The sequence below is a fragment of the Anabrus simplex genome, chromosome 9 (genome assembly GCF_040414725.1).
Source record: "Anabrus simplex isolate iqAnaSimp1 chromosome 9, ASM4041472v1, whole genome shotgun sequence".
NCBI classification, from domain to species: domain Eukaryota; kingdom Metazoa; phylum Arthropoda; class Insecta; order Orthoptera; family Tettigoniidae; genus Anabrus; species Anabrus simplex.
In genome coordinates, this window is record NC_090273.1 from 157,207,190 (window position 1) to 157,495,547 (window position 288,358).

Below are 288,358 nucleotides of genomic sequence, written 5' to 3' on the forward strand. Positions count from 1 at the left end.
GACGGTTCAGTCAGTGCTTCTATATGGTTCTGAAATCTGGGATGAATCCTTGAGATTTGCTTGGTATTGGAGAAGGATAGCTGCCGTACAACGGAGAGCGGCTTTACGTATTGCATGTGCATACCGCACTGTTTCCGAACCGGCAATCCTCACGGTGGCAGCAATAACCCCAATAGACCTACTCACATTGGAGCGGCATGAAATCTGGCGTACCAAAGGACAGCTGGGAAAGAAATGTGCAAAGAAGCACGCCTTCAGTCAATTGATGAGGCGATGGCAACTCAGATGGGAAAGTGACCCTCGAGGCAAATGGACCAAGCGACTGATACCACGCTTGGATATCTGGGTTGAAAGGGCCCATGGTGAAGTAAATTACTACCTCACGCAGCTTCTAACAGGACATGGATATTTCCGGAAATTCCTGCATAAAGTGGGCAGAGCGAGTGACGCAGCATGCATATACTGCGATGATATTGACGACGTATATCACGCTTTTTTTGTATACGGCCATTGGACAATTCAGAGAAGATATGTGGAAACTGAACTAGGAGAATTGACAACAGATAATATTATTTTGGTGATGCTGCGAAACCAGGAATCCTGGGATCGCGTGGCAGTACATGTGGTGGACATCCTTCGTCAGAAGAAGGAGGATTTGGAAGCATATGAACGTTCGTAAAGGAGAAATGAAGAAAGAAGACGTCTGAAAGACAAAGCACGATATCACCCTGAAGTAATGCGAGAGCGGTTCTGGGGTGATGACTCACATCGTGGGAAAAGGTTGTGTGGTTTTTAGTGGGTAAGAATCCCACACACTTGTGGAGTGCGGACCCTTCACAAGTGTCTTTTTGAAGATTTTCCACAATCCCTCATAAAAAAAATTATTATTATTATTATTATTATTATTATTATTATTATTATTATTATTATTATTATTATTAAACATTTTTAATTTTACAGCAGTCATACCCATCATTCACTGATTTGTTAGCTTCCTCAGGAGATCAGTGGTGGTGTCCAACCCATGATCACAGGTTCGATTCCAACCAACAAAAGAGAACACTAAACCTGAAAGACTGCATTTCATTTTAGCAGATCTATCTACACAAAGAAAACTATATTACTCCTATAACAGCAGCCCTGCAGTCTTCCTACAAGGATGTAGAAGTAAACAGGAGTGAAATACCAGCACTCTGTTATCTATATAATTAAGTCAGAAATATGAGGTGAGGAAGTTTATACGATGAGGAAACGCATGGTTTTTCATTAATAGTGGTGATCTGATGGAGCGAAGCCTAGCACACCTATCCCCCTGGTCTCCGCACCTATCTGACATTCGGCAGCAAGCCGCACAAGGTGAGTCAAGGGGAGAGGGATAGAAGATCAGTTTCTGATACCTTGCTCTCATAAATATGTGCAACGTTTTTTCTCATTGCTTTCAAGGTTTGTAAATGGAACAGTGTGTCAGATGCTTACATTATAATGTGCTTTAGACTCCATCATTCTTGTTTGAGGTTTGGGCTTCACTGATAGCCTTGGCAGCCATCAGTATATGCCACTGTCATACAGAATGTTTGCATGTTTATTCAGAAGGTAGTATGTTCTGGATGCTCCAACAATAAACTTAGAACCAATATTTACAGATACTCATGTTTGTTGGAGTATTAGTTTTCACTTCCCAGGAAGGTAATTATTGGATTTATACCTTTGATATTAAAGATGTAAAAAATAGATTACAATTGGCCCCTTGTTGATCTAGCCAGATTTTACATAGCTTTCAATTTATTAACATAAACTCCATATTTGGTCGTGTTTTATCATCTCAGGTTTCTTCTCCATGCTGTCTGACACCTCATTTGATGATACATGCAGACTTTACCCTCTTCTGGAACATGCGAAACAACAGTTTTATTATTTTGAGAAAACAAAGAACCTGACAGCCGCTAGGAGAAATGAAAGTCGCTAATACTGATCTGGCCCTCATCTAATGTTCACATTAGATAATAATTTCTAACTATGATAGCAAGAACATAACTATAAGTACACCAAATATTTGCTCTTTAATTTGATTCAATATACAGTTCTTGCATAGAATGTACAATAAATTATGGTATACAGTACTGTATTTTGTTGAGTTTAAGTAAGATTGACTAGTGTCACAAGGCGCTGACGTTGTATGACAGTGGCTACGGAACTATCTCGGAAGAAGAAATTGTAGCGGCATGCACATCTACAGCAGACAGTGAGAAAGAAGATGACATAGATTAGGAGGGAGCGATCACACCACAACAGCGGACAACACATGCAGATGCTGCGCACCAGCTGACAAACATCATGGCGTACTTGGAGCATCAGCCTGACACCACTCCAGCTGAACTACCAGGTATATGCATAAGACTCTTCCGCTTTCACTAAGAGATGGCTCCAGGGAACAGTACGCAGCATATGAATTTGACACATATGTCAGTGTGTTCGTCTGACATTAACATACACAAGTTGAGTCCGCCAAACACTAGCGTCTGTGTTGTATCGTTCAATGATCATGCAGACGTTTGTGCCTGAAAAAGAACATTTTCAACACGCATTGCTTTTCTTATTTAATCAAAAGAAAAAGGCTGTGGAAAGTCATCGTTTGCTGGTAGAAACATATGGTGAACACGCTCCATTGATCAGAACATATCAGACATGGATTCGACAATTTAAATGTGGTGATTTCAGTGTGAAAGACAGTGCAGGCTCTGGACTCAAACTCAACAGCAATTTGCACGAGCATTAAATGTGTGACAAGAAACAGTCAGCAGGTGTTTATGAGCAATGGGGAAGATCAATAAACTCAGGAAATGGGTCCCACACGATTTGAATGAATGGCAAATGGAAAATCGCAACGTCACTTGTGAAATGCTGCTTCAACGCCACAAAAGAAAATGATTTCTCTACCAAATTGTGATGGGTGATGAAAAGTAAATTTATTTTGAAAACCTGAAGTAGAGAAAATTGTGGCTGTCACCTGGTGAAGCTGGTCCTTCAACACCAAGGCCAAATCACTTCAGCAAGAAGACCCTGCTTTGTGTCTGGTGGGACCAGAGTGGTATTGTGTATTATGAACTCTTGAAGCCCGGTGAAACCGTTAATGTACACTGCTATTGCCAACAAATTTACATCATGCATTGATCAAAAGATGACTGGAATGGGCCAGAAGACACGGCAAAGTGATTTGTTACACGACAGTGCACTGTCTCACACAGTGAAAGACACCTTGAAATTGCTTGGATGGGACATCCTTCTGCACTCGCCATACTTCCCCAATCTGGCGCCATCTATCACCTCTTCGCATCAATGGGGTATGCACTCGCAGAGCAGCACATCCTCAATTTCGAGGAAGTTGGAAAATGGCTCGACGAATGGTTTGCCGCAAAAGACAAGCAGTTTTCCAGGTATTCACAACTTACCTGAAAGATGGGCGAAGTGTGTAGAAGCCGATGGCCAATATTTTGAATAAACAAGAAAATGAATTTCCCTTGAAAATTATGAGTTTTCTTTATCACAAAAGCCGGCAAAAATTTATGCATACACCTGGTATGATCAAGCTTCATTCAAATGCCACACGTGTTTGAAACAGAAGACAGTGGATCAATTCTTTGTTAAGAAATGATGTGATTTTATGCGATGAAGATTTTTATGTTTTTCAATGTCTGATACCAATATAAATGGTCCGTTATTGGACATTATAAATTTTCCAGCTAACTCATTCCTGGTTGTCAGCGCTTCGCCCTCGTGCGCTAGGGTGGGCTCATCAGTTGGTACCCAGCACACCTACCAATACGCTGGCTAGTGCATACCGTGGAGGCCACTGCGCAGGCCACTTGCAGCCACCAGCAGTGCCAATGCACCAAGAGACTTTGTCTCATTCAAAAATTGATGCCTGCTTGGCCATCAGACGATATATATGTTGATTCCCATAGGGAAACTGAAACATTTGTCCCGAATGAGTAAATTTATGATACCAATATAAATGGTCCGTTATTGGACATTATAAATTTTCCAGCTAACTCATTCATGGTTGTCAGCGCTTCGCCCTCGTGCGCTAGGGTGGGCTTATCAGTTGGTACCCAGCACACCTACCAATACGCTGGCTAGTGCATACCGTGGAGGCCACTGCGCAGGCCACTTGCAGCCACCAGCAGTGCCAATGCACCAAGAGACTTTGTCTCATTCAAAAATTGATGCCTGCTTGGCCATCAGACGATATATATGTTGATTCCCATAGGGAAACTGAAACATTTGTCCCGAATGAGTAAATTTATGATACCAATATAAATGGTCCGTTATTGGACATTATAAATTTTCCAGCTAACTCATTCCTGGTTGTCAGCGCTTCGCCCTCGTGCGCTAGGGTGGGCTCATCAGTTGGTACCCAGCACACCTACCAATACGCTGGCTAGTGCATACCGTGGAGGCCACTGCGCAGGCCACTTGCAGCCACCAGCAGTGCCAATGCACCAAGAGACTTTGTCTCATTCAAAAATTGATGCCTGCTTGGCCATCAGACGATATATATATGTTGATTCCCATAGGGAAACTGAAACATTTGTCCCGAATGAGTAAATTTATGATACCAATATAAATGGTCCGTTATTGGACATTATAAATTTTCCAGCTAACTCATTCCTGGTTGTCAGTGCTTCGCCCTCGTGCGCTAGGGTGGGCTCATCAGTTGGTACCCAGCACACCTACCAATACGCTGGCTAGTGCATACCGTGGAGGCCACTGCGCAGGCCACTTGCAGCCACCAGCAGTGCCAATGCACCAAGAGACTTTGTCTCATTCAAAAATTGATGCCTGCTTGGCCATCAGACGATATATATGTTGATTCCCATAGGGAAACTGAAACATTTGTCCCGAATGAGTAAATTTATGATACCAATATAAATGGTCCGTTATTGGACATTATAAATTTTCCAGCTAACTCATTCATGGTTGTCAGCGCTTCGCCCTCGTGCGCTAGGGTGGGCTTATCAGTTGGTACCCAGCACACCTACCAATACGCTGGCTAGTGCATACCGTGGAGGCCACTGCGCAGGCCACTTGCAGCCACCAGCAGTGCCAATGCACCAAGAGACTTTGTCTCATTCAAAAATTGATGCCTGCTTGGCCATCAGACGATATATATGTTGATTCCCATAGGGAAACTGAAACATTTGTCCCGAATGAGTAAATTTATGATACCAATATAAATGGTCCGTTATTGGACATTATAAATTTTCCAGCTAACTCATTCCTGGTTGTCAGCGCTTCGCCCTCGTGCGCTAGGGTGGGCTCATCAGTTGGTACCCAGCACACCTACCAATACGCTGGCTAGTGCATACCGTGGAGGCCTCTGCGCAGGCCACTTGCAGCCACCAGCAGTGCCAATGCACCAAGAGACTTTGTCTCATTCAAAAATTGATGCCTGCTTGGCCATCAGACGATATATATATGTTGATTCCCATAGGGAAACTGAAACATTTGTCCCGAATGAGTAAATTTATGATACCAATATAAATGGTCCGTTATTGGACATTATAAATTTTCCAGCTAACTCATTCCTGGTTGTCAGCGCTTCGCCCTCGTGCGCTAGGGTGGGCTCATCAGTTGGTACCCAGCACACCTACCAATACGCTGGCTAGTGCATACCGTGGAGGCCACTGCGCAGGCCACTTGCAGCCACCAGCAGTGCCAATGCACCAAGAGACTTTGTCTCATTCAAAAATTGATGCCTGCTTGGCCATCAGACGATATATATGTTGATTCCCATAGGGAAACTGAAACATTTGTCCCGAATGAGTAAATTTATGATACCAATATAAATGGTCCGTTATTGGACATTATAAATTTTCCAGCTAACTCATTCCTGGTTGTCAGCGCTTCGCCCTCGTGCGCTAGGGTGGGCTCATCAGTTGGTACCCAGCACACCTACCAATACGCTGGCTAGTGCATACCGTGGAGGCCACTGCGCAGGCCACTTGCAGCCACCAGCAGTGCCAATGCACCAAGAGACTTTGTCTCATTCAAAAATTGATGCCTGCTTGGCCATCAGACGATATATATATGTTGATTCCCATAGGGAAACTGAAACATTTGTCCCGAATGAGTAAATTTATGATACCAATATAAATGGTCCGTTATTGGACATTATAAATTTTCCAGCTAACTCATTCCTGGTTGTCAGCGCTTCGCCCTTGTGCGCTAGGGTGGGCTCATCAGTTGGTACCCAGCACACCTACCAATACGCTGGCTAGTGCATACCGTGGAGGCCACTGCGCAGGCCACTTGCAGCCACCAGCAGTGCCAATGCACCAAGAGACTTTGTCTCATTCAAAAATTGATGCCTGCTTGGCCATCAGACGATATATATGTTGATTCCCATAGGGAAACTGAAACATTTGTCCCGAATGAGTAAATTTATGATACCAATATAAATGGTCCGTTATTGGACATTATAAATTTTCCAGCTAACTCATTCCTGGTTTACTCATTCGGGACAAATGTTTCAGTTTCCCTATGGGAATCAACATATATATCGTTTTCAATGTCTTGTAAACAATACCATGTAAATAATTTTGTTACAAAACCAAGTTTTTTTATTGTCCTAAACAGTAAGTTTGCTTATTAGCCATATCCAGGATCTCTGTTATAGACTAAGACCGAACGCACGGTGTTCGTACTCTGCACTGCAGCAGCTGTCTCGGCCGAACTTATGTTGTGAGTGGCGTGTTTACAATCTTATATGAAATCTTACCTTATAAAAGATGCTGGAAGTGCCGTCCTTCCTGGGTTATGCAAGCACTGTATCTAGTAACCACATTCTGGCCTACGTGAGTGAGTTCTGCCACTGTAATATTTCTGATTTCATTCGTAATGTTTTCTTTCAGTTTCTCCAACTGTAAGGATTTGTTCAATACACTTTTACTTTTAGTTTACCCCACAAGTAAAAATCACACACTGTTAGATCTGGAGAACAAGGGTGAAATAGACCAGCATTGATCACTCTGTCTGCAAACAATTCCAAAATTGTAAGAGCGAAATCTCCTGTATGAGTAGGGGCTGAATCTTGTTGAAACCACCCACGCAATTTTTCTTCTTCCATTAACTGATGGAAGAACGGCGTCAAAATGTTATCTCGGAATCACTCTGCATTTACTGTCGTCTCAAAAAAATAAGCCCAATAATTCGTCTTGCACTAACAGCACATCAAACACCAATCTTCCTATCATAATGAGGGACTTCATAAACACCATTAGGATTTTCTGCACACCAGTGGCGAGAGTTATGACTGTTTGCATGACCATTAAGATGAAACCAGAACTTTTACATATGAAAATACGGTATAACAATGATAACTGTCTCACAATGTTAACAGCTGAGATTCAGACTGGCGACTCATGCTTGCAAGGTCAAACACGTGCAGGCTGCTTGCAAAGTCAAGAACTATGCGCGTGTTTCCCATACAGCAGCTGCCACCTCACAGCATACAAACGCCGCTTCGATGGTCTTAATTTACACGAGAGACCCTGTAATCTGGATTATCCATTGTCTGGATAGCCTTTGATCCCAGTTAGTCTGGGTAAATGAGGTTTAACTGTAGTCCTTTCTTGATTATTCTCTCACTGTCCACATGAAAGATAGCTGTCTGCTTAACTTCAAACTAGTCAACCAATTCATCATCATCATTCTTATTTCCCCTTGTCCAGCTCCTGCCAGGTCGGGGTGTTGATGGTACTTCTCCACCATTGCCTCTCCTTTTTCGAGGCTGATATTTACCATCACTCATTTTGATGCTATTGTTACGATGGGGTCAGCACTCTCAAAGGCATTTTAGAGCTACTACCAGCAATTATTCAGGCCACCCCTTACATGGGGAACAGATACCCTTTGAGCCCCCTCCCTAACATGGAAAATGCTGCTGATTAATAGTGTACTCTTACTAATTCCAGAGTACTGAGCTGCCTTTTCTGCAATCTCTACTGTTCCGAAGTCCATCTTCTCCGCTGTAGATCCCGTTGAGGACTTCACTCCTAACCCTGAGCTGCAACCCTTATCAGATGTTATACACTGGGTCAGTATGCTCTAGGATTCACATAGGCAGGGGCGCCACTCCCTGGCTAGGGCGACCTCCAAAAAGGGACCCCTACCAATTATCTGCTGTAATGCTCCGTCCTGTAGCGTAAATTGTTTCTGCAAGTCTTGATATGACTGCATCCACAGGGTCCTTCTGGTTGCTCTCCACAACATATCCCCATGCTAAAAGTGTAGAACAGTTTTATGTCGCACAAACAAAATATTTTGTTACCACACTTACTTGGCTTTGATGATATATACTGATGAAATCCACAGCAGCCACAAAATGCTGGTGATGTTCATTGACAGCAAAATTTCGTACAGCAATTGAGGCTTTCGCAGCTGGCGTTACAAATCATGTTGTGTTTTCCAGGCTTGTAGGCTGTGGTCCAGGAGCATGTTTCACATAAGACTGCATTCGGCATTATCAAGGGTACCAATATAGTTGGTCCATTATTGGACATTATAAATTTTCCATCTAACTCATTCCTGGTTGCCAGCATTTCACCCCAGTGTGTTAAGTTGGGTTCATCAGTTGGTAAATAGCACACCTACCAAGACGCATGGCTAGTGCATACTGTGGAGGCCACTCTCAGAGTGAAATGAAGTGGTGTTGCAAGTCTACCTCGTTATATAGTGCAAGCTACAGTGAATTGCTTGCCTATTGGTCCGCCATGCTGGAGGGCAGGTCACTGATTGGCTGTTCTTAGGCCAATGAACAAAGCATCTGGCAGGAAGACACGATGACCACGGCACACCAGATCAGTTGCCTGTCTCCGCCAGGGCAGGTCAACGTACTCATCATAAAGGGCACACAATAAAGGCTACTAGGTGCATAAATAAGCAATTAATGTAATAACATCGGTAATAGAATAAGTGGGAAGTTATGAATACACCGCTTGAAACATGCGTGTTGTCTGCCAGCATGCTGTACTTAGAGCAGTGCTGTTGTAAAGAAAATATAAAATATCTCTGTGATTCCACTGGTGCAACAGATGGTGTTTGCATTCATTTTCAGCTACAATCAGGGCAATTAAGGCAAAGCTGCACAAATCCGAATATGTATTTGGGCTGACACCATGCGGCGGTAATGGGGAGCCCGAGTATGTACTCGGACAGACAGTGAAAGAGTTAATATGAAAACTACTACAATAAAACTTATTAAAATCTAAACAAAACAACAGAACGAATTCTACTATTCTTCATATAATTCTATATATTGTATTTGGGAAAAAGACATTTTCCTCTATAAATTGTTAGTAGAATGCTCAAAAGGACCTCACCTTTTCCCTGACTGTACCAGTTTCGAACTGGCAACACTCAGGAATTTCCACTGCCAGGACTGCTTCCGTAAGTGGAAACGGTGCTGGGAGCGTCAGAGTGAAGTACCAGTTACATACTATAAAATTCGTAATGTTTCCCTAATATCACTGTAAAGCTTATGAAAGAGTTCACAGAAGTCCCACCTTACAATACAAATATAAATTAAATTAAAATCAACTACTACATGTTTCATCCTTATGTCATGGACATAATCAGTTACAGCTTAAATATCATTTAAAACTAAAAGGTAAAGGTGCCACATAACAAGAAATGTGTAAAATTGTATAAAGGCTAAATGATCAAGTCCTTGTTGTTTAAAAGTCTTTTGGTGACTGTAAAATAAGGCACAAACTTGGGCTCTTCTTAAATTAGATCATCTTGAATTAGACATTATAATACCATTTTTTTGGTTCCAAAGAGCAAAATATGTGAATGTCTGCATAAACTAAGGGCTCCAAGTTCTCTAATTTGTAAGATCGAATTGCTATATGAAAACTGTGAAAGTACCGGTAGTGTACAAATAGGAAATGGTAGATCTGAATGGTTCCAAACAAAGAGAGGCAGTGCACTATCTCCACTACTTTTCCTTGCACTCATGGATGTAATTATTAAAGAAATTAAAGCTGCAGAACCTGGAGATTTGAATGCATTAGTGTTTGCAGATGATGTTGTCATTTGGAAAGAAACAAAGCAAGAAGTCCAAAGGAAATTAGATTGCTGCATCAACAAATTTAAGGAATGTAAGTTAACTGTGGGTAAGAAGAAAAGAGTAGTAATGAAATTGAGTAGAACACCCAGCGAATGTGATCTCAAACTTCATGGAGAGAGAATTGAATGTGTAGAAAGCTTCAGCTATCTTGGAAGTATTGTATTGAACCTGGGGAGTGCTAAATTGGAAATCCAGAACAGAGTGACAAAAGGTTCCACATTCTTCTATCAGGTATGAAATCTAGTGTGGGACAAACTGTTCCCGTAAAAGCCAAACAAACAATGTTTAAAAAAAAATTCATTTATCTCAAAAGAGGCACCTGAGCCAAGGCGCATAATGGTGCAGTACAAAATTAATTACATTTGGCAACAAAGATGAGATTTGAGAACATCAACTTCTAGGACAAAAATATAATATATTGTACTACTACTACTACTACTACTACTACTACTACTACTACTACTACTACTAACCCGTGTGGGGATTTACCGGTTACCTCCATCGGGCGCGTCCCATTGGAATTGGGGAAGCTTGCTGGCTCTGCCGCCAGCAGAGTCAGAGGGTAGTAGGGAAATAAAATACCACCTTGAAAAAAAAAACTGGTCCCTTGCCAGGATTACGGCGAAGACTGGTAAATGACCAGAAGCCAGAAAACATCTTGAGGCAACCTCCAGGGCTAACAACCCTAGTTGTAAAAGGATGGGTACCCGTCCAAAGCAAAGTCAAGTCAAAAAGCATGATGGCACAACATTTCAAGAAACATACCCCAGGGGGTAAATCTTCGGATAAATCCCTTGTCGTGAACACCACGGCGCACGAGTCTCGTTCGAATTCTGGGGGAGACTCGACATCATGTAAGAGACGAGTCGGAGTGTCTCGGTGTACCCCGAAGAGTCAAAAACTCAGGCCAAAATCTAAAACCTTTCTAGCAACTTTCAACATAAATTCACTTACACAAACTGGCAAGCTGAAAACCCTCAACAAAGCTCTTCACGAAAATCAGATATCCATAATGGCCCTACAGGAAACAAGGTACCCTGATGAAGAGATTTTTGAATCCGAAGGCTACCGATTTTTCAAGAGCAAAGCGCAAAGAGGAATCCTCAGTGGAGCTGTGATGCTTGGAACCGTGTTTGCTGTTAGAACCAAGATCCTTAAATCGGTTGCAAATTTCGAACCTGTGAATGACAGATTGTCTATACTCACAATTAAATGCGCAAACAAAACCTATGCTCTAGTTAACGCACATGCTCCTACAAACGATAAGAACAAGTCTGATCCAGACGAAGTTGATAATTTCTGGGACCTACTGGATGAAAAATTAAACAAAATCCCCAAACAAAATGTCAAGCTTCTTTTGGGCGACTTCAATGCCCAACTAGGTCGTGAACAGAAGTACAAGAAAGTTATAGGAAATTACCCTGCTCACAAAAGAACCAATCCCAACGGCAAAAGACTGGTGTCCATTTGCGAAAATCACAACCTGCAGGACATGTCGACCCACTTTCGCCATCTACCCAGAAAGCAAATGACTTGGCGTTCTCCCATCCAAGCTCTCGGTGAGTTCCAAATTGATCATGTTGCAATCTCTGGGAGAAACAGCCCTGAGATTATGAATGTCAAGGTAAAGAAAGGCATCAATGTGGCCTCAGATCATTATATGTCTCTTATCAAATTCAAACCAATTCCCGCAAACACAAGGAAGACAACCAAACAGATCACACGCTTCGACAATGATAAACTTCGGCAAAGGGTCGAGGAGTTCCAGGAGAAGGCTAGACCAAATGACTGTGACTTTAATAACGCCAAAAGTCTCCTTGTTGAGGCCGCCAAAGACATTGCAGAAATCAAGAGAAGCAAAAAGCATGCCTGGTGGAATGGTACCTGCGAATCAGTCCTCCAAGAAAGACTCAATGCGTGGAAACAGTACTACTCTACGAAATCAGAAAATGATTGGGAAACCTACAAAAACCAACGTGCCCAAGCAGCTAGGGTGTTCAGAACTGAGAAACGTAAATACGAAAAATCTCTCATTGAAAAGGAAGAATGAAAGCAGAGAGTACTACAGAGCCTTCAAATGCAAACTCGCTGGCTATAAACCACCATCTCTATGCTTTGAGCGAAAGGACGGCACACTGGCGACGTCAGATGAAGAAAACTGCAGCCTTCTGGCAGATTACTTCAAGAATTTACTTAATTCCTCTAAACCGCAAAGTGCCATTGAGACCAAGGAACCCTTACTCAGGTACCCAGATTCTAGACCACCCGACAGAGATGAAATCAAGCGCCACATTGCCCGTCTCAAAAATAACAAAGCGCCGGGGGAAGACTCAGTAGTAGCAGAACTATGGAAATATGCCCCAGAGGAATCACTTGATATCTTGCAAAAGCAAATAGAAGAAATTTGGAACAAGGAGACCCTACCCGAAGATTGGAAAATAGCTTTGATCCATCCATTACACAAAAAAGGCAGCATGAAGAACATCAACAACTACAGAGGAATATCTTTGCTACCCGTGACTTACAAAATTCTATCACTTGCCATCCTGGAGCGTTTGGAAGCACAAGTCGAACATCAAATAGGTGAATACCAAGGAGGGTTCAGAAAAGGTCGCTCAACATCTGAACAGATCCAAAATCTCAAAACGATCATCAGATATTGTGCACTAAGGTCCAAGCAGTATGTGTCTGTCTTTGTGGACTTTCAGAAAGCGTACGACTCCATTGACCGGGAAGTCCTGCTAAACATCTTAAATGAATTTGGAGTTGATTTGAAACTGCTGACATTAATTAGAGCCACCCTGACCGATACAAAATTCAAGGTGAAGTTCCACGGATGTCTCTCGCATTCCTTTGACATCAAAACAGGAGTCCGACAAGGTGATGGGCTATCCCCGATACTCTTCAACTGTGTTCTTGAAAAGATCATCAGAACCTGGCGGGTAAGATTACAGGAAACCAACTACAGTCCATTGAGAATAGGAACCAAATCTAAGGGGATCGCAACAGACTGCTTAGCATTTGCCGATGATATTGCTGTTCTCTCAAATGACATAGAAACTGCTGGAGCTCAAGTTGAAATTTTAAAGGAAATTGCCGAACAAACTGGTTTGCAGATATCGTTTGAGAAAACAGAAGTAATGACTAACATCAAAGAGGCTCCACCAAAACTCCATACAAAATACGGGGACATCACCCGAGTAGACAAATTCAAATACCTGGGTGAGATCATCATGAAAAATGGACTGGACAAAGAAGCACTTCAGGAGCGAGTACACAAACTGGAAATAGCCTACCAAACATCCCGCACAATCTACAACAAAAAATGCCTTTCCCAAAACACCAAGATACGTCACTATGAAACAGTTCTGAAGCCAGTAGTTCTATATGCAGCCGAAACCCTGTCTCTAAATGCCAACAAAGGACTCCTTGAAGAACTGGAGAAAAGAGAACGCAAAATTGTGAGAGGAATCTTGGGATCAAAAGTACAGAAATGGAATCCATCAAAAGAGGTCCAACAAGGAAGTCTACAGCAAAATAGAGAAAATTACCGACACAATCAGAAAAAGACGGGCATGATTTTACGGTCGTCTGAAAAGAATGGACGAAAGAAAGTTAACTGAAGAAATATTTCACTTTTTTGATTCAAACCCCAAAACCACAATTCCCTGGTTTAGAAATACCAAAGAAGACCTGCAAATGCTACATATCTCAGCTGAGGACGCCCTTAACAGAGATCTCTTCCGCAAGAAAATATTCACGAACGGGCTAAACCGAGACGAGCAACCGAAGAGAAGACACGGTGCCCCTTGGACAGAGAAGCGTAAGCAGGCCCACTCACAAAGAATGAGGGAAATTTGGGCTCTAAAGAAGGCCAAGTTCAGTGTCAAATGCAACAAGACTTAACGTGGTCCTTGATGGCCCCTGCGAATTATATATATTGTGCCATTTCACTGTTATAAGAAGTTCCGTCCGTAAGAAGGACAAAGATGGAGTCCAGGTCTCCAAGAATAATTAACGTCAAAGTGTCTGGCGATACCGCGAGCGAAAGCAAAAGTATTTACCTTAGGTGCTAGAGAAAAGAATTTAGATCCAGAAGGCAGTGAAAAAGAACGAATGTGAAGATTGTTACTAACAATTATTGAAAAAAAAATAAGAAAACGAGATTGAATTGCTACTTCTAAATCAGAGTCGAAAACGGAAAGCAACTACGTCAGAAAAAGAAGGTATCGACAAGAGATCATTTCAGTAGAAACAAAGAGCAGATTTATTGGAAGCTGCGTCGCAGATCAAGCAGAAGATTTTTAATTTCGTTCCGCGAACGTTAAGATACGTGGAAACTCAAGCATAAGCTACAACAAGCTTACGTCACGGCAGTCTCTGCTGACGTATTACTCGATATCACCCAACTTAAAGAACTACAGAAGTGGGAATCCTATAATAACTCCTGGAAAGACAAAGGAGAAAAATCTGTTCATTTCGAGTCATAGAATTATACTACCCCAAGATTATTATTTGTCAAGTAGATCAACTCTTTCAAAGAGAGCAATCTTTCGCGTTAAGCAGATTATCACAGCTATTCATGATGGCAATGCTAATTAATCCTGTTTGTTATTCTATTCCAACTCGTCCAGAAATGAACAAGATGTTCTAAGAAGATGATAGGCCAGACTGCCCAAATGGGTGCCGTCGGATGACGTTGCCTGCCGAGAGATGACTAAGCCCAGAGGAGAATTATGCCAGTATTTCCCATTCACTTAGGGAAGTAAAAGGAGGCGTGTCCCTATGTCCTGTCAGCTGGACATAAGCCGCCGAATGGAGCTGCTGAATTCAGATAAGTCTTGTTTTTAAATTAACGTAGTGATGCTTTATATTCATATGTGAGTATAATACAATGTGTTAAGTTATTCCGTGCGAAATAATGAAGCGACGAAAGTGGTGTACGATGAATTAGATTAAAGGTGGTTAGGTAATCTTCGTATATGAATGACAAATCCATAGATAGGTAGTCAATCAGTGATGAAAGCCTACGTTCGAGATGTGATCCATGTAGTGTGAAATACTGAGTTCGTTAAGGTGACAGTGAATTGTATACTATGTCAAAGAGAGATTTAGGTACGCGTGTACGTTGGTTATGACCAAAGAATGTCAAGTTAGGAACCAACAGTAGGATATGCTTGCCAAATAGATAGATGTGTTTACAATAATTTAAGGTTATGACGGAATTAAGGTCATAATGTCATGAAATATGTCCATGAACCGTGATTGAAATAATAAATGCCACGATTAAAATGGAGTGGATATGTATTTAGTAAAGGAGACGGGATATATGTTTGGAAGTATAATAATGATTATTTTAAGAGAAGTTGATATGAGATTGATAATTTAGAATGGTAGTAGTTATTGATTCTTCGCGAATATGAGCACGGTGATGTAGTAGTGGACTTAATGGTTTTAAGTTGAGTTTTTACTGAGTGGTAATGAATGTGTAGTATTTATATATACTATTTCTATTACGAGCAAGCACGAGAAAGTTCACAGATGATTGAAGTGACACCTGCTGGTTAGCGTGCATACTTGGTAGTACCAATGAAGTCTCAGTTAGGAGGATGAGCCAAACACATGCACTATGTCACAGATATTTTCTAATTATAATCTATTCTCAAGCGAAAGGACGTGTAGTAACTTCTTAGGCAACATTCTATCACTGATGACTGACTGTAGGTGTATAAATTGTACCTTATGATCGAGTCTTCGCACAATGCAGACCACATTAGCTAGTATACTTCAGAAGAAACTAGTAGAGTAGTCGTTAGAAAATATAAAGTCGCACGTATGTTCAATTAAGATGATGAGAAGATTCAGATTTTAGAATAGTATATGGAACTTAAAGGTACTTGTTGAACCATTTATTAAAATTACATTAATTTAGAAGAAGACTTATCAATATTCACGCAGTAAAGGAAGAAGCATGAATATTCAGAATTGTAAATCAGTTGTTTGTAAAAAAGTTAGTGAACTATCCTCCCAAGTTGACATTTATAGGTATCTATTGATATGTTGTGAGAGATAGGAATAACTATATGTCAGCAAATTAATAGGAGCTCCAAGTAAGAGCCAGTAATTAACTCAAAGACTTCATAGGCAACAGAGGAGAATTCCAATTCATGCGATATGGTTTTAGGCCTAAAATGCATCCTGAATATCTTGAAACCGCCCTCAGTTTACACTTTAGCTTGTAAGGTATCATATTGTAAATATTTTTCTTTGCTAGGGTGTACCCAAACATGTTTTAATAACCCAAACATATTTTAATTTAGTTGTTTCAGTCTATTAATTTTTAACTTCATTTCGATTTAATCATTTCTTTACAAACCCAAGATAGTGAGTTCGACATCTTTGGACTTATAATTTTTAATTTGTTAATTATGAGCTGAATTGTAGTAATGTTCAGTTAAATAATTGATTATACGGACTTCAATAATTTGCCGTATATTCCATTCTGTCCTTGATTTTTGGGTCAGTCAAGACTTAAGCACCTAGTGCAATATATTCCAATAGATTCATTTTTAAAAATGACTAACTCAAAATAGCATTTCTTACATAATGCATAGTGGGTGCCGGACGTGTCAATTACCGGCAGATCCAAGGTGAACGTCGCTTGTATGTATTTTTGCCCGATACTGACATTTCTTCGATTTCTCCTTACGCCAGAAATGAGGATGAGTTAACTGAAATATTGGCATGGAGAGGCTAAGAGAGGAAGTAAAATGATTGATTATGTATTCGGGTAGAAGAAGTAGACAGATTTAACAAATTAAGGCCATGCTCGCCAGTTATGGATGGGATAGTCAGATGATCATGCAGTTTCCTCTATTAGAAATTCTTTAGGGAAGATAGCATAATGTTCAACCTTTGGATTGAAACAAGTATGTCATAAATAAGATATGTAAAACCTAAATCATTCTTTCAATGTGTATCGTTGCATAGAGACTTAGATTTAAGTGGATGAATGCTGCAACATCTTGGTAGCGTAAGAAATTCAATAAGTAACGTATGAGAGTTGTATCTATGTGTAATTTAAGATTTCTTTGGCTCCGTATGGCATGTCTTTCTCATATTCGGAACTCATAGCCCAAATGATGAATTATGTTAGTCAGAAGGATTGTAATTAAGCTAGCCTGGATCTTATGTGTCCTCTCAGGGAGCGGGGACGGCGCAATATATAATAATAATAATAATAATAATAATAATAATAATAATAATAATAATAATAATAATAATAATAATAATAATAATAATAATAATAATAATAATAATAATAATAATAATAATAATAATAATAATAATAATAATAATAATAATAATAATAATAATATTTGGCAACAAAGATGAGATTTGAGAACATCAGCTTCTAGGACAAAAATATAATATACTGTACAATGAATAATAATAATAATAATAATAATAATAATATTAAGGTGTCAAAGTGATAGAAACCAAATATGAACAGCAGTGATATAGTATACTAAATCAGTACTCTATAGGCTTGGCATTTTTACGTTTAGAAAATTAACAAGCTTGGTTTTAAAGATGGGTAATTTAGCGGCTTCTCGAATGTGCTCAGGAAGGCTATTGAAAAACTTTACAGAGAAATGCCATAAAGAATTAGTGCCATACTTAGTAGACTTTGATCATTTACAGTGAATTTTAGTAGATCCTCTTGTACTGTATGAATGTATATCAGAATTCAAGTTGCAAAGTGTGTTCGAATGAGCTTGTCCATTTTTCAATTTATACAACATTATAGCTGAAGGTTTTTTATGAAGACCATCTAGTGACAGCACATTACAATACTGGTAGACCTGTATGGTTGGTGTTAAGGTGGGTAAGTTGAAGAGTATTTTCAGTGCTCTTTTCTGTAAGATACTGATCTTTTCAAATTGTTCTTTACTGCAACATGCCCAGATATGAATCATGTAATTCAGATGGCTTTCAATTAGTGCATGATAAATACTCTTCAACAGTCCACGAGTAACTTTGTATTTTAATCGGCTGAGTACACCAACAGTAGAAGTTATTCTATTACACAGCATTGTGATGTGATTCTCTGAAGTTAGCGACTCATCTATGCTAAGTCCTAGAAATTTGGTTGATTGAACTTGAGGTATCACTTGGTCATAGAAACTTTAGTTGATGTCCAAAGGAAATGTACATAATGGTTTGTGAAATATGATACAGTTAGTTTTATTATGATTAATTCTTAGTTGGTTGGTAGTAAGCCAGGTCTGAATTTAAGACATGTCATGTTGCATCTTTTCTTCAAGATTATATATAAAATTCTCCGTGTAGAAAATAATTGTGTCATCAGCAAATAATGACAATTTGCTGAATAGCAGCAAGTTACCAATATCGTTGACAAATACAAGAAATAATATTAGTCCTAGAACAGAACCTTGAGGCACACCAGTTGTTATAGTCTGCAACGTGCTTTCTGCTCCCATACAACTAACTAACTATACCCTGTCTCTGAGATAATCTGTAAACCAGTTAAGTGCTAAACCTCTAACCCCTGCTGCTTCCAACTTCAGTAGCAAAATGTTATGGTCAACTGTGTCAAATGCTTTATGAAGATCTATAAAGAGGCCTGATGCTACCATACATGAGTCTAAGGAACTCCCTGTAACTTGATAATAACGTCTTCCACAGCATTGTAGGTACCAGCGTTAGGCAAAAATCCATACTGATATGGATAAAAATAGTCATTACATTGTAGGTATTTTATTAGCCTATCTTTAACCACTACCTCTAGGATTTTAGATACAATGGGAAGGACTGATATAGGTCTGTAGTTATTAAAATCAAATTTATCAGACCTTTTATACACAGGTATGACCTTGGCAATTTTTAACTCACGTGGAACAATTCCTTCACTTAATGATTTGTTGATTAACTTTGTAATGGACGGAATTAAATGCACAGCTAGACTCTTAAGTAGGTTATTACTAATACCGTACACATCACTACTGCTGCTATTTTTAATTTTCTTATTATTTCCGCAACTTCAAGGTCATTAGTAGGTTTCAAGAACAATGAATTGCTTGGCACATTTCCAATATCAGGTGATTTGTGGGTAGGAGTTTTGGTAGCTAACTTTTTTCCTATATTAATAAAATAGTCATTAAATAACTTTGATATTTCTACTGCACAAGACTCAATATTATCTTGAACTTTGAGTTGGAAATTCCTGTTTTTGTTAAAATTTGATGTTAAGATTTCATTGACGATTTTCCAAGGATTATTTTTGGCATTACTTAATCTATTTATGAAATATGTATTTTCCAACTGTCTTTTAAGTTTAGTTACCTGATTACATAATAGTTTATAATCATTTATCAATTGCTGTGATGCATAATCACAGCTCATTTTTACTCTAAGTTGTTGTCTTTTTATTTTACCATAAAGTCAATGAGGCTGGAAAGTGTCCCATTCATCCATGGGCGATATTGCCTACCGGTACCTTTGAATGTCTTATTATTTGCTTTATAATTCTGATTTATAGGCCTACTGCTACTATTGGCTTCCTGCAGATACCGGTAATTGTTAAGTTTATTTACTATCACATCACAACTATCACCTTCACTGATGATCAGAGGATTGGTAGACATATAAGCATTCATGTTCTTCACATTACATGTTTTTGGTTTCAAGTATGAATTTTCTGTTCTCACTTTCGGTAACAAATTATATCACAGACTAATAAATTATGATCACTACAATCATTAATTATATTATACAATTTGCACCTACACAGCTTATTGACATAAACATGATCTACCAGACTAGCTGTACTGTTAGTAATCCTGGTGGAGAATCTCCTGTTACATGGATTTTGGTTATAGCAGTCACATAACCTCTTAAGTTCAGACGTTAGTAGACTCTGCTGAAGTTTGTCAATATTAAAATCTCCTACAGTAAAACACATATAATTACTGTTTTTATTCCACATGTCTTCAAGTACGGTACATTAAGAAATTGTTTGGAAAATTTCAAATGGGGATTATAACATCCCGAAATAAGAATATCCCTCTCCAGACCGCTCACTTTAACCAATAAAAAATTGTACGGAGTACCAGGAGTGTTAATCGAAACTAATATTTTAGCTTTATAGGGTTCTTTAATATATAGAGCAATCCCTCCCCCTCTATCTTTTGTTCTAGAACAAAAATAACCTTCATAACCTTTCAGATTATAATATTTCTCATCTTGTGGAAATAACCATGTTTCTACTATAATAATAATTTCTGGCATCTGTATATCTACAATTAAACTCGTTAAGTTTAGTCATACTTTGCAAGTTAGCATAGAAAATTCTCAGATGGCAATCTCTGGTTTTAAGTTGTCTTAAGTTTGTTAACTGAGCCTCTACAATTTCCATATCATAATTCAAGCCGATTCAAGATTAAGAACGTCTTCGATATTTTGTATGCTTATCACATTAGAGTTGTCCTCCTTCCTAAACAAAATCTTATCTTCCCGTGTCCACACATACTTATAACCTTACATTCTTAAATCCTTGGCCCTCTTAAGAAGACCTTTGGCTCTGGGTGTAAGATGATCATTGATGTAAATCATATGATCTGAAGCATTGAAGCCCACTGCTACAGATGATATCTGCCGGACATTCTTCTTTGCTGCCATAAATTCCTGTTTTTTCCATCTGTTCACAAATTTGACAATGATGGGTCTGGGTAGTGTCTTGTTTGCCGTGGGAATTTTATGAGCAATGTCTACATTACACTTATTTAATTCAAATCCAATAGCTTTATCAATATTTGTCACGACACTATAAACGTCTTCATTCAGAAGTTCTGGTGCGCCATGCATTTCAATATTGTGTCTCCTTAAGTATTGGTTACTATTCTCCACTTCGATATACTAACAATTTGTTAGTTATTTTGATCCACCTTTTCAATACAAATTACAGTTTGTGTTGCTAAGTTGTAATGTTACAACACTAATTTACCGGGACATGTTCGCTTTTATTCACAAGCATCATCAGCCTATACAATTGCCTCAAGGTTTGTCATTTTTGGTTTGTTGTTACAAATTTCATTACATTGAATGTAAATCTAATTTCAGTGATAACAATATTTAAAACAAGAATAATATACACATTAAAAATTATGACAATATGTTCTGCGAAGTTAAAATGGTTTAACTCTTAATTCTAAAACACATTGACGTCCAAAACACAGTTATTAATTTGGCTAAAAATTGTTTGCAATGTTAAAATAAATTTGATTCAACTATAATTTGGCATTAAAATTTGAAGATGTACAATATTATAGGGAAGGATCCACCTTTCAACACTCCGTAGTAAAAAGTAGTTACAACCTGTTTATTGGGACCGGTTTCAACACATTTCAAGTGTCATCATCAGCCAATTAGCGAAGATCTTAAAACAACTAATATATTGAACACAGGCAAAATATTAACATTGGCCGATGATGACACTTGAAATGTGTTGAAACCGGTCCCAATAAACAGGTTGTAACTACTTTTTACTACGGAGTATTGAAAGGTGGATCCTTCCCTATAATATTGTACATCTTCTTATTTCTCTATTCAATACGGAACTATCATGAAGTTTTTAACTTTAAATTAAAATTTGAGTCATAAATATAAATATAAATATTGGATGTTAATATATAGGAGCCATAGTTTCTGAAGTGCGTTGGTTTCTAGAATACAGTAACATTTCAGTATTGCAAATTATAGTTAAGAATTGTGCTCTCTAAATAATGGTATTTAAAAAACTGTAGTTTTGCATTATGCGTGATTAGTCATGATGATAATCTAGAATTGAAGTCTTGAGTTCGTTGGAAAATGGCTTCTAGATTTGATGAGGCTTGCTGCTGCAATTTGGCAATTTGATCAGAGGAAGTATTGACATATTTAATTCTTGTTTGTAGCGACCAGACTCTCCGTTGGAAGTTGAATGTTTTGGTGTAAGTTATGGTTAAAAGGGGCTTCAATCCAAATTTTGAGTACTGGTATCTGATTATGTTACTTTCGATTTATGGAATGGAAGAAGCATCTGGAACAAATGGAAATGAACTTAAGTAATATTGTGTGTGTGTGTTGTGCTTATAATGTGAGTGTTGATGTTGCATTATCACTTACCCCTTTGTCTGCTGCTACAGAATCTTGTGGGCCTTATTGCGTTACTGTGACTATTGTCTGTTGTGGCTCTACTCCTTGTGTTGTACGTATGAAAGAGCTGTTGTAAAGGGCGGGTAGGGGGTTGAGGGGAAGAGATGTTGGGCGGGGCGTTTGCTATTGACGTGCTACGTGGTGGGGAATTCTTATTTGTTGTCGAGGTGGGGGTAGAGGACGATCCTGCAGGCGGGGCGTTAAGCTTTGGCGTGTTATGTGGAGGGGGACTTTTTTGCGTTGCCGAAATGGTTTCAGTTGTGAGTTTATTTAGATTGAATATTTTAAAGAATTTGCTTTTATCTGATTTGAGATTTCGTAATAATGTTGGCAACTGCTCTATTAACGGACTTTTTTTTTCGACCGCGTCATTCAAGTTTTTTCCTTTATTAAAGTATTGATCCAAATAAATATATATGTTTTCGAATTCTGTCATTAGCTTCCCCTTTTCGATTCTTTTGATTATTGTAAGGTCTTTATCTATTGAGGTGTAATGATGGCCGGTTTCTTTCATATGATTACTCATTGCAGAGTATTTATTGTGTTTTAAGGCATTAAAGTGTTCCATGTATCTGGTTAGGAAACTGCGTCCAGTTTGGCCAACATATGAAGATTTACACTGTGCGCATGTTAGTCTGTATATTCCGGAGCCTTGAAATTTGTTATTGTAGGCATTTACTGTGTTATGGTTAAAAAATAAGTTTTTGTTAGTGTTATATGTTTTAAAGGCTATTTGCATATCTCGTTTTTTGAGTGGGTTTGCTATTTGGTGAATCTTTGAACTGGTGTAAGTAAAGGTTGCGTATTTGGATTTTCTATTCTTTTCCGGTGTGAGGTTTGTGGCTATTTTGAGCTTTACTTTGTTGATGATTCGATTTACTATGTCTGCTTTATATCCATTGGCTAGTGCTAGTTCTTTTACAAAATTTATTTATTTTGTAAAATTCGCGGGTGATAAGGGTATTTTGTAGGCTCTGTAGACCATGCTAAAAAAAGTTGCTTGTTTGTGGGATTTGGGGTGGAGTGAGTCATTCTTATTGTTATTGGCGTGTGTGTTGGTTTTCTGTATATCTGATTATCAAATTTGGATTTTAAGCGTGTTACAGTAACATCTAAAAAATTCAATGAGTTGTTTTTTTCGTCTTCTTTGGTAAATTTTACGTATCTATCGATGTTGTTTAAAAATTCAAGGATTTTTTCGCTGTTATTTTTTCGATTGTCTGTTATTACAAATGTATCGTCAACAAATCTCAGCCAAAGACAGATTCCTTCTATGTTTGGTTTTATAATGCTATGTTCTGTGTTATCCATATAAATATCCGCTAATATTCCCGAGCTGGGGTCACCTATGGCTAAACTTAATTGGTGGTAAATTTTATTGTTAAAGGTGAAATAGTTATTATTTAGTACGAATTTAAGTAGTATAATAAATTCATCTACCTCTAGCTTACTTACGTTGCTATATTTGGAAAGGTTTGAGTTAATAATTTCGATCGTTTCTTTAATGGGGATATTTGAATACATATTGGAAATGTCAAACGAGCTCATTCTATGGTGGGGTTGTAAGTTGAAGTTTTTTAATCTTTCACAAAATTCAATTGAGTTTTTAACTGAGGAGTTACTCTGGAACTCATAATGCTTTTTGAGGAACTGATGTATAAATGTTGATATTTTATATGTTGGGCTATTTCTGCTGTTTATAATTGGTCGGATGGGTGTATTGTTTTTGTGTACTTTAGGTAGTGCCTTTGCCTTGGGTAATGTTAGGTTCATGTTGACCATTTTTTGTTGTTCTTGTTCGTTAAATAAACAAATTGAATTTTTAAGGATTGTTTTTAGATTCCTTTGAATTCTAGAGATCGGGTCTTTATTTACTATAGTGTAAGATTCATTAGAAAAGAATTCTTCGGTTTTTTGATGTAGTCACTTTTATTTACTAGGACTATTGTTTCGCCTTTATCTGCCTTAGTCACGATAATGTCGTTATCTTTTATTTTTGTCTTTAAATCTTTTATTTGTTTTAGGAGGGTCTGGTCGGAATTAGTTTTCATTTCTTTTACTAAACTTGGGATTTTCTTTTTTACTTCATATTTAATGTCATTTTGTATTTCTGCCGGCAGTTTCCCTATATTTGCTTCAGATTCCGCTATTGTGATAGTTAATTCTTCCATTTTGTACGGGTTAGGCCAATTGAACTTAGTTCCTTTGTTGAGTATGTTCATTTCATTTTCAGAAAAATTGGTGTCTGATAAATTAATTGTCGCGGGGTTGTTTATCTTTAAAGGAATTGAATCATTTTTTCCATTAACGGTTAACTTTTTTTGATCTTCTATTAGGTGTTTTAGTTTGTTTTCTAGAGTTTTTTGCTTTCTGTCTAAGATGTTTGAGAGTTTATCAATGGTATGTCGTTGAATGGAGCTCCAGTCTAAAGGCGATGTAAAATGGGATATACTTAAGTGTGCTTTGTAGAGCTGTAAGTTTAGTAGCGATTTTTTTCTGTACAGTAACTTTAATTCGTTTTTTAGCCATATTTTGTTTACTCTGTTTTGGGTGTCAAGAGATTTTGAGCTTGATATGTTCTTTCTTTGGGTAGACCTTAAGAATTTCGGTATTACACCGCACCTTAAACATTCTTTCAAAAACCAGATATCTTTAGCAATCTTACTGACTTTAACCTTGAGGTTAATATACCTGTTTGTCTTAGTTTTTGCCTGGTTGGCTATCACATTACATGTAACTAATCTCATTATTAGACCCGTATTGAACTATGCTATGATATACTAACAATTTGTTGGTTATTTTGATCCACCTTTTCAATACAAATTACAGTTTGTGTTGCTAAGTTGTAATGTTACAACACTAATTTACCGGGACATGTTTCGCTTTTATTCACAAGCATCATCAGCCTATACAATTGCCTCAAGGTTTGTCATTTTTGGTTTGTTGTTACAAATTTCATTACATTGAATGTAAATCTAATTTCAGTGATAACAATATTTAAAACAAGAATAATATACACATTAAAAATTATGACAATATGTTCTGCAATGTTAAAATGGTTTAACTCTTAATTCTAAAACACATTGACGTCCAAACCACAGTTATTAATTTGGCTAAAAATTGTTTGCAATGTTAAAATAAATTTGATTCAACTATAATTTGGCATTAAAATTTGAGTCATAAATATAAATATAAATATTGGATGTTAATATATAGGAGCCATAGTTTCTGAAGTGCGTTGGTTTCTAGAATACAGTAACATTTCAGTATTGCAAATTATAGTTAAGAATTGTGCTCTCTAAATAATGTTATTTAAAAAACGGAGAGTCTGGTCGCTACAAACAAGAATTAAATATGTCAATACTTCCTCTGATCAAATTGCCAAATTGCAGCAGCAAGCCTCATCAAATCTAGAAGCCATTTTCCAACGAACTCAAGACTTCAATTCTAGATTATCATCATGACTAATCACGCATAATGCAAAACTACAGTTTTTTAAATAACATTATTTAGAGAGCACAATTCTTAACTATAATTTGCAATACTGAAATGTTACTGTATTCTAGAAACCAACGCACTTCAGAAACTATGGCTCCTATATATTAACATCCAATATTTATATTTATATTTATGACTCAAATTTTAATGCCAAATTATAGTTGAATCAAATTTATTTTAACATTGCAAACAATTTTTAGCCAAATTAATAACTGTGGTTTGGACGTCAATGTGTTTTAGAATTAAGAGTTAAACCATTTTAACATTGCAGAACATATTGTCATAATTTTTAATGTGTATATTATTCTTGTTTTAAATATTGTTATCACTGAAATTAGATTTACATTCAATGTAATGAAATTTGTTAACAACAAACCAAAAATGACAAACCTTGAGGCAATTGTATAGGCTGATGATGCTTGTGAATAAAAGCGAAACATGTCCCGGTAAATTAGTGTTGTAACATTACAACTTAGCAACACAAACTGTAATTTGTATTGAAAAGGTGGATCAAAATAACCAACAAATTGTTAGTATATCATAGCATAGTTCAATACGGGTCTAATAATGAGATTAGTTACATGTAATGTGATAGCCAACCAGGCAAAAACTAAGACAAACAGGTATATTAACCTCAAGGTTAAAGTCAGTAAGATTGCTAAAGATATCTGGTTTTTGAAAGAATGTTTAAGGTGCGGTGTAATACCGAAATTCTTAAGGTCTACCCAAAGAAAGAACATATCAAGCTCAAAATCTCTTGACACCCAAAACAGAGTAAACAAAATATGGCTAAAAAACGAATTAAAGTTACTGTACAGAAAAAATCGCTACTAAACTTACAGCTCTACAAAGCACACTTAAGTATATCCCATTTTACATCGCCTTTAGACTGGAGCTCCATTCAACGACATACCATTGATAAACTCTCAAACATCTTAGACAGAAAGCAAAAAACTCTAGAAAACAAACTAAAACACCTAATAGAAGATCAAAAAAAGTTAACCGTTAATGGAAAAAATGATTCAATTCCTTTAAAGATAAACAACCCCGCGACAATTAATTTATCAGACACCAATTTTTCTGAAAATGAAATGAACATACTCAACAAAGGAACTAAGTTCAATTGGCCTATCCCGTACAAAATGGAAGAATTAACTATCACAATAGCGGAATCTGAAGCAAATATAGGGAAACTGCCGGCAGAAATACAAAATGACATTAAATATGAAGTAAAAAAGAAACTCCCAAGTTTAGTAAAAGAAATGAAAACTAATTCCGACCAGACCCTCCTAAAACAAATAAAAGATTTAAAGACAAAAATAAAAGATAACGACATTATCGTGACTAAGGCAGATAAAGGCGAAACAATAGTCCTAGTAAATAAAAGTGACTACATCAAAAAACCGAAGAATTCTTTTCTAATGAATCTTACACTATAGTAAATAAAGACCCGATCTCTAGAATTCAAAGGAATCTAAAAACAATCCTTAAAAATTCAATTTGTTTATTTAACGAACAAGAACAACAAAAAATGGTCAACATGAACCTAACATTACCCAAGGCAAAGGCACTACCTAAAGTACACAAAAACAATACACCCATCCGACCAATTATAAACAGCAGAAATAGCCCAACATATAAAATATCAAAATTTATACATCAGTTCCTCAAAAAGCATTATGAGTTCCAGAGTAACTCCTCAGTTAAAAACTCAATTGAATTTTGTGAAAGATTAAAAAACTTCAACTTACAACCCCACCATAGAATGAGCTCGTTTGACATTTCCAATATGTATTCAAATATCCCCATTAAAGAAACGATCGAAATTATAAACTCAAACCTTTCCAAATATAGCAACGTAAGTAAGCTAGAAGTAGATGAATTTATTATACTACTTAAATTCGTACTAAATAATAACTATTTCACCTTTAACAATAAAATTTACCACCAATTAAGTTTAGCCATGGGTGACCCCAGCTCGGGAATATTAGCGGATATTTATATGGATAACATAGAACATAGCATTATAAAACCAAACATAGAAGGAATCTGTCTTTGGCTGAGATTTGTTGACGATACATTTGTAATAACAGACAATCGAAAAAATAACAGCGAAAAAATCCTTGAATTTTTAAACAACATCGATAGATACGTAAAATTTACCAAAGAAGACGAAAAAACAACTCATTGAATTTTTTAGATGTTACTGTAACACGCTTAAAATCCAAATTTGATAATCAGATATACAGAAAACCAACACACACGCCAATAACAATAAGAATGACTCACTCCACCCCAAATCCCACAAACAAGCAACCTTTTTTCAGCATGGTCTACAGAGCCTACAAAATACCCTTATCACCCGCGAATTTTACAAAAGAAATACATTTTATAAAAGAACTAGCACTAGCCAATGGATATAAAGCAGACATAGTAAATCGAATCATCAACAAAGTAAAGCTCAAAATAGCCACAAACCTCACACCGGAAAAGAATAAAAAATCCAAATACGCAACCTTTACTTACACCAGTTCAAAGATTCACCAAATAGCAAACCCACTCAAAAAACGAGATATGCAAATAGCCTTTAAAACATATAACACTAACAAAAACTTATTTTTTAACCATAACACAGTAAATGCCTACAATAACAAATTTCAAGGCTCCGGAATATACAGACTAACATGCGCACAGTGTAAATCTTCATATGTTGGCCAAACTGGACGCAGTTTCCTAACCAGATACATGGAACACTTTAATGCCTTAAAACACAATAAATACTCTGCAATGAGTAATCATATGAAAGAAACCGGCCATCATTACACCTCAATAGATAAAGACCTTACAATAATCAAAAGAATCGAAAAGGGGAAGCTAATGACAGAATTCGAAAACATATATATTTATTTGGATCAATACTTTAATAAAGGAAAAAACTTGAATGACGCGGTCGAAATAAAAAGTCCGTTAATAGAGCAGTTGCCAACATTATTACGAAATCTCAAATCAGATAAAAGCAAATTCTTTAAAATATTCAATCTAAATACACTCACAACTGAAACCATTTCGGCAACGCAAAAAAGTCCCCCTCCACATAACGCGCCAAAGCTTAACGCCCCGCCTGCAGGATCGTCCTCTACCCCCACCTCGACAACAAATAAGAATTCCCCACCACGTAGCACGTCAATAGCAAACGCCCCGCCCAACATCTCTTCCCCTCAACCCCCTACCCGCCCTTTACAACAGCTCTTTCATACGTACAACACAAGGAGTAGAGCCACAACAGACAATAGTCACAGAAACGTAATAAGGCCCACAAGATTCTGTGGCAGCAGACAAAGGGGTAAGTGATAATGCAACATCAACACTCACATTATAAGCACAACACACACACACAATATTACTTAAGTTCATTTCCATTTGTTCCAGATGCTTCTTCCATTCCATAAATCGAAAGTAACATAATCAGATACCAGTACTCAAAATTTGGATTGAAGCCCCTTTTAACCATAACTTACACCAAAACATTCAACTTCAAACGGAGAGTCTGGTCGCTACAAACAAGAATTAAATATGTCAATACTTCCTCTGATCAAATTGCCAAATTGCAGCAGCAAGCCTCATCAAATCTAGAAGCCATTTTCCAACGAACTCAAGACTTCAATTCTAGATTATCATCATGACTAATCACGCATAATGCAAAACTACAGTTTTTTAAATACCATTATTTAGAGAGCACAATTCTTAACTATAATTTGCAATACTGAAATGTTACTGTATTCTAGAAACCAACGCACTTCAGAAACTATGGCTCCTATATATTAACATCCAATATTTATATTTATATTTATGACTCAAATTTTAATGCCAAATTATAGTTGAATCAAATTTATTTTAACATTGCAAACAATTTTTAGCCAAATTAATAACTGTGGTTTGGACGTCAATGTGTTTTAGAATTAAGAGTTAAACCATTTTAACATTGCAGAACATATTGTCATAATTTTTAATGTGTAAATTATTCTTGTTTTAAATATTGTTATCACTGAAATTAGATTTACATTCAATGTAATGAAATTTGTAACAACAAACCAAAAATGACAAACCTTGAGGCAATTGTATAGGCTGATGATGCTTGTGAATAAAAGCGAAACATGTCCCGGTAAATTAGTGTTGTAACATTACAACTTAGCAACACAAACTGTAATCTGTATTGAAAAGGTGGATCAAAATAACCAACAAATTGTTAGTATATCATAGCATAGTTCAATACGAGTCTAATAATGAGATTAGTTACATGTAATTCTCCACTTCGTCGTGGGAATCGGCCTTCATCTTGTGAAGTTCCTTGATCCTTTCATCCCGTTTATTGATTTCCAATTTTAAGTCTTTAATTACTTTATTATTGAAATCAATACTTTCCTTCAGCCTGTCAATAACTCTGTCAAATAATCGATCCATAATTGAATCTAAAAATGTTAACTTACGAAGTATTTTATTCACCGCGGCTTACAGATCCTCTGAGCAACTTCTTCTTCTTTCTTGATGCTTATGGACTCTTTTACTGTCGTCCAGCCACTATGGGAATAATAAAACAAATCACACGCAAGATAGAGTCTCGAAAACATAGGATAAATGAAGTTTGCACATATTAATGGAGGGGTTTAAAACTGATGTCCTTGAAATCAGTCTAGGTATTCACAGTTCACACACGAAAAAATCTTGCACTGAGTTCATAATGGAAACCGGAAACATAGCGACCGAAGGTAGATAAGAGAAGTAAGAAGAGGACAAAAACCTTAATCAATCACCTGTAAATATGATTAAGCTGTGGACATGTCACACAAATTCCCGTATGAAATGAAAAGTTTTTGAAGGTAGGGTGACAGGTGTAGAGGGGATCGCTATTGAGACTGTTGAATGAGTACAACTGTGTGGTAAGGAGGGTGGCCTTGTGGAGTAAGCAAATAAGTAAAAAGGGGAGGGAGACATAGGAAAAAGCACAGGGACACAAAGGTGCTAATCTTCACGCCGAAGTGACCCATCTTGGCGTCCTTTTACTACTCAAACACGACCGGGTCTACAATTGGGATAGACAAACATGTAGGACAGATTTATGGGGGGATATAAAAACTAATAGGAGGGTAAACATTGAAGGATTGAGGAAGAAAATGAGATAAATACCGGAGAGTGTAGTGTATAGATAAAAATACTAACCCGTACTAACCTAAAACAGTAACACGCCATATTTGATCTAGTTGACAAAAGAATAACGCACCGGAAATACGTATGATAGTGTTTGAAGCAGGAGTATTGGGAGTGACAAAAGACAGTAGCTATGTTCAGTAGCGAGCAGGACAGTAGCACCAGGAGTAAAGTCTAACGGAAAGCAGAAGAAAAATAAGACCAAAACAAAATGAGTGAATAAACTTACACGCCAGTGATATAGGTCAGTAAAATAGTCTTGAACGAGGAATGGTTATAGAACCAAGTGAGTATCATCAAGAAATTGATTAATAACTGCAATGATGTCAGGTGATAGATCAGATAATAGACAAGAAAGACTAGTAGGAAAGGGAATTTTCATTCGTGTCAGACTAGTGAGTAACTTACGACGGGAGGCACCGTAGACAGGACATTGAAAAAAGAGATGGTCACTATCCCCTTCTAAATCACCACACACACAGGTAGGCTGGTTAACTAAATGAAAACGAAACTTGTATTGCGGGGTAAGGGAATGGTTGAAGCGTAAGCGAATTATGTTAGTAATATGTCGGCGTGTATATGTGCCCTTGGAAAACCAAGGTTTTGTTGGAATATGGTTGCAGATGATAATAATAAGTGCCGCTATAACGCGCAGATTGATTCCACTCATCTTGCCAGGACCAGTAGGCATTGTCTGTAAGACTAGGATAGAAGTCAAGAGGGGGTATAGCTACTGTGAGGGGGGGATTTGGAAGACGGCTAGCTTCTTTGGCGGCAAAGTCAGCTTGAACATTACCAAGAATGTTGGAATGTCCAGGTATCCATACAAGTGTTATATATACGCCATTTCTTTCAAGGTGATATAGTAGATATTTGACAGTATATATATAAATGTTTAAGGAGGGGTAAATGATGATAAGGCCTGTAAAACACTTTTAGCAACTGTATAGATGGTATCTTTTGGAAAGTAATGTTGTTGTATGTAAATTAAAGCCTGTTGTATGGCGAATAGCTCGGTAGAAAATATAGAGAAATTAGTCGGAAGGTGAAATCGTTTTACCGTGCTGGAGTCGCTAATAACGAAAGCAGCACCAACTCCGTGAGAAAGTTTTGCTCCGTCGGTGTAGATGTCGAAACCTCTAGCAGAGGGGGTTATGCGTAGTTTTTTCGACATGGGAAAGGGAACATCAGAAGTAGATGACGATCCTGAGAGTAAAGATTTATGAGAGAAAATACTATTGGGTGTGTAGTGTAGGCTAGTAAATGGAATGGAGTACATGGGTAGTGTATGAGTCCTGAGAATCGAGGTGCGGGATCTGTTTAAAGTAATATAAGCAGTATATATAGCTGGAAATCGTCCTGAACAGGGCGGACATTGTTGATAGTATTCCTGTAATAGCTGTAACTTTGGAATTAAAGGAGAAGCCTTTTAATCAGATATTTTTGTGCAAGTATTAGACATCTAATCACAAGTGGGAATTCACTTGTTTCTACTATTAATGCGTTAGTAGGAGTAGTTGTAAGAGCTCCAGTACAAAGACGTAAAGCATGAAATTGAAGGATATTAAGCGGTGTAAGAGAGGTGACTGATGCAATGTCTATGATATGGGCAGAGTAATCCAGGAAGGAGAGTATAGTTGCTTTATATAATAAAAGAGCAGTATTAGGGTCTGCGCCCCAACTACGACGGACTACAGTTTTAAGAATTTTAAGATATCCGTCAGCTTTTTGACATATCGATGTAATATGTCGTTGCCACGTGAGTTTTTGACCATAGATTATTCCGAGGTATTTGTGATGAGCAGTGAGGGAAATACTGTATCCGTCAAAAGTAAGTGGAGAGCGATCATAAGAACGTTTATGAGTAAAAATCATGGCCGCACATTTATCAAAGGAAAGCTGAAGTCCATTATCCTGAAACCATGTATGTACTTTGCTCATAACATCGCTCATCAGTTGCCGTGCAATATCAATGTTGTCATGCGATATGTAGAGTAGGCCTACTATATCGTCCTCGCAAATAAGCACCCGGGCATACTGTGAAATGAGATGTTCTAAATCGCTGATATAAATAGCAAATAAGATTCCGCTTAATATACCACCTTTAGGCAAGCCATTACAAGCAAAGCGGCTAGATACATGATGATATGAAGATTTAATTATTAATGAACGATATGTGTATACGTTTTGTCGGATGGCAACAAAGGCGGGAGGTATGCCTTTTGCAGCCAGTTTTTCCCAGAGAAAGTGGAGTAGGACAGAGTCGTATGCACTTTTGATATCCAGGAATACGGAAAGAGTACTCTGTTTTCGATGCTTGGCGAGGAACAGGTCTATAGTAAAAATATTTATAGGGGTTGGGTACTTTTTCCTTTAAGGAAGGCATATTGATACTTAGGAATTAACTGATAATACTTTATAGTCCATAACAGCCTTTGTAGTAAGATTTTTAAGAACGTCTTACGAATACAGGATCCGAGAACAATACCACAATAACTATTCGGATCCGTAGGGGACTTTTTAGGTTTTAGTATGGGTATCAGAAAAAATTCATTCCAATGAGGGGGAATATGTGTACAAAGTTAAGATATCGTTGTAAAGAGTAAGAAACACATTCTGTGCACTCAAAGGTAATAGCTGGAGCATATCATATGTGATATAATCCGGACATGGGGTGGATTTAGATGCTGAATGAAGGACAGCTATCAATTCGCTTAATTGAATAGGTTGTAAAAGGCTGGAGTAATGAGGGTGAGAATTATTTGGGGGTAGTTCAAAATGTGGTACAGAATAATCAGGGGTCACAGAATGCAGAAAAGTAAGTATAATATTACGTGATATGACTCGTTGTGCTTGATGTTGAGAGGCACGTGACAGCATGCGAATGGCGTTCCATAAATGAAGAGCGGACATGTGTGAATTAAGTGAGGAAATAAACGACCTCCATGCAGTACGCCGTTTCTGATTGAAGATACGTTTAGTTTTAGCAATATGATGTTTCAGTCGGAGATAATTATGTTGTGTTAAGGATTGGCGATACGTGCGAAATAAAGTCTTGCGAGTCAGAACCAGTTGGTGACACTCATTCACAGTCATTGTGGAATATCTGGAAAAGAGAAAGCTGATCTTCTGGCAAAAGCAGTGGCTGCATCTAATTTGGAAATTACTTATGACAAAACGTCACCTAGCTACGCTAAAAAATCATAAAGTAAGCATGTAATCGATCAATGGAACAACATTTGGACTTCTTCCACTAGAGGCCAAGTCACCAGAGAAATATTCTTTCCTGAGGTTTAAACCACCTGCAAAGTAACGTGTTGGTGCCAAGCTTTGAAATAACTCAATTTTTGACTGGTCATGGTAAATTTGGTTATTATTTTCATCGATTTATAATCAATCGTCCTGATGGTCACATGTGTGTCTGTGGATCCTCACAAAAAGTGGACCACCTACTGTTTGAGTGTGCTGCATTTGAAAGAGAAGGCATGGCTTGGACTTTCGTTTAAAATATTGCAACACTGCATTATCAAAACCCCTGTATCATTTGTTTAAGAAGCCGTGCTGTTACAAATATTTTATTAACTTCATCCACTTCATTTTCTGCTGATTAGATACATGAATCTATTACAGAACTATTTAAAATAGTTTTACTTGAGTCTTCCTTGTCAATACAACTTATATTGATAGAAAACTATTTATTTTACCATACATGTTTCAGAAAAATCATACATTCCCTTCATCAGTGATGTTAGTTCAAAGAATAAAACAATATAACACTATCTTTTTTAAAATATAATTTAAAGAAGTATTGTGTCCTAATTCACCATATCAATGAATAAAGAAACTAATGAAATATTATGAAAATGATCATTACACAAAATTTTGTTGAACTGAATGAGAATACCTATATAAATTTATGGTCTTCAAGTTTTTCTTCTTAGACAGTGCCAGAGGGACTGGTGAGGAAAGTTCAGATGCTGTATGAGAACTGTACCAGCTGTGTGCGATTGGGTGATGGACATTCATCCTGGTTTAAGAATGAAAGTTGAGTCCAGCAAAGCAGTGCACTATCCCCATTATTGTTTATCACCACAAAAGTAATTTTAATACAGAACAGTTATGAAGTTTTTAGCTTTAGATGTTTATCACCATCATAGATGACATAATAAAGAACATCAAGAAAACCTCTGGTGAACTAAATGCAATGGCCTTTGCTGATGATGTTATGATATGGGGAGATACTGAGGAACAAGTACAGTCGAGACTCAATGAATGGATGGTTAGGTTCCAGGAGTTCAATCTGAAGATAAGCGAACTCAAATCAGTAGTGATGGCAATAAACAGAGAGGGACGACCAGCGAACATCATGCTAGGAAACCATCTACTAGAAAGTGCGGAAAGCTTTACATATCTCGGCAGTGTAATATCTCGAGATACACTAGCCACAAAGCGGGTGGAAAATAGAGTGCAGAAGAGCTCTCACTTTTACCAGCAAGTACGAACACTCCTCTGGGATCCCAAAGTACCAACAAAATCAAAGCTGGTGTTGTTCAATCAGTACTTCATACCAATCTTAACCTATGGTATTGAAATCTGCACCCTGACTAAGAAAGACTCATCAAGGTTGCAGGCATCCAAGTTGAAGTTCCTTAGGTCCAGAATTCAAAAAAAGAAACTGGAAAAGTTAAGGGAGGATGTAGTTAGGAAGGAAGCTGGGATTGTTATATCATTGTTAGATCAGGTCAGCATGTCCAGACTGAGATGGTTTGGGCAGGTAATGAGAATGGAGCCAACAGGGACAGCATATGTTAACTTGAGAGACATGTGGCAGGGAAATGGATGGTAGGAAGGCCAAGAACCCACTGGATGGACATCATAAAGATGGACATTGCAGATCGGGGAAGGACATTGGAGGACGTCGTTAACAACAGAACGTAACTCAATAAGACAGAATGGAACAGGCTCGCCAACAGTACCCGGGAAACTGGAACTTTAAAATGATGATGATATAATTTTACCCATTTCTTGTTATGTGACACCTTTTTATCTTTTAGCTGATGATGTCCACGACACAAGGACAAAACATGTTGAATTTAATTAAATTGATATTTATATTGTAAGGTGGGAAGAGGAGTAGCAAGCAGACAGTTCAGTTAAGTTCTTTTCTAATCCTTACATTGAACTCCATGAATCCTTCTTCAAACACATGATATGGCCATGCTGAGGATGGGTTAACTCCTTCTGGATTCATCACCAGCATGAGAGCATTTTCCTTCTGGTGCTTGTTCCACGACATGGCCTTGGATGCTATCTCAAGTCCTTTGTTGTGTAGTTCCATCACCTGCACCACCTTCACCCCGACAATGTGTAGTTTTCTACCACCAGAGAGTTACAGTTAGGAGATTACAGTTTCAATTCTAATAAATATAACAACATACAGGGGAGATCATAGCCAACAGATCTGGTTGCTCTGTTTATGGAAAGTTGAAGATGGAGGAAAATTATTATATACTTTTCTTTCGAGTCGAAAGTATTGTGATATGAGTTGAATGTTGCTCAATTTTATTATCACACATAATAGATGTCAACATTTAAGTATATGGTATTATTTTAAATTCAAACTCAAATCCAATTTGGTTATTTTATGTACAATGAAGTGTAAGATATAAATATTACCTTACATTAATTGATTTCTATTTTTGTAGAAATACTTTTAAAGAAATGATTTTGGTCAAGAAATCATTATTGCAAGTTACGTGAGAAAAAATATTTTTTGTTACATTCTGTTAAAGGAATATTTAAAATATCTTCATTAGAATAGACCTATAAAGAATTCGCTATAAATATCCTATAAAAGCCACACTATGAAAGCATTACTCTAATTGAAAAAACAGTTGCACTTTTCAGATATCCTTTTCTTAAAAATGTTCAGTCCTAAGAATGAAAAAGAAATCTGTGTACACATTCTGGGAGTCTGACAGGATCAGACACGTGGAAGAGGAGATTCAGGGCTTAGTTGAGAGACTACCTTCAGAATGGAGATGAGTGAACAAAGTATATAAAAGGAAGTGTCAAATCTACAACTTTATCATCCCGTACTATCCAGATTAATTTAAATTAATATCTCTTGAAATCAGAAGCTCAATGATTGGTATCCCCTTCCAAAGGGGGTGGTAGAATAACACACATGGTAGGTCCTGCATGTCATAAAAGGCGACTAAAGCGGGCCCCAAAGGCTCTTAACTTGCGAGCGTTGCTTTGTGACCATATGGCCCTTAATTGAGTCCTAGCATTGCTTCCAATTATGCCAAGCAGCTAACTTTCATTTGTCCTATCCGACCTGTTCTTTTTTGACCCTGCTAGGGAGTCTTTCATTTCCACAACCTTCATGGCCCTTGTCTTTCTTTGGCCGATGCCTTCATTTTTGGACTGGTCAGGTACAGTGCTCCGTTATATACAAACTCTGTTCATGGGACCTCATTTACAAATATATACTTATTATTTTGTATTGTGAGCCTTATTTTTTGCATTTGTTAGTTGTTCTACATTTTAAGAGAATTTTCTTTGTTTTTGGAGAATTTGGGGAATTTTTCAGTCATATTTTGGAAATCTTTGTCTCTTGAGGTCATTTTGTCCCATTTTTCATGTTACCATATTATTTTAAGAAATTAAGTCTGAAGGCCTTAAGTAATAGTTGTACAAATATTGAAATAAAACATTTCAATATAATGTTGCCACTGATGCTTTCACGGCCCGTACTTATAGACATGATATAGGCTTTTGGGCTTGTGCCGTGTCAAGAAAATAAGGTGAAATTCTTTACGTTTCACAGAGAGCTGTGCTCTGTGTCATCAAGAAGAAAATCTCGACTGTCCACGAGAAAGGCTTCTTAAACAATGAACTTTTGAATTTAGGCGTTATAATAGAAGTGAAAATGGTATGTTGATTCATCACCAGATGGCTCCCCGGACGCTGTACAGCGCTAGCGTTCGAAGCGGAACCTGACGGAACCATCAGAATCAGTCTAAGAGGGTCACATAACATGTGTACATAACATATGACATAAACAGGTGTATGGCATTGACACAAACCTGCAATGAAACATCTGGAGATGGGAATTTCTCGTAGATTGTTTTGCTTATTTATAACTGAAAAGAGACAGATATTTGAGAAGTTCTATACCTGTAGATTATATCACAAATATATTTTTCGAGAAGATTCTGACTTGCAGCACGCAGATCACTATTTCCAGAGTGTTCTATCAGTACTAAATTTCCAGCAGTTCGTAGCTCCAGACTCAATTGCCAGCGTCGTCTCTAAATAAAAATTAAAAACATCAGTAGACATTTAGTATAGATGACAAGGAATATCAATTTCAAATAACATATTTTAAGTAGGAAATAGGCCTACTCAGTGTAGAAAAAGGGAGCAACAGACACAAGGACAAACATAAAAACAGATAAGGATAAATTCAGTCTCTGAACAGACCAGTGTTCAAAGTGAACCAATATTTATTTATTTATTTATTTATTTATTTATTTATTTATTTATTTATTTATATTTTGGTGACAAAAGCTCCCATGAGCTCATGATAGGGACTTTTGTTAAGGAGACACAATTATTCTTCTTCTTCTTAATCTGTTTTCCTTCCAGGGTCGGTTTTTCCCTCGGACTCAGCGAGGGATCCCACCTCTACCACCTCAAAGACAGTGTCCTGGAGCTTCAGACTCAGGGTCCGGGGATAAAACTGGGGAGAATGACCAGTACCCCACCCAGGCGGCCTCACCTGCTATGCTGAACAGGGGCCTTGTGGAGGGATGAGAAGATTGGATGGAACAGGCAAGGAAGAGGGAAGGAAGCGGCCATTGTCTTAAGTTAGGTACCATCCCGGCAATTGCCTGGAGGAGAAGTGGGAAACCACGAAAAACCACTTCCAGGATGGCTGAGGTGGGAATCGAATCCGCTTCTACTCAGTTGACCTCCCGAAGATGAATGGACCCCGTTCCAGCCCTCGTACCACTTTTCAAATTTCGTGGCAGAGCCGGGAATCGAATCCAGACCTCCGGGGGTGGCAGCTAATCACGCTAACCACTACAACACACAGGCAGATGACACAATTATTACTTTTCATAAAGTATAGCTTTGTCAGTAAAGTGAAAAGTACATTTTTGGATAACTTTAACATGTTAGCATCATAGTTTTTCAGAAGTATATTCAGATATTGCATGGCTATCAGATATTAAATATGGACAATATATTAATGTATTAATTAGAGTAAGTTATATTTAGGTTATATTAAGATATCTGTTACTGGTAGTAAGTGACTAGTGAAATACCACCTACAAGAATTTATTATTATGGTTGGATTTATTTGGGTCTGCATTGACTTCAAACTAATCTATCATCTAATCAAATCAAATCAAATCAAATCAAATCAAATCAAATCAAATAAAATAAAATAAAATAAAATCAAATCAAATCAAATCAAATCAAATCAAATCAAATCAAATCAAATCAAATCAAATCAAATCAAATCAAATCAAATCAAATCAAATCAAATCAAATCAAATCAAATCAAATCAAATCAAATCAAATCATCTAGTTCCACGTTGTCAGTACTTTACATTTTTTAATTTTTTATTACGCTAAGTTCATACATGTTTCGAGAATCTACTTGTTCTGCTCTTCAGCAGCTATTTAATCTACCAATCACTTCTAGGACTTGCTAAATCAATATCTTTTTTCCCTAAGAAATAAATTACAATTTTCATATCATATGAATAAATACTGTACCAAAGAAAAAAATGATTGTATGTCAATTTAACCCTTTCAGACCTGGTGTCCAATATATTGGACACTAACTTTTATCCTATTTTAAATGCAATGAACTGTCTCAGCTCCCTTTCAAACCTCGTGACCATTATTCTGGATGTTTGGCGAGCACAAGACATCGAATATCTCCGCTCTCTGTTGACAGAGTTATGAAGTAAACATCAAAACAAGCAAGATGGCAGACTCATTGCCAGGCCCATCAGGTAAGTCATATTTCTGTATTACGGTAATTAATTGTGCAATTTGCTTCAGGTGCCTTCAGGAATTTATGTGTGCCAAAGAGAGTAATGTAAGTAGTATCAGTTTTATAATATAACTGAATAAAAAGTTTACTTGAGCTGCCTAAGCGATGGAATTCAATGTCCAAGATTTTGGACATCAGGTCACAATGGTAATACTTCTTCTGAAGTACATGGCATGGATGTTGATGAGAGTTCACAACTTGTGAATATTTTGCAAGGTATTACAGGCTTAAATTACACAATAATTCTTCCAAAATGTTTAATAATTAGGGTTTTCTCTTCAGCATAAAACACGTGAGGTTGAAAAGTACAAATGTGATATTTTTGTTTTACTTCTGGGATGCAGAAAAAAAATCAGTGTTCTGAATGAAACTCATGCCAAGAAGTTCCTGGACATGCTCGAAGCTGGAGATCTGTCTAATGAGGATATTTCAGATGAAAAGGATAATTCTGAAGATATTCAAGCTGCTGTTGGCCATGGCATCATGATAGGACGTACAAAGCTTTCCGTCAAGGAAGACATGAAACCCAAATGGCATTCACAAGACTGTCAGATAATTGGATGTGAACGAGTTGTGACAGATCAGCTAATGGCAGAAGGTGGGGAAGAAGCTGTTGGTTTACTTGCACTGTCAGGGACTGGTGGGACAGCTGTAACAAACCACTTCTAGGATTATCCCACTGGAAAACAAGACTGAAATTCAATACAGGCGTCGTTCTTTCTCTTTTTGTTTCATTCGTTTCTAACATGATTTCAGCGATGTTCAAGGTTTTGAAGAGAATCCTATTGATTTCTTCATCGAGTATATCACAGATGATGATTTTGAAAATTTTGCAAAATACGCAAATATTTATGCGCTGCAGTCTGGTAAAACAAATTTCAACAGTACCAATGCTGTTAAGTTAAAAGTATTGATTGGCCTACACATAACTGTCAGAAATAAGCCATGGATCTGTATAAAGGGAGCTGCACAGTCCGTAGATCTGTATGTCATAGCCATCCAACAATACTTCACATCACACCCTGCACAATTGCTAGGTATATCGCAATACACATTTTATTGAAAGACATATTTATGAAAATTTGATTTTCCCAAAGAGAAATACTGCTACCTCTTTTATACAGGTGCACCTACTGAAAATTGGTTTAATTTCTAGGAAGAAATGTAATAATATAAAGTCAATCCAAATTATTTTGTTTCACGGGAGAGTTACTTTTGAAATTATTATTATTATTAATCGTATGGAATTTACAGAATGGACAAGTTTATACAAAAGAAAAACCTGCAAAGAATACATGGTAAGTAGGGAACAATTACACATGGATATCTAAATTGTTTATCCACTGCACTAGGGATTCTGAGACATCAGCAAAGTCTTTCCGGTCTCCACCATAAGCACGCAGAGGGCATTCGTCCATTATATGATTCATGGTCTGGACTAAAGCACCACAATCACACGCTGGATAGTGTCTGAAGCCCCACCTGTGAAGGGAGAATGCAGATCTTCCACAATTAGTGAGAAACCTGTTTAATGATGCCCACGTTCTTCTTGGCAAACTGAAACCAGCTGGGGCGTGGTTTGGATTAAAGAGGCTTAGCCACTCCGGAGCTGTACGAATCCATTGCTCTTTCCATTCCTCTGTTAAATTGAAACCAGCATCCATTAGATTCTTAGCTGTTTTCATTGGTGGCTTATGGGATTTCAGCCTTTGTCTCCAGAGATCTGCAACATCTCTGTGGATAGGTAGAGTTGCATTGGACATGATCTTATCATATTCTTGAACAAGGACTTTTGAAGTAGAAAGTTGGTATAAATTATTTTATGATTTATTTATACATATTGTTGTTATTGTTATTAGACATATTCTGCAATAAAAATATTCTTTTAAACCTGCATTTTAGTCACCTAAGATTCATGGTCTCACAACCTCCCAAACCCAGAGTCGAATATATTGGACAAGAAAATATTTTTTGAAGCAATGGCAACAAAAATGTTTTTTGTTCTTTATATGGCTTAAAAGGGGTCTGGTAAGCAGCAAAAATATTTTTTTCGACGCCGGAAGATGATTCGGGACTGAAATGAAACACGAAGATCTTTGTGTATCAAACTTTAAATCTGAATAACATAAATTTGTTGAGTTAAGTTCTTCTTCCTGATACGTTTCTGCTTATGCACGTCATTGACATAACCTCTTCCGATCTTCTCTTTTTTTCACAGTCTATCGTTCTTCACTGTCTCCCATTGTAGTCCTCTCCGATTTATGTCATCCTCCACCTTGTTTGTGGTCTTCCAATTGGTTTTCTTCCAGATTCTGTCCATTCCAGAGCTCTTCTTGGTAATCTTTCTTGTCCCATTCTTTTAACGTGGCCGAACAATTTCTGGCTATTTTTCTCCATACTTTCTTTTAGGGGGTTGATTTGTAGCGTGTTTTGCATTGTTTCATTTCTTACCTTCTTACCTTATCCCTCCTCGTTTTACCCAAGATTCCTTGCAGAAAGCACATCTCTGCCGCTTGTAATATACTCAAATCCGTTTTTGTCCAAGTCCAACAGTCTGATCCATTGGTCAATATTGGCAAATAATATGATTTATATGTCATGATTTTTGCTTTGGTAGGTAACTTCCAATTTACAGTTTCTAATTACATCTGATACACAGTAATAAAATGTTGAGCCATTTCCCATCCTATCTGAAATTTCCTTTCTGGATTTTTCCTTTCCCTTTCCTTTCTAGGTATTTAAAAGCATCTAATTCTTTAAGAATTTTTCCATTACACCTAACATTCTTCATTTTCTGTTTCTCTACTGATTTTCATTACCTCACTTTTCATTAAAGTACTCCTTTACAAAAATTTTGTGAAACTAGTCTTGAACTAGAAACATATACTTTCAATTTAATTTAAATGAATGTGTTTCAAAAAAATGGTTTCACAGCTGCAAATCTTAAAATCACAGGAATAGAACCAATAGTGCCAATCCAACTGATGAGCCCATATGGTACGTCTGGGTGAAACTCTGCAAATGCACACGGCCTACCCACCCAAAAGCTGGTTTTATTCCCACAGTTTTAAATTAATGTGCCTGTCATTGTGAATTTTATAATTGCTGTTCCACCTGTTGAACATCTCCTCTGATGCATAGCTTAAAGGTTGTTTTGCTAACTTTGTGTGCTCTCTCTTATCTGCCACTAAATACAGAAAGCTTAATGTTGAGTGTGCTGCTTGTCTATTATGTCCAACTATACTTGACCTTGACCTTTGATTGTCAATACTGTAATCATGCCAATCAGTGGGTAAGAAAACTTAAAGTTTTAACCAGCAGCAACTGGAGAAATGCCATAATTCTGAGAGCAAATATAGTTCCAGTTCCTGCATTTCCTGACAGGCCCCGAGACAGAAAGCACTGTCGGCATTGCCACAGTGAGACTGAAACACTTGGACATGTCTTGGGTTCCTGATATTTAATGACACAGTATGGAATTCACGACATCATCGTATAAGATCTATGATTGCTAAAGCCCTAAGAGAAAAGCATTTTACAGTCTATGAGGAGGTACATGGATTATCTCAGGCTGAGTCAAACTGGCGGATTGACATGATAGCTACACCACCGGACTCAACTAAAGGGTTCATAATGGACCCCACAATTAGAACCAAGGAATCATGTAATCAACCAAATGATCGGCACGAGGAGAAATGTGATATATATATGAACCTACAATTCCATATTACGCTGAGAAATATCATCTGGAATCCACAGAAGTTTTAGGATTGATGACAGGAGTAAGAGGCAGCATTACTCACACGTCTCACAACTTTTGTAAGAAATTTAATTTGCATAACCAATTTATTAAGGACTCTTAGTTATATCTTTGTCCTATAAGGAGTTCCCCATGGATTTCAGAATTATCAAAATCTCTTTATTTGCAAATGAGGTCTCTACCTCGGTGGCAAATGGTACACTAAAATACATTATTGTCAAGCACTAAATATTAAATTAACAAGAGAAGAAAATTTTCCTATAATACAATATTATACAATTTACGCTAACACTGTTTTCTATTAAACACACAGCTCATCCTTAATAAATTTATATTGTTTACAAAATTCTACTTATAATATCTCCTGTACTACTTACAAATATAGTCAACTGATATACAGTATGTGGAATTACTTCAAATGATACTATACAACTGGTATAAGATTAATATTTACATTGCATTTACTCTTTTTTTTACCCTTCTGGAACCTAAATAGCATAACGACCTGCTGCATCTTAACCAGAGCCCCCTTTTGCCACTACTTTTCAGAGTTCCTGAAGGGCCTTCACAGCTACCGTAGCGGTCCCAGGGCCCTCGAAGTCCCCACTGTACTTCACCCCTACAGGCAGTCCCCTACTTTGGCTGTCCAAACTCCATGGACCAGGGGATGGAATTAATTTTTTTAACACACATTTTTTATTTACAATAGCCTGCACTGGTCGAATGCCCTCTAACATTTCATTTATTTTCCCTGTTGCTGTTTATTCTCTTCTTGAATACCTGTACAGATTTTGGAAAAGGATCAAACACTACCCCTGGTAAACTGTTCCACTCCTTCACCCCCTTCCCAATGAATGAAAGTGTACCCCAGTCGCTTCTGCTAAAATTCCTTCTAATTTTATACATGTGGTCAGTTTTGCCTATATAATTATTTTCTAACTGAAGCCTCTCACGGATTTCTCCCCATTCTTCTTCTCCTGCATAGGCTCTATATAATTCTATAAGTCTAGTTTTCTCCCTTCTCTTACTTAAAGTTCCCCACCCAAGTTCCTCTATTGACTGATACAATTTTTATTAAGGAAGAAGGGGGCTATGGTATACCAATCATTTATCTTGTAGTTGTCAATTAACATTTTATGTAAGCTTTGTCTTTTTAAGAGCCTTCAAATGGGGGAAGCAGAAATCAATGCGTTTTTCTCTCCATATACCACCTACTGTACAGTCTTCTTCTGGCATATCTGCTATCAACACCTTCTCCAAATAGCTGTTGCTTAATTCAGACATTTTTGATCAAGCAACATGCTAACAGGATGTCCATAGCAGCATTTGCTTTGAAGGTCAACTGACGAGTCCAAATTAGCACACTGGGGCGAAACGCTGGTAACAGGAATGAGGTAGCCTGAAAATTTATAATGGCCAATAACGGACCCATTATGTTGTGTAACGAGTTATTGTAGACCAGCGATATTGATATCGTGATCATCTGAGTTTTTCTTTTGCAAGTTGCTTTACGTCGCACCGACACAGATAGGTCTTATGGCGACGATGGGATAGGAAAGGCCTAGGAATGGGAAGGAAGCAGTCGTAGCCTTTATTAAGGTACAGCCCTCGCATTTGCATGGTGTGAAAATCGGAAACCACGGAAAACCATCTTCAGGGCTGCCGACAGTGGGGTTCGAACCCACTTTCTCCCAAATACTGGACACTAGCCGCACTTAAGCGACTGCAGCTATCGAGCTTGGTGATCTTCTGAGTATTTTGTTTGAGTTCAGTTCAGTTGATGTTATGCAGTGGGTTGTAATAGTTCAATTATTTTGATATCACCCAATGGAATAATCGTAAATTTTTGTGTACATATTTGTATGTGTTATATTATTTTTGTGTTCAGTAAATGTATATATATCCATAGTCATCAATAGTATTGATTTTTAATTATGACATCATTTCACCTGGATCAAAGGAGAGTGAAAGAAGAAGTAATGGAAAGAAGTGTATGAATAAGCATGAAAGACATGGGAAGAGCAAAGGAGATACAAGGACAAATAGTTCCTTGTTCAAATGACTGTATGCTAGTGTCCTCATACAGTAGGTGTGATGTAATGTACCTGGATATCATCAGAGTGTTTCCTCTTCCAGTTCTCCATCTGTTCCTTCCACTGCGACACCTTCACATTCAGATGCTGTACTTTCATCGCCAACTCCTTTTGCTCTACTGCCTTCGCCTTACCACTCAGATTGCTAAGCTGTCAATATAAAACAGTGATTATTAAAGGAATTCAAACAAAATTCTTCACCCAATTGCACATATGTTTCCTTATTTCATTAGTGGAAGCTCATTATGTACCAATCCTGATAGGCTGCAGAAATAAGGTTTCTCAGAAACATAATGGGGAAAATCAGGAAATGCAGATACCGCTCCTACTGCGCTCTCATGCAGAATGATGCATAAAATGCTGTGGTTTTCCTCTCGGTGCTGCTCGCAGACTGTTTTGCGGAAACGAACATTAGTAGTCCGCATTAACAGTCTGCATTGCGAGAATGGTATGCCATATGATAACACCATCTAATTCGTTCACTTGCAGGGGCTGTGAAGTCCCCCCATACTCTCCAGATTTAAGTCCCTGTGACTCCAACCCAATCCCTAAGGGAAGGAACCACTGCGTGGAACTTACTCTGGAATATTTGAAGATGTTCTGTAGACAATCAATTGCTCAATTGCATACTGACGGTATCTAAAGCCTTCTTCACCACTGGAAACATATTGCACACAATGCCAATTGCTTCATCAAAGGCCTGTAAACCTAGAAGTTGGTTGATTGGTGATTATTATTTTAAGAAGTACAACTGGGAAACCATCCTCTATTAACACTATAATAATAATGGCGTGTGGCCTCCGAAGAGGCCTGGTGCAAGTCTTTCGAGCTGATGACCTGCGTGTCGATGAGGATGGGGCCCTACCTATGATGAATTCTAATGATGAAGACGGCACACCTACCCAGTCCCCGAGCCATTGGAATTAACCAATTAAGGTTAACATCCCCGACTCAGCCGGGAATCGAACCCAGGACCCACTGGGCCAAAGGCCAGCATGCTACCCACTTAGCCATGAGTGGCAAAAACTGGGTGACAAGTAGCTAGGGCTCGGTACAGGAGGTAGGGTCCTATCTACAAGAAAACTTTGACATTGACTGAACATGAGTTTATTCATATAAGACATAAAATTGCACATCACCTCCAGGTAGATATAAGTTGTCTTCCACATAGTCCTATAATATGGCTTGGATTCTCCCGTTCACCAAGCCGAGCAGGTTGGAACACGTTCCAGAAGATTCCAGGGACTCCGTACAGAAGCGGCTGGACTCAGGGGCGTATTCTCCTTGAATGCAAGGCATTCATTACATGCGTTATGATAACACAAAGAACTGTCTGATGTACGATTTTAGGTTGTTTCAAGTCGAATATTAACGACTTCATCTCTCAGAAGTTCAAAAGGTCCGCGCAACTGTACTGGTTCCGTTGCTTGACTGCGTGTGGTGCTGGTGTAGTCTCGCCGTCTACACCACTCTAGGAAGAAAGAGACAGCGAATGGACGAGTTCAGGAAGAAAGGCATTTAATCTTAAAATTGCATTCGGTGGCAGACGTAGTTCTGAAACCCTCCGAACGATGTCGCTGCAATTGAAACTTGGTCAGAATTTGTCACCCTATATCCGTGCTACCCTCTGCCATCTGTTAGCAACTTGGAGAAAGTCGGCATCTTTACAGCGAACGGGACCCACAGATTACCCCCCAGCGAGAACCGAACGTGACGAAACTGACCAATGCCACTGGGATGACTTACCTCCAGTGCTTGAGTTGTGGCTAACTAGTGAGTTAATTCATTGTATTTTCGGTGTTTTATTATATCTTGTGCAGATGTGGTATTAACGATGGATGGGTCTAAAACGGATATAATTGTATATCAGTTTGAAAAGCCATTTACTGGCCGTTCGTTTGATGAAAAGATTCAAATAGTTAAAGCCGGGAGACCTCAACCTTCCCTCGTAAATTTCTTCCTCTTCTTCTTCTTAATCTGCTTACCCTCCAGGGTTGGCTTTTCCCTCGGACTCAGTGAGGGATCCCTCCTCTACCTCCTCAAGGGCAGTGTACTGGAGCTTCAGACTCTGGGTCTGGGGATACAACTGGGGAGGATGACCAGTACCTCGCCTCACCTGCTATGCTGAACAGGGGCCTTGCGGGGGATGGGAAGATTGGAAGGGATAGACAAGCAAGAGGGAAGGAAGTGGCCGTGGCCTGAAGTTAGGTACTGCACCCGCCCACCTCCTGAGTCCCAGACTAGCATTTATCTCAGGGGTGATCAGTTCGAAAACGAATTTAAAAAAATTTTTATCAAAAAAAATATATATATCGGCGCATCAAATGAACACAGGGATGAACGGGGCATGAAAATTTAAGGTTACGGGGAACGACTCATTCATGGATACAAAATTCTGACTCCACAATAGGACTGGGAAGTGACAACTTAAATTCCATGGGCATACCGGACTAACTACAATGAAAAGATATGGAAGCTGTTTCCTATTGAAATTGCAATAAGGAGCAATTTATTCACTTATTTTGCATACTACACATGATGACAAATTTACATTGGGACACTTTCATCCTGAAAAATAAATGACATAATATTTGGATTTTACCTCATTACTCTGGTAGTGTAAAACACCTGGTGAATTCGTCCCAATTGGGTACTGGGGATCGAATTCACATCCGTATGATTGGACGTTTCACCGCTGGAGATCTTCTTTCGGCGACGAAGGCACGACAGTAACTTTTTACTGTCGTCTCCTCGTTCCGTTTGGACATGAGACACTTCCGGTATGTACATTCTGGTGAGCCGGACACCCACCGTAGAAAATGTTATCGCCTCGAAAAAACGGGAATTTATAATACGGACAAACTCTAGCCTATTATTTCCAGATTCACAAACACACCAGGTAGAGTTCATTAACTCAAAGGCTATTTTAATATTTACACTTGTCAATACGACAAGACGTACGGAAAGGTTCATTACTCTGCTCTGACCCCGCAAACATGTGCCGTCCGTGGGTTATTTACGTATCTACCGCTATCTCCCCGTGAAAACCCAACATCTGGTTCAGAGCAGTTCGACACAGGATGACTGTCCCTAGCATATCCTCCTATTATTATTAGATAATCTCATTACCATTCTTTATCTGATCATTAGCATATACTTTGACTACCATCAATTAATTTTATTATTATCATTAATTTCAATTATAATCCGGCATTTGATTATTATCATTTGTCATCCGGGATGATTATATGCCAACCCTTGCCGGCGTTTCAAACGAGGGTCGTTCTTACTCCTAATTTATCCGCACAATATAATGATCAGCTTCCTCATAAATATTTTTATTATTATTATTATTATTATTATTATTATTATTATTATTATTATTATTATTATTATTAACATCATTATTAATAGTGGAAATCGTGATTATCGTAACCCGTAATCATCCTCGCTATAATACTTCAACTTCTCGCTCTTATTAATTTCATCAAAAAAAAAGTACTTTCATTGGTTATTCTTCTTCTCCTTCTTCAAATATTTTATTTATTATTATTATTAGTTAAAAATCTCAAATCTTTCATTTCATCTCCCAACATCATTATTATGTCCAAAATAAAAAAAATTTATTCTTAAAAAAAAATAGCTTAGTTTTTATTATTATTATTATTATTATTTAAAAAAAACTTAAATTCGCCTGTTACACGGTAGTTCACTCTTAATATGTTTAACGCATAACCCCTTTTACAATTTCGATTTATCTTGGCACTAAGCACTCGATTTAAGACAAGATTCACTTGGAGTATGATCATTGTTATTATTATTATTAAAATTGGAAAGATGATATTTTAATATCCACTCTTTAGAATTTAGTCACATATGTTAAATCCCGTTATGAACCACTAAGATCTGCTTTATATTGGTCGGGACCACACGGTATTCGGGACCGTACCTTCAACTTCGTACTGCCGTTAATTTTATATGGGGACACCTGTCCTCCCAAGACACCTCTCACAACCTATGGCACATCGCGGCTGGGCAAATACCTCCAATGCCGGCGATTGCTAAACTATTCCTTCAAATTTGAAGTCCATTTCCTTTCATCGGAACTCTTCAAACATTTAATTCATAAAATAATCCTCGGTGCGTGGATTCTACCACTAAGAACACCGGCATATGCATTTATATCATCTTAGGCCTTGAGATTCATCTATTTCATCATTACAAACAATACGGCTCAACTTATTTCACGCCGGATATTCGTCCCTCATGACTTCCAACTCTAAATATGGGCTCAAATCATTCTGGGCTTTTAACATATCGTGACCATTCTAATTCACGTGCCTATATCGCTTTTAAACAAAATTTTAATGGTTAAATTAAAGTCCAAAAACGTAAAATCAAAAATTTACGTAAAATCAAACTGACTACGCGAATGAAAGTCTTTAACGCTACATGTCATCTCCACATTGATTATTATATCTGCACTGGCTAACTCGCGAAGCACCGTCATTATTATTATTATACTTTAACTTGCACACGCCCAAATATTATTATTATTTTACTTTCCTTTGTCGACTCACAACATGATTATTATTAGTATTTTAATGACCTTCCGTACGCAACACAAATCTTCCATACTCTGGCTCTTTCATAATCTGGCTGTCTAATAAAATTTTTCCTAATTAAAATACAAATGATCACCGCAGTGAATGAAATTCAAATAAATGGGTTAGCACAAAGAAAAAAAGAATTTAACACTTGAAATGAACTTAATTCAAAGTATTACAAACAGCATGCATTAATTGAAAGAAATATATCCCATATTTACATTATATACAACAAACAAATACTCAAATTAATTAATCTAACCCATTATTACGTTAATATAAATTAGTTCGTCCGTCTAACAAAAAAATAAAATCATGGACTCGGGAAGCGGACCATGTTAAGTAACCATAATTAATTTACACTGAACCCCGTTTAGTCGCGATAACATCCCCTAAATATCAAAATTGTGTACTCATTCCTATGTAGAATTCCATTGTCTCGTAGCGGAGGAGATATAGGCTTTACGGCCCCATAGTGATTTACTCGTTCATCATGTCGCACAATACAAATTTTACACAATAAAACACTTCTGGGTGACTACCCATGATTAATACCTTATTACACTATTTTACACAAAAATATTAATAACAAAAAAAACACTTATAGGTGCTCCTAGACCCATGACACTCGCACAATATACTCTTCATATACGCCCGAAACACACGTCGTGACACATTACGGCGAAATGTCGTTCATTTGAACCGGCGCGTATCGCGTCTTCAATCGGCACTTCCTGGTTTATTTTCAAGCCGTCTTGATCATCGCCTAGCTCCTATAATTCCCTGCTCGGATAGTTATTCACCGTCTATCTTGAGGTGTTTACTTCAGGCTCCGCACACTGCCTTCCAAAGGTACTATCGGCGTTCCGTTAGTTAGTTATTATTTAAACACATGACATTCATTAATTTCAACATACAATTGTACTGATTATACACACTCGGTACTATGGATAATTTCACTGTTCGTATTCATTCTCCTAATAATTCACGTACTTTCAGCTCTAACTGACTTCAAATACGTCCCGAGGTACTGACTTACAGAGTCAACGTGTCAGAGTCTCAACTACTTCATTACGACTGACACGACTGGTGACCGATAACGACTGGTGACTGGTAAGAACTGAGTGATGTGAGGTCCGCTCGGTCACAACTGGTGACTTCAAACGACTGAGTACTGGTAGGAACTGCTGTGATGTGAGGTCTGCTACTGGACTTTTATGGACGATATGATTTCCCGCCGGGGTCATCCGCGGTCACTTCCTGGAGAGGGGGTTGGTTTCCTAAATTGGCATATGCAGGTGGATTTGGATCTCTTGCTTTATCCTACTTAATACACTGGCGATACACATTCATGTGTCGTATTCTGAACTCATATCGTTCGGTGATCATGGAAATATCACTTAATTTCTGTCCTCCACCTTTCGCGCGCTAACTCGGCGTCCCTGATGGCGTGCTCATCTCGACCAATGGCGAGATAGCGTGGGTCATTTCCACGAATTCATTACTTTAATTTATTACGATTACCATTATTCAACATGGGAACGATATCACAAAAATCCCCTCTATTCAATTGTGTGGTTGGAATAATTTAATTATTGTTATCGGAGAAGCTAACTGGAGTTCACTCTGAGTTTTTCTTATGTTGGTTTATCTGCGGGCCTGTGATATATTTTCTCATTGGTCAACACCGTTTCGGTTAGTTTGAAATCTCTCCCTTGAAACGTAACCACACCAAACGCCTCGGGCGTGGAAAAACTGCCACGTCACATTCTCGGTATTGGTGATGCATCTGCTCGGCCTTGGTCCGAAATATATACTCTTCTACTTCCTGGTAGTCATTATTCTGTTGTTGTGAGCTCTAGATTTAATCCTCTTATCTTCTGACCAGGAAACCTTTTCCCCCTAATGACAAGCTTATTGTGGCGCCGGACAGTCGCGATCACGGCTGGCTTATGTCGAAAATTTTCCCGTCCACACAAAACCGCCACTGTATTCATTTAATATCTGTATTTCTCATATCAAAATCAAATCATGAAACTAGGGCCTATCTCATCAGGGTACATTTTCCCGTTGCTCGGTAAAAAAAATCTTGTGATAATCATGAGATTTTTTTATATATCCGCATCATACTTTCATCATGATTTGATTACTGCTTTCGTTCCTTTTTGATGGTGACTGATCTCGTCCCGCAGATTCTGGTTATTGAGTCTCAATTCTTCATTCTCTCGTTGAATCAGGTGGATCCTGTTAACAAATTCTTGGACATCACTGTCGATCTCTCCGCATTCTGGGCATGGTCTTGCTTCTATTTGCCTATGGATCAGTTGGACTTCTTCTTCTCTTCCATCTTCTTCTTCATCATCCTCTCCTTCGTCCTCATCTTCTTCTTGGTCATCCTCTGCTTTATTGAAACTCTGTCGTTTTCCTCCTAGCACCAAGTTGTCGTTCGTCCTCGAATCTATGGGCGTTTGGATTTAGCTGGCTGCTATATTGAGAATGTGACAACGGCGCGTTCCTTTCCCCGTTGCGACCACCATTAGCCTCCTTCTTCCATTTGTCTTCTAAATATTGCTTGGTCTCCTGATGTAGCTCCTCCATAGTTTGTATCGTCGCCTCTATGTATGGTTTCCCATCGTCTCGGTCCCAAACACTACATGGCTTGTCATCCTTTCGGTCATGATTTTGGATTGCCTCCTTCCATTTCCTCTTCTTCAGCTCATCGAGGTACTGCTGGGTTTCTGGGTGTCGATCATCCCCATTTCTACGGTATTCCTCCGTGTAAGGCCTTCGGTTATTCTGATTTCTTCGATGGTACGGCTGAGTTTCGCTCCTTCCATTCCGATGTCCACGGTATCCCCTTTCGTCATGGAATTTAACATGATTCATTTGCCGGTTGCTTTCCGCAAATCCTCCTCCATGATTCCATTGTCGAGTTCTCCATCCTGGATCATACATCCTCTTGGGTTCTGGATCGGTACTCGTTCCTTGACTTCTAGTACAGATGGTTCTAGTTTCCGTCTGCCTCTCGACGTTATTTATCTGTTGCTCTCTAGGCCTGGGTTGCCTCTGGTTAGAGTGATACGTGGTCTGATCTAATTGACGTAACAAAGCTTCCGCTTGCACTGCAGTCTGAATATTCGACGCAATCATCATCCGTTGGACCTCAAATGGTAACTGCTTCCCGATAGCGCTAATGAGTTCTGTCTCACTGACCGGATTATCTAATTCCCGCATCTTATGAAATTGGGATACGAAATACTCTGAATATTTAGTTGGGGACGATGTTGAATAACGTCTAGAATACAACTCCAACCTAAGATCTTGCTGTTCTTGGATACTCCAGAATTTTTGCAAAAACGCCTGTCGGAATCCTATGAAATCCTCGAATGTGTATAAGAAGGCCCTGAACCACATTGCAGGTGCTCCGTCCAAAAACTTATCTACAGTTCGTAATTGCCGCTCCGCCGAAATTTTATTTTCACTAATATAGTTAGTGATCTCGCGGATGAAGCCTTTAGGGGTTATATGTCCTCGAGCGTCGTATCTAGGTGGTTTGTCGTCTGACATTTTGATGACGTGGACCACAGATGTCGGAAGGGCATTTGATGATGATGACGATCCGTCTCCTACTTCAAACTTAAGTCCGGTCGTATCGGCTTGTGACATGCCTTCCTTTTTATGAAATCCCTGATTGTCTGGGGTCTCGAACTCTCGGTACTGGAGATGGAAGTCCTGAAGTGGTCCTGGCTGTTCTAACCTGGCCTTGACCTGTTCCAGATCCTTTCTAATTTCTTCCAGCCTTTCGGTATTACTGTCTGACATTTGCTTGGCCACTGAATTCTGCCCCGTGTGTACATTAAATTGTTCCACTATTCTGACCTCTGTGTCAGCGATCGTCTGGCTTTGTTCCGCTAACCCATCAGTCTTTCTGAACAGTACTATATTTGCCTCCTCACACTGTGTGAGTCTACGGCTACGATCTTCCGAATTCGTCTTTATATCCTGAATTTCATTTCTGAGACCGGCTACTAGTACTAGGGTACGAACAGTTTCACCTCGTAACTCATCGATTCCCTTTTCGTGCCTGTCCAAAGTACTTGCAGTATATGCACCTTTACTTTCCACGTGGCTTCGGATGATATCGTTTTCCTTGCGACATTCACCCCTCACCTCTTCGATGTGCGCCTTTAAATCTTCGCGGTCGACCAACCTCTGAGCTGAAATCTCCTGAATACTGGCCTTTAATTTCTCCTTAATTTCATTACGTTCTAGTAACGCCTCATCCCTGAATCGGTCAACCTTTTCATTGACACTAATAATACAAGAGTCGATATGCCCTTTCAATTCGTCTTTAGCGAAATGACACGCCTCCTGGACTTGGGTCATTCGGTCCCGTAATTCCTGTCCTAGTGATATACTGGCGGCATGAACCTCAGCTATTTGTTCTGTGAGTTTTATTTTATTAAATTCACACGCGGCCTGTACCATATCGACTTTATTTTCCAAAGAAACACTAGCGGCCTGCACCTTGTCCACTTTCATTTCTAACGAACTATTAGCGGCATGTATTTGTTCCGTCAGTTCCTGTCTAGTAGAAACACTAGCGGCCTGAACTATAGATGTCAGTTCCTTTTTAGTAGAAACACTAGCGGCCTGCATCTGTTCCGTGAGTTCTTGTTTATTTAGAACCATAACTCGCATTAAGTCTTCCAAAGTGAGAGCTTTCACCTCTCCCTGTCCTTCTAACTGTTCACCTTGGGGATGCTCCCCACCTTCGTCTGACATTATATCAAATGAGAAAAGAGGGCCGATCAGCCTCTCATCCTATCGCACACGATTACGACAATTTTGGGTCTAGGCCCTATCATACGGTTATATCCTCGTTAATATTTTCTAGAATTTTTAAATTTCCAAATTCAAAACCAAACAATATTTTTCGCTTTCACATAGCGAATAATTTATATAACGTAATTCAAATTTTCATATTAATTGCCATCACGTGCTCATTATGAGTGAAATTCATATCATTAGTCACTCCCGAATATGACAACAACAACAACAATCGATAATACCATGACGAAAACCTTGAAGTCACCTGTCTTGAAATAATTTAAATTTAACTTACACAGTTCCATTATCTTTTTATTAATACTTGAATCTGGTTCTCAGTCACATTTTTACCAAATACAGTATTCCTAATAAATTTTGCCTATATAAAATTCCTGCCCATGGATAGTTACATTTATGTGGAGTCTCACTAAATCACAATAACTTTTAATTTCATAGAATAGGGAATTATTAATTTAATGAGCCTTTATAGCAATAAACTACTATTGTATAATTATCAAGTCTAGCCCCGTTCGAAACTAACCTTACTTTAACATGAAATACTACTTGACATATCTAAAACCACTATTCAACTTAACCGTGATGCGGTCAAAATTTTATTAAATATCCCGATTGGGTTTACATTTAAGTTAAACAACTGGGCCTCTCTATAATGCAATCGGGCACTGAGCTGCTCGCTAATGATATCGTCGCTAATACAACAAAAAGTTCAGATTTTTTTTTTTTTTTGCGTAAAAAATTATAAAGTCACCCGTTGCTCAAACATGATGCAATAGGCCCTTTTACGTTGGGCGCCATTATGCACCCGCCCACCTCCTGAGTCCCAGACTAGCATTTATCTCAGGGGTGATCAGTTCGAAAACGAATTTAAAAAAAATTTTATCAAAAAAAATATATATATATCGGCGCATCAAATGAACACAGGGATGAACGGGGCATGAAAATTTAAGGTTACGGGGAACGACTCATTCATGGATACAAAATTCTGACTCCACAATAGGACTGGGAAGTGACAACTTAAATTCCATGGGCATACCGGACTAACTACAATGAAAAGATATGGAAGCTGTTTCCTATTGAAATTGCAATAAGGAGCAATTTATTCACTTATTTTGCATACTACACATGATGACAAATTTACATTGGGACACTTTCATCCTGAAAAATAAATGACATAATATTTGGATTTTACCTCATTACTCTGGTAGTGTAAAACACCTGGTGAATTCGTCCCAATTGGGTACTGGGGATCGAATTCACATCCGTATGATTGGACGTTTCACCGCTGGAGATCTTCTTTCGGCGACGAAGGCACGACAGTAACTTTTTACTGTCGTCTCCTCGTTCCGTTTGGACATGAGACACTTCCGGTATGTACATTCTGGTGAGCCGGACACCCACCGTAGAAAATGTTATCGCCTCGAAAAAACGGGAATTTATAATACGGACAAACTCTAGCCTATTATTTCCAGATTCACAAACACACCAGGTAGAGTTCATTAACTCAAAGGCTATTTTAATATTTACACTTGTCAATACGACAAGACGTACGGAAAGGTTCATTACTCTGCTCTGACCCCGCAAACATGTGCCGTCCGTGGGTTATTTACGTATCTACCGCTATCTCCCCGTGAAAACCCAACATCTGGTTCAGAGCAGTTCGACACAGGATGACTGTCCCTAGCATATCCTCCTATTATTATTAGATAATCTCATTACCATTCTTTATCTGATCATTAGCATATACTTTGACTACCATCAATTAATTTTATTATTATCATTAATTTCAATTATAATCCGGCATTTGATTATTATCATTTGTCATCCGGGATGATTATATGCCAACCCTTGCCGGCGTTTCAAACGAGGGTCGTTCTTACTCCTAATTTATCCGCACAATATAATGATCAGCTTCCTCATAAATATTATTATTATTATTATTATTATTATTATTATTATTATTAACATCATTATTAATAGTGGAAATCGTGATTATCGTAACCCGTAATCATCCTCGCTATAATACTTCAACTTCTCGCTCTTATTAATTTCATCAAAAAAAAGTACTTTCATTGGTTATTCTTCTTCTCCTTCTTCAAATATTTTATTTATTATTATTATTAGTTAAAAATCTCAAATTTTTCATTTCATCTCCCAACATCATTATTATGTCCAAAATAAAAAAAAATTATTCTTCAAAAAAAAATAGCTTAGTTATTATTATTATTATTATTATTATTTTTTAAAAAAAACTTAAATTCGCCTGTTACACGGTAGTTCACTCTTAATATGTTTAACGCATAACCCCTTTTACAATTTCGATTTATCTTGGCACTAAGCACTCGATTTAAGACAAGATTCACTTGGAGTATGATCATTGTTATTATTATTATTAAAATTGGAAAGATGATATTTTAATATCCACTCTTTAGAATTTAGTCACATATGTTAAATCCCGTTATGAACCACTAAGATCTGCTTTATATTGGTCGGGACCACACGGTATTCGGGACCGTACCTTCAACTTCGTACTGCCGTTAATTTTATATGGGGACACCTGTCCTCCCAAGACACCTCTCACAACCTATGGCACATCGCGGCTGGGCAAATACCTCCAATGCCGGCGATTGCTAAACTATTCCTTCAAATTTGAAGTCCATTTCCTTTCATCGGAACTCTTCAAACATTTAATTCATAAAATAATCCTCGGTGCGTGGATTCTACCACTAAGAACACCGGCATATGCATTTATATCATCTTAGGCCTTGAGATTCATCTATTTCATCATTACAAACAATACGGCTCAACTTATTTCACGCCGGATATTCGTCCCTCATGACTTCCAACTCTAAATATGGGCTCAAATCATTCTGGGCTTTTAACATATCGTGACCATTCTAATTCACGTGCCTATATCGCTTTTAAACAAAATTTTAATGGTTAAATTAAAGTCCAAAAACGTAAAATCAAAAATTTACGTAAAATCAAACTGACTACGCGAATGAAAGTCTTTAACGCTACATGTCATCTCCACATTGATTATTATATCTGCACTGGCTAACTCGCGAAGCACCGTCATTATTATTATTATACTTTAACTTGCACACGCCCAAATATTATTATTATTTTACTTTCCTTTGTCGACTCACAACATGATTATTATTAGTATTTTAATGACCTTCCGTACGCAACACAAATCTTCCATACTCTGGCTCTTTCATAATCTGGCTGTCTAATAAAATTTTTCCTAATTAAAATACAAATGATCACCGCAGTGAATGAAATTCAAATAAATGGGTTAGCACAAAGAAAAAAAGAATTTAACACTTGAAATGAACTTAATTCAAAGTATTACAAACAGCATGCATTAATTGAAAGAAATATATCCCATATTTACATTATATACAACAAACAAATACTCAAATTAATTAATCTAACCCATTATTACGTTAATATAAATTAGTTCGTCCGTCTAACAAAAAAATAAAATCATGGACTCGGGAAGCGGACCATGTTAAGTAACCATAATTAATTTACACTGAACCCCGTTTAGTCGCGATAACATCCCCTAAATATCAAAATTGTGTACTCATTCCTATGTAGAATTCCATTGTCTCGTAGCGGAGGAGATATAGGCTTTACGGCCCCATAGTGATTTACTCGTTCATCATGTCGCACAATACAAATTTTACACAATAAAACACTTCTGGGTGACTACCCATGATTAATACCTTATTACACTATTTTACACAAAAATATTAATAACAAAAAAAAACACTTATAGGTGCTCCTAGACCCATGACACTCGCACAATATACTCTTCATATACGCCCGAAACACACGTCGTGACACATTACGGCGAAATGTCGTTCATTTGAACCGGCGCGTATCGCGTCTTCAATCGGCACTTCCTGGTTTATTTTCAAGCCGTCTTGATCATCGCCTAGCTCCTATAATTCCCTGCTCGGATAGTTATTCACCGTCTATCTTGAGGTGTTTACTTCAGGCTCCGCACACTGCCTTCCAAAGGTACTATCGGCGTTCCGTTAGTTAGTTATTATTTAAACACATGACATTCATTAATTTCAACATACAATTGTACTGATTATACACACTCGGTACTATGGATAATTTCACTGTTCGTATTCATTCTCCTAATAATTCACGTACTTTCAGCTCTAACTGACTTCAAATACGTCCCGAGGTACTGACTTACAGAGTCAACGTGTCAGAGTCTCAACTACTTCATTACGACTGACACGACTGGTGACCGATAACGACTGGTGACTGGTAAGAACTGAGTGATGTGAGGTCCGCTCGGTCACAACTGGTGACTTCAAACGACTGAGTACTGGTAGGAACTGCTGTGATGTGAGGTCTGCTACTGGACTTTTATGGACGATATGATTTCCCGCCGGGGTCATCCGCGGTCACTTCCTGGAGAGGGGGTTGGTTTCCTAAATTGGCATATGCAGGTGGATTTGGATCTCTTGCTTTATCCTACTTAATACACTGGCGATACACATTCATGTGTCGTATTCTGAACTCATATCGTTCGGTGATCATGGAAATATCACTTAATTTCTGTCCTCCACCTTTCGCGCGCTAACTCGGCGTCCCTGATGGCGTGCTCATCTCAACCAATGGCGAGATAGCGTGGGTCATTTCCACGAATTCATTACTTTAATTTATTACGATTACCATTATTCAACATGGGAACGATATCACAAAAATCCCCTCTATTCAATTGTGTGGTTGGAATAATTTAATTATTGTTATCGGAGAAGCTAACTGGAGTTCACTCTGAGTTTTTCTTATGTTGGTTTATCTGCGGGCCTGTGATATATTTTCTCATTGGTCAACACCGTTTCGGTTAGTTTGAAATCTCTCCCTTGAAACGTAACCACACCAAACGCCTCGGGCGTGGAAAAACTGCCACGTCACATTCTCGGTATTGGTGATGCATCTGCTCGGCCTTGTTCCGAAATATATACTCTTCTACTTCCTGGTAGTCATTATTCTGTTGTTGTGAGCTCTAGATTTAATCCTCTTATCTTCTGACCAGGAAACCTTTTCCCCCTAATGACAAGCTTATTGTGGCGCCGGACAGTCGCGATCACGGCTGGCTTATGTCGAAAATTTTCCCGTCCACACAAAACCGCCACTGTATTCATTTAATATCTGTATTTCTCATATCAAAATCAAATCATGAAACTAGGGCCTATCTCATCAGGGTACAGTACCATCCCGGCATTTGCCTGGAGGAGAAGTGGGAAACCACGGAAAACCACTTCGAGGATGGCTGAGGTGGGAATCGAACCCACCTCTACTCAGTTGACCTCCCGAGGCTGAGTGGTCTCCGTTCAAGCCCTCGTACCACTTTTCAAATTTCGTGGCAGAGCCGGGAATCGAACCCGGGCCTCCGGGGGTGGCAGCTAATTACACTAACCACTACACCAAAGAGGCGGACCCTCGTAAATTTACAAACAGAAAATAAGAATTGTGTACGCACGTTCAATCCAGAAACTTACAGTAAAACTGTTTGGCTCGAGTTCACCTACATGTAATTAGGGTGAGTAGAATTGAAATTTACTTAATACGTTGTGTTAACTGCATGTTTACTAGTTGCATGCCTCAGTGGAGATTCCAGGATACGCCACTGGCTGGACTGTCTGGGTTGGTAGAAGGTAGAGATGCCTCGAACTTTCGAGGCCCAGGTTGAACCCCGATGATCCTGGTGATGTTGCAGATAATCATTTGCTACCTCAGTCCAATGTGACAGAGGGTTGATGTCTCCAAGGCCACTCGCAGTACTGATAAATTTGAGTTCATAAAAACCTTGGGTGATTAACCTATTAGTGAAGTTACTGGTTATTATTCGTCAAGACTTTCAAAATTTAACACTCGTAAAATGATATGTCTCTGTATACGAGGATTATGAATACTTTCAAAGTTCACCACTAGCAAAAGTCTTCGTCTCTGAATAAATACTGGCAAAAATAACACAAGTCCCTTGTCATGAAACTATGACCAAATTTAAAGTTCAACACTGGCGAAAGTACAAGTCTTTGAATGAACACGGACGAAAAACATAAGTCCATCCACATGAAAATCTGAATAGATTTAAAGTTCATCACTGGCGAAATTTATAAAGTTTTAAATCAACACTGGCGAATGTACAAGTCTTTGAGTGAACATGGACGAAAAACACAAGTCCATCTACATGAATAAATTTATAGTCTATCACTGGCAAGGTATCCAAGTCTTTGAATAAACACAGGTGAAATCCTAAATTTATGTTTTAAAGACGTTGAATGAAGTTAGAGTTCATCACCGGCAAAGTTTATAAGTACCAGTACCGGCAAAATCACAAATTTATGCTTACGGGAACTTTTAGCACACTCAGAGATCATCACTAGCAAAGTTTATAAATCACTGTTTATTAGAGGAAGAGTCTCTTAATACTCGCAAATATTGCAGGTTCAATTTATGAAGAATTCGTTCTTTAACACACGTAAATAATACAAGTCCAATTATGAGTTTAACACACGTAAATAATACAAGTCCATTTCATGAATAATTGGAAAAATTTCAGTCTCGAACACCCGTAAATATTGTAAGTTCAATTATGAAGACTTAGAAAAAGTTCTTTAACACTCGAAATATTGTAAGTCCACTTTAGAATACTAGGAAGAATTCGTTCTCTCACACTCGAAGAAAATAAAAGTTCACTTTATGAAAACTTAGAAATTACAGAGCTCCTCGTCGGGACTGTCACTACACGACGATAGTTGCAGCGAGAGTGTCCACGCTGACTACTCAGCTGTAACTGAGTGAACAGGCTACAGTGGGCCCTCCTTTTATTTGATCCGGGGCGTCTACGTCACAATACGGCTTGACTGAATATCTCCTAAATCCCTCGATGGATTTACTTGAAACTTGAGCATTGCGACGTTCAGGTGATCCCAAACAAGATGACATATCGCTCAAGCCGCTAGCATAATTATTACGGGAGTTACAAAATTTTCCCCGTCGAACAATCTGGAAGATGTGACGTGGAATCTAGAATATACGAGTCCAGGCTGGGAACACGTGTGTGACCGGCGGGTGGTCTAACTAGCCCCTGTGGCTACGTCACAGCTCACAGCTGTCCTTCACTCGCTTGCTTGCCCCGCTGACGGTAAACAAACCAGACGTGCTCAGAACATTACGCGTGGTAATTACATGTAATTTATACTCAAAAAATACTCCTGTACGGGTAGTAACCGGTACAATACTAATTGCAAAAGCTGTGTCAGTATTGGAGATGGTCACTCTGAATGGTTCAATAAAACAAACGAGTACAACAGGGAAGTGCCTTATCACCTCTTCTATTCATAGCAGGTATTGATACCATTTTAAAGGAACTAAAAGGAAGTGGTAATAAAGATCTTCATGCTCTGGTGTTTGGAGACAATGTGGCAATATGAGGGTGAAACAGAGGAGGGAGTGCAAAATAGTCTGAATGCATGGTGTAAGAAGTTTGATGATTATGGAATGAAATTGAACCCATCAAAAACAGTAGCACTGAAAATCAGCAGACATAATCCAGAATGCAACATAAAAATACAGGACACCAAGTTGAAGTAGTCCACTAATTCAGATATTTAGAAAGCATAATGGCTTGTAATAATAGAGCTGAGGTAGAAATAACAAACAGACTAACCAAAGGCTCTAACTTTTACAGTATCGTTAGACGCCAACTATGGGATGAGAAGGTCTCACAAAGAACAAAAATGATCCTGTATTAGTCATATTTCATTCCCATCCTGACATATTCTCTGGAAACCTTCACACTAACATCAAAGGATTGTAGTAGAATTCAAGCCTGTAAAATGAAATTTCTAAGAACTGCCCTCCAAAAGACATGACTTAATCTCGTGAAAAATGATGAGATCCGATCTAACCTAGGTCTAAATGAATCCATGGAGGAAAGAGGTCATCTAGATTTAAATGGTTTGGGCATGTTAAACGAATGAATAGCACAAGGTTCCATGTGCTTATTTGGAAAAGAGAATAACAGGTAGAAGACCAGCTGGAAGACCAAGAAGAAGATGGATGGACCAACGGAGAGATGACGTGGAGAGAAGAGGATGGATTGGGAATCTGTCATGGACAACAAAATATTTTTGAATAGGCAACTTTGGAAGACGCTCGTTTTCAAATACCCTACCCGGCTTGCTGGAAAGGCAAACCAATGATTATGATGATGATGATGAGGTAGATGAAAGTGACGAGCCATGCACAAGTAAGTGAATGCAGTGTTAGAACTCAGATTGTTAACCTAGAACCTTCCATGTATGCTATGAATCTAGAAAGTAAATAGTTGCCAATACTAAAAGAAAAAGTCAACCTATGTATTCTTTAGTGTTTGTGGTGGAGATTATTGTTTAAAGAGGAAGTACAGCTGGACAAGCATCCTCTAATCAGAGGGAATGGAAGAGGCACGACCCTTCAAGGAATGAGGGCATCAGCAAAAGAGAGGGAAGGGCCACACCAGCACCACATCTAGAATATTCTTCCCTCTAGTTTGTTCTATCACTTTCTGATTCAGCTGTCCTTCCCAATGTACTTATTTTCCAGTTAACATGTGCTAAATTGGGATGACCTATTACAATCTCCAGGCACATGCTTCCCAGTTGTCAGGTGGCTTTAACGCAGGCTATTTATCTCTTTCCTCTGACCTCCCACATGGCAGCTACGCCACTTACTTCGGAGCAAAGTCAAGGTTGCCAGGTTCTCTCTGAACCAGAACCTTTCTCTGAAGGAAATTGACATCTTGAAACACACAGTACAATGTAAAATATTTGTCATCATCATCATCAATTCACTGCTCTCGTAGGCCGAATGTGGGAATGAACAGCCTCTTCCCGAGGTTTCTTCTACTGCTGTTGAAAGCAGCCCCTTTTCTTTTTTCCTCTTCTGCTTGTTGTTCTCAACATCACAGTTATACAATTATACTCAACACATTACTATTAAGGGAAACGCACTGAAGCAATTTACTGTCGATTCTGAAAAGTACAGATATCAACCAACTCTTCTACTCACTGCAACACTCACTCTAACCCACACTCTACATTCTTTCTCTCACTGACTGACTGGCCTCTCGGCCTGTCAACTCGATATATATACTGTTGGACAAACAGTCTAGAAATATCAACTTCTGGAAATGTTCTTGCAACACTTTGAGTGGAACACATCCGAACATACAAATAACAATCAAGTGACTGGAGTAGATCAAACTTACTGTTTAAAAACACACATGGACACGTCTATAACTTTCCCAATGTATCTGGAAAATAAATCATTACTGTAAGTTTCCAGAAACCTCCATATGTATGAAAATGATAGGGGATTATACCCAGTATATGAATATTGCAGAGTATTCTGCCGTTTTTGACTACACAGATTTTGTGGTTATACAAATATGCAATACATGTTTACAGGGTATAGTAGTACTTAGCATTTAATAAAAGATAATTAAAATGTATTAAACATAATAATTGAAGGTTTTACAAGAGTAGGTTATGTGGAGGGTGGCGTACATATAACATGCTGACTTGTTATGCCTAACACAGTCAAGGGTTCTGTCAGGATGAACTCCCTTAGCTTGCTGTGTTCCCTGTTTCACCTATGCCATGCGGTTAGGGTTACATAGCTGTGAGTGTGCATTCTGCAGATAGTAGGTTAGAATCCCACCGTCACTTTCCTGTGGCTCTCCATTTTCACACCAGGCAAATGCTGAGCCCGGGTATCAGACTCCTCAATGATGTTTAATAGCTTTCTTATTTCAAGTAATACACATAAAGTGGGTGAAATGGCCAGTCAGTGCGAGATGGGTGACTTAACATGATTCAACTTTTGTCATCAACTATGTTGCCTTTATGGTACAGCTTTTTAATTCAAAACCTCATATTTTTATAATGGGTAATTAAAGGTAATGATTACATTTATTAAGTACTAGTTGATACCCGGCATGCGCTTCTATGCCTCAATAAATAAAATATGTTTTTAATTAATTCTACTTTGTGCAATTTTTTCTAAACATTTCTCTTCATTATTTTTGGTTGTTTTGTTATTTATATCTTTTAATTACATTTACTTGTAATTTCACCTACAAGACAAAGATATAATTACTATAAATATGTTCTTTTTTAGGTTCCTATGTCCATGAATTTGATCAAACTATTTCTATAAGTGATTTATTTGCAAGATGCATGATGTTCATTGCAACGCGAGTGGACATGACATTCTTTGTTTTTCCATCTGGTGCGAAAATGAACAGATTCCTCAGCAATGAGTTGCCTAGTTACAAGAAAGTACATCTTGAACACAGCATATTGGATTGCTATTTCTAAATAACAGGCAATGAGCTGCCTAGTTCATGAACCTCCTAGAGAGGAAGGTACTTCATAAAACATGGAGACGTGTTCCGATATACAGCATTTTTTACCAGACTATCATGGTACCTACTATACTGAGTAAGTCGGGGTCGCCTACCGATAATCTATCCATAAGGCTGATCCAAATCTTGGTGTTGCTTTGTAATGAAATGAATTACACAAAACAAATATATTTCTGTTGACTTTTCAAGAAATGCAAGATTTTTCCTGTACTACTGAGATGATTTGGAATATTTGGGTACAAACCACACCTTATAACTCCCTCTGGTTTAACTAGCTTGAGTTTTGTGAAACATAGTCTACTTGTTAGTGTTTTTTGTATATAGATTCTCCTAATGGGCAGTTAAAAGTAGAGACATAATGTGAGATATTGTCTACTTTGGTGTAATCAGGAATTTTACCAAATCCTACCGGCTTTAATCAAGAGTTTGCTGGTCACCATCAAAGTCAGGAATATCACATAAATTGGGAAACTTGGCAACCCTGTGTAGAGTACATACTTAAATCAATCACCACTCATCTGTCACTCAGGTTATTACATTCCCTAACAAATGCTTAGCTGGTGTTCTTTTAAATGTTTTCAAAGAACTTGGACATTTATTGAACATTTCCCTTGATAAATCATACAAACTCCTTATTCCTCATTCTATTTACCTCAACAAAAGTTTGAATATTGCCATAAATGTGTTGTGGGTTAACACATAAATGAACAAACTCTTATTTGTACTCTTAGGAGTAAGATCAAGCCCTCAAACTTGCACGGATGGCAATTCAATTATTCAATGACAGTGTGTATCAATATTGTTCAAGGTAAGCTCATTGGTGAAGATATCTCAACTTACTGAAGAGCTGTCCGTGAGAATCAATCAAATATTTGGGAGTGAACTATGAAAGTATTATCGCATTCAGCTCTCAAGCTTCAATGATTCATCTAAAATCAAGTTAGAATCTCCATCGTCCTCACCTCTTTTACAAACTAATAAAAAAATCCGTATTCTAAATACCTTAATTTGTCCATCTTTTATTTACCAGTTTTAAAGAATTCCCTCTGAACACATTCCTATAAAATTCCGTGAAGATTCAGATAAAATGATCAGATTCACATTGAAAGAAATCTTACAAGTTCCTGCTGATATGCCAGACACCGTGCTATACAGTCCTAGGAAATTCAAGGGGCTAGGGCTATTCCGTTCTAGTTGGGAGGTTGTTTTTCAACTCATTAATGCCCTTAGACCACTCTTTAATTCCAGAGATCTTTACATACTAAATATAAGGGAACGGAAAGAAGAAAGCCTCAACAGTTTGAAAAGGCTTCGTCCAACACCAGATGACAGTATATTGAATAAAAAGGATGTTTCTTTTAGATTGCCGGAAAGTAAGAACCAAGTTGAGAGAAGTTCAGTTTCCTAAGTGGTGCGATCTCCCACAGAAAGAGAATGGAGTTATCCTTTTTCGTCAGCTTCCTCCAGCCAATCAGTGGGTTAGTCGCCTTCAAGGATTATCTTGTAGCGAATGGCGTGATGCGTTGAAAATGACAGGTAATGTATTGGCTGTACGGTACGAGATATTCCACGCAGGACCATGTGAGCGCTGCCACAACGAGGTAGAAACTTTCGCTCATGTCCTGAGTTACCACTTGCATGGAGAAGCTCTACGAAATACTAAGATCTGCCCTTGCTTAAGCATTAAGGGGATCAGGCTTTAGAGTCTTCGAGGAGGTTCACGGTCTCTCTGTTACAGGTGGTGGTGATTTCTTGTTTATGAGGAAGTACAACTAGGTAATCATCGTCTCTGAACAAATGAAGTGAAAAATAAATTTAAAATGAAACCAAATTTTTTATTCAATGAAGGAATTTGGAAATGAAGTACAAGATAAAACAAAACATTATAGAACTAAGCCGAAAAATTACTAATGAATCAAAAGGGAACATGCGTTCCCTGAGTAACAGCACACTTGTAATTTACATACCCTTGATTAATCCACTGTCGCACATGAAGTGGATGACGATATCAGCAGTAGTCCCCTTCACATTTGGCCTACAATAAGTATTTTATTGTGTCTGCAAGTACAAGGCTATTATTTCTTTAGCACGGGCGATATTCTTCCAATATTGGGTTGTAGAGACGTTCTTGCCTGTACAGAACCGGTTCCTACTAGCGGGGAGCAGAGTATTGATTTTTTAAATCGAGCTATCAGCTGTCTCACGTGACCCACTGGGAGCAGCCAAGGTCGCCCCGATCTAAATCACGCATGCCGGATTCTTCAAATGAAAGTACTTTCGAGAATTGTAATGGCCTATCAGGTGCAAGACGACGGCCAATTACGAACCAATGTGGTGACACACCCTCCTTGAGAAATGCTTACATACCCCAGTTTTCAGAAGAAACGCTCTCTTACTTACGAACTTCTCTTACTTGCGCCCTAACTTACGTGCTGTTGCTCTCACCATGCTCTGATTTACGACGCAGACACTCCGTCATTGGACTTGGAAATATTTCTACTTGGCAGTGCAAATCAACTATCTTCCTTAGCACCTTAGTCAACGAGTCTGGCAGAATTTCGCAGGCTAAGTTACGTGTTATTCATCTTCAAAACTCAACGCGAGTGTGTGCAGAATATCTTCTAAAATTTCTTGTCAGTTTCAGCCTCTACTGTGTTAGAAGGAAGAAGAGGATCGCCACGTGATTGTTCGAGTTCGTCAAGATGTTTCTACAATTTGAAGAGGAGACCTACCATAATTCTGCATTGAACTTCGTGGCTACAATGGTGTATTAAAATGTAGGCGACATCTAACACGGGGAGATAACGATGGAAGCAGATAACCAACAGCATGTAATCCAGAGATTTCAGATCATCGGCAGAGATCCAGTTTCATCATACATTTAAGTACCCTTTTCTAATGTTTATCTGTTCATCTTTGTAGAAATAATGCTTACTTATTCATTAGTGGTAGTTTCTTCTAGTCTTGCAGTAGTCTTTAATATTTTCATCCTTCTTTCACATGGGAAATGGAATTTTTGTCATTGTGTGTGAGTGATTATTGGTCTCTATTAGAATAGCTAGATCGTGCGTGTGTCTTCTACGATTACTCTAAATGTCCCATTTAGTAGTCCAGTATTATTTAAAAATCATTGTCCTCATCGATAATTAATAATTTAATTTTGAAAATATTTTTTTGTTGAAGTCATGTGGGACAGATTTACGGCATGTTTGTTACGCCGGATTTCAATGCAAATTTTTTTCTTGTGGGATTTAAGGCGTGTTAGTGTCATCTGACTTATTGTCGAACTCTAGTTTGCGTAAATTTAATATCTGGCACATCTAATAATAATAATAATAATAATAATAATAATAATAATAATAATAATAATAATAATATTTTTTTCCACCTCGGGTTAAATGAATAAATAAGGGTCATGAGTTTAAATATTGCTTGATCTCGTGTGTAAGATGTGCTCAATTAGGATAAATGTGTGCCTGGAATATGGTAGAATCCTGATGGATCATTTACTGTATTTATTGACTTGTGAATTCATTTACTGAATTTTATTTGAAGAATACGTGTGTGGTAAAATGTAATTTCTTCAAGTGTGGAGCACGTGTTAATTGATAAACGTGGAGTTGAGTAATAATAATGTCGTGACTCATGAACCATGAATGCGAATGCTAATATTTGACCTGTACTACGTGCGTTTCTGTAGACGAATATTTTTCCAGATATCAACCGCTGATGTGTTATCATGACCAATATTTTAAAAGTCTCATCGTCTTTGATCAAGTAATCATTCAGACTTCATCACATTTCTGAGAGACGTGAATGGATTTTTTACCCGATACCGTCATCGTGATAATTCATGTGCCTAGGATAAAATCAAAATATAATATTCAAAGCCTAGAATTTGTTGTAAATAATGTGAATGATTCTTGTGTATCTTTGTGTGAATGCTGTGTGCGTGTTGCAGCAATTTTAGTGAATTGTGATATATATTTTTTGAATGTGGTTTCGACCCGGCCACGTGTTCATCACGTTGGGTCCAGGTTATCAGCATTGTTGTTTGATTTGATCTAACTTTTTGAGAGTTAAGAAAACCTTTAGTAAATTTTATTTTGAAATTAATTTGAGAGGAGTTCAGAGTATCAGACTGTAATGAATAAGAAAGAATTATTTCGCACCAGTGGGCAAGGTTAACTGTTATTTTAAAGCTTATAATGTTAAATTTTCTCAAGACGTCAGATGGTAAAGATTAACGTCACATTTTGTTCAATCAAATATTATAGAAAGTTTCATAGAAATAATTATTGTACAAGCACAATTTGATGAAAATAAGTCTGATAGAGTCTTCTTTAAGTAATGTTTCCGATAAAATTTTGGTTTTCTTTATTTTTCCAATTTAATGGATGTCGCGTTTAATTCAGTACTCTAAAGGAGTAAAATTTTTATTTGAAGTAATGAATGTTGACATGAATGGATCTGATAATTTAGACGCTTAAGACTAGTTATGAATCAGACAGCTTTTTGAGATTGAATTATTTTCAACTTGTGAATAATTACAACATTATTAAGGGGAGGTCCTCCCATAGATTTTTTTTTGTGTTTCGTTGAGCCAGAAGTAGGCTATTATCCATCTCTATATTTACAGAATTGGTTGACTTCCAAAGGTATTGGAGGAATTAAATGCTGTATTTGTAGGAACTGGTTGAGAAGAATCAATTTTAATTTGCCATCAAGATTTGTTTAATATTAATTTGTTATTTGATTGAGTGCTAGTTGTTAATAAATGTCAAAAACCTGTTGTTTTGATATTTTTGTATTATTGTCACTAGTCCTTGTCTCTTTCCCTGCCTTCAAAAATAAGCAAAGCCAGACAGCGAACGGTCCACCCTAGAAACTCTTGCTCTCCGGCTGAGCATGCCCGGTAAAGAGGGGGCAAGTCACGTCATCGCCCAGTATATGTTCGAGTGCTTCCTGCAGGCCGAGGCTCCGCCTTAGGCTAGAGAGATGGGCGCACTCTGTGAGGATGTGGGCCACGATGAAGTTGTCATCACAAGAACGCACTGGGGCGTCTTGCCTCTTTAGGAAATCAGAGTGCGTAGGTCGTCCATGACCTATCCTCAGCCTATACAATACTCTCCGTGAATGCCGGAAGGAGGACTGTCACATGGTGCTTGTCTTCATTGCTCTCAGCTGGGAGTTCGGATAGCTAGGCAGCACCCGTTGAATCGATAATGATAGCCTTCAAAGACCACAAGAAAAGGCTTTATATTAGATCCGATGATCAGATTTGAGTCATCCGAAACACAACCCAATGAGGTACGGGAAGAAAAGAAAACAACACATGAACCAACCATCCCATTCTATGAACAAGAATACTGGCTGAATGATATCGAAGTCATCGGATTAATGGTTGGTGCTAGAGGAACCATTCCTCTCTTTTTCGTCCAGTTCTGCATATCATTTAACCTCAAACAGGCATTAATAAAAGAAATTGCAGTGACTGTCCTGAAATATTTCATCCAAGTCTTGAAAAACCACTTCTCCCAAACTGTTTAATGCAACACCGTACCGTAGGTCAAATTTTCTAACCAGCTCACAGATGTTTTTAACACTTTTTAATGTCATTTGTATGTGTATGTACATCTGTTTTAGTTACTGGAAGTGTTCGTACAGTTTTGCATATTAAGGCTGATGATGGCCAGCCAAGGCTGAAACTAGTTCCTAGATTAGAAATGTAAACATTGCATAATATAATATTATTGAAAAGGTGGACCCTTACGACATAAGTTTACTTATTATTGAGCTCACAATTACTTTTAATATTCATATTGTCTTTTTGTATACGGTACTTTGTCCCCAGGGACAATCTCCAGTTGCGGAAAGTCAAAATAAAATAAATTCAAATGAATTATTCTGCATAAAAAAGAGGCTTCATTCTGATGTATTCTTTTCTTTAACTGGTATTCCAAACTTTTGTGGGGGAGTGTTAAATGAATATTTTCCCCAATTTGTTCTCTTATACTCCAACTTTATCTCCATATTATGATTTTTCCTATATTTTAAGCTCCACTCAAGCTCATTAGTCTAATAATGTCCTTCCACACCACCTCTCCAGTGAGAGCTCGGAACATGCCGCATCGGTGAGTATCTCGTCTACGTTGTCCCAATTCTTACCAGCTCCCTACCTGCCAACTTTCCCGATTTAGGCGGGAGACCTCCGATTTTCGACAGTTTTTCCCGCCTCCCGATTATTCTATTATTTCTCCTGATTTTAGCTTATTTTTTGGTGAACTTCGAACATTTGCTTTTAAATCCCGCCATTTCAGATTTTTTACGCCAGTGGCCGGAAGTGCTTTGGTCATTGGCCGCTTTCAAACAAAATATTGACGTTTATTAATGAGAGAAATGTGCGCGAATGTGTGATGTTAATTGAAACCTGTATATCGCGATGCGCAAATCGATTGTCAATGTCTCGTTCTCACGTGCTATGTTCGTGTTCATTCACATTACAGTTCACATAGATTAGCACCTTTGTGTCCCTGTGCTTTTTCCTATGTCTCCTTCCCCTTTTTGCTTATTTGCTTCCTCCACCCGGCCACCCTCATTACCACATAGTTGCACTCCTTCAACAGTTTCATGAGCGATCCCCTCTACACCTGTCACCCTAACTTCAAAAACTTTTCGTTCCATACGGGAATTTGTGTGACTTGTCCACAGCTCGACCATATTTACAGGTGATTGATGTTTTTGTCCTCTTCTTACTTCTCTTATCTACCTTCGGTCGCTAAGTTTCCGGTTTCCATTTTGAACTAAGTGCAAGATTTTTTCGTGTGTGAACTGTGAATACCTAGACTGATTTCAGGGACATCAGTTTTAAACCCCTCCATTAATATGTGAAAACTTCAATTATCCTATGCTTTTGAGACTCTGTCTTGCGTGTGATTCGTTTTATTATTCGCATCATGGCTGGACGACAGTAAAAGAGTCCATAAGTATCACGAAAGAAATAAGAAACATTAGAGTTCACATTAGTCTAGTAAAATCTTAGTAATTTAGTGATAGATTTCAATGATAACGACTAGTGACTTTTGTAGAGATTTTAGGAGCCATTTGGAGACAACTGTTACTATTTTTAATTTACCTCAATATAAATAAAATAAGAGTTTTGTCTGTACATTGCTCAGAATTAAAAAGAATGATATATCTGTACCGGTCGTGACCACAGTAACCAGGGGAAATGCACGTTTTAATTTTCCGTAATTTCTATCTCTCTGTATGTATTTTATCGGCACACTTTATCTTGGTGCATTTGTGTCGGGGGTGAGGAGTAAGGAGGGAGCTGTCCCGGTTCCGATAGTGCTGCCAACTGAATGAAAATGAAATTTGAATTGAATCGAGAATATGGTCGATCGATATGAAGTTTCTAAACCGTTATTATCTTAAGCCAACAACTATGTCACATACACATTATATAACATTTCTCGATGCGAATCTTGTTCCTAACATGAATTCTATAGTTTGGATTTGCTGTGTAAACAACAACAGAACTAGTATGTAAAGTGAACGCCAGATGTCGCACAACGATGCTTAAGCGATTCATAGTTTGTGTTTCAAAGGTTGCCAGTACGAATCTCGAAGATTGTCGAGGTCGACCGATTCAGCACTAGGGTGTAAATCAGTTCTTGTTGAATCGTCGTGCGGTACACTACTTTGTTTGTGCGGGTCAGTTGAGCGCGGCACTGGTGATCAATTGTGTTTAGTATATGTGAAGTAGTGGTGAGCTATGGCTGCCGCCAGTGGAGGGACGTTGGCATTGTCTGGGTCTAATTTACGAGTGGAACGTGAGATTGAAATACCCATGGATGAGGAATCCATGACTGATTTACCCATCAATACGAGGCAACAGCAGGGATCTTAGTCAACTGGGACTGATTCGCAGCGTCTTAATACGGATGTGTCAGAACGTTCTAATACAGAACAACTCAACCAACAATCATAGGTGTCACAAGTAGTTTCCCCTCCGGAATATTATACCCGGTTTCACCATGGACCATATTTTGTATTCGTGGAATCCACTAACGATCAAAATATAGGTAGTTTACATCCTATGGCACTTGGTCGCCGGTTCTATGAAACAAAGTTAAATGTTAAATCTATCCAACGTAAGGGTCGCAACAGAATTGAAGTCACGGCTGCTAAAGCAAATGCGTTTCTTGAACAGCTCCATTCTCGAAACCCTAAAAATCAAAGCATATATCCCTTGTTCACAAGTGTTGCGAGTAGGAATAATTCGCGGAGTCGAGAAAGGTCTATCTAATGAAGATATCCTACAGTATTTAGAATCTGACGTACCGGTCAAAAGCGTCCAAAGACTCAATCGTCGGGTGATCCAAGATGGTGAAACGCAATACCTCCCCACGGGTTCTATTAAAATAGTTTTCCGGGCACAACTGCTCCCATCTCATGTTGCCTTATATAAGGTTTATATGGAAGTAGAACCCTATATTTTTTCACCTATCCGCTGTCGCAAATGCCGGCGCTATGGACACACGATACGACAATGCCAGGCCACAAATGCACGTTGTGGAAAATGATCTCAGCAGCATGAAACCCAAGCTTGTACCGAGCAATTCACGCAATGTGTCTATTGTAAGAAAAATCACATTACGGGATCCCCGAACTACCCTGAACTCAAGTATCAAGTTAAAATTAAACGGCTAATGAGCACCGAATATCTGTCTTTTCCGGAAGCTAAAGCTAGAACAGCACTTCCAGTTTACCATCCTGTACAACAGGAAAATCAATTCTCCCCTTTACCAACGAATCCCCCATCTCCACCGACAACAAACCCCCGTAAACGAAAGTTTACTCAAGTTCTTATACAATCACCCCCTCCTACACCTGAACCCGGATTTGATAAGCAAGGATACATGGCCATACTTCGAAATGAGCATTCTGCCCAAGTAAACTCTCTTCCATCATCAAGTACAGTGCTACCATCTGAGCCAGTATCACACCCACAAAGTTTGTCACAATCAAGTGGGCAGCAACTTTCTGTAGCCCCCCAAGCTATAAATTATGCTCCTACGAAGGAACGACTTCATCAGGAAATCCAGCGACTGCTATTAATATTACTCCAAAATATCAGCCATGAGCCGCAGTTACATTATGTACTATATCAACTAAGGGACCACATAATGACCATTCTTTTATGATGATTAAATTATTACAATGGAATTGTCGAAGTGCCACTTCTAAACGACATGAATTACAAATTCTAGTAAATGAAACGCAGGCTAACATTATTTTCTTACAGGAAACGTGGTTTCAACCACAGTTTTCTTTTAGATTAAGAGGTTATCAAGTTTTTCGTCACGATGGTAATGGTTTTGATGGAGTAGCCACATGTGTACAAACTTCACTAAACTCTACACAACTAACTTTGCAATATATTATTCCACACACGTATGCGGTAGGGATAGTCCACCGTAATATTTGTTTTATGAATATGTATTCCCCTCCCCCCCTACATTTATATCATGCTAAATCAATGGACACAATTTTTCCAGCAATTTTCACAATTCCAGCACCTTTTCATTGCCGGAGATTTCAATTGCCACCACACCGAGTGGGGGTGTACAACGGACACGATAAAGGTTTCAAATTTACTTGTTATATCAAATCATCATAACCTGTTCATTTTAAATGATGGCTCTCCAACCCGTTTAACACCGCCTGGATCCCCACCCAGTGCTGTGGACCTTACGTTATGCCGTACAAACATGGTTCCTATTACCACCTGGCACACATTATCCGATACCTACACCAGTGACTACTTTCCAATCATTATAACATATGGTAATAACCCAATAACCTCCCGATATAATACCCCTTCAATCCTAAGTAATGTACGATCCTAAAAATTTCAATAATTCAACTTATCAATCCTACCTCAATCATATTTTACAGCACGAACGTGGTACATCTATTACTTTTTCAACCTCGCTCCCTTATTTAACTCAATATTTAAATATGTTTCATCGGTGTAGACCGCTTAAGGTAACGGACCCTCCACCAGAGTACGAAATAAAATGGTGGGATAAATAATGCCATGACCTCATTCATAAGAGAAAACAATTATTTAAACAATACCGCCAATCCATGAACCAACATCATTATTTCCAGTTACGTAATCATATAGCAAAAACAAAGCTTGTCTTTAACACCAAGAAACGCAAGGCATGGCAATCCTTTATTTCTACTTTAACTCCACACTTACCAGCCGCGAAATTCTGCAACGTCATCCGCATGGTAACTAGAACATTCCAATACCAAACTCAATTTTCATTTCCGCGACAAGTTTTAGACGACTTTCTGCACACACTCGCCCCAGTATCAGTAAACCCCCCCTTTATACTGTACCCGCTCAAAGCCTGAGTCCTAACCAGCATTTATCTCAGGGAGTGTTACGGTCCGAATCCATCGCAACTAATACTCAATAAAAAAATATTTTGAGATATAAGATCTCAAACTAAATGTAAGGGCGCCATCCAATCAGTACTACAGGGTTGAACGGGACACTCTAATCTTTATCTTTAAGGCTCATCATAAAACACACAAATTATATATATTCAGATCAAAGGGAAATTATGAAGGCTCCGTCCTAGGAATGGGGACGGATATTTAAACGGTCACCAAGGGTTTACTATTCTACAAGAACAAGAACCTGGGACTGTTTCCTTGCAAATGCTAAAGGAGCATTTTATTTAAGTAAACAAATTAACTTAAATTTTACACACAATCAAAATCTGTTGACCCTTGATTTGCCGGTAATTTGACAAATTATTTCTGAAAAAATGATTACATAATATTTATCACTTTTGACCCCCTTCCATTTGGGTGGTAGAACCGTTGATATCTGAAGGTATCAGATTTACCTTCGTTAACACCATGACCATATTTGATCATGGACCAATTACCTGTTGGCTAAGTACGCGCGATCACATGGACCATGTTATCGCCTCCACTTTGATTGAGATGAGACCAACCCGGGAAACTACAAACTCTCCCCGGGTTCCTAACCAAGATATGCTAATCGTTAGTTGAAGGAATACGACAAAGGGACTCTAACCTAATGGTCCAGATGTAGGGATTTGCCTTCATTGTACACATATTAACTTATTATTTACAACCAATTGACATTATTACGTTAATTCGCCAGCTGACTTCCCTAGTATCATCCATCATCATCATCCGAAATAATAAGAAAAATAAATAAAATAAAAAATATTTTATTAATATTATTATTATTATTTATTATTATTATTATTATTATTATTATTATTATTATTATTATTATTATTATTTGTGGAGATCATGATTTACGTAACCCGTAATCATCCTCGGAATAATATTTCAACCTTTCGCGATTTTTATTTTCATCTGAAATAAATAAAAGTAGCTTCTTTGATTATTCTTCTTCTCCTTCTTCAAATATCTCATTATTATTATTAGTTAAAAATCTCAAATTTTTCATTTCAACTCCCAACATCATTATTATGTCCAAAATATAAAAAAAGTAAATTCTTCTTCTTCAAAAAAGTAGTTTTTATATTTATTATTATTAATTTAAAAAAATTAATTTCGCCTGTTACACGGTAGTCCACTCTTAATATATTTAACGCATAACCCCTTTTACAATTTCGATTTATTTTGGCACTAATCAATCCAGATATGATTTACTTGGAATATTATTATTATTATTCTTTCGAAAATCTTTATTTTTATTCCCCATCTTTATAATTTAGTCACATACGTTCTCTCCCAAACAGAAATCAACAAGATCCGAATTCACATCGGTCGGGACATAATAGTGTTCGAACCCGCAACCTTATTTTCGTACTGTCGTTAATTCATGGAGACCATATGCTCCTAAGACAATTCTCAAATCCCATAACACCTCGCAGTTGGGCAAATACCTCCAATCTGTGCAAGTATTAAATTATTCCTTCCTTTTCCATTTTGAAGTCCATTTATCCATTGGAACTCTTCAAAACATTTTCACTAATTAACCCTCGGTGTGTGGACTCTATTCTGCCACTCAATACACCGGTATATAAATACAACCTCTATGTGGGCCTTAAGATCCATCTATTTCTTCATCAACATCAGTACAATTCACTTTCATTTCGGGCCGGATTTCTGTCCCACAACTCCAAATCTCAACTTTTGGCTCAAATCACTCTGGGCCTCAAACATAGCGTGACCATATTATCAAAATGCCTATCTCGTTTCTACCACAATTTATTTTATGATTATTATAGAGTCCAAAAACGTTAAATCAAAACTTAGTGTTAAAACCGGATTCACTGCACAAATTATAATTATTCACGGCACATGTGATCTCCACATTTAAATTTCTTTAATTTGTAATCATTCTATCCAACTAGGCCCGTGCCTTTATTCTCAAAGATTATTATTAAACACGCCTTTACACATTACCAAATTTTAATGTACTACTTCGACACTTGTACAGATTATTATTATTTTGTCCACCGGCGAACTTCGCGATATTTACAAACAAATCAATGGACTTCATTCCGTCCCACAACAATTTAAATCACTTGGCAATCCTACCTCTGGATTATCTTAACAAGATGCCTTAATATCTATAAAAGTTCCGATAACGGAAAAACACTTTGGAAGCACTTCTAAATGAATATTAACATTATCTTTACGTGAAACGTGCTCCATATCATATCAAACAATTCAAGCACTTGAATGAACAACTCAACCCTACTATACTCTATTTAATAATCAAAATTATGATGAGTGCTCGATCTAATCATGTACATATTAATTTGTCCCTTTGTCTATCTATCTTTGAATTTATACGAGCCGGAACGGCTCGTTTCACAATCAAGTTACCATGATAATATAATATGATTTCCTCCCCCTAACGATAGCAATCTACAAATATGTTAAAAAGTTACTCATCTCTGCCATTGTAGTCTGCTAAAACCGGACGAGAAGCACAGGCTCCGTCCAGTCTTTAGCCCTGCATTCCACTGGTATTCATGCCAGCTTGAAGAATTAATCCTTGACCCTTTTCAACTTTACACATTTTGAATAAAAACAAATAAAATAACTGTTGCACACTGGAATAATTTCCACCCTAAATTCTACTCACAAATTTTACACTCTCAGCCTTGTATCTAGCCCACTTAATGTAGATATACATTCTTCATTCCTTTCCCGGACACTAGGAACATGGGATACCTCGGGATCCTCTTTACAATGGCCCGTGCGCGCACTTGAATTTCCCGTCTCACGTTCGTGTAGCTGACCAGGTATCATTTTAGAATCGACTGTTTACTAGGTGACATAAACACTCGTGACCGTTCTCACGTAACGCACTTCAGAATCTGTTGGTAGAATCTCACACTCCGTAAGTTATGCTTTACTGAGTCCTGTCTATTTGAAACACTTCATACTAGTATACTGCTCAAAACTGTAATATGAGCTACATCACGTCATGAATCACTGTACTATGTAACAATATAATACTTCGAACCCTACTCCACGAGTAAGTACACATACGCACCCCTGGCGTAATCACAGCTCGAACAAAATATCAGAAGTTGTCACGCACCCCAGGCGTGGTATCAGCTCGAACGCTTTGTCAAAAGTAGTTACGCACCACTGGCGTGGTGACCGCCCGAACACTTTGTCAGAAGTAGTTACGCACCACTGGCGTGGTGACAGCCCGAACACTTTGTCAGACGTAGTTGTCAGTCCTTGTCCACGACCTCATATTTATACTTGTATCGCCTCTCTTCCGAGTTCACCGGAGTTCATCTTGGGACGCGCAGTCCCGATATCTTCATACAACACTTTGCGGTTCGGCCCGTGGCTTAAATATGTGATCCAATGATGTAATTATGTTCTCAAAGGCTCTATACCAATTCTCAACTATTATCGTTCGCTGGTAATGGATATATTCGCGAATTTAGCTGCCGTATCCCGGCTCGGGATTTCGCGCTCTTTTGTGGCTTCCTTTGCCTTCAGCCAATCAACGAATAGCGTCCATGAATTCTCAGAATTACACCATGCAATCTCCCTCAATTATTAACTTTTTATAAGTTTTATGGTATAGTAAGGCTCCTAAATTCCACTTTATTCTGAATTGATAATTCACTTCCTTCTATCAGTTTAATCCACGGAGTTAGCCTCGCTAGTGCTTCTTACAATACGAAGTTGTCGCCTTGCTTTGGTCAAGTGAATTTTTCCATTGGTCCACCTAAACCACGTGACCGGGAAGGCTCATATTTTTTTCTTCCAGTGCCAACCCCGCGTTCAACTCCCGCTAGTTACATGGAGATACCCCGCCATCATTTCTCAGCAATTTGCACCCGGCTCTCTGCGCTCTTTCCACAACCTAGACTGCCCGGGGCTATGAAAACTTTCCGCAACTAGTCAACAACTCGTGCCTTCCTCTTTCCCCCTCGTCACGATTTCTGAGAATTCTAATTCTGCCGTTCATTGTGTTGGTTAATCTCAGTGGAGACAATATTCTGTGCATGTTTCACCATACCATCTCGGCCTGGCCCGTTCTTACTGTTTGTACAGTACGATCTTCTTGCTTCTGAAAATGAAATATATATTCCTCAATAATTCATCATAATTATAATTGCATGACGCTTATCACACCCCCACCAGGGCGCAATACCTAACTCAGTGGGAGATTCTCGCCACTTTACTTTATTATTAAACCCAATCACATATAATGAACTTCAATCTGTATTATACAATGTTAATAGTTCCTCTCCAGGACCTGATGCAATTACGTATCTTATGCTAAAGGCCCTGCCTCCCCAAGCCCATATTTACTTACTACAACATTACAATGGTATTCTCGAAACCCTACAAGTACCACCACAATGGAACAATTTTTTCATAACTCATATATTAAAGCCCAACAAGCGACCTACGGTATCTGAAAATTTTCGTGGCTTTGTACTGGGATCATGTATCCGAAAAATTTTCTGTAAAATCCTCATGAAAAGAATGGCGTGGATATTGGAATATTATTCGTTATCACCTAAGTACCAATCCGCTTTTATGCATGGTCATAGTACGCAGGAACCTATTATTATCTTTCTTCTCGACATCTTATTAGCAAAATGGCGGAAGCAGTCTACCATTGCAGTTTTTTTTAATATAAAAGGCGCCTATGATGCTGTTTTATTACATATCCTCTGGTACAAATTATCTACCTATGGATTTCCCATCAGATTTATTTCTATTTTAAATCAATTATTTACCAATCGTCGGTTAACCATTAAATCAACTCAACATAAAATTGAAAGCCGGTTTACATCACAGGGATTGCCACAGGGATCTATACTAAGTGGAATTTTGTTTTCTCTTTATATGAAAGACCTCGAAACTATTGTGACACCACATGCCCGAATTCTAGCCTTTGCAGATGACTATGTGCTCTATTGTTCACACCACAACATTGCCAATTGTAGAGCCACAAGATCCCATGTTTTGAGTTTAGTTTTTCGGTGGTTAACGACCCATGGGCTTTCTCTTTCCTTCCCTAAGTGTGCGGCGATGATTTTTACTAGCAAACGAACCTTTGATAGAAGTCCTATTACTTTTGATAATTATAGCATCCCCTTTGTCTCGCAACATTTATATTTAGGCGTATATATAGACCAAAGGCTCACATGGCAACCCCAAATACAGTATTTACTTAGGAAATCTGACCGATACATCAACATATTACGAACAGTAACGAAACGTACATGGGGGGCTGACCCCTTGTCAGCATTACAGCTATATCGTGCAACTATTCGTTCCACCCTTGATTATAGCGCACATATTATTGATTTAGCTTCTAAACACAGTCTATTAGCATTGGATCGATTACAATTTTCTGCATTACGTATCAGCGTGGGTGCCCTCCGAACAACACCAACCAATGCCTTGTTAGTGGAAACTACAGAAGAACCGCTTTATATTCGAAGGATAAAAATTTCGAAAAAAATTCTACTTAAACATATTCGTAGATCGAACTCCATTATAGTCCCTAAATTAAAATTATTACATGAATATTATCAACAGCGTCCTCCTCCTAATCATCAATACCCCGCAATATATATGGCATATGTTGAAATGCAACATATCACCGAGATCATTCTACGAACACCTCGCTTGAATATGTACTCATTTAGCTATGATATTCAAATATTCCGTCCATCTATTATCATTGTGCCTTCTGATTCGTTGCATCAATCAATACATGCACCTACCCTCAAACCACTTGCTCATGAGAAATTTAAAGGTTTAATTAATTCTCCAGACTATCGTCTTTTTACCGATGACTCAAAGTCGCCTACTGGAGTTGGAGCAGCATTCTTTGACCCACAAACACAAACTAGTTTTAAATATCCGTTGCCGAATAATTTAACTATCTTTACAGCAGAATTATACGCCGTACACCAGGCTCTATTATATGTCCGACATTTGAATTCCAGAAAAATAAATATTTTCAGTGATTCTCAAAGTGTGCTACAAGCTTTACAATCTTTTTCCTACAGTCAAAATACGTATGTATACGAAGTTAAACATTTTCTTTTTCAACTCGAAACGTCTGGCTTTGTTATAACGATGTTATGGATAAAAGGGCATAGTCAGCACGTAGGCAACGACACAGCCGATTTAGCAGCGAAAGAGGCCAGTGCAGATACCGCGCATGTATTACAAATCAAAATTCCGGTTTCCGATTTCTTCCCACGTATTAAACGTGAAGCTCAACTTGCATGGTCCACACAATGGCGTCTATCAGCTGGTACGAAAGGACAACACTATTATCAATTACAACCGAACATCCCAACACAACCGTGGTTTGCAAACGGTAAGTACACGCGACGTCACATCACTAATATTATTAGATTACGTTTTAATCATTCGCTAACCCCTGTATACTTATCCCGTTTTCATATCACGAATGACCCAGCTTGTTCCCGTGGACAAACTTATGGAGACAACGACCATTTATTTTTCCAATGCCCCCAATACGCACGCTACCAGGACATTTTAAGGCGGAAATTAATTAGATTACACGTACCTTTGCCTACTCGACTCTCAGTTTTGTTATCACAACCTTCACCACTTAACATCACTATTTTAAACGAGTACATTGATAACACTCATATCAAATTGTAATTACGCTATAGACATTCAGTTGTTGTTTTCGGGATGTTGAGAAGTGGCACTTCTATACGTTCCTGGAGAGTGTATCCTGTCCCAAGAGTTTCACTTCGTCCCATTCTTGTTAAGTGTATTACGTTTGTACTACTAAAGTTCATTAGGATATCTGTGTATTCGAAAAGTGTATAAAGTGTAATACCTACTTTCATGGCTCTACACACGAAAGACCGAATAGTGCTTTTTCCTCAAATATATATATATATCTAAGTATATTTGTGTCTAAAACGGTTATTAATGATGTGAATGTGTGCTAACGTGATGCAAGTGAAATATTAAGTTGGACTTGTGACTGGGAAATAGCATAGTGAATTCCAAATTAATCTCCTCAAGACAAGACAAGGGTGTAAATGCACCAAGATAAAGTGTGCCGATAATATGTATGTAAGCACGCTCATCACTCCATAGCTAAATGGTTAGCGTGCTGGCTTTTGGTCACAGGGGTCCTGGGGTCGATTCCCGGCAGGTTTGGGAATTTTAACCATCATTGGTTAATTTCCCTGGTACGGGGCTGGGTGTATGTGTTGTCTTCATCATCATTTCATCCTCATCACGTCGCGCAGGTTACCTATTGGCATCATATCAAATGACCTGCAATTGGCGAGCTGAACCCGTCCTGGGATCTCCTGGCACTAAAAGCCATACGCCATTTCATTTTATGCTCATCACGAGAAAATGGCTGAATATAATTTAATGAAACTCAGTATATAAAGTTGGGGAATAAGTCGCTACAATCTAGGTCATAAATAATTTTATTCACGCTGCGTAAAATGGTACTTTAGGGGAAGGCCTAAAATTTAATTCTCAAATATTTGTTATTATTGGCCCCATCGATAAATACTACCAAATACAGTAGAGACAATACGCGACACTTACGGATTTCGCCTTGCTAAAATGGGAGACAATTCGACGGTGGCGCTCCTACCTACTTGACCTGAATAAATCGCGCTAAATTCAAATATCAATGGAAATGTATATACGGAAATGGATAAATAAATTACGTCTAGAAAGAAAGTGGTATTGAGATATTAACTTCGAAGTTGCTAAAGCAATTCTGGATAAATTAATGAATAATTATTTAAACGGTTATTATTCAAAGACTGAAATTAGACACATAAACAAGATATGAAATGGCCTGCTGTGAAATGGCTTGATCTTTCATTTATGCATTACTTTTTTACCTTTAGTATTCCTGCCTGAACTTTTACAGTTGGATTTGTCTTTTTTCTCATTTAAAAAACATTGTATGATCACATTAAAACACTTGTCAATAAAAATATCGGCACATTACTTACACACATGATGCAATGACATTTAAAAGCTGGACAATTTTCCTCTTAACATGAAGCCTACTAACAGAAAGAAAATCTATAAAATTCCGGCTTTAATCTGAGAAGAGGGATTAAAGAAAGAAAAGTATGAAAATGTTGTCGATAGTGATGCTTTGAGGAATATTTATGTAGGCTGCAATTAGAGTAAAAATTTAACATACCCTTGGCTGTATAGTTGAGGATTTTTAAAGTCGGTGGCCTGGAAATGATCTGAACAGGTCTTATAATTCTTATATACCCGGTAAGTGTAACGTCCCTTCTTTCTTGTACACCTTATCCAAATCACTTCTGTGACATTTCAAAACCCACAGATCACACCTACAACAACACATCGGTATTGAAGGTTAATTGCTGCACTATACAATAAAATATGCGTATTACATTTTATGCCAGTTAAAATATGGGTCGAGCAGGTCAGAATATTATGAAGTAGTATAAAAATCTCTGTCACTGGAAGAATGTCCGACTCGTTGGCTGAACAGTCAGCGTAATGGCCTTCGGTTCAGAGGGTCCCGGGTTCGATTCCAGGCCGGGTCGGGGATTTTAACCTTAATTGGTTAATTCCTACGGCGCGGGGGCTGGGTGTATGTGTTGTCTTCATCATCATTTCATCCTCATCACGACGCGCAGATCGCCTACAGGAGTCAAATAGAAAGACCTGCACCTGGCGAGCCGAACCCGTCCTGGGATATCCCGGCACTAAAAGCCATACGACATTTCATTTTCACTGGAAGCATATATATGCAAACACAATATTACTTACATGTTCTTGTCACGAGGGAACCTGAAGAACGACCGCGCATTTTTCTCTACTTCGTAATTACTGCAGCCAAACACAGCACATACCTTTCCCCTTGTGTTGAGAGGAGATATCAAGGAATGACACACGCTACTGTTTAATTATGTCAACTCACTGAAAACGCATAATTAAAACCAAAAACTTCACACAAAAATACACGTGCTCTTATGAGAGAATCAGTACTGTTCAGGTCTATCCGCTAGAGTAAGCTCCAATAGCTGTCCCTCGATCTCGCTCAGTGTCGCGTATTGTCTCTACTGTATTTGATACTACATAACTTAAGTTATATATTATTAAATTTCATATCATTTATGTCTTATACATTGTTAGCATGGCTATGATAACAGATATTCATGAATTTTGGTTTTTGTTGTAAATCCATAACAACACTGAACCACGAGAAAATGGGTGAACAGAATTTAATGAAAATTGGTATGTAAAGTCGGGGAATAAGGAACTACAGTCTACGCTATAAATAATTTTATTCACCTTGTTCAAAATGGTAGTTTAAGGGAAAGTGCCAAAAATGTAATTTTTAATTACCTATCTTATTGGTCATATCAAAAAGTACTACATAACAAAAGTTATAGAGAATACAATTTCCAATTATTTATGTCTTATTCAGTTTTACCATACCAAATATAATAATATTGGTGATTAAATTGTAAAGATGATTATAAGAATGAGAAAGGAGTCATGAAGGAATGATCACTTGAATAATAACACAATAGGGAGTCGTGAAAGAAAGGACGACTCACTTTACATTAGATGCTCAAATATCACAGAGTTGGAAGAAAACTAAATGTGAGGGCCTGCAATATAGAAAGCTCATAAAATTGATCGACAATAACATTACATTGAGCATTGTTTGTTGTGATGTGCTTTGTGTATTCCGCTGCCATTTATCTCCGATAGATAGGATTCCTGTTGCGTACAGGTATCGAGTATAACAGCCTGCCTGAATATTGGCAGGAAGTAGCTGGGGAGTTAGATCTCTCTCTTCTTTAGCATGCCATTCCTCTGGTTCATAAATTTTCTGATACAGAGTTGGTTTCCATCGGTGCTAGCCTGCAGTCACAACAAGAAGAATCATGTGCCGTCCAACTCACCACCGAAGGAAATGGGTAGCCGCAGCTCTAGCAACGGAGTTTGCACAACAGGGGAAGAGCGGTCCTACGCGCCCCCCAAAGCAAGTACCTACAACTTGCCCAGACTTATCTCTTCATCACACACTTCAGTCATATTGGGAGACCTTCTCTCCAGATGACCAAGACTACCCTCAAGATCACCAGAATCATATACCGCAGGCTCCTATTATTCGTGACAACTGGTATATCCAATGGGATTCAGCTCCCTGGGACATCATGGAAGATGATCAAAACACATCCTCTGTAGAGGAGGCAGACCCTGACACGGATCAACTGGATCCTGAGGACCAAACAGGATTTGCAGATGACGATTACGCCGACCAGTACAATGGCGATAGTTTCTACAGACCACTCCGACAACCGCTGTTGCCTCCAGATCCGCAGTACCCTGCCTTAGACGACCTGCCAGAATTTCAGCGGAGTCGCCAGCAACCAACGGAATACCACTCTGTAGCAGTTCCCGTAGCAGCCCCTGTGCCATACCAGGACACTGTGAGGGGAAGATACGCCGAGCAGCTGGTTCACGAGGGAGTGAACCTACCCAAACCACCGTCAGCACCAGATGTGTTTATCCCTACTAAAGCTTCGCCTCTTATGGACACGGTGATCAGGGATCTCCTAGCTCATCATATCCTGGTTCCCGCACAGATTACACAAGCACATCCGCTATTTTTAGTAGCGAAGCCGGACCACTCAGCGCGCATCATCCACGATCTTAGTCGTTGGACTGCGCACTATAATATTCCAAGATTTTCGCTATCCACGCCAGGACAGGCGCTCCAGCGCATACCGCCGCATTCTGTGATGATTAAGCTGGACCTTAAGTCCGGTTTCTACCAGTTGCCCTTACAGCCACGTCATCGGCACCTTTATGGTGTCTATTATCGGGGCAAGAAGTATGCCTTCACACGTTTGCCAATGGGGCATACTCTTGCCCCGTCCATTATGCAGCGATGGGCCCTCGCTGTGACTGATATTATATGTGAACAATTTAACCTCAGTGCAGTGTGTTACCTTGATGATTGGCTCCTCTACGGGGAGTCAATCCCGGTGGAAGATGTAGTGTTGTATCTCAATTTGGTTATGGGAGTGACTTTGAATAGGCGTAAATCTCAGCTTGTTCCCACTACTAGGTTGATTTATCTAGGTGTACTGATCAACACTGAACAGCAAACGCTATCCCTTACCCCAGAGGTACAAAATCGAGTGTTGAATTATGTGAATATGCTTCCCAGGTTGCAAAGTGACGACCTTGCACGAGTGACAGGCTATATTGCCTGGGTTTGCTATGTCATGAATTTCCCCTTGTTTCCACTTCGCCACACGCTTATAAGGGAATGGTACTGGCCCAGACGGGTTTATACCCCTATTGTTCTGCAGCAACAACGACAGATAGGACCCTTACGATACCGTGTGTCAGTGTTTGTGGACGCAACGCCCAGAAGTATAGCATACGTATGCCCGGATTTGCAAACTGCATGGGCCCAAGCCTTTCGGCGACAAACTTCCATCCATGCGGCCGAAACAGCGGCAGCACTAGTAGGAGCCACCACTGTGTTAACTGAACTTATAAACAGAAATCTTTTATGTAATGAATTGTGTATATATACAGATTCTACAGTAGCAATGAATTCACTGCGAACCGGGCGAGGCCCAGTTCTTTACATGTATACTTCCTTATTGCCTATGTATGTGTACTTAGTTAATAAAGCAGCACGGAGAGGTATTCGCCTCTCGTGGCTGCGGGTAGGCACCGGGCAGAATCCAGCTGACGCACCCTCCAGACTAGTGCTTCACACTTTACACGCACTGGCCTAGAGTCTATATAGGCCAGCCCACTCTGGAGGGACGTCAGTTGGTTTTCATATCTAATTCCCTCGATGGGAATTTAGAATTACCATTTGGAATTGCTAGGCGGGCATTAATTCCATTGTGGAGTTTTATCTCCCGTATGCAGTTATCAGACTGTGCCACATAAGAGGCTTCTGATAAGTTCACCTGCATACACCTCAGCATAAGTGGGTATGGTCTGACACATCCCACTCTGACGAGTCTAGTGTCAGACCTAAGACCAAATGCTGGTTAATAGAGCAAACGCCTGAAAAGCCATACATCCAATTTTTGATCTGAATTTTGGATGGAAGTTTGTCGCCGAAAGGCTTGGGCCCATGCAGTTTGCAAATCCGGGCATACGTATGCTATACTTCTGGGCGTTGCGTCCACAAACACTGACACACGGTATCGTGAGGGTCCTATCAGTCGTCGTTGCTGCAGAACAATAGGGGTATAAAGCCGTCTGGGCCAATACCATTCCCTTGTAAGCGTGTGGCGAAGTGGAAACAAGGGGAAATTCATGACATAGCAAACCCAGGCAATATAGCCTGTCACTCGTGCAAGGTCGTCACTTTGCAACCTGGGAAGCATATTCACATAATTCAACACTCGATTTTGTACCTCTGGGGTAAGGGATAGCGTTTGCTGTTCAGTGTCGATCAGTACACCTATATAAATCAACCTAGTAGTGGGAACAAGCTGAGATTTACGCCTATTCAAAGTCACTCCCATAACCAAATCGAGATACAACACTACATCTTCCACCGGGATTGACTCCCCGTAGAGGAGCCAATCATCAAGGTAACACACTGCACTGAGGTTAAATTGTTCACATATAATATCAGTCACAGCGAGGGCCCATCGCTGCATAATGGACGGGGCAAGAGTATGCCCCATTGGCAAACGTGTGAAGGCATACTTCTTGCCCCGATAATAGACACCATAAAGGTGCCGATGACGTGGCTGTAAGGGCAACTGGTAGAAACCGGACTTAAAGTCCAGCTTGATCATCACAGAATGCGGCGGTATGCGCTGGAGCGCCTGTGCTGGCGTGGATAGCGAAAATCTTGGAATATTATAGTGCGCAGTCCAACGACTAAGATCGTGGATGATGCGCGCTGAGTGGTCCGGCTTCGCTACTAAAAATAGCGGATGTGCTTGTGTAATCTGTGCGGGAACCAGGATATGATGAGCTAGGAGATTGCTGATCACCGTGTCCATAAGAGGCGAAGCTTTAGTAGGGATAAACACATCTGGTGCTGACGGTGGTTTGGGTAGGTTCACTCCCTCGTGAACCAGCTGCTCGGCGTATCTTCCCATCACAGTGTCCTGGTATGGCACAGGGGCTGCTACGGGAACTGCTACAGAGTGGTATTCCGTTGGTTGCTGGCGACTCCGCTGAAATTCTGGCAGGTCGTCTAAGGCAGGGTACTGCGGATCTGGAGGCAACAGCGGTTGTCGGAGTGGTCTGTAGAAACTATCGCCATTGTACTGGTTGGCGTAATCGTCATCTGCAAATCCTGTTTGGTCCTCAGGATCCAGTTGATCCGTGTCAGGGTCTGCCTCCTCTACAGAGGATGTGTTTCGATCATCTTCCATGATGTCCCAGGGAGCTGAATCCCATTGGATATACCAGTTGTCACGAATAATAGGAGCCTGCGGTATATGATTCTGGTGATCTTGAGGGTAGTCTTGGTCATCTGGAGAGAAGGTCTCCCAATATGACTGAAGTGTGTGATGAAGAGATAAGTCTGGGCAAGTTGTAGGTACTTGCTTTGGGGGGCGTGTAGGACCGCTCTTCCCCTGTTGTGCAAACTCCATTGCTCGAGCTGCGGCTACCCATTTCCTGCAGGCTAGCACCGATGAAAACCAACTGACGTCCCTCCAGAGTGGGCTGGCCTATATAGACTCTAGGCCAGCGCGTGTGTTGTTGCCTTCACCTTCCCTGGCTCATGACTGTCCCAGAGCCCCCCTGTCACGCGCCTTATATAGCCTGAGCGGCTATCGCGTGTAACAGGAAAAGCACCGGGCGCAGCCCGCGAGCCAGCAAAGGTATAAGGCGACAGGTTCTCTGAACGAGATACCTGCCCGTGCTTTATTAAATTAGTATATACATGGCTGGCTAATACGGCCGAAACACATACAAGAGCATAACAAAGGTTACTACAATAGTGCATAAAAAGAATAAAAGAAAACAGTACAAAGTTATCTGATTAAGCGTACGGAAGTCCTGAGCCTGGGTTTCCGCTGTCCGATCGTCGGCCGTCGTGGTCCAGGTCGTGGACTGTTCTCCATGGCGTTGAGGCCCGTGAGAGAACGGTAGAGAGGCCCGGCCGGTGATGGGGATGGGCTCCTGCTGTCCCGACGGGCGTCTCTCCTCCCTTCCTTGATCACGTTGCAGAGGTGGTGGCCTTCGCCCCCCGAGTGCCGCGGCCCCGTCCTTGTCCGCGACTGACCTGGGGCTGGCGAGGCGTCTGTTGAAATGTAAATCCGTCCGGGACCCAGGCCAGGGTCTCGGACATTGCCTGGTCCAGTTGTATAGTATGGGCCCACACGCGACTTACGGCCACGTATAACAGGTTGGCCCTGGTCGCGAAGTAGGTCTTCTGTGCTGCGTCTAGGGTGTCCCAGGCTGATAACCCCCACAGCACGGAGTCTATATCGTGGCGATCCCTCCCAGTGGGAATGAGTAGAAGCTGCTGCTCGAGAAATCGAGCGAGTTGAAGAACCCGGTTCGGATCTGGGTACGTCCAGCCGGCGGAGAGTTCTGCTGGGCGAAGACGTCGCCCGACTGATGGTTGTTGGGCCTGCCACTGCTGTGGAGAATTCTCCAGTGGCTGCTGCTGGTCGAGGTTCTGTGGTGGCTCCATGACTGTTGTGTTGTGATCCGGATCGTCGTCGTCGTAGGTCTTGAGAGCTTGAAGCCTGTCGTTGAATGTTGATTGTTGAAGTGTGAGATCCTTGAGAAGAGCTTGGATTTCACTTAAGGCACGTGTAAGAGCGAGATCTGATGTGCCAGTGGCCATGCGGAGTGTGTGGCCCTCCTCAGTTTCTTCTAGTCTATCCTTTGAGGAGTCGCGACTGTGTGCCGCTTTTCGTGGAGTTGCGCCGGAGGCCGTTCTTGTTTCAGGAAACGTATCGGTGATAGTTGTTTGCTTCGGCATTCCTTGTTGGCTCCAGCGGGACTTGTCTGTTGTTGCCTTCACCTTCCCTGGCTCATGACTGTCCCAGAGCCCCCCTGTCACGCGCCTTATATGGTACGTAACACACTCGATCATCACAGTATTCCAGCTATTCGATCCTTACTCTGAGTTAGTGACTGGAATGAGCAGTGTGCACACTTAAACGGAATAATTACACAGGAGTGTTTGGGGTTGTCTGCAACCTAGTCATTCTAGCTCTGGAACTTTGAACTGTTAGATCAACACCGTATTCATTGTTGTAAAACTTTCAAACAGATTTAGTAAAAACCACAATTCCAATGTTAGACTTTTATAACTTTGATTACTCTACATATAGTCAATGCTTAGTTATATTTAAGCATTGCTTACTCCACAGATTAAATTTTTATGTCTTTTTTATCCTGTATGATTACAAGTAGTTAGATCTTAATGAGGAACGTGGTTCAGGGCCCTGACCTAACTTTGGATTACATGTGGCTGAAGATGCTTACAAAGTTAAGCGAATCATGTCCTGCTTTAACATCTATGTAACAACTGTATCCTATATATAAGCCAAGGATTGTAGAGTATTGGAATGGTGGTTTTTAATAAATCTGTTTGAAACTTTTACATTCTGAACTCCAATACGGTTATCATAATGAGATTCATAAGTTATAATGTACCGTATTACCTACTTTACGTTAAAAGTGAGAATATGTGCTTTTTTTAATTTTATTGAATATATCATATGACAGTATTGCTTTTAATCGCGACATTCGTACTGACATCATTGTAATGACCTATATTGACTTCAGTTGGGAAAACTATAAGGGCAGTCTTTGTGAGAATTCCGTAGCAAAGCACAGGTACATTAGCTAGTTATTTGATACAAAGAGCATTGCACTTCGCATAATCGCACGGGTGCTTGATGCAATATATTAATCTATGCATTTGCTAAATAGTGGCATCTAAATGTTTGACTAATTCATACGTGTGGAGCATGAGTTCATACTATTTTCGGAAGGCTTATCAGAGACCGATCATCTCATTCACATATTTCCTGTGAGGGAATAGTGATGTGTAATTTTTAGCCTTGTAGCCTTGTATAGCAACAGTAGGGCTATGAAAGTGTTATAAATATATCGTAGTACTGTATTGCACAAGACATGTAGACCAAGCAGTTTTGACCAATTGTATCTCCTGATTTTTCCTGATTTTCATATCAAAATCTCCTGAATTTTGGTTTTGTAAAGTTGGCAGGTATGACCAGCCCGAAGTTTGCAATATTCTCGTGTCACTACACTTAAGTCAGAATTCAACCAGAATAAATCGTGCTGCTTTCCTTTGGATCTCATATCAAACAATCCTTGTATGAGCCCCATTCTTACTTGTATTTTCAATTATTGTTTGAAGAATGGCACGCTACCAACAGTTTGGAAGTTAGCTAATGTAATCCCACCAGTGGCGATGTCTGACATTTTGAAAAATGTTACCACACTACTCCTTGAGAGTATATCGTCGTTCGCACCTTCTTTCTGTAAGCTGTACTCTATTCTGGACCTTCCGAACTGAATCATATTGGCAACAGTGTTGATGTGTACTTGAGACACCTCATGGCATGTCTTTAAAACTCTGTAACTATATAAATTCTCCATATCATCATTTTTCCAAGCATCACTTCTGAGGAAAATGGAACACAAGGCCAACAATACAGTTTGTTCATTTTTGCATAATCAAATATCATGTTATTGTTTTCAATTCATTGATTAAATTCTTAAGAGAAGGCATGGGTCTAACTTTTCCAATTATGTTTTCCCTTATCTTCAAAATTTCTTAAGGAAATTGCTGTGTTCATGAAACTTTCTATTATACATTCTGGGTCCACCATGACACTTATTTTCGAGGTGGAAGTGACAGCACTCATTTTAACATTTAATAAGTTGTGCACTACTATATGCTATCTTTACCTAAGACAAATTAAATATAAATCTACACTTTAACAAGAAACGTCATATCGTATTATATTGAAAACAATAATTAACACAAATTATAACAGTGCACTTTTGAGCGCAGCGGAAAGGACAGGCAGAACTGCTCAGCACCAACGTTTTAAGTATTCGTTACCACTTTGCACCCTTTCGTATCCTTCAGTTCTATTCCCAACTCTCACATTGAAATCGCCCATTAGCACTATTCTATCCTTGCTGTCAACCCTGACCACGATGTCACTCAATGCTTCATAAAACTTGTCAACTTCATCCTCATCTGCACCTTCACATGGTGAATACACGGACACAATTCTTGTCCTAATTCCTCCAAATGACAAATCTACCCACATCATTCGCTCATTTACGTACCTAACAGAAACTATGTTGCATGCAATGGTATTCCTGATAAAGAGCTCTACCCCAGATTCTGCCCTTCCCTTTCTAACACCCGTCAAGTACACTTTATAATCTCCTATTTCTTCCTTGTTATCTCCCCTTACCCGAATATCACTTACTCCTAGCACATCCAGATTCATCCTCTTTGCTGACTCAGCCAGTTCTATCTTCTTTCTTCCATAAGCCCCATTAATATTGATAGCTCCCCATCGAATTCCATTTCGTTCGCCAAGTTGTTTCCAAGGAGTCCCTCGCCTGTCAAATGGGAGTGGGACTCCATTACTCCCATAGGTCCGAGGCTTGCTTAAAATGTTCTGAGCTCGGTAAATTCATGCAACAGGATGCTACCCTACTTACACATAGTCCAAGTGAGGATCTCTCTTCTAACGGGTTATGGACCACTGGTGAATTGTATAGTCCTAGCCGCCTGAGCACAAGGAGGGCCATGACTCAGAATATGTCCGAGATGCCCACTCCCGTTCCATAGCAACTGGTATCCCGACTCTCGGGACCACTTACTAGGCCACTCAGCCGTTGCCCATGGTTCACGAACTAGGACGTGAGTACAGTAACCTACAAACATGAACCATATTATGAACTATATTATATTTATTAGCACTTTTTTTTTTTTTCTACTTTTCTTCCCTATATTTCTTCAACCTGCCGCTATGTTCCTTTTCACGTTGTTCAGTCCATCCTGTGGGCTTTACAGAAAATTTGTCTTTGTGAATTTTACTCTATCTTGAATGGTTTCTTCATTAAAGCCAGTTTCATTCAGGTCTTCACTTATTTCTTTTAGCCAATTATTGTGATTTTTCATTGATAAGGATAAGTTCAAAATTTTCTTTGTTAGGCTGTTATTATCCATTCTATGCACCCCCGCCTCCATGGCTCAACAGCTCCGAAGGGCCATGGCCTACCAAGCGACCGCTGCTTAACCCGAAGGTCTGCAGATTACGAAGTGTCGTGCGGTCAGCACGACGAATCCTCTCGGCTGTTATTCTTGACATTCTAGATCAGGGTCGCTATCTCACCGTCCGATAGCTCCTCAATTGTAATCATGTAGGCTGTTTGTGTATGTCCCAACACTCTCCTCTTCATAATCATACAACACAGCAACACAACTCACTATCAGCCACCACAGAAACACGCAATAGTGATTACATCCCTCCATACAGGGTTGGCGTCAGGAAGGGCATCCGCCTCATAACCATGTAGAGAGATCTTTAATGTGATTACCCCATTGAAGATTTTCCTGTCTTTTGTACACACTCACGACCAACGAAATATTGACTTGTGTGTTTGTTTTCCACTCATAAGGAAAACTTCCCTCTTAAGAGCAGGACTACCAGGACTTGTTTGTGCTGTCTGGCTTGAAGAGTGGTCGAGGTCGAGGTCGAGGTGGTTGCTGTGATAGGTATTACTGCTTCCCGTCCAACAAGGAGTGAAGGTGACTGCTGGCTGCTAAGTGAGGGGATGCTATCATGAGCGAAGCAAAAATGCACACTCCTGATTACAACTCCTAAATACCCTCATAACCATGTAAAGCGATCTGTAACCTTTTGCTAATGTGATTACCCCAGTGAAGATCATTGCTGATGAAGGGAGAGGGAGCTCCCGAATCATGTACAAGTGAAATAATTGTACAAATTTAGGAACATGATAATATATTGACAGAGCAAACCAAACCATCACTCATAGTATATTTGTAAGATCATTCCTTGCATGAACACCTATGTACTTACAATGATCCTCATTAGCTACTAACATACCATCAACACAGTAATTAAAATTGAGAGGACTTCTCCTTGTGGTGAAACTTACAACCTGATGTTTCATCTCATTTACACCATTTACTTACTTTGAGATACAATAATTTAACATGCAGACAAGTGTCCACCTCATTGAAGATGTTGTTGGGCTGGCATCACATTGTCTCTATGATCGTATACAACAATATTGCCCCAGAACCATCAGAGAGGTGGTTGAAATATGTGAACACCCAGATAATTTCAACTGCGATACAGGCTACAACCTCAGTGAACCATGGCTACCTGTTACCAGTACCATCAAAAAGTGATGCTTTACTACTGCCATTCGTTGTCCCTAGCATGGGGCTAAAATAGCATAAAATCTTTTCTTAAATGTATGAGACATAATTGTCTTCTGGATTCAATGGAGTTACATTTGTTTTATTGCTCTCATGTGGTTCAGGAGTTCACTTTTTTTTTTTTTTTTTTTTGTAACAATGTTTGTTCTTTGTAACATTTTGTAGCTCAGTTGTTGTAAATATACCTGCTGAATTACAAATGATAAACTACCCTATGGTTTCCTATGGGCCTTCTCACTCGATTTGTATAGCATAAACCTCAAGAAATTGTTGTGTCTTGTATTGCAGGCTGTTCAAGCATAAATCAAAATATTTGAAATCCTTGTAGATTGTTTTAAATACAGACCTCTTTTTTCTTAACAGCATAAGCATAAAGGTGGCCTCGGAAAGTGTTCAGCATGCTGTAGTGTTCTTTCATCTTTTCCTTCTTTGCTTTGTAGAATGCAGCAAGTGAATGGCGATACTGTACTCTGTAGAATGTAGACTTGGTATTGTAGAAATCCTAAAAAAAGTAATTAAAAATATTTATGCATAAAGAAATATTGGTTGTGGATTTGAAATAGATGACACTGATTAAAATTATTGACAAAATATTTTAAGTAATTAATATATTGTTAAAATAACTGTCATATATTGTTTTTCCAGCCATACTCACCGTAGAGATGGGTCATTTCAAGCCATGGTAGTTTTGTACATCTAAATACTACATGACCTGTTGAGTCCTCAGCCCAAAGACTGGTTAATAATAATAATAATAATAATAATAATAATAATAATAATAATAATAATAATAATAATAATAATTTTATCACTATTATACAGCAAGCTCTCTTTCTACAGGCACATGACCTGCCTGCCCTGCAGACTCACCAACAGAATCCTCACAGTGACAAGTAGAGGCTTTCAAGACCAAGTGGATCACTCCAGTAAAATCAGACAAAGAGGGACTGCATATTCCATTAAAGACCACAGAGAACCGATCTCAGTACTGACAGGCCATCCTACAGGGAGTCTTCCCACTGTCCCTCACAAACAAAAAGAGTACAGGGACCACCAGACCTAAGTGGATGGATGGAAGAAAGCAGGCACGCAGCCAGAAAGTGAAAGCGTACTGAAGAAGTCAAGTCACTGGTGCGAGTTGAACTGAACAAAAGATGACTGCTCATAACTAAAGAAAAAACACCAAAGAATACTAAATGACAGCACAACAGATTAGCTTAATTTGAATCATACTTAACACCCCCTCTCAAAATGATGATCACCCAAATAGTTCTCTTCTTGAGACTGAGAGGTTGCTCAAATACTTCCAATGCTTGACTCTGGGCAATACTTTTGTGAGCACATCCGCTGGGATCTCTTCCATTGCAAGTTGCTTCAGGTTGATAGAGTTTTCCTCACAAAATGACAACACTTATGAATATGCTTTGTGCATGAGTGGAACACAGAATTTTCAGCCAATTTCCATGCTCCTTGATTGTCAGTGTATAAATTGACAGCTGGCAGTAGACTTCTACTAATCTCCACAGACATCCATCGCAGGTGTATTGCCTTCTTGGAGGCATCCCTGAGAGTCATATACCCAGACTCTGTAAACGAAAGCTTAACTGTGCGCTGTTTTCTTGCCTCCCGGGAAATGGAACCTCCACTCATTGTGAAGGCGTATCCGGTGTAGGATCCCCTGTCATCAATGCAGGCAGCCCAGTCAGCATCAACATGACCAGCTAGACTGTCCCCTCTCACAGTGAAAGTAATGCCTGAGTCCAGTCCAAAACACATGTTTTGCAGTCTGCCAATGGCTGGCACCAAGACAGTAAGTGAATTGACTTAGAGCACTGGCTGCGTGAGATATGTTGGGGTGCTTCCCAATAGACAGGTACAGGAGTACATCAACAAACAAGCCCAGTGGCCGCCGTTGATGGTCCAAGTGTCTGTCTTGGATCAAGTGGCATGGAGACTGGGCAGCACGATGGTCACTGCAAGTATCAAGAGACTTCGTCAGGAATCTGTACAGTTCATGATTTTTTTCTGAAATTCCAACATAGACCAGTAATATCATTGACATAATTATCAGCAGTAGATACTCGCATCCCCTAAATTTGGCTTTGTTCCACATTTCCAAAACTCTTAATCGAAATGCTGGTACCAACAGCATCCAGCCTGTTTCAATCCATATAGTGCTTTCTTCATGTGGCAAACTCTGTTTCCCTTCAGTAGCTTGGATAACATTTTTTTGTCAGTTACATCTTCGGTGCCACACTTCCTTTCAATGATGAACTTCAAATCTCTTTCAATGTACTCCGGAACTTCCATCCAAATCTCTTCGTCAACAACGTCATTTGGGAAGGCAGTGGATACGTCAAGCTTTTGTACATGCACCTCACACTGTACTGCATGAGCCGTACCAAGGCCAATAGAACTGAGTTGTGCCTCAGGAGCATAGGTCTTGCCGTTTAGTTATAGAACTATCAGCATCATATTTGTTTCTCAATACTATCTGACTTCTGACAGTTGAACAATTCCTCACTATTGAGAAAAACTCCTCAGCCATCACCTGCATCCACGTTTCTTCATCAGGACGAGAGTTAACGAACTTAATGGAACTTCCACTATGTACACGATATCTGGATGATATCTGACTTTCTCTTCAGTAACCTGCTGCTTCCTATGTCTGCCTGGTTTCCCTATGGAACCTTCTTAGGCCCACCGGGCGTGTGCTTTATCGACATTGTAACTTCATCTGGAACTGGAGCCTCATCAAAGACCAAGAAGTCCAAATTCAGTTCAACATCATCTTGCTGAACTTGAACGTTGGTTGAATCATCCCTGTTCACCACAACGTCAAATGTTTCTTTTCTTTACACATGTTCCTCTGTTCTCTCATCAATGCTCAGATCATTAACAGTCTTGACAATATCGGTCATGTGTTCTATGTGGAAATCTTCATAACGACAACCATCCACTTTTGGAAGCTCTTCAATAACTGCACGTTGTGCGAAATCTACACTCCATGTTTCTCAGGGATCCAAATTCTGAAGACCTTGACTTCATCAAGCCAGTAACAGGTACTTTTTAAAGATGCGTAATCTGTCATCTGAAACGATGAATTGTTTACAGACCCTCAACAGCACAGATATTAACAGATCCTCCAGTAAATGGAGCGACCTTCCAAATCCAAGGAAAATCTGCCAAGTGCTAAGAATGATACAGATATCGATTCCCATAGGCAACCTCAAATATTTCTCCTGAATGAGTAAATTCATAATTCCAATATAATTGGTCCATTGTTGGAAATGATAAAATTTTCCAACTAACTCGTTCTTGGTTGCCACACACACTGGGGCGAAATGCTGACAACCAAGAATGACTTATCTGGAAAATTTATGATGTCCAATAACAGAATAATTATATTGGAATTAAGAGCTAAGAAGTCATGAAATGACAACGTGGTGCCTTCTGCCTGAGAAGGGGACCAGTGCAGAGATCTATAAAGAGTAAACTCCAGCCAACAATTGGATTAGTCATTACCAAGGACTTTCTTGTAGTAAATGGCAGGAGGCAATCCAGATCTCATCATATATTTCTGCAGTATGAACTATTCCGGGCAGAACTCAAGTTGGAAACCTCTGTTGCAGATGCACCAGAGAGAGAGAGAGAAACACTGGCTCACATTCTGAGCCCTTTCCCCTATGGCAAAGGACTGAGAAATTCATGTCATCACAAGATACGATCATTGATTGCAGAAGAACTCCGCAGTAAAGACTTCCATGTACATGAAGAAGTCTGATGTTTGTCTATGACAGGCAGTGCAAGATAGGCTGACATAATTGCCATTAAAGATAATGACAAGTAAGGCTTTTATCAATTTGACCATCCAATTCAAGCACCATGTCGGCTAGCCTACTGAAATCAACATTGAGAAGCTGAACATCTACACACCCACATTACCGTTCTACAAAACCAAATATACCTGAATGAAGTAGAGATTATCAGCCTAATGGTTGGTGCTCGTGGTGCAATACTTGCCTTGTTCATGGAATTCTGGAAGAAGTTTGAGCTGCCTATGAACATCATTGAAAGCAGAGTTACTCACTTTAAGATCTCATTTTTCTGCTTGACATAATTTAAAAACCATATTACTGCTGCATTTTTATAAGATAAAAATTTCTGTAACCTAATACGCTATACTTTGTCCATTGTTGCAACCCTTCATTGCAGGAATTATTGATTCATTCAATAAACATATGATGGGTGTTGCTGCGTTGAATTAACCTAAATTCAGTACTGGTCATAATATGTCAAGTGATGATCTTGCTGTCTTTTCCAGTTTGGTACAGACAGCTGAAAAACAAATAAGTCAGCTTAAGACACAGGCAGAAAAAGCAGATGTTTACACCTTCTTTGAGAAAACTCAGTTTATAACAAACATAAAAGCAAAAGAACTAGATGTGGAGCAGGGAAAATTCAAGTGGGTAGGAAAGTTTTAATATCTAGGAGAATGGATGGAATCAAATATGTCTGAGAAAGAAGCCTTCATGCCACGTATGAATAAAATGGAACCAAGGGTGTCTACGAAAAAGATCAATATCATTGAATGCGAAGTTAAGACGCTACTGCATCGTCGTTCATCCAGAGGCCCTCAATGCAGTGGGAGTGTCTTCGAATGAACAAAAAAGGCCTTATTCAGAAACTTGAAATCAAAGAAAGATTTTGAGAAAATCTTGGGCACCATCAAAGACAACGGTGAAGACAGCACAACCACAAGCACAAACTCTCTATGGTCACATGATAAGAATGAACCCTACAATGTCAACCAAGTACTGGATCTTCTCCTACTTCCAACATAAGAAGACAAAAGGGGCCTCGTTCCTTGAGCTAGAACAAGTTATGCACACAGGAGTGCAACTCTCTTCTTAGGAAGGAACTTCAAGACCACAAAAGTTTCCAATAAAAGCGAAAGTTGGAAACAGGGAGAGAAAGGAACAACCATCAGCAACGAATGGAGAAGTACCGGGCAAACGTTAAAATGTAGGGAAGGAGACAATTGAAATGACGTGGTCATTAGTTGGCTGAAACAACAATAACTGGTAAAACAAATGAGTGATGGAGACTATTAGGAAAAGAAGACTGAAATACCATGGACACCTCTTCAGAATAGGTGGAAAGGAATTGGAAAAGCAAATCTTTCAGATACTTGATAGCAGATCTAAGCTTTAATAGATAAGTAAAATTAAAAATCCACCTTTTAAATACTAATATTAAACTAAACAAGTTATAACATTTACTTCGAATTAGTTTCAATGCTGGTGAGCGTCATCTTCAGCCAGATATGAGAACAGGCAATCGTAAATAAACATATTATTATTATATCAATGCACATATAAACACTCTTAACATGGGACTTTTGATGCCCCTAAAAGTATCTGGAGAAAACTTCAAATAATCACAATTTCAAACAGGAAGATTTCAAGACTTCAAGACTCATATTTGGCTGAAGATGACGCTCACCAGCATTGAAACTAGTTCCAAGTAAATGTTATAACTGTTACGGTGTAACGCAATTTACTCTACCCTGTGAACCTATTTTGAACTGGCAATATCGCCGTAGAAAATTTTAATCTTTCTATATGTCTAAGCGGACGGATTCCCTCGTACTACTACGTGCTTTGGTGATACTAATCGAACTTATTTATAATTCTTATTGTGGACTTATGGCAACGTCTTTGGATTATCGCATTTCTGAATTGTACAGACTGTTTCATTTCTCTTACAATATGTGCTGCAATCTTCTGCCAGACACCCACAATGAGTTTCCCCTCCCCTAGCGCGCTTCTACCTATCAGAGCGCGGCTACTTCCTCATGGAGAAAACCTCGCCATTTTGTCCCCGACAGTACGCATTGAGAAGTCATGGCAGGCGGTTGTGTTAATTGGAGGCTTAAGATGTTGGCGTCAGGTTGGAGTGAAGACCCCGGCTGAGAGTCTTAAGATGTGGGTTTTAAACCCAAATTACTTTGTCTCCTGCATCGTCCTATTATGATACTTTTCGACTAATTCTGACCTGGGAAAAGCAAACTCATCATGAAGGATCTGTAAGTATGTGAGGAACCAGCTCATCATGGCTAAGCGTCAGCTTCACCCAAGTAAGTGGCTTCATCATTTGGCAAGTTATATCCTGTGAATATGAAACGGCAAGGAAATTCGTGTGATTCGTGACTTGAAAATTAACTCCTTCAAGGTGGAATTTCGTGAAAATAATTATTTTGGAAATTACTAGCAGAGGGACGTGTGTTAAATTCTAATAATATAATTATTGGTATGTAACAACTACAAAAATGAGGAAAACCTTTTAAAATTAACTATCATTTTCACCCGTTAATGAACTTCATTGATCATGTAAATTCAAATTGTGTCTGGCACTTAATGCCATTTATACTGCGTGAGGTTCCGCAGAAGCATATAATTCTGGTTTCCTTGGTTTAAAATGGATAACCTTGCTTCTATTTTCTGGTATTTTAAACTTTGGTGTTTCCTGATTTTATTTTGTTTCTGGCCTTTGTTGTGCTTGTACTATGTTTGGTTTGGCGGGCGGATGTTTTTGTTGCTATGGTAACGATTTGTTTTCGGGAGATGATGGTGATTGTTGCCTGATGGTTGTTTTGCGTGTTTTATTGTGGAGCTGGAGTTTGCTTAAGAATTTCCGCTTTCGGTGGAAAATTTATTTGCTCCTCACTTGATCTCTTACGGTTTTCTCCCTTTTCCCCTTGTTTACTGTGTGTGTTTTCCGTGCGCTAATCTTATTTGACCCCTCGTAGTTTATTAATTTGGCTAGAGTTCTATGCTCCTGCGAAGCCTCCTCTTATTAAGAAGGTGCAATGAAACTCGTTGATTGAGTGGCTTTCCCTAGGTTTAATACGTTAGTTTTAATTTCATTTTAGTTAGTCTAACAAACGGGCCCCGTTTAAACCTTCTGTGAACAATTTAAGTTTTAATTCGAATCATTTTCTGTTATTATAGTAAGGTTATCAAGGTGTACTGTTTCTGGTAATGATTTAGTGTCTTTAATTAGTACAACCTTCTGTTTTTAAACTAATGATTTGCATCAGTATCATTTTCTGAAAAGGACTACGTTTTTCAGTTTCATCCGTGTATTTTCTATTATTCACTAATTGTTTTGAACTACTTAAAATACTTTTATTCCCTCAGATAGGACGATGTTCTTTTGGTTTCATGTTAAGTTTTCATTCTTTAATTAAAAGTTTATTTCATTGAAACCAGTGTCTCCTTTATTATTTGTGTGGTTCAGCGCCGAAACAAGGAATTTTTATCCATTTCCTCTGGGAGTTTTATTTGGGCCTTCCTGGGTAAGTAACTGTCGGATGTAATTTTCCTATCCTTGTGACTGATTTCCTTGTTTTGTTTAATAAACTTTGTTTATTTAACACCGGTTTATAGGTAGTACCGACCGGTGCATGTTTGCTAACCGCTAGTGTAGTGCCTTACTGCGCTGGTGGTTTAGTAAAGTGGTAGCAGAAAGCTCTGGTTGTCTTTTTTCTTGAGGGCGCTGCTAACCATTGTCATTCTTTCCCCTTTTTCCCCTGGGTTATTGTACTTGTGATGGCGTTGAAGCACTGGATTATGAAGGTTGACTATGTATGATAATTATATGCATAATTGTGAAAAGAAGTGCAAGTATCTTTCCTAATTCTTTTGAACTCTGTTTCATGTTAATTCATCATGTCCCGAGCGGTGTTGTTTCCATATCATTTGCGGAAAGCTGAACTCCTGTATGAGCTCCAGGTTCGTGGCTTGGAGACTGACGGCACTGCTACTGAATGTGCAGCTCGTTTGTCATCCCATCTCCAGGTTCCGATTGATCTTTCTAAGGTAGAAGTTAACAACTCCGGTGAGTCCATTCTTGAGATTAAAAGTAACGTAGAGGAGATTCAATCCTTCAGAAATGAATTTATTGAGGTGACGCCTACCAAGGCCCAAGTAGATCGGCTCAAGGCTAGATCATTCCACTATTGTGGGCGGATTCAAGACCTTTTAACCATTAAACCTGCTGCAGAAAATGTTAGTGAGTTAACACGTTTGTTGTGTCTCGCCTCTAGTATCTCAACTGAGTTAGACCTGATGTTAGCGTGTAGAGAGGTAGAAAGGTTATCTGAGGTTGACAGGCAAGGTCCTTTATGTCCTAACCCTAATAACCATCCTAACCGAGTTGCTTCCAATACTAATGAACAAGAGTCTACCTGTGGTTCTACTTCTGTGTTAGAAAGCCTTATCTCTAAGTTAAACGTTAGCCCTTCTCATAATTCCCTTAAGGAACTGTTTAACGGAGTTAAGAATTTTACTGTGAATTCGATCGAAGAAACCTTAAGATTCCTAAGATTCCTCGTAGAAATCAAGGAATCCGCTTGTGTATACTCTGTTGACGATCTGGGTATGTATAGAGCCTTATTTTCCCATTGCGAAGGTATTTTAAAGAGAGAAATTTCTGAGGCTATTTCTCAGAGGTGTAAAATTGATAATTTTCATGAATTAATTCTTGATAAATTTATTCCCTCCTTAGCCCTTCAGAGTCTCATTCCACAGCATTGCTTCAGGACTCAGTACCTTCATGAAAACTTACTAACATACATTGTGGATGTGAAATTCTTTTGTAAGGTGTTCCGAATTACGGTCCCTGAAGAAGAAATGGTGACTCGTATAATAAAAGGGATATCTCCTGCCTATCGGTCTTACCTTTCCCTCACGAGATGTCCTACTAATTTCAGTGAACTAGAGGCCGCGTGTTCCTTTGCAGAAGATGTAAAGCATGGAGACGCGTCCAGATCGGTACACCTACCTCCCCCTATTTATCCCAGTTATCCAGTGGGTCCTAAAACTGGTAATGGTTCTAATTTTAAAGCATGTTTTATATGTGGTTCTGTCGAGCATCTCAGGAATTCTTGCCCTTCCAAGAACAGGAAACTGGATATTTGTTGCTATTTGTGTGGTTCTCGGCAACATTCCAAGAATTCCTGCCCTAACTCCTTCCATAGACGTAGCAAATGACAAAAGGGTAATGGTAAACTATCTGCATTTCAAAATTCTGTGAATTCAAACAATGTGAATGAAGTTCTCTGTCCCCCCGAATGTAATAAAATATATGGGCTCGTTTCTTCCCATGGTGCTTTCACTAAGGTGGAAATAAATAATGAAGCTGTCCTTGCATTGGTGGATTCGGGTAGTATGGTGAATTTGATTGATTTTGATTGGTATAATCGCCTGAAGAGTGCCTGTAAATTTTCTGAATTGCAACCCGTTAGCGTTAAATGTGTTGCAGCTAATGGTAACAAATTGGATATTTTAGGAACTGTGAGAGTAAAACTAAGAATAGGAAATTTCACTTGGAAAGTTACCTTCCTAGTGGCATCCCAACTACCCTGCAATGTAATTTTAGGATCTGGATTCTTGTCAAAAACGGGATTAGTCCTTGATCTTCAAGACAAAATGTTCTTTTTTAAATTTTCCCCCACCTGTAAATTTAAATTGATTGAGAGTTCTAGGGGTACCCTTAATGTCTCTTGTGTATCTGGGTCTGAACCAGATGAAAGTTGTGGTATTGAAAACTTAAAACTCGATCATTTAAGTAAAGAAAAGGCTGAGGTAATCCGTGGTCTCTGCAGTGAATTTCCTGAAGTTTTCACCAGTAAATTAGGGTTAACTAACGTTCTTGAATATGATATCGAACTAACTGATACCAAACCTGTGAGGTCTCCCCCGTATAGACTCTCTCCTCCACGTATGTTGGAATTAAAAAAGATTATTGAGAAGATGCTCGCGGAAGGGGTTATCCGTCCTTCTACCTCTCCATATGCCTCTCCTGTTTTCCTTGTACCCAAGCCCTCTGGTGGCTTCCGTGCTGTTTTGGACTATAGGAAATTAAACCAGAAAGTGGTTCTTCAGTCTATTCCGTTACCTGACCTGCACACCTGCTTTGGGTGGTTTTCTGGGGCAAAGTTTTTCACAGTACTGGACCTTAACCAGGCCTACTATCAGATTCCTTTATCTAAGCGGTCGATACCTCTTACTGCCTTCATTACTGACTGGAATTTGTATGAATTTCTCCGGCTCCCGTTCGGTTTAAATTCTGGGGCTGGTGTTCTCACTCGTTTGCTTGATTCTATCTTTTCTGATATCAAATTTAAATGCGTTTTTAACTATCTTGATGATGTCCTTATATATTCTAAAACCTTTGAGGAACATGTGACCCATGTTCGGGAAGTTCTTGAGCGCTTGAGGAAAGCTGGCCTCACCGTTAAGCTATCTAAGGTAGCCTTTGCCCAACCGAGTATGTCCTTCCTTGGGCACGTTGTGTCTTCAGACGGAGTTTCCGTTGATCAATCCAGGACACAGGCCATTCGTGAGTTCCAGCCTCCTAAAGATGTCAAAGGCATTGCCCGTTTTGTGGGAATGGTTAACTTTTTCAGAAAATTTATTCCCAATTTCGCTGAGGTAGCTGCTCCTCTCAATCATTTAAGGCGGAAGGATGTGAAGTTCTTCTGGGGTCCTCTTCAACAGGAAGCTTTTGAAAAATTGAAACTTGCTCTGTCGAACGCCCCTGTTTTGGCCATACCTGATTTTTCTAAACGCTTTATTGTTCAGACCGACGCATCTGGAAAGGCTATTGCTGGTGTTCTCCTGCAAGAGTACGAGGATGGACGCAGACCTGTTGCATATGCCTCCCGTGTCCTAACTGATCTTGAGAGTAAATACTCTGTTTACGAGCTGGAGTGTCTTGCAGTCCTGTTTGCCCTCGAAAAGTTTCGGCCATTTGTTGAACATGTAAATTTTGACCTGGAGACAGATAATCAGGCGTTGTCGTGGGTTTTGAACCGGCCCAAAAGAACTGGGAGGATCACTCGATGGGCACTTAGAATTTCTGCCTTTAATTTTAAAGTTAAGCATATCAGAGGTACTGATAATGTCATCGCCGATAGTCTAAGCAGAATGTTTGATGGGGAACCTTGTCCTAAGGAAAAATCTGATGTTGTAAATTTTGATGAAAGTAATGTCGTTGGAGTTAGTGCCATCCTTACTAATCTACCTTTACTTTACCATGAATTTGAAGATCATCAGAAATCTGACCCGGAATTAAGTGAGATCATCGACAAAATTAATAATGGAACTCTTGTGAAGCCTTACTCTCTTGTCAAGGGGGTCCTGTGTTGTAAGGTTCGAGGAGACCATAGTTTCAAAATTGTTGTGCCCAAGGTGCTAATACCGACTATCTTCAAGTATTATCACTACTGTCCAATCGGAGGTCATTTAGGTGTGTTCAAGACAAGGCAGAAGATTAGGCAGTTTTTCATTTGGAAAAGGATGGACTGTGACATCAGAAACATGATTAAGTCATGTAAAATTTGTGCCATCAGTAAACCTAGTTTGAACAACCGTGTAGGTTTGTTATCATCCTCACAAGCCTCTCGCCCGATGGAGCGACTATTCATAGACTACGTGGGACCAATGGTTCGATCTTCTCAGGGAAACACTCATATCTTTGTGTGTGTCGATGCGTTCTCACGGTTCACTTGGATCTTGCCTACTAGGTCTACCACTTCTCGGACTACTATTAACTGTCTAAATTATATCTTTGCTTCTTTCGGCCCTCCCAAGTTCCTTGTTTCTGATAATGCCAGTGCTTTCACTAGTCATCTGTTTAAAAGATACCTTTTTGAGTTGGGTATCTCACATGTCACAACCACTCCTTATTATCCAAACCCATCTTATGCTGAAAGAGTAAATAGGAATTTGAAGTCTGCGCTGATAGCCTATCATCACCATAATCAATCTAAGTGGGACTCCTGTTTGCATTGGTTAGCTCATGCTTTCAACTCTGCAATTCATGAGTCTCATGGAAAAACGCCCATGTCCCTTATGTTTTCTTACACTCCATATTCCCCAATGTCAAATGTGCTTGCCATCGATGATCTTTTGCCTGATCTCTCTAAACCACATGATGTTCGGAAGGTTTGGGATGAAGCAAAGAAAAACCTGTCCGTGTCATATGAGAAAGCCAAGAAAAGGTACAATTTGGGTAGGAAATCAAATAGAGTGAAGGTTGGCGATTCAGTCTTCATTAAATGTTATCCCATCAGTAAAGCTGTTAATAAATTTTCAGCCAAACTGGCACCTAGGTATCAAGGTCCTTGCACCGTATTACAATTTCTGTCCCCGGTATCTATGTTAGTGAGTGACCCGGTTGCTAAAAGAATTAGGCGTGTCCATCTATCTCAAATTAAACCTGGTTGATGTACAGTACTGTTCTACTATTTCCCTTCCTTTGGGGTTTCTGTTTTGTCAAGCACCTGGGGTGCTAGAAACAACATACAACTGAGGACTGCATTTCAGTGAGCTAATTAAACTATTAACACGTTACCGTTTATTGTAAGTGTACTTGGCAGTTTCATTTAGGTACACGTTTCTGTGACTTTGGAACCTAAGGTTGTTATGCTTCTATTTGTTTTGGTACTGCTGATGTTTCAGGTGTGAACATGGTGGTTTGGTGGTGTGTGGAATTTATCACATGTCTGTTTCTTGGGGTTTGTTACCAATAAATTTCCTGAGCTGTACACCTAATATCTTACCTTTCCTGGGTTTAAATTTTTATTTATCATGTCAATTCTGCCTTGGCTGTGAGTAGGATTTGATTATGAATTCTTCGAGTCTGCCTTTGGTCATCCTTGATACTCACACTGTGGTGTTGCAAAAATGTAATGACCATGTCCTGTTGATATGTATTTAACCTCCTGTGCAGGGTATGCAGTTGGTAGCCTTCTGAACTATTGGTTGCTTGTTTTAATTTTGTCACCTGGGTGATCGTTCTAAAATATATTTAAAAAAAAATAAATAAAAAAAAAATTGGTCGAGTTTTAACTATCTGGTGGTTGATTTAATCATGGAATATTTTGTTTGTATTCTTGGCTTCTTTCTGGTGTTGGTGATCTTATCATAATTTATCTCTTTGAAATTAGGTTCAATATTTTATTCTGTATCTTATTTGTGGGCTACTATCGACTTTCAATAATAACTGTGCCTGAGTGCCATTTGTTTAAGCTTCGAAAATTAACACAGTTACTTACCGCTGATCAGTTTCTGCAATCCTTATGTTTGGGTGAAATCCTTTGGGGTGGTCTGTTAACCTGTGTCGGAGTTGGTAGACCGTTTGCTTCGTGCATGGATCTTGGATCTTTATGGTTTTTCCATCTCTAGCTATTGGTTTCAGTCCCTCGTCATATCAAATGATGCGTTGCCCTTTGATAATTATTCTACGAACTGACAGTAGTACCTCTATTCTTAGTAATCTCAATTTATTCCTTATTTAGCTTATGGTTTTCCTTTGGTTGAATGTATTATCCCATCGTTTTGAAATTTGGTCCTGTTTTAAAACTACTCTTCCTCTATGGGTGGTATTAGGTTGTCCTTTATGACGTTTATGGATCTTGTTGTATTTTAATCCACGCATTACCGTTATCGCCACACTATTGAAATATTTTCTTGAATTTACTATCTTCTTGTTGATCTTATCGTTCTGTGCGAGTTGTGGAGAGTATGTTGGGGTGTTATCTGTACCATCTTCCATCTATTGATGTTATGTTGAGTAGAGAAGTCAATACATGGACTTGAAGCCTGAGAAGTTATCTTCTTTTACCTTGGTGCTTGGTTTCCTGGTCCTGAATTTGGTGGTGGTGTGGTTTTGCACCATGAATTGGTTAAGTTGTTGTGTGGTATATCGTGGTAGAAGGACCCTGTTATATTGTCTCTTAGTGCTGGTTGGCATTGCTCCTGTGAGGATTCTGTGAGTCAATATTAGTTGTGTTATTGCACTCTGGTGGGTGTTTAAGCACCTTTGATTGAACCATTGTGTCTTTGTGAAGATGGAAATTAATTAAGCAGTTTGTGCCTGCAACTCGTATTGTATGTTATGGACTTGGTGAGTGAAAATTGTAATTACCCGCATAACCTATTGCCCTGATGTCATCCCTTTTTCCACTTATAATATTGTAAAGTTCAATTTTGTTAATCCTACCTTCTATGGTTGTTTTTCCTTTGGTTAATTTGCTAACATTAGTAGTTATTGTTGATTTGCCTGCTTACCGTTCTGCATTCTGGATTGTTGAGCGTGTTATTGCTTACCTAGGTGCTATCTCCCTTTTGGAGTCATCCTGCCTATTAATTTGATGATCCCTTAGTGGAATTCATCCTTTATTCTGTATGTTGGGTTATGGCCCATCTCGTCCCCAGTAGTCATCTAATTGAGGTATCCCATTACCTTTTCTGTTTTAATTGGGTGTGCTATTGTGGAAGGTGCTCTAGTTTTTCCTTTTCCAATGTGGGTTGGTTATGTGACTCCGTGTTATATCCTCCTGAAGCCTTATCCATCAATTCTTGAATGGTACTTTCATCTGTGCTAGTTTGTTCCTTGCTTAGTGTACCTCCGCGGAATGATTGTCGATGACAAACTGTTGCGCTCCCTACACCTGATAGTACTAGAGGTCTCCAATTCATTCTACCCAGGGTTTCCTTTGCTCGGAAAGACAATTACCATTAACTCAGTTATGGCTTCACAATGTTTGTGCTATGGTCGGTAGTTGCTCTACTTGATGTGTCCTTTTGAATAATCTCTTCTTCTGGGTTATGCGTGGTCAATTACTTATGATTTAAAATCTGCCATACTTTATGACCTAACTAGTTACTTGGGTTGAGTCATGGTGGGTTCTTAACTATTAATGAACCTGTGGCTCACTGATCTGTAGATCTCAGTCTGTTTTAAAAAAAAAAGGAAAAAGTTGGGGTTCTTTCTCATCTTATCCGTCTGTGGGTGTTTAACTAAAGCTGTGTTTTAGAGGATTGTATCTTAGTATATTACTAGTTTTGGGGATTTTTTTTTTTCCTTATTGTGGTAAGGGTTCTCCGGTGGAGCACGTGAATTGATTGTTCTCCTTGTGGCTCCCTGTATAGGTAGAAAACCTTAGTGGATGTCACGTCCATTGTTCTCATTCCCCTCCTACGTTTAAGTTTAGTGTACTGAACCATTTGGTACTTTGAGGTAAGTACTGTAAGCTTGACATTTATGTTCCACCCTTGGAGTGGGGTGGGTTAAAATTACCCTTGCTTGTGTCTATCTATTATATGTTGTAATCTTGTGAGGTTTGGGGTGCTGGTAGATTATTAGGTTCGTACCTACTTAATTTAACCTAATTTGTTTTCTTGTGTAATTTCGTTTTGTGGGTCAATTGGTACGATTTAGTCTTGAGTCCGCCTTCTACTAAGTTAAGCTATGTGTGATTTATTATTGATTTTATGAATTTTCTTTACTGTATGAATCACCGGACTTGTTTCTCTCCTTGTGATTTTTCCTTTTCCTTTGCTTGTATGTCTGACTATGTCAAAAGGAAATGGGCGAGATACTGCATTTCTTGATAATCTAGAAAATATTTATTTCCTAACCTGTAATATGGTACTTAATCTTAATTTCCTTTAAACGGGTGAATTGTAATATGTAACAGGCTTTACTGGAAGCGCACGGCCTAAAGAGTGTAAATTCAGCTAAACCTAGCTGTTATAAACGTTAGGTAAATGGAACCTTGTTTGAGGGAAGCGTGATCTCTTTACTGAACTCTTGCCACCACAAATTTGAACTGAAGTGAGGATTGTGATGTTAATATGATTCAAGGTTCGTGTGTTATTATGCATACATGAAGTCGTCATTTGTGGTCTCTATCTAATGAGGACTTGATTTGAAATTTAGCTTACTTCTTGACCACAAACTGAACTGGAAGCTATATCAGTGAATACACTAAGCTTCGGGGGGAGAGGGCTGTTACGGTGTAACGCAATTTACTCTACCCTGTGAACCTATTTTGAACTGGCAATATCGCCGTAGAAAATTTTAATCTTTCTATATGTCTAAGCGGACGGATTCCCTCGTACTACTACGTGCTTTGGTGATACTAATCGAACTTATTTATAATTCTTATTGTGGACTTATGGCAACGTCTTTGGATTATCGCATTTCTGAATTGTACAGACTGTTTCATTTCTCTTACAATATGTGCTGCAATCTTCTGCCAGACACCCACAATGAGTTTCCCCTCCCCTAGCGCGCTTCTACCTATCAGAGCGCGGCTACTTCCTCATGGAGAAAACCTCGCCATTTTGTCCCCGACAGTACGCATTGAGAAGTCATGGCAGGCGGTTGTGTTAATTGGAGGCTTAAGATGTTGGCGTCAGGTTGGAGTGAAGACCCCGGCTGAGAGTCTTAAGATGTGGGTTTTAAACCCAAATTACTTTGTCTCCTGCATCGTCCTATTATGATACTTTTCGACTAATTCTGACCTGGGAAAAGCAAACTCATCATGAAGGATCTGTAAGTATGTGAGGAACCAGCTCATCATGGCTAAGCGTCAGCTTCACCCAAGTAAGTGGCTTCATCATTTGGCAAGTTATATCCTGTGAATATGAAACGGCAAGGAAATTCGTGTGATTCGTGACTTGAAAATTAACTCCTTCAAGGTGGAATTTCGTGAAAATAATTATTTTGGAAATTACTAGCAGAGGGACGTGTGTTAAATTCTAATAATATAATTATTGGTATGTAACAACTACAAAAATGAGGAAAACCTTTTAAAATTAACTATCATTTTCACCCGTTAATGAACTTCATTGATCATGTAAATTCAAATTGTGTCTGGCACTTAATGCCATTTATACTGCGTGAGGTTCCGCAGAAGCATATAATTCTGGTTTCCTTGGTTTAAAATGGATAACCTTGCTTCTATTTTCTGGTATTTTAAACTTTGGTGTTTCCTGATTTTATTTTGTTTCTGGCCTTTGTTGTGCTTGTACTATGTTTGGTTTGGCGGGCGGATGTTTTTGTTGCTATGGTAACGATTTGTTTTCGGGAGATGATGGTGATTGTTGCCTGATGGTTGTTTTGCGTGTTTTATTGTGGAGCTGGAGTTTGCTTAAGAATTTCCGCTTTCGGTGGAAAATTTATTTGCTCCTCACTTGATCTCTTACGGTTTTCTCCCTTTTCCCCTTGTTTACTGTGTGTGTTTTCCGTGCGCTAATCTTATTTGACCCCTCGTAGTTTATTAATTTGGCTAGAGTTCTATGCTCCTGCGAAGCCTCCTCTTATTAAGAAGGTGCAATGAAACTCGTTGATTGAGTGGCTTTCCCTAGGTTTAATACGTTAGTTTTAATTTCATTTTAGTTAGTCTAACAAACGGGCCCCGTTTAAACCTTCTGTGAACAATTTAAGTTTTAATTCGAATCATTTTCTGTTATTATAGTAAGGTTATCAAGGTGTACTGTTTCTGGTAATGATTTAGTGTCTTTAATTAGTACAACCTTCTGTTTTTAAACTAATGATTTGCATCAGTATCATTTTCTGAAAAGGACTACGTTTTTCAGTTTCATCCGTGTATTTTCTATTATTCACTAATTGTTTTGAACTACTTAAAATACTTTTATTCCCTCAGATAGGACGATGTTCTTTTGGTTTCATGTTAAGTTTTCATTCTTTAATTAAAAGTTTATTTCATTGAAACCAGTGTCTCCTTTATTATTTGTGTGGTTCAGCGCCGAAACAAGGAATTTTTATCCATTTCCTCTGGGAGTTTTATTTGGGCCTTCCTGGGTAAGTAACTGTCGGATGTAATTTTCCTATCCTTGTGACTGATTTCCTTGTTTTGTTTAATAAACTTTGTTTATTTAACACCGGTTTATAGGTAGTACCGACCGGTGCATGTTTGCTAACCGCTAGTGTAGTGCCTTACTGCGCTGGTGGTTTATAACTTATTTAGTTTAATACTAGTATTGAAAAGGTAGATTTTAAATTTGATTTATCTATTATTCTCAATTTAATACGGATTTAGAAATAAAATTCTTAAATTTAGAAGATCTAAGCTTTCTGACAAATGGTTCCAGGAGGTGGGGAAGGACTTCAACAAGGCTGGACAAAGGCAAAAGGACATCTCAAATCGAGCACAATATCGGCTACAAATCAATAACTTCAAGGGCTTCCATGAAGAACAAAAGCAGAACATTGGTTGGATGATGGAAAGATGGCAGACCGCCAAGAAAAACATGTAACAATTCTGGGCTGCACAAAAAGACTTCCAAAAATGTGTAATAGTTATTTAATTCTGAGGAAAATTCTTGGACTTCAGAAAACGACAGATGGAACATGGAGGAAAAGGAGAAATGAGGATCTCTACAAGTATACCGAAAAGATCACGGACACAACGCAAAAACGAAGACTGAAATTTTATGGACATCTCATCAGAATGAATGACAATCGCCTGACTAAAAGAATATTTAAATATATAATTGGATTGAGGAGGACAACAGAATGGGTGGAGGAGGTTAAGAAGGATGCAGAAGAAATTAAAATAACACCAGGTTTGATCCTCAACAGAAAGAAGTTCAGAACTCGAATAGATGACTACAAATTCCATGAAGAGCAGCGGAAGAACAGTCCCAAATTTGTAATATCTGAGGAACAGAGAAAAATAAGGAATGAATGAAGAAGTTCTGGGAAGAGAAAAGAAGAAGACAGGCAAGAAAGCATTAAGTTTCATGCAATCCACAGTTGGCCAAATTTGGAAGGAAGAAGAAGTTATTTAATGTGGTCTTTGATGATGGTCATAAACTGAATCTGTCTGTTAGGTCCAAAGGCTAGTCAGATCCTTAAAGGTTATATGGTTATAGAGAAAGCATCGAGACGAGATGTAGGCAGGATGAGGAGTCAGGTAGTTTGCCATTGCTTTCTCCACTGGGTTTGATACTTCAGTGTAAGCTACATTTTGCTCTGGTGTGTGCCAGGAGACAGATAAAAAAATACTGCATCAATGAAGAAATTGCAGCAGGCAGAAGATAATGATCATAATAATAATATGAAGCACTACCAGACAATCATCCAACCTGAAGCCTTATATTTCTAATATTCAACAGGAAGGGACTCATGGACAAGCTTTCAATCTAGGAGAGAAAAATACTGGGACAAGTCAAGGAAGGAAACGAATACAAAAGGTGATCCAACAAAGAACTCTATAAAGACTAAACAAAATTGCAGATATGGCCAGGAAGAGATGCCTAACATTTTATGGACATGCCTATAGGATACATCATGCCAGGTTGACCAACCAGTTTCCCGTTTACTAATAAAAGAGGAAGAACAAGTCACCATTGTTAATGGAAGTAAACAAAAATCTGCAGGAATGGGAGGAGCAGAAAGAGACTTACAAGACTCAACATCCCTAAGGAGTAGATGGAACAAATGAGGTTCCAGGATGAACCACTGAGAAGGAAGACAGGTACCCTCTGGACAGAGGAGAGAAAGGAACAACACAGCCAGCAGATGTGCAATTATTGGGCAAACATCATGGTTCTTAGTCAGCCTATACGAAAGAAGAAGAAAAATAATGTGACCTATGTTGTTTGAGTCATCAGTCCATAGACTGGTTTGATACAGCTCTCCATGCCACCCTATCCTCTGCTAACCTTTTCATTTCTACGTAACTACTGCATCCTACATCTGCTCTAATTTGCTTGTCATATTCATACCTTGGTCTACCCCTACCGTTCTTACCACCTACACTTCCTTCAAAAACCAACTGAACAATTCCTGGGTGTCTTAAGATGTGTCCTATCATTCTATCTCTTCTTCTTGTCAAATTTAGCCAAATCGATCTCCTCTCGCCAATTCAATTCAGTATCTCTCCATCTGTGATTCGATCTATCCATCTCACCTTCAGCATTCTTCTGTAACACCCCATTTCAAAAGCTTCTATTCTCTTTCTTTCTGAGCTAGTTATCGCCCATGTTTCGCTTTCATACAATGCCACGCTCCACACGAAAGTCTTCAGAAACATCTTTCTAATTCCTATATCAATGTTTGAAGTGAGAAAATTAATTTTTTTAAGAAAGCTCTTCCTTGCTTGTGCTAGTCTGCATTTCATGTCCTCCTTACTTCTGCCATCGTTAGTTATTTTACTACCCAAGTAACAATATTCATCTTCTTCCTTTAATACTTCTGCCATCGTTAGTTATTTTACTACCCAAGTAACAATATTCATCTACTTCCTTTAAGAATTCATCTCCTAATTTAATATTTCCTGCATCACCTGCCTTCGTTCGACTGCACTCCATTACTTTTGTTTTGGACTTATTTATTTTCATCTTGTACTCCTTACCCAAGACTTCGTCCATACCATTCAGCAGTTTCTCAAGATCTTCTGCAGTCTCAGATAAAATAACAATATCATCGGCAAATCTCAAGGTTTTGATTTCCGCTCCTTGGATTGTGATTCCCTTTGAAAATTCCTCCTTGATTTCCTTTACTGCCTGTTCTATGTAAACATTGAAAAGGAGGGGGGGACAAACTGCAGCCATGCCTCACTCCTTTCTGGATTGCTGCTTCTTTTTCAAAGTCCTCGATTTTTATCACTGCAGACTGATTTTTGTACAGATTGTAGATAATTCTTCGTTCTCGGTATCTGATCCCAATCACCTTCAGAATCTCAAATAGCTTGGTCCAATCAACATTATCGAATGCCTTTTCAAGATCTACGAATGCAATGTATGTGGGCTTGTCCTTCTTGATTCGATCCTCTAAGATCAGAAGTAAAATCAGGATTGCTTCAGGTGTTCCTACATTTCTTCTGAAGCCAAATTGATCTTCTCCCAACTCAGCTTCAACTTGTTTTTCCATTCTTCTGTAAATAATATGTGTTAAAATTTTGCAGGCATGAGATACTAAACTAATGGTGCGATAAGTTTTCACACCTGTCAGCACCGGCTTTCTTGGGAATAGGTATAACAACATTCTGCCGAAAATCGGATGGGACTTCTCCTGTCTCATACATCTTTTATTAATGGAATAACCTTGCCATGCTGGTTTCTCCTATGGCAGTCAGTAATTCAGAGGGAATCTCATAAATTCCAGGTGCCTTGTTCCTATTTAAGTCGCTCACAGCTACGTCAAACTCTGACCTCAAAATTGGGTCTCACATTTCATCAGCATCAACAGCCTCTTCTTGTTCCAGAACCAAATTATCTACATCACCTTGATATAACTGTTGGATATGTTCCTGCCATCTTTTTCTGCTTTGTCTTCTTTCCCTAGAAGTGGCTTTCCATCTGAGCTCTTAATATTCATACACCTAGATTTTCTTTCTCCAAAGGTTTCCTTGCTTTTCCTGTATGCAGCATCTACCTTTCCTAGGGCCATACAACCTTCAACATCTTTGAACTTCTCCTTCAGCCAGTCTTCCTTAGCTACCTTGCACTTTCTATCCACTTCATTCTTTAATCGCCTGTATTCTTTTCTGCCCTCTTCATTTCTAGCTTTCTTGTACTTTCGTCATTCATCAATCAGGTCTAGTTATCCACTGATTCTTAGTTGATCTTTTCTTCCTTCCTAACATTTCTTCAGCAGCCCTGCTGACTTCATTTTTCATGACTATCCACTCTTCCTCTATTGTGTTTCCTTCAGCCTTTTCATTTAGTCCTTTGCAACATGTTCAAGTTAAATAAATGTATAAAATGTGACTGTGGAACCATTGATCTTCTTGTTCTTCTTGTCAACTCAAAATTTCTTCGTCCTCTCACAATGAGTCTGTCGTCTTTCTTGTGCCCATTGAGTTTCAAATTTCTTGCTGTTGGTTCCTCAGGTGTGAACTTCGGTGTCAACTTGTGTGGGTTGATTTTTTTTAAATATGAAGTTAGTGTAGTTGCCAGTGGAGTTTCAAATTTCTTGCTGTTGGTTCCTCAGGTGTCAACTTCGGTTTCAACTTGTGTGGGTTGATTTTTTTAAATATGAAGTTACTGTAGTTGCCAGTGGGTTCCTGTGAGATCCTTTTGGGTGTCTACAAGCCAGCGTACTTTGGGTTTTTGGGTTCCATTGATGATGATAAATATTTTCTTGTTCAATCATAAATTGTTCATTGGTGCTAAATGTCTATAGAGTTTCATACAACATTTTTGTGTGACGAATAATATGTTGTATATTTGTCAGTACAGATCAACACGAAATTCATATCATATGACTGAAGTGAATCATTCGGTCAGCGAATAAAGTTCTTCAGAGCTTTTGCACATCCAGATATCACCTTAGACTTTTGGTCTGGATATTTTCTGCCATTTCATTTTCTTGATGTCTTTGATGTTGGTAGTTAATGATGATATTTCAGTCATGTAGAATGCTTCTTGGGAATGACTGTGGTAGTGACTGGCTATGGTGGTAAGTGATTTCTTCTTGTAGATAATCCAGGTGATTTCTTCTAACGGCAGCATTTCACCTGGAGTGGAAGGCCATCAACAGCATCTGTGCTGCATGTTAGGCTGATCGGTTAATCTTCGTTGTGAACAAACACCAGCTACTAACAACCCCTATGATGAGAGTGCATTACCCCACTTGTAACACGAACTTATAATTATTATTTATTTACTGTATTTATTTATTTATTTGTTCATTTCAGAAAAAATTTGTCACATTTATGATATGTTGTTTTTGAAATAGCATTCATAAAATATTGACATTCTGTACCTTAACTTTGTCTCTTTCCTCAGACTCAATCTGGTAGTGATCGAGATTTTGTACTTGAGGTAAGTGGTAGACCATGAAGGGACGATAGTTACATATCTGGGCAACTGGACATTCTCCATACATTGGATCACCCAAATAAACTGTAGTGAGCTTTGACAATTTAACCAGTTGACACAGATCCTGAAAAAATATACCAATAAATCAGTTCAGTATGTTTATTAAAAGCAGACTGGAAACACTAGTTAAAGTTTATTTTAGAAGTGTACCAGTATATCATAATTTCTTTATTTATGATAATGATACTTAGGGTTTTCATACTAAACTTGATACTGCAGCTTTAATATTAACAATAATACCAGATAGTAAAATGAAAATGTTAAGGTTCACCTTTTTGATACAATGAATATTTATTGATGTGAGTATACATCACATATCGTTTAAAGAAGATTGTTACTAGTTTCGATGCTCATTGCGCGTCATCATCAGCCAATGAATCAATTGAGCAAAACACAGCTTATCAAACAACAATATAAAACACATGATAGCACCTACAAGACATGACTATTGTCGCGGCCACCAAATTAGGCGGGTCAGAGAAATTACGCTGTTGCCAAGGTTATGTAGCAACTGGAAAATAAATATCTAACTGAACACATCATTTCGGAGCATGAGGTAAGTTGTTCTCTCTCATGATGTTACTTCATACAATGCTTCAAAACAAATTATACTACAAGCTTCAGAAAAGACTGCTGATTTCAATGGTGTAACTATTTTCCATATAAACCACTTTAAATTTAAATCCGCAGAATCATGTATTGAAAATTTCAGTAAGCAGCCAAGTTTTTATTTCTTCAGCCAATAAAATTTTGTCTGCGGGAAAAATGATAAAATCGCCTGACTTATATTTTTTATCTAAAACATATTTCCGTGAGTGTTGTAATTTTCCTGGAAAATGGCCCGGAAAGCGATCATGTAAATGTCGCTAGCTGAAGCAGTTCGGGGCACGCGTGCCAGCACAGGCTGCAGGACGCCATAAATATTTTCAGATTACATAATCTGTATCAGTTTTATTACATTGTAACTTTAAATATTTGAATACTGTATATTGTACTGAGTAATATAGGAAAAAGAACTACATTAAAGAATAGGTTTTTTTTTTTTTTGCTAGTGGCTTTACGTCGCACAGACACAGATAGGTCTTATGGCGACGAGGGGATAGGAGAAGCCTAGGAGGCAAAGAATAGGTTTACATTAATTTACAATTAATTAAGAATCAGTTTCTAGCTTCAAGGCAGTCTAAGATTTCTTAGTCACTATCATCAGTCATCCCACTATCTGTCGAGTTGTCATTTACACTGATGATGAATGGCTCAATTCTTTCGTCCCTTACTATTTCCTTGGCGCAATCGTCTGTTTGAAGATTTTCCGCGTGATTGAAGCACATTTCCCAATCTGCAGCAGTCACGCGGTCGATGGCTTCTGACGTGAGTTTTCTACGTCCTTTATTTTAAATGTCTGGCCTGCCACTTCTCTCTTGACTTGAGCCCAAATCGATTCACATTCACTATCTACAGTATCTTTAACTGCAGTTACGATGCGAGCTCAACAGCTGCATGACAGGGAAAGACTCGGGTTAAGTGTGGTCTGGAGCGGATGACTTTCAACTAGACAGCACTGCACGATCAGCGTTGCCAGTCGTGCCCGGAGGTAAGCGACTCTCGACCATCTGTCGCTTAGCCGTTCCCACATCTGACGGCAGCGCAGTTTTCCTCACCCGCCTAATTTGGTGGCTGAGACAATAGTTAAAATATAAAACACATGATAGCAAATACAATGACAAATTAAAAGTTAAATTGTAACAAGTTGAAACATTGAAAGCAAATCAGAGAAGGTAACACAGTTGTTAAGGTATGCTACATGAGAAAATAGTCCAGTCATAATTTAACATTTGTCTTGTAGGTGCTATCATGTGTTTTATATTGCTGTTTGATAAGTTGTATTTTGCTCAATTGATTCATTGGCTGATGATGACGCGCAATGAGCATCGAAACTAGTACCAATCTTCTTTAAACGATATGTGATATATACTCACATCAATAAATATTCATTCTATTGAAAAGGTGGACCCTTAATATTTTACTGTAATCCCAGTTCAATACGGAACAGAATGAAATTTCTAACTTTCAATAACAGATAGTATCTGGATATATTTGTAACATCAGGTTGTTTGTACTGCGGATGCTAACTATTGAACATTTTAGTTGACATATTCAGTGCCCCATGCTCCATGGCATTAAAAATTTCTTTGCTGCACAATTTATTCAATTCAGATCAGATATACATTCTCCATGATAACAAAATATCCATAACACTAAATATTCATGACAAAAAAATATTCATTGGGATGGTGTTGTACGTTGCTTACATGCGACCCCCAGATGATGCTTAGCAAGCAGCAGCAAACAGGCAGCCAGGTCTCCTGGCCATATGGACTCAAATATTGACCAAATGACGAGGTTGTTGGGACCCTGCCGAATTAACATTGAAGATATTTCAAGATCAAAATGTGAACACCTGTCAGGACTTTTGTTTACCTAGTCACAATTCAGGAGACACTGAGAAACAGAGGAAAGATTTCTGGCTTCACTTTACTTGCTATGGGCTAAAAATCATGTGGTTAAAACCGTTCAGTGACATTCAGCTGCATGGAGTGCTCGTAAGAAAGATGCGCTACTGTATAGTGTTTCAGCAGATTATTCCTGCTTTGTATGTAAGTCTACTTCATGGAGTATTGTATACCTTGACATGATTGCATCCTTTTATTTTTATTCAGTTTGCTTTTTGATTTTTTGAGATTTAATAGTCCACATTTATCTGATTTTTCCATTTTAGTCAGAATCTCTGAAGTTTGATGATATTTTGAAAGTAATGTCAATAATGATAGCAGATATATTAACTGATAAATATAGTGTAATGTGTGTTATGGTCATGTAATGAATGTATTTTCTGTTAATGAAGTACATTAAAAAATAATTTCTGATATTATATTTACGTATATTGTGTTTGCTATGGAACAACGCTGTACGAGTAGTCGTATACAGCATTCTGAGATTTCACACAGGTCACTGTCACTGGAACGGCATTATGGCATCTGGCAGTTGAACGTGATTTGTTATTCTCCAATAATTACATTTAATTGTTTTAAATTAAAAAATTAATGTATGTGCAGTGACAACATTTTTCTTTATTCCTGTACATTTCAAGTGCCATACAGCTTTGTTCAGTGGCATGCTTCAATTATACCTGAGAAAAAAGAAACAACTTAATTATTTAATGAACGTATGCTTCTGTGCCTCATTGTATTAAATAAATAATTATAATTAACTGGATTAAAGCCATCTCTTGAAACACCGGGTGTCTATGAAGTTCCATGTGGTTGTGGTCACTCATATATTGGGATGACAAAAAGGCTTGTGAGCACCAGCATGAAAGAACACGTGAGGTCAGCCAAGAATGTCACTCTTTCATCCTTTTCTTGTCATAACTAGTATAATAACCAATTCTTTGGTTTAGAAAACCACATGTAGGTATTTACAAGCCTCCTCCAGTTCGTCCTGTACAAGGTACTGCAGTGTACAGCTGTCAATTTGCATCATGTTTGGCAAGGTCTTTGAAAATTTGCCTTTCCTATTTTAAAAATTTTGTTGTAATATCTGAAACAATTTCTGTTCACTTTTGACTCGGTTTATAACTGTTCGGCTCTTCAGACTGCTGAAACTAATTTTGAATAATTTAGTTCTTTTCCCGGGTTGAACCCTGTTATTGTTTCCTGTACATTCCATACAGTTTGGCAATGTTTCAAATATATTGCAGTATTCTTTGTCAAGGCAACTGAAACACCCCTACACCTATGTCAGTGAAACAAAATGTCTGATCTATACCTGGCTAAAAGAACACTTCTGCCGCACAAGAACCAAAACACAGATATTTCAGCTGTAGCCAAGCATTTCTATGAAACAAGACATAGAATATCATTTGAAAAAACCAAGATCCTAGCAGCTATCCCTTGGAATCTGGAAAGGAAAATCCGTTAGGTTATCAAAATCAAGAAAGACCCGAACAACATGAATTTAGAAGAAGGATATAAAATCAGCAATTCTTGGATGCCTATCATACATAGATTAAAAGATACGGACCTCAACATAAACACACAGGACGGACCTCTAATTACATAGTGTGGGCAAGTCCCACTACCTGGCTGTGACACATACTTTCCAGAATTCTCACGAGACAGTCAGGGTGATTAGGTCAGCCAGAAAAGGTTAGATATATGAGGCCAAGATCAGGAACCACTCTCATAGTGTGATTGCTACCTGGGATCGAGTAGGGGTATTTCAGTCACCTTGTACTGCAATGTATTCAAAACAACAGCAAACTGTACAGAATGTACAGAACACAACAAACGGTTCAACCTGGAAGAACTAAATTATTCAAAATTAGTTTCAGTGGTCTGAAGAGCTAGACAATAAATTATAAACCAACTGAGTCAAAAGTGAACAGAAATGGTTACACATATTTCAAAAAAAAATTAAAAATGGGAAAGGCAAATTTCCAAAGACCTTGCCAAACATGATGTAAATTGACGGCAAAAAATAGAACATCAGCTGTAGATGGACAGGACGAAGTGGAGGAGGCTAAATAAATAATTCTATGCACCGTGGAAGCTTCATTTCTAATTTTGAATCAATAAATAATTAAGTTAAAATAAATAAATAAAATTATCTGGATTAAAGCCACTTATTTTTTTTTTACCAAAAATAAGCCCATTGATTATTAAACTGTTACCGTGTTTTGGTGGATCGCAGAGAGGTGAAAGAAGGTATGGGCTTGAATGGGTCTAACTACAATCAAGAATTGAATTAAAACTTTAAAAGGTTACATTTCTTTTAGAATATCAAACTTAACAAATTTCTTCACTGAGTGAACATAACAACATGACAGGTACAATTAGCAATCTTGAAACAAGACTTAGAAAATCCTAGACTAGTGAATTTTTACAGCTTTGGGGCTTGAAGCGCTTAGTTTACAAATTCTGAAATACCGGATCCAGTTTACAAAACTTACGAAATCTCAGTGATTAGACAGGGACAGAAATATCCCGGTTTAAGAGCACTTTCTCCCAAAGTTACAATATTTAGCTTTCCAGAGGCATCCCTCACTATTACAAAACTTTGAAAAGAGCTTACATGTTCTCGATTTCTTACAGCCCACTCAAGGCAACATTACATCAAAATCTTACACTCTCTGACCTCACAAAAAGGAAATAGTTTTACACAGGGGTATCTAGCACCCAACCTACTGGGACTTTGCGGAAAAAGAACAGGTTAGATTACTGGCCCGAACACAAACTGAATGGAGGCGTACACTTGCGCTCCTAGAAAACCTGACAGATCAATAAAAACAGTGTATCAAGTAATTGCTATAAGCTTTTTACTATTTTACTCAGCACACAGTGTAAATAAGCATTTCAAAGAACTTTCATCCTTCGATAACATGTCAAAACTTTAAAATCTTTTATTATTAAAAAGCTATGTATGCATTTATGTGCCATAACGTCAATTTTAATGTCCTATCTCAATTGTGTGATTAATGTATTTTATGGCTGATGATGACATTAAATGTTGAAACCGGTACCATTATTGAATAAATGTTGTAAATAATATCTTATACAACTCATAATTTGTATTGAAAAGTTTGAACCTCAAAGAACTTATCTCTGTGATCCCAGTTCAATGCAGAAGCAAAAATGAAGTTTGTATCTTTTAAAAATGCTAGGAGGCAAAACAATTGCACTCCTTTTGAAACCTTTTGAAATACACTTACATGGGCTTATGGCTCAAGGTTGCAGAGGCTAAGCCTATACTACAGAGGGGTGACTAGATGTGAAATATTAAGTACCGTACCAAAGTAGTTTTGAAGAGTTTTCACCCCCATACCAAGTTGAATGGCAATTAATAGAGGGTGAACACTCTTTAATCCCTAAATTTACATATTTCCCCACAGGGATTTGAACAGAGTCCTTAGACTTGCTGAAAAATTACATTGAAAAGGTGATGTTACACATTAGAAATTTACATTAAGAAAAAACTTTGAAACCTTCTCCTCAAGTTAACTGCCTGGAGCTATCACATGTTAAAAGATGTTTGCCATTACCTTGAGCTGTTTAGCCTTCCAACAAAGGCAAGGCTACCCATGCCCCCTACCACATAGGAATGATGAAAATGACAATATGGCCCTAAAGCACCCAGCTTTTATAGCAACTCAGAAGGGAACGTTCCAGAACTCTCTTGACCTAGGCAGAATGTCTGTACACACCCCCAATTTTAATTGGCTAGAAAAATATGTACAAAAATTTCTGATTGGTTCATAACTTAAGGAAGAAGGAAGCCGTAGTAGTGCTGACAACCTCAGCACATAAAAAAACAATCTGCAAGCACTTAAGGTTTACAAACCTTGAAAATAGAAAATTTCCTAAAAAAATTAACAGTCTGTCCTCCCGCCAGAGGGGGCACATAAGCTGATAGCAGAGACATCTAAAGAATAAAGGTCCAAGTATCTTCAGGTACGTAGTTCAGGGTTCACAGCACAGATGGCCTTCTAGAAGGTGCGCAGTTCAAATGAACGGAGAAGGTGTACCACCGGTACAGAGCTCCATCCCCTAAGGTTTTACCACAGTTGGCGTTCAGCATCTATGCTATTCCCAATGATGACCGTGCCCAAGTTCGCCGTTGAAGAGGAGATCTGGCCGGAACAATGCGGGCCCGTACCACACGCTGGTTCCCTTGTCAGTTGTTACGACATGTTGAAAGTAGGGCACTGCAACGATTAAATTTCTGGGTGACAGTAACTGATTTATGGACTGAGTTGTATCTATATGGAGCTGTTAAAGTTGGCAGCTTGTAGGACGAGTGCACAAAAGTTCTGGCTCAGGTTTGGAAGCAGGGGCGGTAATGACAGACCAAACCAAACCAAACCAAACCCCATGGCAGTACAGCCCTTGAAGGGCCTTGGCCTACCAAGCGACCGCTGCTCAGCCCGAAGGCCTGCAGATTACAAGGTGTCGTGTGGTCAGCACGACAAATCCTCTCGGCCATTATTCTTGGCTTCCTAGACCGGGGCTGCTATCTCACCGTCAGATAGCTCCTCAATTCTAATCACGTAGGCCGAGTGGACCTCGAACCAGCCCTCAGGTCCAGGTAAAAATCCCTGACCTGGCCGGGACTCGAACCCGGGGGCTCCGGGTAAGAGGCAGGCACGCTACCCCTACACCACAGGTAATGACAGAAAAATAAATTATTGAAGGGAAGATTTTCGCAAAAAATTTTTACAAGAGCTTAACCATAACTTAAATACCTACAAATTTTCATCAACAATAGGGGCAGAAGGCATCCCAATTTAATCTTACTTGACAAAATTTAAACTTATAGGATTCTAAGGAAAGAAATATAATTAAACTGGCAATGCCATCACTTGGTAGCCTATAATGAAAAGTAGCAGTGTTCACACAGGTTTTACTTGGGACAGATGAACACAAACATTTATCTCTGTTTCAGGGTTGCTCACCAAGAGGGTGACCGAAGTTAGGAAATCAAGTATAATGCAAAGTCCAAGCTTGCCTACTGGAACCTGGTCCCTGACCTTCAAATTGGTGGCTTTCCATCATATCTCTCTTTCACTTTCTCCTGAGAGGCTTTAAGTTTATTATTGGCCTTTCTCCACAGATCCCTGATATTATCTGGGTCTATTGTCTCTGGTAAAATCTCATTGATTGACAACAAATTGGACAACGGAGTGTTGGGAACGAACTTAAACGTAAGAGATTTGGGAGAAAACTTGTGTGACTCATGAACAGCCGAGTTAAATGCAAATTATAACCAGTGCAATGTAGTGTCCCACCGAGAATGATCTTCGTGATGGAAAGCAATTAGGGCAAACCAAAGATTACGGTTAACCCACTCAGCTAGAGATGGCTGTGGGTAGTAAGCTGACATCATGACATGTGAGATGGATAGATCAAAACAGAATTTACAGACAGTGATGAGAACCATGTGAAACCATCTACACAAACAAGAATGAATTTATTCCCATTCCTCTTATATTGAGGTTAAAGGCCCGACATAATCTATATACAATCACTCCATAGGGCGAGATGCTTGGTGAGATGACATTAGTCCTATCTTAATAGACAATATGGGCTTGCTAATCCAACAAGATTTACATGCTTCAACCAGCTCCCTAATCGTGCCGTCTATACTCTTCCAGATAGACATTTCTCTTATCTTCTCTCTAGTTTTGAAAATTCTGAGATGTCCCCCTAATGGGGTCTCATGATAATACTTGAAGATCATAGGCACAAGAACAGCTTGAACCACAATTTTCATCTTCTGATTATGCCTCAAAGGGCAACACAGAAACCCATTTCTCAAAACATAAAGGACATGATCCCCAGAAGAAAGGGTTTCCATAATAGGAGCCAGCATGGGTCTTCATGTTCATATTTTGCTATATCGTGAAATAGCATCACGGCATCAAAAATCCAAAAATATGAAGATGATTTCCTTGTTCTTTTCCAGATGATTTTCCATTATCATTTGCACTGTAAACATCAAGTCTATTGTTGAGCTATTGAGTCTAAAGTCATATTGTTCTTCTCCTTTGTTTCCATTATATCCCTCAGTCTTTTGTCTATGACTTTCTCCATTATTTTTAGCCCATGTGATAACAGGGTTATACCCCTATAATTTTCTTGTTCATAATTAACTTTGAGGGGCTGCCTGGTCGAGGCGGTAAAGGCGTGCTCGATTCGCCCAGAAGGACGTGGGTTCGAATCCCTGTCAGGAAGTCGTAAAATTTAAGACACGAGATTTCCACTTCTGGAGGTGCACATGGCCCTGAGGTTCACTCAGCCTACACCAAAAATGAGTACCAGGTTAATTCCTGTGGGCAAAGGCAGCCGGGCGTAGAGCTAACCACTCTACCCCATCAAGTGCCGAGGTTATGGATAGTGGAAGCCTTTACTTTTCACCCCTCCAAGGGCCTTCGTAGCCTGTACGGAGATGACTTTTAATTAACTTTGGAATAATAGTTGCTTAAATGAAATACTGGTAGTTCAAAATTAGAAATTTTATTTAATATCTATTCACCTTTTCTGGAAGCCTCCGTGGCTCAGGAGGCAGCACGCTGACCTCTCACGGCTGGTTTCCGTGGTTCAATTCCCGGTCACGCCATGTGATATCTGTGCTGGACAAAGTGAAGGCAGGACAGGTTTTTCTCTGGGTACTCCAGTTTTCCCTGTCATCTTTCATTCCAGCAACACTCTCCAGTATCATTTTATTTCATCTGTCAGTCACTGATCATTGCCCCAGAGGAGTGTGACAGGCTTTGCCATCTGGCACAATTCCTATCCTTGCTGCTAGATGGGGCTTCATATACTGTATTCCATTCCTGACCTGGTGAAATGACTGGAAACAGGCTGTGAATTCTTATCTTTATCACCTTTTCTATTCCTCATCTTAGTCTCTAATTCTCATCACTTTACTGTGTTTTAGATTTCACAGGAGAAAAAATGCCACCTTCAGCAGCATACAGATAGTGCCAGTCACATAGCGGAAGCAGCCATGAAAAGTAGCATTAGACAACGCATAATGGTTTCTATGCTGATATGTGTAGAGCCCTAGTTGCAGCACATACCATCAGAATCCACATTAAAGGAAAACTACTTAGGTATTTGTTACAATGAGGTAATTTTGTCAATCAGGGAGGATATAGGGGAGTTTTTCATATAGTTGTGTGTTGATGAAATTACCGACTCTGTGGGCAGGTATGTACATTGCTAAACTTATAGTAGGAAAACTGGAACTCAATCAAGCATCTAATACTCACCTTCTTTGCTCTAAGCAGCTTGAGAAAGTCAATAGTCAAAGCATTGAATACTTCATCAACAAAGCTTGCAATTATTGTTGTATCCTGATGATTCTAAAGTCCTTCTCCTTGATTCCAATGCTGCTTCCTACAAAATTGCCTCTGCACCTCTCTTCAAAACTTTTTACCCTCCTTTAATTCATGTTCCATGCAAGCCCCATGTCTTGCATACACTCGCAGAAACAGTTAGGGCCAAGTTTCCCGCAGTAAATGCTCTCATTTCAACAATGAAGGAAGTGTTCTATAAGTCTCCATCACGAATATCCATCTTTTGAGAGTGGTGGTGATTATTGTTTTAAGAGGAAAAACAACTAGAGAACCATTCTCTATAGAAAACTAATCACAGAGAAAAAATATGGAAGGGACCTGACACTTCTAAAAATGAAGGTATTGACCAAAGAAAGACTAGGCCAGGAAGGGCATGAAAATGAAAGACTCCCTAGGCCTTGAATGCTCTAATACCAATAAATTTTCCACCTAACTCATTTCTGGTTGCCAGTGTTTCGCCTCAGTGTGCTAAATTGGGCTCATCAGTTGGTACCTAGCACACCTACCAAGACGCCGGCCAGTGCATACCATACATTGGTATTATTATGAGGGACTTTGTCTCATTTTAAAAAATTGATGCCTGCCTGGTCATCAAATGATACAGATGTTGATTCGCATAGGGAACCTGAAATATTTGTTCTGAATGAGTTTGCAAGTGATAAAAATCATTGTTATCCGTATTGAAGATACTGAATGTAGGATACTAAAAGGTTTGTTTTGTCACCTATTCAATACATATAAAATTTTACAATTTAGGAATTTATTATTGATTCCACTTGAGACATGTTTCGCCCTTCATTGAGGGCATCATCAGTCAAATTATCTCCTCAAGGCAAAAATCAGGTACCTGGTTAGTAGTTGACATGCACAAATTAATACACATTATTAATACACATTACAAAAATTAAGTATGAGAAACAGTTATGGTTGAACATATAAGTTTATAGAAGAAGAAGTCGGCACCAAGCGTAAAATTAAAATGGTAGAGTTCGGCAGTGGTGCTCTGGAGAATAATTGACGCACTCATAGGAAAATATAAAGTTTTAAAAATATTTACATTATAACAATCAGGGAAGAAAGGGTGTGGTGCTCGGCGTCAATGTTTGTAACCAAAAATTAATGTCAATGGTTGGTAACTATACAGTATTTACATGGTCCAATAGAACAGTTGAGAATTTTTCAATTTATGTACATATTTACACAAGAGCAGCTTGGTGAGCAAGGATATAAAAAAAGTCTAGTACCAAGTGCGTCCTGTTGTTTTAAAGGTTGGAAGAAGAATGTAGCATCGACATTTCAGAAATGCAGAGTGTTTTATCTTAGTTTAAAATCACCGGGGGCTGATAAGATAAAACACTCTGCATTTCTGAAATGTCGATGCTACATTCTTCTTCCAACCTTTAAAACAACAGGACGCACTTGGTACTAGACTTTTTTTATATCCTTGCTCACCAAGCTGCTCTTGTGTAAATATGTACATAAATTGAAAAATTCTCAACTGTTCTATTGGACCATGTAAATACTGTATAGTTACCAACCATTGACATTAATTTTTGGTTACAAACATTGACGCCGAGCACCACACCCTTTCTTCCCTGATTGTTATAATGTAAATATTTTTAAAACTTTATATTTTCCTATGAGTGCGTCAATTATTCTCCAGAGCACCACTGCCGAACTCTACCATTTTAATTTTATGCTTGGTGCCGACTTCTTCTTCTATAAACTTATATGTTCAACCATAACTGTTTCTCATACTTAATTTTTGTAATGTGTATTAATAATGTGTATTAATTTGTGCATGTCAACTACTAACCAGGTACCTGATTTTTGCCTTGAGGAGATAATTTGACTGATGATGCCCTCAATGAAGGGCGAAACATGTCTCAAGTGGAATCAATAATAAATTCCTAAATTGTAAAATTTTATATGTATTGAATAGGTGACAAAACAAACCTTTTAGCATCTTACATCCTGAATGAGTTTCCTATGGGAATCAGCATCTGTATCACGCTCTAATACCGTCGGGTCGGAAAAGAATAAGAGTTGACCAAGGATGGTTGGATAGGATAGATGAAAGTGAGGAGCCTGGCACAAGTAAGTGGAAGCAGTGCCAGGACTCAGCTAAGGGTCCTGTGGTCACCAACCCATGCTCCCAAGTTCAGAGCTGCTGGGGCCCCTTTCAGTTGCCTCTTATGACAGACAGGGAATCCTGTGCGTGTTATTCTACTCCCCTCCACCAGTCACCACCACCACAGAGGGGCATCTTTCGAGAGACACTCTCCTCTATTCCTCTTGTATGACAGCCAATCACCACCCATACAGGTTCCTAGATGGAAGCAAACAAACAAAGCAAAAAGTCATCTCTGTACAGGCCATGAGGGCCCCGGAGGGGTGGAAGGTAAAGGCTTCCACTATCCGTAACCTGGACACATGGTGGGGTAGAATGGTTAGCTATACGCCCGGCCGCCTTTGCCCCCAAGAATTAACCTGTTACTCATTTTTGGTGTAGGCTGAGTGAACCTCAGGGCCATGTGAACCTCCAGAAGTGGAAATCTCGTTTCTTAAATTTTACGACTTTCTGATGGGGATTTGAACCCACGTGGTTCCGGGCAAACTGAGCATGCCTTACCGCTTCGGCCAGGCAGCCCCTGTTCCTAGATGGAAGCTGCTCTGTATTATGTGGAACGTCTTGAGGAAATCATGACTGTGATGGACAATGTGTCGTCTGTCAAAGAGCTGCTAAAGGATTATTGCAGTATTTAGAGAGACATTGCGTATATTCAGGCAAATTTTTCATTTCTTCCAGTCACCAGCCTACAAAAATGGAGGAAAAAGGAAAGGGTCTCAAACAGCAATTTTCTGTAATTGAGGAGCTGAAAATAATATACAAAATGCTAGGGGCAAGGTAGGGGATAAAATAAGAGACAAGAGGGTCAGTGTACTGCAGAAGAATCCAGGTTATTCAGTCCTGAAACTGGTACATCAGGTATTGTTTGGGAAAAAAGTAGCCTTACCTAGTGAAATTGCACTGAAAAATCTAGGTAAATTTTCAATCAATCAATCAATCAATCAATCAATCAATCAATCAATCAATCAATCAATCAATCAATCCTGATTTGCATTTAGGGCAGTCACCCAGGTGGCAGGTTCCCTCTCTGTTGTTTCCCTAGCCTTTTCTAAAATGATTTCAAAGAAATTGAAAATTTATTGAACATTTCCTTTGGTAAGTTATTCCAGTCCCTAACTCCTCTTCCTATAAACAAATATTTATCCCAATTTGTCCTCTTGAATTCCAACTTTATCTTCATATTGTGATCTTTCCTACTTTTAAAGGCAACACTCAAACTCATTCATCTACTGATGTCATTCCACGCCCTCTCTCCACTGACAGCTCAGAACATACCACATTTTTGTGTGCAAGAAATCAGCTTCATTTTATATATATTAAATCAATAAAAGTAAACTTCCACTGGTTTGATATTATGTATTTGCTTTAAGCGAATTCACTATTTATAGAACATGTTTCATTCCTTCAGCTAGTTAACATTACAAACAATTTTCTTCTTCTCAAAAAAACATCTTAAATAAGTACCTTGTTACGCTTAAAAAAAGATAAAATTAAAATACGTGAGGAGGGTTGAGTGGGGTGTGAAATGGGAAGGGAAGATGGATCTATGTTCTAACTTAACTTAAAACAATTTCTATTAACTTGTACAGATGTTAAAAATTTGTTAGTATACAGCATTTTTGTTCATCTGTGATGTGTATGTTTTTCATAGTTGTTCATTTAAAAAGAAAGTTTTTGAAAAAGACATTTTTCACGTCGATGTTCCATTTTAATTAAAAAACTGTTCCCTTGAGCTGCTCTTCTTTCCCGAGGTGAGTATTGTCATTTGATTTAATTTGGTGATAATGGGTCTCTTGAATTTTTGTTTATGAAGGGATCCTCTGAAGCTGATTGCTGTCTTACTGTTGTTATGGAAAAGCTTCCCCTAAGTCTTGTTATGTTGGCAACCTACTGTGTCTTGGAGGGGTTTAGCAGTAACTGATGTGCCAATTCGTCTAGTGAAAAGAGAAAAGAAAAGAAGAAATTTCTCTGTAATTTCACCTAAGCAATGTAATGTAGCTGGAGGTATTCTTAAGGAATGAAACATGTTGTACAAGTAATTAATTTGCATAAAGCAAATATATGTTATCAAACAGGTGGAAGTTTACTTTTATTGATTTAATATACACACCATGTAGCCGAACAGCTCATCTCCTTTCTTCTAAATCTTCCCAGCCCAAACTTAGCAACGCAACTCTTTTGTCGGAAATGCCCCTTTAACATCTGTGTGTGTGGAGCGCTCTATTTCTGCTTTAAAAATGAAATTGATGATGATGTTTGTTGTTTAAAGGGGCCAAGCAGCAGCTAAGTCATCAACCCGAAAATGATTTTAACATACAAAAACGCAGCCTGACTGTGGAAAATTTGGAGAAGATTATTATTATGTACTGTAAAGCAAATTACAAATGAAAGTGCTATAGGAATGTTCCTCAAAAGTAAATAAAAACGTGCTCCATTTGTGTTTACACTGTCTACAGTGCTGTAATTGTATTCAGTGATTTTAGTAAAGGTGGTTCTCTACTAGGATTTTTTTATATAATCTGTAACTGTTTTTGAATAGAGATACCACGTTTCTTAAAGTTAAAAAAAAAAAAGGAGTGTTTCAGTATATAAGTGAATATTAGTTGCAATAGATAGAGTACCGGTACTCAAGTTAGAAAGGAGAATAGTGAAAACATGTTTATTTAAAAATAATCAAGTAAACGGAGTCTGGAGACTAGCTTCCAATGAAACAGTTTATAAAGAAATAGAACCTGCAACCAGGGCATCTAATACGGTCACCAGAAAATAGAATCAGTAGAAAAATAATAGAAAAATTATGGATGAATAAGAGTAACAATAATGTTAGATGGATCACAGAACTTAAAGAATACATGAGAGAGTTACATATTACAATAGAAGATTTAAAATACAAAGCAAATACACTCAAGTAATGAAACATAAACACACTAGACTACAGATGAAAATCAACAAGCAGAGAATGGGAAGAGTGATTCCAGAAGCAGAAAGAAAATTATGTTTAGAAAGGATGAAACAGTATTGGGCCGACAAACAGAAGAAAAGCCTTCATAAACCTGACTAAAGTAGTCCTGTGTTGGCTAAAAAATTAAAATAAGTAAATAAATAAATTTTAACGTCCGTTTTCTGCCTATGTACTCATTTTTAAAGCATATTTTAAATGCCTATTGTCTTTTTTAAAAGTCTATTTACTTGTTCTAAATGCCTATTTTAGGTACCAAAAACTAATTTTTGTAGAGCCTGTAATCCTAGATCACTAGCCTACCTCTTTAGATCATGTTAAGGAAAGCTGAAAACCACTCTGAATGGAGGCATCTTGTACAACGCAGAAATGATAGAGTTATGAGGTCTCGACGCTCAGCAAGGAGCAAAATGACTAATGTGATGAATCCCAGATCTAATAATAGTGTGTTGAACTCTGCTAAAACTTTGATCCTTAAATTATTTAATTCTGCAGTACAGTATTTGATTTTTAATTCAATTTTTTTACAGTTCACCCTGACATACCTTTCAATTTTTATATACTGTAATAACTTTTGCTGTCTTTAATAAATACCAATTATTCATTTTTGTATGTTAAAACTATAGTTTTTATTTATATCCCTTGCTTAAAACATATTTTTAAAAATGAATGGGATAATCCAACAGTGGCAGATCCTCGAGCATTATTATGTCATGTTCTTACTGATATTCCTATCATTCTTATTCAATATGACACAAGCATGTGTGCCAACATATAACACAAACAAAAGGAAGGCTCAAGAGAATTTTCTTACCTTACAGAAAACGTTTACTTTACCTGAGGCTTATACAGAGGGTTTCCTGACAGGTTGAGTGTATGTAGTGATTTACACAAAAATAAATATTTTCCAAGTTTTGTTATTTTGTTGAGAGCAAGGTTGAGAACTTCCAGCTGTTCTGCCTTATCTACATTCTGAAATGAGAGTGATTTACAGATAGTGAGTTAGTTAGTTAGTTAGTTAGTAATGTTTTATTTTACCTGGCAAGATTAAAGCCTTCAGACCTTCTCTTCCATCTAACCAGGCACTGAAATATATATGTATTACATTGTATTACTTTACAATGATTAGATTTAATACAAATTAAATTAATAATAATACGAGAATGCTGAGATTAAATGAAGATGAAATTAATTAGATATAATAAAAGGATAAATTTTTAAAACGGATATCCTACATGTAAGGAAAGAGGTAGTACATAAAATTCAATAACATTTGAAAAACAGATCAGGTAGGAATTTTGGACTAATCTTCTACCAGAACAGAATGGTTGTGAGTAGCAGCATCAGGTTTACAGATGATCCTTACTGGTGCATAAAATGTCTCCAAAGTGCTTCCTTGAAAGTGCGAACAGCGCTTAACCCCCTGATACTTTCGGGAAGGAGGTTACACTCATGGCAGGCAATTACTGTGAATAGATGGCAGTTCTGTGCGTAAGTAAAGCATGGATGGAATTATTAGTAGATCCAGTGTTAAGACTTTGATAAGAAGAGAGGTATTTGAAATATGAAGTAAGGTATAATGGCTGTGAAGAATGAAGGATTTTATGGACATGGCATAGGGTATGCACAGTGTGACAGATTTCTAGTCACCGAGCTTGATAGCTGCAGTCACTTAAGTGCGGCCAGTGTCCAGCAATTGGGAGATAGTGGGTTCGAACCCCACCGTCGGCAGCCCTGAAGATGGTTTTCCGTGGTTTCCCATTTCACACCAGGCAAATGCTGAGGCTGTACCTTAATTAAAGCCACGGCTGCTTCCTTCCAATTCCTAGGCCTTTCCTATCCCATCATCGCCATAAGACATATCTGTGTCGGTGCGACGAAAAGGCGTTAAGAAAAAGAAAAAAGATTTCTAGTGGGCGCCAAGATAGGTGGTTATATGAAGGAGTTACAGGGTCATAGTAAACTGGTTTTAGTGGGGGTAGTGGCAATGGTTTAAACGGAAACCTCCTGTAGTAACAATGATACAAGAAAAATATGGAAGCAGTCCAAACGTTTGAAGAACAAGGGTATTAGCAAAGGGGAGAGAAGACCTACTAGACCTTGCAAAACTAATACTGTCAGGGTCAGAAGAGAACAAGAGTTGACCAATGGAGGTCGGATAGGATAGATGAAAGTGAGGAGCCTGGCACAAGTAAGTGGAACCATTGACAGGGCTCAGACAAAAGGCCCCGTGGTCGCCAACCCACGCTCCCAAGTTACGAGTCCATGGGGCAGCCCCTAGGGCTTATGTTGCCATGTGATAAAAATTCTAATACGGTAGAGGAACGTATACTTGTACCTTGATGCATGTGATGGTGTTTCGAGAAAGCCACAGAACTTTCAGGTGCTTCAACTTTTCTAAGTTTGGTATTTCCAGAATGGAATTTGAGTAAAGATATAATTTCTCCAATTTGTGGCAGTGCTCTACTGGAGTAATGTCCTGCAAAGAAAACCAAAACACTAATTATGTTGCAAAATAACAATGAAATGAAAAAGAAATATCACCTTAAGAGTATGTGAGGGACTGCAGTAGCAGGGATTAGGGAGGCGAGGCAGCACTTGCCCTCCCCCGCCAACTCTGTGGACAAAACATTACATTTTTATTCCACTTTAGCTGGCAGAAGCTAGAAATTAGAGGAATTATTTAAAAAAAGGAATTTGTACAGCCCTGTTGTCTTATCAGCTGATTCTTTCCTTAATTTCTTTAATTATTAACAAAATTATTAGCAAAAATACGCACAAAATGTCGTTCATCATGGCCAACCTATTTGTATAGCACCACAGCAAATAGTGCTGTGAGGAAGGGTAATCAAGCTCATGGACACTGAGGTATGATTCACCCAGTTGCTGCTGGTAGTCTCTGTTGGTTTCTTAGTGTGCAGTCAAATACTAAATCATTTTTAATTGTATAATCACGCCGTACATCTTATTTAATTATAATCCATGTGTAATTTTTCCTTTGGTGAAAGTTTTATTGTGCAGTATCTACTCTCAGAAAACTATTACACTGCACTTAAGTTGGTAACTTGTCAGCCTTTACCACCCCGCCCGCTATATCCCACAGCCGTTGCCCCGTGGGACTGTAGCGTATGCATGTTCATTCCAAGCACAGCTGTTCTGTCACAAATTGGGAAGATGAGTTCACAAGCAAAGTGGACTATCAGTTATACAGATGCTTTTTAGGAGTGTTTAATGCGTCTTTCAAAGAGGATGTGCTCAATCTGTTAACGAGAGTAAGACATATTTCAAATAGTTCACAAAATTCAGTGAACTTCTTAGTTATTGTTCTCCTCAGTACCTTACCCACAGTATCACCTGTCATAAGAGGCAACCAAGAGGGACTCCAGGGGCTCTCAACTTGGGAGCGTGGGTTGGCGACCACGGGGCCCTTAGTTGAGTCATGGAATTGCTTCCTCTTACTTGTGCCAGGCTCCTCACTTTCATCTACCCTATCTCACCTTCCTTAGTTAACTCTTGTTCTTTTCCGACCCTGACGGTATTAGGTTTCCAAGGCCTAGGGAGTCTTTCATTTTCATGCCCTTTATGGCCCTTATGTTCCTTTGGCGGATATCTTCATTTTTTGAAGCATCGGATCCCTTCCATTTTTTCTCCCTGATTAGTGTTATATAGAAGATGGTTTCCCAGTTGTACTTCCTGTTTGTTTTTTTTTTGCTTTATGTCACACCGACACATAGGTCTTATGGCGACGATGGGATAGGAAAGGCCTAGGAATGGGGAGGAAGCCTTAATTAAGGTACAGTGCCAGCATTTGCCTGGTGTGAAAATGGGAAACCATAAAAACCATCTTTAGGGCTGCCGACAGTGGCATTCAAACCCACTATCTCCCAGATGCAAGCTCACAGTTGGGCGCCCCTAACCGCATGGCCAACTCGCCCGGTATACTTCCTCTTAAAACAATAATTACTACCACCATGACCATCAGTGCCCTATCACTTGAATGCATGTTGACAGTAGGGTATAATATAAACTGTTTTCAGTCTTGGATGTTTGTGGTCGAGTTTTAATGAAGTTTGTCGGGTAAACACCAAATGTGTTACCAGAGAATTTTTACATGCCCACATCTTATGACATAGTGCTGAACAGATGAATCTGCTATCTTGGAATTCACAGGCTGACAGGTGGTGGTGGTGGTGATTGTTGTTTTAAGGTATCATCTGAAGAAAGACAACGGTCACAAAGGGCATGAAAATGAAAGACTCCCTAGGCCTCAACACTTAATACCGTCAGGGTCAGAAAAGAACAAGAGTTGACCATGAGAAGTCAGATAGGATAGATGAAAGTGAGGAGCTTGGCATGAGTAAGTGGAAGCAATGCCACGACTCAACTGAGGGCCCCATGATCACCACTCCATGCTCCAAATTTAAGAGCTCCTGCGGCCCCATTTCATTGCCTCTTATGACAGGCAGGGGATACTATGGGTTTTAATTCTTCTGCCCCCACAGGGGGATTAGCTGTGACATTCCAATTATTAAATTATTCCAATTATTCATCATCATCATCATCATCATCATCATCATTTCCCTTTATCCAGCTATAGCTGGGTAGGGGCAAAAATGGTTCCATTTCACTTTCTTCGGTCTTTCCACCACTCCTCCTCTAACACTGTGTCCCAGTCCAGGTTTCTTTCTATAATACTCTGTTGGATTGTCCAGCTCCATGGCTAAATGGTTAGCGTGCTGGCCTATGGCCACAGGGGTCTCAGGTTCGATTCCCGGCAAGGTCGTGAATTTTAACCATAATTGGTTAATTTCGCTGGCACGGGGGGCTGGGAGTATGTGTCGTCTTCATCATCATTTCATCCTCATCATCACACGCAGGTCGCCTATGAGGTTCAAATCAAAAGACCTGCATCTGGCGAGCCGAACTTGTCCTCGGACACTCCTGGCACTAAAAGCCATTCATTTTTTGTGTTGGATTGTGTCCTTTCATCTCAATCGTGGTCATCCACGGCCTCTCTTTCCTTGCATTTACATTTCCATCACCTTTTTTGGCATTCTTTCGTCACTCATTCGCTTTATGTGTTCAAACCATATTAGACGGCTCTTCCCTCTTCTATCATTAACTTTTTCCACTCCATTTCCTTCCCATATTTTCTCATTCCTTATTTTATCTCTTCTACTCTTCTGTATCATACTCCTCAAGAACTTCATTTCAGCTGCCTGTATTTGACTCTCATCCTTCTTTGTCATTGTCCAAGTTTCTGCTCCGTAAGTTATTATGGGTACGTAATACATCTTGAACATAGTTTTCTTTGATTCCATTGGCACATCTTTGTCCCATAACATGTTTCTTACACTATGATAGAAACAGCTTCCAGCTTGAATCCTTTTACTAATCTCAGCATGCAGTTGAGCATTCTCCATTAATTCACTCCCCAGGTATTTAAACGTTTCCACTACTTCCAGGGGCTTGTCTGCAAATCTAATCTGACCTTTCCCTTCTTTTTCCCCCTCTAGTCATAACAAGAGTTTTACTCTTTTCTACACTTTTTTCAATCCACATTCTTTGATCTTCCCACTCACCACATCCAACTGTTCTTGAACCTTGATGTCTTCTTCTCCCCAAATCACAATATCATCTGCAAATAACATCATGTTCATTTCTCTTCCTCCATGTGTTGCTTTTGCTGTTCTCATGATGTCATCCATTAATACTGTAAACAAGATTGATGATAGAACACTTTCCTGTCTCAGCCCACTAGTGATTTTGAACCAACTTGTCCTGCCAACTTGTGTTGGCACGCAACTGCAACATTCCTTGTACATTGACATGATCATTTTTATTAATCTCAATTCCTTTTTGCACCAGACTGTCCCAAACTTTAGTCCTGGGGACACTGTCACCTTTTACTCTTCGGCCGGAGAAACAAATGCCTACAAGACCTGCCTAGCAACGACTTTACATAAGTGCATACTTGACCTGATTATGAACTTCAACTATATTTGTTTTTGGCGCAAGATAGTGATGTTCTGTTTACTCTCTTGACTGTGATTATTGTGTTTTGAACATTAACTGAATTGCTACGATATGATACAATGTTAATTTTTTGCCTGTGTTCAATATATTAGTTGTTTTAAGATCTTTGCTAATTGGCTGATGATGACACTTGAAATGTGTTGAAACTGGTCCCAATAAACAGGTTGTAACTACTTTTTAGTTCAACTTACTACGGAGTATTGAAAGGTGGATCCTTCCCTATAATATTATACATCTTCTTATTTCTCTATTCAATATGGAACAATCATGAAGTTTTTAACTTTAAATGTCATCACCATATCATTCTTGCACTCCCATTGCTTTTCCATTAGTTGTCTCATAATAAAAATGGGTTCTATTGTTGACCTTCCACTTCTGAAACCAAACTGATTTTCCTGTACAGGTATCTGATTTTCAACCCTCAACCTAATCCTACTTTCCAGTATCCTTTTCATTATCTTAGCAACATGGGATATTAGAGTAATTCCCCTGTAGTTCTTCAATACTTTCTTATCACCTTTCTTGAAAATTGGGATGATTATTCCTTTTTGCCAATCCTCAGGGACCTCCTTATTCTCCCAGACAACCCTGAGAACTCGATATGTCCACTGCAGGCCTACAGCTCCAGCTGCCTTTATCATCTCCACTGAAATTTCATCTATTCCAGCAGTTTTTCCATTCTTAATCTTTCTTACTGCCATTTCAATTTCATTCATTGTAACTTCTTTATCCATTTCTTCATCAACTAATTGCTTTTCCTGGTCATCCATTGAATGACTGTCATCAGGTCTTATGTTCAGCAACTTCTGAAAATACTCTCTCCAACTATTTCTTATTTCTTCTGGCTTTATTAATATTATGCCGCCTTCATCCTTCACGAATCTGGTGTTCACTTGATCTCTCTTTTTGTTTCTTAAGGTACCATACAGTTTTTTCTTGTCGTCCTGCATATCATCTCTCAATTTCTGTGTGAATAAGGCCTAGCTTTCCCTCTTTTCTTTCTCCACCACTTTCTTTGTCGAATTCTTTGCCTCCACATATTTTCTTATACTTTCTTCGGTCTGAGATATTTTCCATACTTTCCATGCCATTTTCGTTTCCTTCACTTTAATCTTTACCCTATCATTCCACCAGTGTGTCTCTTTGTCTTTCACATTCGCTGATGTTCTGCCACATATCTTTTCTGCACATCCAACCAGTGCTTCCTTAAATCTTTTCCATTCATCTTCAACATTCCCCATCTCTGTCCTGGGTACCAAGGGTATTATTTCTCTTTGACATTCTTCTTGTACACTTTTCTCCTTCAACTTCCATACTTTAATTCTTTTCTCTCTTCTTAATTGGGGTTTTTCAATCTTTCCAACTTTCAGTTTTCCTATCACAACTCTATGATCTCCACGAAAGGCTTCTTCAGGCATGGCTGTAACATCTAAAAGGTTCTTTCTCTATGATTATATAATCAATCATGGTCTTTGTTCGTCTGTCTCCCCAACCATACCTTGTAATCTTCTGACTGTTTTTCTTCCTAAACCAGGTATTTCCAATAATTGTTTGGTTTCTCATGCAAAAATCCACCAACAACTCGCCTTCTGGATTTATCTTCCCATATCCAAAGGGTCCTACAACGTCTTCCTTTCCTTGTCTTTCCATTCCAACTTGTGTAATTGGATCTCCCAACAATAACACTTCCTTATCTTCTATCTGTCTCTCCACTTCCTCAAAATAGTTCTCTAGATGTTCATCTATACAACCCGTTTGTGCGGCATACAACTGAAATAGATCTTTCTTGCCATTCAAACTGGAGTCTCATCACCATCATCCTATCACTGATGCATTTTGTATATTCCACATATTCTTGGATTTCTTTTCTAAGTATGGTGGCCACTCCATTTTTGGCTTCAGGTCCTCCGATGTAATACAGCCTGTATCCTTCTTTCAGTGGAATCTGTCCCGTGCCCCTCTTCTTGGTCTCACACAGACCAAGTATGGCTATATCTTTTTCTTTCATTATTATTAAAGCAACTTAATTTTGGAAAATTTAGGGCTCCTGGCCCTTTCTTACACTTTACCACTTCATGTATATAAATGAGTAGTAATTTACAATATAATTTTTACATTTTACAATGTAAGAATTTTGACAATTTACATTTTAATACAGTATTATAGTAAGAGTATAAAAATTGAAATGACCTAATTTAAATATATTAAATCTTTACAGCCTAAAGTATAAACTAAACTAACTAAAGTATGCAAAGTACAGTAGAACCTCGAATTGCGAGCATAATTCGTTCTGAAAATATGCTTGTAATCCAAAGCGCTTGTATATCAAAGCAAGTTTTCCCATAAGGAACAATTGAAACGCGAATGATTCGTCCACGACACAAACATATTATTCGCATACCATTTCTAAAACAAAATATAACATAAAACAAATTAAAGTGCACTTTACCTTACAATAGAATTATTGTTGGTGTGAGAGAGACGAGAGATGACATGAGAAGAGTTACTGTGTAGCACGAATTTCACTAACGGAATCTCTGCTATCAGTCAGCTAACTGGAATTGTTTTCTTTTCGTGCAACTTTAACGAGGAACCTGTCCAATGACTGTTGCTTTTGCCTCTTTTTTGAGGATTTCATGAAAATATGACATTGCACTGCCATTGAACTGATTCATCGCTCGTACTGCTACAGCCTTATTCGGGTGGTGTTTTTCTACAAAATTTTTCACTGTTTCCCACAATTTGCACTTCTCCCGAATCTGAGTTGAAGTGAGAGATTCCATCGACTTTTCCTCCTCCTCTTCCCCGGACGAGATCTCCTTCATAGCCCGCTTCTGTTGATCGCGATGCAGGTCCGTCAGTTCGTTGGTGGTCAGTTCCTGGCTATGTTCTTCCGCCAGCTCTTGAATGTCCATGTCATTCACCTCCAGCCCCATTGTCTTCCCTAACGACACAATTTCATCGACAATCAGCGGCTCATTGTCACCAACAATCCCCTCAAAATCACAGCCATGAACACAGCCAGGCCTCAGCTTTCCCCAAGCGGAAGTGAGAGTTCCCTTGGTGATCTATCCGAGGCTTTATCGATGATCTTCAGGCAGTTCACGATGGGGAAATGATTTCTCCCAAACTGTCGGAGGGTAAGGTTTGTTTCTTTGGTCACTTTGAAGCATCGCTGAAATAATGCTTTGGTTTATAGCTTCTTGAAGTTCGAAATGACTTGCTGATCCATAGGCTGGAGTAGTGGAGTAATGTTGGGAGGGAGGAACTTAACCTTAATGAACTTGAATTCCTCCAGTAAGTCATCCTCGAGGCCTCAAGGCCTCGAGGATGACCAGGAGCATTGTCCATAACCAGCAAGACTTTGAGCGGCAGATTATTTTCTGAAAGGTATTTCTTTACCACAGGACCAAAGACCTCATTTGTCCATTCAACAAAGGCCTAGGGAAGGGGAAAACATAGGCACACGTGATGCTCGTATTGCGGAGCCTCACTCGCTTATCAAGTTACAATTTATTTAAAATGTTTGCTCGTCTTGCAAATCACTCGTACACCAAGTTACTCGCATTCCAAGGTTTCACTGTATAAAGTATAAACTGCAACACATTACAATAAACAACCATATTCACTCTCATTGCTCCGGTTTTCCCTCTCATCTTCCATTCCAGTAACACTCTCCATTAACATTTCATTTCATCTGTCAGTCATTTATCATTGCCCAGAGGAGTGCGACAGGCTTCGGCAGCTGGCACATCCCCTATCCTGGCCGCTAGATGAGGGCTTCATTGATTCCATTCCCGACCCGGTCGAATGACTGGAAACAGGCTGTGGATTTTTATTTTCATTCACTCTCATTCACGCAGCCCATTCACACTCAAGAAAGACTGGAAGTGCTTATAACATGACGCTGGCAAAGGATTTTAAACTTTGTCTTAGATTTAGCTTCCCTGATGTCACTGGGGAGTTCATTCCACCAGCTCGCGGCGGTGATCATGAACGATCTGTTACAGGTTGCATCACAGTCACCTTTGGTGAAAACAGCCCACCAGCTTATCTCCGGGTGCTACAATAGATGAGTGGCCCGAAGCTCTTCCTATTAACCCTAGAATAGTTGACATAATCACCCACCTATTATTAGTAGACATACGTAAAAATGACGTATCAAAGAAATTTTTGGTAAATGAGCAAGTAAATCCATGTGTAAGTTATCTATACTGTATTTACAAAAACAAATAATTTCACTTGTCACAATACCAAATTAAGCTAGTTTCACAGAACGGTGCACAAAACCTACAGAAACTGTTAAGTGTTCCATTGAAAATGAATAACACATAAGAAATGAATTACAAAGTTCTGGTTTTTACTCAACAATGGGGTAGCCTGAACACACCCTAGACGTACAATATGCCAAACAATAGGGCACGGCCTGAAGAGTATCAGATACTTAGGTTGTCATCAAGCAGAACATTCAGGACATTTCGGATGTTCGCCGCATATGGGCCTGTTGCAGGAGCACTATGTAGTCGTCATTCTTTTTATGCTCGACAGGCAGAAAGCATAGTACTTCCTCTGTCCCTTGTAATCTGAAGCTGACGTTGGATTTGGCCCATCATCTTGTCCGAGCGAGTTCTTTATGAACGTCTTCACCTTCGTTTGCATGGTGGGGATGGATAGCCTTTGTGATTGCCATGGAGCTGCTAGTTGCTTGTGGAGTTCTATCATATAGTCCAACCTTGAAAGTGCCTCCTTTTCTCCACAATGGAGCCTGCACAAATTGTGATAATATATAATGAATGAATTTATACAAGCTATATTCATCATATTAAAGAAAAAACACAGTGGCCACCGTTTAGTTTTTCGTCCATAGTCCATGTTTGAACACACCTGGTCAAATACATCAACTCAACATTTGATTTGGTTATAACAAGGGATCATTTCTGGTGTATTGCCATTCACAATGATTAATGCATCATCGTGCATTGTTGAGATGACTGTCACAAGTTTTGTTTTTCTTCGGCATGTAGGACACGACTGTCACATTTTCGTGAAAGATGAACAAACTGGATCCAACTTTCCTTTGCATAAACTTGGGGTCCTTGATCTCAGAAGGTAGTTCTGGTCTGTCCTTTCGAATAGTTCCAAGAGCAGTAATACCTTGTGCCAACAGGGATTCAATTAGGGGTACACTTGCGAACCATCTGTCCAAGAGTTTTTCCACAAAATACTGAGCTGTCAGCACGTTTGCAGGTGTGGTACCTTTTCCAAGGTAAGGGATGGCATCCTGCATGTAATATGTTCCTGCATCACACAACATGATTATTTTTAGACCATATTTGTTAGGTTCTGCAGGCATGTACACACAAAATATGCATTTTCCACAAAACCCAACCAACCTCTCATCAATTGTCATGTAAGAACCTGAAGTGTAATTTCCTCGGCAATTCTTCAATAACCTTTCCCAAATGTCAGAAATAGGAGCAAGTCTATTCGCATTTCTCCTCTCCTCATGAGTACTTTTGTCGTCAAATCTCAGGCAATTTGTGATGAAGTTGAATCTTCTTTCTGACATAGTAGCCCGATAACGTTCAACACATAAAGTAGCATCAAACAATTTAGATGGCGCCATTTGGTTATTCTTCAGAGCTGCAGCTAGTATAACCAAAGAAAGATAACCGAGAAGTTCGTCCATAGTTATACTACTTATAGTAGAGTCCTTCCTTTGTTTTTTGTTATAGTTGCTTCTTTGGCGATCCATTTCCTCATTCGTATATTTGAGAATTGTTTCGAGTATATCCATGTAAAGAAGGAAGCAAGCACTAGGTTCAGAATAGCTCGAAACATTCGGGTTTACCCGTTGACGAATATGTACAACATTCAAAGGAGCTCCACTTTGAGTAGATATTCTGGAGGTCTCCTTTTGCCATTTCTTGCTGCTCTCTCCTCTATTCTGTAATATTTTCTTCCTTTTACCTCCACTTGAGACGGGATCCTTCTTTCCGGAGTTGCTGTGTTCTTCCACCTCTATGTCACGTGTTACTTCACTCAATTCTTCATATATGATATCATCTTCAATTGGCACATAGTCTTCATCAATGTCAGAATTATATTCCTCAGAATCAGAGCACACCTTCACATTGTCTTCTTCACCTTCCGACTCATCTGACAGCTCTCCTAAAAGCGCAGCTATCGCCTCGCCATTATCCAGATACTTCGCCATTCTGCAATTAGAAATAGTTATTATTAATTAAATACTTATTGTACATAAATGTGTGTGTGTACTGTTATATTATATGTGTTAATTATATATATCATATACGTAGTGTAGGTGAAGAGAAGATCCATTAATGGTAGACATAGGTCAAACAGATGTGCAGAAATTTACATGCATTGGTAGAGTACGTCATACTTACGTGTAGAGTTTCAATGGGCGAAAGCTATAGACAAACTGGCGGGAGCACGGGTGCCATTCGTGGCCACTTCTGTTTCACAACTAATTAGCGGATGCACTTCCGGACGGACAAGCGATAACGTTGAGTGGGGGAAAGGAGGGTTGTGCCTGCTCATGATAGACACGTCATTCTTACGTAGTCTACCATTCTAGGGTTAACTGGCAGACTTTGTTTAATAAGAAGAATCTTCCTTTTGACTTTGATCTCCCATGAAGAACTAAGGTTTCACAAAACTGATTTAGAACAGGCCATGGAAGATGTGGATCACTACTCCATGTGAGCGATATGTGACAATTTCCGTGCTGTGACTGCGAAAAGTTGTATCAAACTCTTCAGTATGTTACTTTTGAGTATGAGAAAAGAGTGGTGGTTGTGATTATTGTTTTAAGAGGAAATACCACTGGGAAAGCATTCAGTGGATTTACTGAGGACTTTGTCAACTTATCTGATAAGATCCAACAAAGACTGCAAAAGCCTGATGAAGCTTTTTAATTTTCCTCTTATGATTCCTTACTTTCATTGTGTACTGGCTAGTAGATAAATGTTGCATGACCAGATCAAAAGTTTTTAGCATTGCAAGGAGGGGAAAGGACTAAGATTGGGAAGGAAGCAGCTGTGGTCTTAATAAAGGTACAACCCCAGAATTTGCCCAGTGTGGGGGGAAAAAAAAATGATAGAAAAAACTTATGCTTCAGAGCTGCTAATGGTAGGGTTAAAACCCCCATCTCCCAAATACAAGCTTACAACTATATTGGCCGCACCATGGAGTAAACTCGCTTGGTCACATTTTCACTGTCTTAAGTCTTATAAATAAAGCAGCACGGTTCAGTGGAGGGAGTGACTAACCTTCAGCTTGCAATCCACTGCCCACAGTTCCTTGAGGTTCTCTAGATCCCTGATACCTACCAGAGATCTGAGTGGCTGTGACAGAATTGTCAGAACTGTGATCAGAGGATTGAAGTGGTGAATGTTGACCAAGGAGGATACGTCTGTATTGAATAAGTACAGCTCAACTCTGGTACCATTTTCCTCAACATAAAAACTTTTGGTTTGATTTTTATCTTCTGCTTCATCTTCCTCTTCCTCTTCATAATCATCACTCTCATATTCATCCATTATTGCATTTATATTTTGTGATTTCTGCATTTCTACCTACAATGAGTTGATATTATGATAATAACCATGGTAACACTCAGTTTAAAAAAGTAGTAGACCATTACTGGCATTGTTCTTTGTTGAGTATTGTAGTTGTAGTTCATAGAAAAGGCTAGGAAAATAACAGATAGGAAACCTCCCACCTGGGCGAGTGCCCTAAATGGAGGTCAGTAGTGACTGATTTGATTTTGATTTGATAGCATTATTGCTCACTGACAGCCAGTGACAATTGGCAATGATGATGATGATGATGATGATGATGGAGTCATCAGAGAATGGAGAAAAGAGTTGCTGATGGTGTGATCCTTGCAGACAAACTCCCAACAGCAGTGAAACAAACACAACAAGACGTAGCTGCTAAGACTGGTCTGAGAATCTTGTTTGAAAATACATGCATGCATTTAGCTAAAACAGACCCTATCCAGAAGACTGGAATAGTGTATGGAAGTAACCAGAGTACCTGGGTGAGATTGTCACTCCCAATGGCAATGAAAGAGAAATGTTATGAGAAAGAACAAGCAGTAGCAGCGACTGAGGGGGGGCAGTTGCCCCCCCCCCACACACACACTTTGTGGAGAAAACATTACATTTTAATTCCATTTTAGCTGGCTGAAACCAGCAATTATTGGAATTATTTAAAAAATTGTACAGGCCCCGTTATCTTATCAGCTATCCCTTTAGTATATTTTCTTTAATTATTAGCAGAAATATGTACAAAATGTCGTTCATCGCAGCTAACCAATTTGCATAGCGCCTCATTAAGTAATGGAGACATTGCATGTGCTATGAAAAAGAGTAACAGGGGTATGTCTTTTGTGCCGAGACCGAGGACACTGAGGTATGATTCATCGATTGTCGCGCGCATTCATCCGTCTGGCAGTCTCTTTATTGTCTATTAGTTTCTTTGTGTGTAGTCAAATACTAAATGATTTTTAATTGAATAATCATGCCGTACTTCTATTTAATTGTAAAACATATGTATATTTTTCCTTTGGTGAAAGTTTTATTCTGTAGTCTAGTATTGAATCAACATCTCAAAAACTGTGATTACCTCACTTAAAATGCCCAGAGAGCATTAAAAATGTACCACATTTTTAGCTTTTCTTCCAGTTTACATATATATAACCCCCCCCCCCCCCAGCCCGCTATATTTCACTAATCCGGGTAATTTTTGTTGTCCGTAATTTTGTTTCGCCCTCCCACTTTTAATTCCCAATCGCCGCTACTGAGAACAAGGATGGTCTACACTGATCTTCTTCTAGGCAAAACTGAGGCACTATTGTCCAGTAGACAGACCACAAAGCCTCTGTGTTGCAGAGACACTAGCCAAAGTAGCTGGTTCCAAAATTGAGAAAGGAAAAAACAACTTTCTCAGGAATATTTCAGTGGTGGTGGTGGTGATTATTGTTTAAAGAAGTACAACTAGGCATTCATCTTCTATTAGCACTAATCAGAGGTAAGGTACATCTCTACACCGCACATTTAAATCTTGCGCCTTAAAGAACTCCTCTACAGGAGAAACCGTGAACTTGAAACTGGACCAACTTATAAATTTTCTCTGAAGATGGAACCACTAAAATTTGTTATTGTGAACTGTGCGAATTTCTACTTGTTTTTGTTTTCCATTCATCAAGAAGTTTGAACATTCTCTCATAGATGTCACTACTAACAAACTATGATCATGCACTCTGTTGCGAAGTGAAAGAACTTTTTTTGAAGAAATTTTGTATTCATAAGTTTTTTCCTTACTAAATTTTGTTCATTCATCTTTAAGTTGGCAACATTTATCTTTTCTTTCCACCAGTTTTGAATTTAGCCAATCAAGAATTACTGGAATTAATTTTCAACCAATCCCGTATTTCTTCTTCGATTTTGATTGTAACCTTTTCATTCACCAATAAAACTCTGTGGGTATGTCTTGATTATTCATGAAAGGTCTCGAACTTTCCCCAAGGGTTTATAAACTGCAGATTTTCTCCTCTCTTGGCCATTTGACCGTCGTCTAACTTAGTGTGTGTGTCAAGCAGGGGGCGGGAGGCGCCTTTTTCATCTAGCAGCAGTTCTTCAGCAAGGTAATGACCGTTTAACATCTTTATTTCTTGCTAGCTCTGCAGTTTAACCCGAGGGAAAGGTTCGAAACCTTAACTATGTAACAAACCTTCTAAAATGTAAATCTCATTTCGGCTCATGTAAAATTTTATAAATCTTTAACTGTAATCGGGGATAGAGAGTGATTTACCCTCTTGATCTCCCCTTCATCTTGGTTTGAGGTACCGCATTTGTTTCTGCTATGTATTAAAGTTATCTCCATGCGCGCTACCTCAGTAGTTTGGGAATAGCCCCTGTTTCATCGGCCTAGTGCCTTTTAGGTTTTAAGAAGTCACATTGAGAAGTGCAAGTATTCGCCTCCTTTCATTTTGTGTTTGGGCCATTTATTTAAATGTTATTTCTTTTATACGAAGGCTCTATAGGTTGGGTACAAGATACCCCTGTTTCAGTTTTGTAAGCTGGGCCATGGAAGGCCAAAAGATGTAAAATATTTTTGGTGTTGCCTTGAATAGGTGTGGAAAACTGAGAGCACATCAGCTCTTTTCTTGTGTTGTAAGAGTGCCTCTGGGAGGCTTGATATTATGAGTATGGAGCTAGTGCTCCATTGCAGTGAGGGATTTCTGCCCTTGTCTAAATTTGTGTCTTTGTAAATTTTGAGCCGTGTGCTCACGAATTGTGAAGCGAGGGGCTGGAAGCCCGGGTTACTAAACAGTCACTAAATATTGGATGTTCTTGCCTTGTACAAACTTTGTCATGGTACCTGAAATATCATTGTTATTTCACCAAGTGAAAAGTTGTTAAAATTTTGTTGTTGATTTTTTGAAATTCCAAAGAAATATAACCTTTGTTAAAGTTTTAAATCCATTCATGAATTTGTAGTTAGACCTATTCACCCCAGCACCTTCTTTTGCCTCTGCTGATCCACGGGTAGCCCCATAACAAGAGGGAAAAAGGAAAGGAGTCTACACTTCAATAAATGAAGGTATCAGCCAAAGAAAGACAAGGCCCACAAAGGGCATGAAAATGAAAGACTTCCTAGGCCTCAAGTGCTCCAATACCGTCGGGGTCGGAAAAGAACAAGTGTTGACCAAAAGAGGACAGATAGGATAGATGAAAGTGAGGAGCCTGGCACAACTAAGTGTAAGCAATGCCAGGATTCAGCTAAGGGCCCCGTGGTCACCAACACATGCTCCCAAGTTGAGGGCTCCTGGGGCCCATTTTAGTTGCCTCTTAAAATTATTACACAAAAGAATATATATATTTATGCATGTTATTGCAGCCAGTATTTATTTTAAATTTTGTGTTGTTTTATATAATGTATAATTAACTTTATTTTAACGTGACAGTGATGCATGGGCAGTTGAGATGAGAGTTGCAAACATACGTCTGTCTCCAAGAGCTATGCAAGGATGTGCTATCAAAGCCGTTCGCACCGACACAGATAGGTCTTATGGCGACTATGGGACAGGGAAGGGCTAGGAGTGGGAAGGAAGCGGCCGTGGCCTTAATTAAGGTACAGCCCCAGCATTTGCCTGGTGTGAAAATGGGAAACCACGGAAAACCATTTTCAGGGCTGCCGACAGTGGGGTTCGAACGTACTATCTCCCGAATACTGGATACTGGCCGCACTTAAGCAACTGCAGCTATCGAGCAGAATGAAAATATGGGCTGGTTTTGTGCTTGTCAAAAAACATCGAAATTCTACTGTTGGCCTTGCATTCTATTTTCAAATAAAAAGGGGTGTGGAACAGTGTAGGCTTCAGTGACATGAATAATTTGCTTAAAGCATCCCAGCGTCATCAGCAATCACAAACACATATCTGAGCTGAAATTCTGTTAACAACTTTCAGAACGACCAGAATAGATTTACAACTCGATCAGCAGCGTAAACTGGAGATAATAAAACATAACGAGTTGGTAAAACAGAATAGAAAGGTGATCCAACGCCCGACTGACGTTGTAATGTATCTTGCAAGACAAGAACTTCCTTTCAGAGCGCATGCAGAAGATAAAAGTTCCTTAAATCGTGAAAATTACATACAACTCATAACGCTGCTGAGCAAGTAGCCTATGACGACACACTGACACATCATTTGCAGAAAACAACGGTGTTCATAGGTCTTTCACATCAAGTACAAAATGATTTAATTGACGGAGTAGCCAGTGTGTTATTGACCGAAATAAAGAATGAAATATCACAGTCACCATTCGTGGCGATTATTATTGATGAAACTACTAATATTTCTGGCCATTCCCAACTTTCAACTGTTGTTAGGTACACGTCTGCTGATGGAGAAATACAGGAGTGATTTCTTGGATTTACCGATGTAAGCGCCGATCGCAGTGCTCCTGCTCTTGCAGATCACGTGTTCCACATACTGGACGAGTTCAACAGTAGTTCTCAACTAGTCGCTCAATGTTACTATGGAGCCGCAGTGATGTCATGAGGCCCCACTGGTTTACAGAAAAGAGTGAAGGACAAATACCCCGACGCTATATTCATACATTGTTTTGCTCACAGAGTGAACCTTGTCCTTACACAGACAATTTATAATATAAAGGGATGTAAAATATTCTTCATGACTCTGAGTAGCTTGGCCTCTTTCTTTTTTTAATTCGACGAAGAGAACTGCTGCATTAGGTAAAGTAGTCAAGAGACGATTTCCTAAAGTGTGTCCAACACGATGGAATTACAACGGAAGACTTGTTGAAACAGTTCGTGAACAAAAAGAAGAATTAGTTCAGTTGTTCGAGAATATTCTTGATAATCCAGAGCAATGGGATAGTCAAACATATCACGAAGTTCGAAGTTTTAGCAGTGTTTTCTCGGAATTCCAGTTCAATTTCATTTTATTAGTTTTCAGCGAGATATTTTACTTAACCGATTCTCTCTGAAATTCTTCAAACGAAAGCTCTGGATGTTAATTTCTGTATTGCCAAAGTAAAGGAAACAAAAAGTATCATTCAAGGAAAATAAATGAATTTGAAAGGGTACGGAACAAATGTCAAAGATAGCTACCAGCTGCCAAAGAAGAGGCTACTTCAAAATGAAACCTGCGACATAAAATCACACTAGCGTCGCATATATTGCGAGATATATGACAATATACATTCCCACCTAGAATTTCGGTTCCAAGCACTCGAGAAATTAACATTTTTACAGTTAGTTGATCAAAAAGAACACGAAGAAAAGTTTTCCTGAAGCAGCATTCTGTTCTTAGAAACAAAGTTACGCTCAGCATACTGACTTCGCCCGTCTCAGAAGCGAGCTCAGCGTAGCTTATTCCTCCGATGAGTATCTTACGATGGGAATTCTAAAACTTCTGTTTTACTTAAAAATTAGTGGATTGTCGTCTTCTGCCATTTCTGAACTGCTTAAGCAATGTGCGTTGATTTCAACTATCCCAGTGTCCAGTGCTAGTGCCGAACGTTCATTTTCGGCACTTCGGAGAATCCGCACCTACTGTAGAAACACACAGGGACAACAGTGACTCTCGAACTTGTCTCTACTGTCGATTGAGAAGACGTTAATGAAATGAAGTCATCAAAGAATGAAGAAGAATTCTACAGCCTTGTCATAGAAGAATTCGTCAAGAAGGAGAGGCGAATGGAATTAACATTCAAATAGCACAAGACAATGCGAGTTATTGTATTTATTTTACTGTATACTGTATATCTTCTTAGCTTATGATATGTGCTTCCCTTACTGTAAAAGTCACGCGCCGCCACTTATCCAAGGTGAACAATAGCGAACACACTGCCATACGACATGTTCAGCTGCGTTGCGATGTCTCTCAGTTTAATGCGCCGGTTCTGTCTAATGATCGCATTCACACTGTTGACCTTTGCACGGTGGTACGATTTGTTGGCAATTTTCACTATATTCGTTACCTCTCCTACTTGTCTGAATTTAAGTTTGATGTTGCTCTTACCTTAACTGTTTTAGGTTTGGTTACTTTTCGTTGATTTATTATAAGTTCCCTTTGACGTGCAATCATGTCACACACTGCTTGCCTATTTTCTTCCTCTCGCTTCGCGGACTTACGTCCTTTTTTGTCGCCTGTTGATTGGTTACATTACCTTGACATGACTGTTTGCGTCATCGGTAACTTGTTTCCAGTTGGTACCGAGAATGTATTCTTCCGCATCTTTCTACTTTTTCATTGGTTATTTCTGTTTTTTCTCTTTGCCTTTGTTATATTATTAATTAATTGAAAATTATTAATATTCTTTCTGGACTTCCCCTTTCTCGTTATTTTGTATTTTCTGATAAGGTTTTTCATGTACGTTTTAGTAATTACTACTGTTAGTCTCACAGCGCATCTTTTTGTCGGATCTGGAACCTTCTGCAGTGCTTCTTAAGGACTGCCACTCATCATGTTCTCCAGGGAAGGACGAGCTGACTGTCGAAGCGGAAGGACGTACGTGCCTCTCGCTCCACTTTCTCTCTCCTTGCCAGGCGCTCAGTACTTCTCAAGTGCTAACCAGGCAGCTGTATTTATTAGTACGACTTCGGAAGAGCATTTGTCTGAGCTGAGCACTTCTCAGTGCTCGCTCTTTCTCTTTCAGAGTTTATTACAGGAGGACCAGGATGACTACGGCGGACGACGACGAGATGGACTGGGACGCCTACAGGGACGGGTGCGACCCCCCTGACGGCTTCGAGTTCCGAGAGAGCTGCGCCACCCCGGCGGACCTGGCTCTCCTCGTCTACTACCGACCGGGGGAGGACGCAGCCAAGGAGCGGGTCCTGAACTTCATGCGCCACCCCGTGTCCAAAGGGGTCAGGATCTTCCCTACGCAGAGCGTCGAGAGCTTCCTCCCGGGAGGCTTAATCATCAGGGACCCCGGGCAGGAGCGCCTGGATAATATCGCGAGAGATCTCTCTCAGATATACCAGGTCATCCGGCTACCAGGCAGAGACGAGGCACCAGGGATGTACGACGCCTACAAGTGGAAGCCTCGTACCAGCACGACCGCCATCCAGACGGACAGGAGGGACCGATGGACGAGGAATAAGGCGGTTAATACCGACTTAGTCCTCCCGACCACGCCGGAGACCAGCAACGCCACCACGGAGGTGAAGCATGCCGTCCCCTGGCACTGCGACTGTGAGACCCAGGCTGAGCGGCTCGGAACTGCGAAGTGGACGCAGACCGCTCCTCCAAGAGCCACCTCCACGAAGTGGTCGCAGACCCAGGCCTACCAGGAATGGCCTGTCACACGGGCTCAATCCAGGAAGGCGCCCCTGATGGTGGATGGCAGCACAGCAGTGGAAAAGGACGCCCCATGGCGTTCGGAGGCTGCTACCCAGGCCCAACCTGCCATCGTGTCTGTCGAGCTGCAGACCTCGATGTGCGCCCCCCAGGACCGGGAACGCAGTCGAGTATTAGCACCGACCGACGCAACTGCCGCCAGCCAGGAGAAGGAAGAAGACGGCGACGCAGCGGAGCCATCAGCTACCCCGGGGTCACCAGGCCGGGAGGAGGGCCACCAGGACGAGGCCTCTTCCGCTGCCGAGAAGAAACCCCCGGGAAGAAGACGACGCCGGACAAGGAAACAGAAGGTGCCGCCGGCCCATCAGGTGAGGGCCGCCCAACCGCAACCCAAGACTGCTCCCAGGACAGCAGTTAACCGAGGAGCCAATCAGGAGAGGACCTCAGCGGGTAGCGGCAGTCAGGTGAGAGTAAAACGTCCCCCTTAGCAGCTCTTGCAGTGTTCCGCTGTCTAAGGTGGGGCCACCGCCAGGTCAGCTGTGGGTTCGAGGTGAGGTGCAACCGCTGTGGTGGTGATCACCACTACACGGCCTGCGCAGCACTTAGGGAGGCGCCGGTGTGCGCCAACTGCTCGGGGGACCACCCGGCCTCCCATCGCAGTTGCCCTGTCTACCGGACCATGGCGCGGGCAGAGAGGAAAGAGGCCCGGCTCCATGACCCACCCCCTTCCAGGAGGCTCCCGCCTCCGCGGGCTTGACCTCATTCTCCGGGATCGGAGACTGGGTACGAGGTACCCCATGGAGGTGGAGCCGTGCGGCAGGCCCTAGTGGTACTCGACGCATGGCTCCGCAGCCGGCAAGGACTGCGCTAGTCACAGCAGTGCCCAGACGGACTGATCCCCAGGCGATGGAATGGCAAGGAATTGGTTTATGTTTTGTGCATGTTACCTGTTCCTAACTTTCTTTTTCCAGCCCACATCCTTGCATGTGCTATCAAAAGAAGTCAGGTTTTACATGTAGGCTCTTTCTTCTTTCTGCCTATGTGGTTTTTCCCTGACCCTTCAATACCATACATCAACACCATCTTACCTAACACAAACTCTTGCCGTGGTAGCGAGTCTGACTCGGAAACCGGCAGATACTCCTTGTATCACTTCCCACTCCTCCCTGCTATCTCTTTCTTCTTCTTAGAAATAATAGCATGTTGGAGGCCATGTAGATTGAGTCGATGGTCACGCGGGGCCAGCGGGCTTCCCACCCCCCACCCCCCGAAAAAAAAATGTTTTCCAGGATTCGGCTCCTCACTCTCAACGAGCAGCTCACCATAATTGCCGCTACGTGGTAACGTCTGTGCTGACTTCTCGTCCAGGCTGATAGTTTCGCCGCACATTTGGAGGCGGCATTTTGACGACATGCATTCATTTCGCCTTGCTTGGGGCCGTTGACCTGGGCTTGCTCACCTGTTTGAACAAAAGCATGTCAAGCCGAACACTCTCTATATTGCTGCAGCTGGCCTGTCCGGCACTTCTGTTTTACTGAATTCCATAATGCCAGCATGGACTTAGCATTCTGCACAAATTCGTGCCTTACTCTTATGAATATTTCAATCTACATTTCTGTCAGCATGTCTGTTTCTGGAAGATGACTTTTTTTTTCAGCTGGTTTGCCTTCAAAGATTTGTCTATAGCACTGCAGTGTTGGACTATTTATTTGACAGTTTTAATGTTTGGCAACCATTTTTTTCAATTGTTATCTCCCTGGTGGAGAAGTTAATGCTGCAAGTCTGGCTTCAAGTTCGTCATTAAATTTCGAGTCTTTGTTAATCCATTGTTTACGCAAACCACTTTTATATTTAACTTTGTCATTTTTGATGTCTTTAATATCTATTTACGCTGTTAAATTTCAATATTGGTCTGGCTTGGACCAGCCTTCCAAGTTAATATAATTTTCAGATATTCTGAATTTTGTCAGCTTCAATCTATATTCACATTTATGTGTACAGCCGGTGGTCGGTTTGGCTCAAGGACATGTGTACGCTACTTGATTTTCAAGTTTAATCATTGTTTAAATCATTCAAATTATTTAGTGTTGTTTTCTTAAATATTATAATAAATGTTGTGACTGCTGATCCCTTATCTTTGTCATTTCCCGTAAAACTTGGAATTCCGCTCTGGCTTTTCCTTGTTTTCCACACGGGTCCTGGATGTTGCGGGCCTGCCTTCACGATGGTTGTCCGTGATATCCGTGCGTCCAGCTTCGAATTGCTGACACCACTTTACGATACCTTGCTGGGAAATGGCCCGCTCCCCATACACAGCACTAATTTCACGATGAATGTCCATGCAATTCTTCCTATTGGCCCATAGGAATCGGATTGTCGCACGCACCTCATATTTGGAGGGAACGTGCAGTTGACGCGTCATTGCATTTGGCCGCTATTCCCACAATACTAGACGAGACACCACAGCGATCTGCCTAACAGACGTGTGAGCAGTGTCTGACTGTCTGTCCCTTTCTCCGCTGTGCCCACGTTTGCGACACACAGCGCGCTGCTGCGGCGCGTTAGTGCAACTAAAATTTTGATCCACCTACGTACTTAATGTACGTGCAAATTTGTGTATGGCGGTGTTGTAATGTTAAGCGTGTAGTAGGCTTAACATATAGCACTGTAAACCGTAGTGTTAAGCACTGGACATACTGAAGATGTGTATGAATTTGTATATGATGATGCTGGATTTAGTACTAGTATTTCTTGTAATACTTTCTTTCCATAGAATTGCTTGTTGTATTCTTGTTGTTGTTGTTGTTTTCGTTGTTGTTGGGTAATTATGTTTTAACTTTACTTTACTATCACGCTACTGTAAGTGACCATTGCCAGCGGGATATTTTCCAATTGCAATGTATTTGTTAATAATAATAATAATAATATAATAACTAGAAACAATGCCAGGACTCAGCTGAGGGCCCTGTAGTTGCCAACCCACGCTCCCATATTGATAGCACCTGTGTTCCCTTTTAGTCGCTTTTTACGACAGGCAGGGCATACCGTGGGTGTTATTCTACCGCCCCCTCCCACAGGGGGTAGATGAATTGAAACTTGATGATTTATCAATTAGAACTGAAAGACTAACATCACTATAAACAACACTGACTACAAAATACAGCACATGTGAATCAATACAGGATACATTATGTAGTTCAATGTGTGTTATGTAGTGTTAACAATCTGACTTGATATTCAATGAATTAATTTCCAGGATTTCTCCGGCTTGTACGGCTGCAATAGACCAAGGTTTAGCAGATGAATATGTATGCAAAAGTATAAATAGAAATGGAGATCTCTTAGGTTTACATCTACCTAAAGAGGAATTTGCTGGAATGGAGACCTACAAAATGCCTAAACCGACTGAGACAAACTTTCAAGATACTGGGAGCTCGGGGAAGTTTACAATCGCAACCACAGCCACAATAATGCGAGACAGCATAGAGTTGTCGTTGAAAGAATGACAACTGCACAAGGAACACTGATAGTTTGGAGAGCTTTACTAAGAGCTACATGAACTGGAGGGAATTTACTAATGGCTCGCCGACACTGCTAAGCCATACCCGCTGATAAAGGAAGGTAAAAAATATACCATGCAATAGTTCAGGAAACAAACATGAGAGTACCCATGGATCTCAGGATGAAAATCAGAAAGTATATCACATAAACCAATATTTTACCAATCTTTACCGCGATTACAAAACAGAGTCTCGACGAGATTTCACATCAGCAGCAGCAACACGACGACCACCACCACCACCACCACCACCAACGACAACAACTTCAACAACACCAACAACGATAACAACAACAATGCCAACAATAGCAATAAGACTTCAGACGGAGCAGCCGTGTATGAGCAGGGCAACTCAATACCAGAGTACAGCGTTGAAGAAGATGAGGATAATTACGCTTTGAACATCAACAACACATCTAAGGTTGCGAGCACCACATTCATGAAGAGAAGTTCCTCACACCCGTGACTAATAAAGCACAGTATGATTAAATACTTAGCTATGACGAGTTGTACCACGCAATATAGCAGAAGAACTGTCCGGGAGGAAGCACGGAGGACAGACTTGGGAAGGTTCCAATTCGTACATACTCCTGGCTATTGTTAACACTGAACGAGACCAGCTCTGTATTACAGGACATGTGACCATAACGAAGTTTGTACTACCAAATAATCACCATCTAATGTCGAAGCGGAGAAACGAAGCAGAAACGGACACAAGCTCATCTGACCAGATCAAAATTCTTCTAATATCTCACAGACGGACGGCAGTCAAGCTCTACATCCACAGTTCCTATGCACCTGCCACCTACCCATATGAGTCTCCGGCGAAAATATCTACAGGGTCGTGTCTGGGTTATAAATTACTGGGCATAATAAAAAGTTTATATAACTTAGTGCTTTTAAAGGGGAGGAGAACGCGGGTGTCATCGAACAACGAACGAAGGAGAACAGTATCTAAAATTTGCACATAATAGGAGTTAATTATACTCCTGATGATGTTGAAAAATGACAGAAATAAACAATACTACATACAGAATTGAAATTCACAAAAAATAGTTGCTGGATATGTTCTTTTTTAAGACATTTACTGTACTAAACGATGTTACAGACTCTTATAAAATCAACTGATAATAACTCCCTCTTTTAAATACCTGTTAGGTGCCTTATTCACTTTTTTCAAATTCCACGTTATCAAGATCAACAAATGCTATCCTCTCTCCTCCTGCAGATGTCTTGCATAGAAATAGCGCCACCGCTCTGTAGCTCAGGGATTCCCTTCATCAAACATCATGAAAAGCTTCTTATTAAGTGTTTGGACCACACCCCAACTTGGTCCCAGCCGACCTCCTAGGGTAAGCGCAAGGCGATCGTATTATGTTTCTCCCAGTCATCTGCGAGTAATGTATAGACTGTGACCGAGTTTTCTGAGCTAAAGCCGATTGTATCTTCTCTAATTTTACTCCAAGACTATATTAATTAATTGTACAGGTATATTCCCTAGTATATTACGGACGATTTTCAGCGTTCAAGTCTTAAACAGCTGCAATATGAGCTACGGACCAGAAACGCTAAAACTAGCGGGAGGAAGGAAGAATTAGTACAGCGGTAATTAGAAAATTCTAACATGCGTTATTATCCAAATAATGAATAGGAGTCAACATGTCTTTTCCTAAAGATTACAATTACTTGAGTATTGTACATTGATAAATATATAAATGTACCTTCACAAGACTTAAATCATAAATAGATATTTAAACACGCACTTGCTCCCCTTGCTTATAGACTTCGATTCATGTAGTTTTTAAAGGTTGATGGCTTACACGAAACTGCAGATACAGCCTTTGTCCACCACCAAAGGCATGTGAATATTCTTGAGTTTCCCAGTGCCGGTTCCTTTGAATATTTGACCATCAGCCATAAGGTGAAAATCACTATCATAAATTTGCATCTGATGTATTATTTCGTATTTAGAAAATTGGAAATAGATGGAGCAACTACAAATCATTGTGTTATGCTGGATACAGACTCAGTGAAAAGTTTGTTTTGTTTATAAATTTCAATCGGGTGAAATTCTAAAATGCAGTGCTGTGAAATCGGAGTATACAAAACATAAGACCTATAATGTGAAGCTATTTTAGGAGAGCCTGGTGACATTATAGGAGGGGAATGTGAACGTTTTGCTGGAACAGGCCCCAAAGCATGTTGTAAGCATATTGCTACTGTAAGCTACGCATTAGAACACTTCCCCAAGACTGGTATTTGCCCCACCAGCTAGGTAACCCGATACCAACCTAGCTGATTGGCAGTAAAACTGCACCACACAGGACAAAAGGTCCAGTGCAAGAGAAACAAACAGGAAGCGTCACATACACTACACACCCAGAACACAAATAAAAGAACATAGAAACAAAGTAAACTTACCTCCATGTGGTAGAGAGCAACAACAAACGGGTGGATCAAGCTACCAACTGACACTGTGCCAAATAATTGAGCAGAAACAAGACAAATCTTTCCTTTTTTAAGAGAAAAATATAATTCATAACTTCAAAAAGAAATTAACAGGTAAAATAAATTACAGATCAACCTCGAAGATATAACAAATAAAATATAAGTTACCTGAATTAAAGTTAGATCTGTTTGTAATGGAATATGAATCAAATTATTTTTAAACATCAGATTAAATTAAATTAAATTGACTTGTTTGAAACCACAGTAAAATTCCAATAGAATTCAAGTTAAACTAAACACTTTAAATAAAGGAAATCAAATTTTAAAAAACGGCTGGTAGATAAGAAAAGAATTAAATAAATGAAAAGGTACAAAGAGAAACTTTAGGTCACCTTCGCAACAACCACAATCACTTCTAAACGGAGAAAATATACCTTTAAAATTAGCCAATGTCTTAGGTAGGGGTTTGAAATTACAACCTTTCGAATTACACCTTGAGAGATATTTTCTTACTGTCTTGAAACTCTCCTGCTTCTTACTTAACAGAGAGACCAGGTACACTGGGAGGTCCAGCACAGGATATCAGAAACCTTTTGTAAAATACCCAAAGGCACTGCCTTCGTAATATACAGGCCGTACTGTAGAAAGCGCGCCAAGCCAATCAGCTGATCAACTGAGGCGAGCTAAGCGAATGTTACAAATTGTACTTGTGAATGTAATCCATAAGGATTGGGGGCAATCTTAAGATAATTGTGACCGTTGAGAGACAAACATTTATATTTAAGTATATTGCATGTTTTTTCTTTAAATTTATCACATCAGGATTTACGTAAACAGCTGTTATTAAGATAATGAGACCTCATTGTGTAGGTTAGGTATGGCATCTTCACATGGTGAGTAATGGAAATTCAAGGGATGTAATACTTCTCGTGTAATTTATTCATTTAATTGTTATCGTATAACACGTTTTTGTGGGAAAATAATGTGCAAAAAATTTAAATACAGTGTGTGAAAGTCTGCATTTGCCACAATGCTAAGAACTTGTGCATTCCACGGCGAAAATACAACTATACAAGTAAATAGACAGTAATATGTTCATTTTCTTCGTATGGGTGGCAGGTTACCTTTATGAAAAACGAAAATCCCCACCGAAAAAATACCTGGTACGAAGAATAAAGTTGTATGTTTCACTCATTTTCCAGAGCTGATGACGAGTTCTGCTTTTGACGTTCGTGTTACACAGATTTACAACAGAGCGTTTTATTGTTGATACAGAACAAGTATAAAAGTGGACAGTAACCAATTGAACCTACATATGGTTATTTCTTGGGTTCGGAATGTTGAGTACGCGCTGCCTTTTCTCCCCCAAATTAATGAGAATAAAAACCATTCATCGGCAGTTTCCGTGAATATGCGAAGTAACTAATAGATTTAGCTGATGAGTGCATTAATATTTGGGAAAACATGGGCTATTCCTAAACAAAAACCGATATAAATGTTTGTATAGAAGAAAGGGTCTCAAGAAAGTCTTCGAAGGATAGTTCCAGGAGTGTCAACAACAACAACAACAACAACAACAAAAAAGCTATTGTATTTATGGCCATCTAGAGGTATGGAAGTAAAGTTTATTATTGCACATTTTTGTCTCCATATTTGTATTAATGCATAATAATTGTTTGTTGGGTACATTGGCGAGTAAAACAATGAAGCTTTGACCACATGGATCGCACTTCAAACCTCCTCCTAAAATTACATAGACCTGACTTATGAGTTATGATGCGATTACAGGTTTTAGTGATCTCGCCTGTAATATTAATACAACATTTGTAAATATTTCGTAATTACAAACGGTAAAGACGCATCATGTCCTTGCATTGCACGGGTCAGACGAAGGAAACAGTTCGCCTCTTTGTGTGATGTCATCGGAGGTACAGTACGGCCTGTACATCACGAAGGCAATGCCAAAGGGAAAGGAAAAATCCCAACAACACAAGCAGGGGAAACCAAAAGAAAAGGGCGTAAATGAGCTCCAAGGATAAAATCAACCACACCCAACATGGGTTACATCAAGCCACAGAGCAATATCACAAGGGGCAGTCCACCATATTAAATCAAAATCCTCATTATCTTCAAAAAACAATCATCACCACCAAGGATACAATAGCTAATTGTTAAACATGGTAAGGACCAATTCCGGGGGAGGACAACATTGGTCGAAAAATGGAGGCCAGTAAGCCGTAAACCATCCCCAAATGCACGTAAAACCCCCAAAAAAGAAATCAAGTAATAAATAAAGGAACAAGAAACAAAATTTAATACGAAAGGTATCCCACCCTGATAATCCTTACTGGATCTCCCATGCATTAACCCAGTTTAAAAACCAAGATATTTGAAACAGAAGTAACATCAAAAAATTAATAATAATAATAATAATAATAATAATAATAATAATAATAATAATAATAATAATAATTTTATTTATTCATTTATTTATTTATTTATTTATTTATTTATTTATTTATTTACCTAAAATACATTTGCAAATATGCAGTAGGATATTATACATTATCTTTGCAATTATTTACACCTGCAAAGCACTTGATGTGCTTATCTGCCGGTGTAGTTGTTTCACATTTGTATACATTGTTGCAATCCTTACTGTTTACAACATTAATAAGGTTTGTATATTTACATTAGCATTGTAATTTTGTCCTGTGGTGTGAGTTTTTCTTAATCCCTGAAAGTATCACTCAAAATAGATAAGTCTTTGGTACATTTTTCATTCATGAACAAATATTTAAACTGTAATTTTATTATTTATGATCCATAGTTTCACATGTTTTTTAGTTGATATTTGGTTTTTTCAAGTGTGTCAATTCTGAGGGCAACTTGTTCAAAAATTTAGGAACTACAACTTGCAGTGTTCTAGATCCATATTTGTTGTAGTACCTCATGACCTGAAAATAACTTATATGCCTCAGTCTTGTTCCATGTGTATGTTCATTTCTATATTGAGGCTTCCAGTAATTTTCTTTAATTATGTTGTACATATAAAGTTGTTTTACTCTCAAGAACCTTTCCTTCTGGTACATTACTGTTAACATATCCTCACTTAAGCTAAATATTCCTCTGTTTTCATACCAAAAGAATGCTTTGACAATACGATTTTGTAACATTTGTACCATGTTTATGTCTGTAACAGAAGCTGATCCCCATACACTTACACCATATAATATAAGTGACTCAACAAGTGAATGATAAACCATTTTTAAGCTATCATGAGGTACGGTATTATATACTTAACCATTTGCATTTTGAACAAGCTTAGTCTCAGTCTTTCACACAACTTATTAATATGTTGCTTCCATGAAAAATATCTATCTATTATTATACCTAAATATTTCATGTTATCAACTTCCTCTATTACATAGTCACAATTGCATGATTTTTGTTCACCATCATGAATGCACTACACTGAATGGCCTGTTATTTTAATGTTTTCTCTTTGCATTTTTGGCGTAGTAATGTACAAGACTTTTGTTTTTGAAGTGTTAATTATTAGACCCTTATCATGGCACCATTCTTGAAAGTAGTTGTACTCCATTTCTAAATGCTTCTTTGCCACTTTTGGGTTTTTATGTACTGATACAATTAGTTTATCATCTGCATTCATGAAATATTTACAGTTTTTAAAACATGAGCTTATATCATTGACAAAAATAATATACAAAATGGGTCCTAGGATACTTCCTTGTGGAACACCTCTTTTAATAGAAGTTATTTCTCCATATATATTATCAATTTTTACCCTATACGTTTGGTCAGTCAGATAACTTTCAAAAACTTTTAGTGGTGTTCCTCTTACCCCAATTTTGCTTAAGGCTGCAATAATTTTTTCATGGAAAATTGAATCAAATGCCTTTGAGAAATCAATAAACATAGCTAAAATGTGCATACCTTGATTTAGCTTCCCATTGATCAAATTGGAGAATTCCTCAAGAAGATTACTTGTACCCTTGTGTTTTTGATAAGCAAATTGATGTTCATCAATTATTTTAAATTTTTCTAAATATGAGATTAGGTGATCAGCAATGTATCTTTCAACAACTTTACCTATAGTTTGAAGAATAGATATCTGTCTATAGTTTTCATACTGTAAATGTGAACCTTGCTTGTAAATAGGTTTCACTATGGCAGTCTTCAGATCCTTTGGGAAAATACCTGTCTCTATTATTTTATTGATTAGCTTCTGTATTACTGGTGTTATTATGTCTATGTTATCTCTAAGATGTTTAGCTGTTAATTTATCCATGCCTGGTGATTTATTTATGTCCATTCCTTCAATTATGTTTGCTATATCTGCTGTACTTGCTAGTGGTAGGTAAAATGATGAAAGTCTCTCTGTATTAGGTAATGGTCTTCGTTGTACCCTACATTCATGTACTACCTTGTCTAGCTGTTCTGAAAATGTTTTTGAAAAGTTATCAACTATATTTTCTAGTGAGTCTTGCCTTCCTAAATAATGTCTTACCGTTTCTTCTATTGTCCATTTCTTTTTAGTCTTTAGCACATCATTTAATACTTCCCAAGTTTTCTTCATGTCCCCTCTACAACTTTCAAACTGTAATCTGTAATACTTTCTTTTTGCTTTATGAATATCAGCTATTATATCATTCCTCATTCTTTTATATAACCTCCTTAAATTTTCCTTATTTTCTGGATTTGAATTTGATGCATTTTTCCATCTTTTGAAAAGTCTGTCCCTTTCTTTGATTTTTTCTATTATATCACCCGTCAGCCACGGTTGAGTGTCTTTCCTTCTCTTCTGGTTTTTTTTATCCTTCGTTTCATTAGTTGCCTTGTTAACTGCATTGCAAATCTTCATGTATATATCATCTGAACTCATATTCTCATTTATTTCTTTTCCAATAATTTCTATTTCTGTTCTTAACATGGATTTACTCACCCTTTCCTGTATGTTATCTATAACTTTTTCACTTGGAGCATATTTATTACACCTAGTATCATGTGATATCTGTACAGTTATTATATAATGATCAGAAACTTTAGTCTGAATTACAGAAGAATCTCTTACATTTTTCCCATTCCTAATCAATGCATGGTCGATGCAGGATTGTGTTAGTTTTCCATTTACATATTCTTCCCTTGTGAACTTGTTAATGCAATGAACTAACTGATGATCTGCTAGCACATTATTGTACAAGGATGTGACTCTGCTGTCTTTCAGAATATCTATGTTCATGTCCCCAATAATTATTAAGTTTCTGGCATTCATACTGTGTAAATGAAGATCTAACTCCTCCATAAAATCCTTTGGATTATAGTCAGGTGGTCTGTATACTGCCATAATGATCCCATATAGTGTTCCATTAATCCAAACTTCCCCTGATAAATTTTCAAACTGATTTGTTATACATTTCTTTTCTTTAAATATGAACCCTTCCTTGACAAAAATTACTATTCCTCCACCCCTAGAAACATTTCTTATTGAATAATGCATACTATATCCTTCTAACTCATACTGCTCAATTTCCATTTCATTATTTACATTTATTTCACTAAATATCAGCACATCTACCAGTGGCCTGCTGTGTCTTAATATTATAACCATCTGTCATCTGTCATCTGTAGCCATTCATCACAATTATTGTATACCTTTGAATCTAGTAATAAACTACAACTATCAATGTAACTGACATCCATAACTAAATTTAAGATACACTAGAGTAAAATTAAATATTGACACTTTCAGCCAGTTACTGGATATTTTCAATGTCTTTTTTTGAAAGAATTCTTACCGGAGTAGTTTTCTCTTCCTTTCTAGCGAACAGCTTTCCCTGCTTCACCCATACGTACTTCCATCCTTTGATGTCCGCCTGTCTCCATGCCTTTTAAAGTTAAAAACTTCATGATTGTTCCGTATTGAATAGAGAAATAAGAAGATGTACAATATTATAGGGAAGGATCCACCTTTCAATACTCCGTAGTAAAAAGTAGTTACAACCTGTTTATTGGGACCGGTTTCAACACATTTCAAGTGTCATCATCAGCCAATTAGCTAAGATCTTAAAACAACTAATATATTGAACACAGGCAAAATATTAACATTGTATCATATTGTAGCAATTCAGTTAATGTTCAAAACACATGTAAGGGGACAGTTGCTCCGTGACAAGTACCTTCCCTCCTTCAGTTGGTCCAATAACTTTGGAGTTAAGGATGGTCTTGCTTTTCCTTCTTGCGAGCATTAAGTCTCTCTTCTTCCTTGGTAGCTGAATTATCATGGGTTTGGCTACTCCTTTCCTGGTTGGAACTCTGTGTGCTGCACCTATTTCAGTTTTACACAAAGGAACATCCAGCTCTGCTGCAATTCTGCATGCTATTTCTTCAACATCTTCCTCATCTTTCTCTGGAATACCATGTAGCAAAAGGTTTCTATTTCTGGAATATTGTTCAAGTTCTTGTATTCTAATTTCCTGTTCATGAATGATATCATCCTTTTCTTTGCATGCATCTGTTAAACACTCCACTTTCATTTCCAACTCCTTTATCTGTTTAATCATGCTCTGCATTCCTGTCCTAATGCCCTCATACTGTTCACAAATGAACTTCTGACTTTTAACACTTTCCCTCAGTTCTTCCTTCATTTCATTCACTGCATCTTTCAAGTCCACAACTATTGTTAGTTTTTTTGTTGATGTCCGTCAAGTCATCGCTTTTTTTAGCGTTACTGCTAGTGTACACTTTCTTTCTGCATTCAGCACATCGCCATTTTGTTTTCTTGTCCTTGCTCATCGCACGGTACGAATTTTCTTTCAGGGCGGAGCAATCATAGTGCCATGCATTTCCGCACTTCTTGCACTCCACATAGCCACCATCATTAGGCAGTTCGCACTCGCACGCTTCCAGTATTCCATGACGTTTGCAGCAGTTGGCAATACTACCGTGTTTTGTTTCTCGTTCCTTACTCCGCCACTAGAATCTCTGATGTCATACGTTAACTAAATGGCGACTTAAATTTTAACGAACTCAACAATCAAGCAAACACAGTTTTTACTCTTGTACGGGTTTCGAGTGAAATGTTAATTATGTCAATTCAAAGAACTTCACTTAGTATTAAGTAATGTAACTGAACTGTACCTTAATAATGTCACTTTCCACTTGAAAAATGAAACTCTCACAGCACTGTATACAAACACGTCCTTTCACCATCAGTCCAGTAAATAATAATAATAATAATAATAATAATAATAATAATAATAATAATAATAATAATAATAATAATAATAATAATAATAATAATAATAATTCCACATTTATTACTTTTCTTTTCAATTTTGCCCAAGAAACTATTTAAATTCCTTATCATGAAGGTTAAACACCCTAGGGACATAAATAAGCAAAACTAATACATTTTCAACCCGATGTATGAAAACACAGTATGTCCATGAAATTTTTACAAGAAAATTTTATCATAATTTTCGCTGAACACCACTAAATTTTTTGATAACAGGCTCCCTTCGAAGATATCACTGAAGTAGTTCACTCCGGGTGAGAAATACCAAAGTAATTTTAAAGATGTGGGCTTACATTTTAGTTGCTCCAGCAGTAGAAAATTTTCAAACATGGCCAAGCCATGCTGCCTTACCAGATCAAGATCACCAAAAATAGAAGGAAAAATACAAATCTTCTTCAAGAGGATGAAAAGGTAGAACATCTGAGGGTGTAGAGCACAACCCGCCACCTTATTTCAATTATCCGTAGTCCATGCCGCTATTCCAATACATAACTTGGAGACAGATACACCAACGTCTTCTTTCCATAATAGGAAGACAGGGGGAATAACCGGCTTCGCTTCCCTTTCTCACTGGAGTGGAGAGTTTCCAAAATGGCCGACTCAAGCGTTTTGATCGGCCGGAGCAAGACTAAGGGTCGTATTCATGAACGAGACTTTGACTTAGACTTAGACTTAGAAGGCGGTAAGTCGCCATTTCCATTTCATGATCGCTACTTGGAGGTAAGTAAACTTAGATGGCGACTTTACTTCCAAGTCGCCGATGTTCCGTACTTAAGTAGACTCTGAGATCAGAAAAATAATAAAATGGCAGATATATTGCCGATGCAGTTAATTTTGTAGACGAAATTGAAGAGATCCACGAAATTTATTCAGTACGTTGTGCCTAATCCTCGGCGTATTATAAGAGATGCACGAAACCCAGTTTAATTTTATACAGAAAATGAGTTCAGAAAACGATATAGATTCGATAAACGTACAGTATTAGATGTACTAACGATGTTTGAAGTCGAATTACAGAAACATAATAATCGAGGATCACTCATACCTCCAATGATACAGTTGCTAATTTCGTTAAGATTTTTTTTTTTTTTTTTTGCTATTTGCTTTACGTCACATCGATACAGATGTCTTATGGCGACGATGGGATAGGAAAGACCAAGGAATGGGTAGGAAGCTGCCGTGGCCTTAATAAAGGTGCAGCCCTCCAGCATTTGCCTGGTTTGAAAATGGGAAACCACGGGAAACAATCTTCAGGGCTGCCGACAGTGGGATTCGAACCTACTATGTCCCGGATGCAAGCTCACAGCCGCGCGCCCCTAACTGCACGGACAAATCGCCCAGTCGTTAAGATATTATGCTACAAGTAAGAGTAAAATTATTGTTACTATAGCGCACAGTTTTTGCACTTTCTACTCATCGTGTTATCTAGTTAGGTTAAGGGATGATCAGTACAGATTAATGCATTCTTATGGTAAATACAATAGCCTTTCACACACTTCCATGGTTTTCAGGTAAATTCCAAATTGATTCCGCTGCTTTACGAGGAGTAAGCCAGCCCTCAGTATGTAGAATAATCAGAAGAATATCGATCCTGACTGCCCGAAAGAGACCACAGTTTGTTTAGTTCCCAAATGAAGCTGAATGTCGAAATAATGCGCGACGTGTGTATGAAAGATCCCGTTTCCCTGGAGTGGTTGGAGCTATAGATTGCACCCATATACCAATAATAAGTCCAGGTGGCAACCATGCTGAGGTATTCCGTAATAGGAAAGGGATTTTTAGTTTCAAATGTCAGGGCATAGTCAACCACGAGATGAAGTTTATTGATTTCGACTTCAACTATAGGCTACCTTTCTTCTCTTTCACTAGTTCTAGTAACACCTCCCTTTCATAGTTGTTGAAGGCTGGCAATTTTTTTTCTTTCCATCCATCGTCGAGAAATAAAAATTAACTGTATTAACTGGATTGGATTGAGTTTAGAGTCTATAACGCGATCTATAACGCAGGAAACAGCTGAATTTCTTCTTCTTCTGCCGCTTTATTAAGAAAAAACATTGAGTGATGGGAGATGCTACAGTGCTCTTCCATTGTTTTCATTGCCAACTTCATATCTAATTCTTCACATCGTAACTTACTAAAGTCTACTTACGCCAGAGTCTACTTTGTAAAAGTTGCGTCTATGAAACAGACTTCCACGAAACTCAACTAAGTAAACTTACGTAAGTCGAAGTCAAAGTCTCGTTCATGAATACGACCCTAAGAGGAAAGGCGACAAATAGTTCCGACAGTAGCCGTAAGATAGCAGTAACAATCAGAGCTTACATGCTCTCGCAGAATTAAACATCGAAAATTGTGAGAACACCGTTTAAGCTGTAGGAAAATAAGGATACCGATTTCTATGCCGTAACAGGCTATCCCAAAACGTAGATGGAGCGGAGACTAATGCGAAACCTCGGTTTCAGTATTATTCAGTGTTCAGAAACATGCAGCCAAAATGTATAAACTTTTCAGCGTCCCCCTACGGTACCAAACGGTTGAGGCCAGTTGGCCCTATACAAGTGGAATGTTTGCCTTTGGAACAAGTTTTTCTATTATAATCTCAGTTGCACCAGTTATAACTCTAGTCGAGGGGTATTTCTGTCTAAAAGCAAGGGGGCTGTTTTCAAGGACATTTTCTCTATCAGGCCAAATGCTCAACTCTTTAAATTGGCAGTACATGAAATTAATCCAAACATTAAATATTCTCCCAACAGTAGTTTTATGGATTCCGAAGTTAAGGCCTAGTTCTTTGTGAGATTTGTTGGTCCTTAGCGTCATAACTGTCCAGATGAAACACCGTCTGGGTTCAAGAGGGAATATCTGTAAATTGTATCTGTTTTCTCCCAGAACAGCAAACACCAAATTACAATGTTGGACGTCTACAAACCCTGTATAAAGCAACATGGCATCAGGATTACAGATTGTTTGCTTAAGAACCAAATGACCTTTTAGCATTTTTTGAGTGCTGATGTCTTTGAAAATGGGAGTCACAAATGTAACATTCACTTCTTCGGGTAGGCTATATTCACGATTTTTTCCCGTTCTTCAAAGGAAGTGATTTCTGCATATTCCGATACTGTAGGCTTATCGTGGTAATCCAGCAATTTTCTGGTGTATGGCCTCTTCCTTGTTTTTGTTGTGTTCGTGGTCCACGGAAAAAACGATGGAACAACGCCCGGTTTTAATCTTGCCCTCTCACCTTTAAATGCAAACGCATAAATTCGGTGGTTGTTATCAAAATGCCTAATAAGTTTATAAGTAGAAAATAGGAATTATTTCCCTTTCGTAAATCGCACTTACCCAACAAAGTTTCCGTGAAGTCACTGGGTTGAAAATAATGGGAACACATTTTAATATTTTCGGTCAGATTTTTCTCGACGAAATTTTTCCTTCTAATAGCATATAACCATTTCTTCCTCATTTCTTTATTTGGTGGAAACTGGTGAAACGAAAATGGGCTTCCCTGATTTTTTCAAAGAGGAACATTGCAACAGCTCGACATAGTCACGAAAATAACAATTTAAGCAACTTAAATTCGTGGATATTCAGCGGCATGAGTACACAGGAGACAAATGAAGAGCGCATTGCGCTTACCCAGTACAACAGCAGTGCGCTCTATCGGTGCTAGTTCTATACATCCCTATTACCACATGATTAGTTATAGCTGATGCAGCAGGTTTTTATATTTGAGAACTTCGGAATAATTGGAATGCTGCGTACCGTAACAAGATGTTACTTCTCCTGTCAAATTCATCAGTTCATTTTTAAGTGTTTCCAGCGTGTGTTTAATCATGTCCACAGAGGGCAGCACTTCCTGACACCAATTTTTCTTAGTGCATTTGTCACCATTTAAGATATTACATATTAAATCCACTTGATTGGCGGCAGAGTAATACAGCTTACCCACGTTCACCGCCATCTTGAATTAAATATTGCTTAGTCTACTGACATATAACCTCTGTGCTACTCTAGATTTAAAAGGTGTGCTAATTGTGTCACATGGAAGCTTTGGACCTATGATAAGAAAATGGCTGCCTCCTACGAATATTTTTCAGTATGATATGTAAGTAAATGTTTTTACTATTATAGATAGAAATTGCTGGATAACACTCATTGGGTACCGGAACGTGATAACTGCAGCAGTTTGTAAGATCCGATTAAAATTCTTGGAATCCTTGCCTTCTTGACGAAAATCCGACAACCAGAATCTAGTCTAACTTACTGAGACTTCAATTGTAGGATCAGACTGACAAGGAGTCCCTCGAGTTGCCTGAGAGTTGTCTGTGCTCTTTGTTTTTCATCACTATTTCTACCCTTCTATTCTCACCTTCTTAAATGTCATTCCTCTTCCTGTCTAGCCAACCTCTCTGCCTCGGATTGGATAGGTTAGCGCGGGGGTTTTATTTTCCCTCAATCACAAGTTTCGGGTCGTGGTGAGGAGATGCATGGCTACTGGGAGAGTAGTTCCTAGCGACCCCCTCCAAATACCGGGCGCCCACTGGAGTATATAGCCTTGCCTTGGGCACAGCAGGGCTCTGTCGAATGTCAACCTTCTATATCCCGGGTACTCGTGGGACTCTGCAGGGTTAATGATTTTGGTTTTTCTACTCCGAAAGAGGGTGGCGCCCTCCAAAAACAGCGTCTAGTAAAGTGCGGAAAAGGGAAATATATCCGCCTGTGGCATTAGCAGGTGAATGTGACGAACGGCTCTCTCGATTCCTGGCAGCCTCGAGGATCGACGGTTAGAGAATCATAGAAGAATGAAGTTGATGACATGCGTAAGCTTCGTGATGGCTCCGTGCTAATATAGAAATCGACGGGTGAATCGAGGCCAAAATGTCCCCCTGAGGGTGGGGGCGGTAGAATATCACACACGGTATCCCCTGCCTGTCGTAAGAGGCAACAAAGAGTCACCAGGGGCTCTAAAATTTGGAGCGTGGGTTGGCGACCACGAAGCCCCTGCTGAGTCCTGGCATTGCGTCTACTTACCTGTGCCAGGCTCCTCACTTTCATCTATCCTATCCAACCTCCCTTGGTCAACACTTGTATTTTTCAAACCCAGACGGTATTACGTATGGAGGCCTAGGGAGTCTTTCATTTTCATGCCCTTCGTGGCTCTTGACTTCCTTTGGCCAATACCTTCATTTCTCGAAATGTCGGACCCTTTCGGTTTTTCTAGAGGATGGTTGCCTCGGAAAATCCATAATGGAGATACAGGCCCCAGGCGCTCTGACGTTGGAGCTTGGGTTGGCGACCATGGGGCCCTTAGCTGAGTCCTGGCATTGCTTCCACATACTTGTGCCAGGCTCCTCACTATATATATCCTATCTGAACTCTCCTTGTCGACGCTTGTTATTTTCCGACGCTGACAGTATTACGCTCTTAAAACAATAATTACCACCACCACCACCACCACCACCACCACCACCACCACCACCACCACTTCCTTTGGCCGATACCTTCACTTTTCGAAGTGTCGGACCCCTCCCATTTTTTCTCTCTGATTAGTACCTCCTACCTGTCGTAAGAGACAACTAAAAGGTGCCTCAGCGGCTATGAACTTTGGAGCATGGGTTGTGACTACGGGGCCCTTAGCTGAGTCCTCGCGTTGCTTCCCTTTACTTGTGCAAGGCTCCTCACTTTCATCTATCCTATACCACCTTACTGGGTCAACTCATGTTGTTTTCAGACCCCGACGGTATTACGTATGGAGGCTTAGGGAATCTTTCATTTTTCATGCCCTTCATGGCCCTAGACTTCCTGGCCGATGTCTTCATAATTCGAAGTATCGGATCCCATCCATTTTTCCTCTGGTTAGTGTTATATAGAAGATGGTTGCCTAGTTGTACTTCCTCTTAAAACAATAATTACCACCACTACCACTGACGGTATTACGTATGGAGGCCTAGCGTGTCTTTCATTTTCATGCCCTTCGTGTCCCTTGTTTTTCTTTATCCGATACCTTCATTTTTCGAAGTGTCGGACCCCTTCCATTTTTCTCTCTGATTACTGTTATATAGAGGATGCTTGCCCAGTTGTACTTCCCCCCTGTGGGTGGGGGTGGTAGAATAACACCCACGGCATCCCCTGCCTGTCGCAAGAGGCGACTACAAGGAGCCCCAGGGGCTCTGAACATTGGAGAGTGGGTTGGCACACACGGGGCCCTTAGCTGAGGCCTGGCATTGCTTCCACTTACTTGTGCCAGGCTCCTCACTTTCATCTATACTGTCCGACCTTCCTTGGACAACTCTTGTTCTTTTCCGACCCCGACGCTATTAGGTTTGCGAGAGCTAGGAAGTCTTTCATTTTCACGCCCTTCGTGGCCCTTGTATTCCTTTGGCCGATATCTTCATTTTTCGAAGTGTCGGGTCCCATCCATTTTTTCCCTCTGATTAGTGTTATATAGAGGAAGTACTTCCTCTTAAAACAATAATCACCACCACCACTTCACTATATGATTCTACTGTAGTTCAGCAGTATCAGACATCTCATCGCTGTTGGTCGCGCCCGAAATAGTACATGATTTATACATAGTCATATCGTAATGATCATCATATTCCACAGCTGAATATTCTGCTATAGTGTTCACCTGCTCGTTGTCGCCTGTCCGTCAGTGGTCTTCTTTGTTGTTTTCTTCGTTTTCTTCGCTCTTGTAGAAGAAAGACTTCGAGAGGCCTTGTTCTAATGGCAGTGAGGCATAATTCTTACCAACCACTGAAAATATTCTCTCTCTTACGAAGCGAATAAGTGAGTTTTTAGGCTTGAAAGCGTTGATGAGATTTTGGAGCAAAGTAGATAAAATTATGTCATCGCTGGTTAAGCCTGAGCCCAAGTTTGGAGATTCGATCCTTGCTAAGTCCGGTGATATTTTGTGCTCAAATATATCAAATTCGTGACGGAAAATTGCCGAAACCTAAAGGAATCCCCCTGTGAGACAAAATTTTGGCACCTCGGGGTCTTCGAAAACGGTAAAAGTAATTAGTAAAACCTTAAGGCAATAACGTTATTGATGTTATTATTATCATCATCACTGCTTCCTAAACGTGCTGATAAGTGGAAATGTGACCTTTGTTTGTAGCTTCAGTTTGTTAAGGGGTTTTTAGTTTTTCGTAAAATGTTCTATTTTATGTTGAAAAATTACTTCCTTTTGTGGAAAGTGAGAGTGGTAAATGATATGACTGAAGAGAACCGAACTGAAAAATCTTTAGAATCATATTTTGTTTGTTTACAATTTGTTTTACGTCGCACCGACACAGATAGCTCTTATGGAGACGATGTGATAGGAATGGGCTTGGAGTGAGAAGGAAGCGGCCGCGTTCCCAGCACTTGCCTGCTGTAAAATTGGGAAACCACGGAAAACCATCCTCAGGGCTACCGACGCGGACGGTGGAGTTCGTATGCAAGTTCACAGCTACGCGACCACACCCTCGGTATCATGCACATCAAGTGGTATTACTAGCATGGAATGATATGGAATGGAAATCAGGGTAACCTCTAAACACTGAGTAATCATGGTCGTAAGGAGTCAATTATACCTGTCAATATAATCCGCGCTGTAAGAAGTAGGTTGAGAAATCAACATTACTTTCTGATTATAATGAAGAGTAAAAGTATACCAACTTACTGGTTACGAAACAAATTTGTCTTTTTAAACCTACTCTAACATTAGGATCATGCATCTATGAACCCCCTGTGTCCCCCTGTGGGTGGGGGCGGTAGAATATCACCCACGGTAACCCTGCATGTCGTAAAAAGCGACGAAAGGGGGCTCCAGGAGTTCTGAAATTTGGAGCGTGGGTTGGCGACCACGGGGCCCTTAGCTGAGTCCTGGCATTGCTTACACTTACTTCTGCCAGGCTCCTCACATACATCCATACCATCCGACCTCTCTTGGTCAACTCTTGTTCTTTTCCGACCCCGACGCTATTAGACTTGCGAGGGTTAGTGACTCTTTCGATTTCACGCCCTTTGTGGCCATTGTCGTCCTTTGGCCGATACCTTCATTTTTCGAAGTGTCCGTCCCCTTCCACTTTTTTCTCTCTGATTAGTGTTGTATAGAGGATGGTTGCCTAGCTGTACTTCCTCTTAAAACAATAATCACCACCACCACCACAACCACCAACACTACCACCATATCGTTTTCCGACCCCGACGGTATTAGGTTCCCGAGACCTTGGAAGTCTTCCCTCTGTAGGTGGGGGCGGTAGAATAATACCCACGGTATCCCCTGCCTGTCGTAAGAGGCGACTAAAAGGGGATCCAGGGGTTCATCCCCTGTGGGTGGGGGCGGTAGAATTACACCCACGGTATCCCCTGCCTGTCGCAAGAGACAACTAAAAGGGCCTCAGGAGCTCTGAACTTTGGAGCGGGGTGGCGACCACAGGGCCCACAGTTGAGTCCTGCCGTTGCTTCCACTTACTTGTGTCAGGCTCCTTATTTTCGTCTATCCTATTCGACCTCTCTTTGTCAAATCTTGTTATTTTCCGATCACGATGCTATTAAGTTTGCGAGGGCTAGGGAGTCTTTCATTCTCATGCCCTTCGTGGCCGATGTCTTCTTCTGGCCGATATCTCCATTTTTTTAAGTGTCGGATCCCTTCCATTTTTTCTCTCTGATTAGTGTTATATAGAGGATCGTTGCTCAGTTGTACTTCCTCTTAAAACAATAATCACCACCACCACCACATACGATGGTGATGAGTTATTAGTTCGAAGTTCCTTGCGGTCGTGCGTCCTATATTGACTTTTAATTTCAAGAATGGTGGTGGTGGTATTTTTTGTTTTATCCTGTCGTGTTGTTTCCTCTTACCAGAGTTCACAATGGCTAGGAGTACTGTACGTTACGTACTGGAAATTTATGTCTGTCATTGCTTGCTTCAGGGTCCCTCAACTTCTCATTACTTTGTGCAACTCGTCATAGCTAACGATGAAATCGTACTGTACTTCAGCAGTATCAGACAGCTCTTCGCTGTTGGTCGCGAGAGAAATTAAACTTCATTTGTTCATGGTCATATCGTAATTATCATTATATTCCACAGCAGAATATTCTGCTATTGTGTTGACCAGACCGTTATCGTCGGGTCCATCTGTGGTCCTCTTTGTTGTTATCTTAGTTTTCTCCGTTGTTGTTGAGGAAAGACGACGGGAGGGCTTGTTGAAATGGCGGAAAGATACGTCAATTAAATTTCCTGTGTCATCATCACATCGATGTGTGCTTTCATCTCCGCTTCGTGAAGAAGTGCATGCCCTAATTGTTTCGCTACCTTTTAACTCTTGGGTAGTTTTGTAACGTAGCAATGCTCCCCAGTTCATACCTCCCCGTGGGGCCCCAGGGGCTTTTCCCCCTGTGGGTGGGGTCAATAGAATAACACCCACGGTATCCCCTGCCTGTCTTAAGAGGCGACTAAGAGGGGCCCCAGGGGCTCTGAAATTTGAAGAGTGGGTTGGCGACCACGGAGCCCTCAGCTGAGTTCTGGCATTGCTTCCACTTACTCGTGCTAGGCTCCTCATTTTCATCTATCTTATCTGACCTCCCTTGGTCAACTCTTGTTCTTTTCCGACCCCGACGCTATTAGGCTTGCGTGAGCTAGGGAGTCTTACATTTTCACGCCTTTCGTGGCCCTTGTCTTCCTTTTGGCCGATACCTTCATATTTCTAATCGTCATACCCTTTCAATTTTTTCTCTCTGATTAGTGTTTATATAGAGGATGGTTGCCTAGTTATACTTCTTCTTAAAACAATAATCACGACCACCACCGCAAAGAACTTCGAACTAATAATTCATCATCATCGTATGTGGTGGTGGTGATTTTTGTTTTAAGAGGAAGTACAACTGAGCAACGATCCTCCATATAACACTAATCAGAGAGAAAAAATGGAAGGGGTCCGACACTTCGAAAGATTAAGGTATCTGAACTTTGGAGAGTGGGTTGGCGACCACGGGGTCCTTAGATGATTACTGGAATTGCTTCCAATTACTTGTGCCACGCTCCTCACTTTCATCTATACTATCTGACCTCCCTTGGTCAACTCTTGTTCTTGACCGACCCCGACGGTATTACGTATAGAGGCCTAGGGTGTCTTTCATATTCACGCCCTTCGTGGCCCTTGTCTTCTTCTGGCCGATATCTTCATTTTTCGAAATGTCGGATCCCTTCCATTTTTTCCCTCTGATTAGTGTTATGTAGAGGATGGTTGCCTAGTTGTTCTCCCTCTTAAAACAATAATCACCACCACCACAACCACCACCACAATTTCGTGGCCCTTGTCTTCCTTTGCCGATACCTTCATTTTTCGAAGTGTCGGATCCCTTCCACTTTTTCCCCTCTGATTAGTGTTATATAGAGAATGGTTGCATACTTGTACTTCCTCTTAAAACAATAATCAACCCCACCCCCACCACCACTACCACCTCGGGAGCTCCGAACTTCGGAGGTGTGTTGGCGACCACGGGGCCCTCAGCTGAGTCCCGGCATTGCTTCCACTTACTTATGCCAGGCTCCTTACATACATCCATACCAGCCGACCTCTCTTGGTCAACTCTTGTTCTTCCCGACCCCGACGCTATTAGGCTTGCGAGGGCTAGTGACTCTTTCCATTTCACGCCCTTCGTGGCCCTTGTCTTTATTTGGCCGATACCTTCATCTTTCGAAATGTCGGACCCCTTCCATTTTTTCTCTCTGATTAGTGTTATATAGAGGATGGTTGTCCAGTTGTACTTCCTCTTAAAACAATAATCGCCATCACCATCACATACGATGATGTTCGAATTTCTTTGCGGTCGTACGTCCTTTATTGACTTTTAATTTCAACAATGGTCGTGGTTGTGTTTTTTGTTTTATCCTGTCTTGTTGTTTCCTCTTACCAGAGTTCACAATGGCTAGGAGTACGTTACGTACTGGAAATTTATGTCTGTCCTTGCTTGCTTCAGGGTCCCTCAACTTCTAATTACTTAGTTCAACTCGTCATAGCTAACGATGTAATCGTACTGTACTTGAGCAGTATCAGACAGCTCTTCGCTGTTGGTCGCGACAGAAATTGAACATCATTTGTTCATGGTCATATCGTAATTATCATTATATTCCACAGCAGAATATTTTGCTATTGTGTTGACCTGATCGTTCTCGTCTGGTCCATCTGTGGTCTTCTTTGCTGTTCTCTTCGTTTTCTCCGTTGTTGTTGAGGAGAGCCGACGGGAGGCCTTGTTGTAATGGCGGAAAGATACGTCAATTAAATTTCCTTTGTCGTCATCAGATCGATGTGTGCTTTCATCTCCGTTTCGTGAAGAAGTGCATGGCCTATTTGTTTCGCTTCCTTTTAACTCTTGGGAATTTGGGTTATGTAGCGAAGCTCCCCAGTTCATATCTGCCTGTGGGGCCCCCGGGGGCTCTGAACTTGGGAGCGTGGTTTGGCGACCACGGGGTCCTTAGATGAGTCCTGGCATAGCTTCCAATTACTTGTTTCACGCTCCTCAGTTTCATCTATACTATGTGACCTCCCTTGGTCAACACTTGTTGTTTTCCGACCCCGACGGTATTACGTATGGAGGCCTAGGGAGTCTTTCATTTTCACGCCCTTCGTAGCCCTTGTCTTGTTCTGGCCGATATCTTCATTTTTCGAAGTGTCGGGTCCCATTCATTTTTTCCCTCTGATTAGTGTTATATAGAGGAAGTACTTCCTCTTAAAACAATAATCACCACCACCACTTCACTATATGATTCTACTGTAGTTCAGCAGTATCAGACATCTCATCGCTGTTGGTCGCGCCCGAAATAGTACATGATTTATACATAGTCATATCGTAATGATCATCATATTCCACAGCTGAATATTCTGCTATAGTGTTCACCTGCTCGTTGTCGCCTGTCCGTCAGTGGTCTTCTTTGTTGTTTTCTTCGTTTTCTTCGCTGTTGTAGAAGAAAGACTTCGAGAGGCCTTGTTCTAATGGCAGTGAGGCATAATTCTTACCAACCACTGAAAATATTCTCTCTCTTACGAAGCGAATAAGCGAGTTTTTAGGCTTGAAAGCGTTGACGAGATTTTGGAGCAAAGTAGATAAAATTATGTCATCGCTGGTTAAGCCTGAGCCAAGTTTGGAGATTTGATCCTTGCTGAGTCCGGTGATATTTTGTGCTCAAATATATCAAATTCGTGACGGAAAATTGCCGGAACCTAAAGGAACCCCCTGTGAGAATAAATTTTGGCACCTCGGGGTCTTCGAAAACGGTAAAAGTAATTAGTAAAACCTTAAGGCAATAACGTTATTGATGTTATTATTATCATCATCACTGCTTCCTAAACGTGCTGATAAGTGGAAATGTGACCTTTGTTATTAGCTTCAGTTTGTTAAGGGGTTTTTAGCTTTTCGTAAAATGTTCTATTTTATGTTGAAAAATTACTTCCTTTTGTGGAAAGTGAGAGTGGTTAATGATATGACTGAAGAGAACCGAACTGAAAAATCTTTAGAATCATATTTTGTTTGTTTACAATTTGTTTTACGTCGCATCGACACTGATAACTCTTATGGAGACGATGTGATAGGAAAGGGCTTGGAGTGAGAAGGAAGCGGCCGCGTTCCCAGCACTTGCCTGCTGGAAAATTGGGAAACCACGGAAAACCATCCTCAGGTTTACCGACGGTGGAGTTCGTATGCAAGTTCACAGCTACGCGACCACACCCCCGGTATCATGCACATCAAGTGGCATTACTAGCATGGAATGGATTGGAATGGAATGGAATGGAATCAAAATCAGGGTAACCTCTAAACACTGAGTAATCATGGTCGTAAGGAGTCATTATACCCGTCAATATAATCCGCGCTGTAAGAAATAGGTTGAGAAATCAACATTACTTTCTGATTATAATGAAGAGTAAAAGTATACCAACTTACTGGTTACGAAACAAATTTGTATTTTTTAAACCTACTCTAACATTAGGATCATGCATCTATGAACCCCCTGTGTTCCCCTGTGGGTGGGGGCGGTAGAATATCAACCACGGTATCCCTGCCTGTCGTAAGAGGCGACTAAAAGGGGCTCCAGGTTTTCTGAACTTTGGAGCGTGGGTTGGCGATTTGCTTCCACTTACTTGTGCCAGGCTCCTCACATACAACCTTACCATCCGACCTCTTTTGGTCAACTCTTGTTCTTTTCCGACCCCGACGCTATTAGACTTGCAATTTCTTTCGATTTCACGCCCTTTGTGGCCATTGTCGACCTTTGGCCGATACCTTCATTTTTCGAAGTGTCCGTCCCCTTCCACTTTTTTCTCTCTGATTAGTGCTGTATAGAGGATGGTACTTCCTCTTAAAACAATAATCACCACCACCACAACCACTACGACCATCTCGTTTTCCGACCCCGACGGTATTAGGTTCCCGAGACCTTGGTGGTCTTCCCTCTGTGGGAGGGGGCGGTAGAATAACATCCACGGTATCCCCTGTCTGTCGCAAGGGGCAACCAAAAGGCCGTCAGGAGTTCTGAACTTTGGAGCGGAGTGGCGATCACAGGGCCCACAGTTGAGTCCAGCCATTGCTTCCACTTACTTGTGTCAGGCTCCTTACTTTCGTCTATCCTATCCGACCTGTCTTGGTCAACTCTTGTTCTTTTCCTACCCCGACGCTATTAAGTTTGCGAGGGCTAGGGAGTCTTTCATTCTCATGCCCTTCGTGGCCGATGTCTTCTTCTGGCCGATATCTCCATTTTTCGAATTGTTGTACTTCCTCTTAAAACAATAATCACAACCACCACCACTTTCCGTCACCGACCATATTAGGTTCCCGAGGCCTAAGGTGTCTTTCATTTTCACGCCCTTCGTTGCCCTTGTCATCCTTTGGCCGATATCTCCATTTTTTTAAGTATCGGATCCCTTCCATTTTTTCTCTCTGATTAGTGTTATATAGACGATCGTTATTCAGTTGTACTTCCTCTTAAAACAATAATCGCCACCACCACCACATACGATGGTGATGACTTATTAGTTCGAAGTTCCTTGCGGTCGTACATCCTATATTGACTTTTAATTTCAACAATGGTCGTGGTGGGATTTTTTTTTTTATCCTGTCGTGTTGTTTCCTCTGACCAGAGTTCACAATGGCTAGGAGTACGTTACGTACTGGAAATTTATGTCTGTCCTTGCTTGCTTCAGGGTCCCTCAACTTCTCATTACTTTGTTCAACTCGTCATAGCTAACGATGTAATCGTACTGTACTTGAGCAGTATCAGACAGCTCTTCGCTGTTGGTCGCGACAGAAATTGAACATCATTTGTTCATGGTCATATCGTAATTATCATTATATTCCACAGCAGAATATTCTGCTATTGTGTTGACCTGATCGTTATCGTCGGGTCCATCTGTGGTCTTCTTTGTTGTTATCTTAGTTTTCTCCGTTGTTTTTGAGGAAAGACGACGGGAGGGCTTGTTGAAATGGCGGAAAGATACGTCAATTAAATTTCCTGTGTCATCATCACATCGATGTGTGCTTTCATTTCCGCTTCGTTAATGGCCTAATTGTTCGCTATCTTTTAACTCTTGGGTAGTTGAGTAATGTAGCGATGCTCCCCAGTTCATATCTCCCTGTGGCGCCCCAGGGGCTTTTTCCCCCTGTGGGTTGGACCAATAGAATAACACCCACGGTATCCCTTGCCTGTCGTAAGAGGCGACTAAGAGGGGCCCCAGGGGCTCTGAAATTTGGAGAGTGGGTTTGCGACCACGGAGCCCTCAGCTGAGTCCTGGCATTGCTTCCACTTACTCGTGCCAGGCTCCTCACTTTCATCTATCTTATCAGACCTCCCTTGGTCAACTCTTGTTCTTTTCCGACCCCGACGCTATTAGGCTTGCGTGGGCTAGGGAGTCTTAAATTCTCACGCCTTTCGTGGCCCTTGTCTTCCTTTGGCCGATACCTTCATTTTTCTAATCGTCGGTCCCCTTCCATTTTTTCTCTCTGATTAGTGTTTATATAGAGGATGGTTGCCTAGTTGTACTTCTTCTTAAAACAATAATCACTACCACCACTACTCCAGGGGCTCTGAACTTTGGAGCGCGGGTTGGCGACCACGGGGTCCTTAGATGAGTCCTGGCATTGCTTCCAATTACTTGTGCCATGCTCCCCACTTTCATCTATACTATCTGACCTCCCTTGGTCAGGCCGCAGGGGCTCTGAACTTTGGAGCGTGTGGTGGCGACTTCGGGGCCCTCAGCTGAGTTCTGGCATTGTTTCCACTTGTGCCAGGCTCCTCACATTCATCTATCCTAGCCGACCTCCCTTGGTCAACTCTTGTTCTTTTCCGACCCCTACGCTATTAGGCTTGCGTGGGCTAGGGAGTCTTTCATTTTCACGCCCTTCGTGGCCCTGGTCTTCCTTTGGCCGATATCTTCCTTCTTCGAAATATCGGTCCCCTTCCATTTTTCCCTCTGATTAGTGTTATATAGAGGATGGTTGCCTAGTTGTACTTCCTCTTAAAACAATAATCACCACCACCACCTCCCTTGGTCAACTCCTGTTCTTGTCCGACCCCGACGGTATTACGTATAGAGGCCTAGGGAGTCTTTCATTTTCACGACCTTCGTGGCCCTTGTCTTTCTTTGACCGATATCTTCATTTTTCGAAGTGTCGGATCCCTTCCATTTTTTCTCTCTGATTATTGTTATATAGACGATCGTTGCTCAGTTGTACTTCCTCTTAAAACAATAATCGCCTCCACCACCACCACATACGATGGTGATGAGTTATTAGTTCGAAGTTCCTTGTGGTCGTACGTCCTATATTGACTTTTAATTTCAAGAATGGTCGTGGTGGTATTTTTTGTTTTATCCTGTCGTGTTGTTTCCTCTTACCAGAGTTCACAATGGCTAGGAGTACGTTACGTACTGGAAATTTATGTCTGTCCTTGCTTGCCTCAGGGTCCCTCAACTTCTAATTACTTAGTTCAACTCGTCGTTGCAGTATCAGACAGCTCTTCGCTGTTGGTCGCGACAGAAATTGAACATCATTTGTTCATGGTCATATCGTAATTATCATTATATTCCACAGCAGAATATTCTGCTATTGTGTTGACCTGACCGTTCTCGTCTGGTCCATCTGTGGTCTTCTTTGTTGTTGTCTTAGTTTTCTCCGTTGTTTTTGAGGAAAGACGACGGGAGGGCTAGTTGAAATGGCGGAAAGATGCATCAATTAAATTTCTTTTGTCATCGTCAGATCGATGTGTGCTTTCATCTCCGCTTCGTGATGAAGTGCATGGCCTAATTGTTCGCTACCTTTTAACTCTTGGGTAGTTGGGTAATGTAGCGATGCTCCCCAGTTCATATCTCCCTGTGGGGCCCCAGGGGCTTTTTCCCCCTGTGGGTTGGGCCAATAGAATAACACCCACGGTATCCCCTGCCTGTCGTAAGAGGCGACTAAAAGGGGCCCCAGGGGCTCTGAAATTTGGAGAGTCGGTTGGCGACCACGGAGCCCTCAACTGAGTCCTGGCATTGCTTCCACTTACTCGTGCCAGGCTCCTCACTGTCATCTATCTTATCTGACCTCCCTTGGTCAACTCTTGTTCTTTTCCGACCCCGACGCTATTAGGCTTGCGTGAGCTAGGGAGTCTTTCATTTTCAGGCCTTTCGTGGCCGTTGTCTTCCTTTGGCCGATAGCTTCATTTTTTTAATCGTCGGACCCCTTCCGTTTTTTCTCTCTGATTAGTGTTTATATAGAGGATGGTTGCCTAGTTGTACTTCTTCTTAAAACAATAATCACTACCACCACTACCCCAGGGGCATTGAACTTTGGAGCGCGGGTCGGCGACCACGGGGTCCTTAGATGAGTCCTGGCATTGCTTCCAATTACTTGTGCCACGCTCCCCACTTTCATCTATACTATCTGACATCCCTTGGTCAACTCTTGTTCTTGTCCGACCCCGATGGTATTACGTATAGAGGCCTAGGGTGCCTTTCATTTTCACGCCCTTCGTGGCCCTTGTCTTCTTCTGCCGATATCTTCATTTTTCGAAGTGTCCGATCCCTACCATTTTTTCCCTCTGATTAGTTTTATATAGAGGATGGTTGCCTAGTCGTTCTTCGTCTTAAAACAATAATCACCCCCACCCCCACCACCACTACCACCTCGGGGGCTCCGAACTTCGGAGGTGTGTTGGCGACCACGGGGCACTCAGCTGAGTCCCGGCATTGCTTCCACTTACTTATGCCAGCCTCCTCGCATACATCCATACCATCCGACCTCTCTTGGTCAACTCTTGTTCTTTCCCGACCCCGACGCTATTAGGCTTGCGAGGGCTAGTGACTCTTTCCATTTCACGCCCTTCGTGGCCCTTGTCTTTATTTCGCCGATACCTTCATCTTTCGAAATGTCGGACCCCTTCCATTTTTTCTCTCTGATTAGTCTTATATAGATGATGGTTGTCCAGTTGTACTTTCTCTTAAAACAATAATCACCACCACCACCACATACGATGGTGATGAGTTATTAGTTCGAAGTTCCTTGCGGTCGTACGTCCTTTATTGACTTTTAATTTCAACAATGGTCGTGGTTGAGTTTTTTGTTTTATCCTGTCGTGTTGTTTCCTCTTACCAGAGTTCACAATGGCTAGGAGTACGTTACGTACTGGAAATTTATGTCTGTCCTTGCTTGCTTCAGGGTCCCTCAACTTCTCATTACTTTGTTCAACTCGTCATAGCTAACGATGTAATCGTACTGTACTTGAGCAGTATCAGACAGCTCTTCGCTGTTGGTCGCGACAGAAATTGAACATCATTTGTTCATGGTCATATCGTAATTATCATTATATTCCACAGCAGAATATTCTGCTATTGTGTTGACCTGATCGTTATCGTCGGGTCCATCTGTGGCCTTCTTTGCTGTTGTTTTCGTTTTCTCCGTTTTTGTTGAGGAAAGACGACGGGAGGCCTTGTAGTAATGGCGGAAAGATACGTCAATTAAATTTCCTCTGTCGTCATCAGATCGATGTGTGCTTTCATCTCCGTTTCGTGAAGAAGTGCATGGCCTGTTTGTTTTGCTTCCTTTTAACTCGTGGGTAGTTGGGTAATGTAGCGATGCTCCCCAGTACATATCTCCCAATGGGGCCCCAGGGGCTCTGAACTTGGGAGCGTGGGTTGACGACCACGGGGTCCTTAGACGATTCCTGGCATAACTTCCAATTACTTGTGCCAGGCTCCTCACTTTCATCTATACTATGTGACCTCCCTTGGACAACACTTGTTGTTTTCCGACCCCGACGGTATTACGTATGGAGGCCTAGGGAGTCTTTCATTTTCACGTCCTTCGTAGCCCTTGTCTTGTTCTGGCCGATATCTTCATTTTTCGAAGTGTCGGGTCCCATCCATTTTTTCCCTCTGATTAGTGTTATATAGAGGAAGTACTTCCTCTTAAAACAATAATCACCACCACCACTTCACAATATGATCCTAGTGTAGTTCAGGAGTATCAGACATCTCATCGCTGTTGGTCGCGCCCGAAATAGTACATGATTTATACATAGTCATATCGTAATGATCATCATATTCCACAGCTGAATATTCTGCTATAGTGTTCACCTGCTCGTTGTCGCCTGTCCGTCAGTGGTCTTCTTTGTTGTTTTCTTCGTTCTCTTCGCTCTTGTAGAAGAAAGACTTCGAGAGGCCTTGTTCTAATGGCAGTGAGGCATAATTCTTACCAACCACTGAAAATATTCTCTCTCTTACGAAGCGAATAAGCGAGTTTTTAGGCTTGAAAGCGTTGACGAGATTTTGGAGCAAAGTAGATAAAATTATGTCATCGCTGGTTAAGCCTGAGCCCAAGTTTGGAGATTTGATCCTTGCTGAGTCCGGTGAAATTTTGTGCTCAAATATATCAAATTCGTGACGGAAAATTGCCGGAACCTAAAGGAACCCCCTGTGAGAATAAATTTTGGCACCTCGGGGTCTTAGAAAACGGTAAAAGTAATTAGTAAAACCTTAAGGCAATAACGTTATTGATGTTATTATTATCATCATCACTGCTTCCTAAACGTGCTGATAAGTGGAAATGTGACCTTTGTTAGTAGCTTCAGTCTGTTACGGGGTTTTTATTTAGCTTTTCGTAAAATGTTCTATTTTATGTTGAAAAATTACTTCCTTTTGTGGAAAGTGAGAGTGGTAAATGATATGACTGAAGAGAACCGAACTGAAAAATCTTTAGAATCATATTTTGTTTGTTTACAATTTGTTTTACGTCGCATCGACACTGATAACTCTTATGGAGACGATGTGATAGGAAAGGGCTTGGAGTGAGAAGGATGCGGCCGCGTTCCCAGCACTTGCCTGCTGTAAAATTGGGAAACCACGGAAAACCATCCTCAGGTTTACCGACGGTGGAGTTCGTATGCAAGTTCACAAGTACGCGACCACACCCCCGGTATCATGCACATCAAGTGGCATTACTAGCATGGAATGGATTGGAATGGAAATCAGTGTAACCTCTAAACACTGAGTAATCATGGTCGTAAGGAGTCATTATACCCGTCAATATAATCCGCGCTGTAAGAAATAGGTTGAGAAATCAACATTACTTTCTGATTATAATGAAGAGTAAAAGTATACCAACTTACTGGTTACGAAACAAATTTGTCTTTTTTTAAACCTACTATAATATTGGGATCATGCATCTATTTACCCCCTGTGGGTGGGGGCGGTAGAATATCACCCACGGTATCCCTGCCTGTCGTAAGAGGCGACTAAAAGGGGCTCCAAGTGTTCTGAACTTTGGAGCGTGGGTTGGCGACCACGGGGCCCTTAGCTGAGTCCTGGCATTGCTTCCACTCACCTGTACCAGGTTCCTCACTTTCATCTATCCTATCCGACCTTCCTTGGTCACCTCTTGTCCTTTACCGACGCCGACGCTATTAGGTTTGCGAGTCCTAGGAAGTCTTTCATTTTCACGCCCTTCGTGGCCCTTATCTTCCTTTGGCCGATATCTTCATTTTTCGAACTGTCGGATCCCTTCCATTTTTCCTCTCTGATTAGTGTTATATAGAGGATGGTTGCCCAGTTGCACTTCCTCTTAAAACAATAATCACTACCACCACCGAAATCCCTGTGGGTGGGGACGGTAGAATAACGCCCACAGTATCCCCTGCTTGTCGTGGGAGGCGACTAAAAGGGGCCCAAAGCGTCTGAACCTTGGAGCGTGGGTTGGCGACCACGGGGCCCTTACCTGAATCCTGGCTTTGCTTCCACTTACTTGTGCCAGGCTCCTCAGTTTCATCTATCCTATCCTACCTCCCTTGGTCAACTCTTGTTCTTTTCCGACCCATACGTTATTACGTATGGAGGCCTAAGGAATTTTCATTTTCACGCCCTTCGTGGCCCTTGTCTTCCTTTGGCCGATACCTTCATTTTTCGAAGTGTCTTATCCCTTCCACTTTTTCTCTCTGATTAGTGTTATATAGAGGGTGGTGGCCTTGTTGTACTTCCTCTTAAAACAATAATCACCACCACCACCTCAGGGGCTCCGAACTTCGGAGGTGTGTTGGCGACCACGGGGCAATCAGCTGAGTCACGGCATTGCTTCCACTTACTTATGCCAGGCTTCTCACATCCACCTACACCATCCGAACTCCCTCGGTCATCTGGTGTTCTTTTCCGACCCCGACGCTATTAGGCTAGCGAGGGCTAGTGACTCTTTCGATTTCACGCCCTTTGTTGCCATTGTCTTCCTTTGGCCGATACCTTCATTTTTTTCGAAGTGACAGACCCCTTCCACTTATTTCCCTCTGATTAGTGTTATATCGAGGATGGATGCCTAGTTGTACTTCCTCTTAAAACTTCCCCCCGTGGGTGGGGGCAGTAGAATAACACCCACGGTATCCCCTGCCTGTCGTAAGAGGCGACTAAAAGGGGCGCCGGGGTTAAGAAATTTGGAGCGTGGGTTGGCGACCACGGGGCCCTTAGCAAAGTCCTGGCATTGCTTCCACTTACTTGTGCCAGGCTCCTCACTTTCATCTATCCTATCCGACCTCCCTTGGTCACTCTTGTTCTTTTCCGACCCCGACGCTATTAGGTTTGCGAGGGCTAGGAAGTCTTTCATTTTCACGCCCTTCTTGGCCTTTGACCGATAACTTCATTTTTCGAAGTGTCGGATCCCGTCTATTTTTCCCTCTGATTATTGTTATATAGAGGATGGTTGCCCAGTTGTACTACCTCTTAAAACAATAATCACCACCACCACCACCTCAACTCTTGTTCTTTTACGACCCCGACGCTATTAGGTTTGCGAGGGCTCGGGAGTCTTTCATTTTCACGTTCTTCTTGGCCTTTGACCGATAACTTCATTTTTCGGAGTGTCGGATCCCGTCTATTTTTCCCTCTGATTATTGTAATATAGAGGATGGTTGCCCAGTTGTACTTCCTCTTAAAACAATAATCACCATCAGCACCACCACCACCTCTTAAAACAATAACCACCACAACCAACACCACCACCTAGTTTTCCGACCCCGACGGTATTAGGTTCCCGAGACGTCGTAAGTCTTCCCCCTGTGGGTGGGGGCGGTAGAATAACACCCACGGTATCCCCTGCCTGTCGTAAGAGGCGACTAAAAGGGGCTCCAGGGGCTCTGAACTTTGGAGCGTGGGTTGGCGACCACGGGGCCCTCAGCTGAGTTCTGGCATTGCTTCCACTTACTTGTGTCAGGCTCCTCACTTTCATCTATCCTATCCGACCTCTCTTGGTCAACTCTTGCTCTTTTCCGACCCCGACGCTATTAGGTTTGCGAGGGCTAGGGAGTCTTTCATTTTCACGCCCTTCGTGGCCCTTGTCTTTCTTTGACTGATATCTTCATTTTTCGAAGTGTCGGATCCCTTCCATTTTTTCCTCTGATTAGTGTTATATAGAGGATGGTTGCCTAGTTGTACTTCCTCTTAAAACAATAATCACCACCACCAACTTCGTGGCCCTTGTCTTCCTTTGTAGCCCCACGGGCTCTGAACTTTGGAGCGTGGGTTGGCGACCACGGGGCCCTTAGCTGAGTCCTGGCATTGCTTCCACTTACTTGTGCCAGGCTCCTCACTTTCATCTATCCTATCCGACCTCCCTTGGTCAACTCTTGTTCTTTTCCGACCCCGACGCTATTAGGTTTGCGAGGGCTAGGGAGTCTTTCCTTTTCATGCCCTTCGTGGCCCTTGTCTTCCTTTGGCCGATATCTTCATTTTTCGAAGTGTCGGATCCCTTCCATTTTTCCCCTCTGATTAGTGTTATATAGAGGATGGTTGCCCAGTTGTACTTCCTCTTAAAACAATAATCACCACCACCACCACCTCTTCCTTTGGCCGATATCTTCATTCTTCGAAGTGTCGGATCCCTTCCATATTTTCCCTCTGATTAGTGTTATATGGAGGATGGTTGCCTAGTTGCACTTCCTCTTAAAACAATAATCACCACCACCACCACCTGGGCGTTAGAATAATAACCACGGTATCCCCTGCCTGTCGAATGCGGCGACTAAAAGGGGCCTCAGGTGCTCTCTACCACTGTGGGTGGGGGCGGTAGGATAACACACACGGTATCCCCTGCCTGTCGTAAGAGGCGACTAAAATGGGCTTCAGGGGCTCTGAACTTGGAACGTGGGGTGGCGACCACGGGGCCCTTAGCTGAGTCTTTGCTTTGCGTCGACTTATTTGTGCCAGGCTCCTCACTTTCAGCTATTCTATCCTACCTCCCTTGGAAATTCTTATTCTTTCCCGACCCCGACGCTATTAGTTTTGCGAGGGCTAGGGACGCTTTCATTTTCACGCCCTTCGTGGCCCTTGTCTTTCTTTGGCCGATACCTTCATTTTTCGAAGTGTCGGACCCCTTTCATTTTATTTTCCCTCTGATTAGTGTTAATTAGAGGATGGTTGCTCAGTTGTAATTCCTCTTAAAACAATAATCACCACCCCACCACCTTTCCGGCACCGCCGATATTAGGTTCCCGAGGCCTAAGGATTCTTTCATTTTCACGCCCTTCGTGGCCCTTGTCTTCTTTTCGCGATACTTTCATTTTTCGAAGTGTCCGACCCCCTCCATTTTTTCTATCTGATTAGCGTTATATATAGGATGGTTCCCCAATTGTACTTCCTCTTAAGGCAATAACCACCATCACTCTCCCTGTGGGTGGGGGCGGTAGAATGACAACCACGGTATCCCCTGCCTGTCGTAAGAGGCGACTAAAAGGGGTCCCTGGAGCTATGAACTTTCGAGCGCGGGTTGGCAACCACGGTGTCCTCAGCTGAGTCCTGGCATTGCTTCCACTTACTTGTGCCCGGCTCCTCATTTTCATCTATCCTATCCGATCTCAAATGGTCAACTCTTGTTCCTTTCCGACCCCGACGCTGTTAGGTTTGCGAGGGCTAGGGAGTCTTTCACGTTCACGCCTATCGTGGCCCTTGTCTTCCTTTGGCCGATACCTTCATTTTTCGAAGTGTCGGGCCCCTTCCATTTTTTCCTCTCTGATTAGTATTATATAGAGGATGGTTCCCCAATTGTACTTCCCCAATTGTACAACATCACTCCCCCTGTGGGTGGGGGCGGTAGAATAACACCCACGGTACTCCCTGCCTGTCGTAAGAGGCGACTAAAAGGGGCCTCAGGGGCTCTGAACTTTGGAGCGTGGGTTGGCGACCACGAGGCCCTCAGCTGAGTCCTGGCATTTCTTCCACTTACTTGTGTCAGGCTCCTCACTTTCATCTATCCTATCCGACCTCTCTTGGTCATCCCCCTGTGGGTGGGGGCGGTAGAATAACACCCACGGTATCCCCTGCCTGTCGTAAGAGGCGACTAAAAGGGGCCTCAAAGGCTCTGAACTTTGGAGCGTGGGTTGGCGACCACGGGGTCCTCAGCTGAGTCCTGGCATTGCTTCCACTTACTTGTGCCAGGCTTCTCACTTTCATCTATCCTATCCGACCTCCCTTGGTCAACTCTTGTTCCTTTCCGACCCCGACGCTATTAGGTTTGCGAGGGCTAGGGAGTTTTTCGCTTTCACGCCCTTCGTGGCCCTTGTCTTTCTTTGGCCGATATCTTCATTTTTCGAAGTGTCGGATCCCTTCTATTCTTTCCCACTGATTAGTGTTATGGAGAGGATGGTTGCCTAGTTGTACTTCCTCTTAAAACAATAATCACCACCACCACCACCTCTCTTGGTCAACTCTTGTTCTTTTCCGACCCCGACGCTATTAGGTTTGCGAGGGCTAGGGAGTCTTTCATTTTCACGCCCTTCGTGGCCCTTGTCTTCCTTTGGCCGATATCTTCATTTTTCGAAGTGTCGGATCCCTTCCATTTTTCCGTCTGATTAGTGTTATATAGAGGATGGTTGCCTAGTTGTACTTCCTCTTAAAACAATAATCACCACCACCACCACCACCATCACCCCGACGCTATTAGGTTTGCGAGGGCTAGGGAGTCTTTCATTTTCACGCCCTTCGTGGCCCTTGTCTTTCTTTGACCTATATCTTATTTTTCGAAGTGTCGGATCCCTTCTAATTTTCCCTCTGATTAGTGCTATATAGAGGATGGTTGCCTAGTTGTACTTCCTCTTAAAACAATAATCACCGTCACCACCACCACGGGGCCCTTAGCTGAGTCCTGGCATTGCTTCCACTTACTTGTGCGAGGCTCCTCACTTTCCACTATCTTATTCGACTCCTCTTGGTCAACACTTTTTCTTTTCCGACCCCGACGCTATCCCCCTGTGGTTGGGGGCGGTAGAATAACACCCACGGTAACCCCTGCCTATAGTAAGTGGCGACTAAAAGGGGCCTCAGGGGCTCTGAACTTTGGAGCGTGGGTTGGCGACCACGGGGCCCTAAGCTGAGTCCTGGCATTGCTTCCACTTACTTGTGCCAGACTCCTCACTTTCATCTATCCTATCCGACCTCCCTTGGTCAACTCTTGTTCTTTTCCGACCCCGACGCTATTAGGTTTGCGAGGGCTAGGGAGTCTTTCATTTTCACGCCCTTCGTGGCCCTCGTCTTCCTTTGGCCGATATCTTCATTTTTCGAAGTGTCGGATCCCTTCCCTTTTTTCTTCTGATTAGTGTTAAATAGAGGATGGTTGCCTAGTTGTACTTCCTCTTAAAACAATAATCACCACCACCACCATCTTGTTCTCTCCGACTCCGACGCTATTAGTTTTGCGAGGGCCAAGGATCCATTCATTTTCACGCCCTTCGTAGCCTTTGTCTTTGACCGATATCTCATTTTTCGAAATGTCGGATCCCTTCCAGGTTTTCCCTCTGATTAGTGTTAAGTAGAGGATGGTTGCCTATTTGTACTTCCTCTTAAAACAGTAATCACCGCCACCAGGTTTCCTTTGACCGATATCTTCTTTTTTTGAAGTTTCGGATCCTTCAAAATTTCCCTCTGATTAATGTTAAAAGAGGATGGTTGCCTAGTTGTACCTCCTCTTAAAACAATAATCACCACCACTGCAACCAGATACCGGGCGTCCTCTGGGATATATAGCCTTGCATTCGGTACATCTCCATTGCTCTGCCGAAGGTCGACTTCATATTTCCGGAGTACTCGCGGGATCCAAAACGGAACCTCTCTCTTCTATTTCTCCCCCTGTGGGTGGGGGCGGTATAATAACACCCACGGTATCCCACGCCTGTCGTAAGAGGCGACTAAAAGGGGCACCGGGGTTCAGAAATTTGGAGCGTGGGTTGGCGACCACAGGGCCCTTAGTAAAGTCCTCGCATTGCTTCCACTTACTTGTGCCAGGCTCCTCACTTTCATCTATCCTATCCGACCTCCCTTGGTCAACTCTTGTTCTTTTCCGAACCCGACGTTATTAGGTTTGCGAGGGCTAGGGAGTCTTTTCATTTTCACGCCCTTCTTGGCCTTTGACCGATAACTTCATTTTTCGAAGTGTCGGATCCCGTCTATTTTTCCCTCTGATTATTGTTATATAGAGGATGGTTGCCCAGTTGTACTTCCTCTTAAAACAATAATCACCACCACCACCTCAGAAGTTTGGAGCGTGGGTTGGCGACCACGGGGTCCCTAGCTAAGTCCTGGCATTGCTTCCACTTACTTGTGCCAGGCTCCTCACTTTCATCTATCCTATCCGACCTCCCTTCCTCAACTCTTGTTCTTTTACGACCCCGACGCTATTAGGTTTGCGAAGGCTAGGGAGTCTTTCATTTTCACGTTCTTCTTGGCCTTTGACCGATAACTTCATTTTTCGGAGTGTCGGATCCCGTCTATTTTTCTCTCTGATTATTGTAATATAGAGGATGGTTGCCCAGTTGTTCTTCCTCTTAAAACAATAATAACCACCAGCACCACCACCACCTCTTAAAACAATAACCACCACAACCACCACCACCACCACCTCGTTTTCCGACCCCGAAAGTATTAGGTTCCCGAGACGTCGGAAGTCTTCCCTCTGTGGGTGGGGGCGGTAGAATAACACCCACCGTATCCCCTGCCTGTCGTAAGAGGCGAATAAAAGGGGATCCAGGGGCTCTTTCCCTGTGGGTGTGGGCGTTAAAAAAATAACCACGGTATCCCCTGCCTGTCGTAAGAGGCGACTAAAAGGGGCCTCAGGGTCTCTCTACCCCTGTGGGTGGGGGCGGTAGAATAACACTCACGGTATCCCCTGCCTGTCGTAAGAGGCGACTACAAGGGGCTTCAGGGGCTCTGAACTTGGAGCGTGGGGTGGCGACCACGGGGCCCTTAGCTGAGTCCTGGCTTTGCTTCGACTTATTTGTGCCAGGCTCCTCACTTTCAGCTATTCTAGCCCCAGGGGCTCTGAACTTTGGAGAGTGGGTTGGCGACCACGGGGCCCTTAGCTGAGTCCTGGCATTGCTTCCACTTACTTGTGCCAGGCTCCTCACTTTGATCTATCCTATCCGACCTTCCTTGGTCAACTCTTGTTCTTTTCTAACCGCGACGCTATTAGGTTTGCGAGGGCTAGGGAGTCTTTCATTTTCACGCCATTCGTGGCCCTTGTTTTCCTTTAGCTGATATCTTCATTTTTCGAAGTGTCGGACCCCTTCCATTTTTTCCCTCTGATTAGTGTTATATAGAGGATGGTTGCCAAGTTGTACTTTCTCTTAAAACAATAATCACCACCACCACCTTTCAGCTATTCTATCCTACCTCCCTTGGACATTCTTATTCTTTCCCGACCCCGACGCTATTAGTTTTGCGAGGGCTAGGGAGTCTTTCATTTTCACGCCCTTCGTGGCCCTTGTCTTTCTTTGGCCGATACCTTCATTTTTCGAAGTGTCGGATACCTTTCATTTTATTTTCTCTCTGATTAGTGTTATATAGAGGATCGTTGCTCAGTTGTACTTCCTCTTAAAACAATAATCGCCACCACCACCACATACGATGGTGATGACTTATTAGTTCGAAGTTCCTTGCGGTCGTATGTCCTATATTGACTTTTAATTTCAACAATGGCCGTGGTTGTGTTTTTTGTTTTGTGTTGTTTCCACTTACCAGAGTTCACAATGGCTAGAAGTACGTTACGTACTGGAAATTTATGTCTGTCCTTGCTTGCTTCAGGGTCCCTCAACTTCTCATTACTTTGTTCAACTCGTCATAGCTAACGATGTAATCGTACTGTAGTTCAGCAGTATCAGACAGCTCTTCGCTGTTGGTCGCGACAGAAATTGAACATAATTCTGCTATTGTGTTGACCTGATCGTTCTCGTCAGGTCCATCTGTGGCCTTCTTTGTTGTTGTCTTCGTTTTCTCCGTTTTTGTTGAGGAAAGACGATGTTAGGCCTTGTTGTAATGGCGGAAAGATACGTCAATTAAATTTCTTTTGTCGTCATCAGATCGATGTGTGGTTTCATATCCGTTTCGTGAAGATGTGCATGGCCTATTGGTTTCGCTACCTTTTAACTCTTGGGTATTTGGGAATTGTAGCGATGCTCCCCAGTTCATATCTGCCTGTGGGGCCCCCGGGGGCTCTGAACTTGGGAGTGTGGGTTGGCGACCACGGGGTCCTTAGATGAGTCCTGGCATTGCTTCCTCTTACTTGTGCCAGGCTCCTCACTTTCATCTATCCTATCCGACCTCTCTTGGTCAACTCTTGTTCTTTTCCGACCCCGACGCTATTACGTTTGCGAGGGCTAGGGAGTCTTTCATTTTCACGCCCTTCGTGGCCCTTGTCTTACTTTGGTCGATATCTTCATTTTTCGAAGTGTCGGATCCCTTCCATTTTTTCCCCTCTGATTAGTGAAATAAAGAGGATGGTTGCCTAGTTGTACTTCCTCTTAAAACAAGAATCACCACCACTACCACCACCCCAGTTCATATCTCCCTGTGCAGCCCCAGGGATCTGAACTTTGGAGCATGGATTGGCGACCACGGGGTCTTTAGGTGAGTCCTGGCATTGCTTCCGATTACTTGTTTGACGCTCCTCACTTTCATCTTTACTATCTGACCTTCCTTGGTCAACTCTTGTTCTTTTCTCCCCCTGTGGGTGGGGGCGGTAGAATAACACCCACGGTATCCCCTGCCTGTCGTAAGAGGCGACTAAAAGGGGCCCCAGGGGCTCTGAACTTTGGAGCGTGGATTGGCGACCACGGGGCCTTTAGCCGAGTCCTGGCATTACTTCCACTTACTTGTGCCAGGCTCCTCAGTTTCATCTATCCTATCCGACCTCCCTTGGTCAACTCTTGTTCTTTTTCGACCCCGACGCTATTAGGTTTGCGAGGGCTAGGGAGTCTTTCATTTTCACGCCCTTCGTGGCCCTTATCTTCTTTTGGCCGATATCTTCATTTTTCGAAGTGTTGGATCCCTTCCATTTTTTCCGCCTGATTAGTGTTACATAGAGGATGGTTGCCTAGTTGTACTTCCTCTTAAAACAATAATCACCACCATCACCCCAGGGGCTCTGAACTTTGGAGCGTGGGTTGGCGACCACGGGGCCCTCAGCTGAGTGCTGGCATTGCTTCCACTTACTTGTGCCAGTTTCCTCACTTTCATCTATCCTATCCGACCTACCTTGGTCAACTCTTGTTCTTTTCCGACCCCGACGCTATTAGGTTTGCGAGGGCTAGGGAGTCTTTCATTTTCACGCCCTTCGTGGCCCTTGTCTTTCTTTGACCGATATCTTCATTTTTCGAAGTGTCGGACCCCTTCCATTTTTTCTCTATGATTAGTGTTATATAGAGGATGGTTGCCTAGTTGTACTTCCTCTTAAAACAATAATCACCGTCACCACCACCACGGGGCCCTTAGCTGAGTCCTGGCATTGCTTCCACTTACTTGTGCGAGGTTCCTCACTTTCCACTATCCTATTCGACTCCTCTTGGTCAACACTTTTTCTTTTCCGACCCCGACGCTATCCCCCTGTGGTTGGGGGCGGTAGAATAACAACCACGGTAACCCCTGCCTACCGTAAGTGGCGACTAAAAGGGGCCTCAGGGGCTCTGATCTTTGGAGCGTGGGTTGGCGACCACGGGGCCCTCAGCTGAGTCCTGGCTTTGTTTCCACTTACTTGTGCCAGGCTCCTCACTTTCATCTATCCTATCCGACCTTCCTTGGTCAACTCTTGTTCTTTTCCGACCCCGACGGTATTACGTATGGAAGCCTAAGGAATGTTTCATTTTCACACCCTTCGTGGCCCTTATCTTCCTATGAGCCCCAGGGACTCTGAACTTTCGAGCGTGGTTGGCGACGACAGGGCCCTCAGCTGAGTCCTGGCATTCCTTGCACTTACTTGTGCCAGGCTCCTCACTTTCAGCCCCAGGGGCTCTGAACTATGGAGCACCTCAGGGGCTCTGAACTTTGGAGCGTGTGTTGGCGACCACGGGGCCCTTAGCTGAGTCCTGGCATTGCTTCCACTTACTTGTGCCAGGCTCCTCACTTTCATCTGTCCTATCCGACCGCGCTTGGTCAACTCTTGTTCTTTTCTGACCCCGACGCTATTAGGTTTGCGAGGGATAGGGAGTCTTTCATTTTCACGCCCTTCGTGGCCCTTGTCTTTCTTTGACCGATACCTTCATTTTTCGAAGTGTCGGATCCCTTCCATTTTTTCATCTGATTAGTGATATATAGAGGATGGTTGCCTAGTTGTACTTCCTCTTAAAACAATAATCACCACCACCATCTGAACTATGGAGCGTGGGTTGGCGACCACGGGGCCCTCAGCTGAGTCCTGGCATTGCTTCCACTTACTTGTGCCGGGCTCCTCACTTTCATCTGTCCTATCCGACCTCTCTTGGTCAACTCTTGTTCTTTTCCGACCCCGACGCTATTAGGTTTGCGAGGGCTAGGGAGTCTTTCATTTTCACGCCCTTCGTGGCCCTTGCCTTTCTTTGTCCGATATCTTCATTTTTCGAAGTGTTGGTTCCCTTCCATTTTTCTCTCTGATTAGTGTTATATAGAGGATGGTTGCCTAGTTGTACTTCCTCTTAAAACAATAATCACCATCAGCACCACCACCTCTTAAAACAATAACCACCACAACCAACACCACCACCTAGTTTTCCGACCCCGACGGTATTAGGTTCCCGAGACGTCGGAAGTCTTCCCCCTGTGGGTGGGGGCGGTAGAATAACACCCACGGTATCCCCTGCCTGTCGTAAGAGGCGACTAAAAGGGGCTCCAGGGGCTCTGAACTTTGGAGCGTGGGTTGGCATCCACGGGGCCCTCAGCTGAGTTCTGGCATTGCTTCCACTTACTTGTGTCAGGCTCCTCACTTTCATCTATCCTATCCGACCTCCCTTGGTCAACTCTCGTTCTTTTCAGACCCCGACGCTATTAGGTTTGCGAGGGCTAGGGAGTCTTTCATTTTCATGCCCTTCGTGGCCCTTGTCTTCCTTTGGCCGATATCTTCATTTTTCGAAGTGTCGGACCCCTTCCATATTTTCACTCGCCCCAGGGGCTCTGAACTTTGGAGCGTGGGTTGGCGACCACGGGGCCCTTAGCTGAGTCCTGGCATTGCTTCCACTTACTTGTGCCAGGCTCCTCACTTTCATCTATCCTATCCGACCTCCCTTGGTTAACTCTTGTTCTTTTCCGACCCCGACGCTATTAGGTTTGCGAGGGCTAGGGAGGCTTTCATTTTCACGCCCTTCGTGGCCCTTGCCTTTCTTTGGCCGATACCTTCATTTTTCGAAGTGTCGGTCCCCTTCCATATTTTCCCTCTGATTAGTGTTAAATAGAGGATGGTTGCCTAGTTGTACTTCCTCTTAAAACAATAATCACCACCATATTTTCACTCTGATTAGTGTTATATAGAGGATGGTTGCCTAGTTGTACTTCCTCTTAAAACAATAATCACCACCACCACCACCTCAGGGGCTCTGTGGGTGGGGGCGGTAGAATAACACCCACGGTATCCCGTGCCTGTCGTAAGAGGCGACAAAAAAGGGCCCCAGGGGCTCTGAACTTTGGAGCGTGGGTTGGCGACCACGGGGCTCTCAGCTGAGTCCTGGCATTGCTTCCACTTACTTGTACCAGGCTCCTCACTTTCATCTATCTTATCTGACCTCCCTTGGTCAACTCTTGTTCTTTTCCGACCCCGACGCTATTAGGTTTGCGAGGGCTAGGGAGTCTTTAATTTTCACGCCCTCCGTGGCCCTTGTCTTCCTTTGGCCGATATCTTCATTTTTCGAAGTGTCGGATCCCTTCCATTCTTCCTTCTGATTAGTGTTATACAGAGGATGGTTGCCTAGTTGTACTTCCTCTTAAAACAATAATCACCATCACCACCTGGCCGATCTCTTCATTTTTCGAAGTGTAGGACCCCTTCTATATTTTCCGTCTGATTAGTGGTCAGGATGGTTGCCTAGTTGTACTACACCTTCCATTTTTTCTCCCTGATTAGTGTTATATAGAGGATGGTTGCCCAGTTGTACTTCCTCTTAAAACAATAATAACCACCACCACCACCTCTTCCAGAAAAGGGAGAAGCGGTGGGTAAGGGCGAGAGGACCCGGCACCCTCTTGCTCGATCACTTTTTGGAGAACCTAGTTCCAAAGTTCCAATGTGCCAAAATGTTAAAGTCCCAACACGACACTCGAAGAAAATAAAGTTCCAACGTGTCGAAATGTTAAAGTCCCAACACGACACTCGAAGAAAATAAAGTTCCGATGACAATGTTCCAGTACGTCACCTTAAGAAAATAATAGTCTTATCGCGACACTTGGCGAAAATAACTAAGTTCCAATGAGACGGTTCAGGAAAAAAAACAAAGTTCTTATATGGCACTTTAACAAAACATCAAAGTCCAATCACGACACACGAAAGAAAAACAAAGTCCCAATGCTTCAATATGACAAAGTTCCAATACGATGTCCGCAGAAAACAAAGTCCCATTCAGGCACTTCAAGAATATGGCAAAGTCCTGATACAACACTTAGAGAAATACCGAACTTGGATATCGCAGACTGTCGATTAGAAGTTCGACACACACAAGACTTCTCTTGTCACCCGTGTCACGGAGACGGCGGAGTGACAGACACTGAATTCGTAGGTCGGGTGGTCTTCCTTTTATACACGTTCGCATGGAAGTGTCTAGAACTCGGGTACTATCTACCCTTATAACTTCTATAATACTCGGTGGATTTTCTTGAAATCTGAACAGATGATGTCTATTGTAAGGGCCTTTAAGATGGCAGTGTCAAAATAGCGATAAATTAACTCAAAGATGTACTTTTGGGGACGAGCTGGATCATTACCATATATGGTAGCGGAGAGCTGGCTTACGGCGACCACGTCACTCGCTGGGTACGTCACTGTGTTCGGCGGGCTGCCTACCTTCCACCTCGCACGAAGTTCAACAAACATACTTCGAACTTCTGTCGTAGCGGTGTTCCCGGTACAGTAGCTAGATTTATAATAAAATTAGCTGGTAGATGTGGTTGTAGCTTCTTGTATTAAAAGTCAAAAGGAAACTATATGAGGTTGTGTAGAGCTTGAGGTGTTATGTCTGAAATAAGAGGAGAATGAAATGTTAAGGAATAATATTAAAGGAGGAGAGAAAAAAGAAAAAGATATGTGTAAAAATTACTTACCCCTTTGACAGTTGTGATGTTAATTTTGTGATGTGAGTTGAAGAAAATATGTAGTGCGTGAATTTCATTTATCTTTTAACTGTTGTAATGTTAAATAGTTGCCATGGAAGCATTTGAATGAGAAATATTTGTGCTTCTATTGTTATACCGATGTGAGGTTGGTGGGGGAGGGTGCGGAGGTGGGGATGGGTTGGGAGGGGCGTTAAGTTTAAGTGTCATTGGATGTGGTTGGCCCGTGGGGGCGGAAGGGTGGGAGCTGTGCCTCCTAAAGTGGGATGGGTCTTGGAAAAAGATAATTTTAGATTGTTTATTAAGTTATTATGTTTATAGTTTATAGATTGCAACAATTTTGGTAAAATTTCGTATAATGGGTTTTTAACTTCAATAATATCGTTAAGGTTTGAATTTTTGTTGTAATATTGGTCTAAAAATATATGGATGTTTTCTAATTCGTTCATTAATTTTCCTTTACCTACATTTTTAATGATAGTGAGGTCGTGATCTATAGTAGTGGAATGATGACCTGCTTCTTCCATATGAGAGCTCATAGCTAAAAATTTGTTGTGTTTGGAGGCATTATAATGTTCTAAGTATCTAGTTTGAAAGCTGCGGCCAGTTTGTCCAATGTACGAGACGCCTCATTGGGTGCAAGAGAGTCTGTAAATGCCTGAACCTGAGTAAGTGTTATTATTTGAATTGACAGTGTTGTGATTGAAAAATAATTTTTGGTTGGTGTTATTTGTTCTAAAGGCTATGCACGTTTTTTAGGGGGTTCGAAATTTGGTAAATATCTGGATTGTTGTAAGTAAAAGTAAAAAATTATTTTTTTTGGGTCTGTCAGGGATGAGGTTAGTTGTTAATTTGAGTTTTATTTTGTTTATTAAATTATACAGTTTTCATTTTTTAGGTTTTTAGGTGATAGAGGGATTTTTAAGGCTCTGTAAATTAAACTATGGAAGGTAGATAGTTTATGGGATTTTGGATGTAATGAATTATTTTTTATTGTTATTGCGGTGTGGGTTGGTTTTCTATAAATTTGGAAGTCAAAATTATCATTATTACGTGTTACTGTGATATCTAGGATATCTAAGTATTTATTGATTTCATCTTCCTTGGTGAATTTTATATTTTTGTCTAGGTTGTTTAGGAAAGTTAAAATATTGTCGCTGTTGAGCTCTTTTTCAATAATTACAAAAGTGTCGTCAACGTATCTGAGCCAAAGGCTTAGGCCTTTTATATATGTTGAAATTTTATGATGTTCTAAGAAATCTAAGTATATGTCGGCTAAGATGCCAGATCCCCCTGTGGGTGGGGGCGGTAGAATAACACCCACGGTATCCCCTGCCTGTCGTAAGAGGCGACTAAAAGGGGCCCCAGGGGCTCTGAAATTTGGAGCGTGGGTTGGCGACCACGGGGCCCTTAGCTGAGTCCAGGCATTGCTTCCACTTACTTGTGCCAGGCTCCTCACTTTCATCTATCCTGTCCGACCTCCCTTGGTCAACTCTTGTTCTTTTCCGACCCCGACGCTATTAGGTTTGCGAGGGCTAGGGAGTCTTTCATTTTCACGCCCTTCGCGGCCCTTGTCTTTCTTTGACCGATATCTTCATTTTTCGAAGTGTCGGATCCCTTACATTTTTCCCTCTGATTAGTGTTATATAGAGGATGGTTGCCTAGTTGTACTTCCTCTTAAAACAATAATCACCACCACCACTAAGATGCCAGATAAGGGGTCTCCCATAGCCAGACCATCCTGATGGTAAATTTTATCATTAAAAGTAAAATAATTATTTTTAACACAAAGTTTAGGATTCTTAAGAAATCTTCTATTTCAAGCTTGCTAAGTTTGCTATGTTTACTGAGGTTGTCTTTGATGATGTTTACTTCTTTGGTTGGTACGTTAGAGTACATATTTGTAATGTCAAAAGAGCACATAATGTGGTTAGGCTGTGAGAAGAATTTTGTTAGAATATCGCAAAAGTTTACTGAATTCTTTAAAGGGGATTTTTTATTTAAAATATAATGTTTTTTTGAGAAATTTGTGGATAAATTTAGATGTTTTATAAGTTGGGCTGTTTTTACAATTGATTATTGGACGTATGGGGGTATCTTTTTTGTGTAATTTTGGTATTGCTCTGGTTGTAGGAATAAGGGGGTTCATAAGGATTAGATTTTGTTGTTCTTGCTCATTGAGTAAAAATGTAGAATTTTTTAATAGTGTTTTTAAATTTCGCTGGATTTTTGTTGTGGGGTCTTTTTTGACTATTGTGTATTTTTCATTTGTAAAAAAAATCCTCTGTTTTTTAAATATAGTCTTTTTTATTTAATAAAACCGTAGTTCCTCCTTTATCAGCTTTGGTTACTATTATGTTGTTAATATTTATTTTGTTTTTCATATCTTTAATAAGTTTAGTGTTGTTGAAATCAGAATTTTTTAAATCCTTCAGTTAATGTTGGTAGTTTCTTTTTTATGTCGTATCTAGTGTCATTTTGTGATTCCAAAATGAGTTTTGAAATATTGGTTTAAATCTCTGCTAAGGTCGTGAAAATATCATTTTATTTTTGCATACTAGGCTAGTTATGTTTTAAACCTTTACTTAAGAGTTCCATTTCATTTCTTGAGAAAATTGTATTGGTTAAGTTAACTATGGCTGGTGTGTTGCTGAGAGAAGGAGTTTTAGTACTGATGCACTTGTTAGGAGACTGTAATTGATTTTCTTTTAAAAATGCGAGTTTTTTTATTTAAAGTTAATTGTTTCTTGCTTAGAAAATCGTTCAGTTTGTAATCTACATGTAATTGAAAAGAATTCCATTCTATAGGATTTATATGTTGGGATACAGTTAAGTGTGTTTTGTAAAGTTGTAAGTTTAAGAGTGACTTTTTCCTGTAGAGATATTTTATTTCATTTTTAAGCCATATTTCATTCGTTTTGGTTTGGGTTTCTATTAAATATGGAGTTGATAAGTTCTTTCTTTGGATGTGTTTCAAAAATCTTGCTACCAATTTTAGTTTAAGACATTCTTTTAAAAAGGCTAAGTCTTTACATAAAGTGCTAATCTTAACTTTTAGGTTGAGATACTTGTTTAATATGCAGTGTGCCTGGTTGGCTTTAACATTACATGTTATAAATCTCATATTATGTTCCGTATTGAAATGTACTTAAAATCAAATAGTAATATTAGATTCCACCTGTTCAATACATAAGTGTTTTTTATTTAAATTTAAGATATAGTTCTTATAAGATATTACATACAGGTACATGTTTCACCCATGTTGTCCCCCTGTGGGTGGGGGCCGTAGAATAACACCCACGGTATCCCCTGCCTGTCGTAAGAGGCGACTAAAAGGGGCCTCAGGGGTTCTGAAATATGGAGCGTGGGTTGGCGACCACGGGGCCCTCAGCTGAGTGCTGGCATTGCTTCCAAATACTTGTGCCAAACTCCTCACTTTCACCTATCCTATCCGACGGGCTTTTAAGCATTATCGTCGGAATCCTACGATGGCCAATCATATTGCGTTTAAGCGTCTGCGCGCGAAGGCCCGTTTTTTGATTTGAGAAAGTAAGAAAGCTACGTGGGAAAAGTATGTGTCATCCATCACGGCACATACTCCATCATCACAAGTGTGGACTAAACTCCGCCGTATTGTCGGAGTACAGAATGTGCCCCCAGTACCCGGAATCTCCATTAATGGAGATATAGTTACGATTCCTTCAGTCATTGCAGACCACATCGCGTCACATTTCGCAGATACGTCCAGCTCTAGGAGATACGACCCTGCATTTCTTCCTATCAAGCGCGAAGCAGAGGCACACCACCTCTCTTTTGCCTCTAGTGCTTCGCATCCCTACAACGTGCCCTTCACGGAGTGGGAGTTGCGAAGTGCACTTGCGCTATGCAGAGTTACGGCTCCTGGACCGGACAAAATCCATAATCAAATGCTTAAAGCATTTGAGTGACAGATGTCTCAAGGATATCCTCACCCTATTCAACAGAATATGGAGTGAGGGAGTGTTTCCATCTCAATGGCATGAGGGAGTTGTAATACCAATTCCCAAGCCAGGTAAAGATCCAAAACTTCTGGATAGTTATAGGCCAATATGCCTTACAAATGGCCTCTGTAAGCTATTTGAAAGGATGGTTAACCGGCGTCTTGTGTGGGCCATGGAAAAGGAGGGTCTCTTGTCTAACTACCAGTGTGGGTTTCGCTCTCATCGGTCTGCCACTGATCACCTGGTCAGACTGGAGAGCGCCATTCAGGAGGCCTTTCTCCGGAAGGAACACCTAGTCGCCGTGTTTTTCGACCTGGAGAAAGCTTACGACACTACCTGGCGATATGGAATTCTCTCCACACTACACCAGTGGGGATTTCGGGGAAATTTGCCAACGTTTATTGAGAACTTCATGTCCCTCCGTGTCTTTCGAGTCCGTGTAGGGAATGTTTTTTCTCAATATTACGTTCAGGAAAATGGAGTACCTCAGGGATCGGTACTGAGTGTCACGCTGTTCGCAATCGCCATCAACGGCATAGTTGCCGCTGCTGGGCCTGTAGTCGTTCCTTCGCTGTATGTAGACGACTTAGCTCTACATTACAGCTCCGGAAGGGTGGCGTTTGCTGAGAGACAGCTTCAGCAAGCTATTAACCGAGTCGACAGGTGGGCCCTGCAACACGGTTTTCGATTTTCAGCAGCGAAAACCTCTGTTGTACACTTCTGTCGACGTCGACCAGTGCATCCCGAACCAGAGCTCCGCTTGCGAAACAGTGTCTTACTAGTGGTTGACACCTACAGATTCCTGGGTCTCCATTTTGATAAGAGACTTACGTGGCAGCCCCACATCCGTCAGTTGAAGGTTGCCTGCATGAAGAGACTTAATATGCTTAAGTTTCTCAGCGGCACTTCGTGGGGGCTGACCGTGCGGTACTTCTGCGATTTTACACGGCTACGGTCCTCTCCCGGATTGACTATGGAAGTGCGGCTTATGGCTCAGCATCAAAATCTACGCTGAGCCTTTTAGACAGTATTCACCATAGTGGAGTAAGGCTGGCAACGGGTGCTTTCCGTACTAGCCCCATTCCCAGCCTGCTCGCTGAAGCGGGAGTTCCACCTTTACGGATAAGGAGGCAGCAGTTACTCCTAACGTACGCTGCCAAAATTCGTGAAATGCCGCTACAGCCAAGCTATCAATGCATCTATCGCACCCAATACTACCAGCGGTGCCAAAACCGGCCGAATGCCACACGGCCGGTTGGGTTTCGGATTGATAGCTTGTGTCATGATTTGAATATTGATATCGGTGGTTGTCTTGAACGAACTCTTAGCGAGGTACCTCCGTGGTTGGTTCCGCGACCGGATATACGTCTAGATCTGCTCCGTGGACCCAAGGTGAACACGGATTCCTCCGTTCATCGGAGGTATTTCCAGGACTTCGTTCACCAATATCCGGCTGCGAGACTTATCTTCACGGACGGTTCTAAAATCGGAGATAATGTTGGTTGCTCTTTCGTCATTGATGATATTAGTACGAAGATCTCGCTCCCTAAAGCATGTAGCGTGTATACTGCACAGCTTTACGCCATCTTAGAGGCTCTGCAGTTTGCACTAAGTGACGAAAGAAGCCACTTTCTTATGTGTACCGTTCGTTAAGCTCTCTGCAGTCTATTGAAACCTGTTTCTCGCAACACCCACTGGTGCGGCAGATACATGACCTTCTAGCCAGGTTAAGGGATGCTGGCACCAGAATCACTTTCGCGTGGCTTCCAAGCCACGTTGGGATTGCGGGAAACGAACTTGCGGATGAAGCAGCAAAGGAAGCTGCACTTTTACCTCCAAGACCTGCCAATGTACCTGCTAAGGATATTTGTTCTCAGCTACGTCGAACCATCTTGGCGTCCTGGGAATCGGAGTGGTTAGATATCCGAACTCCCAACAAGCTGAGAGCAATTAAGAAGACAACAACTGTGTGGCGGTCCTCTTTCCGACCTTCACGGAGAGAGGCCATAGTACTATGCAGGCTGAGGATAGGTCATTTACGATCCACGCACTCTTATCTCCTAAAGAGGGAAGACCCCCCAGTGTGTTCTTGTGGTGCCGACTTCACCGTGGCCCACATCCTCACAGAGTGCGCGCATCTCCCTGGCCTAAGACGGAGCCTCGGCCTGCAGGAAACACTCGAACGCATACTAGCCGATGACGCGACTACTGCTGATCTCGTCATCCGCTTTATGTGCGACAGTGGACTTATCAAGGGTATGTAAATTACAAGTGTACTGTTATTCAGGGAACGTACGTTCCCTTTTGATACGTTAGTAAACCTTTCGGCCTAGTTTTATAATTATTTTTTGTTTTATTTTGTACTGCGTTTCCAAAATCCTTTGTTGAATAAATAATTTTGTTTTATATTTTAAATTTCTTTTCCACTTATTTGTTCAGAGAGGATGATTACCTCGTTGTACTTCCTCTTAAAACAAAAATCACCACCACCACCACCATCCCTTGGTCAACTCTTGTTCTTTTCCGACCCCGACGCTATTAGGTTTGCGAGGGCTAGGGAGTCTTTCATTTTCATGCCCTTCGTGGCCCTTGTCTTCCTTTGGCCGATATCTTCATTTTTCGAAGTGTCGGATCCCTTCCATTTTTCCCTCTGATTAGTGTTATATAGAGGATGGTTGCCTAGTTGTACTTCCCCTTAAAACAATAATCACCACCACCACCACCACTCACCCATGTTGAGGGCATCATCAGCCTAAAAATCTCAAACCTAAAAGAAAGATAGATCAGGATCCTGATTGTTTTAATTCTTAAGTAAGAGGTACAATTTGTATAGATTTTTGTGAATGTCTTGTTTTTTAAAATGTGGTAACAAGTGGTTAGTTAGAAGTTTAATGATAATACGTAAAATTGCTGCGCTGAATTAAAATTTGGTAAAATATGGTGCCTTATTCTGGAGATGGCAAAAGTAGCTTATAATAGCTTAATAAATTAGGAATAAAAGTCACTCTTAGTGGTAGTAAGTTGTTCAAGTGCTTAGGAGCGATGGCAGATATTCGTCGGAAAACGTAGCTATATTTATAATAAAATTAGCTGGTAGATGTGGTTGTAGCTTCTTGTATTAAAAGTCAAAAGGAAACTATATGAGGTTGTGTAGAGCTTGAGGTGTTATGTCTGAAATAAGAGGAGAATGAAATGTTAAGGAATAATATTAAAGGAGGAGAGAAAAAAGAAAAAGATATGTGTAAAAATTACTTACCCCTTTGACAGTAAGAAGAAGGACCATTGTTCCCGATCAGTGAGATCACCATCCGCGGAGGGTCCAGACACTGCGCCTCCTTCTTCTGAGGAGACAATGGAGACTGAACCACTCATTGTCGTGGATGGTGATTGTGACGAAAACGATACCGACAAAGGCGGCGGAACATGGCAGGTAATGGACCGAACGAAGGCAAAGAAATTGCTCTGAATTCGAAACTTTACTTATCCACACATTGGCACAATTGCAGTGGAACTTCAGTAGTTACCACTGTCGCCCAGCTGAGTTACGTCAATTTATATCCGTCCATGCGGCCTCCATAGTCTGTCTACAGAAATCTCGTTTGAGACCTGGAAACGACACGACTATAAGATGATATCCCCTGTGGGTGGGGGCGGTAGAATAACACCCACGGTATCCCCTGCCTGTCGTAAGAAGCGACTAAAAGGGGCCTCAGGGGCTCTGAACTTTGGAGTGTGGGTTGGCGACCACGGGGCCCTCAGCTGAGTCCTGGCATTGCTTCCACTTACTTGTGCCAGGCTCCTCCCTTTCGTCTATCCTTTCCGACCTCCCTTGGTCAACTCTTGTTCTTTTACGACCCCGACGCTATTAGGTTTGCGAGGGCTAGGGATTCTTTCATTTACACGCCCTTCGTGGCCCTTGTCTTCCTTTGGCCGATATCTTCATTTTTCGAAATGTCGGGTCCCTTCCATTCTTCTCTCTGATTAGTGTTATATAGAGGATGGTTGCCTAGTTGTTTCCCCCTGTGGGTGGGGGCGGTAGAATAACACCCACGGTATCCCCTGCCTGTCGTAAGAGGCGACTAAAAGGGGCCTCAGGGGCTCTGAACTTTGGAGCGTGGGTTGGCGACCACGGGGCCCTCAGTTGAGTCCGGGCATTGCTTCCACTTACTTGTGCCAGGCTCCTCACTTTCATCTATCCTATCTGACATCTATTGGTCAACACTTGTTCTTTTCTGACCCCGACGCTATTAGGTTTGCGAGGGCTAGGGAGTCTTTCATTTTCACGCCCATCGTGGCCCTTGTCTTCCTTTGGCCGATACCTTCATTTTTCGAAGTGTCGGACCCCTTCCATATTTTCTCTCTGATTAGTGTTATATAGAGGATGGTTGCCTAGTTGTACTTCTTCTTTAAACAATAATCACCACCACCACCTGCCTAGTTGTACTTCCTCTTTAAACAGTAATCACCACCACCACTATGAGAGGATATCGTCTTTATTCCAAAGAGAGAGTAGCTGTGGATGGCGCGGAATCTGTAGTTCGCTCCGACATCTACAGCGAAGAAGTACCGCTCCGTACTCAGCTAGATGCAGTTGCACTTCGCACTCCGTTGCCAGTATTGACAATGGTTTGCAACGTGTACATTCCACCCGATTATAACCTTGGAATGCGTGCACTACAAGATTTGATCACTCAGTTGCGTCGTTCTTTCCTCATGATGGGAGACGTGAACGCCCGTAACATACTATGAGGTTCTCCGTCTTCCTGTGCTAGGGAGAGGATGCTCGAGCGAATGCTCAACCTGTTTGATCTTTGCGTGCTTAATACAGGGGAACCGACACTTTTCAGCTGCGCTCATGGCACATTATCACACCAGATATCACTTTGTGCAGCCGTGCGCTAGTTCCCCTGCCATGGTGGCAAGCACACGATAACCTCTGTGATATTAATAGTGACCACTTCCCGATAATTCTATCTGTCTTGAATCAAAGACAGCCCAAAATACCCCAGCGCTGGTTACTTCGGCGGGCAAATTTGCGAGAATTTTTGAAAGGTGCAGTGATGGCTGATGATATGCTAGAATCTGTTGACGACCACGTTTCTTCCATTACTACTGGAATTTTGGCTGCTGCAGAGGAAACCATTCCTTCCACGTCGGTATTTGTCGCCGGAAACAGGTCCAATGGTGGACGGACGAAATTGCAGCAGCCATACGTGATCGCACACGGGCTTTTAAGCATATCGTCGGAATCCTACGATGGCCAATCATATCAAATTTAAGCTTCTGCGCGCGTAGGTCCGTTTTTCTGATTCCAGAAAGTAAGAAAGCTACGTGGAAAAAGTATGTGTCATCCATCACGGCACATACTCCGTCATCACAAGTGTGGACAAAACTTCGCCGTATCGTCGGAGTACAGAATGTGCCCTCAGTACCCAGAATCTCCATTAGTGGATATATAGTTACGATTCCTTCAGTCATTGCTGAGCACATCGCGTCATATTTCGCAGATACGTCCAGCTCTAGGACATACGGCTCTGCATGTCTTCCGATTAAGCGCGAAGCAGGGGCACACCATCGCCTTTTTCCTGCTAGTGCTTCGCATCCCCACAACGTGCCCTTCACGGATTGGGAGTTGAGGAGTGCACTCGTACTACGCAGAGATACGGCTCCTGGACAGGACAAAATCCATAATCAAATGCTTCAAATGCTTAAGCATTTGAGTGACAGATGTCTCAAGGATATCCTCACCCTATTCAACAGAATATGGAGTGAGGGAGTGTTTCCATCTCAATGGCGTGATAGAATTGTGATACCAATTCCCAAGCCAGGTAAAGTTCCAAAACTTCTGGATGGTTATAGGCCAGTATGCCTTAAAATTGCCTTTGCAAACTATTTGAAAGGATGGTTAACCGCCGCCTTGTGTGGACGATGGAAAAGAAAGGTCTTTTTACCAACTGCCAGTGTGGGTTTCGCTGTTATCGGTCTGCCACAGCAGACCGCCATTCAGAAGGCCTTTCTACGGAAGGAACACATAGTCGCCGTGTTTTTTGACCTGGAGAAAGCTTACGGTACTACCTGGCGATCCCCCTGTGGGTGGGGGCGGTAGAATAACACCCACGGTATCCCCTGCCTGTCGTAAGAGGCGACTGAAAGGGGCCCCAGGGGCTCTAAACTTTGGAGCGTGGGTTGGCGACCACGGGGCCCTCAGCTGAGTCCTGGCATTGCTTCCACTTACTTGTGCCAGGCTCCTCACTTTCATCTATCCTATCCGACCTCTCTTGGTCAACTCTTGTTCTTTTCCGACCCCGATGCTATTAGGTTTGCGAGAGCTAGGGAGTCTTTCATTTTCACGCTCTTCGTGGCCCTTGTCTTTCTTTGGCCGATATCTTCATTTTTCGAAGTGTCGGACCCCTTCCATTTTTTCTCTATGATTAGTGTTATATAGAGGATGGTTGCCTAGTTGTACTTCCTCTTAAAACAATAATCACCACCACCACCACCTACCTGGCGATATGGAATTCTCTCCACTCTACATGAGTGGGGATTTCAGGGAAATTTTCCAACGTTTGTTGAGATCTTCATGTCCCTCCGTCTGTTTCGAATCCGAGTAGGGAATGCATTTTCTCAGTATTACGTTCAGGAAAATGGAATACTTCATGGATCTGTACTGAGGGTCACGCTGTTCGCAATCGCCATCAACGGCATAGCTGCCGCTGCTGGGCCCGCAGCCGTTCCGTCGCTGTATGTAGACGATTTAGCTCTACATTACAGCTCTGGAAAGGTAGCGTTTATGAGAGAGACAGCTACAGCAAGCTATTAACCGAATCGATAGATGGGCCCTGCAACGTGGTTTTCGATTTTCAGCGGGGAAACCTCAGTTGTACACTTCTTTCGACGTCGGATTGTACATCCTGAACCAGATCTCCGCTTGCGAAACAGTGTCTTACCAGTGGTAGACACCTGCAGATTCCTAGGTCTCCATTTTGAAAAGAAGCTAACGTGGCTGCCCCATATCCGTCTCCCTCTGTGGGTGGGGGCGGTAGAATAACATCCACGGTATCCCCTGCCTGTCGTAAGAGGCGACTAAAAGGGTCCACAGGGGCTCTGAACTTTAGAGCGTGGGTTGGCGACCACGGGGCCCTCAGCTGAGTCCTGACATTGCTTCCACTTACTTGTGCCAGGCTCCTCACTTTCATCTATCCTATCCGACCTCCCTTGGTCAACTCTTGTTCTTTTCCGACCCCGACGCTATTAGGTTTGCGAGGGCTAGGGAGTCCTTCATTTTCACGCCCTTCGTGGCCCTTGCCTTTCTTTGGCCGATAACTTCACTTTTCGAAGTGTCGGACCCCTTCCGTTTTTCCCTCTGATTAGTGTTATATAGAGGATGGTTGCCTAGTTGTACTTCCTCTTAAAACAATAATCACCACCACCACCACCACAGGAGATAATCTTTGGGAGTCTCTGCAAACACAGACTCTGGCAAAATGGGGGTGGTATTCGATTACAAGAACTCAGGAAGAGTCCTCTTAGACTCTTTCACCTCAATTCTCAAAGTTCCTGCCCCCTCTAGGGACACCATGACCTTGACGTCGGTGTGGGGGCTTGTGTGCTTGATGATCCCCAGGGCTGTGCCAGCTCAGGGTTACCCACGCTGGATTGGCCTCGGTGTAGGGCCAGACTAACAAGGTGTCCCACGAGTTGCTTGAGAGGTGTCTGTGCTCTTTATTCTTCAACACTATTTCTACCCTTCCAATCTCACCATCTTAAATTTAATTTCTCTTCCTGTCTGGCCACCCTCTCTGCCTCGGGTAGATTAGGTTAATACGGAGGTTTTAACCTCTCCCAATCACAAGTTTCGGATCGTGGCGAGGTGATGCATGGCTACTGGGAGAGTAGTTCCAAGTGACCCCCTCCAGATACCGAGCGCCCTCTGGAGTAAATAGCCTTGCCTTCGGCATCACTCCTGGGCTCTGCCGAAGGTCGACCTCATATTTCCTGAGTACTCGTGGGACCAAAAACGGAACCTCTTTCACTTTCTCACTTATCAAAGGGTGGCACCCTTCGAAAAACTGCGTCCAAGATTGGCAAGAAACGCAAGCGATATACTCCAGTTCCAGTGGATTATGTAAGTGACGAACGTCTTCCTCGATTCCTGGTTGCTTCCAGGGTCGATAGTAGGAGTTTTCTTGATGAATGTATTTTCATGATCAGCAATTCCATCGAAGAAATTGTTGCTGGTGAAGTCGACGAGATGCGGAAGCTCCGCGATGGATCCGTACTTATTAAGTCATCTACGGCTGAACAGTCCGAACGGCTACTTAAAGCCAAGTTATTCGAAAAGGTAGAGGTGAAAATCGAGAAGCACCAAACCCTTAACTCCTGCAAGGGAGTTATATTCCACAGGGATTTGGTTAAGTCTTCCGATGATACGATGATCCGGTAGGACGTCGGGGTGTAACCGACGTGAAGAGGTTGAAAAGGCGTGTGACTGATAAGCTTCTCGATACGGGTGCTTTCATCCTTACCTTCGACGCCGAGACCTTACCTGAACGGATAAAATTGGCGATGTACCGTCTAACTGTTCGTCCATATATATTCCGGCAGGAATGAGGTGCTATCCCCCTGTGGGTGGGGGCGGTAGAATAACACCCACGGTATCCCCTGCCTGTCGTAAGAGGCGACTAAAAGGGGCCCCAGGGGCTCTGAACTTCGGAGCGTGGGTTGGCGACCACGGGGCCCTCAGCTGAGTCCTGGCATTGCTTCCACTTACTTGTGCCAGGCTCCTCACTTTCATCTATCCTATCAGACCTCCCTTGGTCAACTCTTGTTCTTTTCCGACCCCGACGCTATTAGGTTTGCGAGGGCTAGGGAGTCTTTCATTTTCACGCCTTTCGTGGCCCTTGTCCTCCTTTGGCCGATATCTTCATTTTTCGAAGTGTCGGACCCCTTTCTTTTTTCCTTCTGATTAGTGTTATATAGAGGATGGTTGCCTAGTTGTACTTCCTCTTAAAACAATAATCACCACCACCACCACCAATGAGGTGCTATAACTGTCAAAAGTTTGGCCACACCTCATTGCGATGTAAAGGTTCGACGACCTGCAAAATGTGTGGGAAATGCCAGCATGCTGGGGTTGAATGCACACCACCACCTGTGTGCGTCAACTGCCCGGGTACACATGCTCCAATCTCCAAGGAGTGCCCCACATTCAAGAGGGAGAAAAAGATCCAGGAGATAAAAACGCTGGATAAGCTATCTTATCGAGACGCCCGGAGGAAGTTCAAGTCCATGGCTGCTCCGGAGTTCGCCATCTCCTTCGCTGAAAAGGTCGCAAACGTGCGGATCACTCCACAGAGTTTTGGACAGAACACCAGTACAGAAAATGCATCGAAAAGTCAAATCCAGCAACAAAATTCAATAAGTAAAGAAACTGGAGATTCAGATCGTGAAGCACCGAAAAGAGCGTTACTGTCGACGTTGCCTGAGAAGGGCCCTTCCCAGGAACGTTCGGCTGGGAAGTCCTCCCCCAACAGGGCGGGGGGAAAGACTTCCCCAAATAGGACTGGAAATTCCAGGCCTCCTTACAATGCCCAGATCATAAAGGAGGTGAAGGTGAAGCCACAGAGCTCCCTTAAAAATTTGGAGAAGAAGCATTCTCCAACTCAGTCGGGGTCCACTGGATCCCCAAAGGAATCCGGCAAGCCATCTGCCGGCTCTCCTCCAAAAAAGAAAGAAACGGTGGGCAAGAGCGAGAGGCCCCGACGTCCTCTTGTTCGATCACTATCTGGAGAACCTAGTTCTCCCAGGAAGAATCCCCCTGTGGGTGGGGGCGGTAGAATAAAACCCACGCTATTCCCTGCCTGTCGTAAGAGGCGACTAAAAGGGGCCCCAGGGGCTCTGAACTTTGGAGCGAGGGTTGGCGACCACGGGGCCCTTAGCTGAGTCCTGACATTGTTTCCACTTACTTGTGCCAGGCTCCTCAGTTTCATCCATCCCATCTGACCTCTCTTGGTCAACACTTGTTCTTTTCCGACCCCGACGCTATTATCCCCCTGTGGGTGTGGGCGGTAGAATAACACCCACGGTGTCCCCTGCCTGTCGTAAGAGGCGACTAAAAGGGGCCTCAGGGGCTGTGAAATTTGGAGCGTGGGTTGGCGACCACGGGGCCCTCAGCTGAGTCCTGGCATTGCTTCTACTTACTTGTGCCAGGCTCCTCACTTTCACCTATCCTGTCTGACCTCTCTTGGTCAATTCTTGTTCTTTTCCGACCCCGACGCAATTAGGTTTGCGAGGGCTAGGGAGTCTTTCATTTTCACGCCCTTCGTGGCCCTTGTCTTTCTTTGATCGATATCTTCATTTTTCGAAGTGTCGGATCCCTTCCATTTTTCCCTCTGATTAGAGTTATATAGAGGATGGTTGCCCAGTTGTACTTCCTCTTAAAACAATAATCACCACCACCACCACCACCACCACCACCCGACGCTATTAGGTTTGCGAGGACTAGGGCGTCTTTCATTTTCACGCCCTTCGTGGCCCTTGTCTTCCCTTGGCCGATATCTTCATTTCTCGAAGTGTCGGATCCCTTCTATTTTTCCCTCTGATTAGCGTTATATAGAGGATGGTTGCCTAGTTGTACTTCCTCTTAAAACAATAATCACCACCACCACCACCTCCCAGGAAGAAGTCCCCCTGTGGGTGGGGGCAGTAGAATAACACCCGCGGTATTCCCTGCCTGTCGTAAGAGGCGACTAAAAGGGGCCTTACGGGCTCTGAACTTTGGAGCGTGGGTTGGCGACCACGGGGCCCTTAGCTGAGTCCTGGCATTGCTTTCACTTACTTGTGCCAGGCTCCTCACTTTCATCTATCCTATCCGACCTCCCTTGGTCAACTCTTGTTCTTTTCCGACCCCGACGCTATTAGGTTTGCGAGGGCTAGGGAGTCTTTGATTTTCACGCCCTTCGTGGCCCTTGTCTTCCTGTGGCCGATATCTTCATTTTTCGAACTGTCGGACCCCTTCCATATTTTCCCTCTGATTAGTGTTATATAGAGGATGGTTGCCCAGTTGTACTTCCTCTTAAAACAAAAATCACCACCACCACCCAGGAAGAAGGCCCACTGTTCCCGCCCCCTGTGGGTGGAGGCGGTAGAATAACACCCACGGTATCCCCTGCCTGTCGTAAGAGACGACTAAAAGGAGCCCCAGGGACTCTGAACTTTGAAGCGTGGGTTGGCGACCACGGCGCCCTTAGCTGAGTCCTGGCATTGCTTCCACTTACTTGTGCCAGGCTCCTCACTTTCACCTATCCTATCCGACCCCCCTTTGTCAACTCTTGTTCTTTTCCGACCCCGACGCTATTAGGTTTGCGAGGGCTAGGGAGTCTTTCATTTTCACGCCCTTCGTGGCCCTTGTCTTCCTTTGGCCGATAACTTCATTTTTCGAAGTGTCGGACCCCTTCCATATTTTCTCTCTGATGAGTGTTATATAGAGGATGGTTGCCTAGTTGTACTTCCTCTTAAAACAATAATCACCACCACCACATCGGATCCCTTCTATTTTTCCTCTGATTAGTGTTTTATAGAGGATGGTTGCCAAGTTGTACTTCCTCTTAAAACAATAATCACCACCACCACCACTGTTCCCGAACAATGAGAGCACCATCCGCGGAGGGTCCAGTCACCGTGCCTCCTTCTTCTGAGGAGACGATGGAGACTGAACCACTCATAATCGTGGATGATGAAGACAATACTGACACGAACGGCGGAAAATGGCAGGTAGTTGACAAAAAGAAGGGCAAGCAATTGTCCTAATTTCGCAACACTACCAATCCACACAATGACACTATTGCAGTGGAACTGCAGTAGTTAGCACTGTCGTCGAGCTGAGTTACGTCAATTGATATCCGTCTATGCGGACTCCATAGTCTGTCTACAGGAAACTCGTTTGAGACCTGGACATGACACGACTATGAGAGGATACCGTCTTCTTTCCAAAGACAGAGTAGCTATGGATGCCGCGGCAAATGGGGGCGTTTGTACCCTAGTTCGCTCCGACGTCTTCAGCGAAGAAGTACCGCTCCGTAGTCAGCTAGATGCAGTTGCAGTTCGCACTCCGTTGCCAGTAATGACAACGGTTTGCAACGTGTACTTTCCACCGGATAATAACCTTGACATTCGTGCACTACAAGATTTGATCAGTCAGTTGCCTCCTCCTTTCCTCATGCTTGGAGATGTGAACATACTATGGGGTTCTCCGTCCTCCTGTTCTAGGGGGAGGATGCTCGAGCGAATGATCAACCTATTCGATCTTTGCGTGCTTAATACAGGGGAACCGGCATATTTCAGCAGCGCACACGGCACAGTCTCATACCTGGATGTCACTCTGTGCAGCCGTGCGCTAGTTCCCCTGCTACGGTGGCAAGTACACGACGACCTCTGTGATAGTGACCACTTCCCGATAATTCTGTCTCTCTTGAATCAAAGACAGTCCGAAGTACCCAAGCGCTGGTTACTTCGGAGGGCAAACTGGCCAGAATTCACAAAACGCGCAGTGATGGCTGATGATATGCTGGAGTCTGTTGACGACCACGTTTCATCCATTATTACTGGAACTTTGGCTGCTGCAGAGGAAGCAATTCCTTCCTCATCCGGTATTCGTCACCGGAAACAGGTCCCATGGTGGAGGACGTAATTGCAGCAGCCATACATGATCGCCGACGGGCTTTCAAGCATTATCGTCGGTATCCTACGATTGCCAATCATATCACATTTAAGCGTCTGCGTGCGAAGGCCCGTTATTGATTCGAGAAAGTAAGAAATCTACGTGGGAAAAGTACGTGTCATCCGTCACGGCACATACTCCGTCATCACAAGTGTGGACAAAACTCCGCCGTATTGTCGGGGTACAGAATGTGCCCTCAGTACCAGGAATCTCCATTAATGGAGATATAGTTACGATTCCTTCAGTCATTGCCGAACACATCGCATCACATTTCGCAGATACGTCCAGCTCTAGGAGATACGACCTTGCTTGTCTTCCAAGTGGCAGATGTCTCAAGGATATCCTCACCCTATTCAACAGAATATGGAGTGAGGGAGTGTTTCCATCTCAATCTCCCCCTGTGGGTGGGGGCGGTAGAATAACACCCACGGTATCCCCCGCCTGTCGTAAGAGGCGACTAAAAGGGGCCCCAGGGGCTCTGAACTTTGGAGCGTGGGTTGGCGACCACGGGGCCCTTAGCTGAGTCCCTGCATTTCTTCCACTTACTTGTGCCCGACTCCTCACTTTCATCTATCCTATCCGACCTCCCTTGGTCAACACTTGTTCTTTTCCGACCCCGACGCTATTAGGTTTGCGAGGGCTAGGGAGTCTTTCATTTTCACGCCCTTCGTGGCCCTTGTCTTCCCTTGGCCGATATCTTCATTTCTCGAAGTGTCGGACCCCTTCCATTTTTCTCTCTGATTAGTGTTATATAGAGGATGGTTGCCTAGTTGTACTTCCTCTTAAAACAATAATCACCACCACCACCATCTCAATGGCGTGAGGGAATTGTGATACCAATTCCCAAGCCAGGAAAAAAGATACAAAACTTCTGGATAGTTATAGGCCAATATGCCTTACAAATGGCCTCTGTAAGCTATTTGAAAGGATGGTTAACCGGCGTCTTATGTGGGCCATGGAAAAGGAGGGTCTCTTGTCTAACTACCAATGTGGTTTTCGCTCTCATCGGTCTGCCACTGATCATCTGGTCTGACTGGAGAGCGCCATTCAGAAGGCCTTTCTCCGAAAGTAACACCCATTCGCCGTTTTTCTTTGACCTGGAGAAATATTACGACACTACCTGGCGATATGGGATTCTCTCCACACCATACCAGTGGGGATTTCGGGGAAATTTGCCAATGTTTATTGAGAACTTCATGTCCCTCCGTCTCTTTCGAGTCCGACTAGGGAATTCATTTTCTCAATATAACGTTCAGGAAAATGGAGAGTCTCAGGGATCGGTACTGAGTGTCACGCTGTTCGGAATCGCCATTAACGGCATAGTTGCCGCTGCTGGGCCCGCAGACGTTCCTTCGCTGTATGTAGACGACTTAGCTCTACATTACAGCTCCGGAAGTGTGGCGTTTGTTGAGAGACAGCTACAGCAAGCTATTAACCGAGTCGACAGGTGGGCCCAGCAGCACGGTTTATGATTTTCTGCAGCGAAAACCTCTGTTGTACACTTCTGTTGACGTCGGCCAGTTCATCCCGAACCAGAGCTCCGCTTGCGAAACAGTGTCTTAGCAGTGGTTGACACCTTCAGATTGCTGGGTCCCCATTTTGATAAGAGACTTACGTGGCAGATCCACATCCGTCAGTTGAAGGTTGCCTGCATGAAGAGACTTATCATGCTTAAGTTTCTCAGCGGCACTTCGTGGGGGCTGACCGTGCGGTACTGCTGCGAATTTACACGGCTACGGTCCTCTCCCGGATTGACTATGGAAGTGCGGCTTATGGCTCAGCATCAAAATCTACGCTGAGCCTTTTAGACAGTATTCACCATAGTGGAGTAAGGCTGGCAACGGGTGCTTTCCGTACTAGCCCCATTCCCAGCCTGCTCGCTGAAGCGGGAGTTCCACCTTTACGGATAAGGAGGTAGCAGTTACTCCTAACGTACGCTGCCAAAATTCGTGAAATGCCGCTACATCCAAGCTATCTATGCATCTATCGTACCCAATACCACCAGCGGTACCAAGACCGGTCGAATGCTACACGGCCGGTTGAGTTTCGGATTGATAGCTTGTGTCATGATTTGAATATTGATATCGGTGGTTGTCTTGAAAGAACTCTTAGCGAGGTACCTCCGTGGTCGGTTCCGCGACCGGATATACGTCTGGATCTGGCCCGTGGACCCAAGGTGAACACGGATTCCTCCGTTTATCGGAGGTATTTCCAGGACTTCGTTCACCAATATCCGGCTGCGAGACTTATCTTCACGGATGGTTCTAAAATCGGAGATAATGTTGGTTGCTCTTTCGTCGTTGATGATATCAGCACGAAGATCTCGCTCCCTAAAGTATGTAGCGTGTATACTGCAGACCTTTATGCCATCTTAGAGGCTCTGCAGTTTGCACTAAGTGACGAAAGAAGCCACTTTCTTATGTGTACCGATTCGTTAAGCCCTCTGCAGTCTATTGAAACATGTTTCTCGCAACACCCACTGGTACAGCAGATACATGACCTTCTAGCCAGGTTAGGAGATGCTGGCACCAGAATCACTTTCGCGTGGCTTCCAAGCCACGTTGGGATTGCGGGAAACGTTCTTGCGGATGAAGATGCAAAGTAAGCTCCATGACCAGTCAATGTACCTGCTAAGGATATATGTTCTCAGCTACGTCGAACCATCTTGGCGTCCCGGGAATCGAAGTGGCTAGATATCCGAACTCCCAACAAGCTGAGAGCAATTAAGAAGACAACTACCGTGTGGCGGTCCTCTTTCCGACCTTCACGGAGAGAGGCCATAGTACTGCGCAGGCTGAGGATTAGTCATTTACGATCCACGCACTCTTATCTCCTAAAGAGGGAAGACCCCCCAGTGTTTGTTCATGTGGTGCCGAATTCACCGTGGCCCACATCCTCACAGAGTGCACCTATCTCTCTGGCCTAAGATGGAGCCTCGGCCTGCAGGAAACACCTGAACGCATACTAGCCGATGACGCGACTACTGCTGATCTTGCCATCCGCTTTTTGTGCGACAGTGGACTTATCAGGAGTATATAAATTACAAGTGCACTGTTACTCAGTGAACTTTGGAGCGTGGGTCGGCGACCACGGGGCCCTTAGCTGAGCCCTGGCATTGTTTCCACTTACTTGTGCCAGGCTCCTCACTTTCATCTATCCTATCCGACCTCTCTTGGTCAACTCTTGTTCTTTTCTGACCCCGACGCTATTAGGTTTGCGAGGGCTAGGGAGTCTTTCATTTTCACGCCCTTCGTGGCCCTTGTCTTTCCCTGACCTATATCTTTATTTTTCGAAGTGTCGGATCCCTTCCATTTTTCCCTCTGATTAGTTTTATATAGAGGATGGTTGCCTAGTTGTACTTCCTCTTAAAACAATAATCACCATCACCACCACCACCTGATCGCCGGCAGTGTGTATCAGCAGGTGAAAATATCTCTTCATGGTAATCTACAGAGACTGGAATGCCTCCCCCTGTGGGTGGGGGCGGTAGAATAACACCCACGGTATCCCCTGCCTGTCGTAAGAGGCGACTAAAAGGGGCCTCAGGGGCTCAGAACTTTGGAGCGTGGGTTGGCGACCACGGGGCCCTCAGCTGAGTCCTGGCATTGCTTCCACTTACTTGTGTCAGGCTCCTCACTTTCATCTATCCTATCCGACCTCTCTTGGTCAACTCTTGTTCTTTTCCGACCCTGACGTTATTAGGTTTGCGAGGGCTAGGGAGTCTTTCATTTTCACGCCCTTCGTGGCCCTTGTCTTTCTTTGACCGATATCTTCATTTTTCGAAGTTTCGGATCCCTTCCCATTTTTCCTCTGATTAGTGTTATGTAGAGGATGGTTGCCTAGTTGTACTTCCCCTTCCTCTTAAAACAATAATCACCACCACCACCACTACCACCACCTGACGTTATTAGGTTTGCGAGGGCTAGGGAGTCTTTAATTTTCACGCCCTTCGTGGCCCTTGTCTTTCTTTGACTGATATCTTCATTTTTCGAAGTGTCGGATCCCTTCCATTCTTTTCCTCCGATTAGTGTTATACAGAGGATGGTTGCCTAGTTGTACTTCCTCTTAAAACAATAATCACCACCACCACCACCACCACAGACTGGAATGCAACAGTAGTCACTGCTAGCGCCAATCCTATTTTTTCTTATGCTGTCATGTTCTGATACTGCGAATCTAGGTATTGGGCAGAAAAATTTTGTCCGTTTTGCTCTACGACGCACCGTTTTCGAGGTATTTAACATTTTGCATTTAAGCCCTAAATTTAATGAATCGCACTATCACGGCACGTTAGCCTCTAAGCTAGCTTTCTTCATAAGAGCAGCAGCCATCTTGCGCAAGCACCCTTAATGCGTCTCATAAGGAGTCGTACAAAGCCGCCATATTGTGTCCGCCATCTTGCGCAAGCATCCTTAGGACGTCTCAAGCCATCTTGTGCAAGCACCCTTAAGCCGTCTCATAAGAGCAGCCGCCATCTTGCGCAAGCATCCCTATGGCGTTTCATTAGGAGCCATGTATAGCCGCTGTCTTGCGCAAGCATCCCAAGGGAGTCTCATAAGAACCTATGTATAGCAGCCATCTTGCGTAAGCACCCTTAAGGAGTCATGTATAGCCACGATATTGTGCAATTAGCGGCGAGAATTGTTTTAATTATCCGCCAAGACATTTCAACTAAACAGTGCAGCACTGAGTTTGTGATGCAAGATGGCGGGGTCCTCCATAAAAGAAAGAAAAGGTGGGCAAGAGCGAGAGGCCCCGACGCCCTCTTGTTCGATCACTTCCTGGGAGAAACTAGTTCTCCCAGGAAGAAGGTCCACTGTTCCCGAACAATGAGATCACCGTCCGCGGAGGCTCCAGTCACTGTGCCTCCTTCTGCTGAGGAGATAATGGAGACTGAACCACTCATTGTCGTGGATGTTGATTGTGACAGTAACGATACCGACAAGGACGGCGGAACCTGGCAGGTAATGGAACGAACGAAGGGCAAGAAATTACGTTGAATTCGATGCTTTACCTATCCACACAATGGCACTATTGCTGTGGAATTGCAGTAGTTATCACTGTCGCCTAGCTGAGTTACGTCAGAGTCTGTCTACAGGAATCTCATTTGAGCCCTGGACACGACACGACTATGAGAGGATATCGTCTTTATTCCAAAGACAGATTAGCTGTGGATGGTGCGGCAACTGGGGGCGTTTGTACCCTAGTTCGCTCCGACATCTATAGCGAAAACGTACCGCTCCGTACTCAGGTAGATGCAGTTGCAGTTTACATTCCGTTGCCAGTAATGACAACATTCACCTTGAAATTCGTGCACTACACTATTTGATCATACAGTTGCCTCCTCCTTTCCTCATGCTGGGATATGTGAACGCCCGTAACATACTATGGGGTTCTCCGTCTTCCTATGTTAGGGGGAGGATGCTCGAGCGAATGATCAATCTGTTTGATCTATGCGTGCTTAATACAGGGGAACCGGCATATTTCAGCAGCGCACATGGCACATTCTCATACCTAGATGTCACTTTCTGCTGCCGTGCGCTAGTTCCCTTGCTACGGTGGCAAGTACACGACGACCGCTGTGATAGGGACCACTTCCCGATAACTATTTCTCTCTTGAATCAAAGACAGTCCGAAGTACTCAAGCGCTGGTTACTTCGGCGGGCAAATTGGCCGGAATTTTCGAAACGCGCAGTGATGGTTGATAATATGCTGGAGTCTGTTGACGACCACGTTTCTTCCATTACTGCTGGAATTTTGGCTGCTGCGGAGGAAAATATTCCTTCTTCATCCGGTATTCGTCGCCGGAAACAGGTCCCATGGTGGACGGACGAAATTGCAGCGGCCATACGTGATCGCCGACGGGCTTTTAAGCATTATCGTCGGAATCCTACGGTGGCCAATCATATCACTTTTAAGCGTCTGTGCGCGAAGGCCCGTTTTTTGATTCGAGAAAGAAAGAAAGCTACGTGGAAAATTATGTGTCATCCACCACGGCACATACTCCGTCATTACAAGTGTGGACAAAACTCCGCCGTATTGTCAGAGTACAGAATGTGCCCTCAGTACCCGGAATCTCCATTAATGGAGATATAGTTACGATTCCTTCAGTCATTGCAGAACACATCGCGTCACATTTCGCAGATACGTCCAGGTCTAGGAGGTACGACCCTGCATTTCTTCCAATTAAGCGCGAAGCAGAGGCACACCATCTCTCTTTCGCCTCTAGTGCTTCGCATCCCTACAACGTGCCCTTCACGGAGTGGGAGTTGCGGAGTGTACTCGCGCTATGCAGAGATAGGGCTCCTGGACCGGACAAGCATTTCAGTGACAGATGTCTCAAGGATATCCTCACCCTATTCAACAGAATATGGAGTGACGGAGTGTTTCCATCTGATGGCGTGAGGGAATTGTGATACCAATTCCCAAGCCAGGTAATGATCAAGAACTTCTGGATAGTTATAGGCCAATATGCCTTACAAATGGCCTCTGTGCGCTATTTGAAAGGAGGGTTACCCGGTGTCTTGTGTGGGCCATGGAAAAGGAGGTCTCTTGTCTAAATACCGGTGTGGTTTTCACTCTCATCGGTCTGCCACTGATCATCTGTGGGCGGGGGTGGTAGAATAACACACACGGTATCCTCTGCCTGGCCCACGAGGCGACTAAAATGGGCCCCAGTGACTCTGAACTTTGGAGCGTAGTTTGGCGACCACGGGGCCCTGAGCCGAGTCCTGGCATTGCTTCCACTTACTTGTGCCAGGCTCCTCAATTTCATCTGTCCTGTCCGACCTATCTTGGTCAACTCTTGTTCTGTTCCGACCCCGACGCTATTAGGTTTGCGAGGGCTAGGGAGTCTTTCACGCCCTTCGTGGCCCTTGTCTTCCTTTCGCCGATATCTTCATTTTTCGAAGTGTCGGACCCCTTCCATTTTTTTCTCTTACATAGAGGATGGTTGCCCAGTTGTACTTCCTCTTAAAACAATAATCACCACCATCACCACCTGGCGACCACGGGGCCCTTAGTTGAGTCCTGGCATTGCTTCCACTTATTTGTGCCAGGCACCTCACTTTCATCTATCCTATCCGACCTCTCTTGGTCAACTCTTGTTCTTTTCCGACCTCCCCCTGTGGGTGGGGGCGGTAGAATAACACCCACGGTATCCCCTGCCTGTCGTAAGAGGCGACTAAAAGGGGTCCCAGGGGCTCTGAACTTTGGAGCGTGGGTTGGCGAACACGGGGCCCTCAGCTGAGTCCTGGCATTGCTTCCACTTACTTGTGCCAGGCTCCTCACTTTAATCTATCCTATTCGACCTCTCTTGGTCAACTCTTGTTCTTTTCCGACCCCGACGCTATTAGGTTTGCGAGGGCTAGGGAGTCTTTCATTTTCACGCCCTTCGTGGCCCTTGTCTTTCTTTGGCCGATATCTTCATTTTTCGAAGTGTCGGATCCCTTCCATTTTTTCCCTCTCATTAGTGTTATATAGAGGATGGTTGCCTAGTTGTACTTCCTCTTAAAACAATAATCACCACCACCACCACCACTCTTTTCCGACCCCGACGCTATTATGTTTCCGAGGGCTAGGGAGTCTTTCATTTTCACGCCCTTCGTGGCCCTTGTCTTCCTTTGGCCGATAACTTCATTTTTCATTTTTCGAAGTGTCGGTTCGCTTCAATTTTTCCTCTGATTAGTGTATTTCCTCTTAAAACAATAATCACCACCACCACCATCAGACTGGAGAGTACCATTCAGGCGGCCTTTCTCCGGAAGGAACACCTAGACGCCGTGTTTCTTGACCTGGAGAAAGCTTACGACACTACCTGGCGATATGGTATTCTCTGCACGCTACACCATTGGGGATTTCGGGGAAATTTGCCAACGTTTATTGAGAATTTCATGTCCCTCCGCCTCTTTCGAGTCCGAGTAGGGAATGCATTTTCTCAATATTACGTTCAGGAAAATGGAGTACCTCAGGGATCGGTACTGAGGGTCACGCTGTTCGCAATCGCCATCCACGGCATAGTTGCCGCTGCTGGGCACGCAGTCGTTCCTTCGCTGTATGTAGACGACTTAGCTCTACATTACAGCTCCGGAAGGGTGGCGTTTGCTGAGAGACAGCTACAGGAAGCTATTAACCGAGTCGACAGGTGGGCCCTGCAGCACGCTTTTCGATTTTCTGCAGTGAAAACCTCTGTTGTACACTTGTGTTGACGTCTGCCTCTGCATCCCGACCAGAGCTCCGCCTGCGAAACAGTGTCTTACCAGTGGTTGACACCTACAGATTCCTGGGTCTCCATTTTGATAAGAGACTTACGTGGCAGCCCCACATCCGTCAGTTGAAGGTTGCCTGCATGAAGAGACTTAACATGCTTAAGTTTCTCAGCGGCACTTCGTGGGGGCTGACCGTGCGTTACTGCTACGATTTTACACGGCGACGGTCCTCTCCCGAATTGACTATGGAAGTGCGGCTTATGGCTCAGCATCAAAATCTACGCTGAGCCTTTTAGACAGTATTCACCATAGTGGAGTAAGGCTGGCAACGGGTGCTTTCCGTACTAGCCCCATTCCCAGCCTGCTCGCTGAAGCGGGAGTTCCACCTTTACGGATAAGGAGGCAGCAGTTACTCTTAACGTACGCTGCCAAAATTCGTGAAATGCCGCTACATCCAAGCTATCAATGCATCTATCGCACCCAGTACCACCAGCGGTGCCAAGACCGGCCGAATACCACACGGCCGGTTGGGTTTCGGATTGATAGCTTGTGTCATGATTTGAATATTGATATCGGTGGTTGTCTTGAACGAACTCTTAGCGAGGTACCTCCGTGGTCGGTTCCGCGACCGGATATACGTCTAGATCTGCTCCGTGGACCCAAGGTGAACACGGATTCCTCCGTTCATCGGAGGTATTTCCAGGACTTTGTTCACCAATATCCGGCCGCGAGACTTATCTTCACGGATGGTTCTAAAATCGGAGATAATGTTGGTTGCTCTTTTGTCATTGATGATATGAGTACGAAGATCTCGCTCCCTAAAGTATGTAGCGTGTATACTGCAGAGCTTTACGCCATCTTAGAGGCTCTGCAGTTTGCACTGCGTGACGAAAGAAGCCACTTTCTTATGTGTACCGATTCGTTAAACTCTCTGCAGTCTATTGAAACCTGTTTCTCGCAACACCCACTGGTGCAGCAGATACATGACCTTCTAGCCAGGTTAAGCGATGCTAGCACCAGAATTACTTTCGCGTGGCTTCCAAGCCACGTTGGGATTGCAGGAAACGAACTTGCGGATGAAGCAGCAAAGGAAGCTGCACTTTTACCTCCAAGACCCGTCAATGTACCTGCTAAGGATATTTGTTCTCCGCTACGTCGAACCATCTTGGCGTTCTGGGAATCGGAGTGGCTAGATATCCGAACTCCCAACAAGCTGAGAGCAATTAAGAAGACAACTACCGTGTGGCGGTCCTCTTTCCGACCTTCACGGAGAGAGGCCATAGTATTGCGCAGGCTGAGGATAGGTCATTTACGATCCACGCACTCTTATCTCCTAAAGAGGGAAGACCCCCCAGTGTGTTCTTGTGGTGCCGAATTCACCGTGGCCCACATCCTCACAGAGTGCGCCGATCTCTCTGGCCTAAGACGGAGCCTCGGCCTGCAGGAAACACTCGAACGCATACTAGCCGATGACGCGACTACTGCTGATCTCGTCATCCGCTTTATGTGCGACAGTGGACTTATCAAGGGTATGTAAATTACAAGTGTACTGTTATTCAGGGAACGTACGTTCCCTTTTGATACGTTAGTAAACCTTTCGGCCTAGTTTTATAATTATTTTTTGTTTTATTTTGTACTGCGTTTCCAAAATCCTTTGTTGAATAAATAATTTTGTTTTATATTTTAAATTTCTTTTCCACTTATTTGTTCAGAGAGGATGATTACCTCGTTGTACTTCCTCTTAAAACAAAAATCACCACCACCATCAGTTGAAGGTTGCCTGCACGAACAGACTTAACATGCTTAAGTTTCTCAGAGGCACTTCCTGGGGGGCTGACCGTGCGGTACTGCTACGATTTTACACGGCTACCGCCCCAGGGGCTCTGAACTTTGGAGCGTGGGTTGGCGACCACGGGGCCCTCAGCTGAGTCCTGGCATTGCTTCCACTTACTTGTGCCAGGCTCTTCACTTTCATCTATCCTATCCGACCTCACTTGGTCAACTCTTGTTCTTTTCCGACCCCGACGCTATTAGGTTTGCGAGGGCTAGGGAGTCTTTCATTTTCACGCCCTTTGTGGCCCTTGTCTTGCTCTGGCCGATATCTTCATTTTTCGAAGTGTCGGATCCCTTCCATTTTTCCGTCTGATTAGTGTTATATAGAGGATGGTTGCCTAGTTGTACTTCCTCTTAAAACAAAAATCACCACCACCACCTAATAGGGGCCCCGGGGGTTCTGAACTTGGGAGCGTGGGTTGGCGACCACGGGGCCCACAACTGAGTCTTGGCATTGCTCCCACTTACTTGTGCCAAGCTCCTCACTTACATCTATCCTATCAGATCTCACTTGGTCAACTCTTGTTCTTTTCTGACCCGGACGCTCTGAGGTTTGCGAGGGCTAGGGAGTCTTTCATTTTCATGCCCTTCGCGGCCCTTGTCTTCCTTTGGCCGATACCTTCATTTTTCGAAGTGTCGGAACCCTTCCATTTTTCCTTCTGATTAGTGTTATATAGAGGATGGTTGCCTAGTTGTACTTCCTCTTAAAACAATAATCACCACCACCACCACCTCACTTGGTCACCTCTTGTTCTTTTCCGACCCTGACGCTATTAGGTTTGCGAGGGCTAGGGAGTCTTTCATTTTCATGCCCTTCCCGGCCCTTGTCTTCCTTTGGCCGATACCTTCATTTTTCGAAGTGTCGGACCCCTTCCATTTTTTTCTCTCTGATTAGTGTTATATAGAGGATGGTTGCCTAGTTGTACTTCCTCTTAAAACAATAATCACCACCACCACCACTGTTTAAATATAGCATAGAATTCTCCTATAAGCCTGTGTATAGCCGCCATCTTGCGCAGTAGGCCCCCTCAACCAGCTTATTCCATGTACCGGGTGGTACACCTCCACGCCGCTAATTCGAACTTTGCGCCAGTTGAAAGTCCTCTACTGGAGGAAGCCTGAACTTTAACTACCGGGTTACTTCTCAAGTTTCTCAGAAGATGTCCCCCTCGTAAATTTTGAAGCGTTCTGAACTGTGTCGTTTTCGATGCATGGCAACGTTAACCCTTTCTTTCCGCCAGTTTTGAAACTGGCCAATCATAAATTTCTGTAATTAATTTTCCACCAATCCTGGTTTTCTTCTTCAGTTTTGACATGTAATCTTTTGGCCGTCCAATAAAAAACTTGTGGGCGGGTGTTCTTGAAAGGTCTCGAATGTTCCACGAGGGTATATAAGCTGCTGATTTTTGGGTCTCCGGGCCACTTCAGTAACATCTATCATAGTGTAAATTATGTAGCAGGGGGCGGGAAGCGCCTCTTTCGTCGGGCAGCAGTTCTTCAATAAGGTAATGGCCTTTTAATAACTTATTTTCTTGTTAGCTCAGCAGTTTAACTCTCGGGGCAGGTTCGATACCTTTCACCATGTATCTTTCCTCTAAAATGTAAAAGACACTTGGTATAGATTCTATCTCTTTAAACTACATATTGGGATAGAGAGTGCTTAACCCTCTCGAGCTCCCACTCCTATTGCTTTGAGGTGAACTTATTTCCACAACCGTTTCTTCCCTTCCTAATGTAATATAATTTTTTTTTTTTATATAAGTCACCTCTGTAGTATGGGATTAGCCCTTGCATAAGCGGTCTAGAGCCGAATAGGTTTTAATAAAGTATATTCGGAGTGCCAGTTACGCCTCCACTCAAGTTTGTATTTTGGGGCCTTGTAAATTTCCTGTTTATTTACTAAATCGGCCTCAGTAGGTTGGGTTTTTTTACCCCTGTGTTTATGTCCTTAGAGGACAGCTTGAAGGTGGAATTTGGTGTGGCCTTTGATAGGCTAAAACTTTGAGAGCGGGTTGCTCTTCCAAAAAAAATTTGTTTCTGTGTGCCTGGAGGAGGCTTTTACTATGTACTTGGGAGCAAGTGCTCTTGAGCATGATTGGGGTCTTCTGCCCCTTGGTTGAATCTTGTATACGGGTAAAGTTGGGCTTATAGCTCAAGAATTGTGTGTCTGGCTCTCGGAGCCCAAATCCTGTAACTACTGTAATTGTACATTCTCGATTTGTTGCTAGGCTACTAAGAACCTGTTATATTTCTTATTTCTTGATCTTGAAAAGAAAATATAACCTTGTTAAATTTTAAATTAACTTTAATTTCGTAGATTGAGACCTATTCATCGCCGCACCTTCTTTCACCTCTAACTACCACGGATAACTCCGTAACATTCCATAACGGCCTGTGTATAGCCGCCATCTTGCGCAGTAGCCTCTCAGCTAGCTTTCTCCATATATCCCCCCTGTGGGTGGGGGCGGTAGAATAACACCCACGGTATCCCTGCCTGTCGTAAGAGGCGACTAAAAGGGGCCCCAGGGGCTCTGAACTTTGGAGCGTGAGTTGGCGACCACTGGGCCCTTAGCTGAGTCCTGGCATTGCTTCCACTTACTTGTGCCAGGCTCCTCTCTTTCATCTATCCTATCCAACCTCTCTTGTTTGCCCCAGGGACTCTGAACTTTGGAGCGTGGGTTGGCGACCACGGGGTCCTCAGCTGAGTCCTGGCATTGCTTCCACTTACTTGTGCCAGGCTCCTCACTTTCATCTATCCTATCCTATCCGACCTCCCTTGGTCAACTCTTGTTCTTTTCCGACCCCGACGCTATTAGGTTTGCGAGGGCTAGGGAGTCTTTTATTTTCACGCCCTTCGTGGCCATTCTCTTCTTTTGGCCGATACCTTCATTTTTCGAAGTGCCGGATCCCTTCCATTTTCCCTCTGATTAGTGTTATATAGAGGATGATTGCCTAGTTGTACTTCCTCTTAAAACAATATTCACCACCACCAACCTCTCTTGGTCAGCGCTTGTTCTTTTTCGACCCCGACGCTATTAGGTTTGTGAGGGCTAGGGAGTCTTTTATTTTCATACACTTCGCAGCCCTTGTCTTCCTTTGGCCGATACCTTCATTTTCGAAATATCGGACCCCTTCCATTTTTCCCTCTGATTAGTGTTATATAGAGGATGGTTGCCTAGTTGTACTTCCTCTTAACAAAATAAAAACCACCACTCTCCATATAAGCTTGTGTATAGCCACCATCTTGCGCAAGCGCCCATGCCGTCACCTTTCTCCATAAGAGCCCGTGTATAGCCGCCATCTTGTGCAATCACCTATGGCCATCCCAGAAGAGCCTGTGTATAGCCACCATCTTGCGCAAACGCCCATAGTCGTCATCTTTCTCCATATGAGCCCATGTATAGCCGAGATTTTGCGCAGTCGTCCACAGCGGCCTCTTTGTCCATAAGATGCCGTGTATAGCCGCCATCTTGCGCAAACGCCCCTAGTCTGTCTCATAAGGAGGTGTGAATAGCCGCCATCTTGTGCAATTGGCGTCGGGAAGGGCATCTTGTCGTAAAACTAAGGATAGCCCCTTCAGGATTGCGGATGTGAGGTTAAGGTCGCTCTCTTAGGCACCGGGAAGGGAAACTAGCCGTTTAAGTAAGGTTAGGCACCTCAAGATGTCGACTATGAGGTTAGGCTCGCTCTCTTATGCAAAATCCGCAAATCGTCATTGCTCTACTACTATACTAGGGGTCAATGACGCGGAGTCGGAAGCGGCCTAGGTTCACTACTAGGGTCAATGACCTCGGTACTGACGCAGCAGAAAAGTGCTGACTTATTTCCGGCCGTAGAACCGGCTTTGCCCTACTACTAACTTACTGTTCTAATTGATAACCAATCAGGCATTCTGTGGATCCGTGGTAGAGTGTCGGCCTCCGGATCCCAAGATAGCGGGTTCAAACCCGGCAGAGATAGTCGGATTTTTGAAGGGCGGAAAAAAGTCCACTCGACACTCCATGTCGTACGATGTCGGCATGTAAAAGATCTCTGGTGATACATTTGGTATTTACCCGACAAAACTAATTAGATTCCAGCCATAGACGCCCATGAGAGATCCGGTTTACTCTGTCTGCCATCTAGTGGGCCTAGATTAAAACGGAACGTCAAAATTGACGAGCAGACAGCCAGATGGCGTCAAATCGAAATGTCTGCACACAGTAGCTGAGGCCATGCGATTATTATTATTATTATTATTATTATTATTATTATTATTACCAATCAGGCATGAATTTGCTGTCCATTCTCTTAAATTGTCATTGGTAATGTTGGTTGTAAACAACACTGATCGCAGGGAAGGGAAATGCTCGTTTTAATCTTTCTTTAATGTTGCCTTTGCACTTCCCCTTTAAACTATAATGCAACCTGTACCGGGCGGTACACCTCCACGCCGCAAATTCAAATATTGCGCCAGTTGAAATCCCTCTACAGGAACAGGAGGAAGCCTGAACTTTAACAAACTGTATCAACTCAACGGTTTCTCAGAAGATGTCTCTACTGTAAATTTTGAAGTGTTCTGAACTATGTCTATTTCGATTTGTATTTGTTTGCTCTGTAGCAAGAAGTGTGGACATTCTCTTCTAGATGGCACAACTTAAGAACTATAATTATGCATCCTAGTGCGAAGTGAAGGAACTGTTTTTTTGAAGAAATTTGGTATTCATAAGTTTGTTCTTTGTTAAATTTCTTTCATTCATTTTTTGGGTTGGCAGTATAACCCTTCTCTTTCCGCCAGTTTTGAAGTTAACCAATCAGTAATTTCTGTAATAATTTTCCACCAATCCTAGATTTCTTCTTCAGTTTTGACTTGTAATCTTTAGCCGACCAAGAAAAGTTTGTGGGCGGGTTGTTATTATTCATTAAAGGTCTCGAATGTTCCACGAGGGTAAAAATGTGCTGATTTTCTTGTCTCCGGGCCACTTCAGTAACATCTTTCTCAGTGTGGGAATATATACCAGGGGGCGGGAAGCGCCTCTTTCTCCAAGCAGCAGTTCATCTACAAGGTAATGGCCTGTTAACATCTTCATTTCTTGCTAGCTCAGCAGTTTAACTCTCGGGGAGGGTTCGAAACCTTTAGTATGTAAACTACCCTTTTAAAATGTAAATTCTTTTCTGTCTATCTATAAATTACAAATCTATAAAGCGGGGATAGAGAGTGCTTCACCCTCTCGAACTCCCCTTCATTTTGAAATTGAGGTGACTATGTTTTTGTAACCGTTTTTCTCTTCCTTCTTAAAGTCTTAAACTTATTTGCCATCTAGTCACCTCCCTAGTATGGGATTAGCCCCTGTATAACTGGCCGAGTGCCACCTAGGTTTTAAGAAGTTTCATGTAGGAGTGTAAGCTACGCCTCCAGTCAATTTGGTTTTTTGGCCCACTTAATTAACCCAGAGTTTGTTTTCTTCATGTGAAGGCCCTGTAGGTTGGGTACAAGATACCCCTGTTTCACTGTAAGTGTGCCTTAAGGGCAGGTAGGAATGAAGTTTGTGTAGCCTTTAATAGGCTTGTAAAATTGAGAGCGGGTCTGCTCTTTTCATCTTAACATTGTAATTAGGAGCAAGTGCTCCTCGTACTTCGGGGTTTTCTGCCCTTTAGCTATTGTGGTGGTGAGCTGAGAGCTCAGAACTTAATCTTGGGGCTCGAAGCCCAAATCTTGTAACAATTGTAATTTCTTAACTTGTTTTCCTGCTACTTGGTACCTGTTACTCTGTTGTTGTTACCTGTTGATTTTGAAAAGAAAATATAACCTTTGTTAAAGTTTTAAATTAACTTTAATTTTGTAAGTTGAGACCTATTCCCGCCCGCACCTTCTTTCACCTCTAACTACCACGGATAACTCCGTAAAACAACCTATCACCAGCACTTATCCAAAAAATCACCCGATCAACATTCGATCACAAAAATAATTGAAGTAAGAGTATTGGTGGTGGTGACATGAAATGGCGTATGGCTTTTAGTGCCGGGAGTGTCCGAGGACAAGTTCGGCTCGCCAGGTGCAGGTCTTTTGATTTGACGTCTGTAGGCGACCAACGCGTCTTGATGAGGATGGCATGATGGTGAAGACAACACATCCCCCAGCCCCCGAGCCAGCGAAATTAACAAATGATAGTTATAATTCCCGACCCTGCCGAGAAACGAACCCGGCACCTCTGTGACCAAAGGCCAGCACGCTAACCATTTAGACATGGAACCGGACTGCTGGTGGTGATAACGGTTTTAATGCGAAGTAAAAGAAGCGAGACTTCCTCTATTAGCACCAATTAGAGGGAATCAGGAACAATCCCACTGTGGGTGGGGGCGGTAGAATAACACCCACGGTATCCCCTGCCTGTCGTAGGAGGCGACTAAAAGGGCCCCAGAGGCTCTGAACTTTGGAGCGTGGGTTGGCACCCACGGGGTCCTTAGCTGAGTCCTGGCATTGCTTCCACTTACTTGTGCCAGGCTCCTCACTTTCATCTATCCTATCCGACCTCTCTTGGTCAACTCTTGTTCTTTTCCGACCCCGACGCTATTTGGTTTGCGAGGGCTAGGGAGTCTTCCATTTTCACGCCCTTCATGGCCCTTGTCTTTCTTTAACCGATATCTTCATTTTTCGAAGTGTCGTGTCCCTTCCATTTTCCCCTCTGATTAGTGTTATATAGAGGATGATTGTCCAGTTGTACTTCCTCTTAAAACAATAATCACCACCACCTATCAGGAACAAGTCGAACACTTCCAAAATGAAGGCATCGACAAAGGGCAAGGAAGGTCGTGAAAATGAATGAATCCTTAAGCCTCAAATAGGAAATGCCATTGAGGTCTGAAGAGAACAAGAATTGACCAAGAAGGAGTTGGCATTAAAGATTAAGTTAATGGAATTTGCACAAGGAGGAGGGAGCATACTCAGAATCAGCTCAGGGAATCGTGGGCAGAAACATACGCTCTCAAGACGAGAGACTTTGCAGCCGAATTTTCTTTTCCGTACAGATGTTGAGCAGACTGTCTTGTTAACGGTGTCAGGCAGATCGGCGTTTCTAGCAAGATTTTGACAGGCGCTAATGAAGCGAAGGAAGTTGTTCCTTATGTTACAATTTGTCAGTTGAAATTTCCGGTATTTCGTAAATCCCGAAATTATATCTCTTTTATATAATATGTAACTTATGTGCGAATTCGCCTTGAATATGCGTCCATGTTCCAAAGTTCAGAGTGCCTGGGACTTCCTTTAATTTTCCTATTTCAACAGGCAGGGGTACTGTGGGTGGGGGCGGTAGAATAACACCCATGGTATCCACTGCCTGTCGTAAGAGGCGACTAGAAGGGGCCCGAGGGGCTCTGAACTTTGGAGCGTGGGTTGGCGACCACGTGGCCCTCAGCTGAGTCTTGGCATTGCTTCCACTTGTGCCAGGCTCCTCACTTTCATCTATCCTATCAGACCTCCCTTGGTCAACTCTTGTTCTTTTCAGACCCCGACGCTATTAGGTTTACGAGGGCTAGGGAGTCTTCCATTTTCACGCCCTTCATGGCCCTTGTCTTTCTTTGACCGATATCTTCATTTTTCGAAGTGTCGTGTCCCTTCCATTTTCCCCTCTGATTAGTGTTATATAGAGGATGGTTCCCTAGTTGTACTTCCTCTTAAAACAATAATCACCACCACCACCACCACCTCTGGGTGTTATTCTACCGCCCTCACAGTACATCTTTTCTCCGTTCACACGCCCAGGGGCTCTGAACTATGGAGCGTGGGTTGGCGACCACGGGGCCCTTAGCTGAGTCCTGGCATTGCTTCCACTTACTTGTGCCAGGCTCCTCACTTTTATCTATCCTATCCGACCTCTCTTGGTCAACTCTTGTTCTTTTCTGACCCCGACGCTATTAGGTTTGCGAGGGCTAGGGAGTCTTTCATTTTCACGCCCTTCGTGGCCCTTGTCTTCCTATGGCCGATATCTTCATTTTTCGAAGTGTCGGATCCCTTCCAGTTTTCCCTCTGATTAGTGTTATATAGAGGATGGTTGCCCAGTTGTACTTCCTCTTAAAACAATAATCACCACCACCACCACCTCTCCGTCACATTAAAGCCAATATCGACAATCATTTTGCTTGTCATGATGAACTAATAAGCTGGTACTTCTATCAGAGTATCTTATCGACTAAGTAAAAATGCCTACTCATAGCACAAACAAAGACTATAGTTTATAAGAGAGAGAGAGAGAGAACATGTATCCCCTGTGGGTTGGGGCAGTAGAATAACACCCACGGTATTCCCTGACTTCTTGTTGTGGGGTCACTTAAAGCAGAAATGCCTTCACCACATTGTATTGAAATTTGAATAAACCAAGGTGTCCAACATTTGGAGAATGAGCAGGCTACCCTCCTTCTTGGGCACAGACTTGTGTTGCAATATCTCGTACATTTCCAGGCACCGGTGCCGCCTCACTACCAGTACCTACATACCCTCTGTAGGTCGGGGTGGTAGAATAACAGACACGGTAATCCCTGTCTGCCGTAAGAGGCGACTAAATGGGCCCCAAGTGCTCTGAACTTCGGAGCGTGGGTTATCGACCATGGGGCCCTTATCTGAGTCCTGGCACTGCGTCCACTTTCTTGTGTCAAGCTCCTCACTTCCATCTATCCTACGCTACCTCCCTGGGTCAACTCTTGTTCCTTTCCGACACCGTCGGTATTACAGCACTCGCGGCCTACGCATTCCTTTATTTTCACGTCCTTCTTGGCCCTGCCTTGCATTGGCCCATACATTCATTTTTGGAAGTGTGGGATCTCTTCCATCTTTTCGTTCTGATTAGCGTCATACAGAGGATGGTTCCCTTGTTGTACTTCCTCTTAAAACAATCACCACAATAGCCACCAGCTCTCACCACCTCCGCCGTGCTGCGTATCAATATATATAGAATAAGAGTTTTGTCTGTACATTGGCCAGAATTTAAACAGAACAGCATTTCTGTATCGGTCGTATCCACAGCAACAGGAAAATGCATTTTTATTTGTCCGTCATGTCTGTCTGTACGGGCACACGAGCAAATGGCTGCAGAGTATTTAATGAAAATCGGTATTTAAAGTCGGGGAATGAGGTACTACAATCTAGGCTATGAATAACTTTATTCACGATGAGTGAAGTGGTAGTTTAGAGGGAGACCTAATATTTAATCCTCCAATATTTTAAGTGGACCAATCGATAAAAAAGATTCTACACATTAAAAGATGTAGACAATTTACGATCATTTATGTCCTATACATTTTTACCGTACCACTTATGATAACAGAAATATTCGTGAATTTCGATTTGATTGCTAAACTCCTATGAACGCCGAACAGGCGGAAAATGAGTGAACAACATTTAATGGAAATCGGTGTATAAAGTATGGGATTAAGGTACTTCAGTCCGGGCTATAAATAATTATTTTCCACGCTGGCTGAGGCGGTAGTTTCGGGAAAGCTGCCCAACATTTAATTTTTTAAATACCTATGTTATTGGTCCTATCGAAAAGTATTACATAACGCAATTTTAAGGCATAAGGCAACAGGGTGTCATGAAAGAAGGAAGGATGCGCTAATATCCTAGAGTCCGAAAGAAACTAAGTATGAAGGCCTACAATATGGAAAGCTCACGGAAGAAATCAGCCTGCCTATTGTTTCTATCAAAGCGTTTCTGCTGACCGTACCAAAGGCTTTTTTCAAAGTCTACGGCCGAGAGATACACAGAGCCTCTTTCCCTACTTAAGTATTTATCTAATATCAGCCAGACTATCATAATGTTGCCTGTTGTTCTTTTTCCGTTTCGAATTCCTCCTTGGAATATTGATATTACTGCCTGCTTTTCGAAATAGGCCGCTAATCTATTTCCCAAAACCCCTGTATAAATCTTACTCATAGAGTCTAGAAACGTTATTCCTCGGTGATTACTTGGCAAAGTTTTTGTTCCCTTTTTTATAAATCCGACAGATGATCACCCCCGTCCCATTATTTCAGTAGTATGTCACTAGTGTAAGTCCTAATTTGTTTAAAAGCACCAAATATTTGGATGGTTCTGTTACTTAATCTTTTAGAAGTACGTTTTAAGAATAAAAAACATGATGATCAAAACAAAAGCCTTATGAAGGGGGATTGTAGAGGACATTCAGAATTAAAGACTTATTGATATTAAACATAGAATGTCAGGAAGAATGAATAATTAATGCAAACACCGTGTTCCATTTGCCCATAACCTAGAATGAACAAGCTCTATCGGCTGTGAGGTCAGACTGTGGTATTTCTTACATACCTAACATCTTGTCTCTTCTTTCTTCACCATTATGCCGAAGAAGAGGAGGATGAAGTAGCACGAATGTCATCCAAACAAGGGGGCTATGTGAGCGTAGCCTCCTCTGGCTGACATACAATTGGTACTTTGACATCTTTCAGGAAAGGATTACTTTAAAGAGGTTGTACCGAGATACGCGTTAAGAGGTGATATTTTAAGAGTCCGGCATTAATTCTTATTTTGTTCAATTTAGTCCTTTCGCAAACGGAACCTACAGTATACACGTCCTTTGCCGTAAATTCCTTTTCGAAAGTGCAGTGATACCAAATTATTTCTTAAGTACTGTACCTCTTTCAGTCGCGTTCCTGACACTCTCTTCACCGCTGGGCGGAGAAAGAGGGGGATGGAATAGCTAGTCTCAACATCTACTTAGTCATAGTTTAATGTACAATTGAAAACCATATAATGGGATCGTGCTTTCTCTTATAATTACCGCTAAATAAAATGCGGAAAATTGAAAAATTAAAGGAGATAAGACATAGTCAAATAAAAATAAGGAAGTTTAAAAATAAGAAAGTAAAGAAATTCGGAGAGACAAATAACAAATTCCAGGTACCAAAGTAAGAAATGTGAAAGATAAACGGTCCAAATATTAAAAGGGCATTTGTCATTGGGGCAGGCTGTACTATACTTTATTTTCAAAGTCGATGACCAAGAAGTTCCAGGTGGGCTATCAGAAGAATTAGGATCTGAAGTATGTTGAAGATTTGCTCGTATCTCCTTGACGTCTGCGCTCTGGCATTAGATGGTAGTAGGATGGTAGTTCAAGGTTCTTTGTGGTGGTGCGTCTTATATTGATTTTTAACTTCAACATTGGTCGTGGTTGTGTTCCTTGTTTCATAATGTAGTGTTGTTTCATTTTTGAGTTCACTATGGCAAGGAGTACGTTTTGCACTGGAGATCTAAGCCTGTCATTGCTTCCATCCGGGTTTCTCAACTTCTTAATTACCTTTTCCAACTCGTCATAGCTTACAACGTAGTCGTACTGTCCTCTGGCAGTATCTGATAGCTTTTCGCTGTTGGTACCTAATTCGTTCATGGACAAATCGTAGTCATCGTCATAATCCACACAAGAATATTCGGCTATACTGTTGACCTGCTCCTCGTGTCCAACAGTGGTCTTTTTTGTCTGCTTAGTTGTTTTCCTCGTTGTAGTTGCGGCCTTGTTGATATGGCGGAAAGGTGAGCCAATTAAATTTCGTATGTCATCATGCGATCGGCGAGTGCTTTCATCAGCGTTTCCTTGGATAGATGTGTAAGACAGCAATGCATCCCGGTTCGTATCGCTCGCAATAGAACTTTCAGCGCTGGAATCCCTTTCCCGTTCAGTAATTTCCCTCACCGCCTTCCCTTCGGTGTGCTTCATGTATCCTTGTGTACATCCAGTCTCATAAAGAGATTTCTTAATTGAGGTATGCATTTTATTATTCTTCGTTAATGTAGCTTCCTCGTTAGGTCCATGAAAACCAAAGAGATCTTCATTTTCAAGTTTACTTCGGTATGCATTTACATCTTCTAACTGTTGGCCTTCTGCAGCTGCAGTAGCCGGAGAAATCCTGGAAATCAATATATAGAATATCATGGAACATTGTGAAAATTACATAACACACATAGAACTATATATTGTATCACATGTACTGCATTTCGTAATCAGTATTGCTTATGATGTTGTTGATCTTTTAGTTCTAAGTGATAATTAATCTGGCCTGAACTATCCTTCCTTTTTGTTTGACGTAGGTAATATAGCAGTAAACCGATGTACTAATGTACAATGTTGCCTTGTTGTACTTCCTCAGTCACCACTACCACCAGCACATGACGAGCATTAGATCACCCAACGAATGGAAATAGTTGTGATCAATGGTTTACGAGAAAGTGTAAGTTGGTAGCCTTCCTCTGTCAACACAAATGAAAGGAAACTCCAACCGACCCCCCCCCCCCATTGAAAAGTGAAGGTAGTTGCAATGGGATTGGTAGAACAAATAGGGTGGTGGTGGTTTTTATTGTTTTAAGAGGAAGTACAACTAAGCAATCATCCTCCATATAACACTAATCAGAGGGATAAAATGGAAGAGATCCCACACTTCGAAATGAAGATATCGGCCAAAGGAAGACAAGGGCCACGAAGGCCATGAAAATAAAGACTACCTAGGCCTCCATACGTAATACAGTCGGGGTCAGAAAAGAACAAGTGTTGACCAAGGGTGGTCGGATAGGATAGATGAAAGTGAGGAGCCCTGCAGAAGTAATTGGAAGCAATGCCAGGACTCAGCTAAGGGCTCCCCCTGTGGGTGGGGGCGGTAGAATAACACCCACGGTATCCCCTGCCTGTCGTAAGAGGCGACTAAAAGGGGCCCCAGGGGCTCTGAACTTTGGAGCGTGGGTTGGCGACCACGGGGCCCTTAGCTGAGTCCTGGCATTCCTTCCACTTACTTATGCCAGGCTCCTCACTTTCATCTATCCTTTCCGACCTCCCTTGGTCAACTCTTGTTCTTTTCCGACCCCGACGCTATTAGGTTTGCGAGGGCTAGGGAGTCTTTCATTTTCACGCCCTTCGTGGCCCTTGTCTTACTTTGGTCGATATCTTCATTTTTCGAAGTGTCGGACCCCTTCCATATTTTTCCTCTGATTAGTGTTATATAGAGGATGGTTGCCTAGTTGTACTTCCTCATAAAACAATAATCACCACCAATCATCACCATCTTGTTCTTTTCCGACCCCGACGCTATTAGGTTTGCGAGGGCTAGGGAGTCTTTCATTTTCACGCCCTTCGTGGCCCTTGCCTTCCTTTGGCCGATAGCTTCATTTTTCGAAGTGTCGGATCCCTTCCATTTTTTCTCTCTGATTAGTGTTATATAGAGAATGGTTGCCTAGTTGTACTTCCTCTCAAAACAATAATCACCACCACCACCACCCCGTTGTCGCCAACCCACGTTCCAAAATTCAGAGCCCCTGAGGCCCCTTTTAGTCGCCTCTTATGACAGGCAGGGTGTACCGTGCGTGTTATTCTACCACCCCCAACTTCAAGGAAATTCTCCTTAGGATTCGCAAACATAATACTGTAGGCGTCCGAAAAGAACAACTGTTGACCAAGGGAGGTCAGATAGGATAGATTAAAGTTAGGAGCCTGGCACGAGTAAGTGCAAGCAATAAAATAACACAGCCAGGGACCTCGTGGTCGCCAAACCACGCTCCAATTTCCGAGCCCCTGTGGCCCCTATTAGACGACTCTTAACACACAGACAGGTGTTACCTTGGAGTTTTGTCTACCGCCCCTACCCACAGGAGGTATGTACTTATATGTGTTTTTGAAGTAAGTACCGTACTCGTTCAAGCCTTGAGCTGTAATAATGACTGTCGTTTGCTATCGCCTGGGGCTGTTCGTAATAAATTTTATACTGTACTTATCTTCGTACTCACCTAATAGGCTTCTCCACTCTTGTGACTGGGATCGGCAAACTGAAGTTTGACGAAATTCCCAAAATGAATATGAGAACAATCTTATAGCGCATTCTTATTTTCATCATTACATTAATGAATCTGAAATCCATAGTAACACCCATATTGTTTGTAAACCATCAACAATACAGTCCAACATTTGGCTGTGTACTAAAGCAAGAGGAAAATAACATAGTTAGAGCCTTAGAACTGCTACTACAGCTAATTAAGAGGGTAACAAAGATTGAAAGGAGGAGGAGAAAAAAAAGAGAGAGGGGGAAGGATGGTACAGTGTAGTGTGCGAGGTAGTGACAAAGAGGGTTTTGCGCGCGTTAGGAGAGCATACAGTAGAATGTAAGGGGGAGAGGTCAGAAAGAGATGGTTTCCGTAATTAAAAGAAAGAATACAAAAGGAAATTAAGTGAGACTAAAAGACCTGGATGAAGGAACAGACGGAAGCGTTAAATAAAGCTTGTAGCATAAATGAAATGGAAAACTTTTGCGGGAGAATAAATAGAATAGTTAAGTGTGGAAGGAGATTTGAAGAAACAGGTATTGAGGATGAGTGGTGGGTGAATTATTTTATGAATTACTCGAGGGTAGGAGGAGGAATGGTTTAGAGAGACGGGGGAATAAGTGATCTGGAGAGATATGGCAGGCTCAACATTCGAACTGGACAAAGAAATAACAAAAGAAGAAACCTTGGGAGTGATAAGTAAAATCAGGGGCAGGTCGGCTGGAGGTTGCAATGGTATCAACAATAAAGTCTGGAAAGAGATAAGCGAAATGGAACGATGATGGAGGGCATTGTGAAATTATTTAATAAGATTCTTGGTGGAGGTAAGTACCCTAAAGAGTGGTAAACAGGAATTATATGTCCTATATACAAAAAGAAAAGTAGCAAGAGCAATATGAATAATTATATGGGTATATCTCTATTAGGATCTCTAAGTAAAATTTATGCAGGGGTATTAGCTTATAGATTAAGTGAATGACCAGAAAAAAGCTGGGTTTTGACACATTACCAAGGAGGATTTAGAAAACGGAAAGGAACGGTAGACAATATATTTATAGTGAAGACGATATTAGAGAAATACTTGAGTAAGTGAAGAGGTAATGTATATGTTGCGGCAACAGATTTTGAAAAGGCGTTTGCTAAGGTAAATACAATATAAGATCGTTAATAGAAAAATTGGGTGGGTTGGGAGTTTCGGGGAAGATGATACGAGCAGTAGAGGCGATATACAAGGAAGTCAAGTGCTGTATTAAATTGGAGGAAGACAGGTTGTGTAGGCCCATAAAGTCGAAGGTAGGTATAAAGCAAGGATGTAAATTATCCCCATTATTATTTATTTTATTTATCAATGATATCTTAGAGGGGCACGGGGTGAATGAGTGTTCGGAACCGGTGATTCATGGTTTATAAGTGAGCGGGATTGATTTTTGCTGATGATGTGATTTTGCTGACATTGAAAACAGGGGGCATGCAAAAAAGTTTAAATTCATTGTCGGAGTTTGCTAAGAAATGGGCCTCGAAAATTAACGGGAACAATTCGTAAGTGTTAGTAACGCAGAAACATAAAGGAATAACAAAAGGACATGGATGTTGCATTGAGAGAGGTTAGAACAAGTAAATATGTTGGAAAATCTCAGAGTGATTTTTAACAGAAAAGAGACATGGGAGGTTCAAGTCAGAAGGGTGAGGAGTAAGGGGATAGCAGCCTTAGCCTCAGTAAAAATTTCAGTGGCCAAATTTCCGGGAAATAGAACTTTGAATTTAGTCTTAAAGTCGGTTGTATTCGGCAGGATGATGTATGGGGCGGAAGTATGGGGGTTGGAGGAAGAGAGAGAATACTTAAGACATATTATTAGTATATTTGGTAAGGCTGTGTTAGCGCTCCCACAATGCACAGCGAATGTGGGGTTAGAACTAATATGTGGGGAAAATATAGAGGTGGAGTGTGTGATAAGAGTAGTTAAATATTGGATGTATCTGAAAATCGGAGGAGGAGGTAGGGTGGGAAGAGGTTTAGAACAAGAAGAAATCGAGAGGGCAAGGGATGCATTCGAGGAGAATTAGAGACATTGTTTTTAATAAAGTTATGGAAGTAGCAGAGATAAATATTAGACATGTAGACAGGTGAAGTATAGGTGTGTTATTATGGTGCCTGATGGGAATTATACAAGAATAAGGGTTGGTTAAGGGGTGGAGATAAGAGATTATGTACATTATGTGGGATAGCAGGAAATTATCTACACCCAATTTGCAATTTTAAAGTGACGGGAAATGTAAGAAATAAACTATTGAGTGCCAAAAATCGCGAATTTTTAGAAATAGGTGAAGAACAGAAAATGATAAGTTGGATTATCAGAGAATGGGAAGACGGAGGGGTTTAAACATATATTTATGTGCGATAAGGAGAATTTGAGAAATTAAGTTAAAGGTGTAGGTGCATAGAAAGGAAGGTTAAAGAGTTAAGCGAGAGGAGTGTGTAAGTGTGATAGAGTATGCTGGTAAGAAAAATATTTGTAGGGGTAGAGTTGATTAGTGTAGTTAAGGGTGAAATGTGAGTTAAGGCTGCTATGTGCTAAATTTGGGGATGCCTTGAAAAGTTTAGTTTGGTGTTGTGAAATTAGAATAGGGTAGTTTTTTACTGACTACAATTATATAAGGTGCAATTGTTTTGATAGGGCATGACATTATGGTTCTGCTAAATTGAGCTAACAGTGGTAACGAGGTTAGGTATTTGACTACATGATGTAATTGTTGACTAATTTGTGAACTGGAATCTATCTCTAACAAGGTCAGTGTATATATGAAGAACTGGTACGTCAGGAGGCGAGCAAGTAGGCGATGGGATGAGGCTGACGAAATGTTTGTCAGCGGATCTGATGACCAGCGCACTGTTGTGATAACTATGTGGAAAGGTAAAGAAGAGATAAGTGTGAGAGATGAATGGGTAGGGCTAGACTTAATATTTTTGTGTTTGTGATTGTTTTATTATTATTTATAAATTTATTTTTATTTTCTTCTTCTTTCGAATGGGCCACCAGAGGACCACGTGCCAATTTCAATTCCTTCTTCTTTGTTCTTTCCTTTTCTTCCAGTACGCTTTCATCTGTTCACTATGTTTCTTCTTTCTGTCTTCAGACCACTTTGAACCAGTCGTTTTTACTTTCCTACCTTGGAATCCTTCTATTTTCAATACTTTTAACCGAAAGCCTTCTCTATTATTTATTTCTTCTGTTGTTATATTGTTTTTTTCTAAATCCTTTCTTACTTCGTTGACCCAGCTTGTCGTTGATTTCTTACTCAACAAATATCTGAAAATCTTACTGGTTAATCTACTATCTTTATTTTATTTTATTTTATTTTATTTTTTTTGTATATTATGCGAACATATATTTGGGCGGTTGCCTGTTGTGTTCAGCTAAATAAACTACTTACTTACTAAAGCAAGAGGTGTTGGTGGTGATTACTGTTCTAAGAGAAAGTACAAATGGGCAACTTCCCTCTATTAACACTAATTATAGAGAAACAAGTATGTATTGGCCAAAGAAGAACAAAGGCCACGAAGGGCGTGAAAAGGAGACTCGTTAGGACTCGCAACATAATACCGTCGGGGTCGTAAAAGAGTAAGAGTTGGAAAAGAGAGGTCAGACAGTTTGCATGAAAGTGAGGAGCCTGGTACAAGTAAGTTGAAGCAATGCCAGGGCTCAGCTAAGCGCACCGTGGTCGCCAGCACACGCTGCGAAGTTCAGAACACCTAGGGGCCTATTAGTTGCCTCTTACGATAAGCATTACATACCGTGGGTTTTATTCTACCGTCCCCCACCCTCATGGGGAGTGGTAGTGTTGATTCATGTTTTAAGAAAAAATACAACTAGGCAACCATCCTCTATATAACACTGATTAGAGTGAAAAATGAAGGAATCGGCCAAAGAAAGGCTAGGGTCACGAAGGGCGTGAAAATTAAAGACCCCTAGGCCTCGAGTGCTCTAATAACGTCGGGTTCTGAAAAGAACAAAATTTTACCAATGAAGGCCCGATGTGATAGATGTCACAAGTAAGGGGAACTTATGCTAGGACTCAGCTGAGAAGCCCGTGGTTGCAAAAACCACCCTCCCAAGTTAAGAGTCCCTACGGCCTCTTACGAGATGCAGGGGATACCGTGGGTGTTATTCTACTGCCCGCACCCACAAGGGGCACTCATGTTATCTTGACAGTCCTAGAAAGTTACGACGTGTCATAAAAATAAATTGTAAATTATCATTATTTCAGGCCAAGTAACTGTCATTGAAAGCTGCATTACACTTCAAAGTGACACAGATACATAACAATATTTTTCAACATATTCACCAATTTCCTGTGAACAACGGGTGAACGTTCAAACAATCGTTCCATCTCTCGATGATAGAAATCCGCTCCCTGGTCACGGAGCAATTCGAAAACGAGCCTGTAAACATCCTCATTGTCGGAAAATCTCCTCATCCCCACAGATGTTGTTTCGGCTTGCCGAAAAATGGAAGCCACATCTTGCAATATGTGGACTGTATGGGGGATGCTTCCATATTGAAAACATTGAAGCAAAGTGTGCGTTGTGCGCACCGTGTGGGTTGTTGCTTTGTCGTACTGGAAAACAATGCCTTTGCTTTTTTTTTCACGCCTCTTTATTTTTACGACATTGGGCAGCGACGTCTGTTTTGCAAAGTAAAAAATGGCAATAATAGTTGTGAACTTTGCCACGAACTTACACTTCTACCTCACAGTCGAAGAAAACGGTGGCCATGGTCTTCCCTGTTAATGGCGCAACATTGCATTACTTCCGTGTAGGCGAGGAGGTATGCCCCCAGTCCATAGACGCTCTCTGTGCTTGAGGTGTGAAATGATGCTTCCAGGTCTCATCGCCCATAATGACTTGGCTGAGGAAATTTTTCTCTTCCAAAGAGAAATAACGTTGTAGTGAAAAAAGTTCATTTTCATTTTTGTTAAATCTAAAATAGTAGCACCGAGCAATTTGAAGTTTCTTCATTTCGATAATCATACACTGACAGTCCACTATGATACGACGTTTGAAGTTTGCTTTTGCGATCAACGTACGAGCACAAAAAAGACCCTTCCACTGTGTGACCCATTTTATGTTACCCATTTTATGTTATGTTTATGTTACTCAGCGTCTTCAATTGCTCTGTAAATGCGAGCTACTTGCATACCTAATTCCACTCAGTGCTTGAATGGTCAATAATGAAGAACATAATGTTCCTTGTTGTAAAGAGTGCACATTATTTTCGTGGATATTTAAGGGCCCAAATGTAATCCGCATGTTAATCATGAAGTTCTGGGTGGGGTAAATTAAATCTGCCTGCCCCATATACACTATATGCTTCATCTCCTACATTCATAATGTGCAATTTCTCGACGTTCTCCACCCATTGAAATCCGCCCGTTGAAAGTAACGTTTGCATAGTCAATCCATACTATTACGTGCTCCCGATCTCAACTTTTTTCTTACCTTGTACATATTTCATCGCTCCGTTCCTGTAGACATTATAATGCTCTGCTTTCGTTCCGTCTGCTTGTTAGTCTCCTTCACTAGTGCTTGGGCTCTCGCCCCTCTCCGCGCCACGTCTTGACGTCATATGTCTCTAGTTCTTTCCAGGCCTGCCTTCCCTGGCCTATATAACTCGCCGCCTCCCTTCGACGGGCGATCAGGTGTGTTTTACATATTGTAATAGGCAGTGGGAGCTTGTATTTTCCGCACGGCTGGTCCGTGCTGGTTTTAACCTCACTTCAACCTTCTTCTTCAGACCGGGTGAGCAGACTTATTATTATGTTTTAATATTTGCCCTTTTCTTGCCTCGATAGGCCTTGCCACTATTTTTGGCTCTGAACTTTAGTCTCTTCAGGACTCAACAAAATTATGGTGCACTAGCTCTCACTTCTGTGACCTATTATCGAATTGTGAAGGAAAAGGAATTGTGATCAACAACCTTATGAGTGACCTGGAACTTTTTGTGCGGTGTTGTGAACGATTTATTCCATCGTTTTGAACTGGGACATTGCGGCCTGATCCCTACCTATTCTTCCATTCCCTTTCTTTCACCTTCTTATTTTTTCTTTTACAGGTGTTATGCCTCTTCCTTTCCTCCTTCCTTTCTTTCTATATTGCATTATGAAGAATTTAAAAGCTATTCAATGGTAAAATCGTGGTCTGCGAAACAGATAGTATACCTTCTCTTGCTTGTGAAACATTCTATCTTCTCTCCTATTTGAAGTGAAGTGTGTTGATCTTTGGGGATGTTCCATTCTACTTGTGTAAAATTGATCACGCTTTCCCAAAATTTCTTCGTGGTACAACATTGTATGACTTCAATTCACGTAAAAATCCTTCTGATCTAATCATTTTGTACTTTAACGCAAAAAAATAAAAAATAATAATAATAACTTGTGTTTGATCGTCTGATATTTCCATTTTTCTTCTACCTGTGTATACCAAAGACATCTATTTTATTCACTCTTGTATAACACATGTTGTCTTTCTTTTTTTTTGTGATGCTATTATAATACAATTTGTTACTTGCAACCTGTCATTTCGGGTGTTGTCATTCTTGTATCCCCTCCAATTTATTCTAAGTGTCCCTACCACGGAACAGCTCTTGGGAAGAGGCCCAAAAAATATTTCTGTGCGTTATTCCGCTGATGTCTTGCGATATATATTTATTGCTTGTTGTTGCTTGATTACGATAATCGGACGCCGTAATCATCTCCTACCTCACGCTTCCCTGCACTCTGGATGATCTGGTATTTTTTCATTGCACATTAGCGTATGGTTGATGGGAGTTTTCCGCTTCCATCTTTTCTTAGGAATTACTATTGCACTAATAATTTACAAGATCGTAACAATATACATTGTTCACATCAAAATACATCATGTATGATTGTGGTTTTGACTAAGGCGGTGGTGGTGATTATTGTTTTAAGAGGAAGTACAACTAGACAACCATCCTCTATATAACACTAATCAGAGGAAAATACGGAGGTGGTCCGACACTTCGAAAAATGAAGATATCGGCCAAAGGAAGACAAGGGCCACGAAGGGCGTGAAAATGAAAGACACCCTAGTTCTCGTAAACCCTAGCTTCGGGGTCGGAAAAGAACAAGAGTTGACCAAGAGAGGTCGGATAGGATAGATGAAAGTGAGGAGCCTGGCACAAGTAAGTGGAAGTAATGCCAGGACTCAGGTAAGGGCCCCGTGTAGAAATGAGGGGCATCAATATCATAATTATGTCTCTTTTCCACTCAATCTAAAATTTTCATATACATGAGCGAAGAGTAACGTGTCCTTTTGCAAGTAAATATCGGAATGTTCACCCAATGATTTACATTTAAACTTAATCCATATAAAGTGAGCAAATGCGTAGTCTTCTTCCGAGCTAAATAAAGAGCTAAAGAATGAACTCCTTGACGGCAAACTAGTATCGTCTAACACCTCCATAATAGTGATAGGTTCGTATGGAAATATTTCTTTCCAAGAAGCAGATTTATACTGTAAATCATTGGTGAAATACCGTCTCGTTACAAGCTTTGAATCCTCACTGAGTAATAACGCCATTTTGACCAGTGAAAAAGGAATAGAGTTGTATCTATATACTAGCAAACGTAGTCGTGCTTCGCTACGGTATTCTACAATGTATACGGATATCGAAGTAAATTGCTGCACATGAAGTGAATAAAATTGTTTTAATTGCATGTCTCTTGGCGTTATCCGAGAAAAAGCATAGGGAGGTCCGCAGACGTTGTTTCAAATGTGAAGTGCGAGTTGCAGATTTGTGATGATAACGACAAGTCCACTTGTCTGCCGAAATTCACTATGCGTAACGTCAGTCACATTTTGATGGGTAAATTTGTTTATAATCGGGGGCACCTATACCTAATGATAAAGAGAATCAGGTAAAAGAGTTTTTAAAAAAGTGCATACTCCCTTGCCTTCTGCTAGTCAAATCAAGAAGGGAATTATACATTACAATGGTACACAGGCGTTGCAGAACTACCCCATTGTTATTGCTAGTTAAAGTCGATGTGGGGAGTACTGATTGCAACAGCAGACGCCCTCCTGCTGACAGTCGCTATTGATTTGTAAAGTATTAATTACAATGTAAGACACACCCCTTTCTAGATCGCTACAAATCGACTTAAATTAATAAATGTAGATCGACATACGGAAGTATATGCATGTTCACCTTCATTTACAGAATAACTGCTGCTAAACGGTGCATTCATATTGAAAAACGGATGGTATAAAAAGACGACTCTGGCCTCATTTAGCTATCTAAATGGCTGGCCCTATGATATTTCCTCGTATCTCATCCATTTATTTTAGAAACGTTGAATAGGGTGAAATTTGTGTAAGGTTTTCACACAGTGAATTACTTTTCAGATACTTATGGGACAGCTTCAAAAATAGAATTTGGCTGGGTGGGCCAATATTCGTGTAGAATTTGATGATCCCATCTTTCCTATAAGTGAATCGAACCATCAATTATACGTGTACAAAGGGGTAGAGATACGACAAAAGTCAGAGGACCAAAGTTGTGGATCTCTCCAGAGAATTTTGAGAATTTTAGATTTTTGTAGGGATCCTGAAGTCATCAGGTTGTCTGGTATCAAGTTTTAAATTTCTAGGATGCCTAGGATGGTCTCATTAATTCACGTCTCTTTTCATTTTTATGCCTTAATTTATATATGTATAGTACAGTATATATAGATCGCGTCAAACTGACTTCTATTTATTAACATGGATTGTATATTTCACCCGCTTCCGAAGTGGTTCTAGGGGCGTCTTACTCCCACAGTATGTTTTCCAGGTAGTAAGTCATACTTGAAAGTCATACTGGAACATACACACGTCTGTTACCTCGGGCATTCTTTACAATTTATTTTTTCACCCTTTCTCACCCTCTATGCCAAAGGGGGGCATTTTTGACAATTTATTTTTTCACCCTTTCTCACCCTCTATGTCAAAGGGGGCTGAAGCTCGACTTTAAAAATCCGGAATGTTACTATTCATCTCAGCGACCCGGAAAACTATGGATTAGGCAGTATATTCGATTAGTATTATATATCACTCCCCATTCCCCCTAAAGGGGGTTAAACTTTGAGTTTTAAAAATTGGGAGTGTTACTATTCATCTCAGTGACCCCTAAAACTATGGCTTTGACACTATTTTCGATTATTTTTAAATCTGAATCCCTCTCACCCCCCACCAGAAAGGGTGATGAACTTGGACTTGTAAAATATCCGGGGTCTCACCATTCATCTCAGCGACCCCGACAACTATGGATTCAAAATTATTTTCGTTTATTTTTATATATCACTCTCCAATTGCCACCCACCACGAAGGGGGCTGAAGTTTAAAAAATTCTTGAGTGCCATTATTCATCTCAGCGACTCCGAAAAGTATGGATTCGACACTACTTTCGATGATTTTTATATCTCAGCCCTCTCGCCCCCCTCTCGCCCCTAAGGGTTCCTGGGTTGTCCTACCCCCACGTGGTTTGTCTCTTGATACTAAAAATTTCGAAGTGTACAATTCACCTCGGCGAACTCGAAAACTATGTATTCGACACAATTTTCGATTAATTTTAATATCACTCCGTCCTTACCCCGATCCCAAAGGGGGATGAACTTGGACTTATAAAATAACTAGAGTCTCACTATTCATCTCAGCGACCCCGACAACTATTGATTCGACACTATTTCCGATTATTTTTATATATCATTCTCCCATCTGCCCTACTACGATGGGGGCTGAAACTGGACTTTAAAAAATTCCGGAGTGTCACTATTCATCTCAACGACCCCAAAATAATATGTATTCGACACTACATTCGATGATTTGTATATCTCAGCATCTCGCCCCCCACCCCCAATGTTTCCTGGGGTGTATTACCCCCACGTGGTTTGTCTCCTGATACAAAAATTGCGGAGTGAACTATTCATCTCAGCGACCCCGAGGACTACGTAATCCACACTATTTTATATTATTTCTATATATCACTCCCCCATCCCCCCCACGAAGAGGGGTGAACATGGACATTAAAAAAATCCGGAGTGTTGCTATTCATTTCAGTGAGCCCGAAAAGTATTGCTTCGACACTACTTTCGATGATATATATGTCTCACCCCCTCGCCCCCCCCGCCCCTAAGCATTCCAGGGGGGTCCAACCGCCACGTGGTTTGTCTCCTGATACTAAAAATTCCAAGCGTACAATTCACCTCGGCGACCACGAAAACTATGTATTCGACACTATTTTCGACTATTTTCGACCCCAAAGGGGGATAAACTTATAAAATATCCGGAGTCTCACTATTCATCTTAGTGACCCCGGCAACTATGGATTCGACACTCTTTTCGATTATTTTCGTATATCACTCTCCCATCGCACCGTACCACGAAGGGGGCTGAACTTGGACTTAAAAAGTTCCAGAGTGTGACTATTCATCTCAGCGACCACGAAAAGGATGGATTCAGCACTACTTTTGATGATTTTTGTATCTGAGTCCCCTTGCCCCCTGCCCCTAAGGTTTCTTGGGGGTGTATTACCCCCAAGTCGTTTTTCTCCTGATACTAAATATCCGGAGTGTCACTATTCATCCCAGCGACCCTGAAAAGTATGGATTCGACACCATTTTCGTTAATTTGTATACCTGACCCCCCTCACCCCTCCGGCCCTAAGGGTTCCTGTGCTGTCTTACCCCCACGTGGTTTATCTCCTGATAGTTTATCTCCCGATACTAAAAGTCCGAAGTGTACAATTCACCTCGGCGAACCCGAAAACTATGTATTCGACATTATTTTCGTTTATTTTTATATATCACTCCCCCTCACCCCCCAAAGGGGGTTGAACTTGGACTTTAAAAACCCGGAGGGTCACTATTCATCTTAGAGACCCCGAAAAGTAAGGATTCAACACTTTTTCGTTAATTTGTATATATGACCTCCTTGCCCCCGCCCCTAAGGTCTCCTGGCCTGTCTTATCCCCACGTGGTTTTTCTCCTGATACTAAAAATCCTGAGTGTACAATTCACCTCGACGACCCCGAAAACTATGTATTCGACACTATTTTCGTTTAATTTTATATATCAGTCCCCCTTCGCCCCCACACAAATGGGAGCAGAAATTTAAACTTTTATATATCGGGAGTGTCACTATTCACCTCAGCGAACCCGGAAATTATAGATTCGACACTATTTTCGATAATTTTTTACCTGACCCCCTAACCCCACCCCTAAGGGGGCTAGAGGTGGCTTACCCCCACAGTGCTCGTCTTCAGATAGCAAAGAATAAGTTTCAAAATGTGATTGAAATTGCTCCAGTGGTTTAGGAGGAGATGTGTCATGTAGACATACATCCATCATCAGTCCCCCCTCGCCCCCCACCCAAATGGGAGCAGAAATTTGACTTTTAAAAATTCGGGAGTGCCACTATTCACCTCAGCGACCCCAAAACTATGGATTCGACACTATTTTCGATTATTTTTTACCTGAACCCCCTAACCCCCACTCCTAAGGGGGCTAGAGGTGGCTTACCCCCACAGTGCTCGTCTCCGGATAGCAAATAATAAGTGTTCAAAATTTGATTGATATTGCTCCAGTGGTTTAGGAGGAGATGTGTCATTTACATACGTACATACATACATACATACATACATACATACATACATACATACATACATACATACATACATACATACATACATACATACATACATACATACATACATACATACATACATACATACATACATACATACATACATACATTTGTTATATATAGTAAGATATAAAAAAGAATGTATGTTTGTATGTTTGTATGTATGTAAATGACACATCTCCTCCTAAACCGCTGAAGCAATTTCAACCAAACTTGGTACACTTATGAATTACTATCTGGAGACGAGCACTGTGGGGGTAAGCCATCTGTAGCTCTCTTAGGGGTGAGGGTCAGGGGGTCAATGTATAAAAATAACCGAAAAAAATATCGAATCCACAGTTTTCAGGGTCGCCGAGATGAATAATGACACTCCCGATTTTTTAAAAGTAAAAGTTCTGCTCCCCTTTGGGTGGGGGCGAGGGGGGAGTGACATATAAAATTAAACGAAAATAGTGTCGAATACATAATTTTCCAGGTCGCCGAGGTGAATTGTACACTTCGGATTTGTAGTATGAGGAGACAAACCATGTGGGGGTAAGACAGCCCAGGAACCCTTAAGGGCGGGGGGCGAGGGGCTCAGATGTACAAATTAACGAATGTGTATGTATGTTCTGTATTCAACCCTAAGGCTGGTTGGATCCTCAACAGCTCCGCCATCAACTGTCATATATGGCCTAGGCATCACTGAAGAGGCATACTAGGGAAATGAGAATCCAGGTAGTTTCCCGTTGCTTTCCTCACCGGGCCAGAGGTTGCTATTACATATTAGTCTGCCAAGCCCACTGAAATGCATGCACCAACCAGCCCTATGAGCAACATTTTCACACCATTCATAGCAGGGACTGGCTGCAGAAGGAATGGCATTACTAGCATCGCTCATACCTCAGTCACTTTCATATTGTCAAAGCCAAGGATAAGACAGAGACAGATCAATGAAAGTAACAAAATTGCTCTAGCCCATACCAGAAGATATAGTGCTGCGTAAACACTAGGTCCTGCCAGCAAAGGCATAAATTAACGAAAGTGTCGAATCCATACTTTTCGGGGTCGCTGAGATGAATAGTGACACTGCGGATTTTTTAAAATCCAAGTTAAGCCCCCGTTGGGGGGGAGGGGGGAGTGATATATTGAATTAAACGAAAAATAGTGCCGAATACATAGTTTACGGGGTTGCCGAGGTGAATTGTACACTCCGGATTTTTAGTATCAGGAGACAATCCATGTGGGGGTAAGACAGGCCAGGAACCCTTAAGGGGGGGGGGCGAGGGGGTCTGATATACAAATTAACGAAAATAGTGTAGAATCCATACTTTTTGGAGTCGCTGAGATGAATAGTGACACTCCGGATTTTTTTTAGTCCAAGTTAAGCCCCCTTTGGGGTGGGGGGCGAGGGGGAGTGATATATTAAATTAAACGAAAATAGTGCCGAATACATAGTTTTCGGGGTCACCGAGGTGAACTGTACACTCCGGATATTTAGTATCAGGCAACAAACCACGTGGGAGTAAGACGGCCCAGGAACACTTAGGAGCGTGGGGTTGGGGGGGCGAGGGGTGAGATATTAAAATCATCGAAAGTAGCGCCGAATCTATACTTTTCGGGCTCGCTGAAATGAATAGTGATACTCCGGAATTTTTTAATGTCCAACTTCAGCCCCCTTTGGGGTGGAGGTCGATGGGGGAGTAATATCTAAAACTAATAGAAAATAGTGTCAACTCCATAGTTTTCGGGGTCGTTGAGATTAATAGTGACACTCCGAATTTTTAGTATCAGAAGACAAACCACGTGGGGGTAATACGCCCCAGGAACCCTTAGGTGCAGGAGGGGGGGGGGGGGTCGCGGGTGCTGATATATAAAAATCATCGAAAGTAGGCCTAGTGTTGAATCCATACTTTTCGTGGTCACTGAGATGAATAGTGACACTCCGAAATTTTTTAAAGTGCAAGTTCAGTCCCCTTCGTGGTGGGGGGCGATGGGAGTGTGATATATAAAAGTAATTGGAAATAGTGTCGAATACATAGTTTTTGGGGTCGCCGAGGTGAATTGTACACGCCGTATTTTTAGTATCAGGAGACAAACCACGTGGGGTAAGACAGAACAGGAACCATAAGGGGCGGGGAGGCGAGGGGGGTCAGATATACAAATTAACAAAACTAGTTTCGAATCCATATTTTTCGGGGTCGCTGAGATAGATAGTGACACTCCGGATTTTTTAAAGTCCATTATCAGCCCCCTTTGGGGTGGGGGCTAGGGGGGGATTGATATATAAAAAATAAAATAGTGTCGAATACATACTTTTCGTAGTCGCTGGGGTGAATTGTACACTCCGGATTTTTAGTATCAGAGACAAACCACGTGGGGGTAAGACGGCCCAGGAACCCTTAGGAGCGGGGGGTCGAAGGTTGAGATATTAAAATCATCCAAAATAGTGTCGAATCCATACTTTTCGGGCTCGCTAAAATGAATAGTGATACTCCGGAATTTTTTAATGTCCAAGTTCAGCCCCCTTCGGGTTGGGGCGATGGGGGTAATATATAAAAATAATAGAAAATAGTGGGAATCCATAATTTTCGGGGTCGCTGAGATGAATAGTGACACAACAGATTTTTAGTATCAGGATACAAAGCACGTGGGGGTAATACACCCCAGGAAACTTTAGGGGCGAGGGTCTGAGATATCAAAATCACCGAAAGTACTGTCTAATCCATACTTTTCGGGGTCGCTGATATGGAAAGTGACACTCCGGATTTTTTTAAAGTCCGAGTTCAGCCCCTTCTTGGTGGGGGGCTATGGGAGATTGATATATAGAAATAATAGAAAATAGTATGGAATACATAGTTTTTGGGGTCGCTGAGATGAATAGTTACTCTCCGGATTTTTAGTAGCAGGAGGGAAACCACGTGGAGGTAATTCCCCCCCGGGAACCCTGTGGGGCGTTGGGAGGGGCGAGGGGTTGTGATATAAAAATCATCGAAAGTAGTTGCGAATCCATACTTTTCGGGATCACTGAGACGAATAGCGACACTCCGGAATTTTTTAAAGTCCGAGTTCAGCCGCCTTCGTGGTGGGGGTGATGGGAGAGTGATACATAAAAATAATCGAAAATAGTGTCGAATCCAGAGTTGTTGGGGTCACTGAGATGATAAGTGAGACTCCGGATATTTTATAAGTCCACGTTCATCCCCCTTTGTGGTGGGGGGTGAGGGGGGATTGCGATATAAAATTAATCGAAAATAGTGTCGAATCCATAGTTATTGGTGTCGCTGAGATGAATACTAACACTCTCGATATTTTAAGAATCAAAGTTTGGCTCCCTTTAGAGTGGGGGAGGGGGAGTGAGATATAAAAATATATAAATTAAGACATAAAAATGAACACAGGCGTGAATTAATGAGACCATTCTAGGAAACTTAGAAACTTAAAACTTGGTACCAGACAAGCTGATGACTTCAGGATCCCTAGAAAAATCTAAAATTCATAACGTTCTATGAGGAGGACACGCTGGGAGTTTCAAATCTGCATAAGAACACAGTCTGTGATATTTATCCTGAAGGATAACTTATAGGTTTCATGGGCTTAAAAGTTTCCTGAAAATCCTAAATTCAACCCCCTGGATTTACCTAATTTTTCCACTTTTTACACGTATAATTGATGGTTCGATTCAGTTATAGGAAAGATAGGATCATCGAATTCCACACGAATATATGCTCACCCAGTAGCCATATGTGAGCCAAATTCTATGTTTGAAGCTGTCGCATAAGTATGTGAAAAGTAATTCACTGTGTGAAAATCTTACACAAATTTCACCCTATTCAACCTTTATACAACAATCTTACCTTTAAATAGATGTGATACAAGGAAATTTCATAGGGCCAGCCATTTAGATTGCTAAACGAGGCCAGAGGCGTTTTAGCGTACATCCGCTTTTCGATATCGTGCGCCGATTAGCAGCAGTTATTCTGTAAATGAAGGTGAACATGCATACACTTCCGTATGTCGATCTACGTTTATTCACTGAAGTCGATTTGTAGCGATCTAGAAGGGGGTGTGTCTGACATTGTAATTAATACTTTACAAATCAATAGTGACTGTCAGCTGGAGGGCGTCTTCTGTTGTAATCAGTACTCCCCACATCGGATTTTAACTGGCAGTAGGAATGGGGTCCTCCTCCTACGCCTATGTGCCATTGTAATGAATAATTCCCTTCTCGATTTGACTAGCAGACGACAAGGGAGCGTACATTTTTTCAAAACTCTTTTAGCTGATTTTATTTATCCTTAGGAATAGGTGCCCCCTTGCATGGGTGACCCCGATTATTATTATAAAATTTACCCATCAAAATGTGACTGACGTTACGCATAGTGAATTGCGGTGTACAAGTGGACCTGTCGCTATCATCACAACTCGGCAACTCGCACTTTACATTGGAAACAACGTCTGCGGACCAGGCGCTGCACCGTGGACACATCCCTATGGGTATCGGCTGCGATTTGACGAAGCGACCAACCTGCCCTTCTCAGCCCGATCACCATACCCCTCGTAAAGTCGTCTGTCTGCTGGAAATGCCTCCGTTGACGGCGGCCTGGCATTCTTAGCTATACACGTGTCCTGTGGCACACGACAACACGTTCTACAATGACTGTCGGCTGAGAAATCATGGTACGAAGTGGGCCATTCGCCAACGCCTTGTCCCATTTATCGTTCGCTACGTGCGCAGCACAGCGGCGCATTTCACATCATGAGCATACCTCAGTGACGTCAGTCTACCCTGCAATTGGCATAAAGTTCTGACCACTCCTTCTTGGTGTTGCATTTGTTCTGTCAGTCAGTGTAGATTAAGTGAATGGGCGGAAAAGATCTCTGTTTTGACAGATTACCAAGGAGGATTTAGAAAACGGAAAAGAACGGTAGACAATGTATTGATAGTGGAGACGATATTAGAGAAATACTTGAGTAACACAAGAGGTAAGGTAATGAAACAGGAACGCCCGTACTTCAGTTTATCGGAGAGCATGAGAAACGACCCACGGCCCATGCTAAGAGAGTGAGAGAGAGAGAAGGGTAGTGAAAATTTTTTTTTCATGATTAAGTGGATCTTTCAGTTTATTCAATAGATATGCAAAGAATTATGTCACCTTTTTTAGCTGATCCCCCTGTGGGTGGGGCGGTAGAATAACACCCACGGTATCCCCTGCCTGTCGTAAGAGGCGACTAAAAGGGGCCCCAGGGGCTCTGAACTTTTGGAGCGTGGGTTGGCAACCATGGGGCCCTCAGCTGAGTCCTGGCATTGCTTCCACTTACTTGTGCCCGGCTCCTCACTTTCATCTATCCTATCCGACCTCGCTTGGTCAACTCTTGTTCTTTTCCGACCCCGACGCTATTAGGTTTGCGAGGGCTAGGGAGTCTTTCATTTTCACGCCCTTCGCGGCCCTTGTCTTTCTTTGACCGATATCTTCATTTTTCGAAGTGTCGGATCCCTTCCCTTTTATTCCTCTGATTAGTGTTATATAGAGGATGGTTGCCTAGTTGTACTTCCTCTTAAAACAATAATCACCACCACTTTTACAGCTGAATCGTGGAGTTGTCCTTGAAGGCGTGGATGGGACGTCGTCCTGCGGCGGCTGCGTCGTCTTGCGGTCGGCGTCGGCGTTGTCTTCCGTCGTTGGTGTTTTCTCTGTATTAGTGTTGATGGCCACTCGAACCTGAGGCAGGAACGGGGAAATGTGGAGCTTCCACATCGGACGTCATGGGACTCGTGTGTGACACCTCTCTAAGGCGAAGCACACCGAAATAGTTCTCACAGTCAATGATGTTGAACGCACTTTAGCGACAAGGATAAAGTCAGAGTCACAGTTCCATGAGAATAAGATGGAAGGAATTATCGTATTTGGAATAATAAACAAACGAAAACAATCTAGGACCTTCCGAGGTGCAGTGATTAAGCACTTCACAAAGAAAATTAAATTCACCGGGTACAGTCTCTGCACTGTACACCATGAGCACAATATTCACACACTTGTTGAAATAAACGACAGTCCAAATTCTGTTACGTCGTAATTTTCAGAAGATTATCACTGGCACTTAAGATCATACGTGATTCTGAACAGGTTATGATGGGAATTGGCATGGTCCCTCGGAAAGAAATCACGATACCGTATTCCACAAGTTAATACTGTCTTTAACAGGGAATGTTGGCACAGTTTATTACGAACACAGTTCAACGGATAGACACAGTCTTTAAATGAAATGAAGGTCGGCACAGTTTTATTACGAACACAGTTCAATGGATAGACACAGTCTTTAAATGAAATGCAGGCTGGCACAGTCTATGCTAGAAACACTATCGCTGTTTTCACACAGTCTTTAAATGAAATCAAGGTTGGCACAGTTTTATTACGAACACAGTTCAATGGATAGACACAGTCTTTAAATGAAAGGCAGGCTGGCACAGTTTGTGCTAGAAACATTCATAGTCCACAAACAAAATGTAATCGCCCAGTCGTACAGACTGATAAAAACGAAATTACGTTTTTGTTCATGCACAAAGTTCAAGCCCACGGAGAAAGCTTCTAACACTAACGTTTCTGAACTCAAGTATACAGCCGGACCGAGTGACGAATTATATCGCGACGTGCTTACTTGCACACACACACTGAACTCACGGCTTACTGCCGACTCCCCTCACTCTCTCTGCCTACGGCACACTTCAGCTGCACACTGCCCACACTGCACACTCTCTGCTTTACCCCAGGCTGGCGATTCGCTTATATTGCCGAAGGTCGGTGGGCGTGGCTACACATGTGGGCCCCAAGAAAATTTTATATCTTGGCCCTCTTTACACCGATTGACATGAAATTTCGGCTAGCAGCGTTCATTATTCCTGCCTGCAAGGTGACTTTATTGAAATATTGATATCACATTTCGTTCATACTGCAATGCTATGGAACACGAAAGAACCTTCTGCGTGACGTCGCTTGACCTTGGCCGGTGTTCTGGAACAGCGCGAGCTTGCTTGCAGTTCCCACAATGCCTGTGCGCTCGGCGCAAGTTTTAAATGCTTACGGCCGGGTGTTAGCGAGTTCCTCTTAATAAATGAATGAAACGTGAATGCTCGTACGGCGATCCCGTTTCAGTATATATTGAGGCAATAGATTTTGAAAAGGCCTTTGCTAAGGTAAATAGAAGAGCGTTAATAGAAAAATCGGGTAGGTTGGGAGTTTCGGGGAAGATGATACGAGCAGTAGAGGCGATATACAAGAAAGTCAGGTGCTGTATTAAATTGGAATAAGACAGGTTGAGTAGGCCCATAAAGTCGAATTTATGTTTAAAACAAGGACGTAAATTATCCCCATTATTGTTTACTTTATTTATTAATGATATCTTAGAGGGGCACGGGGCGAATGAGTGGGCGGAACCGGTGATTCATAGATAGAAGTACCGGAATTGATTTTTGCAGACGATGTGATTTTGCTGACATTGACAGCAGGGGGATGCAACGAAGTTTAAATTCATTGTCGGAATTTGCTAAGAAATGGGACTTGAAAATTAACGGGAACAATTCTAAACTGTTAGTAACGCAGAAACATAAAGAAAGAACAAAAGAAAGGACATGTATGTTGCATTGAGAGAGGTTAGAACAAGTAAATACGTTGGAATATCTCGGAGTGATTTTTAACAGAAAAGAGACATGGGAGGACCAAATAACAAGGGAGAGGTGTAAGCTGATTGCAGCCTTAACCTCAATAGAAAAACTTACTGGTCATACTTCCGGGAATTGCCTATAAAACTTTGAGGTTAGTCTTAAAGTCGGTTGTTTTCGGCAGGATGATATATGGGGCCGAAGTATGTGGATTGGAGGATGAAGGAGTATACTTAAGACAAATTATTAGTAAGTTTGATAAGGCTGTGTTAGTGCTCTCAAAATACACAGCGAATGTGGGGAAAATGTAGCGGTGGAGTGTGTGATAAGAGTAGTTAAATGTTGGATGTATCTGAAAAGGGGAGGAGGAGGTAGGGTGATCCAGGTCACGTATAACCAGCAAAAGAAATTCATGTATAAGGAGTGTTGGTTAGAAAAACTTAAAATATACTTGGAGAAGGTGGGGTTGGGGTACATGTGGGAAGAGGTTTGGAAAAAGAAAAAATCCAAAGGGCAAGGGGTGCCTTCGAGGAGAATTAGACATATACAAAGGCAGACATTATTTGAAGAATGTAGACAAATAGGGTTATTGTGGTGGCTTATGGGATTATACAAGAATAAGGGTTGGTTAAAGGGTAGAGATAAGACATTATGTGTATTATGTGGGATATCAGGAAATTATCTACACCTAATTGGCAATTGTATAGTGACGGGAAAAGTAAGAAATAAACTATCGAGTGCCAAACATCGCGAATTATTAGAAATAGATGATGAGCAGAAAATTATAAGGTGGATTGTCAGAGAATGGGAAAACAGCTGTGGTTAAACAGGTATTTATGTGCGATAAAGAGAATTTGAGAAAGGAAGTTGCAAGAAGAAGCTGCATAGAAAGAGTTAAACCAGAAGAGTGTGTAGGAGTGATAGACTGTGCTGGTAAGAGAAACATTTGTAGGGGTAGAGTTGATTGGTGTGGTTAAGGGTGAAATGTGAGTGAGGGCTTGCTATGTGCTAAAATTTGGAGATGCCTTGAAAAGTTGAGGTTGGTGTTGTGTAATTAGGATAGGGTTGTGGTTTAGTGACTACAATTATAGAAGGTGTAATCGTTTTGATAGGGCATGACATTATGGTTCTGCTAAATTGAGCTAACAGTGGTAACGAAGTTAGGTATTTGACTACATGATGTAATTGTTGACTAATAAGTGTACTGGAATCTATCTCTAACAAGGTCAGTGTATATATGAAGAACTGGTACGTCAGGATGCGAGCAAGTAGGTAGTGGGATGAGGCTGACGAAATGTTTAAGTCAGCGGATCTGATAACCAGCGCACTGTTGTGATAACTATGTGGAAAGTTAAAGAAGAGATAAGTGTGAGAGATGAATGGGTAGGGCTAGACTTAATATTTTTGTGTTTGTGATTGTTTTATTTTTATTTTTAAAATCATTTTTATTTATTTTATTGCATATTTTGGGTACATGTATTTGGGTGATAGCCTGTTATGTTCAGATAAATAAATTACTTACTTACTAAAGCAAGAGGTGTTGGTGGTGACTACTGTTCTAATAGGAAGTACAAATGGGCAACCACCCTCTATTAACACTAATTATAGAGAAATATGTATGTGGCGGACAAAGAAGAGCAAAGGCCACGTAGGGCGTGAAAAAGAGACTCGCTAGGCCTCGCAACCTAATAGGTACCGCCGGGGTCGTAAGAGAGCAAGTGTTGGCCAAGAGGGGTCAGATAGATTGCAAGAAAGTGAGGAGCCTGCTACAAGTAAGTTGAAGCAATGCCAAGACTCAGATAACCGCCCCGTGGTCGCCAGCACATGCTGCGAAGTTCAGAACACCTAGGGGGCCTATGAGGCGCCTCTTACGATAAGCATTACATACCGTGTGTTTTATTCTACCGTCCCCCACCCTCATGGGGGAGGTAGTGTTGATTTATTTTTTAGGAAAAAATACAACTAGGCAACCATCCTCTATATAACACTAATTAGAGTGAAAAATGAAGGAATCGGCCAAAGAAAGGCTAGGGTCACGAAGGGCGTGAAAATTAAAGACCCCCTAGGCCTCGAGTGCTCTAATAACGACGGGTTCTGAAAAGAACAAAATTTTACCAAGGGAGGTCAGATAGGATAGATGTCACAAGTAAGGGGAAGCAATGCTAGGACTCAGCTGAGAACCCCGCGGTCGCAAAAACCACGCTCCCAAGTTAAGAGCCCCTGCGGCCTCTTACGAGATGCTGGGAATACCGTGGGTCTTATTCTACCGTCCGCACCCACAAGGGGCATACATATTGGCTTGACAGTCCTAGAAAGTTACTAGGGGTCATAAAAATAAGTTGTAAATTATTATGATTTTAGGCCAAGTAACTGTTATTGAAAGCTGTATTACACTTCAAAGTGACAGATAGATAACACGATTTCTCTACATATTCACCAATTTACTGTAAACAACGGTTTGAACGTTTAACCAATCGTTCCATCTCTCGATGATAGAAAACCGCTCCCTGGTCACGGAATAATTGGGAAACGAGGCTATAAACATCCTCATCGTTGGAAAATCTCCTCATCCCCACATATGTTGTTTCAGCTTGCCGGAAAATGGAAATCACATGGTGTAATATTTGGACTGTATGGGTGATGCCTCCACATCGAAAACGTTGAAGCAAAGCGTGCGTTATGCGCACCGTGTGGGGTGTGTTTTTGTCGTACTGGAAAACAATGCCTTTGCTTATTAATTCACGCCACTTTATTTGTATGGCATTTGGCAGCGACGTCTGTTTTGCTGAGTAAAAAACGAAATTAATGGTTGTGAACTTTGCATGTTGTAGCGCGGAATTTAAAATCCAACAACAGAACATCGCTAACCTCACTCTTGCCGTCTTGACGGGCTTAAACCTTACTGTTGCTACCTAGGCTACACGCTTTTGTGTTAGTTTACTGTTAATCGCTAAGCTGTTCGCACCATCGAAGTAGAGAGTAACAAGTGTCAAGTAGATTTAAAGAAGAATTTGTTAGGAGGAGATAAAAGTCCGTCATGGAAAAACCTATTTCTAGGTGTATTTGCGAAGAGTATGGAGAAGCATTTTCCCGAAGCTATCACAAGAGACGTCATGAGATATCACGTAGGACATTTTTTTATTGCAAACATTGTAGAAGAGAGTTCAAGAACGCATACAACGCTCAAAGTCATGAAGCCGCGTGTAATGTAGCTTCATCGAGAACAAAATACAAAGAGCTCAATCGTATTCAAGCGAACGCTGATTTATTTTTAAAAGTACACCTCTGCGAGAGATTTTTAATTCTCCCTTGTTGTCTAGGCCTGCTACAAGTTCTGTTACTAAGCACAAACTTCAAGATAAAGAGAGGCAAGATCATGATTATGATAATAAGGATAATGATGTTGATCAAAACAGTAGTAAAGGGGAAGTAGAAGAAGAAGAAGAAGAAAATCTTAATGTTTCATTGCCATTACAGCTTGATGATTTTACTTCATTTCCTAAGCCTATTACACGTTCTGTCGCAGTGCAAACATCTCAAGAAGAGATACAAGATAAAGAAGAAGAAAATTTCAACGCTTCATTGCCATCGAAACAAGTTAAGTTTGTACCTAGAAACGCTACTGCTGAAGCACGTATTACATCAAAATAAGTTCCTACACATCAACTGTCTGCATATAGACTCAAAGTTCACAACAAGCCTCTGTTACCCTATGTAGATATAAGATACTGTAAAGAACCCAACGTACTCGTAAAACGATTACAACTGCTAAGAGCCTATAATGTTGCTGGTTACACACAATACAAAGCAGACATTTTTGAAATAGAGCATGAATTACGTCGTTTAGGTATTATTAAGTAATCTAATCTTCTTAGAACAAAGGTATCCACTGACATGTTCTAAACACATGTTGTATCGAGTACAGTGTTCTATTTTAGTCTTAATCACTTATTTAGTGTTCTAAACACTTCAATCAATGTTCCGATCACATGATAAAAGTTAGCGACATCGAGTGCAGTGTTCGATTCTAGTCTTGTTATGTTTCAATCACTTCTTTTGTGACTTGCAAGGCTAAACATGCACAATGACGTCATCACTGCAGCACGTGCTCACTCTAGCTATTCCGATGCAGGTTTAAACTTGTTCGATAGAGCTATGCCTTGACATAAGAGGAGGCCTTAACAGCTTACGTATAGCCGCTATTGTTTAAAGATAGCTGCTGTGAAGGAAAAGCACGTAGAATTTTTCAAATTACCCGCCACCACATTTCAAAGGTATGAGGTTTAGTGCTGTAAAGATACTTGGACGATACTCTGTTGATTAAAGATGAGAGCTGTAAAAATAGCACGGGGAATTTTTCAAACGAGAGCACGAAGAGTTTCAAATTGCCCTCCACCGTATGCATAACAGCCGCCGACATCTTTCGCAGTAGCCTCTAAGCTAGCTTTCTTCATCAGAGCAGCCACCATCTTGTGTGAGCACCCCTAGGCCGTATCATAAGGAGCTGTGTATAGTCACCGTCTTGTCGCTGCTACCTTGCGCAAGCACCCCTAGGGAGTCTCATATGAGCAGCAGCCATCTTGTGCAAGCGCTCTTAAGCCGTCTCATAAGGAGCTATGTATAGCCGCCATCTTGTAGAATTAGATAGATGCCAATGCCAAAGAGCCTAAGTAGGAATCGAACCGTTGATCTCATCATTAGACTACTTTTTCTTATGCTATCATATTCCTGATACTGCGAACCTTGGTGTTGGGCAGAAAAATTTTGTCCCGTTTGCTCTACGATGCACCGTTTTCGAGATATTTAACATTTTGCATTTAAGCCCCAAATTTAATAAATCGAACCAGCATGGCACGTTATACTCTCTACCATAGCTAGACCTCATCATGTTACAAAAACTTGCTTCAATACAAGCTAAAACAGAGCAAATGGCAAAGGACCTAAGTAGCAACCGAACCATTGATCTCATTATTAGACTATGCTTTTCTTATGCTATCATGTTCCTAATACTGCGATCCTAAGTGTTTAGCAGAAAAAATTTGTCCCGTTTGCTCTACGATGCACCGTTTTCGAGATATTTAATATTTTGCATTTAAGCCCTAAATTTAATGAATCGAACTAGCACGACACGTTAGCCTCTAAGCTAGCTTTCTTCATAAGCAGCCATCTCGCGCAAGCACCCTTAAGGCGTCTCATAAGGATACGTGTATAGCCGCCATCTTGCGCAAGCATCCTTAGGGAGTCTCATGCCATCTTGTGCAAGCACGCTTAAGCCGTCTCATAAGAGCAGCCGCCATCTTACGCAAGCATCCCTAGGGCGTCTCATAAGGAGCCATGTATAAATACCATCTTGCGCAAGCATCCCAAGGGTGTCTCATAAGAACCTATGTATAACAGCCATCTTGCGTAAGCACCCTTAAGGAGTCATGTATAGCCACCATCTTGTGCAATTAGCGTCGAGACATGGCTGCTGTAGAATTTTTTAAATTATCCACCACCATATTTCAAAGGTACGTAGCTAAAGAGTGCAGCACTGAGGTTTGTGATGCAAGAGGGCGGATGGCAGCTGTCAAAATACACGTGAGTTTGTTTCCAAACAAGAGCACGTGGAATTTTTCAAATTGCCGCCACCACATTTCAAAGGTATTAGCTAAAGATGGCAGCACGGTGCTCTGTTGATTAAAGATGGCGGATGACAGCTAACGGATCTTTTCAAATTGCCCGCTACTACGATAAAGATAGCAGCACGGTGTTCTGTTGATTAAAGATGGCGGATGACAGCTGACGAAATTGTCCGGAAGATAGCAGCACGGTGCTCTGTTGATTAAAGATGGCGGATGACAGCTGTCAAAAAAGCGCGTGGGTTTGTTTCCAAACAAGAGCACGTGGAATTTTTCAGATTGCCGCCACAACATTTCAAAGGTATGTAGCTAAAAAGGGCAGCACGGTGCTCTCTTGATTAAAGATGGCTGCTGTCACGTGGAATTGCCTGCCACCACATTTCAAAGGTATGTAGCTAAAGAGTGCAGCACGGTGCTCTGTCGATTAAAGATGGCTGCTGTCAAAAAGCATTTTTCAAATTATCCGCCACCACATTTCAAAGATATGTAGCAAAAGAGGGCAGCACGGTGCTCTGTTGATTAAAGATGGCGGATGACAGCTGTCAAAAAAGCACGTGGCTTTGTTTACCGATACAAATCTCGCGCTAGTAAAGTTAAGTTGGCAGCATTGAAGTTTAGGCCCGTTAAGATGGGAGCGCTGAGGTTAGCGATGCGTTGTTTTCGATGATAGCTGTCAAAAAGCACGTGGCTCTCAAAAAAGCACGTGGCTTTGTTTACCAATTCAATTTTCGTGCTAGTTAAAGTTGGTAACACTGAGTTTTAGGCCCGTCAAGATGGCAGCAGTGAGGTTAGCGATGTGTTGTTTTTGATTATAGCTGTCAAAAAGCACGTGGCTTTGTTTACCAATTCACATTTCCCCCGGGAGGCGGAAGCGGAGGAGGCCCCTGTGAGCCAGAGACGGAGGCGGCGGCCGAATCCCTGACTTTATCTACTCTCTTTCCCTACTTACTGTAGGTATTTATCTAATATCATCCAGACTGTCATAATGTTGCTTGTTGTTCTTCCCTTTCGAATTCCTCCCTGGAATATTGATATTATTGACTGCTTTTCGGCCCAGTCCACTGACCTATTTGCTAAAACCCCTGTATAAATCTTACTCAAAGAATCTAGTAACTTTATTCCTCGGTGATTACTTGGCAGGTTAATTCTTCCCTTTCTTTTTGTACACCGGACAGATGATCACCCCTTCCTATTCTTTCGGTATTATGCCAGTATTGAAAGTCCTATTAAATTATCTTACTATTCCCTCCCTCATCTGACTGCAATTCTCTGTAGTAAGTATGATTGAAAACACTAAATATTTGGATTATTCCGTTACTTAATCTTCTAGAAGTACATTTAAAAAATGATTTTCCTGTATGCAGCATCTACCTTTCCTAGGACCATACAACCTTCGACATCCTTGCACTTCTCCTTCAGCCAGTCTTCCTTAGCTACCTTGCACTTTCTATCCACTTCATTTTGAATCGCCTGTATTCTTTTCTGCCCTCTTCCTTTCTAGCATTCTTGTATTTTCGTCGTTCATCATTCAGGTCTAGTATCTCCTGAGTTATCCATTGATTCTTAGTTGATTCTTTCTTCCTTCCTAACATTTCTTCAGTAGCCCTGCTGACTTCAGTTTTCATGACTAGCCTCTCTTCCTCTATTGTGTTTCCTTCAGCCTTTTCATTTAGTCCTTTTCCAACATGTTTCTTGAAACAATCCCTCACACTCTTTTCTTTCAACTTGTCTAGATCCCATTTTTTGCATTATTTCCTTTCTTCAATTTCTTCAGCTTCAGATGGCATTTCATGACCAACAAGTTGTGGTCAGAGTCCACGTCTGCTCCCGGGAAAGTTTCGCAATCTAACACCTGGTTTCTGAATCTCTTCGAAATCATAATGAAGTATATTTGATACCTTCCAATGTCTCCAGGTCTCGTCCACGTATAACGCCGTCGTTTGTGGTGTTTGAACAAAGTATTGGCAAGGACTAAATTATGATTAGTGCAGAATTCAACCAGCCGATTTCCTGTTTCATCCCTTTGTCCCAATCCGAATTCTCGTACTGTATTTCCTTCTCTTCCTTGGCCTACCACTGCATTCCAGTCTCCCATCACAATTAGATTCTTGTCACTTTTTACATATTGTATTAAATCTTCTGTCTCTTCATATGTTCTTTCGATTTCCTGATCATCCGCTGAGCTAGTAGGCATATAGACCTGCACTATTGTAGTGGGGCACTGGTTTGGTGTCTATCTTGACGACAATAATTCTTTCACTATGCTGGTCGTAGTAGCTTACCGCTGCCCTATTTTCTTATTCATTATTAAACATACTCCTGCATTTCCTCTGATTTTGTGTTGATAATTCGGTAGTCGCCTGAACAGAAATCCTATTCTTCCTGCCAACGTACTTCACTTATACCAACTACATCTAAATTTAGTCTATCCATCTCCCTTTTCAGATTCTCTAACCTACCACAACGATTCAAACTTCTAACATTCCACGCTCCGACTCGCAGAATGTCAGTGTCCCTCTTCCTGATGATCGCCCCCTCTCGTGTAGTCCCCACCCGGAGATCCAAATGGGGGACTAGTTTACTTCCGGAATATTTTACCCGGGAGGAAGCCATCATCAGTACATCTTTCATACAGAGCGAGCTGCATGTCCTCGGGACTTAGTTACGGCTGTAGTTTCCCGCTGCTTTCAGCCGTGTAGCAGTATCAACACAGCTAAGCCATGCTGAGTATTGTCGCAAGGCCGTATCAGTCAATCATCTAAACTGCCACCCTTGCAACTACCGAAAAGCTGCTACTCCCCTTTCGATGAAGCATTCGTTAGTCTGGTCTCTCAACAGGTACCCATCCGATATGGTTGCACCTGCGGCTCGGCTATCTGCATCATTGGGACACGAGAGCCTCACCACGGCGGCAAGGTCACATGGTTCGCAGGGGAGGATTTTTTATTTTTTATAGTTACTTTTTAACTATCTTTTCTATTCCTATGGACTCAGAAACCCGTTTGATGTGGACATTTGGCTTCAAAGAAGAGGATGGGGAGGCTAAGCAAGGCCAGGCTCAGCTGGTACACCATGATCATCACACCATGTCTCTCAATTTAACGAGTGAGTTAGCGGCGCGGTTAGCGGCACATTCAGCAGCCCTGAAGATGGTTTTCTGTTTTTATGCCAGGAAAATGCTGGGGCTGTATCTTGATAAAGGCCACAGTCGGTTCCTTCCCACTCCTAGCCCTTTCATATCTCATCATCATCATCATAAGATCTATCAGTGTCGGCCCGACGTAAAACAGACTTAATGAAGTAATAATTAACACAAAGTGCTGTATATTGACTGAAGAACAATAACCTGCAGGAACTGACGTGAGAACAGCAATGTTTTGTTTGAGATAAGTTTTGATGGCTTATGTTATAATAATAAAGGCGTGTGGAGAGATCTGCTGGTGGTCTTTCGAGTTACATCTAAAACAAGCCTCAGTGAGTGTGGGGTCGAATCTATAATTAATTAACGTTGAAGCCGGCACACACACCCAGGGCACGATCCATCAGAATTAACTAACGAAGCTTAAAATCCCCGAGCTGCAAAAAATCGAATTCGGGTCCTATAGTCGAAAGCCAATCACTTATCGACGGAGACGGACATGACTTATGTTTGTCCACTAAGTAATGAGACTAAAGGAAACAGAAACATAAGGACATACAGTAACACTCCCTGAATCGGTACCCTAAATTCGTAATAATTTCTATTATGGATGGGACACAATCAGGTCGTGGAGGTGATTATTGCTTAAAAGGAAGTACAACAGGGCAACCATCCTGTCTTAACAGTAATCAACGCTAAAAAAATGGAAGGTATCCAATACTTCGGAAAATGAACAATCGGCCAAAGAAAGACAAGGGTGACGAAGGGCGGGAAAATGAAGGACTCCCTGGGCCTCATACATAATACCGCCGGGGTCGAAAAAGAACAAAGGTTGACCAAGGAAGGTCTGAGAGGACAGATGAAAGTGAGGAGCCTGGCACAAGTAAGTGGAAGCAATGAGTATTACTCTACCACCACCCCCCACAGGGAAACGACAGTCAAGGGGTACCACGCGTATTACTCTACCGCCACCACCCACAAGGGAACGAGAGGCAGGAAGGGATACCAAGGGTCGTTTTCTACCACTCCCACACACAGAGGGATGGAACATTAATTGTGGTTAAAAGAACCAACGTGGTGCAAAGGTATGGAATACTGAGTTTATGGCGGACGTCACACGCTGTAGGAAATGTATTTCGTGGTTTCTCATTTACTCACCTGTACCTTAAATAAGGCCATCGCCGCTTCCTTCTCACGTCCATCCCATCGTCGCCGTAAGAGCTATCTGTGTCGGTTCCACGTAAAGCTAATTGAAAACACCTTTTGGAAATTGGCTCCTCGTATATAGTATTCTAAATCTTTCTTGATATGTATTCACAGCCTCTACCGCGTATACTTGCCGCCACACTAACATTAACAATATAAACTTCACGTCGGTCGTTGGTCATACCAATACATTTCTCCCGTACCCTCAGCAGCTTTACGGTGCTCCAGTAACAAGTTTTACGCAGTGTGTGGAATGCTGCAGAAATGTTGTCAACAATCCTGTTTTTCGATAAGTCACGATATCACAACACTGACCGTGTAATTCCAGACAATATGCAGGAGGCCCGTTGGCTAAGGAAGGACGCATGTCAGTCAGATGCAGTAAAATTCTGCGCTTCTACCTAACTGAGCGACATTCCTTCGAAGGCCATCTGACAGGACAACACCACATTCACTCCTACAGTTGCTGCAGAACGTCCCACGGCTCTACCGATTACGAATGTCGGTGTTACAGCTTACGGAATCATCTGCTTGCATCATATCCTAGAAAAGGCCTAATAAGGAGAAGTCCCGTTCATTGCCGCTCCAGGTCACTCGATCTCACACCATTTGACTTCTTGTTGTGGGGTCACTTAAAGCAGAAATGCCTTCACCACGTTGTGTTGAAATTTGAATAAACCAAGGTATCCAACATTTGGAGAATGAGCAGGGTACCCTCCTTCTTGGGCACAGACTTGTGTTGCAATATCTCGTACATTTCCAGGCACCGGTGCCGCGTCACTACCAGTACCTACATACCCTCTGTAGGTCGGGGTGGTAGAATAACAGACACGGTAATCCCTGTCTGCCGTAAGAGGCGACTAAATGGGCCCCAAGAGCTCTGAACTTCGGAGCGTGGGTTATCGACCATGGGGCCCTTATCTGAGTCTGGCACTGCGTCCACTTTCTTGTGTCAAGCTCCTCACTTCCATCTATCCTACGCTACCTCCCTGGGTCAACTCTTGTTCCTTTCCGACACCGTCGGTATTACAGCACTCGCGGCCTATGCATTCTTTTATTTTCACGTCCTTCGTGGGCCTGCCTTGCATTGGCCCATACATTCATTTTTCGAAGTGTGGGATCTCTTCCATCTTTTCTCTCTGATTAGCGTCATACAGAGGATGGTTCCCTTGTTGTACTTCCTCTTAAAACAATCACCACAATAGCCACCAGCTCTCACCACCTCCGCCGTGCTGCGTATCAATATATATAGAATAAGAGTTTTGTCTGTACATAGGCCCGAATTTAAACAGAGCAGCATTTCTGTATCGGTCGTGTCCACAGCAACAGGGAAATGCATTTTTATTTGTCCGTCATGTCTGTCTGTACGGGCACACGAGCAAATGGCTGCAGAGTATTTAATGAAAATCGGTATTTAAAGTCGGGGAGTGAGGTACTACAATCTAGGCTATGAATAAATTTATTCGCGATGAATGAAGTGGTAGTGGACCAATCGATAAATAAGATACTACACATTACAAGATGTAGACAATTTACGATCATTTATGTCCTATACATTTTTACCGTACCACTTATGATAACAGAGATATTCGTGAATTTCGATTTGATAGCTAAACCCCTATGAACGCTGAACAGGCGGAAAATGAGTGAACATCATTTAATGGAAATCGGTGTATAAAGTATGGGATTAAGGTACTTCAGTCCGGGCTATAAATAATTATTTTCCACGCTGGCTGAGGCGGTAGTTTCGGGAAAGCTGCCCAACATTTAATTTTTTAAATACCTATGTTACTGGTCCTATCGAAAAGTATTACATAACGCAATTTTAAGGCATAAGGCAACAGGGTGTCATGAAAGAAGGAAGGATGCGCTAATATCCTAGAGTCCGAAAGAAACTAAGTATGAAGGCCTACAATATGGAAAGCTCACGGAAGAAATCAGCCTGCCTATTGTTTCTATCAAAGCGTTTCTGCTGACCGTACCAAAGGCTTTTTTCAAAGTCTACGGCCGAGAGATACACAGAGCCTCTTTCCCTACTTAAGTATTTATCTAATATCAGCCAGACTATCATAATGTTGCCTGTTGTTCTTTTTCCGTTTCGAATTCCTCCTTGGAATATTGATATTACTGCCTGCTTTTCGAAATAGGCCGCTAATCTATTTCCCAAAACCCCTGTATAAATCTTACTCATAGAGTCTAGAAACGTTATTCCTCGGTGATTACTTGGCAAAGTTTTTGTTCCCTTTTTTATAAATCCGACAGGTGATCACCCCCGTCCCATTCTTTCAGTATTATGTCACTAGTGTAAGTCCTAATTTGTTTAAAAGCACCAAATATTTGGATGGTTCTGTTACTTAATCTTTTAGAAGTACGTTTTAAGAATGAAAAACATGATGATCAAAACAAAAGCCTTATGAAGGGGGATTGTAGAGGACATTCAGAATTAAAGACTTATTGATATTAAACATAGAATGTCAGGAAGAATGAATAATTAATGCAAACACCGTGTTCCATTTGCCCATAACCTAGAATGAACAAGCTCTATCGGCTGTGAGGTCAGACTGTGGTATTTCTTACATACCTAACATCTTGTCTCTTCTTTCTTCACCATTATGCCGAGGAAGAGGAGGATGAACTAGCACGTATGTCATCCAATCAAGGGGGCAAAGTGAGCGTAGCCTCCTCTGGCTGACATACAATTGGTACTTTGACATCTTTCAGGAAAGAAATACTTTAAAGAGGTTGTACCGAGATACGCGTTAAGAGGTGATATTTTAAGCGTCCGGCATTAATTCTTACTTTGTTCAATTTAGTCCTTTCGCAAACGGAACCTACAGTATACACGTCCTTTTCTGTCAATTCCTTTTCGAAAGTGCAGTGAGACCAAACTATTTCTTAAGTACTGTACCTCTTTCAGTCGCGTTCCTGACACTCTCTTCACCGCTGGGCGGAGAAAGAGGGGGATGGAATAGCTAGTCTCAACATCTACTTAGTCATAGTTTAATGTACAATTGAAAACCATATAATGGGATCGTGCTTTCTCTTATAATTACCGCTAAATAAAATGCGGAAAATTGAAAAATTAAAGGAGATAAGACATAGTCAAATAAAAATAAGGAAGTTTAAAAATAAGAAAGTAAAGAAATTCGGAGAGACAAATAACAAATTCCAGGTACCAAAGTAAGAAATGTGGAAGATAAATGATCCAAATATTAAAAGGCCATTTGTCATTGAGGCAGGCTGTACTATACTTTATTTTCAAAGTCGATGACCAAGAAGTTCCAGGTGGGCTATCAGAAGAATTAGGATCTGAAGTATGTTGAGGAAGTGCTCGTATCTCCTTGACGTCTGCGCTCTGGCATTAGATGGTAGTAGGATGGTAGTTCAAAGTTCCTTGTGGTGGTGCGTCTTATATTGATTTTTAACTTCAACATTGGTCGTGGTTGTGTTCCTTGTTTCATAATGTAGTGTTGTTTCATTTTTGAGTTCACTATGGCAAGGAGTACGTTTTGCACTGGAGATCTAAGCCTGTCATTGCTTCCATCCGGGTTTCTCAACTTCTTAATTACCTTTTCCAACTCGTCATAGCTTACAACGTAGTCGTACTGTCCTCTGGCAGTATCTGATAGCTTTTCGCTGTTGGTACCTAATTCGTTCATGGACAAATCGTAGTCATCGTCATAATCCACACAAGAATATTCGGCTATACTGTTGACCTGCTCCTCGTGTCCAACAGTGGTCTTTTTTGTCTTCTTAGTTGTTTTCCTCGTTGTAGTTGCCGCCTTATTAAAATGGCGGAAAGGTGAGCCAATTAAATTTCGTATGTCATCATGCGATCGGCGAGTGCTTTCATCAGCGTTTCCTTGGATAGATGTGTAAGACAGCAATGCATCCCGGTTCGTATCGCTCGCAATAGAACTTTCAGCGTTGGAATCCCTTTCCCGTTCAGTAATTTCCCTCACCGCCTTCTCTTTGGTGTGCTTCATGTATCCTTGTGTATATCCAGCCTTTTGAAGAGATTTCATAGTTGAGGTATGCATTTTATTATTCTTCGTTAATGCAGCTCCCTCGTTAGGTCCATGAAAACCAAAGAGATCTTCATTATCAAGTTTGCTTTCGTATGCATTTGCATCTTCTAACCGTTGGCCTTCTGCAGCTGCAGTAGCCGGAGAAATCCTGGAAATGAATATATAGAATATCAACGAACATTATGAAAAAGACATAACACACAGTGAAGTATATATTGTATCACATGTACTGCATTTCGTAATCAGTATTGCTTATGATGAAGTTGATCTTTTAGTTCTAAGTGATAATTAATCTGGCATGAACTATCCTTCCTTTTTGTTTGACGTAGGTAATATAGCAGTAAACCGAAGTACTAATGTACAATGTTGCCTTGTTGTACTTCCTCAGTCACCACCACCAGCACATGACGAGCATTAAATCACCCAACGAGTGGAAATAGTTGTGATCAATGGTTTACGACAAAGTGTAAGTTGGTAGCGTTCCTCTGTCTGAATGGAAACTACAACCGACCCCACCATTCAAAAATGAATGTAGTTGGAAATGGATTGGTAAAACAAATAGGGTGGTGGTGGTTTTATTGTTTTGATGATGATGATGATGATGCTTGTTGTTTTAAGGGGCCTAACATCGAAGGTCATCGGCCCCTAATGGTACGAAATGAAAGAACAAAAATTACAAAGGCATCCACTGACCAAAATAAAAATTAAAAAATGTCATGAAGAATGAATGGATGGACATGAACCCAACAAAACACAAAACAAACAAACAAAAACAAAAACCAGTGGATCGGATTCAACAGAGAACGAAAATAACATTATTACCGACCAAGGAACCACTCATAAAGCACAATGATGCTTGGTGTCTAAAGGGGGTGCAAAATCCACGTCTAAGGCCCCACAGAATGGTACATGTCGCGAGTAAAATAGAACCATGGTATGTGTCACGTTGGGGTATTAATCAGAAGTAGCGAGGACTCACGGTGTTCCACAAAAGATGGTACTACTCACAAGTATTGTACTTCGTACAGGTAACGCAGACCTATGGTGTTTCGCACACAATGGCGCCACCCACAGCCAACGCAAACCGATGAGTTTCCTCACCTAGGGTACTAGTCACGGGTGCCGGTCCCAAGGGCCCCGTGGTGTTCCGCACATAGTGAGTACTAATCACAGGCAACGCAGACCCACGATGTCGCTCATATAGTGGCACAACTCACAGGCTACGCCCAGACCCGCGGTGTTGCCCACATGGGTACAACGCACGGGTACTGGAATCCACCAGGTGAGGCTTTTTACTGCAACGAATCACAAACATACTTCGTACCATGTTGGTGATACTACTCGCAAGTACATGCAACCTATGGTGTTCCCCGCATGGTGGTACGAATCAAGAGGCGTTTCATGGTTCTAATTCATTCATCCCTTGGTCGCCCCTTTTAGTCGCCTCGCACGACAGGCAGGGGATACCGTGGGTGTATTATTCGTCAGCCTCCCCCACCCACAGGGGGTGTGTGTTTGGTCCGCGAGAGGTATTTTATTTCCCTCAAGTCCGCCGGCAAGCCGGTTAGGACCCCCCTATCCGCCACCTGGGACGCGCCACGTGGGAGTATCACCTCTCCCCCTGCTACGCCTGCGTAGCAGGTTCGTGGTTTTTATTGTTTTAAGAGGAAGTACAACTAAGCAACCATCCTCTATATAACACTAATCAGAGGGATAAAACGGATGGTACTTCACACTTCGAAATGAAGATATCGGCCAAAGGAAGAAAAGGGCCATGAAGGCCATGAAAATAAAGACTCCCCAGGCCTCCATACGTAATACAGTCGGGGTCAGAAAAGAACAAGTGTTGAGCAAGGATAGATGAAATTGAGGAGCCCTGCAGAAGTAATTGGAAGCAATGCCAGGACTCAGCTAAGGGCCCCGTGGTCGCCAACCCACGTTCCAAAGTTCAGAGCCCCTGAGGCCCCTTTTAGTCGCCTCTTATGACAGGCAGGGTGTACCGTGCGTGTTATTCTACCACCCCCAACTTCAGGGAAATTCTCCTTAAGATTCGCAAACATAATACTGTAGGCGTCCGAAAAGAACAACTGTTGACCAAGGGAGGTCAGATAGGATAGATTAAAGTTAGGAGCCTGGCACGAGTAAGTGCAAGCAATAAAGTAACACAGCCAAACACCCGTGGTCGCCAAACCACGCTCCAATTTCCGAGCCCCTGTGGCCCCTATTAGACGACTTTTAACACACAGACAGGTGTTACCTTGGAGTTTTGTCTACCGCCCCTACCCACAGGGGATATGTACTTATATGTGTTTTTGAAGTAAGTACCGTACTCGTTCAAGCCTTGAGCTGTAATAATGACTGGCGTTTGCTATCATCTGGGGCTGTTCGTAATAAATTTTATACTGTACATCTCTTCGTACTCACCTAATAGGCTTCTCCACTCTTGTGACTGGGATCGGCAAACTGAAGTTTGACGAAATTCCCAAAATGAATATGAGAACAATCTTATAGCGCATTCTTATTTTCATCATTATATTAATGAATCTGAAATCCATAGTAACATCCGTATTGTTTGTAAACCATCAACAATACAGTCCAACATTTGGCTGTGTACTAAAGCAAGAGGAAAATAACATAGTTAGAGCCTTAGAACTGCTACTACAGCTAATTAAGAGGGTAACAAAGATTGAAAGGAGGAGGAGAAAAAAAGAGAAAGGGGGAAGGATGGTACAGTGTAGCGTGCGAGGTAGTGACAAAGAGGGTTTTGCGCGCGTTAGGAGTGTATACAGTAGTATGTAAGGCGGAGAGATCAGAAAGGGATGTTTTCCGTAATTAAAAGAAAAAATTCAAAAGGAAATTAAGTGAGACTAAAAGACCTGGATGGAGGAACAGACGGAAGCGTTAAATACAGATTGTAGCATAAATGAAAAGGAAAACCTTTGCGAGAGAATAAATAGAATACTTAAGGGTGGAAGGAGATTTGAAGAAACAGGTATTGAGGATGAATAGTGGGTGAATTATTTTATGAATTACTCGAGGGGGAGGGGGAGGAATGGTTTAGAGAGACGGGGGAATAGGTGATCTGGAGAGTCATGGCAGGCTCAACATTCGAACTGGAGGTTGCAATGGTATCAACAATAAAGTCTGGAAAGAGATAAGCAAAATGGAACGATGGTGGAGAGCATTGTGAAATTATTTAATAAGATTCTTGGTGGAGGTAAGTACCCTAAAGAGTGGGAAACAGGAATTATATGTCCTATATACAAGAAGAAAGGTAGCAAAAGCAATATGAATAATTATAGGGGTATATCACTATTAGGTTCTCTAAGTAAAATTTATACAGGGGTATTAGCTTATAGATTAAGTGAATGACCAGAAAAAAGCTCGGTTTTGACAGATTACCAAGGAGGATTTAGAAAACGGAAAAGAATGGTAGACAATATATTTATAGTGAAGACGATATTAGAGAAATACTTGAGTAAGTGAAGAGGTAATGTATATGTTGCGGCAACAGATTTTGAAAAGACGTTTGCTAAGGTAAATACAGGACCGTTTATAGAAACATTGGGTGGGTTGGGAGTTTCGGGGAAGATGATACGAGCAGTAGAGGCGATATACAAGGAAGTCAAGTGCTGTATTAAATTGGAGGAATACAGGTTGTGTAGGCCCATAAAGTCGAAGGTGGGTTTAAAGCAAGGATGTAAATTATCCCCATTATTGATTATTTTATTTACCAATGATATCTTAGAGGGGCACGGGGCGAATGAGTGTGCGGAACGGGTGATTCATAGTTTATAAGTAGCGGGATTGATTTTTGCTGACGATGTGATTTTGCTGACATTGACAGAAGTTTAAATTCATTGTCGGAGTTTGCTAAGAAATGTTCCTTGAAAATTAACGGGAACAATTCGTAAGTGTTAGTAACGCAGAAACATAAAGGAAGAACAAAACAAAGGACATGGATGTTGCATTGAGAGAGGTTAGATAAAGTAAATACGTTGGAATACCTCAGAGTGATTTTTAACAGAAAAGAGTCATGGGAGGATCAAATCAGAAGGGTGAGGAGTAAGGGGATTGCAGCCTTAGCCTCATTAAAAATTTCAGTGCCCAAATTTCCGGGAAATAGAACTTTGAATTTAGTCTTAAAGTCGGTTGTATTCGGCAGGATGATGTATGGGGCGGAAGTATGGGGGTTGGAGGAAGAGAGAATATACTGAAGACATAGTATATTAGGTAAGGCTGTGTTAGCGCTCCCACAATGCACAGCGAATGTGGGTTAGAACTAATTTGTGGGGAAAATATAGAGGTGGAGTGTGTGATAAGAGTAGTTAAAAATTGGATGTATCTGAAAATCGGAGGAGGAGGTAGGGTGGGAAGAGGTTTAGAAGAAGAAGAAATCGAGAGGGCAAGGGGTGCATTCGAGGAGAATTAGAGATATTGTTTTTAATAAAGTTATGGAAGTAGCAGAGATAAATATTAGACATGTAGACAGGTGAAGTAGAGGAGTGTTATTATGGTGGCTGATGGGTTTTATACAAGAATAAGGGTTAGTTAAGGGATGGAGATAAGAGATTATGTACATTATGTGGGATAGCAGGACATTATCTAGACCAAATTTGCAATTGTAAAGTGACGGGAAATGTAAGAAATAAACTATTGAGTGCCAAAAATCGCGAATTATTAGAAATAGGTGAAGAACAGAAAATAATAAGGTGGATTATCAGAGAATGGGAAGACGGAGTGGTTTAAACATATATTTATGTGCGATAAAGAAAATTTGAGAAATTAAGTTAAATGTGTAGGTGCATAGAAAGGAATGTTAAAGAGTTAAGCGAAAAGAGTGTGTAAGTGTGATAGAGTATGCTGGGAAGAAAGAGATTTGTAGGGGTAGAATTTATTAGTGTGGTTAAGGGTGAAATGTGAGTGAAGGCTCCTATGTGCTATATTTGGGGATGCCCTGAAAAGTTTAGTTTGGTGTTGTGAAATTAGGATAGGGTAGTGGTTTACTGACTACAGTTATAGAAGGTGTAATCGTTTTGATAGGGCATGACATTATGGTTCTGCTAAATTGAGCTAACAGTGGTAACGAGGTTAGATAATTGACTACATGATGTAATTGTTGACTAATAAGTGAACTAACAAGGTCAGTGTATATATGAAGAACTGGTACGTCAGGAGGCGAGCAAGTAGGCGATGGGATGAGGCTGACGAAATGTTTGTCAGCGGATCTGATGACCAGCGCACTGTTGTAATAACTATGTTGAAAGGTAAAGAAGAGATAAGTGTAAGAGATGAATGGGTAGGGCTAGACTTAATATTTTTGTGTTTGTGATTGTTATATTATTATTTTTATTTTATTTTATTTTATTTCATTTTATTTTACACTGACTGACAGAGCAAATGCAACACCAAGGAGGAGTGGTTCGAAAGGGATGAAAGTTGGGGAAGAAACAGAGACGGCACGGACGAATAATTAATGTTTATTTCAAACCGATATGCAGGTTACACAATGCGCACGGCATCGACTCAGTAGGATGTAGGACCACCGCGAACGGCGATGCACGCAGAAACACGTCCAGGTACAGAGTCAATAAGAGTGCGGATGGTGTCTTGAGGGATGGTTCTTCATTCTCTGTCAACCATTTGCCACAGTTGGTCGTCCGTACGAGGCTGGGGCAGAGTTTGCAAACGGCGTCCAATGAGATCCCACACGTGTTCGATTGGTGAGAGATCCGGAGAGTACGCTGGCCACGGAAGCATCTGTACAGCTCGTAGAGCCTGTTGGGAGATGCGAGCAGTGTGTGGGCGGGCATTATCCTGCTGAAACAGAGCATTGGGCAGCCCCTGAAGGCACGGGAGTGCCACCGGCCGCAGCACATGCTGCACGTAGCGGTGGGCATTTAACGTGCCTTGAATACGCACTAGAGGTGACGTGGAATCATACGCAATAGCGCCCCAAACCATGATGCCGCGTTGTCTAGCGGTAGGGCGCTCCACAGTTACGGCCGGATTTGACCTTTCTCCACGCCGACGCCACACGCGTCTGCGGTGACTATCACTGACAGAACAGAAGCGTGACTCATCGGAGAACACGACGTTCCGCCATTCCCTCATCCAAGTCGCTCTAGCCCGGCACCATGCCAAGCGTGCACGTCTATGCTGTGGAGTCAATGGTAGTCTTCTGAGCGGACGCCGGGAGTGCAGGCCTCCTTCAACCATTCGACGGGAAATTGTTCTGGTCGATATTGGAACAGCCAGGGTGTCTTGCACATGCTGAAGAATGGCGGTTGACGTGGCGTGCGGGGCTGCCACCGCTTGGCGGCGGATGCGCCGATCCTCGCGTGCTGACGTCACTCGGGCTGCGCCTGGACCCCTCGCACGTGCCACATGTCCCTGCGCCAACCATCTTCGCCACAGGCGCTGCACCGTGGACACATCCCTATGGGTATCGGCTGCGATTTGACGAAGCGACCAATCTGCCCTTCTCAGCCCGATCACCATACCCCTCGTAAAGTCGTCTGTCTGCTGGAAATGCCTCCGTTGACGGCGGCCTGGCATTCTTAGCTAAACACGTGTCCTGTGGCACACGACAACACGTTCTACAATGACTGTCGGCTGAGAAATCACGGTACGAAGTGGGCCATTCGCCAACGCCATGTCCCATTTATCGTTCGCTACGTGCGCAGCACAGCGGCGCATTTCACATCATGAGCATACCTCAGTGACGTGAGTCTACCCTGCAATTGGCATAAAGTTCTGACCACTCCTTCTTGGTGTTGCATTTGCTCTGTCAGTCAGGGTATTTTATTATATATTATGGGAACATGTATTTGGGCGGTTGCCTGTTGTGTTCAGCTAAATAAACTACTTACTTACTAAAGCAAGAGGTGCTGGTAGTGATTACTGTTCTAATAGAAAGTACAAATGGGCAACTTCCCTCTATTAACACTAATTATAGAGAAACATGTATGTATTGGCCAAAGAAGAACAAAGGCCACGAAGGGCGTGAAAAGGAGACTCGCTAGGACTCGCAACATAATACGGTCGGGGTCGTAAAAGAGTAAGAACTGGCCAAGAGGGGTCAGACAGTTTGCATGAAAATGAGGAGCCTGCTACAAGTAAGTTGAAGCAATGCCAAGACTCAGCTAACCGCCCCGTGGTCGCCAGCACACGCTGCGAAGTTCAGAACACCTAGGGGCCTATTAGTTGCCTCTTACGATAGGCAGTACATACGGTGGGTTTTTATTCTACCGTCCCCACCCACATGGGGAATGGTAGTGTTGACTTATGTTTTAAGAAAAAATACAACTAGGCAACCATCCTCTATATAACACTAATTAGAGTGTAAAATGAAGGAATCGGCCAAAGAAAGGCTAGGGTCAAGAAGGGCGTGAAAATTAAAGACCCCTAGGCCTCGAGTGCTCTAATAACGTCGGGTTCTGAAAAGAACAAATGTTACCAAGGGAGGTCAGATAGGATAGATGTCACAAGTAATGCTAGGACTCAGCTGAGTACGCCGTGGTTGCAAAAACCACTCTCCCAAGTTAAGAGTCCCAGTGGCCTCTTACGAGACGCAGGGGATACCGTAGGTGTTATTCTACTACCCGCACTCACAAGGGGCACTCATGTTATTTTGACAGTCCTAGACATTTACGAGGGTTCATAAAAAATGTTGTAAATTATTATTATTTCAGGCCGAGTAACTGTCATTGAAAGCTGCATTACACTTCAAAGTGACACAGATACATAACAATATTTTTCAACATATTCACCAATTTCCTGTGAACAACGGGTGAACGTTCAAACAATCGTTCCATCTCTCGATGATAGAAATCCGCTCCCTGGTCACGGAGCAATTCGAAAACGAGCCTGTAAACATCCTCATTGTCGGAAAATCTCCTCATCCCCACAGATGTTGTTTCGGCTTGCCGAAAAATGGAAGCCACATCTTGCAATATGTGGACTGTATGGGGGATGCCTCCACAACTCGCATCGAAACGTTGAAGCAAAGCGTGGGTTTTGCGCACCGTGTGGGTTGTTGTTTTATCGTACTAGAAAACAATGCCTTTGCTTATTTTTTTCACACCTCTTCATTTTTATGACATTGGGCAGCGACGTCTGTTTTGCACAGGAAAAATCGGCAATAATAGTTGTGAACTTTGCCACGAACTTACACTTCTACTTCACAGTCGAAGAAAACGGTGGCCATGGTCTTCCCTGTTAATGGCGCAACATTGCATTACTTCCGTGTAGGCGAGGAGGTATGCCCCCAGTCCATAGACGCTCTCTGTGCTTGAGGTGTGAAATGATGCTTTCAGGTCTCATCGCCCATAATGACTTGGCTGAGGAAATTTTTCTCTTCCAAAGGGAAATAACGTTGTAGTGAAAAAAGTTCATTTTCATTTTTGTTAAATCTAAAATAGTAGCACCGAGCAATTTGAAGTTTCTTCATTTCGATAATCATACACTGACAGTCCACTATGATACGACGTTTGAAGTTTGCTTTTGCGATCAACGTACGAGCACAAAAAAGACCCTTCCACTGTGTGACCCATTTTATGTCACTCAGCGTCTTTACGTTCATTAACGAGCGACCGAAAATGGTGTTACTCATGTCTTGCCAGCTTTTGTTTCGCAGTGTTAATATCAATGTAGCATTTTAACCATGCGTTCTGATGAAATTCAATTGCTCTGTAAATGCGAGCTACTTGCATACCTAATTCCACTCAGTGCTTTAATGGTCAATAATGAAGAACATAATGTTCCTTGTTGTAAAGAGTGCACATTAGTTTCGTGGATATTTAAGGGCACAAAAGGTAATCCGCATGTTAATCATGAAGTTCTGGGTGGGGTAAATTAAATCTGCCTGCCCAATATACACTATATGCTTCATCTCCTACATTCATAATGTGCAATTTCTCGACGTTCTCTACCCATTGAAATCCGCCCGTTGAAAGTAACGTTTGCATAGTCAATCCATACTATTACGTACTCCCGATCTCAACTTTTTTCTTACCTTGTACATATTTCATCGCTCCGTTCCTGTAGACATTATAATGCTCTGCTTTCGTTCCGTCTGCTTGTTAGTCTCCTTCACTAGTGCTTGGGCTCTCGCCCCTCTCCGCGCCACGTCTTGACGTCATATGTCTCTAGTTCTTTCCAGGCCTGCCTTCCCTGGCCTATATAACTCGCCGCCTCCCTTCGACGGGCGATCAGGTGTGTTTTACATATTGTAATAGGCAGTGGGAGCTTGTATTTTCCGCACGGCTGGTCCGTGCTGGTTTTAACCTCACTTCAACCTTCTTCTTCAGACCGGGTGAGCAGACTTATTATTATGTTTTAATATTTGCCCTTTTCTTGCCTCGATAAGCCTTGCCACTATTTTTGGCTCTGAACTTTAGTCTCTTCAGGACTCAACAAAATTATGGTGCACTAGCTCTCACTTCTGTGACCTATTATCGAATTGTGAAGGAAAAGGAGTTGTGATCAACAACCTTATGAGTGACCTGGAACTTTTTGTGCGGTGTTGTGAACGATGTATTCCATCATTTTGAACTGGGACTTTGCGGCCTGATCCCTACCCATTCTTCCATTCCCTTTCTTTCGCATTCTTATTTTTTCTTTTACAGGTGTTACCCCTCTACCTTTCCTCCTTCCTTTCTTTCTATATTACATTATGAAGATTTTAAAAGCTATTCAATGGTAAAATCGTGGTCTGTGAATCAGATAGTATACCTTCTCCTGCTTGTGAAACATTACATTTTCTCTCCTATTGGAAGTGAAGTGTGTTGATCTTTGGGGGATAAAATGTTGTTTTACTTGGCCTCCTAATACCTCAGGGAAAGTTCCATTCTACTTGTGTAAAATTGATCACGCTTTCCCAAAATTTCTTCGTGGTACAATATTTGTAACCTTTTTTTATGATGAATATTAATATCATGAATAAAAATATATAAATAAAATTACTCAAAAACTTAATAAAATTAATAAGCATAATTAACCGAAATGTCCGTAGTATGGGCGCCAGAGTTCACCAGTTTGGATACCTCGAATTTAGATAAGAGCATGATAAACTTTATATCCCAGGGCGTGTACATAATGCTGCGTACTGGTTCATCTGCTGCAGGCCTTACCTAACCTCCTGAAAACGACTAATTAGGTAGGAACTGCACCTAGGTTCATCAATAACACTGATTCTAAAATAGCTAATTATATTCTGAACAAATTCCGTGCATGAGCACCTCATCAACATACAACATTATACATATAATACACACATAAAATATTGCTGGAAGACTCCATATTTACAACAGCAACAATAATAATGAAAATCGTGGGAAAACGAAAGCGAGAACTAAGCTACCATTTGTAGATAGTCCGATGAACAATGTACTGAAGATAAATACCCTTCACTGTCTCTATATCAATTCGATTTACCGATTCTCATAATCGGCAGTTATCACATCACACAGATACTGTACCTTGTACTACTGTGTTCACATATTTTAACACTTGTTGTAAAGATATATACACACGTCTGTCGATCCTCAACATATAAATTTATGGAAAGTCAGAGGTAGCTTTCAGCAACATATAATGCTGTGCCGCCACAAGTGCTACAATACTTAATGCGCAAGCACTCTCCACAATCAGTCACTTTCCACGAACATAACAAGACTACGCTCCACGAACGTTTGAAGTCCAGTCCATTGCAGCCGTGTCACTACAGTACCGTGTATCAGCACCACTTCCTTCCCGTACAGTGCGTCAGTTGTAGTTGTAGTTATCTTCCTTCTCGTTCCTTTACAATCACCTCTACAATCACCCTTACAATGTTTCTGTACAATGTCCTTGGTTGCCGCCGTATGATCAACCTTTATAGACATCAACATCCCCCTCCTCTCAGATGATACGTCTGGATTGGTGCTTGCCAGCCAATCATGAGTGAACCTCTTCTTTCTCCCAAGTTATAAACAAACACTCGGGAGTTTTACATGAATCATCAAATTTCCCTGGTACAACAACAAGCTCATCTCATCAGGCTGGGATATATACATGACTAATGGAATTTCCTGACACAAGTACATCACAACAGACACTGGGGTAGCCATATGACTCATTCAAATTACCAGAGTTATTATAGCAATGTTTTCCCACTCGTGCAAAACAAATTACTCATACCTACATATGTGGATATCTTCCAGCTTACCAATATAAATGGCAAAGTATACAAATGAAATAATAATAATAATAATAATAATAATAATAATAATAGTAATAATAATAGAATACTGACAATAATATCTCTAACTTCTACATATAATTCTGGGGTGTGATATATGTACTATCACATAACGCCCCCTTGGTGAATCGATGATATCACATATTATGATTCACCATAAAACAGAACTTCATACATAACCTTATAATGACATAACTGAACACATAATTTACTGTAATAATGATATATACACACAACTCTGATTGTTTCACATACCATTGAACACAATCCCTTCTTGCTACTGTACACATACATTAAAATTGATAATATATACATCCAAGGTGCAGATCCTATCTCTTATATCTGCGAAGGCTATAGATATTAAATGTCCCAAGGACCTTATTTTCAGTGGTTAGGAGCCTATAAGCACACTTGCCTATTCTACTGTCCACAGTATACGGACCCTGATATAAATGAAAAAGCTATACATAAACTTAACATTGGCATCGATAAGCGAGGAATGCGTACCGCAATAAAACTAACTACTTCTAGAATACACTCTATCTGACACACAAAGATTCGTACCATCCAGTCACACAAGAATCATACAAACTTTCATTCGGAACATTCATAACCAAGAAATCCCTCTTTCTGAAATGCGCGGGAATCTCACTACGTTTACTCTTTCACAAAACCATAATTAATGCAAGCAAACAGATCACATGCTTTTTCACACATTCCACATCGCTATCATACAGCACGTCATGCAAATCATTCACACAATTCTCAGCCTTAAATAAAACATTACGCACTCGCTTGGATAGACATTCTTTCACCTCACGCACACTTCCATTCTCACACTCGCTCACTCTATTACTGGAATTCTTACCATATTACACTTTGAAATTGCTGTCATTACTACTTAATGACCCAACAATTAGTCCATCTTCCCCACCTTCCATATCAGCTCCTACTTGCACCACTTTCATGCCAACAACACTGCTACTTTCGACTCTCTTATCAGAAGTTTCATTAATCTCAAAATCACCATTTTCACACATAATGGACCTAACTTTACTCTCCTCACGTACACTTAAATCAACAAAAACATCCTCATGATGTATACACCGTAAACACTCTTCACTTACTAAACAACCTTCATCAACTTCACTTTCAATTTCAGAAACTTCTGTAAGATTATCGATCGCAACACCGCTATTACCATCACCACTAGCACAAAGTAAGTCATCTGACACATCTTTCTTACTTTCATCAAGCCCCCTATTCTCAAAATCTCCCTGAACACAAAATACATGGTCATACAATAATTCCTCTTTCACGTCTAAATCATAACTTACCTGTTTCATCGCGTGAATAGGAATTTCGGTATCGGACTGCCTATCTGACCCAACTAAGAAGTCCGATTCCGGTTTAAATTACTTGACGTGGACTGTTCACTATTATCATGTCTCGGCACTTGATCTGGAGGTATTTGATCCGTACGCCCCCTACTTTCTGATTCCCCTTGATTAGGACTTCTGCCATAATATTCCTGGTGATTACCTCCTTGATTAGAGTGTCTGTTTCCCCTTCCGGAATTACCACCCTGATTCCCGTGCCTAGAATGACTGAAATTCTGATTATTCCTATCTCCCGCTATCTGATTACCTTGTCTCCCATTATCCCCGTAATTTCTACCTTCACTTTCCCTAGTCCTCCCCTGCCCTTCCAAAGCATCAAACCTTTCTAACAGCTGCTCTAATTCCTTGATCGTAACAATATTCTGCATACATGCAGCTAATCCGACCTTCTCAGGAAAATGCCTCAACATCTGGCGGACTGTATCTCTCTCCGATGCTAGACCTTCAATATTCTGGCTGATCAGAACATGCGCCAAGAAATATTCCGTCATAGACACACCTTCCTGAGGTCTATATTTGCCAAATAGCACGCGATCTCTTTCCCTTCCCTGAATAGCATCACTCCAAAATTTAGAACTAAATTTCTCCCTAAATTCCTCCAAACTCGAAATACCCTGTCTATAAACTTGAAACCAGGATCTCGCTTCTCCAACAAATGCAATATCCAACATCTCATCAACCATACTCCATTCGATCAAACCATCGTCAAGATTCTTGGAAAACCGTTTCTCCACCGTTTTCAAGAATTCCATCGGATTAAACTGCCGACCATTAAATTTGGGTGATTCAGAGTCCTTCGTACAAGATACGTACCTATTACATATGCTGCTACCTACTTGGATTTGACTGATCTCCTGCCTTAACTTTACATGACATGCTTTAATTCCTTCTTCAACTACCATTCTGGCATTTCTTTCTACTGACTTGAGGTCATCTTTTACCGACTTAAGGTTTTTCTCCAA

General features: G+C 41.2%; 1 protein-coding gene across 1 annotated transcript; it reads right to left on the bottom strand.

The window, feature by feature from the left end:
- Nucleotides 1–36,197: 36,197 nt before the first annotated feature.
- LOC136880918 (leucine-rich repeat-containing protein 9) lies at nt 36,198–166,393 on the bottom strand. Its single transcript, XM_067153446.2, has 8 exons — nt 166,360–166,393; nt 135,967–136,107; nt 134,466–134,600; nt 118,510–118,689; nt 96,260–96,415; nt 45,990–46,127; nt 38,231–38,364; nt 36,198–36,423 (listed from the first exon to the last, which is right to left on the bottom strand). The coding sequence occupies exons 4-8, from the start codon at nt 118,630–118,632 to the stop codon at nt 36,198–36,200; spliced, it is 777 nt and encodes a 258-aa protein (XP_067009547.2). The 5' UTR covers nt 118,633–118,689; nt 134,466–134,600; nt 135,967–136,107; nt 166,360–166,393.
- Between the last annotated feature and the right edge of the window lie 121,965 nt (nt 166,394–288,358).

Bases quoted from the DNA above. Each gene is read 5' to 3' on its own strand.
- LOC136880918 (XM_067153446.2), bottom strand. From the start codon at position 118,632: ATGTATGGAGAATGTCCAGTTGCCCAGATATGTAACTATCGTCCCTTC. The intron at 96,416-118,509 runs GTACAGAATGTC...TACTTTTTTTAG, and splicing joins AGGAAAGAGACAAAGTTAAG to GATTTCTACAATACCAAGTC. The intron at 38,365-45,989 runs GTACATTACATC...ATTTTTATTTAG, and splicing joins AACACTCTGATGATATCCAG to AGACGACGCTGGCAATTGAG.